This window comes from Notechis scutatus, chromosome 1, assembly GCF_049901735.1.
Source record: "Notechis scutatus isolate UNSWTSFEM ecotype Mainland chromosome 1, rNotScu1.2, whole genome shotgun sequence".
Lineage (NCBI taxonomy): Eukaryota > Metazoa > Chordata > Lepidosauria > Squamata > Elapidae > Notechis > Notechis scutatus.
In genome coordinates, this window is record NC_142009.1 from 214,535,884 (window position 1) to 214,821,801 (window position 285,918).

A 285,918-nucleotide genomic window follows, 5' to 3' on the forward strand; every position below is an offset into this window, starting at 1 on the left:
TATAATCAATTCTGCGTGTTCTGGCCTATTGTACACTTTTCTGTTCCAGTTAAATTCAATATCCCAACGAAGTGCACCTCTACAGTACTTCAAAAGTGATCCACATTATACTATGGGTCATTACTTGTAAGGAGTAATACTGCATAAAAGTAACAAGATAATCAAATAAACATATTGCATTAAACATAAGAAAAAGTCAGAAGAGCCCGTAGATCTGCTATATATTTCAGAACAACAACAAATAGAGAAGGCCCAGTCTGAAAGAAAATAAATGCATTATTTATGGCACAATTATATGCATATGTATTCAGGACTCTTCCTCGGGGCTGTATTACATTACTGTCCACACTTTCTTGAGCCAGCAGAAAATTATCAAAAGCAAACATTTGCTAATCCCATTGATAATTCCTATCCTGCCAGCATAACATCAGCAAGGGGTGTTGTATGTATTTATGGTGCAGAGGACACACCAGAAAAACGGGACTGGTGGATCCACCTGGTTTTGTGTTCCTCCTCTATTATTGGATACTACTATCGGGCAGAAAAATATCTACCAGTCACTTGCCTTCATGTGGGAATCTTGGTAGGTAGCTAGGTTGTCAGATTCAATGTTATTCCACAGAAGCACTCAAATCCGTGTTGCAAAACTGCAGCCTAAAGAAGACTGCAGCCTGAGACCTTGTTTCCTTGTCTTCCACTTCTGCTTTGCTGGGCAGCTCCTTTCCAACTAGTCAGCTGCTCTTCAGGCTGATCCAGTCTGCAAACTGAGAAGAGCCCAGTTTGAACAAATACAACTTTCCCCACTGCCCAAAGCAGAATGGCCCTGAGTATGAGTACCCATGGATTGGGGGAGAATCGTGGTCAATTGACTGATTCCACCCTATATGGCTCACCAAACTGTGCCGCTGACAGAATGCCCAGGAGAGCGCATCAGATGGTAACCAGGGCAGAACCTGTGATAAGATAAGGATGACTTAAGGTTCTCTCCTGTATGGGCTGGGCATCAACTGAAGGCAGCATCACAGCAGGCATAAAAATTTGTAAGGGCATGGTGGTGGGGACATTAGCTGCCAGCGAGGAAAGGCTCTCGTATACATTCTACTGTAATATAATTGAAAGGTCACAGAACGCGAAGCTCATGTATTTTTCATCATCTCCACATTTCATTACTGAAGTCAGATGGACGAGTCTGGTGGTTCATCTGCATGCACTCATCCCTGGCACATAAGCTGGAAAGGAGAGCAGAGTGGGTAGGCCTTGCACTCGGGACCCTTGCACTGGTCTGACCCCTTCTTCCATTCTCTCTGTGACCCTAACATTCTGGGGGAAAGGAGTATCTTGATCTAACCCTTCTTTCATTGTCCCTGAATGCTTAGAATTAATCTTGGAAAGCATTGTGGTAATTTCTTTTTTTAAAAAAATGGCTAAATATATTCTTCAACTTGGAGCATTGTCACGACAATCAGATAAACCCATTAGAGTCCACTGTGAGAGAAGGAAATCACCCACAAGGAGACGGTACTGGGAACTAGACATGAAGGTTAAGTAGATTGCTATCATTTTTAGAGACTGTCTTCCGAGGGAGGGAGGGAAGAAAGAAACTCCTTACTCTATTATTTTACTTCCCTTCTCAGTGATTGGTTTAAAGACTTGCCACCCAAGATGATCTGAGAACACAGCCTGCAAAAGCACCCTTGCATAAATCTATATCCAAGCCACAAAGAGTGGAGAAACTACAATACTCAAAGTCTTTGACTGGCTCTGCCCCCATCTATTCTCTGCCTCCTGAGTCCCAGCTGATCGACTAGGTCTTCTTTTGTTGCCCTGCACAGGAGAACGGAGCTGGAAAACAGGTGGGTGGGGTGGGGTGGGGAGGGAATGGAGATTTTACAGTATCCTTCCCCTGCCATGCCCAAGCCACGCCCACCAAGCCACAACATGCCCACCAAACCACACCCACAGAACCGGTAGTAAAAAAATTTGAATCCCACCACTGCTCAAGTGTGGTATTTCTCCTGTGCCTTTTAACGTTATGTGTTGTGTAATTTTTTTTATTTTTTATTTTATTTTTATTTATTTAGTCAAACGATTTATTTAGTCAAACAAGTATAAGTATAAACATGGTTATAAATACATGAAATGGATATGAATAAGAAAAAAGAAACAATAGGACAGGAAAGATAGGCACGTTGGTGCGCTTATGCATGCCCCCTACAGACCTCTTAGGAAAGGGGTGAGGTCAAGAGTAGACAGTCTAAGGTTAAAGTTTTTGGGGGTTTGGGGAAGAAACCACAGAGTCAGGTAGAATATTCCAGACTGACTACTCTGTTGCTGAAGTCGTATTTCCTGCAATCAAGTTTGGTGCGGTTTACCTTGAGTTTGTATCTCTTTAGTGTTCTTGTATTGTTTTGGTTGAAGCTGAAGTATTCATTGACAGGTAGGACATTGCAATATATAATTTTATGCACTATACTTAGATCAAACCGAAGGCAGCGTAGTTCTAGGTTGTCTAGGTCTAAAATTTCAAGTCTGGTGGCATAAGGTATTCTGCTACGAGTAGAGGAGTGGAGGACTCTTCTCGTAAAATATTTCTGGACTTTCTCAATTGTATTAATATCAGATATGTAATGCGGGTTCCAGACCGATGAGCTGTATTCAAGTATTGGTCTAGCAAATGTTTTATATGCTCTAGTTAGGAGAGTGATTTTATCGGAGAAAAAGCTACTGCAGACTCATTCAGCTGTGAGACATACAAAATGCTTTCCTCGGTTGAAAGGTTTTATACAGAGAGATTTTGAGATGTCATAGAATCTGACTTGGCATTTGTTTCATTGTTGCAGGCGAGGTATTAAGTTAATAAGCCAATAAAACAAAATAATGGGGTGAGATGCAATTAGATGAGATGCAAGAAACAACAGTTGGTTAATTCCTCTAACTCAGCTGTCCTCCTTCTTCTACACATCAAAACATCTGCCAATAATGATACTGTAGTACAGGCAGTCCTTATTCACAACCATTCATTTAGTGTTCATCTAAAGTTACAATAGCACGGAAAAAAAGTTGTTTATGACTGATTTTCACACTTACAACCATTGCCGCATCCCCATGGTCACATGATCAAAATTCAGTTGCTTGGCAACTGGCATGTATTTATAGTTGCAGTGTCCCAGGGTCAAGTCACCTTTTGTGACTTTCCCAGCTGGCTTCTGACAAGCAAAGTTAGTGGGAGAAGCCGGATTTATTTAATAACTCCATGATTCCCTTAACAACTGCAGTGATTCAATTAACTGCTGTAAAAAAAATGTTGTAAAATGGGGCATGACTCACTTAACAATTGTCTTGCTTAGCAACAGAAATGTTGGGCTTAATAATTGTGGTCGTAAATCGAGGACTACCTATACATATGTGGTGGGTCTGATTGGATTACTCTACCATATCTACACTCATTCATTTGACTCCTCCTATATCCCATTTTCTTCTTATCTAAGTCGAGCAAAGTTTTTGTTTTGTAAAAGAAATAAAACAGATTAGAGTCCTGAAGCGAGCTGAGTCACAAGCAGTGCTATACTTAGAATATTTTGCTCTTCTTTATCTTTCTTTGTCTACAGACTTTGATCCAAGAGGCTGAGCTTGATTACTTGCTTGCAGATATTTCATCACCGGACTAGGTAATATAATCTTCAAACTGGGATTCCCTAGTTCAATCCGGAACTACATATATTCTCTTCTACTGAAATTGTACATAATTTGCAATTGCTATAAGACAATGATTTCATGAAGAAAAATAAACCATTTTAACAGCAGTACAACTATGGATTAAGTAATTAAGCTGCCTTACTCCAAGGAGACAAGTTATTATTAGGAACATGGCATTCTCCACCCAAAAATAAAAATTAGCCAAGGCATACTGGCCCTGGTTAGGTGAATGTAGAAAAAGGTCTTTTTAAACCCAAGCTGACATCTTGAAATGTTTTTTTTTAAGGATATTCAAAAGTATGAAGCACCTGAATCAGAAATGTTAGCCTGTATTGAGTCACACATTGGTAAAGTCAGCCAACATAATTTAAATATAACATTTTAAGTAACAATAACTATTGTTATGTCCGTCGTGGAAAGAGAGACTTGGAGCCAGTGACTTGGTTTCAGCTCTTTATTTAGTTCCCGAGATCAGCTCGGCTCCAAAGGAAAAGCGGCGGCTTTTATTCCTTGGCCACGGCGGCCGCGGCCAATGGCACCGCTTTGAATCTCCCGCGATTAGTTTCCACCAATCGCGGGAGATTCGCAGCGGGCCAATCCGTGCGGCTCGCTCGGCCAATCAGCTCGCCGTGCGTCTTGACCAATCACCGCGCGGCATTTACAAGTATGTTAATGACTGTACAGAACAACTATATATTTAGCATTTCTCCTGTTTATTCAGGGAGTTTCTGGGAGCACATCTGCTATTTTTTCTACCTTTGTAACTTTGCATCAATCCCATCAGATAAATCAGATTGAAAAGATGCTAAATGGTCAGGCGAGAAGTTGAGGTTAAAATTTGCACCCAAAGTTTTTTTTTACTCCCAATGTGACTCTCCATCAATTAAATGTTGCTCTTCCTTCTTCATTTTGTTCTTGCAGAATTTACACTTCATCCAACAAAATTAGAGCATTACACAGTGTTGCTTTCACTTCCCTTCAAACCTTAATTTCCACCTCCTGGGTATAGTGTTTGGTGCATATATTTTAACGCTGCTCATCTCATTATTACTGGGAGTCTGATCAATCAAACACTGTCAGCTGCATGGCTGATTAAAAAAAATGCATTTAAGCATATCCCGCTCTTTCTTTCCACCAGCTTGCAGATAATAAGTGAATAGAGAAAAATGCTGAAATCAAGGGATTCCCAGAATCCTGTTTTATTTTTGTTTTCCTGCCTGGATATTATTTGAATTTTGCTGCACTTCAGAATCGGCAGCATCTTCATAATACACCTTGTTCATTGCCCCCCCAAAAAAAAAGTCCTCCTATGCTGAGAATGGGAAAACATCCTTTGAGAACAGAAGGACAAGGAAGAGAAAATTGAATTATCTTCTTGATGCAATAAACAATTGAGTGGGTAGGGCACCTTTCCTAGCCTAAAACCCTATAGATCAGGGGTGTCAAACTCACAGGCCAAGCGGTCATCATGTGACATATCATGTGACATATGACTTTTTCCCCCCTTCGCTAAACCAGAGGTGGATGTGGCCACATGACGCATCAGATCTACAGGCCGTGAGTTTGACAGCCCTGCTGTAGATGTACAGATAATCCTCAATCTACAACCATGTTTAGTGACCATCAAAAGTTATAGCAGCACAGAAAAAAAGTGTCTTATTGTTCTGACCCAGCCTTAGCAGAAGCAAGAAACAGACTCCTTGTCACACAAAAAACCCCTCTTTATTTCCCTCTTGTGAATGAATTCCATTCACCCACCAAAAAGTCCAGGCAATAGTCCTTCAAAGAGTTAACAGCAGCAACAGACCTTATCTGTTCCTTGCAATAATTGCAAGGCTGTGAGCTCCCAGCAGAAAAGGCTGCAAATTAAGTTCTAGCAAGCAGTCTCTCTGTGGCACGAAACACAATGAGCAAAATCTTCAGAAACACGTGAACTGTTGTCTCCTATGACAACCACTCCCCTTTCCTTCTATTTATTTCCCAGCCAGGGAGGGCCATTCATCATCAATGTCAGTGGTGGGATTCAATTTTTTTTTACCACCTGTTCTGTGGGCGTGGCTTGGTGGGCGTGGCAGGGGAAGGATACTGTAAAATCTCCAGTCAGAGGTGGTATTTGCCGGTTCTACGAACTACTCAAAATTTCTGCTACTGGTTCTCCAGAACTGGTCAGAACCTGCTGAATACCACCTTTGGTCCACATGTTCTTTGCTTCCCGAGTCAACTCCTTGACCTCAGTTGTTCCCCTCTCCTAACAGCTCTGCACTTACGTGCATCTGGAACAGGACCCAGCTGTTCTTCCTCCTCATTCATATCAGCCTCCAAAGGCAGCTGCCTCTCCAGTGGCTGGGAAATGGATGACCTTGGCTCTATCTCTGCGTCTGACATAAAGCATCCATCAGAGCCTTCCCCAGACTCCAGAACTGGCCCAAGTTCCTTCCCAACCTCCTCATCATCCAATTCTGCCTCCTGTTCCGCTGGTGGGCCACAACACTTATGACCAGTCTTCATATTTATGACCATCACGCCATTCCCACAGTCATGTGATCAAATGTGACTTGGCAGAGTTGGGTGCTTGGCATCCAACATTTATGATAGTTACAGCACCCTGGAGTCATGTGATCACCATTTGTGACTTTCCCAGCCAATTTTCAACACCAAAGTCAATGGGGAAAACTGGCCTTGCTTAACCATGTGCTTCACTTAACTAGTGATTCACTTAACAACCATGGCAAAAAAAAAAGGTTGTACAATTGTAATACAGTGCTTGAGAGATGGGTCTTTATCCTATCTAATTTTGCCAGATGGATATAGCACTTTGGATCAGCAGGATAGGGCAGAGCAGGCAATATCTTTATCATATTTTAATTACTCCGATGTCCTGTCTTGTGCAACACACTGACCCAGAAATTAACCAGAAAGGCTGGGTTTACACACAGAACTGCTTATTAAATGAAAACATAACTGGGTTGTGCTTCAGAGACTCGCATAACCCAGTCACTGATTACAGTTAAAAAGCAGAAACTTTCCCACCTGTTCCCATTTCCACAATTAATCTACAGTTGGGATGGGGCTACCAAAAGTGGTTTGGAAAACTGACAATCACTGGATGTAAGATAGACAGTAAACTCTTCTCTCTTTTACCATTTAGTGACTATCTTGATTTGGAAGTTTGTTTGCCTTTGTCACCAGAAAGTCAACATGGATGTGATTATATGATTGCAAGTAGCTGAGTCTGACTGCAAGAAGATGAAATTTTTTTTTTGGGGGGAGTTGTGGGCTTACTCTAGCCTCTCTTCTTCTGGCCTTTAACCCTCTTTATTCATCTGCTTTTAAAGGATAAGCAGTGGGCGTCACTGCCTTGCAATTCTTTGGGGCCCGTTGAGTGGGATCCAGGAAATGGGATGCTACTCAGGCGTTGCAACATCCTGCCTGCATTTTGCATAAGAGATTAATCTTGATGAGTTTTTAATTTTGCTCAGATGTTTGTGTTTCTTTCCTTTGCGGGAAGCCTATTGTGCGTAACCTACTGTGATTAGCTCACGGTCTCTTGTGCAACCTTCTCAAGGGATTTGGGTTAACTCAGGTTCCACTACTGTAATCAAGGTCTTCAGCCAGGGACAACTTAGCACAGCTTGAGTGTCTGGATGACCCACTGACCCGCTAACCCCCAAAGCAGCCACCCTTATATTAACTCAGCCTAGGGCAAAACACAGACACACACACCAACACACTCACTAACACACTCACTCCCTTTATAGCCCAGCGTGTGGTGGCGAACCTAGGGGAAAGAGAATGAGGGGGGATGAAAGAGAGAGGGAGGGAGGGAGGGAGGGAAGAGGGAATGAGAGAAATGGAGGGGGAGGGAGAGAGAGCGAGTAAGCGAGCACCACCACCTTGGAAGAAGAAGAAGAAGAAGAAGAAGAAGAAGCGCGCGGCGGGGAGGGGTTCGTCTTGCATTAAGTATCGACCTCCCCTCCCTCAATTTCGCGAGGTCGGAGCAGGAGGCAGCGGCCTTTCCCGGCGCGCCTTGTTTCCTTGGAGCACTCCGCCCCCCACTTCTGCCCGCCTCCTCCTCCTCCTCCTCCTCTCGGAGTCTCAGGGCTGCTGACTCAGCCGGAGGGAAAACTCAAAGGGCGCTTCGCCGCCCGGCTTGCCCGCCTCCCCGGGGATGTTGCCCGGGAGCCCGCTCTGTTCGCAGCTCTTGTCCGAAGCCGCCTGGCTCTGAAGGGGACGCGCGGAGCGGTCGCGGGAGACTTTTCCCGCCAGCGCCGGGGACAAAGCGGAGCGAAGTTGCCCTCGGGTTTTCTCCTCGTCCTCCGCCGGGAACCCCAGTCACCATGACAGCCATAGCAGCGCAGGTAACTTGGGGACAGCGGGGGAGCAGGCCGCGTCCTGAGGGGGCGGAAGGGGCCCTCTTTGGGACCCGGGAACGAGATTTGGTGGGTGGGGGGGAACAGGAGGAGGAAAGGGGGGAGTCCCATCCCTGGAAGCCTTGTGCCGGCCGGTCCTTTGTTCTCCCTGGTACAATGTTCGCTCTTCGCCCTAAAAGACGGAGCGGTTCCTCTGGGTCTGGGCGATCGGCGGATTCACACCTGTTGCTCTTTGTAAATTTTCTCTCGAAACGCGGAGTAGGTAGGTAGGGGTGACTGGGGAAAGAGAGTCCTTCCGTCCCAAAATCGTAAATTCCCGACCGTTGCATTTTGTTTTGACTTTTACACGGGGCTTCCCTAACCGAGCGCTCAAATAGTGGAAAGTTGAAAATCTTTTATCATGCGATTTATCCTCTCTCCCCGCTGGCCCCGGAGTTGACTTTTAAATCTGCCTTTCGAGATTTACTACCGCCCAGGGATGATAAATCTCTCTCTCTCTCTCTCTCTCTCTCTCTGGCGAATGGGTTGCAGGGCTTAGGGCTTGGGGAGAAGGGGTGGCGGTGAGACACGATTGAAGATGGGGCTTCAAGTAAAAGAGTGCCGGTGCTCGCTCGCTCGCTCTGGTTCCACACATGGTTCAAACTGTCTGGCCATCCCATCAGCTGGGCGACTCTCCCAAAAGTGAACCGAATGAGATTAAAAAAAAAAGATGGGTGTGATGGGAGAAGCTGGCAAAAGAAAGACTAAATTTCACAAAAAAGAAAGCAGATTTGCTTGGAAGAAAATCTTCCTGGAAAAAAGACACACACACACACACACACACACACACACACACAGAGAGAGAGAGAGAGAGAGAGATATGTTGTTTAAGGGTCCATTCTTAACCACCACCTCCTAGACCCAGGGCAGAACAATTAAGGCAAACAAAAGTAGGCATCCTCTCTTTCAAGATGGAAGGTCATGTGGTTTAGAAAGAAGCCTTTACACAGCCTGCCCTATGCTTCCCAGGGCTTACAACATACATTAAGACAAGACAGATGCAGCATGGGGGGCTGGAAGGGGGGGGGAAACCACAGAATCACAGATACCACCAACCTATATGCATCAGCCTGATAATATTCTGAGGGGGATTCAAATAAAGACATGCAAATCCAGCTAGTGGGGTGAGGAGAAGCATACTGTGTGCAAAGTGAAATGTTTCCAACACAACAGAAGGTTGGAAAGAAATTTTGTAGGAGGATTCAGGACCCTCTGCTCATCCAGAGGATATCTGTCCAAATATTGAACAGACTTAGACTACATCTAAGAGGGGAAGCCAATAAAAGGTGGAGTTTGAAAATGGGCCAGAGTTGGCCAAAGACTGTAAAGAAAAATATTTCAGGGGAGGAAAAAAACTGCCTGTGCATCCCTGGGTATTTTCACAGATTGCAGCTAACTATTGCATTCTAAGCCGTTGCATTCCTTTTCGCCATTTTTCCTTTTCGCCTGGTCATGTGAGCAGAATATCAGCACACACACACACATGAAGACATTACACAAACACAGACAAGAGGTAAGAAAGAAATCACACTAACCCAGAGAGATGGAACATGTTACTTCATTACACAGAAGCAAGTACAGATGCCTCCTCTAGCTGTTGTTGATAAGGAGCTTGGAACAAATTAAATAAGTTATACTCCATATTCTTTATTTTTTTTAGGGGTGAGGGCATCCAAGATCCAAAGTAGCTCAACTTGCTCAATTTCCTTCTTTTTTTCTTAGAATGCAATGAGTTGTTTACAAGGATCAGCAAATCTGTCTCTTCCTGGCATGTTGTTACTGATGTTTCAGCAAAACTAACTCATACACAGTTTGTACAAGAGTGGTTTTCAAAACAAAGTGCACCACGGGAATGACAATTACCAGAAACAGAAATCTGGGGGAATAGTTCTTGGTCAATACTTTTAGAGCTAAACTTCTCAGAAATGGGACAGTGCTGATTAACTTGAGATATATTTCTCTAATCATCTTTAGCACTTGTGTATATTAGAATTTTCAATACCTCTTAATCAGAGGTGTCAAACTCGCAGCCCACGAGCCAGATGCATCATGCACTGGCCCCATCCCCACTCCTGGTTTAGCGAAGAGGGGAAATGTCGCGATACGTCACGTGACAACGACATGACGGTGTGAGTTTGGCACCCCTGCTTTAAATGCAAGGATAATAAATCATTAGTCCTCCAAATATTGCTGGCCCAAACATTCCTCATAATTGACCATGATGATTGGGAATTGGGGAAGTTTTAATTGAGCAATATCTGGAGAGCTACTGACTAACAATTTTGCTATAGTGTACTGCTTATATTTTGTCCAAAGTGAAATGCACACACACTCATCTCTTTTTCTTATTTTTTTGACAACATTTATATGTATTAAAAAAATTCTTCTGTGCAAAGTTTGGTCATTGCTTGCCAAATACTGCTGCTTGTTTCTCTTGGTCTTCTGTTATCTTTTTTTCACCCACCTAAGTCTATCAGATATTTAGCTCAGTTAAGAATCTGTTTGGTATCTTCTCCTCAGCCCATGTTCACATGGCATGTTTAACTGGGTCAAAGAGGGTATTAGGTGGTCATGTGAACACCATAGCCCAGTGAAATAAACCTCAGTCAATGTTAATGCCAAGAATTAATTTTTGCTGGAAATAAGTCCCAAGTTGTTCAAAGCTAAACCCCCCCCCCCTTAGCTATCTGAAGAAGCTAAGGGAAAAAAAGCAGAGGAGGAGAAGAAAGGTAAGTCCCCACAAATTTGTTAGGTGATCATTCGCTTAAAATAAAAATAAAAAAGATAAGCTGGATGACTTCAGAAATGTCCGCCACGAGAGCATCCATGATCAAGTGGTGCTTGATGTGGAATGAATTGATTGCCTACTGAGCAGCTGACACAGAAGTGTCACCCATATAGATCTTGCAAAGATTCCTTATCCTTGTAAAGCCTTCTATTGCTTCATGTCTCCAGGCTGATAATTCCAGCACAACTCTTCGTGTCACCATTACTCTCTACAACTCTATCGATCCTGGACTTCTTGAAATGTAATTCTCCCATGAGGTCCCTGATGCCAGAAACTATTTTATTTTTTTTTTAGAAAAAAAAAAACCCTTTTCCTCAAACTCACCTCTCCTGGAAAGCCTTGAGATCTTTCTTTTTCTCCCTCAATACTGTTATGTCATGAGCAAAACCGCAGGACCTGGGGTGGGGTGCCTATTCTTTCCTTTTCTATTCTGTTTTCTTCTTTTGGGGGAGGAGGGTTGTTCCCTGGCCTGCCTTTTAGACTACAGTCCTTTGGCATTAAGGTGTTTCCAGCCTGCTGCTTGTAAAAATATAAAGAATACAGGTAGTCCTCGACTTACAACCATTTGTTTAGTGACCGTTCAAAGTTACAATGGTACTGAAAAAAAGTGACTTACAACCATTTTTCCCACTTACAAGCATTGCAGCATCCCCATGGTCATGTGATCAAAATTCAGATGCTTGGCAAATGGCAGATATTAGGATTGAATTGTCCTGGGGTCAGGGGTGGTATGCTACCGGTTTGGCCTGGTTAGACCGAACCGGTAGCAATTTGCCAAATCATAGTCCAAAAAAAGTCTCGGACAATCAGCTGAGTGGAGAAAGAAGAGAAAAAGCACAGGATTGGCCCTCCCAACCATCCTGTCTCAGCTGGTATGTGGAAAGCTGCACACTTGCATTAGGTGCACACTCGTGCGCATGCACAATCGCCAAACCGGTAGTGGAACAGGTAGGATCCCACTGCTGTGCTGGGGTCACGTGATCACCTTTTGTGACCTCCTGACTAGCAAAGTCAACAGGAAGCCAAATTCATTTCACAACCACGCTACTGACATGCAGGGATTCTTGTAACAATGGTGGCAAGGAAGGACATAACATGAAAAACCAATGCCTGTCTTGCTTAGCCGTGGAAATTGGGGGCTTGATTGTGGTCGTAAGTCGAGGACTACCTATACAACAAAGCGAGTACGGTATTACGCAGATGAGGTAAAGCAACAATGGCTATGGTTTCGTGCTTTATATTTGTCCCTTATGGTTAACTACTTTTTTAATGCCAGATAAACATCAAGAGCTAGCACTGCATCGTGGTCAAAGTGTTGGGCCAGAACTAAAGGAAGCCCAGGTTCTACTATTTTCTAGCCAAAGAAACCTATTGGGTGACTCTGCATCTGCCACTGTCTCTCAGCTCAACCTACCTCACAAAGTAACTCTGATGGGTTAAAAATGAAGGTAGTCCTACTGTAAGTGAAATATACCATATTTTTTGGACTATCAGACAGACTTCCCCACACACACACACACAAAATGGTGGAAATGTCTGTGCATCTCATAGAGCGAATACGGGCCCATTTTTGGCCTCCACAGGCCTCTGCAGATCCCGTTTTTGCCCTCCTCGGCATCCAGAAGCACTCTGCAGGCCCCGGGAAGGACAAAAATGGGACTTATGAAGGCCTCTGGAGGCCAAAAGTGGGCAGATTTTTGGCCTGCAGAGTGCTTCTGGACACCGGGGAGGGCAAAAACGTGATGCGCAGTGGCCAAAACCCTTTTTTTTTCTTGTTTTCCTCCTCTAAACCTAGGTGCGCTTTATGGTCCCATGCATCTTATAGTCCAAAAAATACGGTACATAGTTAGAGGACACCCAGTTGGTTGCCCTTGTGGTGCATACATAAGATAGTCAAAACAAGCTCTTTCTGGGGCTCCGGAATATGCTAAGGTTATTTCCCCAAGAGGTGAAAGTAGAACCTTGATATTGTTATGATGAGGAAAGATACAGTAAAGGCAAAACATGTCCAATCCTGCAGCATTATTTCCTGTTGTTCCCTTTTTAGCGGGGGGGAGGGGGGGAGGGAAGCAGCACATGGACAAAGTGAGTTGTATTGTGCCAACTCTCTTCTTCCCTCCCAGTTTTGCCTCCATTCCATTATTCTTCCTCAAGGATGTAGGGGGTGTCCTGCATGGGCCAGGCAGATTAAGTCTGTGGGAGTCGAGCTAGAATGTTTGCTTGGGATATTTGTAGCACAGTCTTAAGCCAAATAGTGCTATCTAGTTAATCAGAAATGCTTAGGTAAATAAATCTGTGCTATTCATAGAAAATTTAAAAGCCTATTTTGTAATGGGGTGGGGTGGGGGTTTCCTGTGAATGTCAAGCATCCATCTCAACTCTTATTTGCAAAATGCATACTGCTAGCTATATCCGCTGGTATTAATATCTGTATCTTGAGACTTCTTTGAATAGTTTGCCAGTCAGGATGTGTGTACAAACATTTCAAAGAAGGAGCTACTGTTTTGGTTTCATTTCCTTGGGAATGACAAATTACGGATAATGTTCTTTATTTCCAAATATTACATTTCCATAGAAAAACTAACGGAACATTTACTAGGCTTTTTATTTTATAGGATTCATGAAATACATCCATATTGTTTATTATGCATTCTTCCCAAGGCACTTTCGGATCAATTGTGTATAAATGGTCATTAAAGTATATTTAATTTGACTTCACTTGATGGTATTAATTGGCCTGCTAAAAGTCATGGTTTGTTTATTGTTTAAAAGAGATCCAGTATGGTAACATTATACAACCCTCAGTCTGTTTTCAGAAACTTTGCAGGTGAGCAGTTTAGATCTTCCACTAAGAACAGCCTGCCCTGCCACCCTAAGGCAGGGGTCTCCAACCTTGGCAACTTTAAGACTTGTGGACTTCAGCTCCCAGAATTCCTCAGCCAACTTTGCTGGCTGAGGAATTCTGGGAGTTGAAGTCCACAAGTCTTAAAGTTGCCAAGGTTGGAGACCCTGCCCTAAGGGACAGAGAGAGAGAATAGCAGAAAAATAAAGAATTTGAAAACGCGACATCAGAGAGACAATATGCGTGAGGGGTCCTCGGTGCTCTTTGACCTTTGTTGTCTTCTTGCAGTGTTTCATTACCCAAACTAGGTAACATAATTAGTGCATTGTAATGTTACAGGGGTGAAATTAAACCACCCCTGCCCGTTGTGACTTTCTTCCAGCCCCACGACCACCAAGTGCTGGTGCTGTACAAGTGAGGAGGGGACGGGGGTGGGAGAGATGAGGGGAGACAATACTACTCCTCCTGCCAGAGATTCTCCTCACCCCCTCCCCTCTCTGGTCGAGTGGCGTTTGCCATTTGCCGCTTAGCATAAAACCTTTGCTCCCCCCCAAAAAAAGTGAGATGAGAGAGAGAGAAATGAGAGAGGAGAAAGAGAGAGATGAGATGAGAGAGGCCAAGTAATGTTGACTTGGCCACGCCCACCCACCCAGTCACATGACCACCAAGCCACACCCACAGAGCCGGTAGGAAAAAAATGTGCATTTCGCCCCTGTAATGTTACCTAGTTTGGGTAATGAAACATCTGCAAGAAAACAATCAAGCACAGAGAGCACCACGGATCCCTCATTCCAACTCTGAGATACAGATATTCTTCTTTATTGATAGGATATGCATGGCCTGGCTCCCTTTGGGGTTTGGCTGCACAGCTACTGTCTGTCTTGGTTCCAGCCACCACAGGCCCTGTGACTTTGAAAAAATAATCCTGGGTAGGGATGGGATCTGACCGGTATAACTACTGGTTCTGTTGCTCTGCATCGCGTGCGCATGCGCGAGTCGCGCAAGTTGCACAAATCACCCCGAGTGCAATTTACAACCTGCTGAGCTGCCTGGACAGCTGAGCAGCGCTGCGTGCAGGTGCACAGTGGTTGGAAAAGCCCCCTTTTCCTGCTTTTTCAACTGCAGCTGTGCCACGCAAAGCAGCTGTGGTTGAAAAAACAAGAAATAAAGGACAGGTAAGAGCCCGGGCGGATGGCTGGGCCAAAACAGCAGCAGACACAGAACCGGTTCTGTGTTTGCTGCTCTTCAGAGCTACCGGTTCTGTAGAGCCGGACAGAAGCGGTAGAATCCCACCCCTGATCCTGGGGCGACATAGCTCTTAACAAAAACCAGTCTGTTCCACCTGAATTAAAGCTATGTTTCTTTTTTGTTTCTTTTTCCTGTTCCTTCTTTGGGAATTTCTCCTGAAGACCCAGTGGTTACTTTCACGTAGAAGACCGAAGAAATCATTCTTTGAGACCTTTATCAGGAGCTTAATTATCCTCTGTGTTGCAATTGCCATTGTTCTGTTGTCCATTGCGGTATGTGATGGCCATTGGCTTTTTACAAAAGGAAAACTCTTTGGTCTTTGGCATTTCTGTACCCTTGGAAGCAACAGCACCTTGAAATGCACCACTGATCTCTCTGTGACCAACATCAGAGGGATAAGCATAGGAATGACTTTTATAAGAAGTATGGTGTCCTTTGCCGTTGTTCTTGCAATCTTTGGCCTGGAACTTCTCATGATCTCTCAAGTCTGCGAAGATATCAACTCAAGGAGAAAATGGTCCATGGGCTCAGTCCTCATTCTTGTCTCATTTCTACTGTCATCGGCTGGAATGGTGAGCTTCTTAATCCTTCTGAGAGACTACATCACGATCACAAGTTTTACGTTAACCTACTGGTGTGAATTTATTGCAACATTCCTTTTCTTCCTTAATGGAATCAGTGGACTTCACCTTAACAACCTAACTTTTCCATGGAACAGAGTGAGAAAAAATTAAACACAATGAACCAAATATCCTGAGAATATATTGCAGCTCATTAACATTCAAGAAAGACAACAAGAGGGTTGTTTTTGAGGGGAATTGTTTAGTTTGATTTTTTTTGTAGCATAAGGTAAAAGATTTCCAACAACTTGCTACTTTCTAGATGATGTCTCCAAATTAAGTTGATAATGGATGCTAAGTACTGGAAATGGGAAATTATAACCTGTTGGGATTTTAAATAATGCATCTAACCATAGTAATGGAATAGCAAAAAGTAACTTGCTTAATTTAAAACTCAGTTCATAAGCCTCAACATCCTTAATCCGGTTACAATCATTATCTTTTAAGTGTCTCACTGAAATGAATAAGACAACCAATCACATTACTTTTATTTGAGTTGGGTGGGAACCAAATTCCATAAACCAAGTAGAATATGTCTTACTTAATATGTGCTGTGTGAATGGGTTTTGTGCATTTTCATGATTGTGTTCTTCATATCAATAAATTGTATCACCAGAAATATTTGTACTATGCAGGACATAGGGCAGTACCAGCTAGAACTTCTAATAAACACAAATAATTTGCTTTTTCACATTGTCATATATAAACCACGGTTAAAATTTAGGCTTTTATTATATATTCCTTGGCAAATATATGATTTATAAACCAGGCCAGTACTGTGTGCATTTTCTACCAAAGTAAGAACCTTTATTGATGAAAAGCAAGCTATCCAACCAATATATTTTAAAAAGAGGCCTGTGCTATTACAATTTAATGAATGATAGTGGAGAGTCTGCATCTTCCTGAGAGCTAGAAATAATTTTTCATAGAGACAACTAAACTCTCTGTATTTCTAACCAGAGAGTTTGTAACACAAAATGCCCAGTAGTAACTTGGTGTCCTTTGTGTTTATTTCACAATATTTTACTGCAACAATAAGTTTCATAAACTCGGGACAGTTGATACCATTTTTAAAATTGTAAATGTTTGACTCCATCCTTGTGAACTTTCTACTTCTAAATATCCTATATTATTATTAATCCAAATTGTTCAACAACAAAAAAAAGTCAGTAGCCTAAGAAATGCACAGATAAGATATCAAATTGTCTATGGAAACACTGCACTGAACCATCATTTTTGAGAGAACCAGTGGTGATATTTCAATAAAGCTGCATGCTTGATTGAATTCTGGGTTCTCTAATCCTTATTTATATTTGTGTCTTTACAGCTAACTGTAAGACTGTTTAGGAATGCCCTAATTATTCTACTAAGTTTTTAAAAAAATCTTTGTAGAAGTTTCCAGGCCATTTACTTGAAAATAAAGAGCCAGTATATTGGTAGTCTAGACAAGCTTTCGCAAATCTAGTGGGGTCATCTTAAATGCCTAACCCCAACCAATATCGCATAGACTGCTTTGGGCAATGGGAGTTGTAGTGCAATATACTAAAAAGGACCCCAAGTAGAAAGAGTGCTTAATAATTAACTAGATAGGTTATGATAGAATCAATAGATTCACAATCCATCATATACTTTTATATCTTTACCATGACCAAAAAAAGATACTTCCATTCATTGTCCTTAGGAAGATCTTGGTGTGTCATTCAATTTGCATTTTTATTATTACCTCTTAAGGTTTTGCACAGTTGAAGAACACAATACGTTATACAGTGAAATATCTCCAGATCTTTCTCAGGGTGAGGGATGACCTGCAATTAGCAAATCATATCTATAAATCAAATGGTATGAACTTGAAGAAAGATAGATTTCCTTGATTGGAATTTTGAAGTTTTCATGTTGAGAATGTTTTGTAAAATCTGTAGTATTTCCCCCCAGTTTATGGTATTAATTCTCTATTATTGCCTATCTAGAAGTCTATTACCTTACTGATTTCCCAGCTATCTGGTGAAGAAGTTTGAAATCTTATTGAACAAAAAGAATGTGCTAAACTAAAGAACTGAACCCAAATCTCTGTGGACGTATCAAAATGGCTGGCCTTTACTACAACAAAGGTGGAATTCTTCCAGATTTCTTGCATGATATACTGCCAGTATCTGTCTTTGCTACTGTATTGTTTAATTTTTTGCATAGATTATCCCAACTTTTGCCTGGAATTTCAGCTCATGTTCAGAAGGTGGAACATTCTCTTCTCATGGGCTAAATGAATGAACATCATCTTTGCTTTTCAAAAATGATGGTTCTGATTAAATTAGGCCTTCAAAACTATCTAGCTGCAGTACATTAGAGATCAGTTTTGAGCTAATGCTCTAAAAGAGTTGTAAACATTAATTACTGTTGACTCCTTTTTTGTTCCATTAAAGGCCATTTGCCAGTAAACGCCAGAGAATGTTTGTTTTGGGTGATGTTTATTGTTAACAATTGTTTCACTAAGTAAGTTATAACATGTAAGCTTTTCTAAACTTTAATAATTATTGTTTTACTAAGTAAGTTGTAACATTGTGGGCTTTTCTAAACTCTTTTCTACAAACTATAAAAGGAAATTGGAAGATGACTAGGATCAGAATGTCAAATGTTCAATAAATTACTTTTTTGAATGGATAATTCTAGTCACTTTTTAAGTGTCACAGCTGGGAGACTTACAGCAAATGCATGTGAATATATATGCGCACACATACCTGTACATTCCAGTATTTGCACTAAACGATGAAATGAGAAAAGGAACTGGAAAAGATTCTCATAGAAATCAGAATTTGATCTTTTAAAAACTTTGTAAAATAGGTTTAAGCTGATAATGTATTTGCTGCAAAAACCTACCAAAATTGAAAAGGGGAGGTAACTTAAGAATTTGAAAGAGAGATTCATTAGATAATGTGCAGAAATGAGATGCAATATGTTTGGTCATTAGATAATTAGGATTAAAACACTCCTGAATGTATTTGTCCAAAGTGTGACCTGACTTTTCTCTAAACCTAGAATGACTAGATGATTTTTTAGAAATAAAGCTAAGAGTATAGAAACAACTGCCATATTTTACTGCTTTCAGCTTTTCATGATACGTTGTTGTTGAATGGATGATCCCACAAGCAGGGGCTGACCTTTAGAAAACAATAGTGATCCAAGTATACCACATGGTGGGCATACATACCTTCTAGGGATAAATAATTGCTGGAGGATGCTGACTTTCTTATTCATGCCTCATAGAAATTCAACATCTCTGAAGGGGATGAAGTTGAGGAAGGTTGGAGTAAGATGTGTTATCCATGGATCAAATCCAACCAGGAAATACTTTTTAGACAGTCATTATTTAGCTTGAGCTGGTAAATCATAATAATTCACTCAGTACAGATAGTCCTCAATTTAGAACCACATTAGGGACCAGAAAAGTGATCCGCTTATTAAGTGAGGTACCACGTGACTACATCCAATTTCACATCTTTTTGCCATGTCCGTTAAGCGAGATATTACATGATTGCGATTTGGGATCTTCCCTGCCAGATTCCCCACTCATTTTGTTGGAATTCAGCTGGGAAGGTTGCAAGCATCAGTCACACGACCTGAAAATGCTGCAATTGTTGTAAATGTAAGCCAGTTGTCAAATGCTTGAATTGCGATCATGGGGACAGTGACGATTGTAACTGTGACGACTGATTGAGAGTCACTTTTTTCAGTGCGGTCATAACTTCAAACCAATGGTCGTAAGTCAAAGGTAGCTTCAAAATGATCGTGGTAAGCAATACAGACATGTCAAAAATGACTTATGGAATATGGAATATGGACTTATGGAATGGGTATTATTTAGCTCTCTCAGACATTTTTTCTCCAGCAAGTGTACCTATTAAGGATGCATGTTTATATGCACATTCACAAAAAGCGGGGTAGGTGGGGTGGAAAGAAAGAGCACACAGGATGGAAGCATAGTCAGAACTAAATTGACGTAGATAATGCTTCTTACCATTAGTGCAAGGTTTGATGCAAGACAAAGCTTAAGAATGACAAGGTTGAATTAAGAAAAAAAAAATTAATTACTCCAATAACTCTGTATTATGATCAGGACGGAGAACCAACTAAACATGCTGGCAAGATATGTGACAGCCCTTCCCCTTTCCTATCTTGGAGTCTGTTTATAGATCTCTCACCTGGGGCTAACAAACAGGTTGCTTTACTTTGAATTTCTGTTCAGGTAGCCAAGTATGCCAACATAAATTTCTAACAACAAAACAACTGTACATGGCATTCCCAGATAACGGTTGATATTAACAGAGCCTAAAGCCACTAATGATCTTGCAACAAAGGCACCAAAGATAGGGGCATCATAAAGATCCAGTGACACAAGAACAGATAGCCAGAGGCCACTCAGGGAGATAAATTTATTTCCCGCCTTTATTATTTCTATAAATATCTTAAGATGATGAACCCACACAATATTCCTTCTTCTATTTTCCTTACAACAACCGCCCTGTGAAAAAGGTTAGGCTGAGAGAGGGAGTGTGTAACTGCTCAAAGTAATCAAGCTGGCCTTCGTGCTTTAAGAATGGATGGATGGGTGGGTGGGTGGGTGGATGGATAGATGAATGAATGAATGAATGAATGAAGCAGCCACCTCAATGGGATGGTTCTCAAACTTGGCAGCACCCTAAAATGACTAATTTGTGTGATGTCCCCCATGAATAAAACTTAATTATTTCATTGGTGTCACCAGGGTTAACTATACAGTATATAATTTGAGATATAAGGCTACAAAACACAGTTATGCTTGGTATATATAGCAATTCTTTAGCAATTGAGAGCTTGTGCAGGTAATTTGAGGAGAAAAGTTCAGAATCGGTTTTGACAATGTTCTCCTATACAAACTTTTTTTTAAAAAAAAATGTGTTCCCCTCTCTTCTAAATTACTTGAAATCCTCAGTAGAGAGTCTTAGGTCACAGTTGTCAGAGCTATTGACATTACACTTTGGCATTAACCTATGGGAGAATGGGGGTTGATTTATTTTTATGCTTTTATTGAGTGAAACCCCGTGAAAGGCAAGCATACACAAGGGAATTAGTTCTCCCACCCCCAGCATATCCAAGAGCAGGGGATTGGATTAAATGATCTCCAGACATTGTGGGCTATAATCAGGTGGGGGAATCTTAATGATAAAACTGTTCAGCAATGAATCAGCCAGCTTAGACGGAATTTCTCTGCTTACTCTAAATTTTTCATCTGTTCTCCACCATAACATGATAAAAATCTATACTGACAGTTTTCAGCTTAAACTGTTCACACATTATATGTGTGAACTCAACCATAGAAAACCAAAATGGGCAGAATATAGCTGTAGGCTTTGTGTGAGATGTCTAAATGTTCCAGGAACATCCAAGGATCTTGGACAACAACTCCCACCACTTTGTACATACTTGGCTTGAGGTAATCATCTAACACACCCAGAGGCCAGGGCAAGCTGGTTTAGGGGGGAAGAGAGTCCACAAAAGTCATTGTTGGATCTGGATACCCTCAAAAAATAAAGTTGTGGAGGGGTTGTTTTGCATCATATGACCCAGAAATATTATATTTATGACTACTATTAAATACAACAGTACTTTCACTGAAGATACACTTGGCACAGGTAGCGGGTAAACTAGAATCAAATTCAATAATATGAAAACACATGCTTAACTTTCACAATAAGATGATTTCCCAAAGCCACTCAATTGCTCTTACCACAGAACAATACTGGTAACTGTTAATTCAAGCCACTGCCAATATCAATATTCACTGATGCAATTCATCACAGCAAGCAAAAGACTGACATGAACACCTGCACTAGTTTGAACATTGTCTAACCAATGTAAAATAGCTAGAGCTTTGGCAAGTTTGCAGTACCTGTCTATTTTTTTGAAAAATTCTTCCTTGGAGAAAATAGTTTTTCACAAAACAAACAAAAAACAAAAAACCAGGCACTGCAAATGCCACTGATGTGCTAATTATTACAAGGTTTTAAGTAGCTAAGAGAGCACTCTTGAAATAGTTTGATAAGATCATCACAAGATAGGATATAATGAGAAACAGTCAATGGAAGGCAGGAACCCTCCAAATCAGTCCCAAAGGTGCTTTTTCAGGAGGCAACTGGATTTTTCTTGTTTTTTCTTTGAAGGCTTCACTTCTTGGATCAAAGAGAAACAAGAAAAGTCCAGTTGCCTCCTGAAAAAATCACCTTTGGGACAACCATGACCTGAATGACTGAGAATCTCCATAGAGCTCCAAATCAGTGTTTTGCAATCTTAGCAGTTTGATGGTGTGTGAACCAACTCAGAATTTTTGGCTCGCTGCGGAATTCTGAGAATTGAAGTCCATACATCTTCAAGTGGTCAAAGTTGAAAAACACTCCCCAGACCTTCCTAGATTCTATCTATTATCAGTTCAAGTCAGCATGGCTAATGGTCAGAGATGCTGGAAAATCTAGTACCACAGAACTGGGAAGAGGCATTAGATACATAAAGCCACATTAACACTTGGCCAATAAAGAATTTTGTTCTGTTCTGTGGTAGTTAAAATATCAGGTTAGAAGCTGGGAGACTGGGTCCCGCCTTAGGCATAAAACATCTGGGAAACCTTGAGCCATTTTCTCTCTCTTAGCCCCAGAAAGGACAAACCAGTTCCAAAATCTTGCCAAGAAAATTGCAGGAACTTGTCCAGGCATCACCAGGCATCAACACTAGTTGAAGGCGCATACACAGACAGACAGGTATATGCCTGGCACCTCCCAAATTCATTGGAGCTTTGTCAAAGCAATCTCTTGAATTAGGCTCAGAATACAAGAAGAAATCATGTCAGAAGAATGGGCATCTTTCTAATCCAACTGTCTGTCTTAGACGGATTGAAGATACACAGCAATCTCTCACAGTGTGAATTGTTTTTAGCTAGCTTCCAGGTGGCAGCCCCAAGTCCCACAGAGCCACAATCAGCTCTCAAGAGGAAGTTGTAAAGGCCTTTGTGGTAACTGAATTTCCAAAGCTCCTAAACAGCAAACTCAAATGTCCGTATACAACGCCTAGCAAAATTCCTCGATCAATTGTGGGCATGGGTTTGATACCAAAGGGATACCTTTTCTCTCTGCTCAAAAAACGTACCCTTTTATCATGTTCACACAATGCAACATTTTCAAAAGAGATATAACCAGTTTATAAGTCAGAGCCATTTATAAAACGGCAATGTTGTTCAGAATCCTCACTCCAGTAAGAAACCAAACAGGGTAGACACTTTTGAAATGATAGATTCCAAAGAACAAAACCAGCAAGTTGAGAGGGATGAGCCTTCCATTTGGAAATTGCTTTTCACACATCATCTTTCCAAAATAATCTACATGTTGGCAAGGTAAGGCCCATAGCCTAAATCAGTCTCCAGGTAGAGCTAACAACTAGCTTTTAAGTCCTGAACTACAATGCCCGATTAGGTAATGCAAGTTTCTTGTTTCCTCTGAGTTATTAGCATGTTCTTGTCTGCCCTGGAAACTTTTATAGTTTACTCAGAATTGGGTGAGAAGGTTGCCTTTCCTCCTGAGGTCCAGGCTTTGTCAGCTGCAAGACTTGAGTGAGCCCGCTTACTTCATTTGGAAACGAAGAGCTGTGCTGTTTATGAGCACCAAGATGCTTCCTTAAATGCCACTGCCACCATTTTCTGTGAAGCTCCTGCCGGACCTGAACAAAAAAAAATCTGTTTAGTAAGAAGGCTCATGATTTTCTTAAGAGAAAGAGGATGCCCTTCTCTCCCTGTCCATCATAGGGGCTCAACCTTTGCAGTCAATAACAAGGATAAATCAGTCTCAAGCAATATCCTGTCCTGAAGGTTATGTGGTCAACCACTACTTGCCTGCAGAGGAAGGAAGCAAAGCCAAAATGTGGGCAGAGACAATCAATTGTAGTCTTGTGGATATGCAAGTAGAAACGGGGAAAGGAAGGTTGGAAAGGCCAATAAATGGACAAATGTGGTGAAAGAAACAAGAAGAGTGGGCTGAGGTAACAAGAGAAATGACACTGTATTATAAAGATTTTAAAGACTTGACAACCCAGGATTCATTGGATCATCCTTTCAGAGATAATTTGTTTAAACAGAGATGGAATGATCACAGGTTGGGCAAAAAAAAAAAAAAAGCAGTGGGAATGGGAGGACTTCCAACTTCCTGCTGGCTTCCCCATTGATGTTGCTTGTAAGAAGCTGGTGAGGAGGGTGTATCAGAAATCATTCCTCCTCTTCCTCCTTGGCTGACCCTTGGAACTGCCTACCACATTTGGGGGGGGGGGGAGAGGAATAAAGAGATTTGTGGACTGCTAGAAAAACTGCACCTTTGCTTCCCATCCTGTTCCCAAGGGCCCCCTTGCCCCAGGGAGGAAAAGGGCTCGCCCATCAACTGCTAGAGACCCCCAGCTAGCCTTACTTGCCAGCAGGCATCCATTGCTTCCTCACTCCTCCCATATTGCCCACCATTATTAAGAGATTTCAGATTTCAACCTCGGTTCCAAAGCAGCCAATTGCCACTTACTTGTTGGGACTTGCTGCCAGCCAATTGGCTACAAGGACCAGAGGAGGCAAGAAAGAGGGCGGGGATATGGCCCTCCCATCTTTCCTTGCACCACACAACCTGCAGGTTTCTGGGAAGCCTAGACAGGAGGTGTGGTGGCACTGAAGTGGTGTAGCTTTCCCGAATGTCATTCTTACAGGAGTCCTGGGTCCTGCCTTTTGTCAGTTAGTCCATTTCGGTTACCTTGGAAGCCCAATAGCTTCCAATTGAACGAGTGAGTGAACCCAAGTGAACGAGAGTTTTAGTAGTATTTAGTATATATCCAGAAAAAAGATTGCTAGATAGGACACATCAGGGAACAGTCACCAGTAAAATTACTGGAACTTTCCTTTACTTATTTAGGGTATAAAAAATATTTAAAACTTTAAAAAGTTTCTCTCTCCCTTCATCTTATACCCAGGAGCATCAATGCAGGGCAATATTGAGTTTCTTTCCAACCTCTTTTGATTTTCTGGTCTGATCTTTTTACCATGGTTGTTACCTTTCAAAGCTACCTCTGTATTCTTCTACATTTGTCTCCTAAAACCTCATCAGTCTGTTTCTTCATGTTTTACACATCACTCTTTCTCCCTCCAGACATACTCAGAAAAAAAAACACCAAAGATTAAGACTATTCTGGATGCTGAAAGGCAAAGCTGAAGTCTTCTAGGAAGATCTCTTAAGAACTTTCCCTAGTCCCAATGTTCTTCTTTTCATCCCTGCTTCTCTTAGGTACTTTTGTAAGGCACGTTACCTAGTAAGACAGTCTGGCAATTCAACCAAACTGATCCAAGTTCTGCTTTTAGGAGGGGTATGAGGCAAGAACCCCAACAAAGGAGAAAACAAAGTGTCCCCCCCCCCTGCTCAGAGTTTCAGGGATGGTTTGACCATTTGGTCATTAAGAGCCGTGGTGGCACAGTGATTAGAATGCAGTATTGCAGGCTAATTCTGCCAACTGCCAGCAGTTCGATCCTGACTGACTCAATATGCTGACTCTGTAAACCGCTTAGAGAGGGCTGTAAAGCTCTATGGAGTGGTCTATAAGTCTAAGTGCTATTGCTATTTCTCTTGTGCTGTAGACGGCTAGAATTAAATCAGCAAAGCTACCCAGCCCTCTCTGAGAACATAGCTGCTTTCAAAGGCAGGCAGAAGCCTCTGTAGAAACCCCCACAGCTCCTCCCTGGATTCTCATCTTCCTAATCTGAAAGATTGGTACAGAAATAATCCCCCACTCCACCCCACTTTCTTCCTTGAGAGACACACCAGTCAGCAAGGGAGATGCTTGTACAGCAAAAGCTGGGGCATAATTCCATATCCCAATCACGGTTACTGTACCTAAACATTCTTCTGGTTTGAGAAAAAAAAGTTTCTTTCCCCATCAACCAGAATGACAATGATTTTTCAAGCGTTTTAAGGAGGGGCAGCACAAGAAAGGAGAAAAGAAAAGAGAGGGAGCCAAACTGGTACAAGAGTCCCTCCATCCAATTTGCAACTGGAAGGAAAAAAGGACAGATCTGAATAATAATAATAATAAAAAAAATCAGTAGCCTGCACTGGAATCCATTAAGAAAGATGGTCTTTGAAAAGCTACATATTCCTAATGTGGTCCTAAAGAGCAGTGGTGTCACTTATTTTTTTTCAACTAGAACAAGAACTCATCAAATTTGCAGATCACACAAAACACATTTTTAAAAAAGCACCCACAAAAAGTCCTGAACCTTGCTGGGTCATCTGGAATTTTGAAAACATCTTAGGGCATTTTCATAAAACGACTTTGGGTGGTGGGAGCAAGAGTAACTCTATGACCAAGAATAAACGGATCGCTTCATTAACCACCACCTCTACTCCCTTAAGATCACTATCATTTCCATTTATTTCTTTTTATTGGGCAAGTGAATTCTCCCTATCCCCAGCTGGTTTTATTTTCTAAAGCTGTTTGGGGATCTGTGTGGGACTTGAAAATAAAATAAAGCTGATGTTTGAGATAACACTCCAGTTTGCAATATACTAGCCTCCCATTTATTCTGTTTATTAGAAGGCTCAAAATCAATAATATAAAAATTAGGTGAAATATGCAGCCCAAGAGGCATGCTGATAGCAGTAGCAATAGCACTTAGACTTATATACCACTTCGCACTGCTTTACAGCCCTCTCTAAGCAATTTACAGAGTCAGCATATTGCCCCCTACAATCTGAGTCCTCAGTTTACCAACCTCGGAAGGATGGAAGGCTGAGTCAACCTTGAGTCTGGTGAGATTCAAAGTGCCAAATTTCAGTCAGCCAGCAGTCAGCAGAAGTAGCCTGCGCTACTGCATTCCAACCACTGTGCCAACACAGTTCTTGATGCCCATGGATACCATGTTGGAAACCCACTATTTAATGCCATGAGTTAACAAGGACTTAAACTAGATTCATAAGGATTCCTTGCTCCTATTTTAAAAGTTAGATGCTGCTATTATGTGGATTAATAGCTTTGTTGCATGTTCTCCAGTTAATGAGAATGACTAACAGATAAGAATAAAATGTTCAAAACTACATAGGGCGAAACTAGCTATTTGTTGTAATGGCTCTACATTACATCTATCTCAGTATCAGAAATAGCATGCTCCTGAGTGCTGATTGATGGCGAACTTATGGTGAAAAGTGCTATTGTTCTCCAGCCCTACATTTGGTGGGCTGCCATGGGAAACAGGATGCTGGGTTAGACAAACGTTTGATCTTATCCAGCAGGATTCATGACTAAATCTCAGTCCATGGGAAGCTCACCTCTCCATTAAGAAAACAGTAAAGCACAGCCACAGCCAAACCCTGAAACAAAACAAGCAAACTATTCGTTATGAAATACACAATAGCAAATGGCAGACTGTCATTCCAGAAGGAAGATGGAACATCATTATTATTTTTTTAATCACACTGAAATGTGTTGCACGTGGTGAATGGAGATTACTTTGCAGCTTCGATGGTTCCAAAGACCAAGGCTGAAGATGGGATGCTTACATTAGGCGGAACCTGCTGGTGGTTTGCAGCATCCTACATGTTCTATTTACAAAATGCCTTTACCAGTTATGCTGCTAGCCACGTAAGGAGCTTTGAAACAAAAACAGCATCAAATAGTCCAATGCAGAGGAGTTAAACCAGTACTAACCTGAGTGTGAACTTATAAACACAGTAGGCCAACCTCCCCAACATACGCCATTCTAGAGGTTGTAACCCTAACACATTTAAGGGTTACCAGCTTGGAGAAAGTGGCTTCACTACTTTTGTGCTTACGTGCATTCTCTGAGATCCTAATTTAAGTACTTAAGGTCTACTTTCATTTTAAATCATATTTTATTCCAATTTCGTTTTAAACTGTATTTTTATCCAACTCCATTTTAAACTGTGTTTTTTTTAAATCCGATTTTAGGAATAATTTGTGTCTGGAACTCTGCACTTCGATATGGCCCAAGGGCTAATTAATAAAGTAAAACTAACTAAATATCGAAGGAGTTTTTCCTCAGAGGAACTATACCCCTCTCACCTGGAAAGAACCTAGGGCTTTTTCAAACAGAGCTTGAACTTCCATGGTGCCATTTGTGGTATCAAAAGGGAAAAAAGCAAAAACAATGTAATGGATTCCAAAGAGAGGGATGAGCACTAGTGTTGATTTAGCAAGCCTCCTAGGAGCAAGGAAAGAGAGAATCACAATGACAATCACAACAACAACAATACTAATACTAATAATAGAGGGTCAGTTTAATGTTGACTTTCACATACAGACAGGTCTGTGCTAGCTGGGATCATCTCAATGTGTTACATTGCTACTTAGAAGTTATGGAAACCTTGTCTTCCCTGAATAACCTCTTTTCCCGTTTCCCCCAAAGATGTTGACATAATGGGTTCATCCCCTCCAACAGTATTATGATGCATAGTTGACTTTTAACCTTCTAGCAAGAGTTGAGGTTCTCTGTTACATAGCTAGAAGTCTGCATCCTGTTCTATTCTCTGCTCCTGAGCATAAAAACAGGTGCCTTAAATAAAAACATAAATAGGGTCAGCACCCTTCACTGTAATTGGGCAATTATCCTTGAGGCAGCTTCCTTGACAGATCCATGACATGCAAACAAAGAAAACCTTCACCACCTTGTTATTTTGTTTGCTTTTGCGTTTATTTGTGAGGCTGGTTAAAGAAGCCTCCTTACTTGTATTGGCTGGAGTCCTTGCCTCTTCCATCCGGCCATCGCAGTTTGTTCATCAAAATCCTTACAATATTAACAAATAGAATGAAATTGATCTACAAAACAAAGAAGCACAAGTGAGAAGGGAGTAGTTCTACGCTCGCCCCATTTCTCCACTAGCATTTTATTACATCTTCTAGGATCACCCAGCCATTGTTGAGCTTACAAGCTTTATCCCAGGTAACACACTAATAATCTCAGCACCACAATAGACATTGCTATAACCTGGTTCTGGGGAAATAGCTGTGAAGTAGACTTACTGCAATAGAAGCCATCACGGGGCCTTGAATGAGCCACAGGGCATATGTAAGATGCATATCCCAGCACCTGTAAAAACAACCAACAAACAAACCTGCAATTGACGAATGAATAAAAGGTTCTCGTTTAGAAAAAACGGTGGATGAACATCCTAGAAAACTCCGTCCTGAAAGAAATATTTCATGGAAGAATGTAACCATCAGGTATTTCTTACCATCTATCACCTTATAGAAATTTACAGCAGACACAAAAAGGTAAATTACCTGTCCTGATTTGATAAAAACTTAAGCTAAAATGGCTCTTGGGAATAAAAAAAACTTTGAAGGTCTTGTCAAAATGCAGTTTCTTTTATTTAATTTGCTATGTTCGATTCATTTCCCAATTTCTGAACTGGAATGCAGTCTCCTTTGAATCCGAGCATTGCAAAACCTCGCCTTATTGGATGGAAAATTCTTCAAATCAAAAAACTTAATGGCATGCATTTCAGTACACGGATCATGTTTTAAGAGCCAGTTAAGTGTGGCAGTTAAGGCATCTGGTGGAAGACAATGAGGTCTTGTCTCACAATTTTTAGGCACCAAGCCAGCTGGGTAAACCTGGGCCAGTCCCTCTCACATAGTTCTAGGAAGGAGGCAAAAGGCAAATCACTTCTGAAAAACCTTGCCAAGAAAAGTGTAGGGACTTGTCCTGGAGTCTGCACTGATGCGAAGGCACAAAGCAAATGTATAAATCATGTTTTAAGGGAACTGCCATTTTTGCTAAAAGAGAATAAAATAACTGTGGTTTTTTTTTAAACGTATTTTTATTTTATTGTCCTAAGCAATGCAAATAATAACTGCTACACCTGTGATTATACTGCAAAAAGCTCTTGAAAGTGTCATGTTCTCAGAATAGTTCTAAGTTACTATAATCAACTCTGTATAGTCTGTTGATTCAGATGAGATCTCCTGCTTGCCCAGAGAGCAAAATAAGCCATTGAGTGTGTTGCCGAATTATGCTGCGTGTTGTCAGGCCAAAATACGTGCCATGCTATCATTTAATGCAGGGGTGTCCAACCTTGACAACTTTAAGACTTGTGGACTTCAACTCCCAGAATTCCTCAGCCAGCAAAGCTGGCTGAGGAATTCTGGGAGTTGAAGTCCACAAGTCTTAAAGTTGTCAAGGTTGGACACCCCTGATTTAATGTATTGCTTCCTCAAAAAACCCAGACTAAAAATCTGAGTTGATTTGTTTGGCAACAAGAAGACAGGATCTCGGCATCTGATGAAATGCTAAATAATGTTGAATCTGTTTTATCTCAGCAAGAAGGATCCAAATGGAGCCAAACAGCCCCAGGTTTCACTGCACATTGTTGTTGTTCCTGGAAAGCTAGATTCATCCGAACAGAGGATAGGATCACTATCACTAAAATAATCTTGCTATTTTACTTCGTTAATAAAAATAAGTTCCAGGACAAGTAGCTAGCAGCAGAAAAGATATCTATCTCCCTGTGGTATCTATTCAACAGATAGGAAAATGCTTTGAAACCAGATTAACTGGAACATTATCCATCATTAAGAGGGACAGGCTTTTTGTAAAAGGTGACTTTCTTAAATGAGAATTCTAGGGATTTAGACAAATGTTGTAGACTTGTTGTAAGCTGCCCAGAGTTGCCTTGAACTGTGAGGTGCACAGCATATTAATTTCATAATTAATAAATAAATAAAATAAATGTGCACTTGCCCTATCCAACCATTAAGGAGCCCACTTCTTTTTATCTCTTTTTTCTTTTCTTTTCTTTTTTTTCCTACCTTCTTTCCTTCCTCTTTCTTTCTTTCTTTCTTTTTCTTTCTTTCTTTCTTTCTTTCTTTCTTTCTTTCTTTCTTTCTTTCTTTCTTTCTTTCTTTCTTTCTTTCTTTCTTTCATCAGTCTGCATATTCCCACTGCATTTCTACAAAATGCTCACTCCTTTCTACAAAAGTATTTTTACAAGGACAGTTTGGCATAACTGTGCAAAGCCCATGCTTCTCCTCCATCTCACAAAGCACTCCTGTTTGTTTCCACAATAATTATCAAACTGCCATGCTCTGAAGCCATCAGAGAAAAGAAGCAGATTTGATCCTCAGGAAATGGAATATAAGAGCTACTTTTTAAAATTAAGGTCTCTTCTCTCTAACCAAATTGCAGAATTTCTTTCTTTTCTCAGAATCTCTGAGCACTTGACAAAAAAAATAATAAGATTTTAAACCAATTACTACTCTTTTTGTGGAGTGACAAGACAACATGAATACATAATTTGCTGTGTTTACCCTAAGCCATAATATGTGATTTGGCAAACCAACATGAACCCTGCCATTTTATAATTTAAAAAGAGTTCTGATGCAAAACATTCAAACCCTGAAGCTAATTCTAGGTACCACAAAATAGATGGTTTCAAATATTCCAGGAGGGATCCAGAAGCTGTTCTGGACAAATTCAAAACGGGACTTATTTTGAGGATAGATCCCTTCCAGAATATTCAGAGCAATTTCTTTCAGGATCAGAACATTTTGTGATGGCACATTTTGCACACTTGCGATACTTTAATACTTTAGATACTTTAGGTAGTAATAATTTTCTGCCTCATTCATTAAATCACAGTTGGAACCAACCATATCTTAGCATGATTTGCAAACAGACTGCTGAGTTTGAAAAATGTGCTTACCCAGCATTTTCATGGAATAGTCTGGCTATGACCCATGAAATTACGAACAACTTAGGAGCACCTGCAGCAGAGAAAACAATTTGTGGTTAGTGCCTACTCATAATATAGAAGAAAAGCTAGATTAGGTTAGCTGAACATTTTGAATAATAATAACAAACTCTAATGACCTTATGAAAAGGAAAAATGGATCTGTCTAAAAATAAAAAAAGGATGGATCCAACACACCTAGCAAAAAGCTGCAGCGCACAGAAATACGTAACCTTTCAAAAATATCCTTACCCATGAAGACAATACCCCTGCTTTCACAACTGACTGTTGCACAAACAATAAGGGTGATGAGTGAAGGTGATGGGAATTACAATCCAACATTCCTGTACAGCATCATATTTGGAGGGAATGGTGTACACCTGTTTGCAGGTTCATATTCAGTTATATCAATGGCAAGAGCTTAGGCATAAATCTCATTTTTTTCTCAAGCACAGGAAAAGAGATGGAAGAGGAGAAAAAAGTCTCCCGGATAAAGAAGAAGAGCAAAGAGGTGAAGAAGAGGAACAAACCAGAAGCAAATTAAGAAGGAAAAAAACATTATCCCAAGGCAACATAGGGGAGAGGGAAACTAAGAGATCACTGCCACAAAGTAGGCAAGGGAAGTAAGTTGAAGGTCTGCAATGGATCACTGAACATCCCGAAACAACATGCTTGTCTGGTAATTATGTAGATGCTTACCCCATCCCAGAGCTACAAACCACCAGAAGAACTTTCTGTCGGAGAAGAAAGAAATGGCCAGCAGGCTGTGGAGATAAATCCCTTCTACAAGAAGCCAACTATAATTTGCCATGATGCAGAAGTTAACAAAAGCTATGATCGTCTTGCACCTGCCCTGAAGAGGAAACAAGAAACATTATGAATACGGTATGTTTTATTTATTTTAGTTTTATTTCCTTTCCAGAGATCCTTTGGTCCACTGCGCTTTATTCATCAGTGGTCTATCAGTTCCTTGACCTCAATACCTTAGAACAGGGATCTTCAAACTTGACAGCTTTAAGACTCGTGGACTTCAACTCCGAGAATCCCTCCTCCAGTCATGTTAGCTCAGGAATTCTGGGAGTGGAAGTCCACAAGTCTTAAACTTGCCAAGTTTGAAGACCCTTGTCTTAGAAGAACCAAGCTAGATCAGACCATCTGCACTGGCATTCTGTTATCATAGGCGAAGCATAAAAGCAAGTCATAAATCTACTGAAATATGGAAACCACCACCAGAGTGTTCCAGAGGTCCTCATACTGGATGAATATTAAACTGTATACTTTTCAGTTCCTTTCCCAAGAGCCCTTAATGTGGGATTTTTATTTTTACACCAGCTATGGGTTAGGTAGCATTTTCATCAGGTATCAATCCCAGAATCCTTTGAGTAGTAAAATTGCTTCGGCTTCCGTTTCTTCTAAAGATAATCAAGATTATTAGACCAATTCCTGCGAACATCTGATCTCTTGCAGGGGACAGTATCTTGAGCAAGTACTATTAATCTTTCTACTTTAGCTTTTCTAATCTAGATGACACATATCACTTTCTTCAGTCTGATATCAACTAGGAATTAATCAGAATTGTATACAAATATGTTTGCTCTGTTTCTCCTCTGACCTTATATGACTAATTAATCCATGCTGATCATTTTAACCAAGTTGTTACGGTCACAAAAATCAAAGGCAAGTTAAACACAACTTGTGCCACTTTAAACACTAACAACTTCTCAAATTGCAACTTATTTAAACAAGAGAAAGGTACCAGAATAAGCAATGTGGCAATAACTTTCTCTGCATTTAAAAGAGATAAAAGTGATTTCCCCCCCAAAAAAATTTTTTCATTCTCAAGTAGCTTTTTGATGCTTTAATAAACGGGGTGGCTGTATGTTTCTACTTTCTTACTGTGTGTAATTCACAATAGACAGCATCATCCGTATCCTCTGACAGTATAGGATCTTTGATAAAGTTTGCAGTCACCCTTAAGATGAAAGAAGCAAAAAGCTGGATGTGGATGTAATTCCTTGTACAGCGGAGTCTCCTATTCAAAAGGGGAAAAACAAAAAGCATCATGCAGGATTTAAAATGGGTATTCTCATCAGCCACACGAAGATTTAGTGAAGAGAGATCATTAATATTGTTTATACTGCTTGGAATAATTTGCTTTAATCTGCAGCAGGCTTTCCAACATCTCAGCCAGGCATCTTCCCAGTCTTCTTGCCTGAACGAATGGCACTGGGGACAACATGCAAGGGAGAACATATTGCTTAGAACCCAATTATTTGCAAAGAAGAGCAAATTGCCACTCTAGGTTAATATTTAATGTTGATTAAACATTCAATCGATATGCTGATTAAATTAAAAATGTTGATTTTCAGTGCTGGACACCTCCTAGAATCATTGTATCAGGCAGCCATATAAAGCTACTTAATTGAATTAAAAAATTTATGGATCTATCAGATGGCTTATTTCCGAGGGTAAAAACTCAAAGAGTTCAGCTTGACTTGGGTGAGTTTACAGACACATACATATAGGTTTCCTGGCTGAAGTAGTTTGCCACTGCCTACTTTCAGGAGTTTTTTTTTCAAAAATCAATTTTGCAGTTTAACCTAAAGCTGGTTAAACTGGAATTTTCTGGTAGTCTCACAGCCAAGTACTCTTTGAATCTCAAATCTTTTTGGGCCATATGAACTCTGCTACATCCTGCAACCTAGTTGGGCTTCTGTATGGTAAAACTGATAACTCTAAAATACGTTAATTTCTTGCACAAGGGAAACATGGTATAAAAATACAAAATACATGTAACAAATTCAATGCGGTGTCATACGATCAAGTAAAAACAAATGAAGCAGTAGGGTGGCACATTCTGAACATATCATGAAAAAGTACTGTCAGAACTGTGATTCTCATAATTTCTCCACTCCCAATCCCACCAATAAATGGAACAGGATTCAAAGTATCTCAATGTTTCACCTCATTTAATACACAGAGACATAGTCAGGTGGGTCATTACAAGATAAACTAAGGAAAGGGAAGAAACATATGGATAATTCTTCCTCACCGAAAAGAAGCTAAAATGCCCAGGGCTGCTGCCAGAGCTATGAGAGAGATGCTGCTTCCAACAATATACACGGTCTCCAATTTCATTAGATAAGATACCTGTAAGAAGACATCCAAGGATAATTTTTTTCAGGTAGGAGTTGTGTTCATACAGGAAGCCCTTCAATGTTACTTTTCAAAAAAAAAAAAAAAAACACATAGTAATGTATCTTTTATTTGCAATAAACAGCATGAATTGAGGCAACTGCCTTTCTCTGAAAATCCCAGTTATTTCTCTGGTTAGAATTCAGCCTGATTGAAAACATGGAAGGGACAAAACAAAGAAATATCCCCAGCCAGGTGTGTAATTGCTTTTAGCGTATGTAAATCAGAAGTAGAATATAGATACTACACTAGACCAGAATTTGCTTTATTTGGGGCTCGGTTTGATGTGTGAACATGGCCATTATGATTGGTAAGCCAAGGTTTACAATTTAGAGTTATATGTAAGCTCAGTCACTATGGCTTTTTTGACAGACCATGGCTAATCATGGTCTAGCAGCATGGGTGATCTTCATGAGTACCTATGTGATTGCAGTAGGAATCAATGATCTGAGGCATGTTGCGTTGCCTTGTTCACATGACTTTCGAAGACAACTCCGAGTTCACTTAATTCAACAACATATATATGATCCTGCCATTCCATTTTGAAAGGACATGCACTAAAGAGGCTGTTGAACTGAGCAGTACTACATTAGATCAGTAGGTGTTGCTATTTACAATTATTTTTCTTACATGCAGCAACTCTATCATCTCTGAATCCAAGTAACCAAGCAGAAGAAATAAGCATTTATAGAATAAAGATGAAAGTAACCCAAAAATACATTTTCTGTAATGATAATAAAATGTCTTTGTTCCTTGGATTTTATATCTCACCTTTCTACATCTATTTAAATGGAACATAAAATGCTTAGTGCAATTACAAAAGAACTACATTGCAAAATAAAAAGAATATCATAAAGCAAAGTCCACTGAGACTAAAAGAGCCCATTAAATGACTGCAAAAATAAAACTCTCTCGTGCATGCTTAAAAGTGGGCAAGGAAACAAACGATGATGACATCCCACTGTTTGTATATTGCACCTTCTGATCTAAGTCTGTTGGCAGCATACTCAAGTGAGTTAAATTTTCAGGCAGTCTGCCAGTTCAGCCCCTTGTGGAAGCCACTGTAGTAATCTATTCTGTAATTAAGTAGAGTGTCAAAAACAAAGGCTTGGTCCAATTCTTCCTTCAAAGGGAATAATTTGCTAACCAGACAAAAAAGAGAATATGTATTCCTGCCCTTCCTGGGTGACCTACCTATCTATTTTGCACATCCATGTTTCAAATGGGTAGGTTTAGGAAAGTTGAATCCTTCTTCAAAGTTTGCCCATGCCACAGATATATGGATGCTCTGTGAATTCTTAAATTGGTGGGTTTCGACCTGAATCAGTCAGTTTGGCACTCTATTTATTCCTCATCGAACCTAGTAGTCCTTCAGTGCGCCAAGAGAAAATCCAGTTCCATGTGGTCAAATGATTGCAATTGTATCAGCAAAAAAATATTTCCGAGATATGGGACACTTCCAGACAAGTAGTCTTTCTGATTTACCAATCCTTCTGAATCCAGTTTAAAATGCACCTACTGAATGAGATGGCTTGAAACTATTTTCAGACCTATACAGACTATTAGATACAAGGGCAGTATAGAGTTCACAGTGAATCTCCCATCAATTACTGCTTGCTCTTTTGTCCAATAGCTGAGCAGAAAGAACTGTCAGCCAATCAGGGGTCACCTGACAGCCAATCACCGACTGCCTACATCCTCCCTCTTTCTTCAGGTGCATGCTGTTCAAAGAGAACTGAAGTCTGTTTGCCATGGTGGCAATCCTTGTGGCTTTCACCATTCCCAATGCTGATGTGTTGATAGTGATTCTGCATTTGGACTTCTTCCAATTATAACAGCCTGGTGCTGGGATCTCAGATCTTTATGAGCCTTGCTGGCGCGGTGGTCAGAATACAGTATTGCGGGCAAACTCTGCCCACAACCTGGGAGTTCGATCCTGATGGGGCTCAAGGTTGACTCAGCCTTCTATCTTTTCAAGGTTGGTAAAATGAGAACCCAGGTTGTTGGGGGCAATATGCTGATATTGTAAAATGCCTAGTGTGTTCTGTAAAGCACTATGGGTAGTATATAAATCTAAGTGCTATTGCTATGAGAAGATAAGAAGCTGGTAGAGCCAAGAATATCCGTCCAATAGAGCCAGGCTATCCTGAAGCAGCAACACTATCTTTTTCTGAAGTTGAATTTGTTGCCTTGAAACAGCAATTCTGTATCCATGGCTATAAGTGATGTCACCGATATAGAAACAAAGGTGGACTTTCTTTTTATGTGGACTTTCACATTTCTGCGATTGCTAAACAGTGGCCAAATGTCAGTATATTTACATGTCAATTTTTACATATTCATAACTAATTTATGCACTTGCAAAATATGGGTGCACTTTTACACTTTCATAATCCCCTTTTTTTGTTGGTGCTCTACACGAGGGCCAAATATTAGCCCAACTTTTAAGCTTGCATAAAGACTTTTCTATCATCACATGCAGAAATATTATAGCTGAAGAGGTGAACTCACCTTAGATTCCCATTCAGTTATAGGGGCATTAAGTTGTTTGGCATTTAAGCCACAAGCAATATATGGTTTGGGATATTTTTCTGACCAGCCTTCCCTGGTGCAATTACGATACATAAACCCTGTATTGCAACAAGAACAGGAAAAGCCCACAAATTAAGTACTGAACTATAAATAAGAAGAAAATGTAGTTTTCAATATACAATCAAAACTATTTGATTTTATTGTTAAATTAAAGCAAATATTGATTACTGTAATGTAATGAAAAGGTCTAGCATGACTTCCCATTTCTTTTGCTAAGGAAATTATTTTCTTAAAAAGAATCTATTTTATTTTTTTAGATAGAAAGCGAGGGTTAAAACCAAGATACACACAAGGCCATGCAGAAGGTTCACAGGTGTGCTGTGATCAGCATTGATTGGGTTAATAGGTCATGCATGGGACATGGGGAAGGGGAGCCAGGGTAAACAAGAGGCAAATTACAAAATATGTGGCACAGGACGCAAATATAAAAGGGCCAATTTTGCATTGTGATGCCACCATGCATATTTTATCATTTTGTTATATCGTACTTTATTAATTGATTTGATTCTTTTTCTTAGTTTTTATTGTTTGAAAGGTGGTTTTATATTCTGTGAGCCGTCTCGAGTTGCCATGGGTAAATAGGAGGCAATAGAAATTCAATAAACAAACAAACAAACAAATAAATAAAATTTCTTGAATCGTCACGGTTTATACCCAATGTCTCTGAGAGCGTATTGATGTTTTATTGAATGGATCATTATTAACTAAGTTTCTACAGTGCATTATGTGAGCAGTAGGTGAACTTCTTGTTCATTTCATAAGAACATCAAGCAAGCCTGATAAACAGAATCAAGGATCCATCTAATGCACTATCCCCTTTTTCAGGGTGGCCCCAGTAAATTCTTTTGAGAAGGCATTTCTTCATGCTGTCCTTCTGAGAATCATCATATGAAGGCCACAGCTTCCCTCCAATGTAAGCTCTTCATCAACTGGAATAAGTTATTCCTCCTGACCATCATGGTTAATACACATTGATGAGTTTATCTTCATCAATATAACTGTCTAGATAAGCGGTCCCCAACCTTTCTTGGTCCATGGACCAGAAGTGGCAATAGGTGTGTTTGGGTGAGGGGATGGTTTCATGCACACAATCTAATCCCATGCACGCACAGATGGAGTTTGTGCCCTTGCACAGACCAGTTTGCAACCACTTGCCACTTGCACAGACCAGTTTTCAATGAGCCATGAATTGATAGTGGTCCACAGATCAGCAATTGGGGACCCCTGGTCTAGACAATTATCAAGAGTCACTTTGAGTCTTGTAGGAAATAAATAAGGAAGGAAGGAAGCAAATTCTTAGACCTGTTACTGTTTTGCTTTTTCAATGCAACTCTCAGAGCTCAACCTACAATGTTTTGGTGCCCAAAATGAGCAATTATGGTGTCCTGGGCTTCGGGGATGAGAAACAGACGGAATTCTTCATTTAAGAAAGAAGTCGGTCCAATACAGTTTGAAAAGTAGCCTAACTCCTTCAGCTCCTAAAGCATAAAGCAACTCCCAGATCAGTGGAGGGATTCAAATTTTTTTACTACCGTTTCTGTGGGCTTGGCTTGGTGGGCGTGATGTGGCTTGGTGGGACGTGGCAGGGGAAGGTTACTGCAAAATCCCATTCCCTCCCCACCCACCTAACCTGCTTTCCAGCTCCATTCTCCCATGAAGGCAACAAAAGAAGACCCAGCCAATCAGCTGGGACTCAGGAGGCAGAAAATAGATGGGTGTGGGGCCAGTCAGAGTTGATATTCTAAACTACTCAAAATTTCTACTACTGGTTCTCCAGAACTGGTCAGAACCTGCTGAATACTATCTCTGTCCCAGATCCTCTGAAAAGATGTGTGGCCATTAAATCATGGTTTTCATGTTACCTGTTTGTCCGGTAACTATTTGAAAGGCTCGGGGACAGGGTGCACTAACAGTTTGTCCGACGGGAGAAGACAGCCAACAGGTAAGATTATCCCACATGCCAAGGCATCCGCCTAAGGTGCAAGAACAAAAACACATCCAAATAGTAAATGAATCCCACAGAGGGAAGGGAAAAAAATTGTGTCACGATCCAGACGCTGTGCTTGCAACAACCCATGTGAGGAAAATCAACCTTTAGCACTGAAGATGTTACCTGGTTGAGTAATAAAATGCCTACAAGAAAACAACCAAGCTCAGAGCATCAAGGGCCCCTCATTTCAGCCCTAAGTTACACATATTCTCCTTTATTGGTAAATCAATCTCTGTGAAGCAGAGTAGAAGTGAGCAATAGCCCCACACAATAGCCTCTTTTTTTTTCTGATGCCACAAGTATTTTACAGCTTATAAAAATATACTACAGAGTTCCTCCTATTTATCCTGCGTCTCACACAATGCACTTGCTGTAATTTCAATCAGCTATGCCTGCATTATAAATAAACCAAACAACATAGGTTTTGGCAGTCTACCAGCCTCCATTAACTAATGCCAGTAATCACAAATCATGCCATCCCAGGAGTCTTTATTAATGGATTGCTGAGTGTGCTAAGAAGGAGGGGAAAGGTGGATTGGTCACCTTATCTTCTATCAAAGGTCTACCTTTCACTTTGGTGTTCAGAGCTGTGTGAGATTACTACGGGAGGGCAAGGAGCAAACATATACTCTAAAAGCAGACACAAGTTGGACAGATATTTCTAACTTCAAGGTGTTGATTAATAAGGCATGCAAGGCCATTCTTTTGTTTAGACAAGGGCTGACTAGGTCAATGAAACCTAATTAATTAAAACCAGGAAGAAGTGCATTCCTATTAGTCTTCAATCAACCATTGTTCCAGAAACCTCTTTCTCAGGAGGCAGCTCTATTGCTAATCCTCCTGAATATTTAAGCCTACTTCATCATGTGATGCTAGCATGATAAAAAGGGACATAAAATCCACCAAACGGATCACTCTTTTTACACAAGGGTTAATTATATACTAATTCTTTTGGTACTGTCACTCTCTTGAGGGAGCTGGGCAGTATGCTTTCCACTGTTCAGAAGAAATACAAAAATTGCAAAGTCATCATAATATTTAAATATTTATTTTCTTGTATCCAATGCAATTACTGTGATAGTTCAAAATTGTGGTATCAGTGGAAGGTTTTAGAGATTTCAGCAAGTTAGAGTAGAGATTTTGGCAAAGAGGCTATTCCCAATATTGATTTTTGAAACTTAATCTCAACTCTTGTTCTTCAATGCACAAATTGACACACCGAGAGCCTATCCTAGAATGGTAAGACATTGTGATTTGGAATTCTTTCATGTTCATACCCGACACACCCCTGCTCCTACAAGAGATGTAGACATCAGAAATGTAGGCTAGATCTATACAACACACCATGATTTTCTGGATTCACAGGACATGCTGAACCATAAACAAACCATAAATTAGCTGAACCATAGCTTACCCAAGTTATACAAGCCTATCCTTAGTGCTAATCTTTAGTTTGAATAGGCAGCTGCGCTGATCCCAAAAGAGTCGTGTGTACGTGTGTGTGTGTGTGTGTGTGTGTGTGTAAAACTAGACACAAAGACGGTGTGTGTGTGTATGCGTGTATATATATATATATATATATATACACACACACACACACACACATACATACATGTGTGTGTGTGTGAGTGTGCGAGAGAGAGAGAGAGAGAGAAAGAGAAAGAGAGGTGGAGGCAAAGAGACACACAGAGAGGGAGAGGATCCTAATGTGACATTAATTAACAGTTTAACCTTCCAGCTTCTCTATGGGATATTCTTCCCTGATCAGTATAGCTACAGAATTAATTGCAAATTAGTGTTTGGTTCCCTCTTAATTAATCTTTATTCTGTATATGGGATTATTCTGATCTTTCCTTTTTCCTTTCTGATAATCCTCCACTTCCAGAGTTCTTTAGAAAAATGAAAACATAGACAAAAAGAAAGAGAACTATGGAGTAAATCACCATTTCTAAATTTGCAACATAAACTGTTTAATTAAAAGGTGTAAGGGGCACCTTATCACTAATCATTCAACTAAATCAAACAGGAGTAATATCATCACAAAACTTGCAAATAAGTAATCATATTTTGGCTACAACTTGGAATACAAGTTGCTTATTGAATACCCCAGTTTGGGGGGAAATAAAGGCTGAGTAAAAATCCTGTGCACAGGACCCCAAAATGCTGTGTTTGGATGGTTGTAGAAGAGACCCTGACAAAATAACAGATTATGAAGCAACTAAATACAATAGCTCAAAATTGGGAAAGAAGTGCACCAAGGCTACATAATGTCACCTTACTTATTTAACCTGCATGCAGAAGATATGAGAAAAAAAATAGAAATTGGAATTTAAAGCACAGGGAGAAATATCAACGACCTCAAAGAGATCTGCAAATGCGAAAGACTTAAGGAATCTTTTGTTGAAACTGCAAGAAGAGAATAGCAAAGCCAGTTTGCCGATGAATATTAAAACAATACCAAAATAATGTCAGCAGATAACATGAACTAGTGTAAATAAGCAAAGAAAAAGTTAAGTAGTAAAAGTTTATCTTATAGTCTCATAAATTCACCAAGAGATGTTGACTATAACTGTAAAATAAAAAGATTTTGATTCTTGGAAGAAAATCTAGACAATACACAGACACACAGACTAAGCTGTACCTTAGACAAGATTTTAATGTGTAGAGATTTTATGCTGATAACTAAGATACATATTGTCAAAGCCAGAGATTTCCAGTTATAAATGAAAGACTAGAAGACCCAAAATATGGAAATTTCTCTTGAGAGCTTTGAATTGCCAAAAGTAAAACTTTATTGGATACACCATTTTGGTACTGAAGAATCAAAACCAGTTCTGGTTTTCCCGTGCAAATTTTTGCTTAGTTAAACAATAGGGAATTGTTCAATCTGGCATTGAAGTTCACAATTCTTAAAGTTGCCAAGTTGGGGACCCCTGATCTAAATGGCCCCAATTCATACTCTGGGACATACCTGCACTCCTCAATAATTCATTTCCAGCTGTTTTGTTTGCTTCTTCCTGGGCAAGTGCCGAGGTACACAGTTCTTCTTCCATCCTCATGATTTTTTTGATTTCACATGATGAAATAAAAGCTCCAATCTGCTGTATTAAAAAGTATCATTTAATCACTCTTTCGTTATGCTGATTACAAAATACTGCAGCTAGGTCCTTTTTTTATATAGTTATAATTACAGCATTTTAAAATAACACAGTGACTTGTTTTTTAACAAATCCATAACAGTTCTGAAAAGAACTGTTCAAACTTAAGGACAAAATGGTCAGCTAGATTGCAATGTAGATAGATTATTATTATTATTTTAAAAAAAGAATGCCTTTCTCAGGTTGTTTCACGTTACACCTAATTCTAATCAATGAATCACATAATTCCAGATGAGGCTTATTACACAATCAGTCAAAACCATGATGAGGTTATTCCATCATGGTTGTCATAGGCATATACTTCCAACTGGGAAGGTAGAAAAGTGACCCCCAAAAAATACATTCTTATATCATGATGTAAATGCTTAAAATTCTGGTCATTATGTTGTGACATCATAATGCAACGTGTTGTGACACCACAACCTTCCTTTGTGTCTTTTTGCCCTCTTGGCCTGTAATAGTCATCCCCTGTCGAGGTCTCTTTGTATTCTTCCAACCTTTTTTGCTTAATACAAACAGTGTACAACATAATCTAGATTGAAAATTATTTACTCATCAGCTCTGAAAGTGCCACTGTTTCTCTGTGCCTGCACAATTTAAGCGCTAGCAGTGGGATTAAGACTGTAAATTGTATATTGCTAGTAGGAAGATCCTGGGCAACCTTTTGCAATTCCAAACAAGCAGCCCCATGAGATTTACAACATTCTTGGCGACTGCCTTATATGGTGGTAAAGCATACTTGGGTTTGCAGTTCAGTTTATGCAAGCCTGATTTACATCAACCCTGCCTAGTACACAAGAAATATCTATCACTATAAGTGTAGCTGGGCTAATCTACTTTCACACATTATAAAAAAAAAGTAATATCACCATTATTGGGCCCTGAGTCCGCTTCTTCTATTAAAATCAATTACATATATAAATGAGAAAGTTTTATGCAATAGATACCCCAGAACTGATGATAACTTAGTTTATCTTGACACATTACCTCCTGCAAGGGATTGTTGAATGCTGAATGCCCACGAGGCTATGTCTCACTCAGCCATTCTTCATACAGTTTTCTATTCCTTTTCTTAAAATACTTTTGAAATTCTAATTCACATGCCAGTTTATGCTACAGTAAAATGATTGCCTTTTAAATCAGATTTCTTAATCCATCTATTCCCCTCTCTACCTGGATGGGGTTAGGTCCAGCTAGATACTAGCCAAAAACCAAAAGGAAAGAAGAAAAGGTTCATAAAGAGCAACTGTAGACACAAGGGGGAAAGCATAGGACATTTGGAACATCAAACATGTGCAATTTCTCTATCAAGGAATTACAAAGTTTATTGCATAGCTATATCCAAATCAAGATTTAATTTATAGAGCATTTCTTTTTGTGTATGCAATGATCCATTGGTTATACATTAGGAAGACCTTCTATTTATGCAGCTGAATCATTTCTTTGAGTAAGAGCTGTGAGTCTTATTGGAATTAAGCTTGAGCTTTAATTCATTAAACCTTTTAGAATATGGCTGTAACTCAATCAAAAACATTTCAACTTGATTAACCTAACGTTATGGTTAAGTAACTATACAGGTAGATGTTGCAGTCAGATGCATGGCATCTGCATTAGGTATGTCACACAGAAAGCAAAGATTTCCATAAGTTTGCCATAAGAAGACTGTCTTCAATCCTGGATAGGTAAGATATGAGGCCTCTTAACTTCAATGAAAACAGTCATTGAGGCTGTTTGCAAACTATTTAGGAAAGTTGTAAAACATAAGAAGTTATCTTTATTCCAGTCAAAACTAATTTGTCCACCAAACCAGTACTGTATTTTCAATTCTGACAGGCAATTGTTTGCTGTGTTCTTAGGAAATGATCTTTATTTTCTCCTGTTCTTTCTGAAAAGAGATGCTAGAAATTCAGCCAACATAGAATGGATATCCAATTTTTGAGAAGTCACACTTGGATTTTTCAGGCTTTGCTAAGGCAGAGGTAAAATAGGAGTATCCAACGAAAAACCTCTTATTTATAAATACAAGATAGGCGGATATGACCTCATCGACGACCCTTACTCTGTCAAAGACCTTGGAGTTCTCATATCGAATGATCTAAGCACCAGAGCTCACTGCAACAACATTGCAAAAAAAGGCTTTAAGAGTTGTAAATCTGATCTTACGAAGCTTCTCCTCTGGTAATACTGATTTCCAAACTATGGCATACATAACCTTTGCTAGACCAATACTTGAATACAGCTCCGCTGTCTGGAATACGCACTGTATATCAGACATTAATGCAATTGAGCGAGTCCAGAAGTATTTTACAAGAAGAATACTATATTCCTCTGTTTGCAACAGAATACCCTACTACACCACCAGACTTGAGATTCTAGGCTTAGACAACCTTGAACTACGCTGGCAAAGATTGGACGTAAGCATAGTACATAAAATCATATGTTACAATGTCTTACAGTTAATGAATATTTCAGCTTTAACCACAACAACACAAGAGCACACAACAGATATAAACTAAATGTAAATCATTCCAAACTTGATTGCAGGAAGTACAATTTCAGCAACAGAGTGGTCAATGTCTGGAACTCACTACCAGATTCTGTTGTCACCTGCTCAAACCCCCACTCCTTTACCCTCAAACTAACCTCTATTGACCTCATCCCATTCCTAAGAGGTCTGTAAGGGGCATGCATAAGCGCACAATCGTGCCTACCGTCCCTGTCCTATTGTCCCCAATTATTAGTTCCTATTTCATATATTTAAACTTATGTTTATTCTTATTTCTATTATATTCTAAGTGTTTGACTAAATAAATAAATAAATAATTTTGCTTTAACTGCATCCACTTTTTGATGGTGATTTCTCCACTCCCATCCATCTTTTCACTTTGTCTTAAAATGACATTTAATTTGATTTACTTACCAGTAATCACAAGGAGTTGAGGAGGGATATACAGGAAATATTGAGAGCTTGATGCATCTTGAAGATATGCAATGATATCAACCTCCAGCTGGGAACCGGAGCTTCAATTTCTCATATGGTCAGATGGGATGATGGGAGTTATATGTTAACCCTATCTGAAAGATCATAGGTTTCTTACTTGTAATTTACCAATTGGCCTAACCTTATCCACGTTGGTGGGACAATGACAAGGCTCCAAATAAAAGGGAAGGTTTCTATTTGAGGAAGTTTCTTTAATCACTATACTATGCCAAAGACAGGGTAGCAACTTCAGTTGCCTAATGTTGCCTAATATTGATGGACATTAAAGCAAGCTGTCTGTCATACACAGAGAGCATCACATTTATGCAAGAGGGGTTTTTTCTTTCTTTTTCCTAAATGGCAGATGTTGTATAAAAATTGATAAGCATTATTTTGGAAAAAGAAATGTACGACAGAAGGCATCAAGTGTGAAACTTAGCGGCACCATATCAGATCTGGATTGTAACTTCTGGAAGATCACTCGGTGGAAAGAAAGACAGACAGACAGACAGAATGCTCTTTTCATTCCAATGGATTGCCCAGATTTTTGCAGCCTAGATCCAGTAGCCCTGATGAAGCTTGATCCTTTTAACCATAACCATCAGAAATACAGCACAGTAAGTTAAAATTCTTCTATTTCAACTTGCAGAAGTAAATCATAATTGCCTGAGATTAAGTCAGGACTGGCAACAGGTTTCACCCCAAGTTGTATTCTGCCTTTCAAGAACAAAGCAAGACTTTTTACCTCACCTTAGAGCAGAGGTCCCCAAATTTGGCAACTGTAAGACTTGTGGACTTCCAACTCCCAGAATTCTATGCTGGAGAATTCTGGGAGTTGAAGTCCAGAAGTCTTAAAGTTGCCAAGTTTGGAGACCTCTGCCTAAATATGTCAGAATAAGTAAACATCACATACTGTTTCCTAAAGTGATTCAAGGGCTTGGTTTCCATGCCTGACATTCTAAATACCAAGTGGTGATTTATAAATGTGTGTGAAATAAGTTGCCTGAAAAAGGGAAAAGCATGAAACAGTGCTGCTCCTACAGTTACTCAGTCAGTAACTCATCAATCTTGCAGTAGGTATGGATAGCACATTCTTATCACAAGATAGTATCACAATTGCTGCACCTGCTTATGTGTACAATACGGGGAGGGGGAAGGAGAGGGAGAAGTATAGAGGAAACCATAATGTGGTGGAATGTGATGAACACTCCGCAAAAGATTTTGAGCTTCCTTGGTTACTGTCCTCTAAATGTTTTTGATCAGAGGTGGTATTGAGCAGGTTCTGACCAGTTTTGGAGAGCCGGTAGTGGAAATTTTGAGTAAGTCGGAGAACTGGCAAATACCACCTCTGACTGGGGATTTTACAATATCCTCCCCTGCCACGCCCACAGAACCGGTAGTAAAAAAAATTGAATCCCACCACTATTTTGGATGTCAACTTATCATCCCAAGCTATCATGGCTTTTTGCTGGAAAATTAGAAGACTTCTTGGAGGGTACCAGGTTAGGATGATCAGCCCTTCTCTCCTTGGGTTCTGCAACAGGTCGTGACTAAAAACAACCAAACATCCCTTTTTAAATGCTGCATACCACTCAATGCTAGCACTGGCAATGGTGATAATTTCTATGCACAACTCAGTTTATTAATCACCCTGTGCTATATAGATATATAATACGTTTTAACTTAAGGAAGGGATCCCTGAGATATGAAAATTATTTCAAGAGGTCTCAAGGGTAAAAAAAAAAAAACCTGAGAAAGACTGATCTAGACAGTCGTTCTATATTGTAGCTCTTATTAGTGTCCCAAATGTGCTTTTTTCAATAGGCAACGGGACTTTCTGGTTTTTCTTTGAAAACATTTCGCTTCCCATCCAAGAAACTTCTTCAGCTCTGACTGGATGGTGGGGAATGGAAGGATTTATACCACTTGCAGACAGCTGGTCTCCAGGTGGCCGCTAAAAGAATGCAAATGTAAGTAGGGTTTCCTGTGAGGGGAGGGGGTTGGACTAGATGACCTACAAGGTCCCTTCCAACTCTGCTATTCCATTAAAGTGTTCTAAAAGTAAGCATTCTGACCTCCTGACAAGCCAAGTCAATGGGGAAGCCAGATTCCCTTAACAGCTGTTACTCACTTAACAACGGCTGTGATTCACTTAACAACTGTAGCAAGAAAGATCATAAAATGGGGCAAAACTCACTTAACTACCATCTCAGTTAGCAATAAAAAAATTGTGCTCAGTTATGGACATAAGTCGAGGACGTCCAAAATCATCACTGTTACTGTACTAGATATCCCCAGGAAAAGTAACCAAAATATCATATAGCTTCCCAGGGTCTTCATGAAATGAGTTGAGTAATCAATCACTCCTCTTTTTTTTCCAGAAGAAATGCAACAAGGACAGATTTGCAACACTTCCTCTATAACTGCAAGGGATTATTTCGTTTAGAGGCAAAGTATGGATGTCTCAGTGCAGTCGCTTTTTTTGAATTGAAAAAAGCAATGTGATGCTGAATTTAATTTAATTTGGGCTATAATCTTGCACAGGGACTTGTATCGCATCTGAAGCTCAGCTTAGATTTTGTCTGAGAATAATAATAAACACTCTTAGATTAGAAACTGCTTTGATTAATAATTGTTAGTATTTTGGTTGCCTTTGCTTAATATTTTTTTTAATGGCTTTAATTTTTTTCTATTTCTTTTTTTAATTTTAATTATAAGAATACAACACTGTGTATCCGTTCTGACATTACAATTGTTATACATATATATACAAATTTTACTTCACCATTTACAATCCTCTTCATACATTGTTTAGTCATTATTCTAATCATCATAGCTACTTATAATCAATATTGACTTGATTTAACAATAAATTTAAAATACTAAGGTCACCTTTATATACAATACTAATGTAATATTACTTTGAAAATTCTTGTTTAATTTTATTTGGCTTGGAAATCTTTTCTCCGTGTCTTATCTGTCTGTCTGTCTATATCTACACAGTATACACACACACACAGACACTGACTTATGACAATTGAGCCCAAAATTTCTGTTGCTAAACAAGACAGTTGTTAAGTGAGTTTCGCTCCATTTTATGACCTTTCTTTGCCACAGTTGTTAAGTGAATCATTGAAGTTGTTAAGTTAGTAACACGGGGTTATAAAGTGAATCTAGTTTCTCCATTGACTTTGCTTGACCGAAGGTCTCAAAGGGGATTCCATGACACTGCAATTGACATAAATATGAGTTAGTTGCCAACTGTCTAAATTTTAATCACCAGTGCTGCAATAGTTGTAAGTGTCAAAAACAGTCATAAGCCAACCTTTTTAGTGCCATTGTAACTTCAAATGGTCACTAAATGAACAGTTTATAAGTTGAGGGGCTACCTGTATACACGCATTTATACATACATGCCCACTCTTTTCTTTCGTTTTTTCCTTCTTCTTGGTTGCACTTCAAATTGTGTGTGTGTGTGAGAGAGAGAGAGAGAGAGAGAGAGAGGGAGGGAGGGGAGGGAGGGAGGGAGAGAGAGAGAGATCCACTGGGCAGGTGATTCTCCATAGGAGAAGCCTTCTGTCTTGTTTCAGTTCCTGGCATTTTGCTCTCCCAAGAAGCAAAGTCACAATGCCACTTTGTCAATGGGATCATTTTGCAAACAGGACAAAATTGTGGAAGTTAACATCTTAGACCAGGGGTGGGCAAACTACGGCCCGCGGGCCACATCCGCCCATTGGTCATTTTAATACGACCCGCCTCTGAAAAAAAATATTCCCCTCTGAAAAAAAAAATCAGGGCCGGCCAAAGAGACCCGCGCTGCGCGCCAAAAAATCACACACACAACACGGAGCTGGGCAGCCGCTTCCTGGTGGCGGGGCTGAGGTCGCCGCCTGGGAACGCCCACTGCTTTCCCTCGCCAGGGCCGGGCGGTGGCGTGTTGCCCTGCGCCGCGTGGCCCCCGCCTGGCAGCGCATTTCTCAGCTGGTCTCCTCCTCCTCAGCCATACAGAACAAACAGGCAGAGAAGGAGGAGACCAGCCGGCTGGTTGGGGGAAGCTTTCTGCGTCGAAAGAGGCAGCTACTAATCTCCAGCTTTGCTCCACTTCTCCAATGGTCCGGCACCACCCTGTTCTATGCGCTGGCTGCTCGGACTTGCTGGGCCTGACACATAGAACAGGGCGGCGCCGGATGTTGGAGAAGCAGAGCGGAGCCGGAGATCATTAGCCGCCTCTTTCGCAGCACAAGCCTCCCCACTGGCCGGCTGCTCTCCTCCTTCTCTGCCTGTTTGTTCTGTATGGCTGAGGAGGAGGAGACCAGCCGGCTGGTTGGGGAAGCTTTCTGCACCGAAAGAGGCAGCTACTAATCTCCGGCTTTGCTCCGCTTCTCCAATGGTCCGGCACCACCCTGTTCTATGCGCCGGCTGCTCGGACTTGCTGGGCCTGACACATAGAACAGCATGCTGCAGGAATCTCGCGACAAGCCCCAGGACATGTGGTCACCTGCTGGCTGGCCGGGCCAGGCCGGGCTGGAAGAGGCACGTTCTCCAGGAGAAGGAAGAAAGCGTGCTCCGGGAGGGCGGGTGCCGGGCAGGTGGGCGGATGTTCCGGGACCACTTAAAGGTCGACTTTAAGAGTGCCCCCATGGAAGAAGCCGAGCAAACGTAGTGGCGGCAGGGGTGACAGGGCATGTGTGTCCCTCCACAAGGAGTATGAAGGGAGGCAGACACCGCACCTCTCAGGAAAAAGTAGGTGCCAAAGCCCTGGTTGTCACCTGGGAGGGGACCGTGGAGGATCCATCACATGCTCTTGTTGCCCCGCCACCTCTACTTTTGTTCTTGTTCTTGGCTTCTTCCATGGGGCGCTCTAAAGTCAATCTTTAAGCTGGAAGACATTTTGTTAGATCGCCACCAACTCATCGTTGGGAGAGGTGTAGCCCCTGAATACACGAGAAGTCTTGGGTAAAGTTCTCTGACTTTTAAAACGCATCCGTGCGGTGTTTGCCTCCCTTCATGCTCCTTGTGCATGCCGGGAGCACCTAACTGGAGCAAAAGAGAGCGAAGTTGACTGCTATGAAATGAGCACCTTGGCTTCCCCTCTTGCTCCTCACAGTTGCCCTGAGCTGGTGCGGTTCTTTACTTGGGCAGCCAGACGCCCGCAGCAGCGCCCGCAGCAGCAACAGGCAGTTCCGCCCGGGCTCCGCTCAGGTGTCCGGCTGGGGCTGTCAGGAGTTGCTACCGCCGGCGCAGCTCGCGCGCTCCAGTCCTGCGTTGCCTTGGGAAGGGAAAGGCAAAACCAGGAGCTGCTGAGCCTGAGCCTCCGGTGCTGCTGCTGCCATTGCAAAGCGCCGCCACGGCTCTTCCTTTTTGCCTTTCCCTTCCCAAGGCAACGCGGGACTGGAGCCACGCGGAGCTGCGCCGGCGGTAGCAACTCCTGACTCAGGGGGCCTCCGAGGGAGGGGAAGGAGGAGAGAAGGGGGGGAACGGGGGCGATTCCCAAAAATCTTGTGCTGACCCGGCCCGTCTGTCAAATTTTAAAAGTCAATGAGGCCCCCGAGCCAAAAAGTTTGCCCACCCCTGTCTTAGACAGAACCACAGTGCCACATTACAACTTTGTTGCAGCTTATGCAGGACTAAGGCACAATTACATCACAAAAGTCATAGATTTTGTAAATAATGTTGATTGTACCTGAACAGAAAAGTCACAGATGACTTCTGCTACTTATTATTTATCCAATACTATCATAGCAAAACAAAACAAATTATCTGTCATTTAAAACTTATAAAAATAAATGCAATATTTTATTCAATTCATTTTTATTTCCATTTACCATTTAGCTTCCTTTAAGTGATAACCCTCTGTGAATAGAAAAAATTCAAAATAAACAATAAATTTATAAACCGAATAATTACAACTTTATATAAATGTTTACATATTCATCTTTTTATTATTAGAAACATAATAATTTCTATTTATTTATACCATTATTTGCAGTCTCACCTGACAACTATTCATATTTTAATATGTGCTTGATTATTTGTTTCATCTCTATATTTTGGGCCTCAGTTTAAACCATACTAAGCAATATTTAAACACAAGGAGCAAGAAATAACCTTTTAATCAGACATACATTAGCACAGTTCTTACTTTTAGAGTGAAATTAGTGTATCAATTATAATAAATTATTATACAGAACACAGTAAAATATTTATGTTTGACTAGCAACTGGCTTTATTTTCTCCTTGACAATCCAGCAAATTGCTGTCATAAATTATATTTTTACAGACTGCATAACAAGCTGATTATTCTGTGACTATAATGCACAGCGCTTGTGCGTTTTGGTCTCTGAAGCACAACCAGACAGAGTTTATGCAACCTACACATTTTAATTTTGATCAGGGCAGAGTGGAGTCTCCAAAGTTCATTCTCATATTTTTTAATAATCCTATTGAAAGAGTTCTAAGATATTTTAAACAACTCCAGACCCTGGAGTCCCCACCTCACTCCATTTTACTTCACAATCCTATATAGATACTGGCTCAGAAGCAAATGCCACTGAATTTTAAAGAAGTTGTTCTGTATACTGGATTGCTCCAATCTCTCTCTCCCATATTTTTCTTCTTCTCCCTTTAAGTGGGTGGACAGAGACATTTGGCTTCCTTGCTACCAAATACAGTATTCCCCTGATCAGTTACAGTCCTTACCGTTAGCTCCAGAGATGTGAAGACAATTAACCTAAAAACCCACATGGCTGGTGCTTGTTTCTTCCCTTCACTCCTTGCACACAGATCAAAAGTTACCTCCATGGGTTCCTAGGTGTTCTTCCCTCTCTCCCAGATAATGTGGCTTTCTGCATCTTGCCAGTGCTGTTATATCTGTCCCTGAATACAGCAGGATGCTTCACCTCCAGTCACAGGCTGTGTTAGGGTTTGTGCAGTCGAGATATTTCCACCTCTCTCTTCCATTACTCACTGTTATCACCCCATGTCAAGTTGAAAGATCAATCCTTTGTGTTCCCATGGATAAGGGAACAAGTCTGGTTATGGGACAACTGCATTCGTTTCACCAAACCAAAGATAAATCTGTCAAGGCATGGAAAATAACAAAAATTGTTCCAGAACCTGGAAGGAATAAAGTGGCGGCACAAACCAATTTCTGGCAGAAGAAAAGCCGCTATCCATGGGGTGATTCAGCTAGGCTGAAACATTCTGCTAGTGTTTGCCCTGTGCAAACTGCATTTCCCAGGAGCACAGATACTCAGAGAGTATCTTTGACAGACAAAAATGTATGTTCCATCTCACAGGATGGCTGTTGGTTGAATGGAGTAGTAGGCACTCTTTCCTCCTTACTTGGGCAGAAAGCAACATCAGTACAAAGCCATCTGTGACAACTATAAAATTGCATCTATACCTATATGATTCTTTAAACAAAAGGGAAAGACAAGACATAAATTTCATAGATGCACACCACGAAACTTTTGAATAACTGCAGGTTATATTGATGTGGAATGTGGATGGATGAATGGAAGAATAGAAGAGAGAGAGAGGGAGGGGAGGAAGGGGAGGGAGAGAGAGAGAGAGAGAGAGAGAGAGAGAGAGCAGAACTCAAAGTTACAACAAGTTAATTTTCAGAAACAAAATGGTTCAGAAGAGGAAAGAAAGTAAGACAAGAACACATATTGTTTCATTTCTGTTTAACTTACACAGCAAATGCATCATATATATAGTGTGTTGGGATGAGATGAAACTGGAATAAAAGTTGAAAAGCTTCAAAGCAATAAGAGTTTGTGGTACATAGATATTACCACTTGGTGCAAAGGACTTGGAAGTGCTTATTACAGAACAGAAAGTGTTGTAGTTTTCTTTTGTTGAGCTCAAGATAGATAAAGATGGACAGTGTGCTGGACAAGCATCTGGTCCAGTGTTGGGATTCAAATTTTTTTACTACCGGTTCTGTGGGCGTGGCTTGATGGGCATGACAGGGGAAGGATACTGTAAAATCTCCAGTCAGAGGTGGTACTTGCTGGTTCTCCAAACTACTCAAAATTTCCACTACCGGAAATTTCCAGAACTGGTCAGAACCTGCTGAATATCACCTCTGATCTGGTCCCATCTTCCCAGGGTGGAGTCGGGGCTGATGAAGCTGAGCAGATGCCCCTCCTGGCACTGGCCAGATGCCCTTCCCTGACACCACATGGCGCTCGCAGCAGAGGTTTTTTTTTATTTGCACCCTAGGGAGAGAAACATCTGCTGCTACCTAGGATTGAACTGAGAGCCTTCCCCACACAAGGCTTCACCGCTAGGCCACCACACCATCTCTTCCTGGCAAATAGAAGAGAAAGAAATGGAAGCAGTGACAGATTTTATTTCCTTGAGCTACAAGATCACTGCAGATGGTGACTGCGGCCATGAAATTAAAAGATCCTTGCTCTTGGGAGGAAAGCTATGGCAAATCTAGACAGCATATTCAAAAGCAGAGACATCACCTTGCCAACAAAAGTCTGTATAGTCAAAGTTATTGTTTTCCCAGTAGTAATGTATGACTGTGAGAGTTGGCCCATAAGTAAGGCTGAGCATCAAAGAATTTGATGCTTTCAAATTGTGGTGTTGGGGAAGACTCTTGAGAGTCCCTTGGGCTGCAAGGAGATTAAATTAGTCGATACTGCAGCTAACTTTGTAGGCTGTCTGTGTCCCAGGCTTGGTTGAATCTTGCTGGGTGATACAATGAAGGGGAATTTCCTATTGTGGCTGAATGGCTTTGCCCTGAAGGATAATCCCATCATCCTGGAGCTGAGATATTTTGTTTTGTAGAAAGACTGGCGCAGTCTTTCGTCTTGTAGATAAGCTGGCTCCAAAATATCTGCTGGGGGTAGGGAGCTGGGGTCTTTTGTTTCTGTTTCCTTTAAGATTTTTATTTCTCTTTTAGGGGAAATATTCTGTCTTTCTAATATTTCCTAGAATATTTCATTTTTCTAGGAGAGGGGTGGGTGCTAGCTTTCTACAGCATTCATTGCAGATAATGCTGTTTATCTTATCACAATGCTGTAGAAATGATAAAAATGAGCATAGTACATTTGCAAACCTGTAATTTCAGGGAACCTCAAAAGCTGGAACAGTTCCAAATGGTTTATTTAAACATTTATATCCTGCTTCCCCTCCACAGGCTTATTTGCAAAAAGATATAATCCAGACCTAGAAGCTGTTTCAATTGGAAGGAAGGTGTATCTTGGCAGGAATGGGAAATATGCAGCCTTTGCTGAGCTTCATCTTACAGCATTTCTTGACAGTGGGCTTACTAGCTGTAGCAGCTGCAAGCTGTGTTTTAAGAGTGCCATAAAGTCTCCACCATTGACACAGAGAACAATGGAATAAATCAAAAGATGGCAAGAAGAGGCTCCCCTCCCATGGAGAGCCTAAACTGAAGGAAGTAATCTGGTGCTGGAGGTCATGTCCTAATGCAAGGGTCTTCAAACTTGACAAGTTTAAGACTTGTGGATTTCAACTCCCAGAATTCCTGAGCTGACTGGAGGAGGAATTCTGGGAGTTGAAGTCCACAAGTCTTAAAGCTGTCAAGTTTGAAGACCGGTCCTAATGCTAAGCTACCATCTGGGTTGATTTGAAAATATATGCAGTGCAGGTAAGAATTGCACTGTATGTTTTTTAAAGGGAAAATCTTTAAATGAAGCTCAGAGCCCAGTGATTTCACAAACATGTCCTTAAAGGGATTTTGGAAATTGTACTAAAGCACTTTATTAGACTGTTTCAGTACAACTAGCCTACAGTCCTGGGATTTTCTAGTAGTCTTCTATCCTAGTGCTCTCAAGACCAGTTGTCAGTTATTTGCTGCTACCAAGCTGACCGACATAGGCTGTATTGACACATAGGTATCTATACAATATATAATACTGACTGCAAAATATGGATTACTGTATATATCCTTTTAAATATGTAGTCTTAGCAGCTAAAAATGTATCAGCGTATTTTTACAGTGACTGTGCTGGCACATTTATTCCTCTTCACTGTTTTATTTTTTGATATTTTCTTGGATATAGTTTTTTGGGAAACAGCTTTAAAGTCGAACCATATACATGATGTAGCTGAGATAATAAAGGCAACAGGAATGAGGGTGTTTAACCGTGTCCCTCTTTATTAATTCTACCCGCCCCATTTCCTCTTTCAAATTCAAATTAAAGTCTTGCAATCCCTTGGCCGTCTCGGCTAAATAATTAATTGCCGTTCATTAATTGCCACAACTTGCTGCTGATTAATTGCTAGTAATTAATTGTACAGCGCTGTCTCTGTTATTCAACTCCAACTCTTTTCTAAGAGTTGCAACGCAACCCTAACAAGCACAAAACAATTCTGCCTTCCACGACTGAGAAAGACGCCGTACGTTTTGTTCACCGTCCGTCAACATGTTGTATCTCTTCCCTCCCAGGGTTAGAGAATGGTACGGTCCAAAGCCCGCTTGGCGCTCTAGAATGTCGCAGTTGACAACTAGCATAGCAACCGAAGCTTTTGAGACGGGCGGGCGCGAAGTGGTTTGTTAGCTACAGATCGCACCTGGCTGGTTCACCGGCTCAGTCCTTCCTCTGTGGAAGGACCTCCGTTCCTGGTAGGTTCGCCGGTCCTTCCAAGCGAAGGACAAACTAAAACTGGGAAGGGCCGTGGAGGAGGTAATTGAGAGTTTCTTGGGTCCGCTGCAAATGCAAAGACTTTTCCGTCGGAGCAGCGCCTGCCCGCTTTGGTCTAGTAGTGGCTTCTTTCTGTTTTGCCTTAAGACTAAAACTTGCACATTTTACTACAGGTTCTTTGTCCACCTCACCAGAACGCTCTGCTTTAACTAGTCCCCTGGTCAAAGAATCATAGCTTTTAGAAGGGACCTTAGAGGTCTTCTAGTCCAACCTTCATCCCCGTATCCTCCTTAAGAGATGTATGTATGTCTGTATGTGTATGTATTATTCAACTCCAACTCTGTGTGTGTGTGTGAAAAACAGCTATGTGAAAAAGTCCTGCACGGTTTAAGGTTTATAACATTTTTTGGATAGGCCATTGATTTTATGATATTTTATGCTAACTGCTATGCAGGTACTGTTATATTTAAATAAATACTGGTGGTTTTAAGTGGAACACATAAGCTTTTTGCAATTTGGTGCTGTTTGGATGGGAATTGTGAATTTTCTTACATGCTTACAATGCATGCTTACAATGACTATGAAAACAGATTAACTGATGCATACCCAGTGGCATACGTGTTGCAATTACTAAGGCTGATGCTAGTGTTTTGTTAGCATTTTTATTGTTTTTGGCCCTGAAAAGGATCGTTTAGGTAACCAAACATGGTTACTAATATGAAATTGGCCAGCTCTTATTGCTTATCACCAGGTGGCATCGCTTAGGCAGAGACTGTATAAGCCTTTGCACATGATCTTTGGTGATAATGTGGTGCCAGGCTGCAATAATAGATTCAATCAGCTCCTGCTTGGTCTTCAAATATTTCTTGCTTATTTCATAACCAATCTTGACCCACAAGTTCTCAATTGGGTTTAAATCCAGGCTCTGAGCTGGCCAATCCAGGAGTCAAACACTATGCTTCTTTATCCACTGCTGGATGGACTTGGCTCAGTGACAAGGAGCGTTGTCATCCTGGAAGTAAAAGTCCTTCCCTACAAGTTGCTGAGCTGAAGGAAGCATAGTGTTTTCCAGGACTTCAGCATACTGCTTGGAATTCATGATTCCCTGCACGATTTGTATCCAACCAATACCAGAAGCAGCGATACAGCCCCAGATTATCACGTGCAATGGATGCTTCACAGATAGATTCAGGCAGTACGGTCTAAATTCTTCAGCTGGAAATCTTCTACTTATTGCACTGATTCCCAGTCAAGTAGAAATTGCTCTCATTACTGAAGATGACCGTGACCCACTGTTTGTTGGTCCACTTGGCATACTTCTTGGCCCATGCATGTCGACAAGAGCGGTGAGCATCTGTGAGCAAAGATTTACATCGAGCCCTGCAGCCTTTGAGCACTCTGGCAAGCAGTCTGCGACACACTGTGCTTGTGCACACTTTTACATGACATGTTTCACCCCAAATTCTTGTAATCTGAGGTGAGGTGAGTTTCCTGTCAGCCATCGAAATGCATTGCAGAGCCAGATCTTGCCGTTTTGTTGACTTTTTTGGTCTTCCAGAGCGGAGCCTGTCATCAACTGAACCAGTTATTTGGTATTTTTCAACCACTCTGCTCACTGTGGTGCGATGGCATTTCACTCTCTTGGCTATTTCTGTACAGGAGTATCCCTCTTCATGAAGCACAATGATGTGATGCCGCTGCTCAGTACCGGTAAAAGCAAAGGCCTTCAACCTTGCCTGCAGCCAGAGCTAAATTAAATTTCTCGATGCTTTTCATGCCTATTTATAGTCAGAGTATGACAAATTGATTTGCTCATAGATTTAGCCTCTGTGCATTTTGATTGGTCACCCAAAGCTCGCTGCTGATTGGCTACTTTTGATCCTAACATTCTAGAAAATGCAAGTTATGTTTGTTTTTAGCACATAAACTCACTCAAAACCTTAAAAAGAATTTGGTGATATTAATAAAAAATATACATCCCAATCTAACTACATAAATTTTTATCAAAGTACTAATTTGGCATAGTTTCTATGAGTGAAAAGTTGATTAAACGTGTAAATACAGCTTAAAACTGAAAGCGTGCAGGATTTTTTCACACAGCTGTATATACACACGCGTGTGTATGTGTGCATGTATATGTGTGTATATATGTATATACGTGTGTGTGTGTGTAATATACTGTATATATGTGTGTATGTGTGTATACACACACACACAAGCAGGGGACTTTAATTGGTGCTAGGCATTACACTGAAGGTTTCTTTTTTTTTAGCAAGCATTCTGTTTGCTGCTAAATCAGTGGTTCCCAAATTGGGCGGTACCGCCCCCTGGGGGGCGGTGGGATGCCTTAGTGGGGCACTAAGAGGCAAGGGGGCTGGCAGGGGGGGCGCTAAGAGGCGGCAGGGGGGCGTTGGAGGAGTCCAGCTGCACCGAAAAAAACACGCGGCGGCTGGAGGTTTTTTGCAGGCACAAGATCAGCGCAGTGCTGTAGGCGGGATTCACCCTTCCCATCCCATGTAAGCGCTGCCTACACTGAGCTGCAACAGGTCCCCACATGGGCTGGGTCAAGCCGGCTGCGAGGAAGTTCTCCCCAAGGAAGCGAGGTAAAAGCGCATGCGCCGCCTCATAGTTGTGTCACAGGAATTACATAGGGCAGGCCTTTCGGCATGTTGAGTGTTCTTGGTGGAATCGAATGTCGGGAGGTTTTGCTTGGTGGGCCAAAGCCTAGAAGTCGGTGCGAAGCGATGTCGAGGATTATGGGAGGTGGTATGGGCTCTGCTAAGAAGCGGCTGCTGAAGGGGTGTGTGCTAAGAGGCGGCAGGGGGGCGCTCGAGGAGCTGGCACCACAGGCTCATCCCATGTACTTTTGCACTGGAGCAGAGCAAGGGGCTCAATGGCGTCGAATGTAGCAGTGGCAGCACATTGGGAAAATCACTCTGGCTTTGCTCTACTTTCCCAAAGTGCCTCTGCTGTCGCATTCTGTCTGTCTGTCCATCCATCCAAAAGGTCTGCCTGCCTGCCTGCCTGCCTGCCTGCCTGCCTGCCTGCCTCTCTTTCTGTCTACCTACCTATGTACCTACCAATATGGATCTATCTATCTACCTACCTATCTATCCTTACATCCATCCAAAAGGTCTCTGTCTGTCTGCCTGCCTGCCTGCCTGCCTGCCTGCCTTCCTACCTACCCACCTACCTACCAATATATCTACCTACCTACCTACTTATCTACCAATATATCTGTCTATCTACCTATCTATCCATCCATCCATCCATCCAAAAGGTCTGCCTGCCTCCCTACCTACCTACCAATATATCTATCTATCTACCTACCTACCTACCTGGGTCTCTCTCTCTCTATCCATCCATCCATGTTTGAATCGTTGGCCCCGCAGGCACATCGGGAAAGTAGAGCAAAGCCAGTCTGGGAGGAAGGGAGAGAGAGAAACCTGTTGCATCAGATTGAAATGAGGTCTAGTTAGACCAAGGTCCTTTTCCACAATGAAACATCTTTGGCTTCTATTAAAGGTTTTGTGGACAAAACATGGTCAAGACTATCAGGAAACTCTCATATCTTGTTGAGGCTTTAAACAGATCCATTGGACCAGATCTCCACCCTAAAAAATTACTTTTCCCCAATGTGAATTGCCGATTCTAGTGCAATGACCTACTCCAGCAGGGTTAGAAGGGAGTGTGTGTGTGTATGTGTGTGTGCGTGTGCATGGCTGTCAAAACTCCAAAAACAGGTCAAGTAGCTCTGGGGAGGCCAGTCATAAATTAGAACACTTGCTAAACAACCAGCCATTAAGTGAGGACCACTTGTATTTGGTTTGCCAGTTACCTGGCCACGCCCACCCAGTCACATGACCACCAAACCATACCTACCTAGTCATGTGACCAGCAAGCCACGCCCAGCCAGCAAGCTGCACCAGCCAGTCACGTGACCAGCAAGCCATGCCCTCAAATTAGGTCATGCCCACAGAAATTTGAATCCCATCCCTGGGTGGGGGGCACCGAGGATGAGTTTGTAGCACCAAGGGGGCGGTGGACTGAAAAGGTTTGTAGTGCTAAATTATCAGCACTCCACCCAGCTGAAGTATAAGCATGTGAAGAAGCTAGCTTGCTTTTTTTCTAGGTACAAGTCTGTTAATTATAATACATAATCAAAATTCAGGTGCTTGGCAACTGGCTCATATTTATGATGGTTGCAGTGTCCCTGGGTCATGTGATCATTTTTTGCAACCTTCTGACAAGCAAAGTCAAAAAGTCAGTTACTAACTGTGTTAGTAACTTAACAAATGTAGTGATTCATTTTACAACTGTGGCAAGAAAGTCGGAAAATGGGGCTAAACTCACTTGACAACTGTCTTGCTTAACAACAGAAATTTTGGACTCCAAAATATTGCCTGAGGAGAATTATTATCAGATAGATAGTTCCGTGGGGGCGGGGGTGTCATTTCAAGCTATAGACAGCAATCATTTGTTTAAATTCATTGGAAAATCTTACTAATTTGTATACCACATAGCCGTTGAAATAAATATATTAGTGCATGTAGAATTTCTATATGTAGTGGCATGGTGGCCTAGTGGTGAGGACACTCACCTCCCACTCGGAAGGTTGAGAGTTCAATCCCAGGTAACAGCATCTGAAGAAAAAAATATCTGCTGCAAATCTCCACATGGTGTCAGGAAGGACATCCGGCCAGTAAACAGTCAGTTCCATCCAGTTGCCCTAACTGTACCCTGGATTAAGGGATTACAGGGAGGTGGGTTTTTTTAATGTTACATGTTTTATATCAGGTAACAAGGAATGATATTTTTGATTTCTAGAAGCCATAAATTCCAACAAGAAGATGGAGGTTGTAAGTAATATTCAGACTGACTTCCACAGCACCATAGGGTCTTTCAGAAGCCCTAAATCCTTTCTTCTGGACAGCTTTGTGGAGGAGCCCCAGAAAACAACTGATGTTCCCAATCACCTCCTGGAATCAAGTGAGTGTTTAGTTGACTATTCTCAGGCAGAAAAGAATTGTCGGCTACCTTAATAATCTTGACAAATTTGATTGTTTATCACCTCAGCTTATAGGCCGAATATTATTGCACCAAAGTTCATTTCAAAATATAATAATTCAGTAGATTATCACCAGTTGTTGCTGTTGCTGTTAATAGCAAGCATTCCCCTTTCTTCCTCCCTTGCAATCCACTCCTGAGATTGGAAGATCCTTTCCAGTAGTTGAGGAAGAGGGAAACATAGGGGATTGTCAGTGGAGAGCAGACAATCTTACTGCACTAACAGTCCTCTTTTATATTCTTTCAAGACATACATCTTCATGTAAGATAATTTGAGTTTGAATACTTTATTGAGCCAAGTGTGATTAGACACACAAGGAATATTTCTCCGGTGCAGAAACTCTCAGTGTACATGCAAAGCAACAGAATAATCATAATCATAATACCAATAAGAGGAGGTAGTAAAGAATACATGATAATAAGATAGATAAATAATAACACTACAGCCATACTACATGGGTAAATATACATAGTCATAGACAGCACTGACAGAAACAGCATTGTTTCTGACATTCTAGACCTTCATATTGAATGAACAGAGAATATTAGTTATTTGCTAAATTTATTGGCTCCCTATCTCACTGTGGGGCTACTCTAGGCAGCTTACAATAATAAAAGGGAAGAAAATGAAAGGACCGTAAACAGAAGAGAAATAAAATAATGGAAAAATAAAACAAACAATGAAAAAAGCAACACATCAAGAGTACAACAATATGATAACCAAAAAGATGGATGCGTGGAAAATGGGGGGGGGGGACACACTCTGCTATCAGTCCAGCATTTACCTCCAATGTGAAAACCCCCCCTATTTGATCCCAGTCTCTTGCGGAAGGATAAGAGGATGGGGGCAGATCTTAGATCTTAAAGATACTCCAAAGCGCAAGCATTGCAACAGAGGAAGCTCCTGGATCCCCATAGTCGGAGTGGGATCTGAAATAGGTCCTCTCTGCCTGTATAATATAATTGAATAATACAATATCATTGATTTGCAGTTGAATCCCATACATAATGCTACCTTAGGATGAAGCCTAATGTTGGCCAGGGGTAGGGGAGACTGTCAGATTGAGGAATGGGGTAGTTTGTGATTTGGTAGGCTAAATGGATTGTTTTTGTGCAATCTTGATATAGATTATATCAGTCCATCTAATATTAGGGGGGAAAAACAGAATAAAATTAGTCATAGTGAACTCCTGGAGCTATTGTCTGGCTGTGCCAATTATTGTTTTGTTTCTTTTTTTTTATTTCAGAGATTTATACAAAGCTATTAAGAAATAATACTATACAGGCTAAACCTGCCATCATGCATTATGGAGGATTTGAGGTAGAAAAACATCATCAGCAAGTGCTGGTAAGTAACGAGAAAGTTGAAAGCGAATACCTTGAAATGAGTTCATGCATTTATTAACTTATTTATTATTTACCCACATACATATTTGAGGTGGGTGGCTTAGGGGTTTTAATGTCATGATTATTAATGTTGTAATCCATCCTTGGTCATGTATGTGTGAGTTGGGTGGCCATATAAATTTGCTTAATTTATAAAATATGCTGTGTAGTCCTTATGACTCAAAGCCGCTTACATTATGAAAATAATGACATATATAAAATGTAATTTTAAAAGCAGTACATTAATTACTGTTCATAAAAGCTATTGTTGTCCTTGGGAGATATCCTTTGGGGGCATGTGATTTTAGTAGGAGGGAGCTGGTCCTGAGAATGCGGTTCTTCAAATCCCAGCATCCCACTTGTTTTGTATTCTCTTTCTGCTAAGACAGAGTAGGGCAGATAGATTCTACAAGAAGAAGAAAATCCCAAAGATAATGAGGTCCTAAGCTGTATAAGGTGTTATATTCAGGACTTTGAACTGGCTTCAGAAGCCACAGTCAACCAATGCAGCTCCTACAGAAGGGGCGTTACCCAGCTGAATTGACTAGTGCCACTTAGCACACTGTATTCTGTTCCATTCATGTCCTCCAAGTTAACTTACGGTATGTGTTCACCATTTTGTCTACATCGCTTTCTGTCTGTAATTGTGCCCAAAATGCTGACAGGAATATCTTTTTTCTTTCTTTGAATTATTTGCTTTATCCTACAGAAACTGATAAATATTTCTGGAGAAGTTATAAATACCCATATTATTCCGCCGGAGACAAACTATTTCCAGATCAAATATAACAAAATTGTAAGTGTCGGTTCAATAACCTTGAGAGTGCTCACATTTATTTCGTCTCTTCTTTTTGAACGTTGTCAAACTGGAAAACAAATAGTTTGAAGCCTTCCATAGGAAATTGTTCTGCTCTGTTTTTATAGCAGCGGCTTGTCCCTGGCTTGTCCTTTACAGTAATGGTTGATTTCTGTCCTGATGAATGGCGATACTATTACGACTGCATCCGAATCCATTCTCAGGTAAGAAAAGACAATAGATCTATGTAGGAACTCCCCTGTCCATGTAAATGTAAATCAATATAGCGCTGACTGTTCATGATATCAGCACATACAATGAATATTTTTACTATGCTTAGATTGAAGATTCTTTAAACTCCTTGGTGATCTGCTTCTTTTACTAGTCAGTTTCTTTGACTCATTCCTTTTCTTCAAGTTATTTTGTTCCAAAGCCAATCAAAAGAGAATGCACCCAGTTGGGGGGGAATAGAAGCTCAAAAGGAATATATACTTCAGTTTAAAATAAAGGAGGTGACATATTTTCATTGTTTTCCTAAGAACTGGGGTGCTTATTTAAAAACATTCATGAATGTGTACACTAGGTTATCAGTTTTAATTCTATTTGTGCTACATACAGCTTTCTTACTAATTGTGATGAACTTGTGGTAAATTAGCCAAAATGTGCCAAAAGTGATTGGTAATTATATTATTTTGGCCAATTTATCACTACTTCAACCAAAGCTGAGTTTTGTTCTAAATTTCTGATTTAGAGATTTTCTTGCAAACCAAGATACTGGTTGCATCCCACCAATTATGCAATACATCGATGCATAATGAATTGTAACTAGGTTTAACTATGTTAATCTTTTTTCTGTTTAGAACTCAAGTTTCCAAGTACTTTGGCATCCTGTTTCTTACACCTTTTCTGAACTCAGCATAATATTTATTCTTTTTTAATACAATAATTTTTTTATCCAGAAAGTTAAAATACGAGGTGCAAAAAAGAACTAGAATGAAGTTAGACAAAACATTTTTAAATGTGCATTAGAAAAGACAATACACACACACACACACACACACACACATACACACATACAGATAGACAGACAGACTAGAGATGGAGATATTCCCTCTACTTGAATACTGATAAATATATTGCAGCAATAATAGTTCTGCCCCTTGCAAAGCAGGGCTGTAATTTATAAATTTCTGCATATCTATTCTAATTTAATCTGTCATCTATCTACTACCGTATTTCTAAGAAAAGGTAGTTAACAGGTAAGCCAATAGCAAAATTAAACATCAAATCCCTCTGTTAACAATCTAATATTGTATTTAACTCGTAGAAAGTCTACAATGTTTCCCACCCTAAAAGAAATAGCATGGTGTACATGCATGTGTGCATGCATGCAAGTGGAAAAATTCAGATCATGTTAATTTTGGATGTCAAAACGGGGTTTAGTCCTCCCAAGTCTTAAATCTCGGAAAGTATATAAAATTAGGCTTTCATATGCTGCATGTTTTATATTAGCTGGGAATTAAAATATCCCCATAATTATTTAAGTCATATGAGCAATGTAGCCTTAACTATGTAAGAGAGCAGAACTAGTTTCCCGCTAGATCACAATTCTCCTGAGTCTGTCTGTATCCTTCTCTTCTTTTCTCCTCAGGGAGATGAAACTTTGCTGATCCCTCTCCATGCCTATCCTGTGATGAATAATGTAGATTTTCCATCCTACATTAATTTGTCGGATGTTCCTTTGGGACAATGGCAAGTTGGCTATTAAAGCAATAACTTTTCTTTCATCTCTTCTTCATGCATGATAAAAAGAATTAGCATAATTAGACTTTGGCCGGTGGGCAGCGAAAGAACAGAATGCCTCATCTATAGAATTAATTCAATCGGGAAATGCAATTAAAGTTGTTTTTATTCTAACCATATTTATATATTTTTCATTTGGTGACAAGGCACTGTGAAATGTGATTCTGGAATTACTTTGTAAAATTGTTGATAGCTATTTCACCCTGGTTGTGTTCCGTGTTCACTCTGGAGAACATTTGTAAAGAGAGAAAATGAAAGCGGGAGAGTAAAGATCTAGATAATATTTTTGTTTTGGGGAGTCTTAAATCCGTTAACAAAATATGATTGGTGGGGAGGTCTTTTTCTTTCTTTTTTTATTTTCCCCTGATCTTACTTTTTTGAAAACAAACAAACAAACAAACAAAATTTCTTTTTCTCTGGCTAAAGCATTCCCACGCTAACACAATCTGTGTTAGGATCACACATTTTGTGGGGATAAATGACCATATACACAGAAATAATATGCCTATGGATAACTGCTATGAAATAATAGCATGTTTGTAGTATAAACTGAGAAGAATTACCGCTCTCTGAGCTTGGTTGCTTTCTTGCAGTCGTTTCATTACCCAAACTAGGTAACATCATCATTATGATTTTGCCTACTTTGGGTAATGAAACATCTGCAAGAAAACAACCAAGCTCAGAGAGCACTCATTTCATTCCTGAACTACAAGTGTTCTCCTTTATGAGTAGTATAACTTGGTAGTAGTAGTAGTAGTAATAGTAAGTAGTAAGTTTTATACTCAAAAATACCATCCCTGCCTGTTAAAGGGAGCCACTTTACTTGCAGTTCAATTGTATATTCTAGCATTGAACTTTTTTCCTGTTGTGGAAGCAGATGTATACATTATTGAAAAAGTTATATAAAGAGGTTTTTGTGTTCTCTGTGCTGTAAATTTCACACATCTCATGTTGGAGCAAGGTCAGAAATTGATGGCAGCCCTGCCTATCTGAGCTTTCAGGGTACTCTTGCATTATTTCTCGAGAATGTTCAAATTCTCCATCTAATATACTTGTTAAATGAACTGAGAATTATTTCTGAGTGCATCTGCGTAGGATTAGGGAGTTATTCTTTCTTAGATTTTTTTTTTTTACTTTTAAATCTTATAATTTTTTTTCTTTTTTCATTACAAATGCTGTGTCGCCCCCCCCTTTCCCCCCCCCCTCCTGCTTTGATCCTTGGCCCATGCCTTCTATACATCCATGGCTTCCTTTATTTGCAAAGGATAGAAATGCTTCCCAGGTTAAATTTCTTAAATGCCCATCAAAGAAAGATACTGTTGTTACTATTCACACAAACAAGAAAGACAGACAGAATTGTTATAAGGAAGTACTGTATGTAAACTGCATTCCGTTGTAATCGGCTAGACAGGATTCAAGTGAGACAGTTTATTTATATTGGAGTGTGTGGAATGAAATATACTTAAATGGAGAATATTCAGATTCCCCCCCTAAATGATAGTGTAGCAAGAATTGCTATCTGCACATAAAAGTAAATTTGGGAAAAAATTACTAGATACTCAAGAAGGTACAAATTGAATATATATATAATAGCACTGGATTTTATGGAGGAAGTCCATTCCCTGAAGCTCCATTGCCTGATGCCCGCCTAGACTAGAGGGTCATGCAGAATTACATTCAGTACTTCACCCTTACATTCCATACTGAGGTTTGGAGTAAAGCTTCTTTATTGATTTAGACTGCTGTCCTAAACAAGAAATGAACTCATGCATACAATCATAGTAATTTTTAAACGAGGCTTTATAAATATGATACATTATATGCAGTATGTATTACAAGTAAGAGTCAAGTTATAGATTTAGTTTTCCGCAATTCTACCCTTTTTTGGTAAAGAAATCTAGTTTCCAATGCTATAGAAAAACAACTTTCCAGCAAAGTTATTTCTGTAATCAGAATTCGTTCTTATTATTCATGTCGTTCCACTTGAAGAATCCCATTAATGGAAGTGAAGAATTGTAATCTTCCAGCCACAGCCATTAATGATTTTTTTTTCCAGATTAGTTTACGGAATTAAATTTACTGAATTAAAAATGTGTAGTTTCATAGACTTTGCTGTATTTTCCAAATAGAACAAAGTCTGTGAGGTTGCATGTTTTAAAATCATAACAAGTAGTGCAGTATTGCAGACCTATTAAAGAAGTAAGCCTCACTGAATTCAGCAGGCTTTCAGGGAGATGTGTGGCATAGAAATATGAAATATAAATAAATAAATTACAGCAGTGAAACTTTACTTGTTAATTTTGAAAAAGGAAGAATATTTAAATTAAAATCAAGTGAGGTCTAATTTTTACTTGCGAAAACAGGAAACTGCTCTTTCCTTTATATGAATTCATAATGCAAAAGCTCAAACCTTACTAAAATAAATTACATACATACAGAGGTAAATGCATATCTGTTTTCAATTATTAATATGAGACTGCCAACTTTCATAAAATATGAAATCATAACTTATCTAATATAGTTGCTTGATTAGGGCAGCATATTCATATAGCTCGTTCTCCAGTAACTATATGAAATACTTTTAAATAAAATTTGGGTGCAGATCATTTAAATTAGAACAGGCATTATTTTGAAAACTGCTCTCCTGTTTACAAGTTCTGGGTTTCATGCCATCATATCAGCATATTTTATGCCATTCTACTGCTGGAATGATAATATTAAAAATTTGAATATAATTATTTGCTATTTGGTCCTGTTCTCCTTTTTCAGTAAGCCCTATGTGATCCCACTGCAGTGCAGCTGCCCCATAGATTTTGAGTTTCAGATTGAGTACCTTCAATCCCACAAAGCCTTTACTGTACAACCTATGTCAGGTAAGTTCTGAAAGGGAAGCCGTGTTTCATGAATGTTAGGAATTTTAAATAATAATATGAATGAATGAATGAACCTTAAATGGCTATCTCCCAGATCTCATGCATCACCTTAAGTCCTCCCAAGTTCTGTTGATTTTGACTTAGCATGTTATGTGATCCTATCCATAGGTTCTCATTTATACACCAAAAGCAAATCAATTTACCGTGTATATACTTACTTCCTACTCTGCCTTGATAATGGGGACATTTGCTCAAGCAAATAGGCCTTTGAAATACAGACAGTCTTCCCAAAACTTAGCCTGCCTTGGATGCCAATCTCATCGGAATGGTTCACAGACCCTCTTTTTGTAAAGCTAACCAAAACTGTCCTTTTGTAATCAAAACACTTTATGTTGATTTTAAATCCTCTCATCATTGTGTCCAGGCATTGGAATGAACAATAGGAAAAATAATGGGAAGGATTTGAAGAAGGATAGATTAGGAAAGCCATGTCATGAACTTCTTAGAAAGCAATCCTAATTGAAATTCAAGGAGGGAAAAAATGTACTCAAAACTTTTGAAACCCACCAACTCACACAGGCAGAAATATTTTTATTGGACTTTTCAGTGCAGCGCCTCTAATTTTTAGGATATAGACCCTCCCCACCAATTCAAAACAGCAGAATGATCTGAAGGAGATGGGCAGTTCAGAAATGTGAAAACTAACTAATTAAATAAACTTTATTATACTAGCTCTAAATTGAATATTGGGAAACTTGATCCAAGTCTTTCCAGGGAAACAAGAGGCTTTTGAATTCAAAAATCCTTTAGTTCCAAATTATTTTTATTCCAAAATCATCCTTTGGTACATTGGGCCAGCAGGAACAGTCAATGTACATATGTACAAAGGTTCAGAAGGAGGACATCTTAATCTTATTTAGAAAGCAATCCAAGTACTTGAAAATTGCTTTGCCTAGCAATATTTCATTTTCCAATCAGCCAATCAAAATATTTCCTCTCTTGCAGCATCTGGAAAAACATGCACACACACGCATAGAGTATATGTATGTAGACAGGAAGATAATTGCAGACTTTTAGAATAAGTTAATTAACTCCAACATAACATTTTGTTTGTTCCTTACAGGAATAATTCCAGCCAGTGGGAAAGCAGAGGTGATGGTTACATTTGCACCTTTTGAATATGGGACAGCCCAAATAAAAATCCAGCTGTGGATTTCGCAGTTTAACTCAAAACCTTACACTTGTACGTTCACGGGAACATCTACCCCACACCTAAATTTAATGTATGTTAAGCTCATAGTGTTTTGAATATTAGTTATCAAAGATCTTCATTAGATAATATTTGCAATTGAGGGTTATCTTTTAAAAAAAAAACCTATATCAACTGAGTAGATCAAATTCCCCAAAATGTATCATATTGAAGATGTTAATTATATTTATCTTCCATTGAAATTGATGTACTGTAAAATATTAGTCTTGGTTAAACACTTTTTCTGCACTGCAATTTGTAGGTGCTTGCCTCAATGATAGTTTGGCCAGACCATGTTTACCAAGAGTCTTGGTTGGTGAATTCTCCTGCCTCTTTATCCTTTCTGGACCAGTGAAAATATAACATTGTTCAACCATGTTTCCTGTCACTTAGGCTAGTAGAGGAAAGTAGCAAAACTGTGAATCATTTCACAAAACAATTGTCCATGGAGAGCAATGGCTGGAGGGGAAATTTAGGTGAAAAGTTTTCATTTGAGTTGTAAGATGCAAGACAGCATGCCAGCAGCAGAATCACTTAATATACAGGTAGTTCTTGACGTAGTTTGTTTAGTGACCGTTCAAAGTTACAACAGCACTGAACAAAATGACTTATGACAAATTTTCACACTTACGACCATTTTGCATCTCCATAGTCACGTGATTTACATTCAAATGCTTGACAACTGGTTCAGATTTATGACAGTTGCAGTGTTCCTGGGTCATGTAATCACCTTTTGCATCCTTCTGACAAGGAAAGTCAATGGGGAAGCTAGATTCACTTAATAACCATGTTACTAATTTAACAACTGAATTGATTCACTTAAGAAATGTGGCGAGAAGAGTTGTAAAATGGGACAAAACTCACTTAACAAATTTCTCACTTAGCAACATAAATTCTGGCCTCAATTGTGATCCTAAGTCGAGGACTACCTGTAAAAAGATACAAATGGAATGAGGTCATTATAAAATGGTTCACTAGTCATGGACCCTTTCCACCTCCAAGGGACTCACTAATATTGGCCTTTGCAAATCCCTGCTGTGTTATGGATTCCAGTTGTCTTCAGAAACTAAACTGATTAACTCAAGATGATTAACACAAGTTAATCAACTCCCCTCCAACACCAGAGGAAACACTATGATGAGAGTACCTCCTCCAAAATTGTGAAATAGCTTTCACATTGTTGAGAAGGCCAGCCTCCTTTGTCTCCTGGATTCCTCTCCTCCTCTTCCTCCAAGAAGCCATGGAGCTACGACTTCTCCTCAATCCCAACTGCACAGAGAAGTAGCTGTACTGTTCCCTAAAGAGAAGTCAGCTTGCTTTTCTTTTCCCTTCCCTCATTATTTAGCTAATGCAGCATGACATGCGATGGAGACAAGCAGTATAAAACTAGCTGTCTCCTCGTTTTGATACTCCGTTTATAAACAGGCTGCGGGAAGCATTGATAAGTGCCAAGAGGGTATAGTTGATCATTAGAGTGATGAGGGCAAAGATGATGTCTGTGAGGAAAGAAGTCATACTATTTCAGTCAGGAGAACATAATTCCAGAAACATTCAATCATATCTAAGCCTTCAGAGCTCCAGGGAGAAAACTGCCCTTGAAGACATTTAAAGAATGGACTGTTTTGGAGTAATAAACAAAACAAGCCAGTTTAAAATAAATAATATGCCAGTATTTCAATTGCAGTTGAGTCTGGAGAAGTGATATTGTATCTCACGCGATTGAAGCAATTTGCCAATTTTGGCCTCAGATTTCAAGAATCTCTATAAAGTGTGTTTCAAAGGGAGAAGTATTTGCTACAAGATTTTTTCTCTCTGGTGCAAATGAAAATCTGAATTGGAGAACAGTTTTGGCCTCCCCTTTGGTTACGCCACTATATTCCATTATTTCCCAAATCTACTGGTGCTACACTCAAGCATGGGAGGATTCTGACTTGGAACTTCACTCCAAAATTCCTGAGCCAACATGCTGGCTTAGGAATTCTGGGAGTTGAAGTTCACAAGTCATAAAGGGGCCATCGTTCCCCGCTTCTGCTCTAGCACATCCCTTTTTCCTCAAAAATATCAGGAATCGGTTTAATGTATATGATGAAAAGGGAAATGTCTCCGTTTGTGCTGCATAATTCGATCTGAGTTCCATGTGTGCTATGAATACATGTATGTAGTTTTCCCAAGGGATCCTCTCTTAACTAGAACTTTACCTTTCTAGAGCAATATTTCATTACCCAGATAATAAAGCTAATGTGTTTTCCCTCCCTAAAATTTCTATACTCCCCCCCCCCAACAATTTCAGAAAAGGAGATTTGGAGAACCAAGAGTCAGTTTTGCAAAGAATACCAAAGTCTGCTGAAAAAGCAGTGTTGTGCCTGCCACAGAAAACACTATCACCGAAAGAAAGAAAAAACAGGCCGCTACAAAAAGGACAGGTACAGAATGGACAAAAATAAAATATTGCTATAAAGGAAAGAAATAACATTCAACAGCCATTTTCACATAACCTATTTATTTTTGTAGACTATTGAATATAAAAATTTGAGGTTCCCTGTTGATTTGTCAAATCCTTATGCCGTGGGAACAGTTTTGATTCAGGAACCAGGCAAATTGAAGATTAAACATTTAAGAGAAGGTAATAACTTTTATTATTATTGTTTGGTCACACAATCAGCCAAATATTTAGACTTGATTTGGCATTTTTATCCACCAATCAAGTCCTTCTCAAAGATAGTTAGGGAGATGTTGTTTGATGGTGTTAAAGATCTCATCACAGAATGGAAGCTGTTCCAGTAAAGCTGCTTTTTGCAATTGATTGACAGTGATTTTTGTCAATTCCAACATGTGTTCTTATTATACTTAATATTAGATTTTATCCTGCCCTTTTATATACAGCTTAAATCTATTTTACCAAGAGCTCCACAAACTTATCATATATATAATATGTTAGCATTTATTGTGTCTGTCTGTGTGTGTGTGTGTGTACATGTGTCTCTGTGTGTGTCTGTGTGTGTGTATCAGTCATGTAGGAAGTAATATAAAATGTATTTAATAATAATTTAATAATAATTAAATTAAAAATCTTAGGATGCTCCTGATATCAGCAAAGTGTTTTGAAATCTTGCAACCTCTCAATAATTCTGCTTCTTTCAGATATTTAATAATGGGAAATATGCTTAATGCTACCCTGTAGCAAGTAATTCATTGCCCTTTTAATATCTGATCAACAGTTTTTTATTTCTGTGTTATGCAGTCCTAGGACAAGGTGATGGAGGAACTAAAACACGACAGATAAAAGAAGCCGTTTTTCAACTAAAAGTCAAACAGGATATACAAGAAGAGGAAATAAATCAACTTAAGTGGTGAGTGATGGCACACTTTATACCAAATGGGCAGGAAGTTAAAATAACTCTTCCAATCAAATCATTCTGCCACTTAGCATATTAATAAAAGAGGTTTTGCAATAAACATTATGTAATTATCATTTCTCAGTTGGTATCTGATTACAGTTGTTACATGTACTAAAATTGTGGTTAATTGTTTCATTGTAGGTAAGCAGCAGATTCCAACAAAAGTGGGAAGAGACAATTTTAAATCTATTGGTGGCCTTGTAATAACTCTAGGTGTAGTAGCACATACTTCCAAGGATGATGATAAAGAGGCTTGATAGAGGTTTTAGAATAATGTGAAAAAGCAGAAGTAATAAGAGGGAATAATAAATAATCAAGTCTATTGCTTGATCATTTGATTGATTGATTGATTCCAATCAAGTCATTCTTCCTTAATATGAACAGAAGCATTGCTGCAAAACCACCAATGGGTACAATCCATGCTCTAAGACATTAAAAAATGTAAAAACAAATCCAGGCAAAATATAATGTTAACCTAATTTATGACTGTCAAACCATGATTTCTAGTTTGCTGCGCTCTGTGAATCCAGCCATTCTGATATGTTTAACAACCAGAGTTGAAACAAGCCATGATTTTACATATATAATGAATTAGCCATTATGATCTTTGACCTGGCTTGTCCATTATTAATTACAAATCCCCCAGCTGTAAATTTATGAAAATCCTATGAAGCATAAGTCAGCCAAGTGAAACATTTTAAAACCATGTGACTTCAGGAGAACAAATTTAAGCATGTCCTCATTTTTTTTTACTAAAATAAGTGGATTTCTAAAATGTTCAGCTCTAAAATATTGTTATCCATCCTGTCGCCTCATTGTCAGTCATGTGCATCAACACAGTACATGATTGATTATTTTGACACATGTGTGTGTGTGTGTGTAGTGAAGTGAGAGTAGGTCAGTGGACAGCTAATCTTCAAAAGCTATTTTTATTTTAGGTTTATTTTTCTTCAGATGGAAGAATGGTTGATCAGGACTGCTTTGTCTAAACTGATTCCCCCCCCCCCTAACACTCTTTTCTTTTAAATTTCAAACATAGGCAAGTTCATTTAGGTAAAGATCCAATATGTCCAACTCTTCAAAAGCAAATCCTTGAAGATCGACTGAAAGAAGAAGAACTTTACAAGGTGAGGAGAGAGTATAAAAATAACTCCTACCTTTATACAGTATATATCTATGGAGATTCTCAAAAATCCAGGTCGTGGTTGTCCCAAAGATGTTTTTTCCCCCCAAAAAAAGGCAACTGTATTTATTTGCTGCTTTCTTTGAAAACCTTTTGTTTCAGGTACTGAAAAAGCTTCTTGGATGGGAAACAAAACATTTTCCAAGAAAACACCAAGATAGTACAGTTGCCTTTGGAAAAGAAACAGCTTTGGGACCCTGGCTTCATGCATTCTGGGAAATATCAGGAGGATAGAATAAATTTTTAGACTGAAGAAGATGGGATCTTATCTTGAAACAAAGCAGGCATCATCCTTGCTGCCATAATCTTTTGTATGTCTTACTCTTGCTTTTTTAAAAAAAATGGTTTATTTTCCTAACTCCAGAGTTCACATGCAATGTCAAAAGAGAAGATGAGCAGCAGAAGAGAAATGGGGATAGTCTGCTGGACAATCCCTTTGGGAACATCTAAAGCACTGCTGCTTTATTTCTTTTGGAGTCCTTCATTTTGTATATCTCAGATTGCACTTGGATGATGTCCTGTCCCATAGAAGAACATGAGCTCCTCTGTGAAACCGGAGACCTGCCGCTTTCCAACCCTTTGCTTTTTATTTCTGTTCTTTAATACAATTCTGTTGAGGTCCATCGTCTCCCACATCTTCTCTCAATTTATTTTTCCTCAAAAGATAACTCTACTCCAAGCCAGTTATCTTTGAAAGATATGTTTTTTAATGAACAGCAGATGTAGAACTGAATAGATGGTGTTATAATTCCCAAGCACTTTGAAATGATTGCTGTGCAGCAATCCAGACTGAAAGTGGAAAATGGCTTGGCTTTGTTGGACTACGATGGCATAAGACCAGGAAAAGGTGCTGCTTCACTAAGAGCCAACACCAACTTGATGGAACATGATCAGCCTTTAAGAAAGTATCAGCGGACCTTATTTGAGCTTCTATGCAGATTCCAAATCATCTTTTCATCTTCAAGTGTAGCTTGCTGCAGAGCTTTGATTATTATTCATGCAGGCCTATTCTTACAGTTCTGAAGGAAATCCCATTGAACATAGTTGGATTTCATTCTGAATAGGTTGAAGATCTTCGACGTAAGATTGCTTTCAGCTGTATAAAATGATCTAAGGAATCCACGTATCATCTGCAATCACATTTTTCTTTGAATGGTTCTAATTAAAATCCCTCATTTGTCAATACCTCTGTTAGATACAGGTAGTCCTCGAATCATGAACCACAATTGGGATGGGAATTTCCATTATACATTTGGTGCAGTTGTAAAGCAAGTCATCACATGACCAGAGTCAATTTTAGCACCATTTTTTTACCATGGTTGTTAAGTGAATCACGTGGTCAGTAAGCAAATCAGACTTCCCCCAATTGACTTTGCTTATTGGAAACTAACTGGGAAGATACAGATCATGGTCATGTGACCACAAGACATGAAAACCGTTGTAAAGGCGAGCTAGTTGCCCAGTGCCTGAATTGTGATCACAGGACCAGGCGGGTGGTGCGAGAGATGCAACGTTGAGGACGGATCAAAAGTGACTTTCTCAAATAGTTCTGAGAAGAAAAGAAACATTTTGAGATAGCTTAAAGAGAAGAAGAGTCATATATAAATGTCTTTGGACAATTCTCAGTCATCCAGGTCACGGTTATCCCTTTTTCAAAAGGCAACTGGACTTTTGTTTTTTTCCTTGAAGACGTTTCACTTCTCATCCAAAAGGCTGCTTCAGTTCTTCAAGGGCTTTTCCTTCAAGGAAAGACAAAGTCCATTTGCCTTTTGAAAAAGCACCTTTGGGTCATATGTAGATCTCATTAGATTCCTGGGAATTATAATGTTACAATTAAATTTTCACTTTTGGAGGAAAGCCATGATTCTACAATATTTGGAGCGTAGTGTCTGAAAACAACCCTATTCTGTCATGGGAATTAAGAGACTTGGACTGTCCAGAGGTTTTAGATTTCAATATCTTCTGGTTCCAACCAATATGATAAAGGCAAAAAAAAAAAAGTGTTGGAGCTGTAGTCTAAATCATCTGGCAGGTTTATTCCTGTTCTACATTCACAGTGGTTTGTGTGTAGATGTAATAGCAACCATGTGGATAAGATACATATATTTGGCATGCTCGTATTACTAAACACAGTGTTTTTGATTGATGTGTTTTATTCATTCATTCATTTATGGTCCAAACTAGATTAAAAGAAGAGACCCCATTCTGGAGAAGGAGTTTGAAAGAAAGCATATTGAAATCTCTCTGAAGCGTATCATCCGACACATCAGTGAGGTATGGCTTTGTTAAAATGGGTTAAAAGGTTTTAAAAGTAGATGGGATTCTACTTTAAAATTAAAATTTTTAATTTTTAAAATTAAAGTAAAGGTTTATTTCCATTGTCAGGCCCTCTTGTCAGAATATTAACTGGCAGAGAAGTCCAGATGTTTGGAGCTGCACAAGTGAGAATTAGATTAGTATTGCACAGGGATCAGGTGGAAGATAACAGGTTTAGCAGGATCCTCCTATGTTTCATGTGAAGTTGGTAAAAAGAAAAAAGAAATTACGTTATCATCGTAAACTTTTGATTATGATTTAGATTAGGTTTTTTTTTAAAAAATGAAATTCTTTAATTTTACTTTTAATAAACTTCCCTAGCCACCTGCCTCTAGATGGGCTGGATTTTTAACTCACCGTAATCCCCACCTAACCTGGCCAAATTCAAGAGAGCTGAATCTTAAAACGTCTGGAGGAAGCAGGTTGAAGAAAGCAGTATTCTGTCTTTTGGTTCACTTGCTGAATATAAAGACAGATAGAATAACTCTACAAATTCTTCCATACAAAGTTTATTTTATTGGGTTATATTAGGTATCCTTAAGGTAACTCACAGTTATGTCAAGATGCATCTGATGTCCAATTCTTTGCATAGTTGAAATCGTAGTGTAAATCAGGGGTCCCCAACCGCCGGTCTGCGGACCGGTACCAGGTCATGAACAAGCCTTACCGGGCCACTGGTTGCTGGGCGCCGCCATCTTTTTGGTAAAAAGTGCTTCCAGTGAGCTTTTCGGGTAGAAAGCTCACCGGAAGCGCCATCAAAAGATGGCGGCGCTTGCTCGTGAGCTTTTCCGGTAGAAAGCCATTTCTACCGAAAAGCTCACCGAGTGCTGGCGCCGCCATCTTTTGACGCGCTTCGTGACGCCACCAGCGCTTTTTCAAAAGATGGCGGCGCCCAGTTGACGCTGTACCGGGTCAGCGGCGCCCAGCTGATGCCGGAACCGGGCCGCGGCGTCGAAAAGGTTGGGGATCCCTGGTGTAAATGATAGTAATCTTTCTATCCCATATTTCATCCCATAGTCGTAGAATCGGGGTAGAGCTGCCACCATGAGGCTGTGTTCAGGCAAGAGTGAAGAAACCTCCCCCAACCCACCAAGGGTCAATTCAGTGACCAATCAGGGTTACAGATGTGACCACATGACATGTACGACATTTCCGAGATACCTTAACTACATTTACCATGATGCATTCCCTTAAGGGGACAGCTCTCAATTCCTAACTAACTATCCCAAATCCCATTAACTCTAAACTGTCTGGACAGCACAAGCAGAGTTTAGAACTTCAAAGATAAACCCATTTACAAGTAGTCCTTGACTTATAGCCACGTTCGAGCCCAAAATTTCCATTGCTAAGCAAGACATTTAAGTGACTTTTACCCCATTTTATGACCTTCTTGCCATGATTATTAAGTGAATCACTGCTGTTAAGTTCGTAGCAAGGTTAAGCTTCCCCATTGACTTTGCTTGTCAGAAGGTTGCAAAAGGGCATCACATGACCCTTGGACACTGCAACTGTCATAAATACATGCCAGTTGCCAAGCATTTTGATCATGTGACAGTGGGGATGCTACCAACAGTCATAAATGTGAAAAACGGTCACACCAATTTTTTTCAGCGCTTGTTGTTCACTTCAGACAGTCACTAATGGTTGTAAGCCAAGATCTACTTGTACTTATCAACAGGCACTTCTTAAGGAACTGGTTCAAGCTTCAGGATTCACCCCTTCTTTTGTACATTTACTGCTTACCACTTTGGATATCAAGGGAAATACAAAGTTCAGGATTGCTGAGGATTGCTGAGATGTAATCTTCCATTAAATTAGATGTAATAGCATTAATTCTGTAGTATCATTGCTTAAAATTCCAAACTCTGAACACTTATGGCTGCAACTTTCTTTTCTTGTCTGCCAATAGCGTCCCCAGTTTCAGCCTACTTTTGACCTTCTGCTTAATAATCCTTGGTATCACAAGCATAGAATTCAGCAGCGATTCCAACAAGCTGCACGAAAGGTACTGAAACAAAATTGCTGCAGGTAAATACACACGTGCAGATGCCAGTTGCAGATATATTTATTCATTTGCACAGCCTTTTTCTGATCCTATAGATACATGGTACCTGATGAATTTGCCTAAGAGATGAGCACTTTTTAAAATTGTACTTATTGGAGCTGTTGTAGATTCACAGTCTGTATGTGCATGCACATATGTGTATATCTTCAGCCCAGAAAAACTTTCCATTTAGTTGAAGCGGAGGAGTTAGGTCTATATTTGTTATCTGCTTAGGAGTAAACTCTGTGGAATTCTATTGGCCTGTTTTTCCTGAGTACATATAATAGGATCGTATAAATACTCTAGTGTTTTATTTTTCCATATAAAAATGCCACACTTCATATTTTGCTTCAGTGTGCAAAGTTCTAATTAAAATCAAAAACTCTGAGCATTAAAATGAAGGAATTCCAATATATATCATAAAGCTATTATAACCTTTAACATTTGCAGCACTTGGCTCTAAATTTTTTAGATATCTGTTGACTAATAAATCTTCCAAGTTTAGAAAAAATGTGTCTCAATTTTCAATCAGTAAATGCTCTGCTAAATTAAAATAATTTAAAATATATAATCTGAGTTTAGTTAATCCTGTTTGGGCACTCCATGTATTCTCTGCAATTCTTCAGATGCACAACTATAATAATATTCAGTATCAAAGAAAATATCCTATTATCTAAGAACTAAAAAATTAAAGTAATTCAATTCCAGATTATAATGAGACATATTTCTTTTCCCCACACTGGTTGTACTCTTCTGCTGATCAAATTATATTTTAATAAATTCATGCTATTAACTAGTTTGCTTTTAATCTGCTATTGCCATTGTTATGTTGACTCTTCAATACAGTGCTACCTTTTGAGGTAACTATTTGGCAAAATTAACACAAGATAGTTAATTTCCCCAAATAAATAAATAAGTGACTATAATAAAAACTTCCCCATGCACTTTCTGCTTTTTAATTGACTCAGTCTAGATATCATGGTTATGAAGGTTAGCTGGCTGAGTACCATGTTTAATTTGACAAATTATGACTAGTAATTGTATAGTAACCCAAATCAAAATATTTACTATGCAAAGTTTTATTCTCCCTTAATCATTTTCTTCCTATAATTTTGGAAGTTTATTTTTAGAAATCTTGGCATTCAATTACAGTTAGGATAAGCTTAGCTATGCCATCTATTTACTCCCAATGTGTTTAGTCTATTATTCCCCATTATATGGGTACTTTCCAGATATTTCAGACCTGCAGCTTGCACAGTCATAGCCTTCACAGCGAAATACCAGGATTACTGGAGATTCTGGGAGTTGTAGCAACAAATTCTGAGTAATTAATGAATTGATGATCATCTTTCATTTTTCAGTTATTTTACATCATTTCAGGAACACTTTGCAGTTTTTGACCTATTTCCAAAAAGTTTGTATCCATTCTTGGACTTGGACATTAAAAACAGTGTTTTGACTTGTTGTCTCAAACACATATCCTTATGGTATCTCAGTGTTTATCTATTGTGCCTTAGTTTTGTTTTGTTTTTTAATTAGTGTGCCAAAGGATTATAGAAAAAATTGATAGATTGTTCTATAAACATTTATGTTCTATAAACATTTATGCTTGAATAGAGAATAACTGAGTCTGTCACTTTTTAGATTGACTGACTGACGCCACATAACCGAACATATCTCGATGATAGAGACCACTTTTACAGAATTAACCAACTGAATAGGTCTTAATAATTTTCATAGGTCCTGATTCAGATTCGGCTAGATAAAGTGATAAATTTGCTTCATGACGTATTTAAGCGATATAGAGAACAAGAAGAGGAAGAGAAGAGATTGATATCAGGTAAACCCTCAGAATTACACAACTATTGCCACTTTTTGCTTCCTTTACAAGTACAGGTCATTTCATATGTTGCAATTAGAATACAGGTGGTCCTCAACTTACGATCACAATTGAGCCCAACATTTCTGTTAAGTGAGACATTTGTTAAGTGAGTTTTCCCCCATTTTATGACCTTTCTTGCCACAGTTGTTAAGTGAATCAGTGCAGTTGTTGTTAAGTTAGTAACTCGGTTGTTAAGTGAATCTGGCTTCCCCATTGACTTTCTTTGCAGGAAGGTCACAAAAGGTGATGACGTGACCCCAGGACAATGCAACTGTCATAAATATGAGCCAGTTGCCGAGCATCTGAATTTTGATCATGATGTGAGCATGGGGTTGCCGAGATCGTTGTAAGTGTGAAAAATGGTCATAAGTCACTTTTTTTATTCACTTTTTTCAAAGTTGCCATTGTCAACTTTGAACGGTCACCAAATGAACTGTTGTGAGACAAGGACTACCTGTATGTGCTGCCATGATGTGTAAAATGTGTGATGAAAACATGGAATTTATTAGATGGAAATAATTAGAAAAACATTTCCACGAAGGTGGCTTCCATTGTCAAGAGGGGCCATGTCTTTTCATTGCGCTGCATTCCCCTCTTCTTTGTTGGCGGGCCAATAGCTCACAACTATTTTGGCCACAGAAGATGGATAAATAGGTTGTCCCATTTGACTCATAAAAATCAAGCCATAAGAGCACAAGGTAAAGATGAAAAGATACAGCTTGTCCTCTTCTTCCTCATCCTTGGAGTCAACAGTAGAGTAGAGTAGATGATGCACCAGAATATTTCTCTGTCACCCATCCAACATTCCTATACTTAGCATGTGTCCATGTCTGTCTCCATGTGGCAGAATGCAGCAGTTTTAAAACATCCAGCACCGCTGCTATAAACGAAGAGGAGAAGAGAATGCCTTTTGCCTTGATTGCCGTTCGAATACAGCCGTTTGAATTCCCTACCTACAACCCACCACAATGGGCTGATGAACTGGTAAGTACCAACGATGCAGTTCTGAAGAACCCTCTTTGAACCCTATTTTTTATGACGCCACAAAACTATAGAACAGGGGTCTTCAAACTTGACAGCTTTAAGACTTGTGGAGTTCAACTCCCAGAATTCCTCCTCCAGTCATGTTAGCTCAGGAATTCTGGGAGTTGAAGTCCACAAGTCTTAAACTGGCCAAGTTTGAAGACTTTTGTTATAGAACCAGCATCAGTGAATCTGTCAAAGTAAGTTTGTGAACATTATGAGCACTAAACCTCAGTTCTCTTAATTTTTCACGATTGCTCTTTTAGATGATCCTATTAAAGGTATTATCCCAAAAATAGATGTTGGATTTTTTTTTCTTACATGAACTAATGTGCCCATCATGGTCGTTCAAGTTCAGCAAATGTACAGATACATTTATTTATTTAGAAAATTTATATGGCCGTCCATCTTAAATATGTACACTGGGTGGCTAACCACCAAATAACCAAAAAATTTAAAAAAAAAATCCCTATAGCCCTTCAAAGCAAACAAACTATAGATAAAGTATAAAAAGAAAAGGTTGGGGCATATGAAACAGTCAAGGGAATGGCAGTGAAAAATAGACATTTTTATCATGTGAGAAAAAACAGTAAGTGAGGAAGGAAAAATGAATCTGATGCTTGCTCCCCTCAATAGCTTAGTTTTCAGAAGGGTTCTCTCTCTGTCAGGTTGGAATAATTTTTTTAAAATGAAAATCAAGATTCTGCTGATACAGTGCTAGCTGTTAAAGGGTTTGGGGATTGGTTTGGTTTTGATTTATTTTTGTTTAGGTTGTCAGTGGGCTGACATCTTTTTGCAGTGACTTGGAACAGAAGAAGTTGCTGGCTTAGCTCATGTAATATTCTATGGCAAAATCTACTGTGTTTTGTTTTGTTTTTGCTACTGTTGTTTGTTGTGTGAACCAGCCATTTGTAGTATATTGAATAAACTACCTACGAACATAGCAATAATTTAACACGTGCAGCTCATCCAGTCTCTTAAACAGTTTGTGGGATAGGATAAGGTGGAAGGAGATATAAAGGCCAGCCTCAGAGCTGCACAATTTCCCACTTTGGACATAAAAAAGGATTTGCAGCCTTGGAGTAATAGCATTGTCTGGATAGTTCTGCCTAGCCAGGATTATTCTCAATGGAGGCGGTATACCATCTGTTACTGTACTACCTGGACTCTTATTCTGGGTAGAGAATGGCAGAATGTGGAGATTCTAAATCATACAAGTCATGAAAAGCTCCAAAGGTGCTTTTCAAAAGACAATTGGACTTTCTTGTTTTTCTCTGAAGTTTCTATCAGAACTAAAGAAGCTTATTGAAAGGATCCCCAACCCCCAGGCTGCAGCCCACCATCAGGCCGTCAGCCTTTCAGAACCAGGCCACGGCAGTGGCAAGCGTACGCATGCGGCTTGCACAAATGGAGCTGCGCGCTGGCCCACCCACGCATGGAACCATCCCCTCCCTCCTGCCAGTCTGCAAAGCTGAAAAGGCTGTGTAAATCTGGTTTATTGGATGAGAAGTTTTCAAGGGAAAAAAATCAAGAAAGTCCATTTGCCTTTTAAAAAGCACCTTTGGGGCAGAAATGTCTGTGTCCTTGGCTTGGTTTTTTGCTGGCTCTGCCATGATATGATCACACTTCCTTTTGATCCTCCTGCAAATAATCTTGGCTGCATTTATACACATTATAGAACCAGGATTCTTTTAAATATTATTAGTTCAACAAGCCATTGTTTTTTGGACATAATGCTAAACTGCAATAGGTGGATTTTCTCATTACAGTAAGCAACAGAAGTAACCATGTTAGCCTAGTATTAAATGTGAACCAAGTAAACATACGTGTCAGAATTTATTTTTACAAATCATGACTAACAATGTGATATGTAAGCTATGTTATGAATAAAATACGTTCCAATCTGATACTGATTATGTTTTTTAAAAAGCAGAAACACATATCCACCTAACAACTTGTTTTGTTGTTTTTTTCCCCTCCCTCCAGGCACCAGAAGTTTTGGGCATAGTTCCTCTTAAGTCTGCTTCAGTTAAAATCAAAAAGCTCCACGACTTTTATGATCTAAAGGTTAGCTGCAATTAATCAAGTCATTTTCTGTGGTCAAATTAATGTATTCAATGCAAGCAGTAGTTAATGTAATGGCTGTACCCAATTGGGCATCTCCAAGTATGTAGGGTTTTCATCTCCTGAACAGTAAGTTCATTTCTAATTAGGGGATGGAATTTTAGAGGAGCAGAAAATTCTGAATATACGTTCTGAACATCATTGTTGGCCTCCTTAAAGAAACTGCCCTTGACGTCGCAGCGAGACGATGGGCGATTCAGGGTCTCCTGGAAAGCTGTCGATATCCCATGCCACCTATAAATAAGGAGGCCCCAAGAGTGCTTTCATACCCACTCCAAAGGATCTTCTCTCACCTTATCAGTACCCCTTAGTTCAAATGCACACAGGCAGTCCTCAATGTCCAGCCACAATCAAGTCCATCGTTTCTGTTCCTAAGTGAGACATTTGTCAAGTGAGTTTTGCCCCATTTTACAACCTTTCTTGCCACCGTTGTTAAGTGAATTGCTGCAGTTGTTAAGTTAGTAATATGGTTGTTAAGTGAATCTGGCTGCCAGAAGGTCCCCCAGGATACTGCAGCCATCATATATACATGCCGTAAGTGTGAAAAACGGTCCTAAAGTCACATTTTTCGGTGCCATTGTAATTTGAAACGGTTACCAAACGTACTGTTGTAAGTTGAGGACTACCTGTATATTCTTGGGACTCTACAGCTACTGTGAGCCCAGAAAAAGATGCAACCTCCTGAAGGAGCCCAACAAGAGAGGCATGTATGCCTATGAAGGAACTTTGCTGCTTCAGATTCAAAGCATCGGGCATCCATGGCATAACATTTTTCCTGTACCAAGAGATCTTTTGTAAGAAGCTCTATGCTGGGTGTGCGAATCATGAACAATAAGATACTTTTTAAAAAAAATTCATTTGGTTCCTTCATTTGATTTTCAGGGTTATCTGGGCTTTGCTTTGTTTTATCTCTAGGTACCCCAGCATTTCAGTAGCATGGGATATCAACCGTTCTGTGTACATCATGCAGCCACTAGTTACAAAGTTCCAAAATATTCTCAAGCTCTGAAGTCAGGCGCAGAGGTAATCAATCTGTTCTATGTTTTACTTTTCTTTTTCAGGCTGTGTACATGCAATAATTTTCTGCCTTTTTTCAGGAGGAGCTGATTCCACTCATACCTTCCCCTAAGAAAGACCCCTCAGTTGCAGAGGATGAGGAACTGAACACTTCCTTCTTAAACCTGAAAGCCCCTGAAGCTTTGTTTCACTCTCCAAACCATCATCCACTTCAAATTTTTGTGAGTAAAACAGACAGAGTAAGGAAACTGGGACAGTTTGTCCTACCAGCAAAGGATGAGGAATACACACAGATAAGATTGTTGCTGTATAATTTTAGGACAGTTGTATTTGATCTTGATCATACACACACACACACACACACACACACTATTTAATATTTGGACAATATCTAATTCAGGATTAATTAACATCTTGGATTTTATTCCCATTCTTGAATGTTTCCCAATGCCACTGAAGTGTGCTGATTAGATTTGCACATTGTGCTGAAGCATGGTATAGTTTCTTTCATTTTGGCTCAGTCTTTTGAGTGTATTTCACACTTCTGGTTAGTGGATCCTATCTTATGATTTAGTATGTTGTGAGAATGCAACCATGGATGTTTATTAAATAAACCTTAAGAGTGTTCCCTAAACAAATGATTCCTCCCAGGCGAAAAATTATAGCAATAGCACTTAGATTTATATACAGTTTCACAGTGTTTTACAGCCCTCTCTAAATGGTTTACAGAGTCAGCATATCGCCCCCAACCATCTGGGTTCTCATTTTACCAACCTCAGAAGGATGGACGGCTGAGTCAACCTTGAGCCTGGTGAGATTGGAACTGCCAAATTGCAGGCAGCCGGCAGGCAGAAGAAGTAATCTGCAGTACTGCATTCTAACCATTACACCACCATGGCTCATAGCCCTTATAGCTCCAAGGATGTCTCTCCATCAGCAGCCAAGTATCATTTGGCCCTTGGATGGAAGCCTTTTTTAAAATGCAACCTCCAACTATAAAATGGTTTTCTAGCATGATTTATTTGAGCACCATTAGTAAGGTTTGCATAGTCCACTAAGATACAATTCACGGAGTCTACTTTCCCACAGTACAAAAGAAGCAGCTATATTTTACCATGGTGAATGAACTTTCAGAATTGCTATGCTCCCAGACTCAGCATGCCATCCTGTGTGTCTTGATTTTATATGTTGATGTGCTTCCTTTTTTGATGGCAGTAAAAGCTATGCAAAATAACTGTAAGCTTTTCTTTGTTTTTGTTCCACAATTACTTGTCAAATCCTACCCCTACCCCCAGGTTGGCCCAAAGGAGTTGTTGCTTCAATGTTTCTCTTCTTTGCTTTTCAGAATCCTTGTCCAGGGCTGCTTGATCTCAAGCTACCCCTACCCTATACAGAAACCAACATGGAGTATCACATTTGCCCTCTTCCAAAATTTCCAAATAGCAATAAATACCCAAATGGCACTGCAGTTACACAAAAGAAGTTTCTTCATCATAGGGTAAAACTTATCACTGGAACTTTTAACAGATGACGGGGATGGTGGATAGCTTTTCCTAATACGTTTATGGTCATTTCAGGAAGTGATACGTGGTGTGACTAACTGGAGAAAATTCCCATCAGTTATCAATTCAACCTTATCGGGCCCACCGCCTCTGAATAGCATGGCAGTGCCATTTTGGTAAGAATAATTATCATTTTTATTAAAAAGGGCCAAAATGGCCCTTTTTCACTTGGAATACTGCTAAAAATGGAAAAGAAGAGTTTCAGCAACATAATAGAAAAGGTGTCATGCCCCTGTTGGAATCTGATTAGGAGGGGGAGGCCAAGCAGCTGACAGGGAGTGGGAGTGTGGCTCCGTTGGCTGTTGAAGAAACTGGGGAAGGGCACAATCCAGCTGGCAGAGCAGGGGAGAGGTAGAGCAAGGGAGAGGGAATTCAGAGGAAGACCCAGGCCCACCCCCTCTTCATCCTAGGGTATGCAGGGAGGAACGGAGAAGGGAGCAATGTGAGTTGTGTGGCTTACGGGAGAGGAAAGGGACCTGATTCCCTTCATTAGCTGCAGCTGGGAACACAGTGTTTAAAAAGGGAAGCTGCGCACAGCAAGTTGTTGGGAGAAAATCGTGAATTATCTGGTATCGTCAAGGCTTATCTGTGTTCCTGGCGTCTTCCCAACTGTATGTGTTTTGCTGTGCTTTCAAGTCTGCAATTCCTTCTCCTGCTAATTACTGCAGCGTGGTTTGTTTGGATTTTTAGTTACAGTTTGTATGTACTTTGTTTTTTGGACTGAATTTCCTACACTTAAAGGCTGTTCTTGGGAGAGTTTTTCTTCAGCCGAAGGTAACCTGGACATTGGGGGCAAAGTTAGAGATAATAAAGGGACTCTTCTTGCTTATTTGACTGTGTTGCCTTTGTGCCACGCCCCGGGTCATCACAAAAAGTTTGGAAGTGTTTGACTTTGTAAGAAGCAGTGGAAAGCCCTTCCCCCAAATTCTGGATGCTTGCAGGCTGTTTTTCTTGAAGGAAAATGCCCTCCAGGTATTTTAGATCCCCTATATTCCCAAATAAAATATTTGTCATATTTTATAGGTTTGGTTGAAGTCAAAAATATCTAGAGAAGATTAAGCTGATTCATGTGCTGTAAAGTAATACTGCTTCTAGACACAGTATATAAGTTGATTATATGGAATGTTTTTGGTATCCTACTCTTCAGCTGTTTAGGTTCTTAAATTTGTTAGCTAAGATCAGTTGCAAACAATGTGATTATTACTGTTCGTCATTTAGTACCTGGCTCAGATAAATGGCTTACATTTTGCTTATACTAGGTATATTTGATAGAAAATGAAACATAGGTAAGGTGTAAGCCATTGGGAATGGTTTTCAGAGACCAGAAAATTTATACTTTGCTTCCCAGCAAAAGGGGGGAAACGGGAAAATGATTGAACACTTAGTACAGTGAGTGAACCAGCCAGTATGGCTTATTCCACACACCATGATTAAAACAAGCCTGAGCTTAGCAGTGTGTGACGCCAGACACCATATATTCTAGTCTAGATCGTTAAGAGGAAATGGAGATAAAGCATGGAAGAGTAGTGGTATGTAGTAGTCCTCAACTTAACCGTTCAAAGTTACGACGACACTGAACAAGGTGTTTTATGATCCGTTTTCACACTTACAAACTTTGTAGCATGATCATGTTGATCACATGATCATGTGATCAAACTTCAGTTGTTTGGCAACTGGTTCACACTTACATGATCACTGCTGTGTCCCAAGGTCACGTGATCAAGCCTTTTGCAACTTTTGATCAGCAAAATCAATGGTGAAAGCCAGGTTCACTTAATAACCATGTTACTAACTTGTCTATTGCAGTGATTCACTTAATAACTGGCAAGACAGGCCATAAAATGGGGCAAAACTCACTTAACCAATGTCTCACTTAACAACAGAAATTTTGGATTCAGTTGTGATCAATAAGTTAAGAACTACCTGTAATAGGGAAGATGAAGATCCTGTAATGAATGTGGCTCGTTTGTTGTAATACATGTTTTACTTTTAAACGGCTTGGTATTATATTAGAACAGGATAACATGCTTTATTTATTTTTCATTTGAAATAAAAGGATGCAGGTATCAAAGCCAGGAAAATGACATCAGTGCTGTAGTTCATCCATATTCAACCTGAAACCCTCCACTTTTGTTAGAATACAGTACTTCTATGGATTAGGGGAAGTGTAGCCCCAATACACTTCCCAATACACTATGGATTAGGGGAAGTGTAGTCCCAGTTTCAAATCCCTAGTGCCACATAACGGGGTGAGCTCCTGTGACTTGTCCCAGCTTCTGCCAACCTAGCACTTTGAAAGCATGTAAAAAATGCAAGTAGAAAAATAGGTACCACCTTTGATGGGAAGGTAACAGCGTTCTGTGTTCTTTGGCATTTAGTCATGCCAGCCACATAACCATGGAGATGTCTTCGACAACGCAGCTCTTCGGCTTTGAAACGGAGATGAGCACTGCCCCCTAGAGTTGGGAACGACTATCACATATGTGTGAGGGGAACCTTCACCTTTACCTTTAGTTCCAATACAACTGGAAGAGCCAGCTATAAGGTTAATTTCAATTGTCCTTATCATGTGCTTCCCTTAACATCTCAATATGATTCCATTTTCTGCAGCGTTGATCCTTATAACCCCGACATGCTTCCAGATGATGTGCCTCCAATTCTGCATGAGTTACCACAACAAGACAAGGAAAATGTGGTGGACGAGTAAGTTTTCTCTCCACCATTCATTCAGAATAATTTTATTGCGTACCAAGCACTGGGATTTAATATAAGCAGGTGCTTATGTGTGGGCACATAATTAAAAAGCTCACGAGATTGCTGTCAGACATCTTGAAAAGTAAAATAATTGGCAACTTAAATTTTAGAGCAATTGAAGGAGAGGCTCCTGTCTTACTTACACCACAGATGATGAAAGCCGAATTTCCACAGATTGACTTCTTAGCTGAAGAGAATAAATCAAAAGAGGGAAGGTATGTCTTTCTCCACTGAAATCTCATACAAATGCAAAGCCTATGGTCTAGTGGATTCCAGGCATCATGCAGGGGTGGAGTATTCTGAATGGATAGCTTTTGTGTGAGAGAAAGAGAGGTTTAAATGCCTCACGAATCTTAGGAATAGTCCATAACTATTTATGGATGGTTTTGTCCTTAAGCTCAAAAATCAGATAGGGTTAGGTACAGAAGGGGTTCAGACTCAGAAGTATGGTTTTTATAGCACCAGTTAATGGCAAGGAAATAAAATATTTAATCAACCTTTCCTCAAGTTACAAAATGGAGTTGGGGAATGGCTTTTTAAAAAATTATTCCTAAATAATAGTTCTTTGAACAAAAAATGTTGCCCCTTTCCCCGTGTTCAACCTAAGCTTGGTTGGATTTTTGTGGTGAAGCAATACGCTTTATAATGCTGACTGACAAATATTCAGCATCTTGGTTATGTTTTTGCGTTCTTAAGTCTCAAGGCAACTAAGATGATGGTTAGAATAGTCCCTTAAAAGCGTGTTCCAGGCAGCCAGGCGTGGTGCCCAAACTGCTATGGTGTGCCACCCTAAATTGCCACTGCTTTAGTTCTGGAGAGCTTGCTATCAGATGTACAGTATAATTTAAATGGCATTCAGCTCCATTTAAATCACATTCACACTAATAAAATGTATTGGTGACAAGCTTATTCATGCAGGAATGTTCCTACAGGCAGAGTTAAGAAAGGAGTCTGGCCTATTACTCTTTGTCCCATCCCTGCACTTATTAGTTATATTAATTTATTTCTGAACACCAGGCCTTCTAAGGCATTCTGGAAAAGTCAAATGCTTGTGCACTCCTTTATATCATTCTATTGCTCATAATAACATTATTACCTAATAATGGAGGGGGGTTTTTTGGACAATTATTTCTTTTTTATTTCTCTTTTAGTGAAGGAAATGCAGACGTGAAAGTTGGTTCTTTTACATCTCTGTATAAATCTGTGCCTGCTTCCAGGTAATGGAATTATTTCAATTGTAAAGGTCAATGAATTGATTTGCTATTAGTGCTAATAGAAATCATACTTAAGTATATTGTTAGATGTGCAAAAGTTAATTATGGCCATATTCAGTGGATTCAAAAGAGCAAAAGGACGAAGCTGGATGCCCTCAAGAAACTTAGTAAGAAAACTAAGAAAGGCTGGATTTTAGTAAAATTCAGATATTCAGATATAGTAAGAATTGCAGATATTGACAAAGCAATGGGACTTCCTTCCGAAAAGGCCTAATAATATTAGGTGATTTCTCATTCTTTACAGGTTTATTTGAGTTTGGACTTCCTTAACTGATTTTATTGAGATTGGGAGGTTTCTCACTTTTTTTGGCTTGATAAAAACTCAATAATGATGCTAGTGGACTTGTAGAATAAAAAAGAAACTAGATGTTCAAAGAAATATATATTTCAAAGAAATGGGTTTTTTACATCTTACATCATAGAATGGCTGTTTTCACAAAAAGGTGAAGTGATGTCACTTTTTTAAAAAAGCCCATTAGGGCAGGGTTTTTTGGAACTTGGCAACTTCAAGAGGATTGGAATTCTGGAAGCTGGAGTCCGTACCATATATCTTAAAGTTGTCAGGTTCCAAAAACCCTACTCTAGCACTTCAATACAAAATGAAGATGGGATATGAACATAAGCTTTCTTTTTATTCTACAGTTCTTTAGGACCAGGCCTCCAAAACATACTTTTCTTTCTCTTCTTCTCCCACCCCACCCCATCTCACCCTATCATATATCTCCCACTTTCTAACAGAAAAGATCTTTTCCCTCTCTCCAGTGCTGTTTCTTTCATGGTCAGTTCTTTCCAAGCATGTAGAATATTTTTGTTCCTTCCTTCATTTCCATAACACTGAGAACACAGGTGTCAAACTTGCGGCCCAAGGGCCAAATGCTTCACGCGCTGGCCACCCACCCCACCTTACCCTGGGTTAGGGAAGGGGGGGAAAGTCACAATACGTGATACCAACATGACACCACGAGTTTGACACACCTACCTTAGAACATATGGAAACTACTTAATTTATTTATTTATTTGTTTTTATTTATTTGATTTGTCAATCGCTTACAAGATAATAGGTATAAGTATAAACGTAGTTATGAATACATGAAATGGGTACATATAAGAAAAATGAAAAGAAACAATAGGACAGGAACGGTAGGCACTTTGGTGCGCTTATGCACACCCCCTACAGACCTCTTAGGAAAGGGGTGAGGTCAATAGTAAGACAGTCTAAGGTTAAAGTTTTTGGGGTTTGGGGTTTCTGCTCCCTGAGGCAGAGAGAGAAAACTGGTTTAGCCTACTGATAAAACCTGCTCCTTTAAGGAGTAGTTAATTTTGTCAAGATGCTAAAATCATTATGAAGTACACTATAGGGGGGCTGCTATTGAGTCACTCCATCTTTTCCTGTAAAGAGGAAACTAATTGTGCCAAATAGTTAACCCATCCTCCTCCTTGAAAGTCTGTAGAACCATTTCTAAATAGGAGTGTGTGTGTGTGTGTTTGTGTGCATGTGTGTGTTGGCCAAGGTATCCAGCTTGAAGGATAAAACTAGGACAAAGTGGTCAAAAAGTAGAAAAAGTAGAATGTTTTGTTAGTCTGACTATTTTAGTTCTAAGAACAGTTTTAAACAACAGCATACTATGGATAATAAGATTATATTTTGAGATTTCAAGGTATGATCCAAATACACTGCTCAAAAAAATAAAGGGAACACTTAAACAACACAACTCCAAGTCAATCACACTTCTGTGAAATCAAACTGTCTACTTAAGTAGCAACACTGATTGACAATCAATTTCACATGCTGTTGTGCAAATGGAATAGACAACAGGTGGAAAGCATAGGCAGTTAGCAAGACATCCCCAATAAAGGAGTGGTTCTGCCGGTGGTGACCATAGACCACTTCTCAATTTCTTTCTGGCTGATGGTTTGGTCACTTTTGAATGCTGGCGGTGCTGTCACTCTAGTGGTAGCATAAGACGGAGTCTACAACCCAGATAAGTGGTTCAGGTAGTGCAGCTCATCCAGGATGGCACATCAATGCGAGCTGTGGCAAGAAGGTTTGCTGTGTCTGTCAGCATAGTGTCCAGAGCATGGAGGCAATACCAGGAGACAGGCCAGTACATCAGGAGACGTGGAGGAGGCCGTAGGAGGGCAACAACCCAGCATCAGGACCGCTACCTCCGCCTTTGTGCAAGGAGGGACAGGAGGAGCACTGCCAGAGCCCTGCAAAATGACCTCCAGTGGGCCACAAATGTGCATGTGGCTGCTCAAACGGTCAGAAACAGACTCCATGAGGGTGGTATGAGGGCCAGACGTCCACAGGTGGGGGTTGTGCTTACAGCCCAACACCGTGCAGGATGTTTGGCATTTGCCAGAGAACACCAAGATTGGCAAATTTGCCACTGGCGCCCTGTGCTCTTCACAGATGAAAGCAGGTTCACACTGAGCACATGTAACAGATGTGACAGGGTCTGGAGACGCCGTGGAGAACATTCTGCTGTCTGCAACATCCTCCAGCATGACCAGTTTGGCAGTGGGTCAGTAATAGTGCAGGGTGGCATTTCTTTAGGGGGCCGCACAGCCCTCCATGTGCTCGCCAGAAATAGCCTGACTGCCATTAGGTACCAAGATGAGATCCTCAGACCCTTTGTGAGACAGTATGCTGGTGTGGTTGGCCCTGGGTTCCTCCTAATACACAAAAATGCTAGACCTCATGTGGCTCAAGTGTGTCAGCAGTTCCTACAAGACGAAGGCATTGATGCTATGGACTGGCCCGCCCGTTCCCCAGACCTGAATCCAATTGAGCACATCTGGGACATCATGTCTCGGTCCATCCACCAATGCCACGTTGCACCACAGACTGTCCAGGAGTTGGGGGATGCTTTAGTCCAGGTATGGGAGGAGATCCCTCAGGAGGCTATCCGCCACCTCATCAGGAGCATGCCCAGGCGTTGTAGGGAGGTCATACAGGCACGTGGAGCCCACATACACTACTGAGCCTCATTTTGACTTGTTTTAAGGACATTACATCAAAGTTGGATCAGCCTGTAGTGTTTTTTTCCACTTTAAATTTGAGTGTCACTCCAAATCCAGACCTTTAATTTCCATTGATATTTTTTGTGTGATTTTGTTGTCAGCACATTCAACTATGTAATGAACAAAGTATTTAATAAGAATATTTCATTCATTCAAATCTAGGATATCTTATTTTTGCCTAGCCTTGTTTATTTAAAACAGTATTTCCTTTCGCTGGTCTAAAAACAACCTAATGCACACGTTCTCACTCCAAACTTTTTCTGTATTCTTATTTCTAGTGATGTGAGGGACATTGTGGATTCATATATTGCGAGTCACAAAAATTTATGTGGACGAAGGATTACAGAAACTGCAGAGAAACTGAAAGAGAAGGCAATTGACAAGACTCTGGTCCTAAATTAAATTGTCTCCTTGAGATAGGCTTGAATGTTTTTAAGTGCCATTCACATTTTTCTATGCTTTTTATAATGTGAGTCACCCAGTAGGGATACACATCATTCTAGTGATTCAGGAACAGAACATTCCAGAGAGCTCCAGAACATTCTGTTTCCCTTCTAGATTATGCCAAACCAAGGAGGAATGGCCCACTTCTAAATTGTCAATTTTTGTTGATCTATAGTGCCCCTACTGTTAGACTTCCATGATAATACCATAACTTTGCAAATTAAATTGTATTTGTGCAGGAGCCTCTGCTACATAAAATGAAGCATAGATTTCCCAGCTACTGAGATCAACTTTATAGGTTAGCACAGGAAAGTGTGTCCAATAAATCTTAAGTCTGTGATAATCCTCCTTGGGTAATTGCCAATTTGATCTTCTGTGTTGCTTATTCCTTACTCTCATCTCCTATGTGGCCTCTTTAATTATAGTTGTTAATATGTATATATTTACCCATCCTGTTTAAATTTCTAGACTGGCCAGTGTATACATAAACCCACCTAAACTATTTTTATATATGTGCATTAAATACTGTTGTCAGTCTCCTGTGAATGAACACTTACTGCTTTCCAATAAAATGTAGAGAAAGTACTACATTCTGTTTTTGTGCTGAGTGGCTATAATATGAATAGTATTATAAGCTGGACCACCGTGAAGTATTTGATTCTCTTGGATTCCTAATACAACGGCTGTTCTTCAGACTACAAGTCAAATAGATTAAATCAGGAATAGGCTGGATCAGATGGTTTGAACTTCAGTTCTTATTACCGTGTTTCTCATAAAATAAGGCCGGGTCTTGTATTTTTTTGAGCCCCGAAAAAACGGCTAGGCCGTCTAGGCAGCCTCGCCACCAGCCGCTCCTAACGGGTGATCATGGCGAAGCGCAGAGAACTCCCTACTCCCACCAAACACCTTTGCTGCAGACCCAAGACCTTTGGCACCCGCCGCTGTTGCTTTCCCTTCTGCCTATTCCGCCACCACATTTGGAGCTGCCGCTTCCGTGTTTGGAGTGCCGCTGCCATTTGGAGTGCCGCCGCCATTTGGAGCACCACCGTCATGTTTGGAGCTGCCACTTCCGCGTTTGGAGCTGCCACTGTGTTTGGAGTGGCAGCGGCGCTCCAAATGGCGGTGGTGCTCCAAACAGCGGCAGTGCTCCAAACGCGGAAGCGACAGCTCCAAACGCAGTGGCAGCTCCAAATGCGGAAGCGGCAGCTTCAAACAGCAGCAGTGCTCCAAACAGCGGCAGTGCTCCAAATGTGGAAGCGGCAGCTCCAAGCGCAGTGGCAGCTCCAAACAGCAGCGGTGCTCCAAACAGCAGTGGTGCTCCAAACGTGGAAGTGGCAGCTCCAAACGCGGCGGCGGCATGGGCAGAAGGGAAATCAACAGCGGCGGGCGCTGAATGTCTTGGGTCTGCCGCAAAGGTGCTTGGCAGGAGTAGGGAGCTCTCCACGCTCTGCCATGATCGCCCATTAGGAGCAGCTGGTGGCGAGGAATTGCTGCCCACGGGGCACTCCTAACGGCAAGTCCCCCCGCCCTTCCCCCCATTTTGCATGTTTTAAAATAGGCCTAAATTTGGGGGGAGGGGCTTAATTTCATTTTATGCTTAGAAAACATGCTGAGTCTTCCTACTGGGGGAGGTCGTATTGTTGGAGAAACACAGTAGTTGCATCCAGTGCAGCCATGGACAAGGGACTCTAGGGGCAAGGGGTTACGGTTTTAAAAGAGCTGCACTAATTTGCCAACCCCTGGAAAAAGCACATTAAGTAGAAAAGGTGATCAGGAATAAGCAAACACAAGGCCCTGGTCACAACATGAATCTATTCAGAACCAATTTAAAATGATACATAAAAGTTGTCTTAGCAGCAGCCAAAACAGAGAGGAAGTCTTATTTGTTATTCCAGCAAAGCCAAGAAAAATATAATGCAAACAAAATATCAGCAAATAAGCTTTCTCCTGTTAAGGACAATAAATAAATCTGCTTCATTTTCTCGTGTTTTTGCAATGGAATTAATTCGTTAGGCAGGTTTTCTTACCTTGTTGTCTCATATCTGTTTCACCTGGCAAATCATCATGTATTTATTAATATACATATTAATATATTGATTCATGACTTTCATTCATGTGAAATTGTGTTACAAGGGACGGATTTATGGTGTTTATTAATGTCTTAAAAATTGGAAAATGTTGATAAGTTTTTGTGCTTGAAGTTCATAGAAAAGCACTGTATTTTCTAATGTTAGAATTACATCATGATTAGGGTGAATTGTATGGCTAACTAAAGTAGCATGTGGTGGAGCATGTGGTTTATCTTAAACTGCAGGATAATAGGGAGAGGAGAAAAATAAACTGAACTAACAAATAGATTTATGCCTTTTTAAATTCTAATGAATATTATCCTAAAGCTGTACTTGTCCAATTCAGACCTGCATTCATTTCCGTGTTCCGATTTTCATTTTCTGTGAGGGCGCAGAATATATTAAAGTTTATGAAAGTATTATTCTAAATCTGCTGGTGGTGCTATATTTGCAGTTTTCTACTGACAGGTGTTAGCTGTGTTCTGAAGTTGTCGTCTTCTAATGAATATTGTGAACCTTCTCTTGGGGACTGCAAATTGCAGTTTATTGGTTATATTTGAAGAAAAAAAAACCTGATGCTTTTCATACTGAAAATCCAAGTATGAGATTTAAGACATTTCAAGGGCTTGTTCTTATATGGACAGGTTGTACCAAAGGTCAAGCTCCATAGATCATTTGGCAATATTTTATTTATTTATTTATTTTTGTAAATTTTATTTGAGTTTTCACAAAGAGAAAAAAAATACAAATAAAACATCTTTTTTGAAAATAGCGTAATCCCGGGTTACATTTCTTCATACAGACACAAATTCAGGTTCATGCTCATTTTTATATTCTATTCCATATCTTATTACTATTTTACATTTTCTGCATAGCTTCTCCCCTCTTTTAATTTTCTCAATTTTATTTTAATTATCTCATCTCAGTTCAAATCATTGTATTTATATTTTTTGTCTGTCCCGTTTCAATTATCTATTATCTTTTCTCATTAAACAAAATTTCTCCTGTAGTTACTGATTGGAGTATGATGCCTTTATATCTTTTCCCTAAAGTTGTAACATTCAATATAATACATAACTTCCATTCGGATTCTGCTTGGTACATTCTTAAAATACGCACTGTATTCTTAAAAAAAAATTATAAATGTATATAATTAAAACAACATTCCAATTCAATTCTATCATTAATATTAATATTCATTAAAGTCTTAACATCTTTAACATTACTTTTCAATTAAATATCATACTTCTATGGGAACAATTATAAGCTTTCCATAGTTAATTCCCCCCCATTCACTTATATTTTATAAAACATTAACTAATTAAAATGTTCCCGTTCCTTCCTAATTCAATTTTCTCATTTATTTTATTTCACTTATTTTATTCACAAACATTTCACTAAATTACACTAACTATTTTGTCCCTCATTTTAATCATACGTTGTTTCCAATTTTCTAAAGTTATTTCTATTACTAATATAACAATACAATCTTATGTACCTTTACAGAATCCCTTTTTCCCTTAGATTTTCACCCATTATCTCTAAATAGGTCCTGTTTATATCTTGCTCCAGTCCTTTGTAACTTCTTTTCTTTTCCTTTCCTTCTTTTCCTTTCCTTCTTCTCTCTCCCCTTTTTACCCCCTTGTCTCTCTACCTCTATTTCTCTCTTCTGTATTCCCCTTTTCTGTTGCTTTCCAGTATTATACTTATTTTTCAAATTATATTTCTTTTCTTTGGTTGTTTTTTTAAGTCTTAAATTCTCCATTCTCTTTCCCCCCTTTCCTTTTTCTTCCCCACATAAAATTGCTTATTCATTAAAGATGGCTTCCTCTTTGTCCCAGTCTTCTTGTTTTGCAGTCTTGTTGTTTCTCATAGTTCCAAATCTCCATTTCTAAGAATTGAAAAACGAAGCCAAAAGAACCCTTCCCTTCTTATGCATCTTCTTTGTACTTTGTACGTTGTTTGTTGTTCAGGAGTGGCTTGACAAGAGGAATACGACATTTGAAGCCCATGTCCAGGATCCGTCTGTGTGTGCTGGCTCTTGATGCATTGACTCCAGCCTCAGTCCACTCCTTGTGAAAGTCCCCAACACTTTTGAATGGCCTTTTCCTGACAATACTCTCCAGGCTGCGGTCATCCCTGCTGTTTTTGCACCTTTTTCTTCCACACTTTCCCCTTCCACATAACTTTCTATTAATGTGCTTTGATACAGCACTTTGGGAACATCCAACTTCATTTGCAATTACCTTTTGAGTCTTTCCCTCCTTATGGAGGGTGTCAATGATGGTTTTCTGCACATCTGTCAGGTCAGCAGTCTTTCCCATGATTGTGCTTCCTACTGAACCAGACTGAGAGACCATTTAAAGGCTCAGGAACCCTTTGCAGGTGTTATGGCTTAATTAGCTGATGAGAATGGGACACTTTGAACCTAGAATATTGAACCTTTTCACAATATTCTAATTTCTGAGATTGTGGATTTGGGGTTTTCATGAGCTGTAAGCCATAATCATCTCAATTATGACCCATCACGGCTTGAACTATCTTGCTTTGCATGTAATGAGTCTATCTCATATATTAGGTTCACCTTTTAAGTTGCATTACTGAAATAAATGAACTTTTGCACGATATTCTAATTTTTCAAGTTTCACCTGTATACCCACACATGCGTATATTATTCTTCCATTTACAGGCTGTCTAGCTTACATCCACAATTGAGCCCAAAATTTCTGAGACATTTATTAAGTGAGTTTCACCCCATTTTACATCATTTCTTGCCATCGTTGTTAAGTGAATCACTGCAGTTGATAGGTTAGTAACACAATTGTTAAGTGAATCTGACTTCCCCATTGATTTTGCTTGTCAAAAAGTTGCAAAAGGGATCACATGACCCTGAAATATTGTAACGGTCATAAATATGAACCAGTTGCCAAGCATCTGAATTTTGATTATGGGCAGGGGTGGGATTCTACCAGTTCGTACCTATTCGCTAGAACCGGTTGTTAACATTCTAAGCAGTTCAGAGAACCAGTTGTTAGAAGAAATTACTGGACTAATCCTATAAGGAAGGCAGGAAGGAAACATTCTGGTGTTGCTGACAGAAACTGCCTCTCCGTTAACCCTTATTACATTCTTGGCAGGACTAGACTTCCTGTCTCAGGAACCTCTCTGGAGCATTTTTCCCTCCTTTGCTGGTACTTTGCTTGTGTGGAGTGATCATTCAAAGTTACAATGGCACTGAAAAAACTGACTTATGACCATTTTTCACTCTTATGACTGTTGCAGCATCCCCACAGTCATGAGAGGCCAGGCGAGGAGATGCATGCCTCGATGTGAGTGATATTGAGTTGGCCACACCCAGCCAGTCACATGACCACCTAACTACACCCACCAACTAAGCCACGCCCACAGAACCAGTTGTTAAAAAATTTGAATCCCACCCCTGATTATGGGGATGCTACAAAGGTGTGAAAAATGGTTTATGGGTCACTTTTTTCAATGCCGTTGTAACTTTGAACAGTCACTAATGAACTATTGTAAGTCAAGGACTGCCTGTACTGGAAACAATATTTATCTAGCAGTTGAATCCAGCATATAAGAGTAACCTTGCTTGATGAGGCCAAGGTGCATCTTGGCTAGCATTTTATTATTATTTTTGTTTTCACTGTGACTATGGCCATGCTTTGGGTTGCCGTCAAATAGGAAATGATATTTTCTGCTCTCCTACCTTTGCTCCCTTTGGAAGGCATGGAGTCTTCAGGAGATGAAGAATCCTGTCCTCCAGAAGTACAGTGACAAACAAACTGTTGGACTTTCTCCCAATCAGATAGCAGTAATAGAAAGAGCCAAAAAAGCAAGTTAAGAGCTCTCTTCTTATCCAAGTAGACTGCCAGTTTGAAAATGCCTTTATAAGAGTCAATCTAAATAACCAAAGCCATTCCATTTTTCAGGGATCATTCTTGTTTCCATTTTTTTTCTTTTACTGTTACCCCCTTCTAGGGTGCTTCCTGTTAATGTAAGCTACCACACCCGGAATCTTTTATTTGTGAAATGGGAGTATAAATTATTTAAATGTTAACCAAATAATCCGGTGAACAACCAAAAGGTTGGTTGGTGGGCTTTAAGGCCAAAAGCTTTTCAGATGACCTTGTGATTTATAACTAAGTATGGCTCTCATGTGGTTGCTTTTAAAAGCGATTAGAAATGTTCAGCTCATGCACAAAAGGGAAATAAAGGACTGTGATGCCATTTTCAAGATACCAGCCTTAACTAATAAAGTTGCTAGTCCTCTTCAAAGCAAAATTCAGAGTATTTGTACCTTTGAAATCCTGTATGGCTTAGGATCAATATGTTATCTAGCCCAACCTATTGTGCACCAGGGACTGGTTTAGTGGAGAGAGGTTTTTCCACGGACCAGCGGGGGCATGGTTTTGCGTGCTGCTGTATTCGGGGGATGGGGCTTCGCTTGTTTGCATGGACCAGTTCCTGAGATGACGTGGACCAGTGCTGGGCCACGGACAAGGGGTTGGGTACCCCCGATCTAGTATAATTGCTCTTGTAATCTACTGGCTGTTAAGATCTATTAAGAAATAAAGAGGATAATAACTATAGATTGAGATTTTTTTTTCTAGTGGAGGGGAGAAGTATCTCATTTTCAAAAGCCGTTCTGTCAGCGATGCTTACCCAGCATTGATTTTACTATTTTTCTACTGGCATTTAACAATTTTTAAAAAATGTTTTCTAAATTGGGATTTGCAGGCTCCATTTGAGCAAAAATTTTAAATCTACTTTGAGTTTTCTCATACCACCATCTTTTATTGTTCTACGCAGTTGTTACAAAATAAGTCTTTGTTTTTTAACTGGACCCACCCATTGAACATTCAAGCATTATTTGTTCCTGCATCATTCTTCAATATTAGAGTGTTGACTTATTCAACTTGATTCATATTAAAATAGTTGTTATATTGGGTGGGCACATCCTATTTGTATAACTATTTTTTCTAAAAATGGATATTTAAAAACTGAATTAAGAAGTGAATAAGGTTAAGAAATCCTAACTTGTATAAATAATAGCTGGTGCAATCATAATTCTAATAGTAAACTCTTATGTAAGCCAATAAACTAGCAACTAAATTGGCAATAAATCAGAACAGGCAGAAAAAAAATATTTGTTCACAAGTGGATAATTGCATTATGGAATTTGCTGTTACCAAGGCCAGCAATATATTGATGATTTTAAAACATAATCACGCACATTTATTGTTTATGAAGTGTTTATAATCTGCAAGGATTCCTGCTGGTTAACAATAACAGATGGTATGCATAAAAATTAAAATGTTCACAGCAAAAGTGTATTTAATTAAAAACCTTAAAATAAGCCATGTAGCGACAATAACATTCTAACAGCACAGACAGCATCATGTTACTTTCCAAATACTATCCAGATGATCTCTGTTTTCAACAGCTTGCAGTGAGCAAGATGGGCAAATCTGATTTTTAACAAGCAGCCCTTCCAATCCAGGTGCCACTATAAACAAAAATTAGCTTCTCTGAAGCTCATCCTCCTTCACCTTATAAAAGCGAGGAGCCTCTTGTGCTTTCTGCTGGAATCCCAAATCAGACCAGTTGATTCCAGTGGAAAACTTCCTTATATCAGCCTTCAATTGTCCATCCAGCACCATAATCCAATCCAGAACTATGCCCAAATCCTAGACTTGATTCTTCTGGTGTTATGCCTTTCCTGCAAGAACTACACTGTGGCTGATGCAGAACCTCAGTGAACAAACAACAACAATCCACTTCTCTTGAGTTCAGCAGTAGTCTGTTTCATACCACCTAAATCTCAACAGCCTCCGAGCATGGGTAGAAGACAGTGGTAGGATTCAAAAATATTTACTACAATTTGTGTGGGAGTAGCTTGGTGGGCATGGCTTGGTGGTGGCAGAGGAAGGATACTGTAAACTCTCCATTCCCCACTAACCTGCTTTCCAGCTCCGTTCTCCTGTGCAGGGCAACAAAAGAAGACCCAGCCAATCAGCTTGGATTTGGGAGTCAAAGAATAGATGGGGGCAGGGCCAGTCAAAGGTGGTATTTGCCGGCCCTCTGAACTACTCAAAATTTCTGCTACCGGTTCTCCAGAACTGGTCAGAACCTGCTGAATACCGCCTCTGGTAGATGATTATAACAGTATCTTCAACCTCATCTAAAGTGGCATATGGAAAACATAACTGAATGCACTAAGAATTGGTTGGCTGATTAAGAAGTACATGTGCTAAAACAAGAGATGAAGTTGGAAATGAACAAATGTGTGAATGGAATACCAACATGTGTGACCAATGCAAGACATTTAAGGTGGTTTGGTCATACAGAGAGGATTGTACTACAAAAACAAAGACATGAAGAGTGAAAGGGTTGAAAGCAACACTGCATCCTGGGGGGTGGGGTGCAAAAATGATATGCAAGATGGAGGTTACCTGTTGCAACTAACATCTTGTCCCTTTTGCATATGCACCAATATTGTACACATATACAAAAGAGGTGAACTTTGATTAAATGCATGACTGCCACCTTGCTTGAATTGACTCTCTCTGCAGATGACGATAGTGGAGTGGAAAGGAAAGACTGGGAAAGTCAAGGGTGAATGGAGTTGATGATAGCTTTACAAAGGTGAAAAGGAAGAGGGTTAAAGAGCAAAAGGCAGTACATAGAATGGTATAAGAATTAGTCTTTCCTATTTCTTTTTCCCCCCTGGATTCTGAATAACTATCTACCACAAAAGGGGAAAGTATGATAGGTATGTACATACTGTATATATGCTAGCTCTTTTTAGAAAGGTATAAACACAAGTTAATCCAAAAGCCATTTGCCCTATAGCATCATTAAAATATCGAAATGTTCCTAGTTATTATATGCATGGAATGATCTACCACAATAAAATGCAGATATTCCAGTTTTGTCAGTTTGCTGAACTGGTTGAGTAAATAATTCAAGTGTACCTTTTCTTTTATGGTATCTAGCACACATTTATTGCTGCAGAAATAGTAAATAAGAAGTAGCGCCCATAATTTAACTTCTAATATTTGAAATATATTTTAGGTTAATGCACCCTATAGTCTATGAGCTGACTACATAAAATAATGACTGTTAGTCTATCTTTCCTTGCATTTTTTCACCTAAGCACCAGATGGCATTAGGAGCAAAGTAATAAAATACATAAGATTTTTTTTTTTTAACCTAGCATATTGTTCCAAATAAAAGTTCTCCAATTCCTCCCCGCATAAGGGAGCCAACAGCCATGTTATTGTAAAATTCTATAGAATAACATGGAAGTCTATAAAAGGTAGTTCTCTTGCAATGTAGTTATCGTCTTTCCTCTGTAGAATTCAATCTACAGTTGTATGTTAAAGCAAAAATGAAATTAATTCTCTAAATCCATATCAAGTCTGAATTATCCACAAAAATATTTATCACTACTCCATTATTTGTAGATTTGGCTAATCTACAAAAACTAAAGAAGGTGAAATCTAGTTCCTTCTTGAATGGAACACTTTCAGAAAATCCTGGGCAGAACCTTAGACTCGAAACCCAAAGAAATAAAATAATAATAATCCCAGAACAAAACTATGACAAATCACATTCATATTTTGGCCAAAAATATTACATACATGTGTCCATGGGGTCACAAAATTGAACTTTATATTAAGGGAATCTTTACCTGAACATCAAACTTCTAAGAACAATTAAAGAAATTGCTCTTTTCCACTTCTTTGCTCTTTTCCACTCCTCTGTGGTTCATAATATTACAGCTGCATTTGTATGATATACTGAACCACAACCAGCCACCCACATTAGCCTAATAAATAATACAAGCCTAGTTTGTATGATTATACTATGGTTCAGTGTGTCATAGAAATCAAGAAAATTAGGATGAAGAAATTTAAGTGAAATTAATGTTTATTAAGATTATAATCCAGAAACATCAGATTCTTCCTGGAAAGTAAATGGGGTTGTACCCCATTAGTACTTGGAACAGAAGACTTTGTCAAAAAGTTCCCAGGGTTTAAGACAGATTGAGGGCCATAAAACATTCCATAGATAGGTTCATAAGATCAACAAGAATTAAATTTAGCTTGAAGGAGATTTTACCTTTGTTGTATTTAACTAGCAACTACCTTTACTTTCACTTTAACTATGTGAAGATTTTGCTGTGCAAAAAAGAAAAAGTGACCCAAGGTCATTAAGAGCGTTTCATCACTTACTTAAATCTTGTACCTGAGTTTCAGGCAGCATACTAAGCTACAACCAAACCAATTGTGTTTTGGCTTAGTGTTTTGTGTAAATATGTTACATGTTGTTGCAGGAATTTATAATGCATGCATATAGTCAATAATAAAACGATCTTAGAATGTTGTGGCTGCAGGCTTGGGATTGATCCAGGAAGAGGAGAACCTACCTAGAAAGATCTGGAAGCCTTAAAGGCTCAATAGTTGGGAAAGGCCCATTAAATTATAATTAAATTTAGAATATCTCGCATAGAATGATGGAAAAATAGTTTAGTCAAATGAATGATAAATGATTGATAATACATAAGCACATGTTAGATTGATAAGGTGATAATTTATACAACTTGTGAGTAATGACAAAAAAAGGATAGCACAAAAGATTGTAACCAACTGACACACTGTATGTATATAACTGAAAGGTGGTTTTATGTTTTTATGTCTTGTTTGTATGTTGTAAAAAATAAAAACTTTATATATATAAAAAAATAAAATAGTTGGGAAAGGCCCTTTGGAATAATTTTGTGTCCCACAGAAAATGTTCCACATATTTGCTGACCCAGGACAAGACTTGGTGGAAAGGCAACTTGGAGGTTCATGGATATTTTGAAGTGAGGTAAACTACTATTCCAATATAAGAGAATATTTTCAGCTCAGGATTGAACTGTGGAGTCCTTGGTACTCTCTGAACTTGGTTGCTTGCTTGTAGATGTTTTATTACCCAACTATATAAAATCTTCAATGCACTGGAGTAGTCCCACGTGAGATAGGCAGCAAATACATTTAACAAACAAGGTAAGAAAAATCTGTAAGCAACCAACCTCAGAAAGCACCAAGGACTCCACTAAACTGCTCCAGGTTATTAACAGGCTTCATAGCACCATCAGGAAGCACAATGGAGTTGTGAAAACAACTGTTGTCTGCCTTTGCAAACTTATCTAGTTCCCAAAAGTGCTTTTTCTGGTTTTTCTTTGAAGACATTTTGCTTCTCCTCCAAGAAGCTCCTTCATCTCTGAAACAGAAACAGTAACTGTGAAAGGAACCTTGGAGTCCTCATAGACAATCACTTAAACATGAGGCAGCAGTGTGCAGCGGCAGCCAAAAAAGCTAATGTAATCCTTGGTTGCATAAAAAGAAATATTGAATCAAAAGCGTGTGAAGTATTAAGTACTGTTTTGTAAAGCCTTAGTAAGGCCACACCTGGAATACTGCATTCAGTTTTGGTCACCATATTACAAAAAGAAAAAGAAAAAAGATGTTTAGAAAAAGTGCAAAGAGCAACTAAGATGATTAAAAGGCCTGGAGACAAAAAATATATTAAGACCGGTTGCAGGATTTGGGTTTGGCTAGTCTAGAGAAAAGAAGGACTGGAGGGACATGATAGTATTTGAAAGGCTGCCACAAAGACAGGGAGGTCAGTTTAATTTCCAAAGCACCAGAGGGCAGGACAAGAAACAATGGATGGAAACTAATGAAGGAGCGAAGCAACCTGGAATTAAGGCGTGAGAACAATTAAGGAGTCTAACAGCTTGCCATCAGAAGTTATGGGTGCTTCATCACTGGAGGTTTTAAGAAGAGACTGGACAGTCATTCCTCTGAAGTGGGATAGGGCAGGGGTCTCCAACCTTGGCAACTTTAAGGCTTGTGGACTACAACTCCCAGAGCTTTGCTGGCTGAGGAACTCTGGGAGTTGTAGTCCACAAGTCTTAAAGTTGCCAAGGTTGGAGACCCCTGGTATAGGGTCTCCTTCTTGAGCAGGCGGCTGGACTAGAAGACCTCAAAGGTCCCACCAGCTCTATTCTGATTGGTTGATTGAGCCTGAACGACGGAGAAACTCTATAGCGCCAAACCTAGCGCGGCTTTTCTTTTCCGTTTGCGCGAGGCCCGCTAGGGGGCAGCCAAGAGAAACTACCCGACATCTTCTCCCACCTGCCTGGCCTGGCCGCTGGGAGAAGGAGGAGGCGGGGCCGAAAATCAGCGGCACACCTGAGCGAGACTTCGCTTTGCTTTCCCGGGGCGTCGCTGAGGGAGGAGGAGGAGGAGGAGAGTCAATGGGCGGCAATGAGAGTCAACGGGCAGCAACAGCAGCAACACCGCGGATGCTTTTTGACGAGCGCTTGGAGCGCCCCGGGCTGCTTGAGGGAGCTGCGTTGAGGTGCTGAGCACCTGCCCGCTCGCCCGCCCGCCCGCCCGCCGCGGCGTCGTTCTTCGTGGTTCCGTTCGGGCTCCACCTGCCATGCAGCCGGCGGCTGCGACTGCGGCCCCGGGGCAGTCGGACTCTGCTGCCCCGAGCGCCGCTCCGATGGAGCCGAGCGAAGAAGCACAATTTTCGCGGTGGGAAGCGAAGCCGCTGCCTCCGTTGCTCCACGAGCTGAGTTCCTTCGCGGGCCGGGCGGTGCTGTGCCTTGCGCCGGTCTACCTGGCCGGCTACCTGGGGCTCAGCACCATCTGGGTGCTGATCGGCTTGTTCTTCTGGATGTGGTGGAGAAAGAACCGGCGACAGAAGCAATCCCGGCTCTTGGCAGCCTTCGGGCTGGCTGAGGATGAGAAGCAAGCCATCAGCCAAGGAATCGCCCTCCAGCAGCTCCCGGCCTGGGTGAGTAGCGCAAAACAGACTTCTTTCTTTCTTTCTTTCTTTCTTTCTTTCTTTCTTTCTTTCTTTCTTTCCTTCCTTCCTTCCTTCCTTCCTCCTTCCTTCCTTTCTTTCCTTCCCTCCTTTCCTTCCCTCCTTCCCTTCCTTTCTTTCTTTCTTTCCCTCCTTCCTTCCTTCCTTTCTTTCTTTCCTTCCTTCCTTCCTTTCTTTCTTTCTTCCTTCCTTTCTTTCTCTCTTTCTTTCTTTCCTCCTTCCTTCCTTTCTTTCCTTCCCTCCTTCCCTTCCTTCCTTTCTTCCTTCCCTTCCTTCCTTCCTTCCTTCCTTCCTTCCTTCCTTCCTTCCTTCCTTCCTGTCTTTCTTTCTTTCTTTCTTTCTTTCTTTCTTTCTTTCTTTCTTTCTTTCCCTCCTTCCTTCCTTCCTTTCTTTCTTTCTTCCCTCCTTCTCTTTCTTTCTTTCTTTCTTTCTTTCTTTCTTTCTTTCTTTCTTTCTTTCTTTCTTTCTTTCTTTCTTTCTTTCTTTCTTTCTTTCTTCTTTCTTTCTCTCTCTCTCTCTCTCTCTCTTTCTTTCTTTCTTTCTTTCTTTCTTTCTTTCTTTCTTTCTTTCTTTCCCTCTCTCTCTTTCTCTCTCTCTCTCTCTCTTTCTCTCTTCTCTTTCTCTCTTTCTCTCTCTCCCTCCCTCCCTCCCCCAAGGAACAACCTGGGAACAGACGAGCTTGCTCTTCTGGAGCCTGTTCTGCAAATGAGCCCCTGGACCTGGTATCTCCAGTCCAGAGGCTTTAGTTTTGCTCCCTCTCTGTTCCGTGGTACCTGGTATTAAATTGCATAAAGTAGGGAAAATTTACCTCTTCCCACTAAGTAGAAGCCCATGTGCCACCTCAGCTGGGAGACTGGCAGTGCAATGGTTCTTGTCCACCATTATTCTTTTAGGAGGAAGGGGGAAGCTTGCCATTCTCCACTGCTGGTTTAGAATTCAGGGGGACACCTGACAAACTAACATGAATCAAAACTCTGGTTTAAGTATGCTACTTGCTCACTGATCCTACTCATCAGAAGTAAGTTAACAGAGTTGGAAGAGACCCTGGAGGTCTTCTCATCCAAGCCCCCGGTCAAGCAGGAGACCCTTATACTATTTTAGACAAAAGACTACCCAATCTCTTCTTAAAAACCTCCCAATGTTACAGCACCCACAACCTCTGAAGGCAGGTTGTTCCACTGATTAATTGTTCTAACTGTCAGGAAGTTTCTCCTTAGTTCTAAGCCCTTTGATTAGTTTCCATCTGTTACTTCTCATCCTGCCCTGGGGTGCTTTGGAGAATAGGTTAACTCGCTCTTCTCTGTCATAGCAGGTTGCCTACTTTTAATAGGATTCAGAGTAAAACATGGAGAATGTGTTGCAGGACATTGATTGGAACCCAATGTAGAACACTGAATATTCAAGAGCATCCATTGAAGGCTGTCTTCTAGGGCAGAGGTCTCCAACCTTGGCAACTTTAAGGCTTGTGGACTTCAATTCCCAGAATTCTCCAGCCAGCTGGCTGGAGAATTCTGGGAGTTGAAGTCCACAAGCCTTAAAGTTGCCAAGGTTGGAGACCTCTGTTCTAGGGGGTAGCTCCATGAGAATTCGTTTGGGGCCACGGATCTGGAATGGGAAAGGCACAGTTTTACAAATCTTTCCCCTATAAAACCAAACAGATGTCCAGCATTCAGCACTTATTGTTGCAAGACTTTAACTGTGATTGGTGACTTTTATTCTGTTCATTCTGTTTTGTAGTTAAAATAGTTGGTGCAAGTTTTACGGTCCATTTCTGACATTTTTTTAAGGACTCATTTTCAAAATGCTTTTATATTCTTTTTCCAAGCACAAAATCATCTACCGACAAAAACAACATCACTTCCCCAGAGTGAGATAGATAGAACACCTTTTTATTTTATTGTCAGTAGCAAATCTGGGGAGCTTTTTCTAGCCTTGGAGTTGCATTGCCTTTGAGGATTTCTTCCAATTCTGTTGAAACTCAACTTCCTCCCTGAAATGTTGGCTGTGACAGCAAATTGTTATTCACTGGGAAAGACAAGGACTTGCAGTGGCATTGCTAGGATTATGGGGAACTTGGGTCCATGCAGATACTCATGGGTGCTTTTTCTCTCTATGCCCCATCTCCAATAAATATTAACATCTTTGTCTCTTTCCTTAATATTTACAAGTGTTGATCGTGAGATCTCATTAAGATGTGGGCGAATGAGAGAATAGAATATGTGATGTTGAGTAACTTTAATTATTTTCTGGCCTAGAAAACCAGCAATGAAGTATTCTTTAACTTAATCCCGACTCCTGGTGATTTCTTGGAAGCATCAGTTCAGTTAACAATAGTATGGAAGTGGCTTGCCACTACTTTCTTCAATATGCTTTTCTTTTTCCCAGTCGTGCTCACAATTCAGCCTTTGCTGGAGGTCTCTTATCTCAGTGTAAAGCAAGCTCACCCTATTTAATTTCCAGGCGCAGACAAAGCCAGTCAGATGTTGCTACCTGATAAAACCAGAATATAGTCAACAAAAAGCTTAGGCCTCCTAAACTGCTTCCAACCGTAATGGCACCCTGGGAGAGGCAGAAGTCTTAAATTCTAGGCTAGGGCATTCCCAGAAGCTCATCTCCTCAGCCCTCCAGTGAACTCACCCCCTTTGTGCTTCAGTGAGAAGACCTCAGGGAGGGCTACCATCTGGTGAGATAGAACGTGAGGTAGAGGCTTCCAGAAGGCGTCCCATGGGGGCCTTCATTTGCCAGACAAAGACAGTTGATGGGTTGAAGCTTCCCCATAGCTGATTGCAACTACACATTTTTCTTTAAACTGCATAAAGTAAATTATTGGAACAGAAAATCTGTTGATAGATATGTTTTGAGGAAACAGAAGCTGTGATACATCGATGCAAAATTAGTTGATGTAGAACGCATTCCAAATGGTTCAAGGACTATCATATATAAGAAACTCAACCAAGTGGTTTGGTTTTTAACGCTGAACTTTACTAAATGCATATTTAATATGTTTTAAAATTAAGATAACTGGTTGATTACTTGTAAAGCCGCCCTCTGCCAGTAGTTTCTGTTTCACAGAGTTTTAACAAGGACTACAAACCGAGAACACCCATCAGAGCCATATGTTGTTGTGGTTAAAATCCCATAGTAGGACTGGGGGTATTCAACTTCAAGTCCACTTTCAGCTGAGAAAACTCATTAAGTAGCTTTGGACCAATCCTTATCCCCTAGCCTAGTTCACACAGTCCTAATGAGGATACATTACAGAGTCTTGTGCCATGGATGTTGCTTTGAGCCTGCAGTGGAAAGGCACTATATACAGGTAGTCCTTGACTTAGCAACAGTTTGTTTAGTGACCATTCAGAATTACAGCGGTACTGAAAAAGTGACTTATGACAGTTTTTCATACTTACAGCCATTACAGCATCCCCATGGTCACATGATCAAAATCCAGACTTTTGGCAATTGACTCAAATTGATGATGGTTGCATTGTCTTGGGGTCATGTGATTACCTTTGTGTCCTTCTGACAAGCAAAGTCAATGGGTGAGCCAGTTTTGCTTAACAACCATGTTACTAACTTAACAACTGCAATGATTCACTTAACAACTATGGCAAGAAAGCTTGTAAAGTGAGGCAAAACTCACTTAACTGTCTCGCTTCCTAACATTGTGAGCAAAATTGTGATCGTAAGTCAAGGCCTATCTGTACACCAAATAAATGAACAGATTCCATAGTTCAGCTGATCAAAGGCTCCGTAGAAAAGTATTTCATACTCCTTAAATGTCAGCAGAAATGTTACAGGTTTCTCGGGAGTATTGCTTCATCACAAAGGGCTGGATGCAGAATTGGGTAAAATAAGAACATACTTAGAAAATTGTCTCTAGTTCATTCAATCGTGGATTGTTGAGTAAACCAAGTTTGATTACACCCATTCAATATGCTAAGCAAAGCCAAAGAAATCATATTATGAAATCATATTAAGATATCATATAGCTTAGTGCAGTGTATAAACCCAGGGTGCCTTTGCACTGGTAACTTTTGACTGCCTGCTGAAACAGCTGCATCTTATTTACAAATATCACATTATTGCAGTACAGGATTTACTAAAGTGGTCAGTTTGGATGTGCAAATTGGAGGAGGTTTTTGAAGACCTCCTGAAACCTATCACAGGTCCCTATGGCTTTGAAAAGTTTTGAGTGTCAGATTTAACTCATATGGACCATACGTACAGAGCATTCCTTTAGCTCTTTGAACCCAGAGCTGTTCCATGAAGAAATAAGGCTTCCAAAGGAATTCTTTCTAGAGGTATTATAGAGCAGATTATGAAGGACTGTGCTGTAAAAACCCGACAAATCTATTAAATGGTTATGGGTTGATATGTTTTTGGGTGGCCAGCTAATTGGGAATCTTTTTTTTTCAAAGGAGTCTTAATTTCTTTCAAAAACAGAAACAGGATAAGAGTAATAATAAGCAAATATTAGTTGGATCCAGTATTGGGATTCAAATTTTTTTTACTACCAGTTCTGTGGGCATGGCTTGGTAGACACGGTGTGGCTTGATGGGCATGGCAGGGGAGGATACTGGAAAATCCCCATTCCCTCTGCACTTCCCTAACCTGCTTTCCAGCTCCGTTCTCCTGTGCAGGGCAACAAAAGAAGAACCACCAATCAGCTGGGACTCAGGAGGCAAAGAATAGATGGGGGCGGGGCCAGTCAGAGGTGGTATTTGCCGGTTCTCCGAACTACTCAAAATTTCCACTACCGGTTCTCTAGAACTGGTCAGAACCTGCTGAATACCACCTCTGGTTGAATCCTGGGTTTACCTAAATCTCAAGCACTGGGCACATGGTAATTTTGGCACTTAGACTTTGTAAATCTTAACTGATCCAAATACTTCACTTCTTAGAAAACAGCCTATCCAATTACTAATGTATTTCAAACATCTTTTTTTCCTGCCAGCTTAATGTGAAAGGTTAAGTACAGCTTTCCTTCTCCTTCTGCATGAAAGCTATGTAGTAAAGAGAAAAGTATGGCTAATTATGAACTGTTGAATTCGTTATTATGAGAATGTAATACTTTTAGAACAAAATGCCTCAGCCTGACCTCTCTCAATTACACAGAGACAATACAATAGCTGTTACACCATTAGTGTGAATTTTAGTGTAGGGTAAATAAAGAACTATTGTTTCAGTGAGTTCCATTTAGAGCTGGACTTGCCAACAACTAATGAACTTTTCACCTAGTATTTTAAAAGATTTTGATGTTTACAATACCTACAATACCCTTTTCCTTGGAATAAAAAGCAACAAAATTTGACAAGTCACATTGGTTCATTGGAATGATAAAAAAAACACCTAGGTTTTTTTTAATGTGTTTTAGTATTTGATTGTTTAATGTGTTTAAGTATTTGCTTGTGTTATGAAGTAACTAAGATCATGAGTGGCATAGTCCAATTCTGCCTGGGTAGGCTTCATCCTGCTAGTCCATCTGTAGTAGAGACATACAAAGCTATGGGTGAGATCAAGATCAAGCCTACATTTGTATTGATTCATATGAGGTAATTATAACAAACACTCTTTAAAACTGCCTTAGGGGGTCAATTTTTTTCTGTTGCTCTGCTCCTCTGTTACACGTGAGAAACACTGAGGCTGAGTAAGAAATACCAGGAGTACAGTAAATCAGGCATGGCTCATCATTTTGTTTACTTTGCATTTTTGCTTTGCTTTACGCAGCAATCTTGTGTGAATCACTTTACCATTAGGGGCTGGTTTGTTTCCTACCTGCTTAGTCTAGTTTACCTGATGAGATGGAAGTATACTTAATAGAGAGTGCACGTGTTTACTCATAAGTGACTTTTTCTGGGTTGAGTATATCTTCTTCTATGCAAGTAAACCACAGCTTGTCTTTCCCTCCAAAATGATTGTTGACAGTGAGAGTGGGACTCTGATCTTTTTTTATTATTATTATAAAAATACTTTATTAAACATTTATACAAATACAATAAAACCAAACATTCCGCTTATCGCAATGTGAGCAGGACAGTGTTCACTCAATCTGATATCTCTCAAATTATGTAGAATAATCATTCCCACTTATTACATTAATACATAACACAAAGTTTCATCTAATTATATATTACAAACATAGTTGCATGTAATGTTGCTAATTTCTGTCATACCTTTTTATTTGACTTTGTTTTGTTCCTTCCCTTTTCCTTTGTTCCGTGCAGGAAGAGTAACGAAGTCACCAAATGGACTCATAAATATTGACCTCTGTATTTTCATAATTTTGATTAATCGAGATTTTTCCGAAATGCTTTTTAGTAAGGCAGTTATCAGCCTTAGTTGTACCTGTGCAATATACAGCATTCCCTTTTAATGTTAAGGACACAAAGCAGGAAAATTTGTCAGTTTTGGGGCTAGTATGTGACAGGCACAGTCAAAGCCTAATTGATCCTGAGCATGCTCAGACTATTCTATGTTAACTAGGTTCTCTAATTTAGAGAGTACTTGTAAGCCAGAATACTATTATCATCATCCACTCAACTAAGAAGTACATGCCATGTAGGAATGTTATCATGTTTAGAAATATTTTATTTATTTATAAAAGTTGTTATTTTACCCTTTTTGTTTTTAAAGTTATATATGTTTGTTTAATAATGAGGTACGCGACCCTTAGAAAGCTGAAATAACAATTAGCTAATTGTAATATTTAATACAATTAACAGCAAAAATATTACCCTCTAATCTTAATTTAGATCAGACTTCCAGTTAATTCTACAGTGGTTATTTTTTTAAAAAAAAGAATGTATGGCCCTTTTAATTAAGATATTTGCTCACAGTCTTTAGGGAATAGCAATTCCACTTACCAGCATTATCTTAAGATATAAATACAAAATAGGCCTTTATTGTTGGTCATAATTTTAATAAGCTGAGGAGGTGAGCAAATTTTATCTGTAAAATAAATCTGATTTACTATGAAGAGTTAGCCTAAGGCTAACAAGGTGAAATAAATCGCTTTATTTCACATTAGTGTGAGTGACAAAAATTGAAGGTAAAGAAATCCCAGTATTTCAGTGATCTCCACCCTGAAATGTGTGAGAACTTGGATTGCATGTTAGGTATAATTGTAGGCTTCTGTAGATGCCTTTATTGTGATTCTTGAATAGTTGGTTGACCTACTCCAATTGACTATTCTCAGAAGAAGAAGCTGTCAGACAGAAAAACAAAAATAATGTTTTTCAGAAGTATTGCTTAATTGACTTTTAACTGGAAGTACCACAAATTAAATTTTTCTTTCTTTCTCTTTCTTTCTTTCTTTCTTTCTTTCTTTCTTTCTTTCTTTCTTTCTTTCTTTCTTTCTTTCTTTCTTTCTTTCTTTCTTTCTTTCTTTCTTTCTTTCTTTCCTTCCTTCCTTCCTTCCTTCCTTCCTTCCTTCCTTCCTTCCTTCTTTCCTTCCTTCCTTCCTTCCTTCCTTCCTTTCCCTGTTTCTGGAGGCTATGGGCAACTAATAATCAAGTTCCCATAAAATAAAAAGCAGCCCCCTCAACATCAAGATAATAAACAGAAAAACAGAAATTAGCTTGCTTGTACATAAAATGTTGCCCTCTACTACAAAACTATAGCTCTTTCGTTGAGTTGAATTAATCTTATCTTCCATATAAATCTGAAAATGAAATATATTTTGTGGGGACACTTTTGATATTGCTACAGAATCATGCTCTATATCAGACTTTATAATAGTCCTTTGTTAGTCCTGTTACTTTACTTGCATCTTGCGTATTAATTCTCAGAGTCCCATCGGTTTTCACCTGTTTCTTCTTTGCCTTGCTTTCCAGGTGCACTTCCCAGATGTTGAACGGGTAGAATGGCTGAACAAGGTAAGGCATTGGATATGAAAGGAGCTTTTATATGATTAACGTAAGGCTGAAATGTTTCTGCTTCAAAGTTTGCTTTGTAACTTGGCTGTTGAATCAACCGTGAATAAGCTTGTTTGCTCTAGTTAAGTGGCTGGGATAAGTTGGGTATCATTTGTATCATGCTCAGGGTTTGCCCTGAAGTTTGATCAAAATTCTCTTCCGCTGAAGGAAAAACACTGCCACATGCCTTTGCCGGGTTCTCTCCAAAATAAACTGTGTAGCAATCTTTGTTACCAAAACCAACTAGCTGTAGCATTTATGTTATAATGTATGCTCAGCACTGAAATCTCTTAGGCAGATCTTGATAAAACTGACAATTATCCTGTAATTGTTGCCGGCCCAAATCTACAATATCTTCAATGTTAGTTAGTCAAACTGCAGTAAACTTCCAGGAAACTGGAAGAGTTGTCATTAGCACCAGACTTTGATCTTGTATGACATATAGGATGAAATGCCCTCATGTCCATGTAGTAAGATTTGCATATTAGATTCGGAAGGAAAAATGAAATATTGAATAGAATAGAGAGAAAGAGAGAGATCATGCTTGGAGTGAAAATTATTCAGTATTTTGGGAAATCATGAGGAAATCTAATTCACAGCTTAAATTAAAGCAGTATTGTCAAATGTGTGTTTTAAAAATAATTTTTCTGAATCTTCTAATCTTGTCCCAACAATGTGAAATCATAGCTATTGGTTCTTTTTCTGGTGTTGGCCTTCATACACATCCAATTCTTCCCAAGAATCTAGATTGTTGTGATATATCAGTGTTAATATGTGTTATAATTGACAGATGGAAATTTTGTAAATGTGCAGATTTTCTAAGGGCTGTTCAATATTTTTTGGTATGGTACCAGTAGGCCAATAATCACTGAGATCATCCCCATAATCATGCAGCTTTTATTTTCATATCTTGATACTTTGTGGTCTTCTCCAATTCTTTGTCTTCTATTCTACTATCCCCTGGTATTGCCACATCAATTATGCACACTTTTTCCCCCAAGCTACTGTTAACTCTGGTGTGTAATATGCCAAGACTATCAATTTGAATTCAGAAATCCCACAATATCTAATCTGCTCAATTTCATCTAAAGAATGTATGTTCTTCTATCTTTATAAGGAATTATCTAGATCAGGGATGGGCAAACTTTTTGGCTCAGGGGCCGCATTGACTTTTAAAATTTGACAGACGGGCCGGGTCAGCACAAGATTTTTGGGAATCACCCCCACCCTTCCCCCCTCTTCTCCTTCCCCTCCCCTCGGAGGCCCCCTGAGTCAGGAGTTGTTGCCTCGGGAAGGAAAGGCAAAAAGGAAGAGCCACGGCGGTGCTTTGCAACGGCAGCAGCGGCACCGAGGCTCAGGCTCAGCGGCTCCTGGTTTTGCCTTTTTCTTCCCAAGGCAACGCGGGACTGGAGCTGCACGGAGCTGCGCCGGCGGTAGCAACTCCTGACAGCCCCAGCCGGACACCTGAGCGGAGCCCGGGCAAAACTGCCTGTTGCTGCTGCCGGAGCACCGCCGGATCGCCTCCTCCAAGCAGCCCGCCCGCCCGCCGGGCTTCCTCTGCCATGCAGCTCGGGGCCAGGCGCGAGCGCCCGCAAGTTAAAAGGAAGCCGAAAGTTGCTGGGAAGTTGCTCGGGTGCTGGGAGCAGGCTTTTAAAGTGCCGCCCGAGCAAAGTTTAAGCCTGGAAGCCCCGGAAATCCGAGCAACTTCCCAGCAACTTTCGGCTTCGTTTTAACTCGCGGGCGCTCGCGCCTCACCCCCGAGCCGCACAGCAGCCCGCTCCAAGCAGCTCGCCCGCCCGCCGGGCAGAACCCTTCCGCTCCTCGGCGGGAAGACGCTCCAGCCTGCAAAGTTTGCCTTTGCAAAGCCCTGGAAGCCCCAGAAAACCGAGCAACTTCCCAGCAACTTTCGGCTTCATTTTAACTCGCAGGCCGCGCAGCTCGGGCAAGGCGCGAGCGCCCGTGAGTTAAAACGAGCGGAAGTTGCTGGAAGTTGCTTGGGTGCTGGAGCAGGCTTTTAAAGTGCCGCCCGAGCAGGACCGCCGAGCCGGGAAACGGGCACCAAGGCAGGGCAAGGCTCCACCAGCAGCGGCCTAGCTTTAGGTGGCTCAAGCAGCCCGCCCGCTCGCCGGGTGGAACCCTTCCTGCTCCTCGGCGGGAAGACGCTCCAGCCTGCAAGCTTTGCCTTTGCAAAGTTTAAGCCTGGAAGCCCCGGAAAAAAAAGGGGGATCGGCGGGGACTCACCTTCGGAGAGGTCGCACTCAAGGTGATTTCGAACTCCCAGCCGAGGCCTTTGCAAATTTCTTTTCTTTCCTTCCCCTAGATTGCTCCGCACTGTTTTGCAGCTTTGGGGCCACGCGGCACAGGGCAATATGCCACACCCAGCGATTTTTTTTTCAGGGGTGGGCCGGATTGGACAGACCAATGGCAGTGATTTTTTTTCAGGGGCGGGCCGCATTGGACAGACCAACGGGCCGGATGTGGCCCGCGGGCCGTAGTTTGCCCACCCCTGATCTAGATGAAGTAAAGGATAAGGCAATTGGGGAAGAAATGGCTGAACTATTAAATAAAGGCATTACTGAATCGGAATTGAAATCAGCAATAGAGAGCCAGAAAAATAATAAAACCCCGGCCCAGACAGGATCCCAGGGGAGCTGTACAAGGCAATAGCAGATCAAATCGGACCACTTATGGTGGAAGTCTTTAATGACGTTTTACTGGCAGCCAGGATGCCGGACTCATGGAGGGGGGTGTTGATCTCGCTGATCCCGAAGGAGGATACAGATCCCAGATATATAAATAATTACAGGCCAATTTCACTTTTAAATACTGATTACAAAATATTCACACTTATTATAGCAAACAGATTAAAAAGGATCTTAAGCTTGTATATACATGTAGACCAAAACGGATTTCTCCCAACTAGGCAAATAAAGAACAATTTAAGAATAGTATTAGACGTACTAGAATTTCTGAAGCTCACCCCGAGAAACAAGTAGCACTTATGTTCCTAGACGCAGAGAAGGCTTTCGACAATCTAAATTGGCAATTTTTAATTCAAAAAATTTATAATTTGAATTTGGGCACCAAATTTGAAAATATTATAACAATATTATAACAACTATATGATACACAACAAGCTAATATAATAGTGAATGGGGAATGCACCCGCCAATAAAGATAGAAAAAGGAGTGAGACAGGGTTGTCCACTCTCTCCCCTGCTCTTCATATTAGCATTAGAGACATTATTAACACGAATTAGGCAGAATTCAGATATAAAGGGATTAACAGTTAAGAAAGAGGAATATAAATTGCAAGCATTTGCGGACTACATGATTTTCTTCATTGAAGAACCAAAAGACAGGGGACCAAAATTGATGAGTGAATTAGAGAAATTTGGAGCAGTAGCTGGACTTAAAATAAACAAAAAAAAATCAAATTAATGACCAAAAACCTAACAGAAAAACAGAAAATAGAACTAGAAGAAATAATGCATATACAAGTGACAAAGAAAGTGAAATACTTAGGAATTTGGCTAACCCACACTGTAAGACACTTAAAGAAAACAATTATGATAAACTGATACACCAGGTAAAGAAAGATTTGGAAACGTGGGGGAAACTTCAAATCTCACTACTAGGCCGAATTGCTACTATTAAAATGAACATTCTCCCCAAATTCTTGTACCTATTCCAAACGATCCCAATTAAATTACATAAAAAGTTTTTGAAGAACTCAATAGAATAACCCTGAAATTTATTTGGCAAGGGAAAAACCCAGAATAAATGTAAAAGCAATGCAGGATATGAAGAGCAGGGGAGGGTTAGCATTTCCAAACTGGGAGTTATACCATATGGCCACCTCGTTAGTTTGGTTGAAGGATTGGGTGAATTTAACCAATAAAAGAATACTATTTCTAGAAGGCCACGATTTACAAAGGGGTGGCACGCTTTTCTATGGGACGTAGGAAAACTAGTCAAAAATATTTCCATAGACATTTAATTAGAGACGCACTATTAACAATTTGGAGGAAAATAAGGAAAAACATTATACAAAAGTACCAGTATGGATTTCAACAATGGAGGCAATGATTCACCCAAACAATCTGGAGCTTACCAAAATTATTAAATACAAAGACTTATTAGACCCACAAGGAAATTTGAAACTGAGGCCGGATCTTCAGGAGCAAGGACATAAAATTGATCAATGGGTTTACCTTCAGATTCAAAGCAGATACAAACAAGACAAAAAAGAATTCGAATTAATAACAAACTGCAACAATTAGATAAAATTTTATTAGGATCAAATAAAAAAAAATAACAAAATTTTATAACTACTTATTAGAAACAGAACTAGAAGAAGAAATTGTAAAAGGAAATATGATTGCTTGGAGTAAGAACGTAGGGCGCAGCATCACATTAGCGGAATGGGAGAAAGTTTGGGGCAGAAACAATAAGATTACCAAATCGGCAGCATACAAGGAAAATCTTTATAAAATATTTTATAGATGGCATCTCCCCCTTCGAGGTTAGCGAAGATGCACCCCAACATGAGTCCGCATTGCTGGAAGTGTAGGAAAAGAGGAGGAACCTTTTTCCATATGTGGTGGTCTTGTGCAGAAACCCAAAAGTATTGGAAGAAAATCAAAACTTGGAAGAAATCACCAAAGAGCAGATCGAATACAAACCAGAGTCCTTCCTACTAGGGATTTTTGATAAGCAAATTTCCAAAACAGCCAAATACATAACAATACACATTTTAACAGCGGCCAGATTAGCCTTCGCTCAACACTGGAAACAACATCAAATTCCATCAGAAGAAATGATTATTGAAAAAATCTCAAAATGCGCAGAAATGGATAAATTGACTTTGGCACTAAAAAACAAAGACACTTCACTATACTACGATTGCTGGAATTGTTGGTATAATTGGATTGACCAAAGATAAATTATATATCATAAGGCATAAAAGAAAAGTATCAACCCATAATAACGAGGTAGCGATATAGGTTAAAAACAGGTGTGGTTATATGACACAAGTTAAGGTTATGAAAACAAAAGAAGATCTTGCAAACTGTTAAAATAAGAATACTTTTTATCTTGTAACCTCTTTCTTTCTTTCTTCCCCCTTTCTTTTTCTTTCTTTTTCTCAAAATTCTTCCCCTCTCTTCCTCTCCTCTCTTCTTTCTTTTTCTTTCTTTTGCTTATTTGTGTATGTATTGTGACTGGTTTTAATTGTAAAAATTAATAAACTATATTTTTAAAAAGAGCGTATGTTCTATCACTTTAGAAACATAAAGACACTTACAAAGTTGGCATTCTATCTTCAAAATAAAATGGTAAACAACAGTAATATACAAGTGGTGATTTTAGCCTTTTATTCTTTTATGACTAGATTGTTGAACAATTCTGGCCCTATTTTGGAGCAATTATGGAAAAGACATTTAAGGAAATCCTTGAACCCAAAATCAGAGGAAAGAATGTACATCTGAAAACATGTACATTTACTAAAATCCACCTTGGAGATAAGGTAAGGTGATGTTTGAAAATGACTGCCACATCCAGACGAGTTTTTCATGAGTGTATTTTCTGTGTGCATGTAGGCTTAAAATAGATCTGGATCTATTTATTAATTTCTGATTATTTGCGATACAATGATTTCTGACATTCACTTTATTAATAATAGCTATAATAAAATGATCTTGTTCAAACCCATTCCTTAAGTTACTCAACTGAAAGATAGTTACTCAACTGAAAGTGTAGGTAGGGTAACAAAGAGTAGATGTTTGTGCAAAAGGATTGTGAACTTTTGTCCATTTTATTCGAAATAAGTATTTGTTCTGAGAATCTTTCAGATTGTACTTGATGGTCCACAAGATGCTAGTATAAAAAGATAGCAAAAAGATGCACCAACTTAAAAATCTAACTCCTAATAGAAGGCAGTTCTCTGAACTATTCTTATGATGTTTTCTCCCACCCTGTTCTGAATATGTAATTATTGTCAAATAGTCTGTATTTATAGTGGTTATCAATGGTAAAAAAAAATGCTCTTTCCAATCATTATTCACTTAGTTCCTGATTTTATTAATATAAAAAACCAAAGATCCCTTGCTTTGTTGGGAATTTTAAAAATGCACACAATACTTTTGAAAGAAAATGCTTTGCATTATCAATTCAATTAATGTCTTAATTTTGTTCAGTAGTCTTAAATTGGAATCTGATTTTCTGTTTGCTTAGCAAGCTTTTAAATTTTGGATGTCTCCCTTCTGTTGGATTCAACAGCTAACATTTTTAGCTGGCCGAATTTTAAAATGCAAACTTAATGGCTGCAGTATAGCCTTCCCCCAAATGATACCTCCCAGAAGTATTGGGGAACAATCTTTCAACTCCCTGGTGACTGAAAATGATATCAGGTATAGTTGCAATACTTCTGAAGGGTAGCAGATTAGAAAATATTCTGTAATCTTTCTCTCCTGCCCGTTATTTTGTATCTTTCTGCAGATTTTTAAAAATTATGATAGTTCAAGCTTGACGTATGGTTGTTATATTTGTGCTAAGATAAATGAGGCTTTCTTATTGATATATTTCTCATTGCTGTATCAATAATACTGCTGCATGCTTTGCTTTCAGTGCCCTAAAATTAACGGAGTGAAAACCTATACCAAAGAAGTTGATCGAAGACAAGTAATCCTGGACTTGCAAATATGGTAGTATATAACTGCATTGTTTCCTATGGTTTATCATTGGGAAAGGGCACAATTGGCTTCACTAATAAGCAGTGAATAGTGAATTTTTCTGTGCATCTTGTTGCTAACAGTCGTTGCTTTGCTTTTCCTAAAATGATGCTATAAAAATGTAATAGAGACTACTAATGCATGACCTCATGCAGAGTATATGAACCTGCAAAGGTATATTTATCATGACATGAGTTTAGACTGGTGTTTCTCTAAATGTCCAGCATGCAAACAAATGAATAAAGATGAACATTTGCTTCAAATGGAGAAACTTAGATTGACACCATCCAGGAAGGATAATGATTGCAGGCTATATTTATAGGAAAAAACCCTGATTGGATGCCTGCAGTTTGTTCAACATAGTCTATATTTAGCAGAGAATATGCATCTGATTAAACCAAGATGTCATGAATATCTTGAAACAAAAACAGAATCATTGAAAAAAATCTTAGGTATGGTATTCACTATGAACATAGCAAAAATTGGTACTTCTGATGTGAAAAGTTTATTGGGTTCTGTCTAGAAATAGATTAAGGATCGGGCATGTAATTATTAGTAAATAGTAATATAGTAGCGGACAATCCCATTTCCCTTTAACATTTCGGAATGTAAGAATCTCTGATATTGTATGTTTATGTCTTTGGGTGCCTTGAATATATAAAAACATTGAACTCAATAAAGCCATGTTTAGCTAAGTATTGCCTGAATACTTTTGAACCTCCTCTTTATAACATGCATTGTTAAAATACTTCAGGAAAGTAATATATTTAGCTGTAGGAGAAAGCTGGATTAGCACTGGATAGCTACAGTATTTCTCTTCTGTCTCCTTTTATGAAAAGGTCATATGGGTGTTTTCCCACTTAAGAGTTTGAGTGAGGAGGTAGTTTTCCATTGCAAATAGACCTGTCTTGTTTGACAGGAATCCACAATCCTGCATGATTCACAGAGAGATGCCTAGTCAAGGGGGAAGGGTTCAAAACCAGCTCATCTAGTTAGGTATCCCGGAGGACACGTTGATTGGGAGTATGTGCTGAGTTCTTCCTCCACTTCTGAGAAAAAAGGTGGAGCTATTCAAATCTTCAAGCCACCTTCTTATGCACCGTCCACATTGCTTCCTTGACTCATTGCTGTTTTAGTTCCTTTAGACTGTCAGGGAGATAAAGTGCATGTTGCTAATATGAAAATATGGGGGCGACATGACAAACATCAACATCCACTTAGAGCAGCATTATAGGTTGTTGTTTCTTCATTATTTATGGTACTTTATCGCATTGCAATACTTGCTTATCTTAAATAGTTTAGATTATTAAACAGGCAAGTGCAATATTTATAGCTACCAACACTATATACTTGAGTGTGTTGTCACCTATAACTGGCTTTTTATTTGGTTTGCATAATCTCTAAATATTGCCTTGTTCAAATATTTGTGAAAAGTGCCTACATATTTGCGTTATTAACTCATTGAGTCACATTACATTTGGTGATCCACAAGTTATTATATGGCCACATGCCATATGTCCTTGTTCTCTGCATCGGTAATGTGATCTAATTCTCACTGCTTGAAGATGGAGGAGCAACTTTAATGGCATTCAGCACAGCGGAATTTACTTTTCATGCAGTCTTATGAAATATGCATATTTGTTTTGTAGAACCTTTCCTAGAACAGGTAGTACAGGGGAAAATATTTTCTTTTGTACTGGGGTGCACTTCTCCAAGCTTTTGGGTGTGGTTTCTGTAGGCTTGACCAAAGTTGCCACCAAATTGTGATTTTTTTAATGGGAAAGAGAAAATTTTTAAATACATAGAGTAATACTAATAGTTAACAATTAAAATTATTTCGCATACAAATAACAGATATCTCATCTTTGGAAAAGAATTGAAAAAGTGGGAAGTTTTGCTACCAAGATTTAAATTAGATGTCTCAGTTGAAAGTAGAGTACAATCTAGAACAGAGGTCGCCAACCAGTGGGCTGGGGACCACTGGTGGTCCATGAGAAAATTTTGGTGGTCCACAGAGAAATGTCACCCCCAAAGCAACTAATCCAGGCTTTGTGGTAACCCAAGGCTGCGCTGCCCATATGGCCTGCAGAAACACAAGGCTTGCATTGCTTGCACTGCGAACAACACGAGGTAGTGAGGAGAGGGGGGAAGGGCAGGGGGGAACTTGCTCCATGCGCCTGGCCTGGCCACCGGGCTGCTTCTTTCTGCTTCTTTCTTCTTTTGCTTTTGGTTGCATGCAAGGAAAGCAGCAAAAGTCTTTCTTTCTCTCCCCCAAACTCCGCCAGAAATGAGTCTTTGGGACCCTGCAAAGCATCCTGCTCCAAGAGGCTGTGCCGGTGCGACAAATCTCACAAAGACTCATTTCTGGCGGAGTTTGGGGGAGAGAAAGAAAGACTTCTGCTGCTTTCCTTGCATGAAGCCAAAAGTCTCTGTCTCTCTCTCTCCCCCTGAGAATGGAGCTAGAGATGGTATCCTGCGATCCCAAATAAAGAATGATCGATTGGTAGGAAAACGGGGTTGGGAATTTTCCTGCAGATATTTGGGGGGATTTTCCCAGGGTCTCTGGTCCACGGGATTTAAAATTATGGGTTTGGTGGTCCCTGAAGTCTAAAAGGTTGGCGACCCCTCATCTAGAATTCCTGTATTATAATATTTGCCTACTTTCTTATACTTGCTGTTACTCAAAATTCTTGAAATCTCCTTTCTTGGATTAAGTGTTAACTGTTAATGAAAACATTAAACTTAATTAAATATAATTTAATATCCCTTTCCCCCACCTTACTCATTCTTTGGCTACTGGCTACTTTTAGCCACCCAATCAAAGGCCGAGGAAAGATTTATTTAATTACTTAAGACAATTTGTGTGGCCACCCACTCACTCTCAGTGACTCTGGATGGCTTACAAAAATAAAAACCCAATATACAAAACAAAGAAAAACTATAACCTGTGGTAACACTTGATGGGTTCCATCCTACTCTGGGTTTCCCAGGACTTCAGGGCCTTGTGAAAGAATGTCAAAGTGAGAGCCAATCTAATCTCCTCATGAATGAGCCACCATGGAGAAAGCTTTTGACCTTCTTCTGGGTCCCACCAGATGGTCTCTCCTTAAGAGAGATAACAATACAGACTTAAGTAGAGCTTTTTACACACTAGAAGGCTACAGGAGTTGAATAAGCAAGCTATCATCAGGTTAATGCAAAAACAGTTTGAAAGCAGAACGTGACATCTGTCAAACCTTTAGACAGCAGAAGGGATTACACAGGAAATGTATATTTATTTTAAACAGTTCCAAGATTTTGTGACATGAGGTCAACTAAACTTGACTTAGCTTCTATTTTGCAAATGCTTTCCATATTTCATTTTGACATGACAGTGCGTTACTAGCAAAGATTGAAAGTAAAACTGATGTGACTGGAAATAGCTCAGTACTTAGATCAAAACTTTTGAAGGGAACAGGCAAAGAACTGGAGGTAGGAAGCTGCTTATTTGAGCTACGTTTTTGGCCAAACTATTTGGAATCATTCGATTGGACATTCCATTCGATTGGAAAAATTAAAATCTAAAAGAGATTTTTGGGCCTGGCTGTAAGATAGTGTTATATTTATTACAATTTATGTTTTTGGATTCCCAAATGTTCCTATTACACAAATTTAAAAGTTCACACTTGATAGTTATCTTGTTATCTCCACAAGGGAAGAACTGTTGTGTATGAAAGCTCATTACAATTGGGGTTTTTGTAACATGGAATTTGTAAGAAACAACATACTGGTGATTGATTGATTGATTATGCCACCTACCTTGCTGTCCAAACAAATTAGTTGTGTTGCCTTCAAGCAGCCAGAATCGTATTGATCAACACTTACTGTTTAACTGCAATCAGTTGAAGTAATCAATATAAACTTATGTGCATTCATTCTTAATGTTACAAACAGTTTAAAGATTTGAAACTTTGGTTAACCAGTGAGTGACCTTTCTTAAGTATTTTAGGTGTGAACTGCTATTCCTGTTACAAATTCTCTGCAAAATTTATTGAGAGGCTAAGGAGCAGGAATAAGAGTTATAGTTTGCAGAATTTCATTGGAGCCCTATTATTAAGAAATGTTAATCTTATTTCAATGTAAATACTTTAATCTGAATAAACGTTATGGTATTTATATGTAGTAGAAAAATACCATGTTTCTCACAAAATAAGGCCGGGCCTTATTTTTTTTTGACCCCCCGAAAAAAAACGGCTAGGCCAGCTTTTCGGGGGTGACTTAATTTCCTCCCCACCTAGAGCGGCCCATACGCACGTACCTCGCCGCGAGGCCACTTCTATCGGCCGATGAAAGCTCCCTGAAGGCAGAGTCCCCAGCTGCTTCAGGGCGTGGCGTGGCTGCCCGTGTCCCCTTGCCTTTAGGCAGTCTCTTTCGGGTGATGGAAGCTCCCCAAGTGCAGTCACCAGCCACTTTGATTGGCCGGTAGAAGCGGCCTCGGGTCGAGCTCACACATACACTCCCCTCGCCGCGAGGCCGCTTCTATCAGCTGACAAAAGCTCCCCGAAGGCAGAGTCCCCAGCCACTTCAGGGCGTGGCATGGCTGCCCGTGTCCCCTCGCTTTTAGGCAGTCTCTTTCAGGTGATGTCCCCTCCCCTTTAGGCAGTCTCTTTCGGGCGATGGAAGCTCCCCAAGTGCAGTCACCAGCCACTTCGATCGGCCGATAGAAGTGGCCTCGTGGTGAGGGGAGTGTGTGTGTGCGCTCGCCCCAAGGCCGCTTCTACCGGCTGATCAAAGTGGCTGGTGACTGCACTTGGGGAGCTTCCATCACCCGAAAGAGACTGCCTAAAGGGGAGGGGACACGGGCAGCCATGCCACGCCCTGAAGCGGCTGGGGACTCTGCCTTCAGGGAGCTTCTATTGGCTATCGGGGTATTCTAGGCTAGGCTACCTGCAGGGCACTCCTAAAGGCAAGTTTTCTCCCCACCTACCTCCGCCCTTCCCACCCATTTCTCTTCACCTCGTGTAGTTCTAACGAACGATGTGAGAAATGGCAGGGAAACGCATGGTTAAATAGGCCTAAATTTTGGGAGCGGGGCTTAATTTCACCTCATGCCTAGAAATCATGCTGGGCCTTCCTATTGGGGGAGGCCGTATTGTTGGAGAAACAATATCTTTTTAATCAGAGTTTTGTCTTCATCTGATACTATTACAATATAAGAAATTCCTTTAAAATGATAAGAAAAGACTGAACGTTTTGTCTTTTAATTTGTTCTTTGTTTTTTTAATTAATATCCTGCTAATTGTAATATTTTTTCAGTTATATAGGGGATTGTGAAATTCACATGGAAATCTCCAAGCTTAAAGTAGGAGTGAAAGGGCTACAGGTAGGTACAGAACAACTTTATGAAGCATTTTTAGATATTTCCTTTATTTTCTTTCCTGGGAAAAAAACAATATTATTTCCTTCATTTTTTAATATTTTTTTAATTTTTGCAGTTGTACGGAACTTTACGAGTAATTCTGGAGCCCCTTCTGACAGATATACCCTTTTTTGGAGCTGTAACCATGTTTTTTCTTCAGAAACCTGTAAGTCAATTCTAATACAGATACACCATTATAGAAATAGGAGGAGGACAGCTGTGTTAGTCTGTGGTGGCAAACTAACCAGGAGTCTGGTAGCACATTTTCCAACTAACAAATTTTATGAAAAGACCTCTAATTTGTAAGTCAAATTAACAACTTAGCACTCTTCATGTTTTGCCAATTTAGAAATAGTGTCCTTCCACATTAAGATTGCTGATGTACACATTGGTCAGTGTGTTTTATAATAAAATTGAGAATGTGCTTCTAAAATGTGGAAGATTATTTCTTCTTCCCAGACATCATTTTAAACAAAGAATACCAAACCAAACAGGAAGATGGGTTTAAAATATGCCAACATTTTACTATTCAAGTATAGTAGTATTCAATAAGTTCAGTGAATTTAACTCCAAATATTTCACTGTAGCTTTTCAAGAAAGTACCCTCCATGATAGCTCATCGATAGAAATAAAACCATGAAAACCTTAAGGAATAAAATTGGCACAATTTAGAATATTATGCAACCCTTATTATGCAACCGTAAAATGAAACTAGTTAAAAGTAATTAACCCAACTTTTAATAGTAGTAGTAAAGATTTCTATTCAGGATAACTTTCAAGCACCAAATGGGCTTTCGAGACCCATCTAAATAAATGAACATTAAACCAACCACATGTTTCTTCAGCATGAGTTTCACAGATCTGAAACCATTTCCAAAGGGACATGTGTGCTGCCAGGTTGCCTCAGGATGAAAATGAGTCATTTCAGGTGAGCTGCATTGCATTACCGCTGCCTCAGTCCATCCCTAACCTATTGAGAAAGCAACTTCTACCCCAGTTTTCTTGCTTTTATTAAAGGAGATTTTCTTTGTCTCTATGTTGGTGAAAATAGTGTAGACCAATTTATCTAATGAGTGTATTTCATTCCATGTTACACAACTTCTACTCTTAATGGTTAGCGCCTCCCCCAAGTCCCTGGACTATGTCTTCAAGGTTGAAGGACCTTAAACAAAGTTCAGTAGCAAAAAAAAATTAATTTTTGTCCCTTCCTTCTTTCTTTTCTCCTCCCTTCCTCCCTCTTTCCCTCCCTCCCACCCAAATGATCAGTACGCTGTCACAGTAAACTGCCATACCATTGTAAATTAATACTGTGGTATGGAAAGAAAATTGGTCTTAGGTACTTGAACAGTGTTAGGTGAGGTCACAAAAGCCAACTAATCTGCAAATCTATCAGTAGTCTATTTTGATTAACATACAGCCTATGTACCTAAAGCAATGGATGATAAGAGGAAAGCATCATCTGAAACACTCTATTATCACACAAATATACATAAGATCACAGCTTTTATATAGTGCCACTCTAACTTTTCAATTATTTTAAATCCTAGGGAAAAAAATAGTATTGGTTCAAAAGGTTGCTTTGGCTTAAGAATCTCCAGACTCCTCTCTGCCCTGTTGCACTAAAATTTCACAGTCTTGCATGTTCAGACACCATTTTTATCTATATGCTGTATTTGTTTATTTATTTGTATTTATTGATTCAATTTCTACACCACCCAATTTATTTAAGTGACTTTGGGTGGTTTCAGCACCATAATAAAACCATATAAACACATGAATCAAACGCACTTCGAAAACAGAGTTAAAAACAAATTAAATATTTTCCTTACATGGAAAAACAAAAATCAGAGTTAAAATTCAGAAGGCTGAAGCATTGAAAGAGATGTTTTATTGTACAGGATGATTCATTCATGGAAGAAGTCTCTGAACCCCTGGTAGTCATCTCCAACCGCATAGAGGAAGCAGGAGAGAAGGTCCCTGCATTGCTATGATAATTCAGCACTCAGAGTGCACTGTTATTCCTGAAACTAGCTATGTGAGTTCTGGCCAAGTATATACATCTGACAAACGTGTTAAGTTTAGAACGTTGACATATGCCGATTGTCTCACCCCTTCACTGCAATGGCATGAGAAGAATCCAGTGTGACAGGCTCCAGTGAAGGAAGTGAATCAAGGCCTTGATGATGCTTATTTATCTCCTTTGAACACAAATCATTCACGTACCTTCCTGCCCTGAGGCTGCCTTGCTAGGTGGTTAGTCTTCTTGCTCATGGAACTTGTAGCAGTAGCCAAAATGCCTTTTATAATGGATGGGTAATAGAAATGACCTCATAATTCCTCAAGGCTTGTTTGGTTGACAATCTGAACTCTTTCAGAATGGCCACACACTACTCATGCTGAATTAAAATACCATAAGTATATCAGATGAATGAAGGATAGTTCATTATTTGTTGTCAACTGTTTGAATCATTTTATTGTTATAATTATGATTATTTTATTGTACTCAATATTCTTGACTTTTTCAATAGTATGCTATATGCATCAAGAAAAGATTGCAGGTTCGTTTTCTGGTATCTCCAATAGGATCTCAATGGACCATGCATCTAATTTGATGTAAACTAGTTTTAAATCAGCTCTATGTTCAGTTATTAACCTTGCACTTTTGCTGTTGATTTAATTCTTATTACAGCACCTGGAAATCAGTTGGGCGGGGCTAACAAACCTGTTGGATGCTCCAGGCATTAGGTAAGTGCCTCCTTCCAAATGAGCTGGGAATGATCTAAATGTTAAAGACCCAATTTCGTCTAGTGGTTTATTTGCCGTCCTAGTTACAGGGAGATTGTGAGTTCTAGTCCTGCCTTAGATATGAAAAAACAGCTGTATGACTTTGGACAGTCATTCTCGGCCCAACCCACCTCATAGGGTTGTTGTTGTCAGGGGGAGAAAGGCGTATTAAGAACGTTTACAACCTTGAATTACTTATAAACAATAATATCAAATAAATAAAATCTCAAATTGGAGATTAAACAAAAGAGGTGTTATATGACAGTTATATCAATTTTTTAAACAACGAGTTCTGTGGATGTGGCTTAGTTGGTGGCCGTGGCTTGGTGGTAATGTGACTGGCTGGGCATGCCCAACTCAACATCACTTACATCGAGACACGCATCTCCTCGCCTGGCCTCTCATGACTGTGGAGATGCTGCAATAGTTGTAAGTGTGAAAAATGGTTATAAGTCACTTTTTTCAGTGCCATTGTAACTTTGAATGGTCACTCTACACAAGCAAAGTACCAGCAAAGGAGGGGAAAAAAACTCCAGAGAAGTTCCTGGGACAGGAAGTCTGGTCCTGCCAAGAATGTAATAAGGGTTAACGGAGAGGCAGTTTCTGTAAGCAACACCAGAATGTTTCCTTCCTGCCTTCCTTACAGGATTAGGCCAGTAATTTCTTCTAACAACCAGTTCTCCAAACTGCTTAGAATGTTAACAACCGGTTCTAGTGAATAGGTGCGAACCGGTAGAATCCCACCCCTGAGTTATATGATAGGAATGGCTTATTGTGGGTAAGCACAGGGTCAATCAAACAGAACCTATGTCCTTCACAGACATTCCAGCAAGTAGAGGCATAAAAACTGACCACACAACAAGCCTGTTGGTAAAATTCTTATAGATTCTTAATTTCTTTGTAATTCTAGTTAGAAATGTCAGAACCATTTGAACTACTTGGTTTCTATTGGGAGTTTGGCTTGCTTTGCTAATTTACCACACCTTGTGTCACCGCAAAAGTAATGTCAATAGTAACTAAAGGAAATGGTCACGCCATAGGAAAATTAACTATTTGATTATGTTGAGGTTTTGAAAATCTCAACATTTGTTTTTGGGCTGCCTGCCAATAAAGATGTCTTTGAGTGTTTATGTTTCTTTGTATTGATTTTGGTTTGGTTATTTAAATGAAGGGCAAATATTGTTCTTACCCCACAAGAAGAGTTACCTGTGGATTTGTTGGGGTTAGGAGTTTTGTTTTACACTTACTGATAAGGAAAGTAAAAGCTGTTGAAATAAAAGAACTTAACATGAGATGAGAGTGGATATAGATTTGGTATGCAGAAAGTCAGCTGGCAATATAACATCTGGGATTTGAAATCCACACCTCTTCAAGTTGCCAAGGTTGAGAAACACTTGTATAGTGGTTAAAGCACCAGCTTAGAATCCAGAAGATTGAGTTCTAGTCCCACCTTTAGCACAAAGCCAGCTGGCTGATTGGTCCTCTGTCTTCTAGGAACAAAACTAGTACAAGCTACTTCTGAAAATCTTGCCAAGAAAACAGCAGGAACCTGTTCAGGCACTTGCCAGAGTCAAGTGTAACTTGAAGGGGTAATATAAGAGGCATAACTAGCTCAGGTTTATCTGCACATCAGTAAATAATCTGGTTTTCTATGTTTTCTTCAGTAGTCAATATATTTTGTCTTAAATGACTTACCTGTTTGTAACAAAGCATCCTAAACTCTCAGACTGAAAATAAACTTGAGCATGTACCCCTTCTACTCCCCACTGCCCTGCATCCCAAATCTCTTGACAGGTGACAGACTTTGGCAGTCCGCTAAGATGGAGTCCACAAATAATACAAGAATCACAAACTCAATAGAGCAGCGTGACACACATATGACTCTTCCGGTTTGTTTTGAATTCAATGTCTCTTTTATTATTTCAGTTTATTGTCAGACTCGCTAATTCAAGATCTCATTGCTGCCCGATTGGTGTTGCCAAATAGACTCACAGTCCCATTGAAAAAGAACATGAATGTGGCTCAGTTGCGGTTTCCTATTCCACGTGTAAGTCTGGGGTCAGAGTTGCGCTTTGAAGACTTGTTAGTGAGGCGCCTCGGTCAAAATATACGAAAAAGGACTCTTCTAAAGGATGAGGCTTTCTCTAACTTGTTCATTCTTCTACACACCTGCAGTGTAGTGACATTTGAAGGAGAGATTGCAAACATGCCCTATGCTTGTATTTGAATCACCACAGTGGGGAGAAAATTGTAAAGCAAAGTTTTATCTATTTGCCTTATCTAATAGTTGGTGTTTGCCTATTCATCTCTTTTCAATCTCTTTCTTTATCCAGAATATCACAAAACCTTAAAAAGTTTGAAAAAACTTCCTTTTGATTTAAAAAAAAACACCATCCTGATTTGAGGAGAATTTTTGAGCAGACAATGGCCTGGTGGAAATCAGTTCAGAATAAATGAAGCTCCGTAAATACGTAGTAGAGTTATAGCTAGTGCAGATTTATTTTGATAGATGATTTAAATTTACAAAAGATTGTAAAAGGGGGGCTTGTGTGTGTGTCCTGTCCCATTCCCCCCAATCCATTTCACCAGAGAATCATCAAAAGCAAACTAATTGGCTTCTCTCTTTATCCATAAGAGGCACAAAGAAAGATCAGAGATTGATGAAAGGCTCATAATAAAAGCTAAATGCAAAATAACAACATAGATTCTTCTAATAAATTTAAATGTTCTACTGGCAAATCTCATTTGAGTTTAACTCATTTAATTTAAGCTTCTGTGGGTTGTGGTTAGAGACATCCCCCATTTTCCTTAATGTTATGTTGATAATAGTATATGCCAGAGAAATCCTCTGGGATAAAGATTCCATGTAATATTTAACAATTGTATTTTTTCAAGGGAGTCCTAAGAGTGCATCTTTTGGAAGCCGAAAATCTTGTCCAAAAAGACAACTTCCTTGGAGCAATTAGGGGCAAATCAGACCCTTATGCTCTCCTTCGTGTTGGCCTGGTACAACTCCGGAGCAAAACAATACAAAGAGACCTGAATCCGATCTGGAATGAAACGTTTGAGGTGATACTTCTCCTTGCCTATTTAGAAACAAAGTTTTGGGGATTATTTGCAATATATCCCACCTCCTAAATCTTATGTAGCAGATTTGAGATGGTACATATCTCAGAGAGTGCAAGGGAGAAAAGGAGAAGTAAAAAACCAAATTATTATGGAAGTTGAGTCACATTACACTAGATCAGGTCCTAATGCTGAAACAGCTGGGTGGTTGTGTCTGGAGTTTTGCATATATTAGCAACAATTCTATATATGCATTCTCCAAATTAAGCCCCGCAGAATATAGGGGAAGGGTTTTTTTTCCCCCGGTAAGTGAATATAGGAGTACAAACTATCTTAATGTACTTTTGAAACTAAATGTGTTCTAAAAGAAGACTTTTTGTTTCTGTAAATAGTTTGACTAAGAAATCTAATCAAGTGATTGAGGAAACAGTATTTCAACAGGAATAGGCAACCAAATTTTTTTTAGTTATTCTGACTGCAACTCCCAGAATCCCTGAATGTCAGCTATTTTGTTTCATGTCTAAGGGCGTTGTAGTCCTAAGCATCTAAAAGTCATTAAAATATATGTCTTGTTGCCAGCAACAGACATGGATTAATTGCAAACTATTTTACAGGACCAAACAGTTTACCGGAATAATGGAAAACTAATTTACAAAAGGAAAAAAAACATTCTAAATATTGTCCACTTTGTCCTGTTGTATTTTAAAGAGAGTGAGAGAAAGGCTATTTGAAAGGCTTTTTCATGAAGCTCTCTTGAAAAAAGCGTTTCAATTAAACCAGTATAATAAATTAAAGAATATTTGAAAGAGTTCTTTGTTGCTGTTGTTTCACCAAGAAGTCTGTTTATGCATTAGTGGTTCCTTTAATATTTTTTCTTATAATGAATTGAATTCTGTTTCGAAAAGAAACATTGCTCCTTATTACACCTCACCTCAATTTAATTGATTATAAAGAACATGAAGATAAATTTTATTCTTCCACCATTTTAGGTGGAAGACTTTTAATTTAATGTCCTACCCAGAAGAACTGAAAGACTTTTTACCTTACGTAGTAGCATTTTTAAAAAAATAACTCCTAGCTGCTCTCTTTTATTACTTAATTTTTCTTTCATTCATTTCAGTTTGTTGTTCATGAGGTACCCGGCCAAGATCTAGAAGTTGATCTTTATGATGAAGATCCAGATAAAGATGATTTTTTGGGCAGGTCAGGAATACAGATTTCCTTTTTTATGTGTGCAATGTTATACTGTGTCTTTTTCTACCATGTGGCAACTTAGACCCAATGAAACTGGTATGGTCATTTCTGTGCATTCAGAAGCAGCGAACATTTCTGATTTTTGTATAACTGAATGCAGGTAGAGCAGGGGTGGGATTCAAAATTTTTAACAACCAGTTCTGTGGGCGCGGCTTAGGTGGTGGGCATGGCTTGGTGGTCTTGTGACCGGGTGGACATGGCTTGGTGGTCATGTTATTGGCAGGGTGTGGCCAACTCAATATCACTCACATTGAGGCATGCATCTCCTCGTCTGGCCTCTCATGACTGTGGGGATGCTGCAACAGTTGTAAGTGTGAAAAATGGTCATAAGTCACTTTTTTCAGTGCCATTGTAACTTTGAATGCTCACTCCACACAAGCAAAGTACCAGCAAAGGAGGGGGAAAAAACTCCAGAGAAGTTCCTGAGACAGGAAGTCTAGTCCTGCCAAGAATATAATAAGGGTTAACGGAGAGGCAGTTTCTGTAAGCAACACCAGAATGTTTCCTTCCTGCCTTCCTTACAGGATTAGGCCAGTCATTTCTTCTAACAACTGGTTCTCCGAACTGCTTAGAATGTTAACAACCGGTTCTAGCAAATAGGTGCGAACTGGTAGAATCCCACCCCTGAGGTAGAGTATTGCATGTCTGAATGATCCTGCTTCAAAAAAAGTCATCATAAAGAAGTATAATGTTGGGGATGAATTAGTTCCAGCTCATCTTTTGATTTGCTGACCTTTAAGAAAAAGCACAACTTTTGATATAAAAAGGATCTATTCCTCCAATATGTGTTGTACAATCGCAAGAAGAATTATACATTTTATTTTTTAATGTACATATTGCATATTGAAGTTGAGCCTAAACAGTACTTTTTCATGTAACATTCTGCTCTAGAAAAAAGTCACTAAAATATCCGTTGGTTCTGGGTGTTTGTCACCCCAGATTGTTTTATTAGTAAATACGGCACATGCCTGTCTATCATCATAACCTGCATGCACATAGCTGATTTTAACTAAGCCAGTCATTGCCAGACATGAAGAATAGGGACCACATACTAAGTTCCAGTTAAGATGATTTATGGTCTGTACCAGCGGTGGGATTCAAATATTTTTGCCACCGGTTCGGTGGGCGTGGCTTGGTGTGTGTGCTTTGTGTGCACGCATGCGCCAAATGCGCACTTTGCGCAGGCGCAGAGACATTTGCGCAGGCACAGAGGCATTCTAACTCGCCTCCTGCAAGCCTGCACAATCCCGGTCGCTTCAGAAGCTGCCGTGCAGCATTCTCCTGTGCCGCGCAAAGCAGCTGCGCTTCAAATTTAGCAGATAAAAGTGAGTATGGGAACCCAGTGGGCAGATGGGCCCAACAGCAGAGTGGCGGAGACAACTGGTTCAGTCTTCGCTGCTCATTGCTCCTACCGGCTCTCTAGAACCGGGCCGAACCAGTCGAATACCACCACTGGTCTATACCTATACACAAAAATCAAGTCAACTAACAGTCAGCACTAAATTGGTGCTACATAAGAGTTAACAGAATTAAAGGGGAGTCTGGGCTTGGATTGCTTGTGGGAATGTAATGAATCAGGATTGCTTTGTTTCTTAATTCCACCACTAGGCTGTGCCTCTTCTTCTCCTAGAGTCATAGATTTTGTAGTGGTTCTTTCCATTACAATGGAAGAATCTCTTCTCTTATTAAATATAAATCCCAACGAACCAGAACCTCGCTCAGTTTGAATTATTCATGGACTGGTCTATGGTTTTAAAGACTTCTAATATAGAATATCAAATAAACATACCCGTATTTTTCACACTATAAGATGCACTTCCCCCCCCCCAAAAAAAAACTGGGTGGAAATGTCTGTGCATCTTATAGAGGTGGTGGGGGGGAGGAGGTTGATGCAGCAGTGGCATACCTGGAATACCGCCGATCACCTCTTCTAGGCTGTGGGGATTGCCGCCACCTATCGCCACCTATCGCCACCTATCACCTCTATTGCTGCTGCCCGTTTGCCGCTGCCAGTTACCACCACCAATCACTGCTGCCTGTTCAACGCCATCAATTGGCAGTGAATGAGTAGTGGTGATCGGTGGCAACCAATGGGCGGCAGCAAACGGCAGGGGCAAATAGGCGACGATAGGTGGTGATAGACAGCGGCAGCAATCCCCACTGCTTAAAACAGTTGATCGGTGATATTCCCAATCACCAATCAGCTGCTTGGCAGCAAAGGTTCCAGTGTTCCCCGTTGGCAGCAGCTCAGCTCATTTGACCGATGGTGGACGCAATGGAGCAGAGCCCTGACAAGCCATGTGCTGGGGCTGTGATAACGTGCTGAAGCTGACCAGGCTGTTTGCTGTTTGCTGCAAGGATGCTAGCCAGATGAATACCAGATAGATGCTGGGAGGCAGAGGCAGATTTTTTTTCCTCCTCTAAAACAGAGGTGGTATTCAGCAGGTTCTGACCAGTTCTGGGGAATCGGTAGCAGAAATTTTGAGTAGTTTGGAGAACCAGCAAATACCACCTCTGACTGGAGATTTTACAGTATCCTTCCCCTGCCACGCCCACCAAGCCACGCCCACAGAACCGGTAGTAAAAAAAATTAATCCCACCACTGCTCTAAAGCTAATGTGTGTCTTATAGTATGGAGCGTCTTATAGTGCAAAAAATACAGTATATAGCATTACTAGGTTTTGTAAGTGAAGAAACCACTCTAGTCTCAGAGAACTCCATGTTTTTCTGGCCTAGGCATATTGCATCAATTGAAGAGGAACAATGTTGGTTATTATTTGTATACAGAGAGCTTATTTTTTTATAACCTTTACTGTTGAACTAGGCTCAGGGTCAAATAATTTCCTTGAGAGCATTAAGTTATTAGAATCTACAAATTTCTTTTGAAATTTGTTCACAGATTGGAAGCCAGAGTATTTCATGAAACTCCGGGAGGCACTATAATTAAAAAAAAAATCACAGTTCAGTATAAGGCGCTATAAGTCTCCATAGCAGCATATAATAGCTATTCATTATGAAAACAAATACGGCTATCCCAAGGGATTTCCTTTGTGTGATTTCTTTTATTTTTTCACAGCTTGGTTATAAACCTTGTAGATGTGATGAAAGACAAAATTGTTGACGAGGTAAGTTTGATTTTGGCTTAACATGTGTCACGGTAGTTTTTAAAAGGTGTGCCATATTTTATGAGTGGCTTATCAGCTATAAAAACATAGGGTTTTACCAAATGTTAATGCTAAGTAGGACTGTTTTTTTTTTTTTGAGGCATGTGAGTTCTCATTGCTGTTATGAGAAATTAAAAATGTTTGTATAGGCTGTGAAATAGGAGAGATTTTTTTTTTGCAGAGTCTTATAATATCTCCACAGATTATTAGTTTTGTGGCAGCATTGGTTTTCAAGGGAAATTGCATTATACTGAAGTTTGTGGCACCACAAGTACCATATATATGTGTACAAGTATACAGATCAAATGGTGCAAGAATCATTGCACCATCAAGTAAATGAGTACACATGTAGTACAATGATTACTGATCTTATTTTGCTTCTTGAGAGACTAAATGGATCAATTGGACACTTAACATTTTGAGAGTATTTAAACGGAGAAGCAATTTGCTTTTGAGTAGAACATGGAAAGGGCCCAGATAGGTTGAACCTGTCAGCTCTTTGGAGTAGATCAGATCAGAACACAGACTCCATAGGAATTCTAGAACTATTCTTTATTGAGACAGGATACATACAATACAGGTAGTACTTGACTTACAACTGGTTGCTTAGCAACCATTTGAAGTTCTGGCTTCCAGCAAAAATGAACATTACAGACAAGTTTGCTTAATGACCATGGTGCTTTACAACTGCAGCATTTGCTTTACAACTAAAGTGTTTGCTTTACAACCTGCCATATTTACTAAACACTACCACAGAAAAGGACATAAAATTGGGCAGAGTCATGTGTTGATCTGCTTAATAACCGGCACAGCTTACAACCATAATTCCAGCCTCAATTATGGGAGTAAATCAAGGATTATTTGTAACAGAATCTTATAGGCCTGATTGTACTTTATTGCTCTTCCCTCTTATGTCCCATTGAATCAGGAGAAGCCTTTCTATATCCCATCTTGTTTCCTAGAACCTAAGGAATGTGTTTCAGCCCCTTCTTGCCCATTTCCTTTAAGATCCCCAATTCTTAATGGCAGCTGACTTGGTTTTCAGGGTAAATTAAACAGCATTGCAGGTTTTTGGGGTGAGCTGCAAACTGAGAAAACATTGTGTTGCGGGGGAGGGGACGTTGAAACAAGCCCCTTTCATATAGTTGCCAGTTATATTGATGTGTCTAAAACATTGGCAGGACTCAAACTTGAGCAAAAGTTTCTAAAAAGGGTGGAGGACCATCTTTTCCTTTTGCAGCATGAAAATAATCTATTTGGCTACTGTCATTTATTGTAAATTAAATTCCATCTATTTTTCAAATTAGTGCTGATTGTGCCTCAGCAGTCATGGCTTTTCCTTTTTGAGGGAACAAATAGTTAAAAAGAAACTGGCTTTAAGATGTATCATCTCAAAGCAGATAAAACATCAAGATAAACGAGTTCCTCAATTTCTCCTTGAATATAGATCAACTTAAAGATGCAATTAATGCGTATTTCTGGCACTGATGTGATTTCTTTCTTTTTGTGAAGTGGTTTCCCTTGAGCAAGATAACAAGTGGGCATGTCCACTTAAAGCTCGAGTGGTTTTCTCTGGTCACCAATCAAGAGAAACTTAGTGAGGTGAGTGCTTTGTGGGACTTGAGAAGAAATATATGCTGCAAAACAACTGAAAGAATTCAGAACAAAGAAATAGCCCAGTGTGTCTGCCATCTTGTGTAATTTCTTCTGAGAGCTGTATTTAAAGCATCACTAGAGCAAATACAGTTGCATTGATTGGGCAAGGATTGCATGCATCTCTATGGAGTTGGGGTAATATCACACCATTGGGTAATGTTTGTAGTATCCTCTGGTTATTAGGGGATGGAGGAGGGCCTTGAAATATTTGTAGTGTTCGCATTTATATATTAATTTTTTGTGGAATTATTTGTTTTTAGGGTAAGAATGGTCTTTCCACTGGAATGCTTATCGTGTATTTGGACAGTGCTTTAAACCTTCCTGTAAGTAAACCAAATAAATAACATTTCCACATATTCTCTGGCAACGCAAGCTTAAATGTTTACATGTTTAGTATGCTTGCTATTTGTACAAGATGTGGTTTGCAGTGACAAAGCACATCTATATAACTGACATAGATTTGATACCTTGCCTAGCCAAAATTGGATATAATGCATGACATATATGCCTATATGTTGTTGGAAGTTGGAAACAAAGTTTAAAAAAACAAAGCAGACAATTAACAGTATCTGATTAGCAAGTCAAGGGAGATGAAAAAGACTGCAAAATATTATGAAGTGAACTGATTATATGATTTCTAAGATTTATATGTTTTTCAGTGGTTCCCCCAGATGTTTATCACTCCCTGTATAAAATGACCATGCTACCTGGGACTGCTATTAGTTGTATTTCAGCAACTTCAAGAAAGTCACACGTCTTGGATCTCCCAAGTTATTGGCATCAACTACTTGCTATTTTCAATAATCCAGAAGTTTAGCTTTCTTTCATTGGTAGAAAGACTTTTTCCCTACTAGATGCTTATCCATGCTAGTTTTTTCTAGCTGTCTTCTAAGATTCTCATTTCTGGCAACATCAGTACGCTTTTCATTCCTGATTAGTATTAGCCTGTCTTGGATTGTCCTTCAATTGATTTACTAATTTTGAAAACATATTAAGTTGAAAAAGGTGAAAATAAACTAAAAGCAACAGACACTAGAACAGGACCATAAAAATGCAAAGCCAATCAACCCACGTAAAACAGATCAGATAGAAAATAGTCCTACAAAAATCCTTCTGGGGGAAACAGTCCGCCACTGTCATGTCATTTAATTTTCTGAAACTTCTTTTTCATTCAAAATCCTTTCCTAATGTAGAAAAATCAATTGGAATATTCCAACGGTGAACATGGAACAAAGAAATACAGAAAAGACAGATATCTCAAGGTAAATTTCTCTGATTTCTGAGTTGGTAATGAACTAAATACATTAAGGATTTGATAAATACTAGAATTTTTTTTTTTAAAAAAAGGCTACAAAGTGCAAAAATGACCAAAGTCACACTCAATGCCAAGAATTGTGCAAAGTGGGAATACAAGAGTTATAATGGATATACTGTTTGGTACAGTATCAGGCAAAGATTCCAGTTCTGAGACCAGCCAACACACTGGCTGAAAAATCTAATCTCAGCAACTAGCTAGGCCAGGTTAGGAGCATCCATCTGAACAGATGACCTACTTTCCTGCCATCATTGGTTAAGTGGAGGCTAATTCTCAACCCAGTTAAATTGGGTAGAGCTGTCAATCTGCTTGCCTTCCTGCTTTGACCTTGAGCTAGATGGTCAAAAGGGGCAAGTTGACCTCAGTTGCACCATAAATAGACTGGAGATTGGCCCAGCCTTTCCATTTCATACTACATATTTGAAATAAATGTAGTAAAGCACAGAGCATGTAGAAACAATGTTGAAACAAAGATTAGGCAATCTTTATTTACTTACTTGCATTCCTGCCTCCATTACTTTTATAAATAACTCAAGGCAGCAAACAAATCCAACATATATATGGGGTTGCCAAGAATAAATGCTGAATAACACGTAAATACTAAATTCTGACTCATGTTTAGGCTTCTAACCCTTCTTCCAATCTTTTTAAAACAATTGAGTAAATGTTATTTCTCTCTTTTAGTTCTCTTGTGAATGTTATCCTGTTATTAATACAGTCTTTTATTTCAAAATTGTAAAACACGACAGAAGATAGAAAGAGAACCTTCTTCCTTTGTCCTGCTCACAGTGGGCAACAAAACTCACAAAAGCAAGGTAATAGACATCAACTTCTTTTTCATAAGGTAAAATAGAGTTTGAGGTAACTAAATTCTGAAAAATTGTTTCAAAAATATCCAAAACACTTTTTTAAGATAAAAGAAAGGTTGGGGAACCCGAACAGCCCAATAGTCTAAGTAGCATGACCAAAACTGAGGAATACTGCAGGATGGAGATTTCCAAAGTTCAGGGCAACAGAAAACAACCCTTGATGCGTATCACTGTTTGGCCCATTATGGAGTATAGTAGTATCTAGTCCTCACATGCTGAAGATAGAGTATTGTTTTAACCAATATCTCCATGTTGGGATCATTTTTTAATCATGAAAAGCAAGAAAGATACTTCATAAATAAATAAAGTAACCCTTCTGCTCTGTTGCAAGTAATTTTGCAAGAAGAGATTGAATGAAGCCCTGAGAAACATACTGCTAGCATGGATTAAAGGAGTACACTTGCTATGGTTTTTTTTTAAGCTCAATGTTTTCCAAATGGTGGAGCAAGGTGACATCTTGAGAGGTTTCTCCTTTGAACACAGATTACCAGACAATTGAATGCCTGAGGCTGCTTGACTGCATTTACATCTGCTGAGAAGTTTTGAAAAAGACCCTTCAAAAGTGCTCAGAGGATGCAAATGCAGCCACACAGCCTCAAAGGTCCTATTTAAAGCCCAAATATTTTTACTGATGTGAAAAGTAATAAAGAGAAGAGGGAGGAACTTGGTATTTGTTGAATCAAATACCGAATATATGAGCTGTAAAGAACCTGAATATAATGCCACTGCGCTGTATCAATACTACTGGATCTTACTCGGCAAATATTTGATCACCTTTCCCACAAGCGTGGTATTCATCTATAAAGAGATGTGGTACACTTGTCTCAATGGTGCTTTTTTTCAAACAGCAACTGGACTGTTTTTTTTTCTTTGAGGAAGAAAAAGACCTTTTTGCTTCTCGTCCAAGAAGCTTTATCAGTTCTTGGTAGGATGGTGGGGGTGATGGAAGGATTAGTTCTGACAGGGTGTGGAGGGGGGTTTGTTGGAAAGATCATATTTCTTTGCAGTCATCTGGTCGTTAGCATTCTCCCTGAGAGCTCTTGAAGCCACTTGAGGAAGAGTACTAATGACCTGATGACTGCAAAGAAATATTGATAAAAATAGGAACCTCCCATCCTGTCAGAACTAATCCTTCAATTGGCCCCACCATCCTGCCAGGACCGATGAAGCTTCTTGGATGAGAAGCAAAATGCCATTGTCTTGTTCTTCCTCAATGAAAAACAGTCCACTTTCCATTTGAAAAAAAAAGCACCCTTTGAGACAATTTATGACCTGGATGACTGAGAATGCTTTCCTTGAGCTCCATTTTGAGAGCTGCTGGTACATCCAAGCACTAATGAATCCCTCCTTACTGAGGTCCTTGATTTTCCCCAGGAGACATTATGTTGAGATGGTAGACGGATCTGTGCCCCTATGCAGGAACAAGGTGATTGAAAATGCTGTCTTGATTGTATGCTGGGAGTAGATTATAACCAGTCTGTCAAAACCTGAGCTGTTCTTTGGAAAGAGCTTTTGATGTAGCGAATTATCATTCCTAAAGGGATGGAAAGGAGACACCCTATTACTCCACTTTAAATTTAGGATTAATTGATCTGGTCTCAGGATCAACTGTGGCCTTGTTAATGGTTCATTTAAAACCTCTGCATGAGGAGCTAAATTCTTCCTGTTCCCTCAGGGTCAAAGTAAGTCACCTTGCTCAGAGCGTCCATTGCAGAAGGACTACTCAATTGTCAGATTTCAGTATGAATATATATATAATACAGGTAGTCCTCAACTCACAACCACAATTGACTAAACGAAACTAAGCAAAACATTATTATGTGAGTTTTGCCCCATTTTATTATCTTTCATGCCACAATTATTAGGTGAATCACAGCAGTTGTTAAGTTAATAAACACAGTTGTGAGGTAAATCTGGCCTCCCCGTTGACTTTGGTTGTCAGAAGGTCATTAAAGAGGATCACATCATCTCTGGGACATTGCAACTGTCAAAAATATGAGTCAGAACTTTGATCACGTGACCATGAAGATGCTGCAACGATCGTAAGTGGTCATAAGTCATAAGTAGTTTTTTTCAGTGCCGTTGTAACTTCAAATGGTCACTAAACAAACTGTTGTAAGTCAAACACTTCCTGTATTCTATTGCAGAACTGCTGGATTAGTGATGGCTAACCTTTTTCTCGTCATGTATATGCATGTGTGTGCCCAAAGTGTGCACATGTACGTGCCTGCACCCATAATACAATGCATGCATGACCCCCCCGTCACCTGCGCATGCGTGCATGATCCCCCTGTGCACGCCCTGCCCCCCATGCATGCGCGGCAAATACCTGACAATCAACTGGGTGGGGGGGTGCGCGTACATGCGCAGTGGGTCTGTTCCAGGCGACTTCTCACATGCCAGCAGAAATGGTTCTGTGTGCCACTTCTGGCATGCGTACCATAGGTTCGCCATCACGGTGCTAGATAGAAAACAATTATTTGAAAAGCTCTGGTGAAAGAAAATGAACTGGCAGTCAGGGTGATTGATACATAAACCTTGAATCATGTCTCCTTTCGGTAATACAAATGGTGGCCTTCCAGATCTTGTTGAACTGCAATTCCCAGCATTCCTCCATATAGGCCGTGCTAGCAAAGACTCATAGAATTGTAGTTCAGTAAACCTTGGAAACCAAATGTTCCATCCTGCTAGAGAACATCTCTGTACACTTTGAACCAGGTCCCATTGAAGCCAGGGAAACTGAGCTGATTTGAATGCAGAATGGAGCAATTCTAATCCATTTCTAATTAGATGTATGCCTTTATGAACTGGATTGCAGTCTAAACCTCTTTGATGTAAGGTCCAAATGTCAATTCTGGTTTCTTTTTCCACAGACTTGTAATTTCACTAAAGATCCTGCATGGAGGCAGGCCTTCACTTTCTTTCTTCATGGTGCTCCATCTCAGTCTCTTCATTTGGAGGTAAGTTTGTTTTCTTCTCTCCCTAATAATATTGGAGAACTGGGATTTATAAATATTACACTCATGTCCATCACTTGCAGTTATAGCAAGAGAGAAGGAGACTGCTGGGCTTTAGGGTGGATTTTTTTTTCCTGTATCTGACCAAAATTCAAAATATTGCTTAGTGTGTCTGGCAGCACCAGTGAATCTCAAAAGAACTGCTTCCAATGGATTGATTGGTTGACTGGTTATGTATTTATTTAATCTATGGGGATCAGTGCCCAGTAGAAAAAACGTTTACTGATTAATCATTTGTAGTGAAGTATTAAAAGATATACCTTAGTAACCCTATGACTGATTTGACAGGATATTCCAAAATATGGACATTTTTATTTATTTATTTTATTTGTCAAGCAAGTATTAGATAACAGGTATAAGTATAAGCATGGTTATGAATTGATGAAATGGATACGAATAAAAAGAAACAATAGGACAGGGACGGTAGGCACGTTGGTGCACTTATGCACATTCATTTGTCCATTTTGTCTCCTCTTATTGGTTTTTTTTTGTCTTGTTTTTGAAAAATATGCATTTATGATGTTTGGAAATGTTTTTAATGAGTACATTTCCAGCCACTAAGACAGAGACACCCACACCATATTCTGCAGCAGCAGTCCCAACCTTCCTGGTACCAGGGACAGGTTTTGTGGGAAACAATTTTTCCACGGACTGGGAAGGAGATAGTTTCACTCACAACCTAGATCCCACACATGTACACATGAAGCTTCATTTGCTTGCCCGCTGCTTGCACAACCCAGTTTCTAACAGGCCATGGACCGGTACCAGATAGGGACCCCTACTCTACAGGACCTATTGCAAATCTGGCTCACCTATGAAAACATCAGTCAATTTTACAAATAGCCCACACTTCTATGTATTATCAAATACAGAATTGGAATTACTTTTGTGAAAATGTAAGTTGCAGCCTTGATTTGCAGCATATAAAGTACCACGTTGCACTATGGCCCACCCCTGTCTTATTTGGGGAATATTAATTAGTCTTGTTTTTGAAGCTTTTCTTCCAGTGCCTTATATTGACCGAATGAGCTGTTAAGTTAGCTTTGAATTCTTTGATAGGTTTCTAGCAGCTCAGATATAATTGATTCTACCCTTATTATTAGAGCATTCCTACCACAACCATTAGCTTTTCTTCATCCATTATGAAAGTTAATGTAGTCATTTCCCATAAAGAGGTTTAAATGGTCCCATTAATTGGTGAATTTCCTTTCAATATATCTTGTCTCAGTGCTCCCCTGCGAAATGAAGAAATTGCTGCTGGTTCGCATAATGGCAGTGTACATAATCTGAAAAGGGAAGGTTTAAATCACTGCCAAGAGTCACTTGTCTTGCTCATTTATACTGCCTCCGTTTTCCTTGTTCTAGATCAAAGATAAAGAGAAGGAGAATGCCCTTGGGACTTTGGTGATTTCTCTTGCTCGCTTATTAAAGAACCCTGAGATGACACTTGAACAAAATTTTCAACTGGATCATTCTGGTGTGGACAGTTCTATTAAGCTGAAAATTGTGCTGAGAGTAAGCTTAGCTTTCTTCTATTTGCTTTTCTCCCGCTCCTCACCCTATTGTAATTCTTCCTGTTCTTGTGGGAAATTTTTCTGTGTGTCCATGAAATTAATATTTTTTCTTATGAAATAAGAGATGGTGGTGGCCTTATCATCTGATTTAATATACTAATAATTTGACTAGATATTTCTCCTAAGTATAATGAGTCTTGGAGAATATAATGAAACCAAAGTTACGTCATATATCCATGTATTATCCATGCCAAATGGATTATGAATTTTAATGCTTCAAAGGTATCTCTTGATCTTGCCTCTTTATATAAATGTAACACTATATAGGTGGAGTATTTGTTCACAACTAGGATCACATGTTAGCGGTTGGTAGTACTTCCCTGGGTCCAATAGAACACTTTCCATCTGAAGTTATTTCAGTAACTGATATTAGTTTTACAAGCAAGCAGTAATTCTGAATAAATCTATAGTAATTTTTATTGAAAGCAGATTTTTTCTGAACCTTGGCTTAATTAGAGATTGATGCAATTGCTGCATGAATTCCTACATGCAAGAATGTTTGTACACTAAATGTACGTTGGGGACTTTGATTTATATGTTAGGGTTTACCATGAGCAAGGTAGGCTAAACTACTGCATGACCTAGAGAGCTCTATTTTCTTATAAAGTGCAAGGTTTGAACGTTTATTGGTGTTTGCATTCCTTCCAAGGATGTCATTCCTTTCTATTGCTAATAAATACATATTAATTCTATAAATAAATGGACTGGTTTGAGAAGTAGAAAAAATTAAAGGAACACTTGAGCTTCCTACATCCTCACCCCATTAATATTTTAAAGACTAAATTACTGCATGTCTGAAATTATAACCCTAAAAGGGCACCCTAAATCTACTGACATCCAGAGCCCATAAAGATGATCATTAGGGCCATCTTAGTGATAAAGCAGAATAGTTGGCTGCAGAGCTTCTAAGATGTTTGTGGGAAACAGTTTTTTTTAAACCAGGTGAATGATTAATTTAAAAAAATGAATTTCTTCTCTTGACTACATATATACTCCCACATTGCTATATTTTAAAATGGAAATTTTTCTTTTCCAAAAGATGGATTTTGGATTTTGAAAAAAACAGCTAGGTAGTTTAGGAACAGAAATCTCATGGATTTTCAAAAGAATAATCTTAGGTGGATATGTGATACATAACATTTCCAACATATGATTTGCATAATTTCCCAAGTGAGCAATTAAGTGGAAATTGGTTTGAAGCCAACAACACATACACACCTGGGTTCAAATTGTTTCTGGGTTTATTTGTATGCTACAAATTATACAACAGTTTACATTTATCTTGCTTTCATTCTTAATAAAACAATTCCTGTTGTTGCTAATAAAATTCATAAATGGGAAGGATTCTGGCAACAACAGTTTCTACCGAAGTAGAAGAGTTCCTTGTATCAATACTGAATCAAGGCAAAATTCTCTGTAAAAATATCTGATGAAATAATTAAGTATGACATCCTTTGCAAGCAAATATCTGCCTGAAGACTTATTTACTGTAAGCATAGATATTCCACTAAAATAATTTAAAAAACCAATGAAAAGCTATGTAAATAGTATATAAGATTAAACAGTAATGGTGTGCTATGTAGACAACTGTAGCCTTTGTACAAGTGCAGCAGTGAGAGTGAATGACAAGAATGTTAAGCTGTAAACACAACATATGCTACAGTATATTTTAGAGTTGCATGTTGGACATAGGAATCCTGTGATTTTTCAGTCATTGTGTTCACTGGAGAGGTGATACCTCCACTTTTCCAGAATCAGCAGCTAAAGGCCTTCCACTTCTTAGCTAAATTGACCAGGATGTGATTAGACAAAATTCTGCCTTTAGACAAGGATGTGCAGTTTTTTCAGGCTGAAAAATCTTGGTCCTTGGTTTTCTGGGCTGGTTTAAACAGTGGATATTTGTTATGTTTGGGTGTCCCGTTGCTATTTTATGTTGTTTATACTTTAGCTTATTGTTTTTAATTTTGTTTTTAATTGTTAGCCACCCAAAGTCATGCATTTCAGATGGGTGACAATACTGAATAAGTGAATGAATGAATGAGGTCCATAATGCAATATATTCATTAGGCCAAGTCACAAACTACATGTTATTTATAATTGACACAATTGCTTCCTATATATTTAGTAATTCTTGCATTTTCTCACACTCAGCATTAACAATTTGGTAGCAGTTTTGAAGGGGTTCTAATTGTGTCTGGTTTGTTTAAATGAACAATATGATCGTGCCTAGCTTCCTTTGTCTGCCTTAGGCCCTGCACATAGAGGTACCTGATTCAGAAAACACCAATAATGGGGCTAATGCCTTCAAACCAGTTCCTGCTTCAGCCCCGGAACAGAATGAGGACCAAAACAAGGCACAGCTGCCACCACCACCTCCTCCTCCTCCACCACCACCACCACCACCGCCACCAGTAGAACTGCCCAAGGCAGTCCAAGGGAACAAAGAATCTGATGTTCCTGAATGCAAAAATGACAACGTGGACAGTAATGCTAAACCTAATGGAAATGAGAAATTGTCAGAGCCCATTGTCATAGAAGCAGTTGCTGGAATCAATGAGCAAGGAGTTACAGGTGGATTGAACCCCAAGTTCTTGACACTTCCAGAGACCACTCGAGTGCCCCCAACATTGCCAGCTCTGCAGAGACTCCAGGTTGCCCCCAGCCTTGCCTCTCTAGGCACGGAAGCCTCTTCAATCATGGATATAACTTGCAGCAATCTGAACCTCAATAAGTAAGTCAGTCTGGGTATTTTATTTCACAATTGTATTTGGTAATACAAAACTGACCTACCTAGCCCAAGTACTTACTTCACTCTTTCCTTAATCATTTATAGTATTGAAAATAGGTAGGGTGAACTCCATGTTTGTGGTTAAATTGTAGATGTGCATTATAGAAAAAAATGAGGTTCCTAATTAGGTCAACTCAAAGTCTCACATGGAAGGGCTTGCATTTCTTAATATCTGGGTTTTGGCTAGAGTACAACTGGACAACCTTTTGTTGATAGAGGCCATACATTATGGTTTTTGTGGGGAAAGAGCTGCAATGGGTGAAGTTACGATATATAGTGAGTGGGACTTATATATACATGGAAGGAGCTGGTGTTTTGCTTGTGTTCTCTGGGAAATAAGTCTTTTATTATAATTTTCAGGTATTCCCCACCTGAGAATTAGGGAAATGTAATAGTGCATTGGAAGAAGGGCTTCAAGAATCAGATTGCTTATTTCAGGAAGGCATCTGGATAAAGATTATTTTATAATTCAAATTATGATTCAGTATAAGAGAATATAGACAGAATAATTAATATAGAACTATAAGAAAATAGTTCCTCTAGAACAGTTGGGCTATAATTTCTATCATTACAATCCAACAATGCCCATGCCGGTTGGGGATGATGGAAGTAAGTAGTTCATCAAATGTGGAGTGCATTAGGCTACAGAAATACAATAGATTCTTCAGGACTGGTATCATAGTTATATGCATCCTATATTTTTCTGCATAAGTGCTCTTAATATTCCATGGTTAGAATTTTACTTATTACTTTATTTTACTAGGCATAGATACCATTTCAGTCTTCAACTTAGTGGCTTACAATCAAATCATAAATAAGATTAAAAGAGCAAAACTAAAAATGACCAGCAATATGCGTAGTTAAATATTCCTATGCTGAGGAATCATGACCCATATATTGTTAACAAAGCACAAATCCCTTTCAAATCATCTTCTCTTTCAAAGGCCTGTTGAAATATCCAGGTCAACTGCTTTTCCTAATCCCAGAAATATATATACTTCTGTGACTAACAATTTTTCTTTTAATACCAGTATTAATTTGATTTTGGAATATATTGAAACCCACCAGAGAGAAAAATGAACTGCCATGACTATCAAGAGATATATATCTTAGTTGAAATACAGAATGCTTTCTTTGGGGAATGATTTAAAGACAGTTTGGTTTGTGTACAATAAAATGCACAAGCATTCTTTCTTTTCTCTTTCTGATGGTTTTATTTTTTCCTGTTTATAATATCAAACAACAAAAAAGTTGTTTTCTTTTATGGGATTAGACTTGAAGTTTGGCTTTGAAGCAAGCAGGAAGTCGCTGGCTGCTTCAGTGACAAACTTCCTTTAATTAAGCCAATTATCTTGCAGTGGGACACTTTCTGATGGAAGGTCTATGGGAGAGATTCATATCACTGTTCGGTATGCTTTCTTAAGGCAATCCCTCATTGTGTTGGTCAACTCATGCAGGTACAGTAATGTTTAGTAATCTATCTCTGTTTATGTTCTGAGAGAAATACTATTCTTTTTAATATTTGGATTACTTTTATCATACCCTGGGTGTAATGGAAATTATTTTACTTTAATCTTTGCTTAATGGAATGAATATGTGCATAGCAGTTTCCTCCTCCAAATTTTCTAGATTGCAGGATTCAATCAGCGTCTGCAACTATTGTTGGCTGAACATATTGTTGTTATTTAAATTTATACGGTGCTCAATTCCCAACAATTCTAGGCCATTTAAAAATAATTTAGAACATGAAAAACAAAACATGAAAAACAGCATCAATGAAATTGGTAAAGATGGCAGAAAAATAAAGCAGATATAAAGCAAAGAAAGTAACCTGGGTTAAAAGGAGGCTTCAGTCATCCCCATCAAAGGCTTGAGCGAAGAGCCAAGTCTTCCAGGCCCTTTGAAACACCAACAAGTGGGGCATTTAGATCCTGTGAGAACCTCAGTCCAGAGGTTCTCTGTACAGTGACAGAGAAGGTGCACTTTCAGGCATAGCATAATTGAAAGATGCTGGGATGCACCCATCCTGCAAGATCAAATTGTCTGGGCAAATATTATGGGATACAAATGGTCCTTCATGTGACCAGCCCCATGCCCTATAGGGCTTTATAAGTAACAAGCAGTACCTTAGATTGGACCTAAAAGCAAATGTCAACCAACATAGCTCACAAAGCAGAGATATCATGTGGGCATAACTGCATTCTGGTCCAGTTGAAGCTTGCAGGTGTCTTCATCATGTAATTGCATACCAGTGATGGTATTCTACTGGTTCGGCCTGGTTCAGCCAAACCGATATCTCTGATGATCATCTGTGAGTGTTCGCTCCGCTGCTGTGCCCTCCCACTGGCCCCGGCTCCATAACCTTTATTTTCTGCTTTTCAACCTCAGCTACTTTGCACGGCACAGCTGATTGCTGCGCATCAGCTGTTTTACCCACAGGGCTCATAGCAGATGAGTTGCAAACGCTGCACATGCACAAAGCGCACCCTCACACCAAACTGGTAGGAAAAAGTTTTGAAACCCACCACTGTTACATACATATACCTAGTGAAGAATTCTTCCAAATTGGGTTCCTGATCGTTCAGAGAACTGCAAGTGCTGGACCTTTTATATATTTCACTTCAATCCAGCTCAATCTTAGTAGTAATTCTATCCTAAGAATTGCCTCTAGGTTTTTGTTGTTGCTGCTGCGGTTGTTCAGATTCAAGAAAAAAGATATTAACCTGACTGAATCTTTTCTTCAGAAGTTTTTCTTAGTCTGTTGATTGTAAACATGCTACCATTTTCTCCCCATAAGAAATTTAGTGCCATGCTCTCGGCATGGAGCATATCCATATGTTCGCATCTACTTGCTCCCAGACAAAAGATGGATAACCCGAAGAAAAACTACTGTGAAGAAAAGAACACTGAATCCTCGGTACGATGAGAAGTAAGTAAATGCTGCATTAACATTGCTTCCTGCTGAGGCCTAGATGTTGCACCTGATATCCCTGTAATCCTCATGAAAAACATGCAATATTCATTAGGTGGTGTAATTACAACTCAGTTTAAGTTTTACTTTATTGTTAGGGTCACAGCTTTTCTCTGGTGCTATTTTCAAAATATCCAGTCCTGGGTACAACATGAAGCAATCTGAGGATTTTAATGTCACTCATGTTTCTTGGATGCAAAAAAGATTTGGAGTGACCTATTGCCTTTCCACTTGAGAAAGAAAGATCACTAACTAGAGATTGTGCAGTAATTAAGTAATTGAAAATATCAACTGTATAATTCCACCTTCTATAATCTCAAATTTTGACTTTGAGAAATCAAAAGCCAGCTGGGTGACTTTGGGCCAGTCACTCTGTCTCAGCCCAACTCACCCCACAGGGCTGTTGTTGTGGGGAAAGTATTACATTTGTTCACCACCTCGAATTATTTATAAAAAATAACAAAGGTAGGATATAAATAAACAGAAATATATTGTATTAAAAAATCAGAACTTTAAGAACAGGGCCACGCAAGCGGTATGCGAGTGTGCATGGGTGTGCAAAGCTCTATTTGTTTGAGTGGCGAACGTGCACCTGCAGCTCCCATGGAACCATCCCCTCTCCATCCTGCCAGTCCACCAAAGCAGAAAGGTTGGGGAAGGGCTGCATTAGAGGACTGCTATTTACATAGCATTTTTTTTTTCATACATTTAGATTTGAATTTAATGACACCTTGGAAGATATTAAGAAACGGGTCTTAGATGTTGCTGTGAAAAACAGAAAGTCACTTATTTCACATGAAAGGAAAGAACTTGGAAAGGTAAGATGCTCTTTTAAAAATGCTATTCACATTTTCCTGTGGATTTTCTTCCTTTTCTCTTCACCCTTACACACTTGAAGTAAGAACTTGCTATACAAATTATTTAGACAATCACTATGGATTGCTCTATAACTTCAAAATGTTGCTATCCTCTAGAGGAAATATTTAAAAAAAATACGGAGAGGTATACACTAAATAGCAGTACTGTGTTATGAGCTTGCTAGGCAGTTTATATGCAAAAATACACTTTATTTTTAAAAACCATGTACTTGTAACTCAAATATTTAATTAAGCAGCTTAACAATTCTGACTTTTCTTTTTAAAGGTGCTGATTGACTTGTCAAAGGAAGATTTAGTCAAGGGCTTCTCCCAATGGTATGTTTGGATGGTCAGCATATACAAGGTAGCAATGCAACCTATCAAGCAGTGCTAGATGCAATGAGAGGATTACCTGTTAGATCTGGATAGTGCAGAATGGACCAAGCAGAAGAAATAATAATCGCTTGTTTCAAATACTGGTTCCTCTCCCTCCTTCCAGAGGCAATGGAAAATCTAGGGAGAATTTCACTTCATATGTTTAGGCTGTGCTTTACAATTTTCCACCCCTTTGCTTTCTATGGGATTCAGCAGCAACTCAAGTTGCAATCTTGCTATCCATTTAATTTTGCTACTGAGAAGATGTTAAGATCTCTGGTGATAAGAGAGATCTATGGCCAGTCGAGGAGTTTTTAATACCAACAGAGCTGTAAGAAATGAGAAATTAGGTAGCTCTGTGGTTTAGCAATGGTCTTCTGGATAAACCAAGAAACGATGGCTTGAGTACTGCCAGTAGTTAGATATGGACTTGATCCTGCAGCTGTGCTGCTTTCACCATTGTCAGTTTTAAACATTTTATTTCATAAAATAGGGAAGAAACAAAGTTAACACTGAAAAATATGAAAAGGCCACTTTTTTTTTTGTCACTCCAAACATTTTGCTTTCAAATGGTGATGCAACATTTGAATATTTTAGGTTAAGTGATTCTAGCAGAAGGTCCTGGAACTGGGAAGGAATATCTAGAAGGCTGTTTTTAACCTAACTAGACCAATGCAATGATTTAAATGTGCTTTATTCAGCTTATAATTTCACTATCACACCACCAGATAATGAAACCACATCTAGGACAGACAAAATGAATTGGGATTTTTTGGTTCCCTGCCTTATATACACATGCATAAAGATATACATATATGTGTGTGTGTGTACACAGACATATATACATATACACACGCACACACATGAAAGGCAGGGATATCTATATAGCTAGCTAGTTAGTGGAGGAGTATCTGCCTTAATTCATCATACTACCTTTTTTTATAGGTATCAGTTGACAATAAATGGACAGCCCGAGAGTTGATTCCTTCATACCTGATCAACAGCACACTTCATGTATATTTGGAACTTTGAAGGCCACTATAAGATTTTGTAAATGTTTATATTTCAATAATGCTTAATTTATTTAACACATTACTATCAATTTCTTAAAATGCTGACTTTTTCAAGGGATGAATTTGGCATCATCCTGCATTTAACCTTTAATGGCAAAGTTTGTAACAATGTTTACTTGAGGAGTTCCCCAATTGATTGACCAAAGAAAGGTGGCATCCTGAGGCAGAGGGCTCCGCATTCCATATTCTCAGGTTTTAACTGACCAAGCACTGTTCGTTGCTGCTTAGTTTTTCCTCCCCAAGGTCTATACCACCACACAAAGAGCCACAAGTAAACCAGGGTCCACATCACTTTGAAATCACATTGACAAGTATGCTAGTTTTGCGTACAGAACATACTTTTTAAAATCTGGATTGAACCCTCTTTTTCTGGGAGATGAGGAGACAAAAAAAAAAATCCCTCATCCCTGCAGCTAGAGTCCTTCAAGCAGCATTTCCTCACATTTCATTGAATTCTGTTTGAAAGGATCCTCTGATTCTTTTTGAATGATCCAAGGGATTAAAGAAAGAGCATGACTGGCAAAGAGGCCAATACTCTAGGTATGTAATCATTGCCTTAATTTTTGTACATAAAACAGACTATGTTTTGCATTATTTATGCCAAAGAATCTAATTCAGAAACTGTTTAAATTACAGGTGTAATGTGCTTTTAAATAATAAACTAAGTTATGATATAGTAGCTGCTTATGACTTGTTAACTTCTATTCATTAGTACTCCTTATTAATGGAAAACTTGGCTCCTATTGAACCAAGTTCAATTTGGATCCATGCTATTGAAAGCAAATAACAAATCTGCAAGATTCCATTCAGACATTTTTAATAAAAAATATTCAAAAATACATAAGAGGTAGTCAATATGTTAAAAGTTTACATTTAGTTTACATTATTGGACCATCCATTTCAGCTTCTGTACAGCAGGTAATATTTCTGCGAGACTTCTGACTTCTGAAACAAAAGCAATTTTGCAAACATTATTTTGCCTTTTCAATTCAACAGTCACCTATTTTTAGATATCCAATGGAGTACTTAAAAGGTATGCCTCTATGTTTATTAATTTATATTGTAAAGTATGTAAATTTTTCAATACATTTCAGAAGTAAACAATAAACAAACCAGGCTATAATTAGTTTGTGAATGGAAAACTCCAGTCTGGACAGTATAGAACCCTACACTCAAAATAACTAACAATCTTCACTTGCAATATTGCTACAATTCATAAAAGCATGTCCACATGAAGGCTGAACATGGCTATTTCAGGTTTTTTTTTCCAAGGTCATCTCACCTACATTCACAATGGACTCCTCCAGTGAAAATGGCAGTAAAAACAAGCATCCCTCAGTGGCAATCCAAGGGGAAGTGTTTTGGGGTCCTGGGAAGACTTTAAAATTCTTTGAAAGTAAATGTGCTGAGCTTCTCAAAACCTGCAGTCACAGCATATCTCTCACAGAAACACCATGACTGAATTGTCCTGCTGAATGGTTGGCAATCCCCAATAAAATAAGTAGCCAATAAAAAACACACCATGTGAACAATCCTTATGTAATTACCATGAATTTTGCTGAACGATCCTAAGATCACTTTCTACTTGACTCTGACAGTAAGAGTGTATAGCATGTAGGCATATATTCCAAAAAAAAAGGATGCAAAGAGGAGGAAACTATTTTACAATTATAATTTTATTTATAGTACTTTCTAGACATGTATTAAAATTACAATTGAGCAATAACTTTGGGTAGCCTTTGATCTCTTTCTTAATATTTTTTGAGGCGGGATAAACCACACGGACTTACCAGGACAATGGATAATCCCACATCATTACAAATTTCTTTGAGATATATTTCAAAAGACAGCTAAATGTTGCCCTTAAATTCTGGTAAAAACAAAAATCATTTGAAATAATGTACTTAAAGCCTTGGCCCCTCTCTCTAGTGTCATTAATTTGCAGAAAGTGCTTACCTAGAACATGAAGCAAGTTGTTAATAAGAGCATGAAATGCTGGGAAAAAGTCATCATGTTCTTCTAACTTGTAGATAATGCTGAAAAATATCAATTTGCTAAACATTCATTCTCTCATTTTGTCATTTAAACATGTGCTAAACTTATCACGGTGGTCAATTGATTACAATTAACTGCTAATTGAGTACAAGATAGCAGTATGAGATAGCAGTGCAAAAAAGACAAATGCAGTTTTAAACTCTTATCAGCCAAAATGTACAGGTTTAGTCTTCATTCAGCTATCACTTATTCAATGCCCATTTGAAGTTACAATGGCACTGAATAAGGGGACTTATTATGTCTATTCCTTATAGTTGTGGCTGTTGCAGGATCCCAGCAGTCACATAATTGTGATTCGGGCACTTGGCAACTAGCTGGCAATGACAAGGATCACAATATCCACAATCATGCCATCACCATTTGTGACCTTCATGGCCAGTTTCCAACAAAGTCAATGGATAAACCAGCAGTAAGTTGCAAATGATGATCACAGGATACTGTGATTGTGTGACATTCACCTACCAATGGCAACTAGAACTGCTGGAACTGCAATCATAAATTAGTGCGGCCATGTGACATCATGCTTTATGATAACATCCTTAGGGACAGAGTTGCCAGTCCCAATTAGTATCATTAAATGAACACTACATGTGACATCACAAGAACACTTAAGCACAAGAATGAAGAATTCCCTTCTTTTCCTATGATCAGGCCTCACCTAAAGTACCACCCATATCCACCTTTGGACACCCCACTTTTAATGAGCACTGTGAGAAAATGTAACATGTTCAGAGAAAGGCAAAGAGGATCAGGCCACTAGAAATTAAGCCCAATAAAAACTGAAAAAGCTTTCTAAGATTTGCCTTGAATAATGTGACTGCGATGATCGTGACAGTGTTCTTCAAATACCCAACAGGACGTCACACAATTCTCTCTCCATTATGCACTTAGAATGTAGGGCTAAAGGCATTTTGGTAAAGCTACTATTAGTTAACTGTGAAGATCTGCATACCTTTCGATGTCTTGTGTGCCCAGCAGTTGTTCCACCTGCCAGGCCACATTCTCATTAAACAAATTGCATAGCTTTCCAACAGTGTTCACCAGGACACTAGGTGGTGCTGAGCTATCTGTGATGAAACACTGTATCAGTTTCTTTGCAACATTTCACAACAGGTAAAAGTGGGAGCAGAAGATGAAACAGCAAGCTTCTCAAAATGGTTGCCAAATCAAACATCCAAACGAAGCAACACAGGAAAAGGTTGTGCAAGACAGGCATGCCAGAGCTTTTAATGGGAAGGCGAAACCAACAACGATTGTGGTGCTGATAGTGGGAGGATAAGACCAACAGGATTAACAGAGCAATCATGTTATTTTGGAGGCCCTGATATTTCACAAGACTGGCTTGGTTCACGCCAACAGGATGGGATGGAAGAAGAAGGTCCAATTATTATCATTGACTGGAGAAAAAACTCCCCCACCATCATTGCGAAAAGGAAGAAATTCTGTTCAAACTCAAAATACATATAACTTATAAATAGAAAAAACAACACAAACCACACTGAAGCAATTAATGAGACAAGGTAGGATAAGGGCTTGAAGACATCCACAGATATCGAAATAATACACTGGGAAGGATGCCAGAATTCAGATAAGAACTGAAAGACTAGAATTATTTCATGCTTTGTTTCCAGCACTGGGCCATGCGCAGTTTGTTCTTTTAAACAGTCCTCACAGCTGCAACCCAGGAAGGGGATCAGGACCCTCTCCTTCCCCATAGACCACGCCATTTATGTTTCTCCCTGATCCGCTCCTCCCTGCGTGCCTTAGGATGAAGAGGGGATGGGCCTGGGTCTTCCTCTGAATGCCCAGACAGCCTGTGCCCTTCCCGTTTCCTCCACAAGCTCCGGAGTCAAACTCCCACTCCCTGTCTGCTATTCCTCCTCTCCCTCGGAGTCAGATTCTAACAGGGGCATGACAGGTTATCTGAAAGAGAATTTAGGACTGTGTGTAGAGATTGGATGGATTTACTTGAGTAATGTATTGATTGATTAAACTTGTATGGCACCCATCTTTTCTAGAGGCGACTGTGGGTGGCATTAAAACTGTAAATAATAATAATTTACAATTAAATAATAATAATTTACAATTAAAAGAAGGGAAGGAAGGAAGGGAGCAAGATGCACATGAGGAATATACGACGGTTTTAACCTGCTTCCCATTTATCCTTCCACATCTCAAAAAAGGATGGGCTTTTCTGTAGGGACATAGCAAAGGAGGTATCAGATCTCCTCCAAAGTGTATTTCCAGTCTTTCTTGTGGCCACGTGATAGAGTCCTGGGAGATGCAGAACTATTGCCTTACATGGGTTTTTAAAATCCATAAATCCCAAAGCATCAATAGCAAATCTGGCGCTGCATTTAATTGTCTTTTGCAACATGCTTTTGCAGAGTTTGTATGTGACCAAACCAAACAAAATATGTAGAATTCAATGTTATTTGGTTCCGTGTACTGTATTTTATTATTCCATCCTCAGCTTTTATTTCAATTCAAGTACATTTGCAATTAAGTTTAAGATGCAGGAAAAACATTTATCTGAGGTAAAAAATTTATGGCAGCCATTCTTTTCCTGCAAAACCTATGGTAAATTTATCATGTCCTTTCAATATATAGACACACACACACACTCCAAAAGAACACAGCTGAGTTTTTCTTCAATCCCACATTACTCTGGTCTGACTCTGAGCAGGTTAGAGGAAGAAGCAAGAGATTCTTACCTAATTCTAAGAGATCACAGAGGTTCCTCATAGCATTGATCATTTCACCAAGTTTTGTATAAACCTCATTCATCCGAGGGTAAACGCCATTTAGAGTCTTCACATCAAACAGTTTTTGAAAATGACAGACAATGGCATACAAGGTTTGTTGTGAAGGAATCAGAGCTTTCTGTAGGATAGGAATAAAAGCAAAAGGAGCCCAAAGATCATTTCAATCCTGATTAAACATAATAGAATCCTGGGGATGCATTCTATCTAAAGTCTAGGATTCTCCCAGATATAATAACTGGAAAAGAACTAGGATGTCATTTTCTAAATAGATAGGCAAATTAAGATCATTATAAGCCCACATCACATACATATGAGTATATATGTACTTTCAGGACCAAAATGACATACTATTATTATCATATTTCCACATAGGTAAGGAAACACATAAGACTAAGAATGAATAATCAGAATTTTTGAACAAGATTACCTTTTCTTCATTGCCTACTTCTTCAGAGATTTCCTCCACTATTTGTTGAAGATCCTCAACTCTAATATATTCATTAGTGTCCTGCATAGTTTTGGAATGCCAAGGAACTAACCGCAGAAATAGCTTTTTCAGGGACTGGTGCAAGATCTTGAAAGAAGAAAAGAAAGATGTTGATGTGTTACTCTTATTCTTTTGGGCTGTCAATGTAAGAATTTAAGAGGGTACTGTGGGCAAGTCAGGTTCCCATATCCTTCTCCTTAATTTAAAATCAAAACATTTCAAATGAGGTGAGAGAAAGACTTCTCAGCATAGTGTGTAAAAAATTCTTTGCAGCGAAATACATTTGTTTATTATTTAACTATTTGCATGTTGAAATTACATTCATTGAAAATGAGTACAAAGATATGTGGAAAACACAAAGGATGTTCACTGGACAAACCAGGGGCAGGGGCAGGTCCCTAGGCTGAAAAGAGCAGTCGAAGACCACCAGTACCTTCAGGGCCATTAGCTGGTCCGCCCAAGTTTCAATCACAGTAGGGAGATGCTCAAATCCACTTTCCTCCTCAGCCCAGCTTTTCCCAAGGCCCTTTTTCTGCATAAGTGTTATTAGAGGAGATCTTCTTGGGCTTCTGATAATAGAGTCAATGCTGGATAATACCTTTAGAGTTAAAATATAAGAAAGAAGAAACATTATTCACTAATCTTTATAAAATGTTCCAGACAGCCACTTGGCTGGAGTAACATTGATTGTACCTGAGGAATAGGGAGCACAATTCAATCCTAGTTAAAATTCCAGGTTTAAATGGACAGTTAATCAAACATTCCACTCTTCCATTGAAATAACAAGATCTCAGAGAACTACACTTCTGTTGGGTTTTGATCCAACAGCGATTGGGATGGGCTTTCTATTGTGAAGTATTTGATAATCAGGCTTCTTCCTATTCATCAACTCCCAAACGTATTACTTTCACTATATTTGTGTTTCTATATTTAGCAAGGAAACTACATTTTTCCCACAGATTTACAATTGTGCTCATAAGTTTACATACCCTGGCAGAATTTATGATTTCTTGGCCATTTTTCAGAGAATATTGAATGATAATACAAAACCTTTTCTTTCACTCATGGTTAGTGGTTGGCTGAAGCCATTTATTATCAATGTGTTTACTCTTTTTAAATTATAACAACAGAAACTACCCAAATGACCCTGGATCAAAAGTTTATATACCCCAATTCTTAATACAGTGTATTGCCCCCTTTAACATCAATCATAGCTTGAAGTCTTTTGTGGTATGCATGGATGAGGCTCCTTATGGTAAAGCTGCCCATTCTTCCTGGCAAAAAGCCTCCAGTTCCTGTAAATTCTTGGGCTGTCTTGCATGAACTGCACGCTTGAGATCTCGCCAAAGTGGCTCAATGATATTGAGGTCAGGAGACTGAGATGGCCACTCCTGAACCTTCACTTTATTCTTCAGTAGCCAATGACAGGTCGACTTGGCCTTGTGTTTAGGATCATTGTCATGTTGGAATGTCCAAGTATGCATAGCTTCCGGGCTGATGAATCCAAATTTTCCTCCAGTATCTTTTGATAACATACCACATTCATCTTGCATCAATTCTGACCAAATTTCCTGTGCCTTTGTAGCTCACACATCTCCAAAACATCAGCGATCCACCTCCGTGTTTCACAGTAGGAATGGTGTACTTTTCATCATAGGCCTTGTTGACTCCTTTCCAAATGTAGCGTTTATGGTTGTGGCCAAAAAACTCAATTTTGGTCTCATCACTCCAAATGACTTTGTACCAGAAGGTTTGAGGCTTGTCTCTGTGCTATTTGGCCTATTGTAAGTGGGATACTCTGTGGCATTTGCGTAGTAATGGCTTTCTTCTGGCAACTCGACCATGCAGCCCATCTCTCTTCCAGTGCCTCCTTATTGTGCATCTTGAAACAGCCACACCACATATTTTCAGAGAGTCCTGTATTTCACCTGAAGTTATTTGTGGGCTTTTCTTTGCATCCCGAACAATTTTCCTGGCAGTTGTGGCTGAAATTTTAGTTGGTCTATTTGACTGTGGTTTAGTTTCAACAGAACCCCTCATTTTCCACTTCTTGATTAGTGTTTGAACACTGTTGATTGGCATTCTCAATTCCTTGGGTGTCTTTTTATATCCCTTTCCTGTTTTATACAGTTCAACTACCTTTTCCCGCAGATCCTTTGACAATTCTTTTGCTTTCCCCATGATTCAGAAGCCAGAAACGTCAATGCAGCACTGGATGAAAGATGCAAGGGTCTGTCAGGAATCCTGGAACTTATTGACCTTTTATACACACACACTAATTACAAGCAAACAGATCACAGGTGAGGATGGTTACCTTTAATAGCCATTCAAACCCCTTTGTGCCAAGGTGTGTGCATGTTATCAGGCCAAAATCACCAGGGTATGTAAACTTTTGATCAGTCATTTGGGTAGTTTCTGTTGTCATTATGATTTAAAAAGAGTAAACACAGTTGATTGATAAATGGCTTCAGCCATACACTAACTATGAGTGAAAGAAAAGTGTTTGTGTTATCATTCATATTCTCTAAAAATTGGCCAGAAATCATAAATTCTGCCAGGGTATGTAAACTTATGAGCACAACTGTAACTAAACATGCATGGTACTATTCAGTGAAGTTGCCTTTCTAGCTATATTATATTTATTAAGTACACTGTTTTGACCAATATAGTGGGTCAGTCCAGGCACAACAGCAAACCATAATTTAGCATTGCATGAACAAGACTGCTCCAATTTTTCCTTGTGTGCTTTCACTAAGCAAAATCGGTTTGTCTGGGAAGTAACATTAAATTATTGTTTGGTTTGCAAGCTTCTTTGGGGGTAATTTCTAAGCAAATTCTAGTTCGCACAAATAATAAAAATGGTTTAAACTGGAAGACAGACTGGTAGTCATGGAAGTCACAATGAAAAAAAGTCACAAGCATAATTTCATTTCCACCTGACTAGAGTTGATGTGTGGTAGTTTTGTTCTCCCTGAAATGCAAATGATAAGAAAATAAATATTCCACACTACAAATATGACGCTTACTAAACAGCAACATCAAGTAGTAGATTATACCGTTAAGAAATATAGCATTCCCAGATAGAAGCTTAGCAGTTATCAGAGCGGTACTATTCTGCAATCTGAAAATATGTGCTATCAGCTGGTAATCCAGCTGGAATTATTCTCAACACAATCAAGAAGCATGATTCAGGAAAGGCTTCAATTCTATTGGTGCCCGATGGCATTTTTAGAGGAAAAGGGAGTTGAATGAACAGAAGCTTTTAATAAAGGCATATTTTCTGGCTCAATTACATACTTAACTTGGGAAACATGGCTTCTTGCCATAGGATGCAGCTCCCTGACTTTTCCTTCTCTTTCTCATTTAAATAAGATGTATAAATTCAAGGAATTATAATTTGTCAAAATTCAAATTAGGGAACAAATCAGGAGCTGAAGCTGATTTGCTACTAAGTTTTTCATTTCCTGACAATCCAAAACAAACCACAGTTCTCTGTGTTGAGTAAGTTAGGTTAAATTGAAAGCATCAAGCTTCTCATAAGTAATCACAATATCCTTGTAGCCATGAAAGAGGAGAACAGTTACAAACAGCAAACCTGAGAAAACTTTTCTTCATTTCAATATTAGGGCTTTTTTTTTTTTTTTGCAGAATTTCTACAACAGAAATCCACTCACCTGTAAGTATTTTCTGCAAACTTCCTGCAGCTGGCTCCCTCCCAAACCCTTTTTAAATTCTTTGTTTTCTTTCATGTTTTCTTCTTCACTGCTCTCATGTGATCTAACAAGCAACCAAGAAAGGGAGATATGCTAAATAAATTGCTCTATGATCCATGCCTTATAGACCAAACATGGAATCACAAAATTTAAAGTAAACTATATGGTCAGTGTCTACATAAATTAGAAAAAAATAATCAGAACGCTATCTTTCACAAGATGTTTTACACAAATCACAGAAAAACTACAAATTATAATAACAATGGGTTCATTGGCTTGGGTTATACTCCTTGTTTTCCCTTTGGCTGTGCTCCCATTTTGGTTTCCTCCCTTTTAAAGTGTCTAACCCCAGATTTCAGATCAATAATCACTATATGTCCCTATTTTTATCCATCTGCAAAACAGGTTAATGATTAAGGCTTATTCAAAATGCATTACTTGATGTTCTTCAATATTTTCTCCAGCTTTTTCACTTGGTGTTTATAAAATTTTAATTCTTGTGCAGTTGGCCTGAAGGGAAGAAAATGGTTCTGTCAAGTTTCACAATGAAAAAGTTTGTCTTGAAGATTTATTGCTGTTTGTTGCTGTTATGAGGCTAGTAACAACCCTGCCAAACATTCACCAGATCATGCTTCTATTGCTCCCAGTAAATTTATTAAATGGTCATCTGTTGTTATGATAGCATGAATCAGATACTTGAAAAATGGCTTGTAGAGATTGTTTGATGTTAATAGTAAATGTTTTCACACAGAATTTAAGATCCAGGATTTAAATCAAATCCATGCATGCATGCTGTGCTGAAATTATTTTGCCGACTCACCTAATTTCCATCTCTTTCTTGAGATTAATATTTTCATGCACAAGTTGTTCATTTCGAGCTTTTGTTTCAATTATCTGTGTCTGGAAAGACTTGGAAATATTTATTACAAATATTACACTCATACATATGCATGCAAACAAAGCATATTCTCATTTTTCCTAACAATTAAGTAGATGATTAATGAATAGGATATACTAATCAACACTGAAAAATAATGAGCTACTTAAAGTTTGACCCAAGGAATCCACAGTTAATGTTTTTTAAAAATTAAAAACTCCTTAAAATAAAAATTCCAGTGTTTAAATTCATGTAATTTAACTACTTGAAAATATCTGAAAATATAAAATATAATGTGCAATGCTTTATCTTTCAAATTGAATTAGTCAATAAGAGCAGGAAGATGAATTTCTGTATCTGGCAGAATGTTTACAAAAAATGGGGAAAAGGAGAGAAAAATTATGAAGATTCTAGTCAAAAGATAGCAGACTGTATAAGGTAGGCTGCAAAAAATGAATACTTGCTGAAAAAAGCAAAATGGGGTTTAGATATACACAGTATTTACAAACTATGATATGTAGGAGATATGTAGCTCAGGACTGGAGTGTAGGGTTGTATGGATTCTCTAAGCTTGGTTTTTTATTTGTAGATATCAGTGGGATACATTTGAAGACAATCAACCAATGCCTTCAGCATAATCCTAAAGTGAATCACACTATAACTTACTAACTAGGAAAGTTATAACTTTACATCTAGAAGTTGTCCAGATTCCAGATATAACCCTAGAGTTATACAATAATTCCTTACCATAAGTAGAGCTTTGTAATTAGCAGTAGCATCTACATTCTTCAAGAATTCGTCCTCATCTTTTCCTTCATCTTGTAAATGATTGATCTCTTTCTTGTACTTCCTACAAAGGATATTGGGTACATTTAATTTAAGCGTAAATTTATAGAAGAACAAAACAAAATTTTACATTTAACAGTGTGAATTTCTTTGGCCAAAAAGATGGTGCTTCTTCCCTTCCCCCGTTTGCAAATTTGCTCCAAAGAGTTTGAACACATCCAAAAGAAGCAAAATCTATTCAGAAAATGTTGGATATCGTGATGTAAGGTTGTTTTGTCAGCTGGTTGACCCTATGAATTTTAAATAAATTTTTTTTGTATATCTCAGTTATGACTCAGGTTGGGATGGATAATGTGATGTTTCAAATGGTTTTGAACTCTAACTTCCATCAGTCTTTGACAGCATGACTAGTGAAGAAGGTCGATACAAGTTATAATTTAAGAGTGGTTTGGGATCTCCTGCACCATATCTCTCTTAACACTTTTGTCACCTCAAGTATACTTTGCAGTCATAATGTCATGCCCTTGGTAGAGTCGGACTCTGAGGGAGAGGAGGAACAGCCGACAGGGAGTGGAGGTGTGGCTCCGGAGGTTGTGGAGGAGACTGGAGAAAGGCTGAGGCCAGCTGGGCAGTCAAGAGGAAAAACCAGACCCATCCCCTCTGCATCCTAGGACACGCAGGGAGGAAAGGAGAAGGCAACAACTTGGCTTGTGAGAGAGGAAGTGGCCATGATCTTCCTCATTGGTTACAGCTGGGGAGACGAGTATATAAGAGAGACGGTTAGAAAACAGGTTGCCAGAAGCAAAGCATGTTTTATTTTGGTCTGAAGTTATCTTGGTTGGAGTCCTTCCAACAGACTGTGCTTCGTTATCTCCTTGAATTTGGTAAATACTTCTGTTCCATTGTGGACATTTCGTCATTGTAGTTTGCTTGGTTTTTTTTTATTTCACCTCCATCTGCTCATTAAATTTGGACTGTATTGCTGTCTTTTGAAGACTATTTTTGAGTATGTTTTATCTCCAACTGAGTATTATTGAACAGTGGGACCAAGTTGGAGGCAATAAAGGACATTTATTTACGTTTTGGATTTTGTTACGTTTGTGTTACACTCTGAGTCATTGCACATAGGATAAGTCCACAAATTGTACAAGACCAACCATTTTACTCACCTTAGTTCTTTTCTCACATGGCTGATCTGAGATTCATAATAATCAATTAGACAACAAATCCTGAAAAAAAAGGAACACCCTAATTTAGCCAATATAAATCAGCAAACGTTAAAACATGGACGATACCTCACTCTGTCCTAAGAATAACTTTTATAAGAAAGAATGTGAACTTGTAGACAAAGTTTAGTTCACTGTGGTATCTTTCCTTAATAGTTTGTTGTATATTTCTGCTAGAAGCTCAACTATCAAAGATAGCCATTAAATACAAAGGCAACAATTTGCAAGTTATATGTACGCTATTGAGAAAGATTAGGCTTTGCAGAAAATGTTATATTATGATATATTAGAAAAAAATCCACATTTATAAATCCATTGAGTCAAGAAAATAATTAATATTATTGAATGACCACAATATAAATTAAAAAAGAGCAAAAAGAATAATTGCATTAATTTTCAATTCAAAAATTAAAATAAGAATTTCCCCCCCAATCCCTACACCTAAGCAGTACATAACATATGCAACTTAAACTTCCCTAGTAGGAGTTCCCTTTTTTGGTGAAAATTAAATTAAACCCAAACAGTTGACGGATGAATACAGGACGCTAGAGACCCTGTAAATTTCACCCTGTTATTGCTGCTTGTGGCTGATGAGCATTATGGGCTAAAACATCTGGAGGAGAAAATAGAAACTAATTTTTAAAAAATATAAAAACTAAACTGGTATTTCCAAGATGGTGTTACCCATTATATCCCATACTATGTTTCTGAGCTACTTTATTGATTAAAAATTCTATTCAAATTTTGGAATTCTGTACAGTACTTTTCCATCAATGTATTATGTAAATAACATAAATGAACTCAAGCCATATGGACACGTTTTGTATGTCCCCAAAGAAAAGATGTAGAATGGTAGCAAACACAGGGTAGATTTGTAATTAGACTCAGGTACATTACCATTATCTAAAACCATATAAATATTGTTGCTGTAGATATGTGTTTTGGGTGATATAAACCAAGAATATGGTTGAGACAGGTATTAGTTGTTGAAAATTAAAATGGCCCATATTAATAAATTAATGGTGAAGAGTTTTAAAACACAGACGTAAATCTGTTTGAGGTTATGTTTTGTATGATCATAGAATGAGAGTAATCAAAAAAAGAATTCTATTTCAAACTGAGAACTGAGAAAATATTAAAAAGAACTGGTATGAACCTTGTTAGCTGGAAATATAAAATGGGTGAGGGGACATTTCTATGATATAGGCGTGTCTACCAACACTACCACCTAGTGTTGATTTCATATTCATAAATTTGTCAATAAAATATTAAAAAAGCAGTATGGTTTAAAGATATGAATTTACTAGAACTATATATCAAACATTTAGATGTTATTATCTCTTTGAGGGAGATGGGCAGTTTAGAAATACGAAATATAAGTACCGTATATACTCGAGTATAAGCCGAGTTTTTCAGCCCATTTTTTGTGCTGAAAAAATCCCCGGCTTATACTCGAGTCAGATCCCCTGAAAAAAAATGGTGTGGAGTCGCTGCCGTGGGCCCCAGTCCCACCGCCTCGGGAAGGGAAAGGCAAAGCGCTTTTTGTCTTTCCCTTCCCGGCTAGGGCTGTTGGGAGTCGCTGCCGCCGGTGCGGCCCAGTCCCGCCTGCGCCTCGGGAAGGAAAGGCCACGGCTTGGAAGGCCGCCGCTGGAGGCGAAGCTGCGCGCAGTCGCTGCGCTAGCATCGGATCGGGCGCGCCGGACGGTTCCGACCGAGCCCTGAGCGTCGTCTTTGGCGCCGCCCAGCGCCGCGGAGCTCCTGTACCGGGAGAAGGGGAAGACACCCCCGGGCGGGGCAGGGAGAGGAGCTTCTCCCGCCCGCCCCTCTTTCCGTGCCCACAGGTGTCCCGCAGGACGACCCCCGCCCCGCAGTCGCTGCCGCTTGAAAGAGACGGGCCAGGGTGGTTAGAAAAGCGCCGGGCGCCCTTGGAGGAGAAGGTCCCGCGTTCGCCTGTCTGCCCGCGGATGTCAGCGGAGCTTTGCCGCTGCTTCGTCCGGGGTCTCTGGGCAAACACGTCCACCCGAGCGGGCTTGTCGCCTCCGGCACGCAACGAGCACTGCCCTCAGATTCCCTGTCCAGTTGCCCCCTTTTGAGGGCGATGGCAGTAAACTGTTCCGTAGCAGCGGCTGCTCCTCTTTCCCAGCTGGGCTGGTGAGCGAGGCTTCGCAGGGCACCTTCGGCTCAGCAATTCTCTCCGCTGGAGCGGCTGGTCCCGGGAGGCCGGCCCCTCTGCCCGGAGGGGCTGGGGGAGGGGGCTCCGGTCCGGCCTTCCGGCCGTGAATTCGTCCCTCTCGCTGATCGCCTGAGGCACCCCTGGTTGCCTTGCCGGCTGGTTCCTCCGCCACAGAGCGAAGACGCGCTTCCCTCGAGGAGAGCAGGGGATGCGGGTCCTGAGGCAGCCAAGTCCCCCAAATGCTCGCAGTCCCACCTGCCAGCCGGACGGTCGGCTAGCTCCCCTCTGGACTCTGCCGGCGCCTGTGCCCTCCAGAAGGCAGGAGGGTCACCCGGGTGGTTTGTTTTTAGCAAACCTGAGAGGAGCACCAGGGTGGGGAAAGGGAACACGTGACTACGCAGGAGCTGTTCTGGGATTCTTTCCTGCTTCTTGTGCAATCTCACGCCCCTCCCGAGAAGGGACACCCTGACCCCATTTGGGACTTGCGCTTGACAGGGGCCTGATGGAGCCCAGAGCTTTGGAAGTCATTCATTCTTCCAGGCTGCACATGAAGGACATGAAGAGCTTCCAGGCTCTTGAGAAGGGGGGGAGAGGCCAGCCTGATGAGGTCTCTGCTCCATCTGACCCTGGAGTAGTGGGGTAGTTGTGATTGCAGGGAAGCCAGGCAACAAATTACAACTCTGGCCTGGCGGGTTGATTCAGACCGCCCTGAAGGAGGACAGAACCCACATGAAGTTGTGATAATATTCAGAGCCAAAAACAGCCCCCACCCCTCTTCGGAGAACCCAGTAGTTCCCACCAAAGAGAGGGCGAGGGTGCAAAGGCTGGTCTGAACACAGCTCAGATCTGGCTTTTAATCAGGGCCAGGAGCCCCCTGAAATGCAGGTCCTGGGCTGCATCCTGATACTTTCCTTGGTGCTCTGGGCAGAAGTAACTGGCCTGCTTCAGTCACAGTTCAGCAGAACACCCCACTAAGTACCCCAAGGTTTAGTGAACCATAAACCACTGTTGGCTCCAACAAGGGGACAGGCCAGGAAGAAGTAACTGGGGTTTAATAAATCAATCATTTTAATCCCAATCCAGCAAAGTCCATACAGTCTTAACTCTGCGAAGCCTCGTTCACCAGCCCAGCCGGGAAAGAGGAACAGCCGCTGCTACGGGAACAGTTTACTGCCATCGCCCTCAAAAGGGGGCAACCGGACAGGAATCCGAGGCAGCGCTCGTTGTGTGCCGGGAGCGACAAGCCCGCTCGGGTGGACGTGTTTGCCCAGAGACCCCGGACGAAACAGCGGCAAAGCTCCGCTGACATGGACTGCGGGGCAGGGGTCGTCCTGCGGGGACACCGGTAGGCGCGGAAAGAGGGCGGGCGGGAGAGCTCCTCTCCTGCCCCGCCCGGGTCCTAAGAATAACTTTTATAAGAAAGAATGTGAACTTGTAGACAAAGTTTAGTTCACTGCAGTATCTTTCCTTAATAGGTTGTTGTATATTTCTGCTAGAAGCTCAACTATCAAAGATAGCCATTAAATACAAAGGCAACAATTTGCAAGTTATATGTATGCTATTGAGAAAGATTAGGCTTTGCAGAAAATGTTATATTATGATATATTAGAAAAAAATCCACATTTATAAATCCATTGAGTCAAGAAAATAATTAATATTATTGAATGACAATATAAATTAAAACAGAACAAAAAGGATAATTGCATTAATTTTCAATTCAAAAATTAAAATAAGAATTTCCCCCAATCCCTACACCTAAGCAGTACATAACATATGTAACTTAAACTTCCCTAGTAAGAGTTCCTTTTGGGTGAAATTAAATTAACCCCAAACAGTTAACGGATGAATACAGGACGCTAGAGACCCTGTAAATTTCACCCTGTTATTGCTGCTTGTGGCTGATGAGCATTATGGGCTAAAACATCTGGAGGAGAAAATAGAAACTAATTTTTAAAAATATAAAAACTAAACTGGTATTTCCAAGATGGTGTTACCCATTATATCCCATACTATGTTTCTGAGCTACTTTATTGATTAAAAATTCTATTCAAATTTTGGAATTCTGTACAGTACTTTTCCATCAATGTATTATGTAAATAACATAAATGAACTCAAGCCATATGGACACGTTTTGTATGTCCCCAAAGAAAAGATGTAGAATGGTAGCAAACACAGGGTAGATTTGTAATTAGACTCAGGTACATTGCCATTATCTAAAACCATATAAATATTGTTGTTGTAGATATGTGTTTTGGGTGATATAAAGCAAGAATATGGTTGAGACAGGTATTAGTTGTTGAAAATTAAAATGGCCCATATTAATAAATTAATGGTGAAGAGTTTTAAAACACAGACGTAAATCTGTTTGAGGTTATGTTTTGTATGATCATAGAATGAGAGTAATCAAAAAAAGAATTCTATTTCAAACTGAGAACTGAGAAAATATTAAAAAGAACTGGTGTGAACCTTGTTAGCTGGGAATATAAAATGGGTGAGGGGACATTTCTATGATATAGGTGTGTCCCACTACCACCTAGTGTTGATTTCATATTCATAAATTTGTCAATAAAATATTAAAAAAGCAGTATGGTTTCAAGATATGAATTTACTAGAACTATATATCAAACATTTAGATGTTATTATCTCTTTGAGGGAGGTGGGCAGTTTAGAAATACGAAATATAAGTAAATAATAAAAATACAGTGCAGCAAAAAAAAGTTATTTGATATTTGAAAGATAATGTGAGAGCAGAAGGATTCAATCTAGGCTAAGTTACATATATTCACTTTTCATTTTCAGTATAATGCAAATATTTCGCTATAAAATCAAAAGATAAAACGATAAATTGGGCTAAGTGACATTTTTCTTTATGTATATTTTACTGGAGTTATGGGGGAGGTTGCATTGTTTGATTTTTTATAATTCTTTTTCTTTATTTACACATCAAAGCCTAAGCATAAATATTTTAAAAAAAGAAAAGGTACATGTGCAATGCAGAGAAGGACTACCTAACATGAATTCCTATGTAAAATCACCTTTAATATTATAATAAAAAATGAAATGAAAAACTTGCATAAAATTACTCTTTCCTGAATGTACTCTTTCCTGAACGTGTGTGTGTGTGTATGCGCATGTGTGTGTGCACACACACACACACAATTAGTTAAAAAAGCATGCTGAATTTCTTACTGCTGATCCACGTGAGTTCTTGGAGCCTGCTTACAAAACTGGCGGAACACTTTTTTCTGAGTGGCAATACGCTGCTGTTCTTCCAGTCCCAGCTTGGAAAGCTCCTTTTGTAAATGGCCAATCATCTCTTCTTGCTCCTCCAAATGTTTTGCTTGGTGGCGGTACACTTCCTGGGTTCAGAAAAACCAGAAAATTGCAAAAGCCAAAAAGAAAAGAAAAAAGTACTAGCTGGCCATAACTATCAATTTTCAAGAAAACATCTGCCTTTTATAACCAAAGATAACACTTTTCACTTTTTCTTCTTGCACATTCATTTAAAGCAGAAGCTTCCAACCCTGGCAAAGTTTGACAGCATGGCTCTCTGGAAAATTTTAAACTTGCCAAGGTTGGACACCTCTGAGTTAAAGTATAATCACGACCTGCTGCTTTTGACATAATTAGAATTAGAATTCTTTTATTGGCCAAATGTGATTGGACACATGAGGAATTTGTCTTGGTGCAAATGCTCTCAATATACATAAAAGGAAAGATACATTCATCAAGAGTCAAGAATCATAAGGTACAACACTTAATGATAGTCATAGGGTACAATAAGCAATTAAATCATACTAGGAAACAGTCAATATAGATTGTAAGGATACAAGCGACAAAGTTACAGTCATACAGTCACAAGTGGGATGGGATGGGTGATAAGGAGTGATGAGAAGACTAATAGTAATAGGAGTGCAGACTACTAATGCAATTTAGAATTAAGTTTTGTAGCTGCTATAGTTCTTAAAAAACCTCTCATCTATAATGAACAAACCTTCCCGGAATTTCAAACTCCAAACAGTATTGAAGTACCTGTGAAATTTCATGATCTTTTTGAAGATCTCTGATTTGGTTATGTTGCTGAGAAGCATTGGCTATTGACTCATCTTCTAATTGACATATTTTATGTTTGACATTTTCCACAATAACGTCCAAATCATTAGCTCGTTGTTCCTGTCGGGAAGCCCGACTTCTCTCCAAACGTAATTCATCTCTAATTGAAAACCAAACCAAACAAAAATAAACTTTAATGAAACAATAGGCTATCCCTAAATACAGGTAGTCCTCAACTTATGATCATAATTGAGCCCAAAATTGATGCTGTTAAGTGAGAATTTGTTAAGTGAACTTTGTCCCATTTAACGATATTTCTTGCCAACTGTAATCACTGCAGCTGATAAATCAGTAACCTGGTTGTTAAATGAATCTGGTTTCCCCATTGACTTTGCTTGTCAGAAGGTTGCAAAAAGTAATCACGTGGCCCCAGGATGCTGCAAAAGTCATAAGTATGAACCAGTTGCCAAGCATCTGATCATGGTGATGCTGCAAATGTTGTAACTGGGAAAATGGTCATAAGTCACTTTTTTCAATGCTGTTGTAACTTTGAATGGTCACTAAATGAACTGTTGTAAGTCAAGGACTACCTGGAAGTTGAAATCGAAAGTAACATTAGAGACTAACATCTAAAAGACTGTATCACACAATTTGCTAATTCACATTTCTTTTAATAATGGTTCTTGATTTGGTTCAGAAGTTATAAAGCATGGATTGCAAAGGAAAAGGGCTGGGTTTATTTATGGGGTGGGAGTGGGATAATTTGTGGCCCACACATGTTGTTTAATTCTATTATAGCCAGTATAGTTTAACAAAATTGGAGATTCATAGATGGATCACCACTGCAATAACCTAAGCTAAAGAAATCACCTTAAAGCTTAGTACATAATATTATAAGGTATTATCCTATGTAATACATTAAAACCTAAATAGCCAAAGATCATGGATATCCAATCTTTTGGCTTGCCTGGGCTGCACTGAGTGAAGATGAATTGTCTTGGGCTGCATATAAAATATATAATATAGTTAATGTATATAAATTATGTAATAAGGTTAAAAGTTTATGTACTTGTCAGGCCACATTACTAGCTGTCCAGGGCTGCATGCAACCCATGGGCCACAGATTGGACACCCCTGATCTAAGTCATGCCTCCTGAAATGCACAACCCAGAAGAAAGCATCAACCTGGGCGTACTGTAATAAAGGAAGCTCATTATGCTGCAAAGAAGCCGCACTGTCATTCCTTGCCCAGTAAGAACTCAAGAAAACAAATCTACACTGAAAGCATGGAATTCTGACCGAATGTTAGCTTTTCGCAGAATCTCTATTAAATGGAAAACTTTGCAATGATGAGGAGAGCACACAGGGAGTTTCCAAAATGCCACAGCAGAATGGAAAAGCCCGGAAACCTTTAAACCAAACAGAGTGACCAGAAGACAGGGCTAAGTGAAAATTGGGAAGTGAGATGGATGGATGGATGGGAGACAGAGGGAAAGAACGATAACTCTTGTGTATTTCATCTAGAGAATAACATCCAATTGAATTCTAAGAAAATATCTTACCTAAGCTGGTGATTGTCTTCTATCAAGCCACGAATAATTTTTCGTTGACGCTCTGTCTCTTCCAGTAATGTTTTCAGTGCATGCTGTAGTGCTTCAGAAGACTCTTTGTCCATAACAATTTTCTCTGAGTCTGATATTTTAAAAAATAAATGCCTTTTAAACACATTATTTTAAAGCATCTCTCAAATCAATTAGAATGCTAAAAGTGTACCATGTAAGAGATGGCAAAAAGAAAATAATTCCAATTACTAATAACAAAGCAAGTGCCTTTTATGATACTTTCTATATTGCCGAGATAGATGGAAGTATGCTTTTAAATAACATTTTTTGGGGAAATACTATGCTTCATTTATATCCATTGAATAGAAGTACACAAAGTCTCTTTACTCAAGACTCTGGCATCAGAGTAAGTATAGCATAATTAATACCTGTAAAGGAAGGCAGACATAGGATAGGAATGAAAAGTATCAGTAAATGAAACTGCAAATGAAATCTCAGGCCTGAAAAGAACGAAACATAAAAATAATCCTCTTAATTCTGTATCATATAAGAGAGGACCGATGAAATTCTAGTAGGCATTAAAGCTTCTGATGTTATATTTACAATAAAGTTGGATTCCATAGTTTTTGTAATGTCTGATTCTTGACCTGGCCTGCCCAAAAGGCTGACAATACCCTCAAATTCTTACACTCACATGACTAATAAACCAATAAGAAATTAGTAAAACTTTCTTCAATAGCAATATTATGATTCAATTTTTAAAACAATGAAATAAACACAGACCATACAGAATTGTTTAGTATGATCTTGCCTTTCCTGATAATAGATAAATTTCATTAAGCCAACTTTTGGAGTTCTGGAACATGAGCGTGCTTCTATAACTATAACTGGCCACTTTTTTTACTACTGTCTAAATTCAATATAATTAAAGTTCTTCATAGACTGAAAGAATTCAGATTTAAGGATACTAATTAAGAAAAATAACTCTTTAATTCCCAACTGTCTGGTTCATTATCATCATAACACCTTATCACTGGAGCTTCCTAGAGTTTGACATTAGATGGCATATGTTTTAAATAAATAACCAATAAAGAATCACAAATGTGGGCCCCATTTGCACCCAATGTAAACACTTTCTCAAATGCTGAATATAAAGCAGTATTAATAAGAGCTGAAGTCCAAGGTTAGGGATAGATCTTCAAGGAGAAAATTTATCTACATGGTTGCTAAGAGTTGACAACAATTTGATGGCATGTCAATCACCATTATTACCGGCTCATTAATAGTAACATACTTCAGTGTATGAAACAAAGATGATTAAGAGCTAGTAGCCCAATCCCAACCTGACATATGAACTACACCATAAGTCAAAATAAATGCTCCAACCTCAACAATTTGCAGACATCAACTTTTTAATAACATTTTCAGCAATGGCTAAGCTGTCTGGGGAATTCTTGGAGTTATGCATGTTGAATGTAAGTGATGGTATTTGTATTAGCAAAGGAGAAGCCATTCAGTGGTAGAAGACCTGGAAGAAGCACTGTTTGGGCCTAGTGGAGAATTCTTAATTTGGGAGAAAGAAGTTTGGATGGGTGTTCTTAAGACCTCAACAATGTACAGTGTTATCATCATTCCTTGCTCGAAGGAAAACTGTAAGCATAATTCAAGTTTTCATAACTTAGTACTTGTATCTTTTTCAATCACATTGCATCCTACAGAATAGGACGACCATTTCACGCTGCCATTAACTAGTGAAAAAAAATCACTTTACCTGTCCTAAATTTCTTTCTTACATTGATGGGTTAACAATGTTTCTTCTGTATCACATATTGCTCAGAACCATTTGGAATGGGTATACACAGAAATGTCAGTAATAAATAATATTTTGTAAATTTATGAATACTTAAGTATCTAAATCTTCAAACAGTAACAAAAGTGCAAGATTCTACTGGTAGTGAGTTTAAATTAGTTTAGTGAAAAATAGGATTACCTGGCACATTTCTGCAACTTCCAGGCATATCAAGGCACACAGGTCTTAAGCCATGTTGTCTTAATAACTTGTTTAAGTTTTCCCATTCTTGCTCTTGCTACAGTGAAAAAAAAGAGAAAATTTCTCATATTATAATTACAAAGCATTGCCAACTTGTTCTCTAATACAATCCTCTGAAATTCCTCCTAACTGGTCACCTAATATTGCTACTTGATGGTAAAATTCTGAAAATAGACATGGTAGCAAACATACTGGAGGAGAGAGAGTGCTAGATATCACAAGCTTTCTCAAGTTTAAGTCCTTTGCTTTTTCATTCTAACAGTGAAAGAAGAGTCTTACTACTTCCTCAGTTTTACATATGACATAAAAGTTGAGAGTTCATAAATCAATTTTATATCTTTTCTATTTTACTGATTTTATATAGACTTGTGAACCAATAACAAGGTTTATCACATTTTTCCAGTTTGTTCCACAAGCTTCGCTTTTCTAACATCCTACTTTTGAACTTTCATTACAATGCTGTACCTCCAATTAAAGACTTCAGCTCTATTTATGGGATAGATATGCATCTAACTACTCTCAGATCCATTCAAAATGACATACACAGAACAAAAAAACCAAAACCAAAAGGAAAGCGGGAGACAGAAAAAAGGAAAACAAAATCACTAGATGGTTTTTATCATTTTCTCCAATGGTTTTTTTTTCTACACTTTCAATCCAATCGTTAAAGTATTTAAAAACAGTATAATACAAAGCCTTATTATTGTAGCTATATCATCCCAGCTCATGGATATTTTGAGTATTAGATTTCACCATCACAGAACCTCTATTGTCCTCTTTGGGCAGTCTGCAACTTTAGATGCTTTGAAAAGCATGTCCACAAAATTATTTATCACTAAGGCTTGATTCGTAACCAATGAACCACAGGTAAGAATTTCATCTCAATGAAGACTCACTAAGCCACTCCCATAAAGTAAAGGAGGGCTTTCAAATTTAACACCTTCCTCATTGCTCTTTTTGCACCTTGTTCCAAAGGACTGAACTGAAACTCTGAAAAACTAATGAAGATATTAGAGGGGAAATTAATGCAGATTGCCTCCTTCCCTTTTCTCAGGATTCTCTATGTCTATGATTGATTCCTTGTATCAGCCCATGAACAGAATTAATAAACAGAATGCTCTCTTGAAAATCTAGGATTCATACTACTATGTTCAAACACACATACGTGTCAGTTCTTCCCATCCTATTTAACAATGAAATCCTAATAAGTTTATTTCTAGGAAACCAGCCTTAAAACTGTAGCCTTACAATACATGAACAATGTTATGCAGAACCAGATTATACAAAACAGCTCCAAAGCTTATAGTGAGATACAATAATTCATAATATAAATTGATAAGGTGCTTTTAGAGTCTTAATCTTTATTAAAATTCTGGGATGGCTTAATACACTATTGGCAAGTATTACTGATCTCAAGCTGTCATCAGACCTGAATACTGGCATGCTGCCTACAGCAGATAAGAGTTTGAACCTAACATTACACACTGAGTTGTAGGTACTCTGAGTTGTAGGTACTTTACAAGTTCCTATTGCTCTTTAGTAACTTCTTTCTATATTATTTCTATATAACATTAAACAAACACAAAAACAATGCAGCAAAATTAGTATAATAAAACATTTTGAACAATATAATAAAAATTTGAACTATGTAAAATATTAAACAACACATTTTGAACTCTTGAACTTTTGCTGAAAGTAATTCAATTCTATGTGATCTTAATATATGCCATTATTTACACATGGTTCAACAAAGATATACCTCTGTCATTGTAATTTTGAACTCTTGACTTTAGTTGACCAGTGGATAGAATGCCAATTTTTTCTGAAATCTGAAAATGGAAGATGAGATGATATAGGAAAAGCAAAAAAAATGAAATAGCATTACAGCATGAGGAAAACTGAACAAAGCTATGCTATGTACTTGTTTTATAGCTCAAATGTCTCAAATATACAAATATTTTAAAAAATACAGAAAAATAATTTGCCAGAAGCCTTCAAAATCAATCAATTCCCCCCCCCCCCCATTTTGAAATGTGATTAGCTTAATATAGGGCCCTTCCCCACTACTGAGATGAAGCTATCTGTATTGGCATGAAATCTGTGTTGTCCCCATTGTCCAGCTCTACTCTACCACTATTTTAAGTTACAGCACTCCCCTGACTTCACCCCATATTAATGGACGACATAGCTATGCAGCATTTGCATTCCATCTTCAAAATGTTCTTTGAAACAGCTGAGAAACTTCGGTAGCTTTTCCTGGGAAAAGTTAAGAGTTGCTTCAGGATGTTCCAAGCAGGTGATATATTTACACATTGAAGCAACCTCCAGAAGATCCAATCCAAAGTGCTGCACAGGCCTAACAAGTTTCAAAGACTAATTCAGGATGCCTTTAGATGGTGTCACAAAAGGGAGAAACACTTATTTAATACTAAGACAGCTAAGACAGCAGGTTGTCTTGTTGTTTTACTCATGGGTAACAAGATGCGATAAAGGCATATCATGGGGATATAGGATAAAAAAGGATATTGGTAGGACATGCTTGCATTGTGGTTCAAGAAAAATGGGGAAAGGCCCACAGATTTGCTGCTATTATACTTAGCATCCCTAAAACTAAACTAGGACGGCTCATTTTTCTTTATAAAGATGTGTTGCTTGTGTCTTTCTAAGAGCATATTTAACAGCCTGCTGTGGCTACCAGTGTCTACAAAGTTAAATAATCAAGCAGGATCATCCCCACAAGAGATCAAAACAATTTCCAAGCTGGTGGGAAAACCTCATTCAAGCAAGAAAATCATTTACAGATAGTCCTTGACTTACAACCAAAATGGAGCCCAAAATTTATGATGCTAAGCGAAACCCTTGTTGAGTGAGTTTTGCTCCCATTTTACAACATTTCTTGCTGCAGCTGTTAAGTGAAGCACTACAACTCATTAAGACAGTGATATGGTTGTTAAGTGAATCTGGCTTCCCCATTGACTTTGCTTCTCAGAAGGTTGCAAAAGGTGACCATATGACCCCAGGACACTGCAACCGTCATAAGTATGAACCAGTTGCCAACCACCTGAATTTACATCACGTGACCATGGGGATGCTCCACCAGTCGTAAATGTGAAAAACGGTCATAAGTCACTTTTTCATTGCCATTGTAACTTTGAATGATCACTAAATGAAGGGTTGTAAGTCAAGGACTACCTGTACTGTACATTCTTTCTCTACTGGATGACCTGAGATACCAGAATAGGGATAGGTTGCCAAGGAGAAACTCTATATGGTTGCTAGGAGTAAAAAAAAACAAAAAACGACCTGATGGCTCATGATCAATTAATCTCTATTAGCTGACTTGAACTAAGTACATTCTTAAGTATTCCCTTCCACAGGATCACACCTATCCCAAATATTTTGAGAGGTGAAACTCAAATGCATTTTTAGGATGGTAATCCAAGCACCGCTAAGCTTTGATCATATTGTCACTGCCAACACTGAAAGTAAGGCTTACTAACAAGTAGCTACATCTACATCTGGTGAAAATATTGGACATATTCTCCCCTTAATTAGCGCTGCCTAATACTTGAGGTGGGATGTATGGGATAACAATGCAAACTGGATCGGGTAACCTTGGTGAGGCAGGCAAGGGCATTTAGTCTAAGGAAGCCACACCCAAAATAGGAAGTTGCCTGGGACCCTCAACAGAATTTGAGCAGAAAAGGCTGAGTTTATACCATCTTGATTATTCTTACGGTTCGGTTTGCAAGTCTGCTTATGTTCGATCATAACGTTATAAAACCGCAGTCCCGATCTCCTCTGTTATTAAATACCGGCAAAATAAAATAAAAAAACACCAAAACCCCCGATGCTCAGTTCTCTACAAAGAAACAAAAGCTTTCCTAGCGACGCCAAGAGGCCTCTCTCTCATCAAGACTTCAACCCAAAAGAAAGGAAGGTTCCACCGGAGAGGCTGCTTTAAATGGACCACGGCTCCCCCGAGGCTCCTCGAGGCTTCTCTCACGTCGTCTCCTCCGCTCGGCTTTCCCGCAAGAAGATCGCGGAGGCAGGCAAGCGCCTTCTTTCTCTCCCGCTGCCTCTTCCCGTTCGGCGAAAAGGCCAAGGCGACAGAGTTTCCGTGGCCGTTAAAGGCGGGCTCACACAAGCTGAAGTAGTGCCGCCCCTGGGTTTGGCCTCCAGTCTCCACCTCTTGGCTCTTCTCAAGCGGCTGGCTGGTTGGGGAGGGGGACGGACGCTTGCAAAACGTCCGTACACAAACCTACCGGTTTTGCCAGGTTACACGCAAAGCTCAGCTGAACCCCGGCCCTAGCTGACCTCCGGACAATTTTCAGAGCCCTAAAAATACCATGCTAGACACGTTTCAGGTTCAGTCCCTGGCAGCATAGATGTCATTTTTTTGGCTATTGGAGGTTCTTAACACTCCGCAGGTATATTCGATTTAACCGACGAGGCTGCCTCCAATCTCACCTCTGGTCCAAAGAGAGGACTTGCCTGTGGAGTTATTCTAGCAGTAGTTATTAAAGGAAAACTTATCCAAAGGAGAATAAGGGATGCTAGCTGCAACGATTGCCTTCCTACTTGAAAGAAATGAAAGCCTCTGCTCTGGAGAGGAAATCTGAGCCTTCAGAAAAGCAAGATCTCTTCCTGTTAGTATCAATATCTTCTATAGATGTTCACCGATCATGTAGGAAAACAGTGGAGGAGGAAGCTTATTTCCATGTTTAACACTCTGTACCTTCTTGTGGTATTAATAAAATGCCACAAAAGAAAGGTTATCGGGATGGGGGGGACCCTATTTTGTATTAAAAACATGATATAAGCAATCTTTTCTTAGAAGAGCACCCCCAAACCAGAGTGCTATTTTTAAAAAGATTATTTTTTTCTCCAGTGAGCAACCCCTGTATTACATCTGTCAGAGATATACAGAGGTCCACATTATTTATTTCATTAGATTTTTTTTTTATCCAGCCTTCATTAACAAAATTATAACCGTTGATCCAAAATGCTAAGCTTAAAATATGCCTGGCTGGTTTGTTTCTCAACATGATAAAGGCAGTCTAGTCAGTTAGCTTATAGTTTGATATTTTGTGCGAACTCCTTATAAATTAGTTGGGCTGAGTGCTAATTACAGATTAACGTATTAGAATCATAGAATGTAAAGGTTGGAAAGAGTTTTGGAGATGATCTAGTCCAATCCCGTTTGGTGTAAGAATCCGTTACTGCAGCATCCCTAAAAGAGAGCTACAACTATAGTTAAAGAAAATCCATCCACACACCCCAAAGTAATCTGTTTTATTTTTTTAATTGGCTCTCACCATGAGGATTTTTCTTCCCCCTGATGTCCAACAGAATCTATTTCCTTGCAATTTAAACCAATTCGTTCCTTGTTCTACCTACAGAAGGTCCAGCATTGAAGCGGAGCCGAAAGAGACCCTTGCAAGGCTGTGCAGGTTCCTTCGGAGTAAGCCCTTCCCCGGGGCAACAGCTCCCCGAAAGCACCGGGGCTTGTGGCAATGAAGAAGGCAGCCCTGATGCGCAGGAGAGCCTTTGAAAGAGGCTGAAAGGAAAAGCCCAAAAAGGCACCGAAAGGAGCGGGAGGAGCTTCGCTCGCCTGGGCAGCCAGCGAGGCATTTCCATAGGCGGCGCTAGGGAGAAGTCCGGCGTCGGGCAGAGATGAGGAGGCGCTCCGGCGGGCGGCAGAGGCGGCTCCGGGACCCGTCTCTCGGCCGGGCCCCGCGCGTATGCGCGCCTGTTGCCAGGGTAGGAAAGATGCGCCGACTGCGCTTTCCAAGCGACGCTTTCCCGGCTTTCCTGTCCAGGGCGGCACCGCCATATTGAGACTCGCGGCGGCTCTGAGGGAGGCACAGAGGCTTGCGGAGGGAAAAGGGGCGAAGCCGCTCCCCTCGGCTTTCCCCCGTCCCTTTTTCCACCTGAAGCTGGGAGACTCGCGAGCCTCGCCCGAAGCCGGCGGGGCTTACTTCCCTCACACGGACGAGGCCTCGCTTTCGACAGGCGGGCGGGAGGCCAACTGTCCCTGAGGTAGGTAGAGCCTGTCCTTTTAAACTCCATCGCTCTTATTTCGGACTCCGGGACCGAAGTCGACCCCGCGTTGTTAAAACCGGATTCAGAACAGCCTTAAAATGGGTCTTGGTTAATGGTTGGCGATGGGGGAAGTGGGCCGAATGGTCGTTTCCTTCAAATATGCATAATGTTGTATTTATATGCATAATTTTGTATTTATATGTTTATTTTGTCATGTTTATGTAGCGTATATTGGAGGTGAGGGACCATTTGAGAGCTGTATGCAATGACATTTCATTTTAATGCATGCTGATTAGTGTACATTCAAAGTGACAATAAAGTTATTCTAAGTCTAAGTTTAAAAACTACATGGAAGGGGGTCATTTTTCCCCCCCAGATCCAGAAGGAGTTAATCAGAGTATCTATTGACATCTCCCTAGAAACAGGAGTAATCCTCGACTTACGACATTTTATTTAGTGACAGTTCAAAGTTACTGTAAAAAGTGACTTAAGGACTGTTTTTCACACTTATCACCATTGTAGTATCCCCATAGTGATGTGATCACGATTCAGACGCTTGGCAACTGATTCGTATTTATGACGGTTGCACAGTGTCCTGGGGTCTTGTGATCGTCTTTGCGACCCTCTGACAAGCAAAGTCAACAGGGAAGCCAGATTGACTTAACAACTGCAATGATTCACTTAACAACTGCAATGATTCACTTAACAGCTGTGGCAAGAAAGGTCATAAATTTGGGCAAAGTTAACTTAACAAATGTCTTGCTTAGCAACAGAAATTTTGGGCTCGATTGTAAGTCGAGGAGTACCTGTAAATAAACCTCAAATCCTATTCCTGCATAGAAAGGGAACATGGAGTGGTATGATTCTTTTAGCCCACTGCAATTTTTCTCTACAGGGAAATGTCTTTTTTAATATGGAATGGTGATTGTACCCACACAAGTATTTGTAGCCAGTCTCATTATTTCAGATGAATCAGGAATAAAAAAGAAACTTCTAAACATTATTTTTCCTTAACTAAAGTCACCCAAAGCACATCTAAATAGGGAGGCCTGTTTCTCTAATAACCCCTTTTCAGTATTTTTTTTTAGAATCCAGGAATGTGGGTTGAATGAAATTAAAATTGACATACTTAGCTGGTTCAAACAACACTGCAAGCATTAATATTTTTTCAAGCAACATGCCTATTGTGTGAAGTTAGTTTTTGTGACTTTTAAATGTATTTGATGGCATATTCTTGCAAATTCAACTGTTTATGGTTTATTGAATAGATCTTAGCATATGGGAAAACTAGGAGAAATTTGTGATGTAATCACACTGCCATTTCTTTTTTAATTCAGGGTTGATGCCTTGAATTTAATTGAATTTGTTTTGCAGAATATTTTGCTGCAGTTTTCATCAAATGAAACTTGGAGAACTCAGCAAAGAATATTGTTTAAATTTAAGCATTCCATCAACACAAAGAAATCTAGTAACCCGCATAGCACAGAGCTTTGTTATTGTTTTAGTTTATAGTAGAGGAGTATTTATACAGGTTACTCCGTTCTTGTCAAATATGTAAAAAGTGCCAAAGTCAGAAAAACGCAGGTTAAAGTGGCTGCTGTGGAAAATGTTTTCCATCATGAAACGTTAATTAGAATTCATCTCCACTTTCACTAATTTGACAGAGCATTCTATATTACCCATTTATCTTTTTTATGTAGATTGATAAATATCTTCCAAACATTGGATTACTGCCATCCCACTTTTTATTTCTTAGGGATACCTATGGAATCCTGCCACTTTTTATGAAAAACATGGAAATGCATATAATACTGGGCTTAATTGTTTCATTTATTTTTATTGCATGCCAGTTTTCTGCTTATTTGTTTATAATAAAAATGACTTACTTTTCAAGCCATGAGGGAAAATATGTGGGTGCTGCTGTAACATCTGCTGTTTTAATCTTTTTTTTTTTTTAATGTGCTGCTTTGTGTTCCAAAAGTGTCAAGAATGAAAAAGTTAAAGTAGAAACCAGAAGGAAGAAATTGCTGACCATTAAGATTAGCTTTGATATGTTGGAGCAAGCACCTTAGAAATTTCTTATTTTTGTTAAATAACTGAGTGATTGTAACATCTTGTTGCATTCCTGAAATGAGGTTCAAGATCTTTTGAGCTAGGTCAAAAGATTGTAAATGCTACTGGCACACTTGCAAATATTTGAGGAACGGGTTCAGCCTGCTTTTTAGTGAATGATTGTAAGTAGTAACTATGGTATTTCTAGGTGAACTGCATGTATTTGTGTATCCACATTCATTTCAAGCCACTAACAGATTGGCAAAATCAAGAAGTAAAATTAGAATGCTTTTCTCAGCATTTCCCCCAGCTCAGGACAAAAGGTGTGAAATAGCAATGATTTGTCATGAACACAATTATTCTAAACATTTGTAAGTTAGTTTTTACTTTTTTGCTGTTACTTCTTTCTGCTTTGTTTCTTTTTTCTTTTGCTGCTAATTGGATTAAAAGCCATTTTGTATGATATGGCAACTTGGATGGAGACTGATAACAGTGAAGATGTAAGGTAAAATGTACCCCATAGGGTAAGAGATATAGAAAGTTATTTTGGAAACAAATCTTGGTCAAATATGAATTGTGAATATCAATAAAAACACCAAATAAAATTCAATAAATGCAGTGCTCATATATGTGGTTCTTTAATTTCTCTGCTAGCTTTAATATAATTTTCTTATCAAGGTGTTTTTGGTGCTTATCAGAAATGATTTTTATCTGTTACTATATTTATTTTGATATTGGAACCTTATTGGAGTCTTATCTATCAGAAAGACAGGACAGGATTTGGATTTAACTGGCTAGGATTGAACACTATTGTCAACCAATGGTATATTAAGTTTAATAATTATTTTGTAAGTTGTATGTTTGGCAAATTACCAGGTTACTCAATTAATCAAATAATATATTTTCTTTAGAGTTTAAATGAAAATTGTAAAAATTGGAATTTTATTTGTTTAAATTATTTTATATCTAGGAATTAATATTCCAAGGAATCTTTTAGGCTTGGAACAATTAAATATGTTCACTTTCTGTCTATAAACTGATTTTGTATCAGTACAATGATTGTATGATCGGGATTTAACAAGGTGTTTAAAAATGAAAATTGGGCTGAATGTTTTTTGCTATATATGATGTAATAGGTCACTTTTTTCTTATTAAGTGTAATATGTATACAAACAATGATATGCATATGCCTGAGCAACCAAAATGTTTAGTAAAAACTAAGCTCATAATTTAAAGAGCTGCATAGTATGTTCTGTAAATATAATTAAGTTTCTAAAAAGAGAGCCTGGCTAAGTTGGAGCCACTTGAGAAGTGTATTTCAGTTTTGAATAATACTGCTTGAAGTAGGTCAAATGTACATATTTAAATGTTTTGTTCTTCTACATCTCATTACAGTTACATAGACAGAATGGCAGACCTGGTGGCCATCTGGGAAGTAGGCCTGAGTGATGGTGTTCACAAAATTGAATTTGAGCATGGGACCACATCAGGAAAGCGTGTTGTGTATGTAGATGGAAAGGTAGGACATTTACATAAAATGCACTTAGTTCTTTGAAAAATGAACAAGGTAATAATTTGTGTATGTAAAACCTGATTCGCTGAAAGAATATTTCTCCAGAAAACTTTTCTAATTGGTATTGAGCAGGGCTGGGCAATTAATTTTCCCAAAGGGCCACATGAGAAGCTGGGACTATTGTGGAGGGCTCAATAGTTTACTGCCTCAATGCTGCTGATGCTATGGGCCGGACTGGGACCACCTGCCAGCCAGATGCGACCTACGGGCTATAAAATGCCCAGGTGTGGTGTTGAGCATAGGCTTTTCTGGCCATTCTTCCAGTTTATTTTCTTACTTCTTTATTGTTGTCAATTTCCCTTAAATCTTTTTCTTTCTATTCTTTTCCCTCCTCTTGCTCTCTTGTTGAACCACTGAATCAATCCTGCTTTCATTACCATAAATAGACTTCATTGTGTCAGAAAGGTGGTCCGTAACATCAAAAAGTCCCTCAATTGTCTTCTGTACCAGACATTTGCTTTTGAGTAGAACAACCTTGTAGTCTGCAAAGTTTTTGAGGCCAAAAGTGAGAGCTATTTCGTGAGACTTTTTGTTCCTCCAGATCCTTACTGTCATTATTACAATGAGATAATTGGTTGCACCATTATTTGATAGATTCAGGTCCTCTGTGGAACAGGAGGGACTCTTATCTCATTTTGATAAGGCCATACATTAGCACTGGCAGGAGAATTCACAAAAGACCCCAGAGGATAAGCAAGAAAGCATTTTAACCCACCGATTTCAGGGATAAGTATAAAGGGTCCTTGATAAGTATGAGGGATAAGTATTTATAGATTAAGGTTACCTTAAATAACTACCACTTGAAATACTATCTTTATGTACACTACCCTTTACACAAATGAGTCTTTTCAATAGTTTTCAGTTACCCAATTGGACTAAATAAGCAAAGGAGAACTCACCACTTTATAAAGTAACCTACATGACTGGCTGACAGTTTCTAGAATCTTGGCATTTAGCCTGAATCTTATTCTTGTAGTTTTAATTCATGCAGCCCTTTTAGGTGATAGTTATAAGTCTATTCCCTTTTCTGTGTGACAATCCCTGAGATACTTGAAGGCTGCCATCATGTCTCCCCTCAGTTATCTAGGTTTCTATGTACATGTCATTTATCTTTCCTGATATTTCTGGACCCTGCTCGAATGAGAAAATGCTAGGAATTTAAAAAATAATTTTAATAATAATCCTGTGACAGTACTTTAATACCATCAAACAACATCTATCTATCCTAGGTCTTTAGAAGGACTCAATAGGTGAATAAAATGCCAAAATCAGTCTAAACATCTCATTGACTGCAACAAACCATAATAATTCACCATGTTAATAAACATCCTCTGAACTTGCTCTTCAGTTTGTTTGTTTTTTTAAAGTGTAAATTGTCTCAGAAATGGGATACAATCGGGATAGAATAATTACTTCCTGTGATTTGAATTGGACATTCTTGTTAAGGAAAGGATGAAAGGATAATAAGTCTTTTGATTACATCTGATTTGATTAATTTTTCTAATAATAAAACAAAAAGGTTGACTGGTTTTATGACAATCAAGTTTTCAGAACTGAAGCAAAAATATGTTTATATTAAATGTCTTTTTTCATCCATAGGAAATAATAAGAAAAGAATGGATGTTTAAATTAGTGGGAAAGGAGACCTTTACAGTTGGAGCAGCTAACACAAAGGCTACTATTAATATTGATGCAGTCAGTGGATTTGCATATGAATATACTCTGGAAATAGATGGAAAAAGCCTCAAGAAATATCTGGAGAATCGGTCAAAAACAACAAATACTTGGGTATTACACCTAGATGGTACAGATTTTAGAGTTGTTTTAGGTATGTATGGTTCATGTACTGTTTTAGTTGTATTTCGGTACTTTCCAATGTAAATGCTATAAGCCAGTTATTTGAAATAAAGACTAAGGGAATCTTTGTAGAAAATGAATATGTGTGGTAGCTTAGAGTTGACAATGTCTTCATGGCACATAATCAGGTTAGTTATATACACTTATCCTAGAGATATTCTGGAATTTCTACAAGATCTCTTGGATTTGAAAAGGATTTGTTAAATTAGTGTTAAGTTTTAGTAGATAAGTAATTTTTAAGTTACTAGCATTGGTTTCCATTTAGTGTTGAACCTTAACTATGTGTTGTTGGCAATGTATTATTGTATAACAAAATAGAAAATAGCATTACTATAAATCCAGAAAACATCATGTTGGATATATATGTGGCTATGGACATAACTATGAGAATTAAGGATACTGACTAACAAGCTGGTTTTAAGATAGCAGCAGCATGTTGTAAATAAATCTGTGCCTACTGTCAACCTGTATCTGCTACCATAATATCTAAAAAAAAAGTCATGCAGCATTCTCTAGCCCAGGGGTCTCCAAACTTGGCAACTATGCTGGCTGAAGAATTCTGGGAGTTGAAGTCCACAAGTCTTAAAGTTGCCAAGTTTGGAGACCTCTGCTCTAGCCTTTTGCAAATGGTAGAGGTCTTTCTAATTGTAGAAAGACTACCACATTTATAGCATTTATAGCATTTTGTAGAACTAAATCAAAATAAAATATAATGTAAACTGCAGAAGAGTTTTGGTCCGGGTACAACTTTACTTATAATTTAGATGTTGAAATTATATATAAGAATTTATGTAACAATCCTTTTGTGATTTTTTTCTTACAGAGAAAGACACAATGGATGTCTGGTGCAATGGTAAAAAAGTGGAGACAGCGGTATGTAACATCAAAAAACATAATTTCAAGTAGATTATTTTAGTTGAAAATACATCATAAATTAGAGGGGATATTTCATAGCATCTTTCTCTCTCCCAAGAAATGGACAATTAAGACAATTAAAATAATTGGGACAGCTGAATAGCTTAACAAGCAATCATAGAGCATAATCCTATAGAATTTTAAAGACTATTACAAGTAGGAAACCTGTGGCCTTCCAAATGCTGCTGAAAAACTACACTTTCATTTCATGCCTATTGAAAAAGCACTTTTGGGACAACCGTGACCTGGAGAATCTCCATAGACATGTCTCACAACAAGTTCTTTCTTATATTGAGTTTTCTTCCTTCCTTCAGCAGAAAACCAAAATCATATATGTCAGTACTGGAAAGCTCCCAATACCTTTGCTGCTGCTGGAGCTCCTTTTATCACTTAGTTTAACGGCTGGGAGGTGGAAAAAATACAAAGATCCATGCGTGTTCTGGAATGCTTATGCCTCTTATAAAAAGGAAAGGACTTCCAGAAGCTTGGCATTGGCTTCCAGATCAAACACATTACAAGAGCAGTAGGAGGTTTGCTCTTTCCCAACCCTTTACACAGCTAAACTCTATTACAAGACAAATGGAACGTTTTAGAAATTCCATACAGTACACAAAGAGATAAAATAATTGCGTGCTTACAGTTCAAACGGTATTGACATCTTTTCTGAAATTCCTAAAGTCATGGGAAAAGTTAAAAGTTGAGCTTGCTTCTCTGTTTGTATGCTGTAACTGTGAATGTTTTATGCTTTGTTGAAACTAAAATAATTTGATAGCTAGTAAAAGTCTGAAACATTTGTGCATCATTAAATAGCTTTTTTAAATCTTTTTTTTTTTTTTTTTTTTTGTTCAGGGTGAATTTGTAGAAGATGGGACAGAAACACATTTCAGTATTGGAAAGCACAACTGTTATATCAAAGCTGTCAGCAGCGGGAAGAGAAGGGAAGGAATTCTCCACATGCTCATTGTGGATGATGGAGAAATTCCAGAAGTATTGGAATAGCTTTCAGAGACTAATGCAGATAAAAGTATCAGGGATTTTCAATTACTGTGGCATAATTGACAACTTTAATGTATACTTGTTCATTGAGTCTGTGATGGATTTTTTAAGTTAGAGCATAGAAAATTCACTAGAGGACCAAATAAATATGTAAAGTTATGTATAATCTATTATTTTGTTATATAGGGACACTGAAGGGGAACTGACTAATGTAGAAATTGTTTACATGGGACATTTTAACAAAATAGTGCAGAATAAAAGAATCAGTTTTACATGTTTTTAATTCCCTTAAATTAATCTTATTTTTTTAAAAAAAAAACTTGATGTGTATTGCATTGAAAGACTAAACATATCTTGTTTAGATTTATCATCAGTGAAACTGATACCAGACATCTTCATGCCTATGAAGTCAACTTTCAGCTCTATGTACTAGGATTGCTGTAAGAGCCCCATAACTACCTTATGTAGCCATTTCATTCTGTGGGCCTGAGGAGATCTACGTAATGAGTTTGATTGAATTCGTGATTGATGAGTGCTTGGGTTCAGAAATGGGGAAATCACAATGTCCTTTAACAACTCTATAACTGCATATAGAAGGTATGATACAGTAGAATCAAGTCTTATATTTTCTAAATCCATGTAGCTTTAAAGAATGTAAACAAAACTATGGAATAAATATTAATCTAGATATTGCCCGAAACACTTCTATGGCTCTCAGCACAAGAAACATTGTGTAGATGAAAAATGATAAGTATAAATGTATTAGAGTTTTCTTAAAAGGATTGTAAAATAAAATAAAATCAAGGGATGTAACAACAGAAGGTTATTCTTTTCAATGATTTTCTTATATACAATTATCAGGAAAGTTTAAAGTGGATAAAATATGTCTTTGAATAATGCAGGGCTGAGTTTGAAATAGAATTATGCACAAATGATGAGCATGTTATTGCCAAAATGTATGAACTTTTGTGGAAATTTGTGGAGTCAGAAGAAGAACAAGAAAGAACATAAGATAAAATGGACTAAGTCTTTTCACTTCACTATACAAATGGATTAATGGAAAAATAAGTGGTTGAAAGGGCTACGTTATATTTATATTATGTTCTAGCCTTAAAGAGAATTCTTATAAAATGCTGTATTGTTGGCATTTCTCACCAGAGAAATTGTGTAGAATGTATGAAGGTACTTCAAATATTTATTGGAAATGTGAACAACATAAAAGGATATTTTATTATATATGATATGTAAAAAAGACATACATTTTTGGATACAAATATATTAATTCAGAAGATAAAGATGAATGTACAATTGAAATCAGAAACTTATCTTTTGGGATTAAAAAAGCCATGAAACTTGGTTTTTATAAATGATGACTGCAGTGAAATTATATGTTCAGAAATGGAAAAGTTCAGTGCTATCCACAACAGAGGAATAGTTGGTGAAGATGATGGAACTTGCAGAGAGGGCTAATTTCCTGATTTCCTTGATTAGAGAAAAGGCAGTATCTAGATATGGCTGACTGCAAACCCCTTTAGACTTTTTGCATGAAACAGAAAAGAAAATGCACTTAAGATTTGTGAACCTTTGATGATAGGGGAAAAGATAATAGAAAAAAAGAGCTTTTTGTAATTACAAAGTGATAACTTTGTAATCATATTTATATTTACTGCAAAGGAAATTGGAAGCCTTTTTGCTTTGCTTTTGTTTTCGTTATGTTCTTTTGTCTTTTTTCTTTGTTTTCTTTGTTTTCTTTATCCTTATGAGTTTATTTTAGTTTTTATAGTCTCTTTAAAACTTTTTGTAAAATTTATTTTTTTAAAAAGAATGTAAACAAAACTATAACAATGACAGTACCAGAAACTATATTATTCTCATTAATATAGAAATCCAAAGGAATAAGAGAGGTTTATGTTTAGTGTTATGGAATGGTCTATATGTATCTAAATATTGGTGTGAACAAATATAACACATGAATTTAGCGGGTTTATGGAGCTCTAACTCTTTGTTGGACTGTCAGCAGCATTTAAAACTGACTTTTCTTGATATTTGGTTTGTACCTTCACAGACTCTTAAAAGAAAAACAGTACTGATTTAAGAATACCAAGCTAAATAGTTTTTTAAAAAAACTTTACAGCATTGCAGATGAAAGCTGTTCTTATAGCCTATTACAAATTTCAAATCCTGTTTCTGAATGTTTAAGATTTTATTGAACTCCATATATACTGATACATAGTAATATATTAGTTCTTAAGTATTAATATTTTATATGCTGTGATACCTCGGTACTCATTGTTAATTGGTTCCGGGTGGCATAAGTACCAAAAATGATGAGTACCAAACAATTTGTCCCATAAGGAACAATGTAGTGAATCACAAGACAGCTGACATTGACAAGTTCTAGTTTGTACCAAACAATGAGTACTGGGACAAATTTTTTGGGTCAAAACATGTTGTGTACCAAATTCAATGAGTTTCAAAATAGTTGAATACCAAGATATCACTGTATAAGACAATTCTTCTTTCTTGTTAGCTAGTTTCTAAATATTCTTGATAAATAACTTGTGACATCCAATAGTAGGTCTGTTTTAAAATTAAGCACAAAACAGTTCAATTTTAAGAAATATTGAAAGAAAACATGTTTCTTATCCCTCACAATCTGAAAACAAAGCAAAAGAATGGCATTTTTTTTGTACCAAAAACATCACAACCTACTTTTCAATATTGTTTAATGTGACTAGAAAATCCATATGATTCCTATAATTCACTGTGTTTCTACACTGTTCTAATCATGTGCAACAAAATTGGAATTTGAAAATAGGTACTGTAAGTGAAAGTTAATATCTAAATACTTGGCTCTCAAATAGAGAAAAAAACTTGAAAATTTGTACATTTAAATAATACTGCAATTTTAAATATTTGTGCTATATATATGAGTGTAATTGGAGGTGCAAAACTTGTTGCACATATACTGTATTAATTGAATGGATGAATGAATGAATGATCTAGTTTATAATATTAAACTCCACAGGTATTGTAAAATTTAACATTCATTTATTGGCATTTAATAAGCTACCTAAAAACACAAGAGTTGAGTCCTTTTAATTTCTAACTGACTAGCATTCATCAACTGAATGTTTAACCCCTTTCCACAAATCTGCTCTAGGGCAGTGGTAGCTAACCTTTTGGGCTCCTGTGCCAAAAATTTTGTGCATGCGCGCTCACATGCCAGCACCCAGAAGGCAATGCGTGCACCCCCACCATGTCCCCTGCGCATGCATGCGCAATCCCCCCACCACGCCCCCTTACCTGCACTGTGCCTTACAGCTGATTTTTGCCCCCTTTGAGGCCTTTTTTGGCATCGCAGGGGCTTAAGGAAGGCCTCTGCAGGCTTTGCAGGCCGAAAAATGGCCCCGTTTCATCACTCCAGCATTTCTGGAAATACAGGAAGTGACTAAACTGGCCTATTTTTTCCTCAAGCCTCTGGAAGGCTGAAAAAGGCCTCAAACAGGCCGAAAATCAGCTATGAGGTGCGCACATGTACAATGAGGTAAGTTTGCCTGCCGCTCGCTTGCCGGCACAAATGGCTCTGTGTGCCACCTGTGGCACGCATGCCATAGGTTCGCCATCACGGTTCTAGGGAGTTAAAACCCTCTGAAAATGGGGGAATGCTGAGAACAAGTGAAGTCCCATTATATGATTGTAGGTTATTTCACCCAGCACTGATTGTACCCCCTTTTATATAAACATGAAGGTACTTGGAATTGTGGTTTAGAATTTCTGAATTTATAAGAGATTAATTTTAGGAAATTAGTTACAGAAAAAACTATTCTCCAAAACATTCATGTTTAAGAAACCCATCAGTGTGCATGTGTGTGTATGAGGTAGTCCCAATTGAGTGCCGGATAGTTAAAGGCTTGGCCTCAAAAGAATTTAGTGGCTCAGTGGGGGTGGGGGTGCAATTTTCCAAATTCCTCATTGTGTCTCCAGTACTTCACTACTGTATATATGGGGGCTGGAATGATGAGAGGAGACTAAAATATGGCAAGCTGTATTTCTGTACTGGTTGGAGCTGACACTTTTCTCTAGTTAGTTTTACTGACATTAACAGACAGATCTCAAAACTGGGTGGAAGCAAGCAGTTTACAGCACACACGCTCCTAGGATTTCCCCTCACGATCTTTGGACTATGAGCAAGCAAAGGTCAAACTTAAGTAATGTCTGCTTAATATAGACTGTCCAAAGGATGCTTGTAATATCTCTCAGCTTTCCATGGCAGACAGCAGGAGATAAACTCTGACACCAGCATCTTACACGGTGTGAGGAAAACCAGTTTTTAAATGAGTGCAACTGTTTAATAGACAAATTGAGACATGAGGAATGTGGCCTTGCAAGTCAAAGGGCATATGCTAAGTTTTATCAGAACTGTTCACTGTAGATAACAAAAGGGTAGGAAGTAACCTGAGATCTATTAGGTAATTACTTCTATGCATGCATCATTTCTCCTTGCTTTTTGAATTATTTTCCCCTTTGTTCTGAAATACATAAATATGGGTGCATCTCTTTGTCTGCAGGGATCCCACTATTCTGGAGGAGAGCTCCTCTGGTATATACTAATAGATCACGGCAATGAATCTAATTTGCTTTGGGTTTTGATTCCAGAATAGCTTAGCATCCCATATCAGAAAAGGACTATAACCTTAGCCCAATGTAAATACAGTTCTTCCGGCTTTCCAGTTCTTCAGTTCTTCCGGCTCAGAAATACAAAAAACCCCCACCATACTCCATATGAGTGGGTCCTTGTGACATGTTCTTCTGTATTTCCAGTTTTATACAGAACCCTGAAATGCTCTGATTTTATTCTTGACTAGCAAAATGCAACAATCAACATAAATAAATTTTACTTCCCTATACCAATCCTGAGATAACATATAAGATTGCCATGCAAAACTAGACAAAAAAAATATGGTAATTAAGAGCAATTGAACGTGACTGAGGATGGATAGCCAGAAATGGCTGAAGCTCTGAATTAACCATTTGCTTTGGAATGTAAATGACATGTCAGCTATTGTACTATATATTTTTTTAGATTTTGTAAGAGACATTTGTAATTCTTAAATCCTTTTTGGATAATTTTATTTTATTTACAAATATACATGAATATATTATATGTGTATATTTGTATTTGCATTGCATTTGTATTTTATGCTGTTATTTCAGAATTTATATTATCCAGATTGCTAATTTTAATTTATTCTTGTTGCATATGTGTAGCCTAAACAAACCCTTTATCATATTTTGATTTAATATTGTCTTTTAGCCAATTATGTTTTGTCTTTACATACTTTCCTTAACAATCCTGACATGGTCAATTTAGTTTTGGATATTTGCATATCAATTCTCTTGTAATGGCTAATGACCACAGTAACTACTGGTAAGTAAATATAAACCCCTTCTCCCTCGCCCAGTTCAGATGGCTTAAAATTAATACTTTAATATAAGGACTTGTGGCTGTAGCATTTCTGTTTTAAATAAAATAAAGGCTTGATTTTAACTATCTTTTGTTGAAATAACATTAAAGAATAAGGAGACTTCAAGAATATAATGTTGCAGGGATTTCTTGTTTCATTGCATTACAGAACTGCCATATGTTTATTACCTAATCTAACACAGAACTAGTGCCTGTGTTTCAATTAACATTAAGGATTCAGAGGTTCTAGGATGATGGTTCCAAACTTGCCTTCTGATCAGGGCTCCAAAGCAGAGAACATGTCAGTAAGTACAGTGGTAGAGCTTGTTGCTTATTAAAAATGACAAAGATTTCAGGGTTATGAATATCGTCAACCACACTATCGTAGAGTTTCATACTGCTTGTGTTAATTAATGGTGGCGCTACATAACTCCGATTGCCCCTTGTGTATGATCCTGTTACAACTTCTGCTTCAAACACACAGATCAAATGGTCCATTTCACATTTTTCTCTGGTATCTGCTATAAGTTTCCGGGGGTTCTTTTTAAAATATATGCCAGCTCCATATTTCTGATCTGAAAAATGACACAAAATGCAAGCTGTTTTACCATATTTTCATTATAATGGCAATATAAACGAGTAGCTGACTGCAGTATCTTTCATCTTTCAACCATATACTAGGTAGAATCATAAGGACTAATTTGACTGCAGTAAACAAACTTAGGAACCATGCTGAAAATAACCACTGAAATAATCTCACATAACAATTAGAAATAGAGTAATTAAAACTGAGGTTGGAGAGGTGGGCCCCATTCATTCTCAGGCTAGGAGGGGAGGCATTATGTAATTGTATTTTGGTATACCACAGCCAACAAACGAGCTAATTTCTTAATTCAAAAAGGCAAGAGATAGAAGCCTAGAGTTTATATTCTGGAAGATAGATATATGGTCTGCAGCTGGGGAATCAGTTGCTATGTTTGAGACTGAATTCTTGCTTACTCTCTAGTTTCTAATCTTTCTGGGAATCTTCTACCTAGAATAGCTGAGGAGTGAATTAAGAGTTAATTGTCTGGTAATTTGTAATTTACTGCCAAGTTTGAATAAGAAACCCAAGAAGACACAAGAGAGGCACCACAGTCTAGTCCTGTTAATTTGGGTTCCTTACACTTAAGAATGAAAACTCCAGTCTTGTTTTTCACCAGTATAGGTTCTTAAATAGGGCATTTAACATACTGAAAAATATTCTGTGTTTCTTACAGCATTACAGCAACATGTGGTTTACCTTGTAATGAGGAGTAAGTTTTCTGAAATCCAGTTTTGCACACCAGGCTACAATACTGAGCAGGGACATGATGGTACAATCTATGACATACAGGCATTCCAGTATTTCTTCCTTCTATTTTCCTTTTTACCCTTTGGAAAGCAGATTCTAAAAGAGGGTTATGTATTTTCTCTATCTGTAATAAAAATGAACAGTAAGGATGTGCCCTGTTTATTACCAATAGCATAAAATCTGTGAGTAATTCACCTGCCAACCAGCAGAAATTGCCTATCCATAAACCTTTCCTCACACAAGAGATGCTGCCTGGTATGTGTCTCCAGGATTCTGGAGGAAATCCAGGTACTTGAATCAAAGAAACATCTAATTCAAGGATTATCAATTTTCTGTACAAATAAATCAATGTTCAACCAAGATTTTGTTCTAGAATATGGATTTGTTTTCTGTGAAATATTAACCCTGTCTATTTTTCCATTCACAATAGGAATTAGGTAATTGTTCGTTGTTATCCTTTTTCAGGCTTGTTACATTAGTTTTATAATTAGAATTAGAATTCTTTTATTGGCCAAGTGTGATTGGACACACAAGGAATTTGTCTTGGTGCAAATGCTCTCAGTATACATAAAAGAAAAGAGTCAAGAGTGAAGAATCATAAGGTACAACGCTTAATAATACTCATAGGGTACAATAAGCAATCAAATCATGCTAGGAAACAGTCAATATAGATCGTAAGGATACAAGCGACAAAGTTACAGTCATACAGTCACCAGTGGGAGGGGATGGGTGATAAGGAGTGATGAGAAGATTAATAGTAATAGTAGTGCAGACTTTGTAAATAGTTGGACAGTGTTGAAGGAATTATTTGTTTAGCAGAGTATTTATTTAGATTTTGGAATTCTGTAGCCTCTTTTGAAATCTAGCATGAGCTAATGATTTGTATGAAACTGACATCTGTCTCTTGAGTGAAACATTTTCTATTCATCTCAAGGCTGGTGCTTGATTAAAAACACACACACACAAACAAAAGCAACAGCTGTATCAGGTTTACAATTAGTTCCCAAGTTTCCACCAACAAGGAATCCTCAATGCTCCTGATAATGGAAGAGAAAAGGAAGCAAGTTATGCTAACTCCTACAGGCCAATATGACTCCATAAAAACTCAGGGGGGCCTCCAGAGCTGTATGGAAGATCAGGTTTGGAGCTGCAAAATGGGAAATCAACAGGTCAGCTGAATTAAATAATTTTAAATCCCTCAGATGAATTAAATAATCTTTTTTTCTCTTCATGGAAGGCTAACCCAAGATCCAAAGTTGACATTGTTAACACTGAAGAGTCAGCTGCTTCAAAGAATGGGGGAAGTGGCAACCAGTTAATGTCCAGTTTAACTTGCAGTTTAGGTCATCCAGAGACTTTGTGTCTATGAAACCCTATCAGTCATTAAATTGATTTCAATCTTATTTATGTTTTGGTTAACTTGGTACAGCAATAATACAATACAATCTCTTAGTGTTATTTTGCCATTCACCTTTAGAACCTGGAGGCCAGCTTTTTCGAGCTGTTTTTCTTTGTCTTTGAATTCTTGAAGGTAAGACTCTATTGGGGTGATTTGATAAAAGCATCTGTTTGCCATCTCCAGATCCCCTTCCTGATGAGGGTGGCTCTCCAAAGATCCTGGATGCAAATAATACACTGCTTAATAAAAATTAAAACAAGATTTAAACCGAGATAAAATTAAACCAAGATTTAAACCAGACTGAAAAATAAATTGAAAACTTAAAAGGAATGGGATGGTGGTCCTTAATTCTATTTGTTCTGTGAATGGAAAAAAATTAAACATAGAATAATGCTCTGCTATTCTTGCCCTAAAAAAAATTGTGCTAACATAAAAAGATAATAAAAATACAATTTTAAAAAAGCCAAAGCTAATACCAACAACAACTCTAGAAATTAAGAGAATAAAAAATGGGAGTGTGTGTACATCCACCCCCAGCCCTATACACACATTCAAACCAGAAAAACATTTTAAATATCTCTACTTGGTATTTCTGACTAGGCATATCTATACAAATGATATTTCTAAGATGAAATAAGGAAAAATAGTTAACTTTGCCCACACATTTTTGTTTACCATATGTTGTTTCAAAGCTCTGATCCCTTGTGAATTCCAGTGATATGATAAAAGATGTATCAATTTTATTAGAATTTGCAATATGACACCTGGAAGCTGACAACAAAGATTAAATAATATTCTAACACTGCACTGGTTTATGTGATTTAACAAAATAGTGACAATAAGCCATCCTCTGGCTTTCTGAAAAAGATGGCTGGGTGATTTTCTCAGAGCAGAACAGGTTCAGACTATTATTGTACAAGTCTGCTATTTTAATTTATCTGACATGGATTTCTATTACTTTCTATATTATAAGAATAAAGTCATGATATACACATTTAAAGGTACAACTTATGTCTGTGCAGTTTTGTCTCGGCATTCTGCCCATCCGCTGTTTGCTCTTTTCATTTAAGAGTAAGCATTGGGCAATTCATAGTGAGATGCTATAAAAAAACTCTCTTTTAAGTTCAATGACGAGTATGTACATTTCTAAAATCGCTGTTTCTAAAGACTAGAAGTCTGCCTTTAAAAAAATTAAATGATTCTAATTTTCAGTGAATTACTCTGTCAATTGTTAAAGGTTAAATTAATTTCTGTTATCAATGGAATATGCTTATACAACTCTACGTACCATCCATCTTAAGAGTCTCTTGCTTGGCTGTAGACTGCAGCATGAATTCAATTGCAAAAGCTGCATCAATCACAGCTCGGGGGGACCCTTCGATCTCTAGGGTTGTCCCTGTTCCACTTACACTCTCCAGGATGGTAATGCCAAAATGCTGCTGGAGATGAGACAGTTCAAGAGGCTGGACACTGCTCAGGTTTAAAATGTTGTGATTTGTTATAACAATCCGTCCAGTTTCCTCAACCAATATGATATCTCTAAGCCACTGTCCTGCTTTCTCCAAAATATCATGGCTGCGTCCTATCAGTTCTACGAAAGGCCCATTTCTTTTGAAACCTGGATTGGTTTGGACATCAGTCTGTAGCTCTGCTAAAAAGAAAGAAAGAAAGAAAGAAAGAAAGAAAGAAAGAAAGAAAGAAAGAAAGAAAGAAAGAAAGAAAGAAAGAAAGAAAGAAAAGAAAGAAAGGAAAGAAAGAAAGAAAGAAAGAAAGAAAGAAAGAAAGAAAGAAAGAAAGAAAGAAAGAAAGAAAAAGAAAGAAAGAAAGAAAGAAAAGAAAGAAAGAAAGAAAGAAAGAAAGAAAGAAAGAAAGAAAGAAAGAAAGAAAGAGAAAATTTGTGCTGCTGAATGATTGCATCCAAATGGGGGTAATTCAGGGGAAAATTTATGCTGGTAAATGACAGGAAAGGATAGTTAGGAATAAGACTAGAGAGTTCCAAAAAAGTGATGACATCTGGAGACTCAAGAAGGAATGAGAATGACTGAAACATTGAGATAATTTGGTCATAAAGAAAGAATAACTAAGGATCAAATTGCAAAACAGATGTAGAGAGAGTAAAAATGAATTGGTTTAGATGAAGTAGATTGGGGCTGTCAAACTGGCCACGCCCATGCCCTGTTTAGCAAGGGGGGGGGGGAAAGTCCCAATATGTCACATGGCACCACTGTGATGACGCTCCTGAAGTAGATGAAATTCTCAAAAACAAATGAAAAGTTTAAAGAACAACAGGCACTATATGAAGTAGTATGTCATTACAATTTTGAGATATTTAATATGGTTTTATAAAACAAATACTGTACAATTTCTGCAATTTTTAAAGACACAATTACCCAGGAGCTTTCACTGAGAACAATCTTGCTTTTAGACAAGATTATATAAGATTAAAAATTGAGAGCTTTTAAAGTTTTCCAGCTTTTAAAATCTAAAGGAAATTCCCCCTCCCTGAAAGGCTTCCTCCCTCTGTCTTGCCCAATTTTCCCTGGCCCTTCTTTTATCCCACGCACCTTTCAGCTTCTCCTTCTATGGCTGGGTTCTCATAGCATACCAATCCACAACTTCTTAAAGAATTGGTTTCTGACTAAGCCACAGTTAGCGGGGTTTACCTTCCATGTTAAACCACAACCCAGCATTTACAAACACAGTATACAGGATCACCATCATGGTCAAAAACAATAACATTGATGATGAGTAAGTGAGATATACTGAATCATAAATCACTGTCAACAAAATTGTTTAGTTCAAATTTGTTAAGCTCCCTGCTCTTAATGTTTCAAGCATTGGACAGGGTATTGGCAAAGAATCTATTTCAGGTTATTGAACTTAATGAAGCCAAGAATTCCCATAAATTATAAGCCTCTGGTTTATTTTTACCCATTGTGTCAATATTGCTGCAATCCATCTTTTCTTCTAATTTGTTCTTCACCGACATAAGCTTGGCACAGAAAGCCTTTAAAAGGGGGAAAATAATGATTACTCAGCATAATATAATAGCTTTTTCTCTGGTAATATCACACTACTAACCAGAGCATACAAAACATTTGCTAGACCAATACTCGAATACAGTTCATCAGTCTGGAACCCTCATTACGTATCTGATATTAGCACAATTGAGAAAGTCCAGAAATATTTCACAAGAAGAGTTCTCCACTCCTCTACTCGTTGTAGAATACCTTATGCCACCAGACTTGAAATTCTAGACCTAGAAAACCTTGAATTACGCCGTCTTCGGTCTGACTTAAGCATGGTATATAAAATCATACATTGCAATGTCCTACCTGTCAATGAATACTTCAGCTTCAACCATAACAACACAAGAGCACACAATAGATACAAACTCAAAGTAAACCGCACCAAACTTGATTGCAGGAAATACGACTTCAGCAATAGAGTGGTCAATGTCTGGAATACTCTACCCGACTCTGTAGTCTCTTCCCCAAACCCCAAAAACTTTAACCTTAGACTGTCTACTATTGACCTCACCCCTTTCCTAAGAGGTCTGTAGGGGGTGTGCATAAGCGCACCAACGTGCCTACCGTCCCTGTCCTATTGTTTCTCTTATTCTTCTTTTATTTTTCTTATATGTACCCATTTCATGTATTCACAACTATGTATACGCTTATACTTATTATCTTGTAAACAATTGGCAAATCAAATAAATAAAATAAATAAATAAAATAAAATATGATTATTAGTTTGGATTTTTTTTTTTTTGCTCCTAGAACACCAGGGACATTACAGCAAATGCCAGTAGAATAATAACCAGTTTTAAATAGGATATTTCTCCTGAATATTGAGTATTGAATAAATTGGAAATTCAGTTGCTGAAGTCATATTTGCAGACATAAACATAAAGAATAAGAAGATACGACTGATGTTAACAGTTTAGCTGACATTTAGAAAAGAAGACTGATTTAAAGTCCCAGAAGGTTATGTGATATGTCATTTGTGCTAACTAGTAAATTAAATAGTTGTTCACAGCAGACTTTTAACACTGTTTCCTTGAGATTTTTAGATAACCCAACAAGTAGGGAAAGTAGAACAGTGCTGGATAACCTTTTTCAGCTCGTGTACATGCCACCACCTAGAAGGCAATGCGTGCGCAATACCCCCATGCACCATGCATCTCTGCGCATGCATGTACGACACCCCCCATGTGCGCTGTGCATCTCCCCTGCACCGCTGCACCCCCATGCATGTGTGCCAGATACCCGACAATCAGCTGTGAGGCGGGCGGCACGTGTGCATGCGCAGTGGGACTCTTTGTGTGCCAGCAGACTCTTTGTGCGACTTTGTGTGCCAGCAGAAATGGCTCTGCGTGCCATTTCTGGCACATGCACCATAGGTTCGCCATCACGGATCTAGAACTCATGCCAAAATCAAAGGATTATCGTAGACTGTGTGGTCACTAGATACTTCTTTTGAAATTGCATTTCTTTAGTAAAGTGCAAAGTGTTGTTCAAGAACTTATTTTTATTTGGCAGGTACCTCCTTTATTATTAAGACTTTTCTCCATGTTTGGTCTATTAACTTCTTGATTGTTTTTATATAATCCAAGAATGAAAAGGATCTCTAAAATGATCTAATCCAATTTCTGGCCGATACAAGAAATCCTCTACTATAAATCCCTAAATTCTTAACCATCTTTTTAGTGAATGCTGCTAGATCCTCACTTTCTAAGGCAAGGTATTTTGCAGTCAACAAGCTGTCAAAAGAATAATGTGGGGGTTCCAGCTCAAACCGGGACTGTGCAGGAATAAATAAAAATGAGATCCAGACAGCTCTAAGGAAATAAGAAATATTAATTCCTAAAAGCAAAAGAGTTTGCATTTAGGGGAAGCTGCAGAGAAATAGGGTCCAGCAGCAGATTTTCATAGGGGGAGCTTGTCCGTGGTGTGGAGGTGTCTGCATGCTGATTCTAGGGTGACACTTGAGGAGTGTTTGTCTGTGTAGGTATGAATTCTTGTGAACATGCAGTTCCACAGGGAGACCTAATTTAATTAGCTCTATTTGTGTTTGCAGACCTTAACCTTTGATATGTGGATTAGGTCTGGGTAACTTATTTGGAGGTTTGGAGAAGTTTGGGGAAAGTATTTTTCCCTGTTTGCTATTTTTACTTGATTAATTTAGTTTCAGCTTGACTGTCAACTATCTAGTGGAGACGTTGCTTCTCAGACAATTGTGGATTCTGTTAAAGTTTTAAGGAAAGTTGGAAACAGTATAAAGAATAAAATAAATTTGGATGTAAAAGTTCTCACAAAGTCTATACTTTTTTAGACCTTTCTTCTTGAGCTATACATTTACAACCTAACGCTGAAGAGAAAGAAAACATCCTCCATTCAAAAATCAGAAAATGGTTATTATACCATAACCTAATTATCCTTTCTTCAAGCTTCAAGGTTTTCTCATAGATTTGGCCTTCGAGACACTCACCTTCTTTCTTAACCCACCTTAATATATTTAAACTTTTCCTAATCTGGATGAGAATGGTGTATATGGCTAAAGAGTAGCGACAGAATAAACTAATCAGTTGGGTTGCTAGACAAATGTTCAAGCATTAATTTCAAGGCTTCCAGCCAAACATTGTGCAGCCCTTCGTCTGGGATTATATAAGGATTCCTATCCTGGACAGGGAGTCGGACATCCAAGGTATTTTCCAAGCTTCTGATTCTATGATATTCATAGGATTTAAGTGTCTTTTAAAAAAAAAACTCCTACAAAGGACAAAATATTAGCAAATATCAATATTTTCAAAGGCTATGCAAATAGCAATAGCACTTAGACGTATATACCACTTCAGAGTGCTTTGCAGCCCTCTCTAAGTGGTTTACAGCAGGGGTCCCCAACCACCGGTCCGCGGACCGGCACGTCCGTGGAACAAGTCCTACCGGGCAGCTGGTTTGCTGGCGCCGCCATCTTGTTTTGATGGAAAAAGTGCTTCCGGTGAGCTTTTCCGGGTAGAAAGCTCACCGGAAGCACTTTTCATCAAAAAGATAGCGGCGCGCCTGCTCGTGAGCTTTTCCGGGTAGAAAGCCATTTCTACCCGGAAAAGCTCACCAGAGCGCTGGCGCCGTCATCTTTTTGATGAAAACGTGCTTCCGGTGAGGTCACCGGAAGCACTTTTTCATCAAAACAAGATGGCGGCGCCCAGCTAATGCCGGTGCCGGGCCGCGCCATAAAAAGGTTGGGGATACCGGGCCGCGGCATAAGAAAGGTTGGGGATCACTGGTTTACAGAGTCAGCCTGTTGCCCCCAACAATCTGGGTCCTCATTTTACTTACCTCAGAAGGATGGACGGCTGAGTCAAACTGATGGTGAGAATCGAACTGCTGAATTGCTGGCAGCCAGCAGCTGGCAGAAGTAGCCTGCAAGTACTGCATTCTAACCAATGGGCCACCATGGCTCATTCAATAATCATCAAATAACGCCAATAACTACATTTTCTAGAGCATCGAAAAGCAATTCTCCATGTCATAATAGTTTCAGTCATAATAATGCAAGGAGGGTAACTTTAATCTCATGGGAAATACTGGCTGTATAATACCCTATGCTTTCCTTAGACCCCTGTAATCTACTCGCAAGGAATATTCAATGGCTTACTTCATAAACATCACTGTTGTCCAGAGATATCACAATGTAGACATCCAGCTTCTTCCCAGTTTGTTCCACTGCAAAGTGCATTATTTCTTCCACCATAATTTCGGCTACCTCATTACTTGGTAAATGTAAATCTTTAATTCCAAGTGGAGGAAAAGCAATGGATGACAACTGCTGTTCCAGAGTCTTGTAAAGCCCTTTAGAAATGGCTGTTTTTAATATCTGCTCGAAAGAAATTCAATTATATATAAGCTGATTTTCTCCCAAATTCATACGAATGAAACATTGTAAAGCGAATAGGAAATAACATCACCTCGTGCCTGTTGCCTTCAATGTAAGATGGCCAAATCACATGGAGCACATGTTCACAGTCAAGACTGAATCCTTTTGTGTATATGAAATTGGGTCTGTCTGATGGAAGTTTCTGTAACTCAGAGAGAAATTGTTCCTGCATAGCTGGACCAGCCCTTTCCAAAATTGCTCTTGAAACCGCTCCTTGAAAAAGATCATCTTGCACAGTCACAGAATTAATAATTATAGCAGCCTGAAAGAGAGCAATGTACACTGTGGAACTTTTCATGCTATATTCATGCCAGGTTTCTACAGATAAGAAATTCTATGCCATTCCATCAGCAGCAAGAAATCTTAATAATCTCTCCCATCTTCATAAGGACAGGATGTATATCTACAAGAAAGATTCTGTAAGGTTCAGGGATTTCTAGCAATAATTTGAGGCATGTACAGAGGGAATATTAGGATATATTCAAACAGAATATCCTGTTGAATAAGTAGCAACAAATTTAATGTTGGATGTGGCCCCTGTATCTTTCACATCATATAATTTTCAGTAGAGCTACAACATGTCTAGTGGTTTTCTGCATTGGAATAAAAAAATATATTCTTGGCATGCCAATACATCTACAAGAAACATAATCCACAAGACTTACTTGCTGTGTTTCTATATCCCCTTTGTTGATCTGCAGGGAGAGTTCATTGACTCTGATAGAATCAGTGATATCCAACTGAGGCACAATATCATTACTCCCGATCAGATCTTCGCAAGCCCTTTTCATGACATCAGCTGTGGTCTCATCAATGTTTACAAGGTGGATTTCTTGCAAGTAGCCAAATAATGGAGCAAGTTGAACAAAGTTCCTGATAGTCTGTACAATCACTTGAGCACACCAATCCTGAGGAAAATTGAAGATCCCTGAACTCAGTGCAGGAATGGCCACAGACTTGATATTGTTTTCTGGAGCATTCACATATTTCAGAACATTTATTATGGCAGCTTCCAACTTGAGGCAACATTCCTCCTTCTGATCTTCTGACCACCTTGGACCTACCGCATGGATAATCTGCTTACAGGGCAGTCTTCCTCCGCTGGTGACCACAATCTGGCCAGGACTGAGTGGACCATTCTTTTCAACAAAAAGTTTGCACTGCTCTTCAATTTCTGGCCCACCGGCTTTCAGGAGAGCAAATGCCAGACCTCCAAAATGGTGCAGGTATTCATTGGCTGCATTCACCAAAGCATCGGCCTCATGTCTTGTGAGATCATCTACCCAAACAGAAACCTCCACTCCTTCCTTCAGGCTTTTCCTATACACTTCCATGGGATTCCTTATGCTCTTAAGGACACAGATACAGCCAAACTTCTTCTGAAGCAGGCTGCACAAGTAATTCTCTCTCCTCTTAAGAACTGCATAAATGCTGTTACTGATGGGAATCGATAGCATTTCCTCATCCATTGGAATTCTAATTTCTTGGGACATAAATGAGAATTAACATTTGGCAGGTTGTACAAATATGTTCATTTTTGAAGATTTTACTCTTTCCTGATCTCGGGAAAGAAAACTTAGTCACCAATATATCATTTCTGCAGAATGCCATCTTTCCCTAACATAAATTATCTTGTGACATAAATGATCTTGTGACATTAAGCATTCCCATTTGTCAGGCTATTGATACAAAGGAAGTCAGCTGAATGCCAGAAAGGAATTTGCGCCTGGAATGAGGATGTTTGTAATGCCAAGAGCAGATGGATATTCTGTTCATATCTCATAAACAGGGAGCTGCTTGTCCCTCAAATCAATAGAGAGTTTTTTAAAAAAGGATCAAAAATATCAAGGAGAATTAACCTTGATGTACTTGCTGATAAAATGGGGGCCCAATACAGATATCTTAGATTGCAAAGATTCTATAACCTATCCCCTTTTTCTTCGCAACCTACTGAGACTCTGTGAGATCCTAGCTTTCTTGATTACTCTTTAGAGTTTGAGACATCCTAATAAAATGGTACAAAACTGTTTAACAGCTATGTTAGCATTACATCACATCTGAATTAGAGATCTAGAAGAAAAGCAGTTTTGGATACATTCAGGGCTCTGCTTATATTTGGCAGTACACGCATGATGTTGTACATATAAACTTTATGATGCAGGATGGAAAATTTTAGTATGAGGATCTTGAGTATAGAGAAAGTATAAGGAACCTCAGTGAAAATTGTATGACTAAAAGACAAAAGACTACTGTATTTACCTGCATTGGCTTTTTTAGTAGTCTCAGAACTGGAAGTCTGTGAAAATAATAGCAGAACAATCAGAATAGTCTTTCCTAATGTCTAAACTACAGCCATTGACATTAATATTTATAAATGTAATCCTTATTTGCAAATAATTTCTCTTCTGAAACAATATGCTAAAGGAGACAAAGATTTTAATCCATTATCCAGAGGTCTCCAACCTTGGCAACTTTAAGACTTGTGGACTTCAACTCCCAGAATTCAGCAGAGCTGGCTGGAGAATTCTGGGAGTTGAAGTCCACAAGTTTTAAAGTTGCCAAGGTTGGAGACCTCTGCATTATGCTATACAAACCATATGCTAAATTAACGTATTTATTTATGCTAAATTAACATATTTATTGATAAGTAACCCTGACTGAATTAATGAGATTTATTTCCAGAATGTACACAGGGTGATTCTTTCTTTCTTTCTTTCTTTCTTTCTTTCTTTCTTTCTTTCTTTCTTTCTTTCTTTCTTTCTTTCTTCTTTCTTTCTTTTTCTTTCTTTCTTTCTTTCTTTCTATCTTTCTATCTTTCTTTTTTCTTCTCTTTCTTTCCTACCTAGGGTCACTTTGTTTGAGATGGGTGGCCATATAAGCTTGATAAAATAAGTAAATAATACATATTTATCTCTATTTATCATCTATATATCTATCTAGCTATCTTGCTGTCTATTATCTCTCTCACTATCTATCTATCTATCTATCTATCTATCTATCTATCTATCTATCTATCTATCTATCTATCTATCTATCTCTAATCTTCATTTCTGTCACAGACCAGTATAAAATTGAATCAAAAAAAATCACACTCTTTTCAATAACACTGAAACTTGCAAGAGGTAGAAAACAACTAAAAGTTAGCATATATTAAATATATTAATATTAAAACATTAAGTTATGTGTAGAAAAATTCTTTCCCAATACTGCAAACTAAAGGGAGGCTCTGAAGACCAGAAAAGGGTGTAAAAACAGACAAATAATAAAAACATGAAGAGGAATTCTAAGTAAGTTTACTCATTTTCAGTAGCCTTAATTATCTATTTTGAATTTTCATTGCTACGACAAAATCTAGCAACGTTGTTTGTAATAAACAGTTCCTTATATGAGACACAATCAAGAACACAATAGAGAAAATGTAAGTTTTTCAACTTCACTGGCAATAGGAGAATATAAACGCATGTGTGTGATAGTCTCCACAGCATTTCTGCTCTGTGAACAGGTTGTCAAGCGAAGTCTTCCAATAATAAGAGAAGAAGGTAAAATCGCAAACTGATTCTTAGAAAGGCAAGGGGGAGGGGGAGAGAGTTAATGTCTTTTGAAAGAGGATTACCTACATGTTGCTTTAAGCATTTTGGCAGCACTGTGAAAAGCACTGCACACTTCAACAAACTCATGTAACTCAATTGTACATAGAAATGTTTTATCATTTATTACACTTCCTTATCATCCTCCATCTTTGCTCCCGGTGGCTATATAGTCCTGAAAAGGTTATTGAGCCTGAAAAGGTTATTAAAACTCAGTCACGGAGAAGCAATTTGAACAATGCAAATTCTTCAAATTGCTTCTTCATGACTGAGTTTTAATAACCTCTTCAGGACTTAGGAACTCTTCCACCCATCCACCTGTATCAGCTTATAGTTTTACCATCAAACCTTTCAGTGATCTCACTAATATTTATGCTAGTTACTATAGGTAGCTGGATATGCCAGTGATCACAAATGCCAATCAACCTCATTTTTTTCTGGTTGGACATTTAATTCCAAGGAGAAATCTAATGTGGATGTGTAATTGGGCCTTTTTAGTGGGGAAAAAAAATACTTTGGAACACCTTAAACACAGTTTGGCCCATTCATAGCAATTTTCCTTAAGCTTCGCCTGCCTTTTCCAAACCTATGTCCACAGGCCTTTCTTCCATCATAGGCTGGAAAAGCTCTGTTTTAAATTTTTTTTCTATTCACTTACTAGCAATTTCATCATATTCCCCATTTTGATCCAGTTATTCCTGGTGGCCTCTTAGTTGTCCTTGTTTTCTTCTTCCATTTCCCCAAGTTGAGAGCTAGGAACTGCCTTCAACCCACCAGCCACCTCCCTTAGAATCTTTTGGCCTAGTTACCAAGGAGATCCCTGCCAGAAAATCCATGCCATTGTCAAGTTGCTTCTTAGCACTAATTCAGGGCTGAAGAAATGTACCCCTTCAGATATGCTGGGCCAGAGCCCACCAGGCCATCGGTCAATGGTGAGGGGAGTTGCCATCCAACAAATTCCGGGCAACTGAAGATCTCCAATCTGACAGAAAAATAATATTAGGCATACTTGGGTGTCTATCAATTCTCTTAAGCTCTACATACAGGTAGTACTCGACTTACAACAGTTCATTTAGTGACCATTCAAAGTTACAATGACACTGCAAATAGTGACTTATGACCATTTTTCACACATGACTGTTGCAGTATCTCTGTGGTTACATGACTTGCATTCAGATGCTTGGCAACTGGTTCACATTTATGAAAGTTGCAGTATCCCGGGATCATGTGATCAAATTTTGCAATCTTCTGACAAGCAAAGTCCATGGGGAAGCCAGATTCACTTAACAACCGTGTTACTAACTGAAGAACTGCAGTGGCAAGAAAAGTTGTATAATGGGGCCAAACTCACTGAAGAAATTTCTCATTTGGCAACATAAATTCTGGGCTCAACTGAGTATCACTTGTATTTTAATTAATACCTTCTAGTCTTGCCTTAACCGTGAAAGCCAGATAAGTGACTTGGACCATTCATTCTCTCAGCCCAACTCACCCCCCACAGGGTTGTAGTTGTGGGGAAAATAGGAGGAGGAAGGCATGTTGGCTATGTCACCACCTTGGGTTATTTGTAAAAATAATAAAGGTTCAATAGAAATAAATAAATGAAAAAATAATGATTGTATCCGGCATGCAGGTACAAAGGGGACAGGGATTGAATCACAATACAGTGCCCACCATCTTGCAGAATTTGTGGGTGCCCTTTTCAAAAGTCGTCTCAGTCACTAATGCCACTTTCACCTGTCGAGATATTTAAATTTATAACTGAAACAGTGAGGATTGTGTAAAGTCAGAACACACAGTTGTAACTGATTGATTAAAGAGAGCTGGCCGCTGCATGAGGCAATCTAAGCTGTGATTGGTTGCTGTGAGTAAAAAGGGGGAGTTTCCTTATTTCCCGCCTTTTTTTGCCCTGTGTGCCCTTTGATTTACCCGATGATATTCCTGCTGTGTTCATTTACCTGACTAAGCTCCTGTTTGCCTGGATTTCAGAGGTAGTTTGCCCTTGCATTCTTCTTGAGGCCAAGAGCGAGTGACTGGCCCAAGGTCACCCAGCTGGCTTCATGCCAAAGGCAGAAGAAATCAGCAAGTCCTAATTTCTAGCTTGATGCTTTAACCACTACACCAAAGTGGCTCTGTCTAAGGCCAAGCATATTATGTCCTCATATTGTGTTTTGCTCATCTGTGCCGAGATGCAAAAGAACAGGTAGTCCTCAACTTACACAACTGAGCCCCAAATTTGTTGCTAAGTGAGAAATTTGTTAAGTGAGTTTTGCCCCATTTTATGACTTTTCTTGCCACAGTTGTTAAATGAATCACTGCAGTTGTTAGTCACACAGTTGTTAAGTGAATCTGGTTTCCCCATTGACTTTGCTTCTCAGAAGGTTGCAAAAGGCAATCACATGACCCCAGGACATTGCAACAGGTCATAAATGCGAATCATTTGTCAAGCATCTGAATGTAAATCAGGTAACTGTGGGGATGCTGCAATGGATGTAAGTGTGAAAAACGGTCACAAGTCATTTTTTTCAGTGCCCTTGTAACTTTGAAAGGTCACTAAACCAACTATTGCAAGCTGTGGACTACCTGTCTAGGAGTAACCATCCATTATGGGCAAGATAAGAACTATAGAAATAACCATCCCTAAGTAGGACACCCCACTTAAAAAGCCACAAAGAATGTTGGAAGGAAAATCCATCTGGTTCAGTTCCAAGCTGGGAGAAAGATGCTGGAAGTAACATGGCGGCTGATTAGAAAGAAAGACTCTGTTTATTGATGAACAGAACCCCAGCACCAGAGGTGGTACTCAGCAGGTTCTGACCAGTTCTGGAGAACCAGTAGCGGAAATTTTGAGTAGTTTGGAGAACCAGCAAATACCACCTCTGACTGGAGATTTTACAGTATCCTTCTCCTGCCGTGCCCACCAAGCCACACCCACAGAACCAGTAGTGAAAAAAATTGAATCCCACCACTGCCCAGCACGCTTTTCTAGGGCAACTGACCAAATGGTTGAATGAGGTGATGGATCTCTATAGGTTTCTGTGACTTTGAAATTTGAATCGTTCTGGGGATTGTGCAATGAAGGGGCTTGCATCTTTTGCTAAATGGTGTGGGTTAATCCTATTATAGTGTAAGGTCCCAGAAGTTTCCCTGAGGAACTGAGTTATCAAAGAGAGTGAGATTTGAGGCGAGGCTTGCAAAAAATAACAGCTTTTTATTTATGGCCAAAGTAAAAAGTCTGGGTAAACACTGAATACTATATCCAAAACATACAGACAAAATGCTTGTAAGGAACAGCCACATCCCTGCTAGAGTGGCTCAGAGTATTATATACATTTTACCCCATTAGAAACAAAGTTTATCCAATCAGAGACAAAGGTTCATTACCAACATGGTCTTTAAAGCATTCTTTGCAGGGGTGAGCTGCTATAGCTCCTCCCAGGTTTGGGCGAACCCGTAGCTAATGTTATGGCCAGTTCAGCGAATCGCCAAATCCCACCCCTGGCTGGCCCTGCCCACCCCACCCCGCCTCTCCCACCCAACCCCTCCCCTCCCAGGAGTCTCCATGTGGGCCATTTTAGATGCGAGGTAAATACAGGGCCTGCGCGGAGGATGAAAAATGGGCCTCCCAGAAGTTCCGGAAGTCCGAAAATGGGCCAGTTGAGGAAAGCCTTCAGAACCCGGAGAGGGCAAACACGCCCCCCCCCACTGTGGTGCAGGCTGACTAGGCCACACCCACCAGGGCCACGCCCACCCAACAAGCAGGCAGAGAACCAGTTGCTGATATTTTTGAAACCCACCCCTGGTTCTTTGTTCAGGCCCCTGTCTCTGTCCACCTTATCTATGGAGTATTCCTATAGCCTTGTGTAGGGGCGATTTCCCTTCCTGGCCAAGTTGTTTATTCTGCAGAATGGTTTTAGGATTCAGAATCTATGAGGCAGGATACTCCCGACTTTGGTTCCTTTATCTATGGGGCCTGATATTCCTGGATAAGTTTCTTCTATATTTTCAAGAATATGCCTAGCTTTGAAGCCAAGAACAGAAGTGAGACACAGAAGCAAGATAACAAACTTTATACTAATGCTAACCAGTATCAAGAACTGGTTACTAAGCTAGAATTAATTCCTAACAACTAACCCTAACCCTGACAGTATACAATCCCTAACCCTAACCCTGACAGTATACAGTCATATAAGCAGAAGCCAGTAACAAAGCTTAATTCCTAATAAATGATTTCTAGCAGTATATCATATCAGAAGTAAACAGCAAATATTGGTTTGATCACTATGCTCTTTCAATATCCTAAAAGGTCATGTCCTATCTCCCTTAATCCCATCACCTTGGAGCTGAAGATGTTTTGCTTATGAACAGATTGGCCGAGTTTTCTTAATGGCCCCCAAATCTCCATCTCTAAAGATTTCTGCTGGAAGTTGTTTTACTACGCAGGACATTGAGCCTGGAGCATGTTTCTCCATTTCTCCTTTGGGGAAATATAATATTCCACCTCTTTTAATATCCCCCAAAATATTTTATTCTTCTGGGGGTGGCTTCCCACAGAGAGCCTAAAAAAGAGGAAGGGGTCAAGCTATTTTCTAAAGCACCCAAAGGCTGGACAAGGAATAATGGATGGAAACTGAACAAGGAGAGATTTAACCTGGAAATAAGGAGAAACTTTCTGACAGTGAGAACAATCAACCAATGGAACAGCTTGCCCTCGGAAGTTGTGGGAGCGCCATCACTTGAGACTTTCAAGAAGAGATTGGACTGCCATCTGTCAGTAATAGTGTGGGGCAAGGGTCTTCAAATTTGGCAGTTTTAAGACTTGTGGATTTCCAACTCCCAGAATTCCTGAGCTAAGACTGGGGAGGATTTCTGGGAGTTGAAGTCTACAAGTCTTAAAGCTGTCAAGTTTGAAGACCCTCCTTAGGCGCGGGAGCGGGGGAGGAGGGAGTTGGACTAGATGACCTACAAGGTCCCTTCCAACTCTTGATTATCTGTATCTGTAAATAATACAACCCTAAGTTAATACAATCAAGATCAAGCGAGGAACACGTGTCATTCCTGCAGAGCGAAGAGGAGAACTTCGCTCGCTCGCTGCTTCCCTGCGGCCCTCTCCCGAGAAACCTTCCGCGGGAAACCCCGGCTGAAAACAGCGGCCCTCTCTCTCAGCTGGCTGCTGCGCTTTCTCGGCCAGGCAGAGGGCGGCGCAGGAGGCCGGAGACGCAGCGCGACGCTGCATTACGTCGCGGCGTGCAAAGGAGGGGAGGCGTTCTGGCTTCCTTGTATAGCTCTCGGGCCAGGTCGCTTGCGAGAGAAACGAAAGCGAAAGCTTCCTTAAAGGAGGGGCAGGTGGAAGAATGGCGGTGGCCATGGCTTACTGCGTGACTCCGCTGTTTGTCGAGGTTTCCCCTCCCGGTTTCTTCCAAGAGAAACTGGAGGCCAAGTTGCAGATTTATTTCCAGTCCCCGAAGAAATCGGGCGGCGGCGAGTGCAACGTGAGAGTGGAAGACCGCGAACGGGGCGTCTATTCGGTGCGGTTCTGGTCGGAAGAAGGTATGTATCCTTGCGGGGCGAGAAGGGAGCGACCCGGCGGGATTCGTGGGCTTCAGTGGGGATTTTTGACCTATTGCAGCTATGGCGATCCATTTCACGGTAGTTTTTGGAAGGATAAGCTCCGTTAGGACTTAATAAGAGTAATTATGATTATCCTTCACGGGGGAGGAGGAGGAGGATATTCCGGGAAAGGGCTGGTTTTCCCAATGCATACATGAGCGTCAGAAGTCTAATAGACGACTTTATTCCTGGGATATGAGATCAGATCCTTTGCTAGCTTGTTTCGAGGCTGTTTAAAAGCCCCGGAAGCTTTTTTTTTTTTTTTTCGACTTTTCGTGAAGGAGATTGGCAAGTTTACCCCGAAACCTTTTTTCTTTCTTTTTTCAAGAGTCCTTTTTAATTTCCCTTTAGTGTGAATCGGCAACCAAGCTGTGTGGGAAATGGAGCTGGAAGAGAAGGAGGAACATTGTTTTTTTGTTTTTGTTTTTTCAAATTGGAAAATTGGGTAGAAATTATGCCCGTCACCTTTGTTTTTCTTAAAATGGGATAGATAGGCTTCTCAGCCTTCCAACTCTGGATTTTATGATGATGTTGTTAAGGCCAACGCCATTTTCTCCCTTGGGGGGTGGGGGGAGCTGCTGATTCAAATCCCTGATATTTGCCAGGGATTGATTGTTGTAACACACCTTAACTTTTGATTAAAATAATCCACACTATAGACTAGCCAGAACATGCTGAGATATAATAAGTTTCTAGTTAAATCATGATGTAGAAGTGTGCTGCGCATTCTGAGCCAAAATATCAAGAGCGTTTCGAAGGCATAGAAAGAGCAAGCCCCGGTTTTAAAATGTGTGATATTTTTCCCCCAGTACAAAACAGTTCGGATCAAGTTCAGTCTTTTTCTGACACATCTCCCTGCAGCTAGAGCAAGTGTACTTGGCTTACTTTGGAGTTAGGGCTAAGGTTAGAGATTGCAGCTTCCCTGAATTCCCATGAAAAAAACCTTTTGTCAAAGGGGGTAGTGATGAGCTTTTTGCATTATTATGGAGTGGATGATCTTAATAATCGGCTGCTTTCTGGTATGATAAGACTAGCATTTGAGAAAAGCCCTTTACAAAGTGTTTTGGTGAGAGAGAAACAACCCTTGGAGCTTTAATACAGCCACATCCTCTGGAAGTGGCGGCACAGCTGCTTCAAAGGCTTTCTCCAAGAATTTGTACAGGTGTATTCATGCATTGTGTCTCACTTGATGGCAGCCCCAGCTGAAAGGTGTGTTCCTGAATAGGTACAATGGGGATGACCTTCAAAGCAACTGCATGAATTTTGAAAGAACATGGCTGCCAGAAGGAGGAATTATTTGCATGAGCCAATGTGTTTTGCAAAGTCACATTTTCATATGTTTTCCAAAATAGCTACAGACTACAGAACGTCTTTCTCTCTTATAAGAAATCATTGAATTAGCCATACTTCTCAACTATGGCAACTTCCAAAGATTTGGGTGTCAACTCCCAAAAAAATGGCCCTGCTGCCTGAAGAACTTTGGAGGCCTCTCTCTGGAAGCTGCTAAGTTTGGGAAGCACTGAGCGAAGGGAAAAATTGAGCAAGGTCCTAAACAGATTTTAAAAAGTATTTGAAGGAGATTGTAGATCAGGGATATCAAACTTGCGGTGTCACATGACGTATCATGACTTTTTCCCCTTTCACTAAACCGGGTGTGGGCATGGCCAACGCATGATGCATCTCAGGTTTCTATAAACTGCTATGTTTATATAACATTTCTATAAATTGTGTATCTCTGTGATTGAGTTGATACAATACGCTAATACTAACTGAACAATTTATTGTTTATATTTATAAACTGCTCATCTCCTTCAAAGAGGGGCTTTGTGTAATGTGTGCACCCTATTATGGTGTAAATGACTAAAAAATATAAGCAAGCAAGACATGTACTTTAATCATTCTATTTTTTTTCTTAACATGATATAGTGAAGCAGCGTGTGAAGGCCCATCGTGGACATACTATAGAAGTTGGGGGAGTAACTTTGGAGATAAGAATTTTGTCAGATTCGGAGTTGGCTATGGTTGATGCTGCAGAAACAATGTTTACAAACAACGCGATAGGCTCACCTTCAACTTCATTTTCTCCAAACTTTTTGCCCCTTCAGAATGATTTTAAAAACAAGCGTGGTCATGAAAGTGCTAGAAAAAAGGTAATCTTCTAAGTTTACTTAACTTTAGAATGCTTATGTTAGCTCCCAACTATCTCCACATTACATGTGACCATAGAAAATCCTGAATCTTCAATGTTGTGAGATATTGTATGTTCAATAAATTAATTTTACACAATAATGACACTTCCATCCTCCCAATTAGTAAAACCAAGCCCCAGATAGGTTATTTGTTAGGTATTGTTATTTGGTATAAATGTGGGTATGCATGTGTGTGCACATGCACATCTGTGTCATAGAAGAAAATACAGATGAACAAAAAAGTTTAACAAATTCAAAATACCCAAAAAGTTTGTAAAGCTTTTTTAAAAATAGTTTTTATAAAAACTGACCTCCTTTTTATACACTGATCAAAAAAATAAAGGGAACACTTAAACAACACAATGTAACTCCAAGTCAATCACACTTCTGTGAAATCGAACTGTCCACTTAGGTAGCAACACTGATTGACAATCCATTTCACATGCTGTTGTGCAAATGGAATAGACAACAGGTGGAAAGCATAGGCAGTTAGCAAGACATCCCCAATAAAGGAGTGGTTCTGCACGTGGTGACCACAGACCACTTCTCAATTTCTTTCTGGCTGATGGTTTGGTCACTTTTGAATACTGGCGGTGCTTTCACTCTAGTGGTAGCATGAGACGGAGTCTACAACCCACACAAGTGGCTCAGGTAGTGCAGCTCATCCAGGATGGCACATCAATGCGAGCTGTAGCAAGAAGGTTTGCTGTGTCTGTCAGCGTAGTGTCCAGAGCATGGAGGCACTACCAGGCCAGTACATCAGGAGACATGGAGGAGGCTGTAGGAGGGCAACAACCAAGCATCAGGACCGCTACCTCCGCCTTTGTGCAAGGAGGGACAGGAAGAGCACTGCCAGAGCCCTGCAAAATGACTCCAGCATGTGGTTGCTCAAACAGTCAGAAACAGACTCCATGAGGGTGGTATGAGGGCCCGACATCCACAGGTGGAGGTTGTGCTTACAGCCCAACACCGTGCAGGACATTTGGCATTTGCCAGAGAACACTAAGATTGGCAAATTCGCCATTGGTGCCCTGTGCTCTTCACAGATGAAAGCAGGTTCACACTGAGCACATGTGACAGACGTGACAGGGTCCGGAGACACCGTGGAGAACGTTCTGCTGCCTGCAACATCCTCCAGCATGACTGGTTTGGCAGTGGGTCAGTAATGATGTGTGGTATTTCTTTAGGGGGCCACACAGCCCTCCATGTACTCGCCAGAAGTAACCTGACTGCCATTAGGTACCAAGGTGAGATCCTCAGACCCCTTGTGAGACCATATGCTGGTGTGGTTGGCCATGGGTTCCTCCTAATGCAAGACAATGCTAGACCTCATGTGGCTGGAGTGTGTCAGCAGTTCCTGCAAGATGAAGGCATTGATGCTATGGACTGGCCCGCCCATTTCCCAGATCTGAATCCAATTGAGCACATCTGGGACATCATGTCTTGCTCCATCCACCAATGCCACGTTGCACCACAGACTGTCCAGGAGTTGGGGGATGCTTTAGTCCAGGTGTCGGAGGAGATCCCTCAGGAGACAACCAGCCACCTCATCAGGAGCATGCCCAGGCATTGTAGGGAGGTCATACAGGCACGTGGAGGCCACACACACTACTGAGCCTCATTTTGACTTGTTTTAATGACATTACATCAAAGTTGGATCAGCCTGTAGTGTTTTTTTCCACTTTAATTTTGAGTGTCACTCCAAATCCAGACCTCCATGGGTTGCTAAATTTGATTTCCATTGATAATTTTTGTGTGATTTTGTTGTCAGCACATTCAACTATGTAATGAACAAAGTATTTAATAAGAATATTTCATTCATTCAGATTTAGGATGTCTTATTTTTGTGTTCCCTTTATTTTTTTGAGCAGTGTATATCTGCTAATTTGCAATATAAGCATTTAGGCTTCTTTAAAAGCCAAAGTGTAGGAGAGTATATTTGCCATGCTGGAAAACCTTGTTTATTAGAAGGAATAGACTGATACCAGAAAATGACTAAAGAAGGAAGACACTAACTCACTGTGAAATTCTTCACTGTAGAAGACCTTTATGTTAACGTAGAGTACTTTATGTTAAATCTCGTGTATCATTTTTATTGTACTGGCTCACATTTCTTGTGTTCTCCTCCTCCTCTATTTATTTTTAGATATTTCTTGAGGTCTCTGCCACCTTGAATACTGACTTGCTCACTAAAGAGCAGAGAGATCAGGTGATCACTGTATGTCACACCTTAAAAATAGACAAAATGTCAAGTCATCTTGGTATTGAAAAGGTGGTGGGACAGTATGAGGATATTGAAAAGTTACACAGTCATTTTGAGAAGCTTCTTAGAGACCATGGTGGCAGTGAATTTTTGCAACCCAGAAAGCAGGACAATTGTGTTGAAGGAAAGGAAAATCACAACAGACGATACAGGAGTGATTTAGAAGAACTGGCCAAGATGGAAGTTCCTTCAGGTATCTTTGAATATTTTGGACAAGCCTACAAGGAAGAAATTAAAAAAATCGAGGAGACGTTCAGTGTAAAATTAGAAACGGGCAACACTGAGAATGGAGTTACTTCTGTCTGGTTTTCTTCAATGGGGATACCAAACTTTACTAAGAAAGCTCAGGAGGAATTTGTCCTACTTTTTCAGAAAGTTGCAGGAGATCTAAAACAGGAAACATTTCCTTTCATTGACAGCCAGACATGTGAGATGATAAAAAGCAAATGCAAACACCTTATTATTAAAATTATTAAGGACACAGCTATTCTTCAAGGCCCCACAAAGGACGTTTCAGATGCAAAGGCATTGTTAAATGAAATGACAGCAAAGAGCTGGAATGAAAAAAATCATCCCCATGCACAGCCATCTGGCATTGAAGTTAACACTGCGGTATTTGCATTTCTCAAACCAAAGTTAAATCCGATAATTGAATTAATAAACAACCAGTATTGTACTAGAATGGAAGAGAAACATTGTCATGGTGATCAGTTAACAGGCATCATTTTTATGCCCCAATCATATGCACCTGCAGATCGTTCTTCACAAGCTTCTGAGCAATTTCAGTATGAATACCTGATACATTTAGAAACGCCACAAGTGAAAGAAATTCCTTTGAAACTTCTGGAAGATTGGAAAAGAAAATGGAAGGATTTATTTAGATGTTTCCAACATGAACATCCCAAAGTAGAACTGTGTCTAAAGGAAAACAACCTGTTCATTTACGGTCTTCCTGAAGACATACTGCTTGCTGAGAAGCACATCATGGAGTCCCTGAAAAGTGAGGAAATTGTACCTGTAAATAGTGAAGCAACAGCCATTCCTGATTCCAGTGTTCCTGATTCCCCAGGCACATCCTTTGAGTCACAAAGAGATCACAAAATGCAGCAGGTTCTTTCTCGGGAGCCGCCAGTAGGGAAGGCATCGGAAGTCCAGCAAGAGGAGTGCTGTCCCATCTGCCTGATTAAAATCTACCAGAAAAAAGTGCTACCCAAATGCAAGCATGCATTTTGTGCACCCTGCATAGAAACAGCAATGAATTACAAGCCAGTCTGCCCTGTGTGCAATGTTGTCTACGGGAATATAAAAGGAAATCAGCCCCCAGGGACAATGGATGTCCGCAAAACTAGAATTTCCCTTCCTGGTCATCAGAATTCTGGAACCATCACTATTCATTACCATATATTTGATGGCATTCAAACAGTAAGTTGGAGCAACAGTATGTTTCTGTGCCATAATTAGTCACCCTCTTGTGTTTCAGTTTTTTTAAAAATATTTTACATTCCAAGGAAATAATGTAATAGCAATTCAGTTGGGAGTGTACAAGCAAGAGATCTAAAAATCTTTAGAAGTCTTCTAAACATCTATGCAGAGGCTAGAATGGAGTGCATACCCACCTGCTCTTATGTCCTCTCAAGAGTTGAAGATGCACCAGTAGTGATGGCGCATCCATGGCCAAATACTCTGAACCATGATTATCATAGGATAGTGGTAATGCAAGTGGTGGATGGGACTTAATCTCTCCCTGGGTTTGTTTTCACAATTCAAATTGCCCACTATTCAGTCACCCCACTTCTCCTAATAGTCTGCCTGTTGTACCAAAGATCTTTCTTTTTTATAGGAAGGAGGTCTTCAGTCTTGGATAGGAGTGAAAGTCTGGTTGCAACCACCCCACCATATTTGCCACATTTGCTTGAAATGCCAAAGTCTATGTTGGGCCAATATATTTTATTAGGTTCTGTTAGAGGCTGGTTTTCTTATTTTTTGGCAGGCATGCTTCTTGCTTATTTTGAATTAAAATAAATGTTACAGGAACAAAATCAGGAGCCTGGTAAGAATATTAAGCGATGCTTTGCTGAGACTAGTGACCTTTGTGCCATGTTGGGGACACAAGTTTATTCGTAGAAAATGTCCGTGTAAGGTGACGCAGTGGTTGGAATGCAGTATTGCGAGCTAACTGTACCCACAGCCTGGAGTTCGATCCTGATTGGCTCAAGGTTGACTCAGCCTTACATCATTCCAAGTTTGGAAAAATGAGGAACCAGATGGATGGGGGCAGTATGCTGATATTTGTAAAGTGCTCCCAGAATGCTATAAAGCACTATGGGCAATAATTAAGTCTAAGTGTTATTACTATTTTCATAAGAAATCTTTGGAAGATTTATAGAAATCTTCAATGGACTACTACTGAGATCTTTCCCTATGTCATGTTGAGTTTTCTTTACGTATCTCTAGGGATTATTACTAGAGCTACTGTAGAAATCAATAAAACCAAGAGCTTAATGAAGGTGGGGTTGGCTACCATTATGTTCTTTTGCCATAGCTTAAATTCCTCAATAGAAGCTTCCCGACCATCCAGAAAGATCTGAGCATAAGTTGGTACAAAAAAAACAAACAGATGAGGGCGGGAGAAGTTGAAATGGACTAGTACAATGGAATGAAAGGAAGGAAGTGCATTTTTATCTCTGCAGTAGAAGGACATTCTGCTTGAGATTGAAGCTAAGAACAAGTGATCTATCAGTTCATGTCATACATGAGGGACCTTGCCAGAAACGTGGCTGGCCTGTTGTTGGGCATCAGATGATGATTAAGTGGACTATAGCTGAGAATGCCCTGTTTTGTAATTTGTATGGCTATGTAGCTGCATCTGAAGCAGAAAAGATGCTTTGGAAGGATGATGGTGATGGTAGCATGTTGCACATCTTGGCTCCTTCTCCAGGGAGCTGTGTCCTTTCCTAAATTGATGCGAACTATTTGGGCTCAGAGTGTCAAAACTTTGGAAAATGCCAAACTTGACTCGGTTGGTATGAGACACACACACACACACATACACACACACACACACAGAACAAAAGAGAGTGGTCTAGATCAGTGATCCCCAACCTTTTTGTCGCGGCCCGGTACCGGCATCAGCTGGGCGCCGCGGCCGGTCCCGGCATCAGCTGGGCGCCGCCATCTTTTTTGATGAAAAAGTGCTTCCGGTGAGCTTTCTACCGGAAAAGCTCACCGGAAGCACTTTTTCATCAAAAAAAGATGGTGGCGCCCAGCAACCAGCGGCCCGGTCCGTGGATCGGTGGTTGGGGACCCCTGGTCTAGATGGTCATTGAACCAGCAGAACATAGGAATAGCGCTGAGGTTGGGTCTGAATTAGAGACCTGGACTGCAGCTTCAGTCCTAGTGTCACCTCACATTGTTCTTCAAATTCTTGGGGAATGGTGCAATTGCCCCTAGCCCTGCGTTCCCCAGGATCTGCCATACACTGCTGACCTTCTGATGGTGTTCCCTTTCTGTTGAGAGGACCGTATGAACTACCTGAGGCTGCTCCAGGTCACACAAGACCCTTAAAATAGCTTCAGAGAATGCTTTCTCATGGCCTTTGCAGCTTAAGTGGAAGCTTGCTCTCTTCTCATGTAATTTTGGGAGGTTCTGAGGCCACACCATAGCACGGCCCTCATGCTTGACTTCTGCAAGGTCTGCTTGAGAGCAGATCCCTTTCTCCCACGGCCTCCACAGTCTTCAAGTATCACATGAGAATTAACAATGAGTACCAAAGTACCACTGGAACCAATTAACTCGGCGTTAATTGGTTCCAGAAGGCACAAATACCGAAAACAATGAGTTCCAGACAGATTTTTGCCATAAGGAATAATGTCACCAGGCAGCTAACACTGAACACAAATTGTAGCTGTCTGTGTGGAGTAGCAAACGTGATGAGTACTGGGACAAAATTTTTGTGTCAAAATGCACCAAATTCAATGAGTTTCAAAGCAGTTGAATACCAAGGTACCACTATAGTAGTTGTCGAGAGTTGGTTCATGCCCACATGTTCCCCCAAGATGTCATGGCATGTTATCTTTGACATGCGTGATTCACCATCACTGTCCTAGGTTCACAGAAATCTTGCAGCTCCAGCAAAATAGATGTTCAATTCAAGGAGAGGATGACAGCATGCACCAAGATTATTGTGCCTTACTGGTGCTTCCTTACTGTTTATGTAACTCAAGCACAGGGTTTCCCAGGGTTGTCAGTGCCAGGGAGAGCCACTAGAGTTTGGTAACAGTGCAACAAATATGTCCCTTCCACTGCATCATTTCAACTTCAGATCAGAATAGCTACACAACAGTTAGCCTCTTGCAAATGAAATCTGAAACAAGCCGAGTATGTTAATATTTCTGAGTCTTTCCAAACCAGGAAAGGCATCCTCACCCAGGGAAACCTTTTCATGGAACATCCCGCACAGCATACTTACCTGACAACAAAGAAGGAAGAGAAATTTTGAAATTGCTGCAACGGGCCTTTGAACAAGATTTGGTTTTCACAGTGGGCCAGTCGCGAACAACTGGTGCGAATGACGTGGTTACTTGGAATGATATTCATCACAAAACTTCTATTTATGGAGGAGAAAAAAAGTAAGTTCAATTTTTTGTTGTTATTTTTTTTTTCCGGATGAAGAATAATAGATTTCCCCTGATATAATTTTGCACGCAATTGTGATTATTCTAGAACTCGTCAAGATAAAATCCATATCGCCACCAAGCCGAGTGAAGCAAACATACTTTGGTTTTCAATCACAAAGAGATATTTTGCTGTCAGTGAAATAGTATAAAACAATTGTTTCCTGTTGGGTGGTTTTTAGTTATATGGGATTACAATACCCATGTTCTGGGAACATGAGATTTGTAATCCAGTGTATGCTAGGAATGGTTGATGTCATACAGGGACCTCCAAACTTGGCAACTTTTAAGACTTGTGGACTTTAGCTCCCAGAATTTCTCAGCCAGCCATGAGATCGGGGTCTCCCCTGATCTAATAGCTCGTGGCAATCAGACTTCCCATTCAATCTGAACAGGAACATCCTTTCACTACTCACTGGTTCCCTCCCCCCTTTCAAGTGTTCCAAATATGTTTGGAATGGACTGGGGTAGATTTTGATGAAGAGCAGGGAAGTCCAAGTGAAGTTCTCTTCCTCAGAGCACATTCTCTCTTCCTATTCCACATTGTCTAAAAGAGGGGTGGATCTGGAAATGAGAAGTGCATGTAGGCAAAAGGCCTGGAAGAAGATGGCGACGCTTTCCTTCCATGGATTTCCTTAACCTTCCTTAAAATCCAAGCTCCCTAGGGGTGCTTCAGCCAATATTGGGCTAGGTTAGAAAGAAAATGTGCTGCATTGAAAACCTGGTTTCAATGGGTAGGAGTGCTGGTTTTTTCAAAAGAGGACCCGAATCCAAGTTTCTCTTTGGGATAGAATCGGTTTTTTTTAATTAATGTGTGTGTTTTTTAATTAATGTGTGTTATTATGGTAAATTATTTTCAGTAGAAATTGTAAACATCAGGAAGATCTTTGTGTTGTGGGGCCCTTGGTGTTCTCTGAACTTGGTTGTTTTCTTGCAAACCAACCAAACTCAGCATCAAGAACCCCACAATTCAACCGTGAGTTACCAATTTTCTATTAGATCTTTGTATCAACATTATTACGTACATCATCTTATTCCTTACTCATTCATCAGTGAAATTAGATTATTTTTTCCTTAAGTATAATTTAAACTGTTAAATCAGTTTATGTATTTGCAAACCATTTTTAAAATAGTTCTACTCAGCATTGGATAGTATTATTAAACGTTTGTGTTTCGTGCTTCCTTGATTTAAGCAAATCTCTTGTCTCCTTTCTAGTTTTGGTTATCCTGATCCTGATTATCTGAAACGTGTTAGAGAAGAGCTGAAGGCAAAAGGAATTGAATGAATATTTTTATTTCTGTGAGCAGTCTAACTTGTCTATATATATATCATTTTAATTTAGTAGAGAAGAATTAATAAACAATAGCTTTGGCAGTATTTTTTGCTTTCTAGAATTTCACGACAATTGTTAAATTAATGAAAGAATTGTTAATAGTTTTGATTGAAGCTGCAATCCAAAAATATTACATAGAAACGAACTCCATTAATGTCTTCATTGCAATTGTGTTAATGTCAAGCCTAGATATGACTACGCATGGATAATTAGTCTCTATGATTACATCATTTGATATCGTTTTGAATTTCAGTTTGTAATTTCCATTTTTAAGTCTGCTGTCAGTGCCCTTACTATGTTGTGAATCTTTAACATTTAAGAGAACTGCTATTTAGTCTTACATTTTAGCAGGCTGGATATTAAAACAGGATGGTGGCTGAAGAGCTTGGCGTTATTGGTGCCCTGCCTCTCCCTCCCTTGAGGAGGAGTACAGTTAGGGCAGGTGAAAATCTTGCTCAATGCCTTGCTTTTCTTTCTCAATTTAAAGTTGCTAACTGCAGCTTCAACCAATTTTGGAGCTCTCTCTCCCCTCCCCTCTCCCTCCAACTCTCTCCCTTCGTCCACCCACCATGTCTCAAAATAGAGTGGGCCTGAAAGAAAATGAATCAGTGTTTGAATCAGAAACCATTAAAATCAATGTCATGTAAAATTACTATTTTTTAAAACTGTATTTACTTAAGGTTCACACACATGAGCCCCTGTTGTTTTGAGGCATTTCCTAATGGAATCTCCTCCCGCTCCTCGTTTAAAGTTCTCCATTTGGAAGAAAATACATTTTTTGGTTATGTTAGGCAGGCTTTTCTTTCTGGAGAACAATGACTTGAAAGCATAATCTTTGCTTTTCAGTTTCAGGCAATGATATGGTATATGGCTCACTCAGTTTCAGCCAGTGTGTATGTTCCATGACCTATTGTGAAATATAACCAAGGAACAATAAAAAGCTTACTCTCGTTGTGTGCGATTTGTTCTATTTGAAGAGACTGTATGAATCGGAATCGCAACCCTCCTTTCTCCATGAGCTCTAAAGATGACTTTTATTCTTACAACCAAATGCCCTGTGGAGTAGCTCAGACTAAGGGACATCCTGAGTTCTCCAGTATCAGTGGGCTTGAACTACTACACCCAACCACCAGGCCGCGGACCGGTACCGGGCCGTGGAACATTTCCTACCAGGCCGCCGGTTTTCTGGCGCCACCATCTTGTTTGACGCGAAAGTGCTTCCGGGTGAGCTTTTCCGGTTGGAAAGCGGCGTTTGGGTCCTGAAGGAATCCTCGCGCCTTAGTTTCATCAAAGGGGGCTTGAACGAAGAGCTCAGTCCCGGCATGGCGGCGGAGATTAAGAAAGCACAAAAAGCACAAAAAGGTACAAAGGAGGAGTTGAAGGTGGCGGGGAGAAGCGGGGACGGCTGGCTGGCCGGTCGCTCGGCTCGCCTTGCCTTGTCATGCGTGCTGATGCCGGTACCGGGCCGCGGATCATTTTGTGATGCCGGTACCGGGCCGCGGTACAAAAAAGGTTGGGGGCCACTGCACTACACCACTCTCCTCCAACTTTCAGACTTTGATTTCTCTCTCTGCAATGATTTATATAGAGAAAATACCTTGTTTTGACCATGAACTGTCTGGTAGATAGTCCTCAATTTACAACCACTAATTTAATGAACAAACTTACGATGGCACTGAAAAAAATGACCAATTCTCATATAATGACCATAGCACATACCCTTCAAATGATCAGATTTTAGGTGTTTGCAACGTTGCAAAGTACTAGGGCCTTGTGAGTGCTATTTGCAATCTTAAAATCCATTGGAGAAACCAGATTTACTTATCATGGCTCACTTAACTACTGCATTCACTTAATGACAATGGCAAAACAGTTTGTAAAATCAAACATGATTCCTTACCCAACAACCACCTTGCTTAACAGAAATAATGGCTCAAGTTATGGTCATAACAAGGATTACCTGGGTTTGGCACCTCAAGGATACTTTCTGATAAGTTTAGGGTTTACATGGCAAATTGGTGTTTTTTTTCTACTCAAACTACATGATTCCAGGAAAACCATCTCTGCTGTGCCCCAATTTTCAGATTAGAAAAGGGTGGAATCCCTCTGATTCACACATTACTATTAGCACAAGTGCAAGATGAAACAAATGCAGGTTTTCTGGAGGGTTACAAGCTTTCCCAAACCCACCGATGGTTCTCCAATGGATTCCAATTTTCATCAGCATGGCCAATTAAGGAACTGAAAGACTTGGAAGACTCAGAACTGAACTGTGGTTTAAACCAGGGGTCACCCACCTTTTGGACCTCAGGGAACACCAAACTCCTAATTTTAAATCCCGGGGACCACTAATATGAATTTTGACTGACAGTGGCTTGCTGATGTTAGTGGGGGAGAGGGAGGGGGAGAGATCTAACCTTTCTCTCCCCCGCCCCCCGTCTCACACAGAGGCAGGGGTATTCAAATTTAACTGGTTCTGTGGGTGTGGCCTAATTTGTGGGTGTGGCTTGGTCATGTGACTGGCTGGGTATGGCTTGTATGTAATATTATAAATATGTAAATATTGAATTTTTTGTAAAAAAAGAACTTTTATCCAAAATCAGGCAAAGCAGGCAGGTAGATGGAGTTGCTCACATAATCACAGATTCACTTAGAGATCTATGATTCTGCCATCGGCTACCTGCACTGAATAATAGAAACTTCAGTCATAAGGAAGGTTAGGCTCTGCTTAAAAGCAGAGCCAAAGATCTAAAGATTAGCTAGAAAGCAAGAAATCGAATGGTTTCCTGCTTTCTAGCTAATCTAAATCTGGCACAGCAGAACAGCTGATGGTTGGGGGGAAAAAAGGGAAAAATAACAACTTAGCAGGCAAGTTTGCCAGGTAAGGAGTGAGTGGGCAGAGAGGGTTCCTGTGGGCCATGTGGGTGGTGCAGCCTTGTGATCCCATGCAGCCTGGATTAATTGCTTTGAGGGTGCTCTGGGGGTGACATTTCTCTGCAGACCACCAACATTTTCTCACCGACCACCAGTTGACGACCACCGGTTTAAACCATAAATCTCCCTTAAAGCTGACATTCATGTAGCCCAAGAATAACTGTAAGACCAAACACACATTTTTTTCAGAAAACATTTATTGAACTAAATGGCAAGTAATTCTTAGAAAGATAATAAATGCAGGCACTTTAGCATGTAAGCCAAGATAATCCTCTTTAATAAAAATGTGGCAGGATGAGAGAGCTGACATCACTGTTATATTTTTAAATGGCAGGAAAATCAACGAGAGGTGGCAGCTCCTCTAGAGTTGGGAAATTGACTTTTCTTTTTTTTTAAAAAAAAAAAACAAATTTTATTAATTTTACAATTAAAAAAACAAATCTACAACATATACACAAATGACAAAACCAGAGAAAAGCAAGAAAAAAAGAAAGAAGCACGAAAGGAAAGGAAAAAGAAAGGAAAGGAAAAGGGGGAAGGTGAATACTTAAAAACATTTTCTTTTTCGACAGTTTGTAAGATCTTATAGAGAAGATTAAACCCAGAAGAAAAACAATTTACATATTACTCTAACCCACACAAAATATGGACAAGAATAGATATGGCCTGGATGAATGGGGAAACTGCAAATGAAATAAAAGGAATCGAAATTTTACCAAACGAATGGGCCGATCACAACAACCCAATTCAAATAATTTGGAAAGGCAGAAAAAAACCAAAGAAAAGATGGACATTAAACACTCAACTAATAAGAGAAGAAGAGTATATCAATAAGCTTAAAGAGGAACTAAATTATTCCTTAAAGGAAAATGATAATGATGCAACCTCGAAACAAAATATCTGGGACACATTGGAGGCAGTTATAAGAGGAATAACAATCTCTTATAATGCCATGAGAAATAAAAGAAAATATGCTCAACAAAATAAATTACAACAACAAATTAAGGAATTAGAAATCCAATTACAAAAAACACCCAAAAATCAAAGAGTACAAAATCAGTTAATAACAACTAAACATAAATTGAACTTAATGGAACAAGAAAAAAATGGAAATAAATTGGAAAATGACTAAACAAATTTATTTTGAATATGCAAATAAACCAGGAAGATGGCTATCTTATAAACTTAAAAAAGGAAAGAGATTGATATACCAGTTAATAGATGAGAAGGGCGACTTACAACATGAGATAGAAAAGAAAAGACATTATTCACAAATATTTTGAAAAGTTATATAAAAAAGAAGTTAATGAGGATAAAATAAGAAATTACTTAGAGGAAACGAAAGACAAAATAGTTGGAGATGAATGGAAAGAATTATTAAATAAAGACATTACATGGTCCGAATTGAATAGAGAATCAAAGTAATAATAAAACCCCAGGGCCTGATGGGATCCCGGCAGAATTATATAAAGCAATAACGGAATTAATTGGACCACTGATGATGGAAGTGTTTAATGAGGTATTATTGGCAGCTAAGATGCCAGACTCGTGGAGGGGAGCACTGATTTCGCTGATCCCGAAGGAGGAAGCTGACCACAGATATATTAACAACTACAGACCAATTTCACTTCTAAACACTGATTATAAAATATTCTCCTCCACTATAGCCAATAGACTAAAACAAGTTTTAAATCTATACATACATGAAGACCAAAATGGATTCCTCCCGACTAGACAAAGAATAATTTAAGAACAGTAATAGATGTCTTAGATTTTATGAAGCCCACCCTGAGAAACAATCCACACTTATTTTTTTTAGACGCAGAAAAGGCATTCGACAATTTAAATTGGCATTTCTTAATTCAAAAAATTTATAATATGAATCTAGGTACCAAATTCGAAAATATCATAACAAATTACGATACACAGCAGGCTAATATCTTAATAAATGGGGAACACACCGGTCCAATAAAAATAGAAAAAGGAGTTAGGGCTGCCCTCTTTCACCTCTTCTCTTTATATTCACTCTAGAAACACTCTTAACTCGTATTAGGCAAAATCCTGAAATTAAAGGATTGAAGATTAAAACAGAAGAATACAAATTGCAAGCGTTTGCCGATGATATGGTTTCTTTTTGGAGGAACCAATAGAAAAAGGATATAAATTGATAAAAGAACTAGAACAATTCGGCGCAGTAGCAGGACTTAAAATCAACAGAAAAAAAACAAAATTAATGACCAAAAACTTAACAGAAGACCAGAAAAAAGAATTAGAGGTAAGTATGGGAATACAGGTAACAAAGAAAGTTAAATATTTAGGAATATGGCCAACACCGCAATGTAAAACACTTAAAGAGAATAACTATGATAAATTGTTGCAACAAGTAAAGAAAGATTTAGAATCATGGAGCAGGTTGCAACTTTCACTATTGGGCAGGATTGCTTCTATCAAAATGAACATTTTACCAAAATTCTTATACCTATTTCAGACAATTCCAATTAAATTGCATAAATTTTTTTTGAAGAACTGAATAAGATAACACTTAAATTCATTTGGCAAGGAAAGAAACCTGGAATCAACGTAAAGGCATTACAGGATCTGAAGAGTAGAGGGGGATTAGCACTTCCAAATTGGGAATTATATTATATGGCAGCTACTTTATTATGGTTAAAAGACTGGGTGAACTTACTTAACAAAAGAACGCTAATATTAGAAGGCCACGATCTGCAGAGAGGTTGGCACGCCTTCTTATGGGAAGTGGGGAAACCCAATCAGTCATATTTCCATAGACACCTAATTAGAGATTCACTATTAACCAACTGGAAAAAAGTACGGAAAAAACATTATTTAAAAGTACCGATTTGGCTATCGACAATGGAGGCAATGGTTCATCACAATAATTTGGACATTACAAAAATGATCAAATACAAAGACTTATTAGATTTACAAGGAAAATTGAAAACAAGACAAGAACTACAAGAGAGAGGATTTAAAATCGATCAGTGGGTATATCTCCAAATCCATAGTAGATATAAACAAGATAATAAGGATTTCGGAATTTATAACAAACTGCAGCACTTAGATAAAATTTTATTAGGATCAAACAAAAAAAAATAACTAAATTTTACAAATACTTACTGGAAGTAGAACTAGAACAAGAGATAGTCAAAGGAAATATGATAGCTTGGAGCAGGAATGTCGGACGGAGTATTACATTAACAGAATGGGAAAAGATTTGGAACAGAAACAATAAGATCACAAAATCGGCAGCTTATAAAGAAAACACATAAAAAATGTTTTACAGATGGCACCTTCCCCCTTCGAGGTTGGTGAAGATGCACCCCAACACGAGTCCAAAATGCTGGAAATGTAAAAGTATAGATGGAACCTTTTTCCATATGTGGTAGTCATGTAAGGAAACTCAGAAATATTGGCAAAGAGTTAGAAAATGGCTAGAGGAGATAACCAAAGAACAAATTGAATATAAACCAGAGTCCTTCCTATTAGGGATTTTTGACAAACAGTTACCAAAAAAAATGAAGTATTTAATAATACATATCTTAACAGCGGCCAGGCTAGCGTTTGCTCAGTGCTGCAAATTACCTCACATACCTACAGAACAGATGATCATCCAGAAAATTTCAGATTGTGCAGAAATGGACAAACTAACCCTAGCCCTAAAAAACAAAGATTCTTCAATATATTGTAACAACTGGAATTCTTGGTATTAATGGCTAGACCAAAGATAGATTGTGTATTATAAGGTATAAAAAAAGAATAGGATAAATTTATTTGAATGTAATCCAAATATAGATATCGATAAGATGTGCGTATATGATACAATTTATGGGGAAATTGACTTTTCTGACTCTTTTTAGCTACTTTCTGACTTGTGAAGTTCATCAGGTAGATGTGGCTCTTTCTGGCAATGTCCGAAAACAACTAAAGTTGTTCTATGGCTACTTTATGAGCTCCAAGTCCTTTCAAAAAGGCCACTAGCTTTCTACAACTGAAATAATCAATTTGTGCTGTAGTGTGAATCCACTGTTTTTCAGCGTGACACAATATCATAAAGCACAAGTGGCTTTTATTTTAACACCATTTGATAGTAAAATTTCTCACAAGCTGTTCTCTTCTGCATACCGTAAACAATTTAGATTAAGGATGAAATGGAAACTGGTACAAGCTTTCTCAGCTTTACAGTTGAGTGTTGATTTCTTACTACCTTGTCAAGCAATAGTAGGCATATTTGATTGATAGGTGTTGCTAACCAATTTTCCAGAAATAATTAAAAAAATCTTGTTCATAACTTGGCTTATAACGAAAGGGAAAAGCAGTTTTTGAGCATGCAGAAATAGGTGCCGAATGCTTCTAGAATATATAGATAAATCAGCGGAGGACAGGAAAAAATGACATGATAGCAAAGTTCAGAATTAGGAAGAATGGGTAGAACCACCAGAAAAAATAATTAAGAGAAAACCCTGATTTGGCAGTTTCAAGCATCAGTGTCTCACCTAGAAAAAACACCCATTGTTTTCTTTCATTTGGTGTGCAAAATGACTTTCATTGAAACTGAAAGGAAGAACATCTGATTAGCGTGAGTTAAGTAGACTTCAAACTATTCCTTAAGTCGAGGATTATCTATATATCTTCATTGTATTTACAAGGTTGCAATGCTTAGTTCTACCCTTTCTTTTAAGCAGATTCTCTGTCCAGAAAGCCTTCATATTCTACCCTCTCCCCTCTCTCCTGAATATCATTTTCTGATCTCTAGTGGATTTTATTCTTATTTTAGTCTTTGCTGCTCTAGAGAGGAACTAAAGTGACAAGTATTTTAAAAAGGTTCATTGCTTTTAATGTGAGAAGAAAGGGAAATAAATCATCTTTTGCCTGTTAACTTATCTTCTAAAAGTAATTAGATATTCTGGATAAGCCTGGACATCATGAAAGATAACAAACATTGATGGTTGATTCATGTTGTCAGTTACACTGTCATATAAGTCAAATGCATCATTATTTTTGGATGGTGGTGTAATCTGTCCTGATCTTCCAATGCAATAATCTCCGGTCAGAACACGGGCAACGTACATATATTTTCTGCCATTTTGATCTGGAGTGGAATACGTGTCCATTGCCGAATAGTTTGAGTTGACGGCAAAATAGGTCCCATTACCAATCATTGCAGCTGAAACAAGAAAAAAGGTTGAAAACATTAAAAGATATTGAAAGCACCTCTATCGGTACTTCAGCTTTGAGTGATGAATTTTAAGGTTATCTAGCCAGTTATATTTCTAAAAACAGCCACCAATTGTGTGGCTTATTTAGTCACACCACATTGATGGAAAGGAATCTGAAACCTCATTTTAGGAAGAGCGAACAGAACATTGTAAGCAAGGAGTTATTAAAACTGAGTTGTCACCACTACCATTTTCATGAAAAATAAAAACATGACAGCCTAGTTTTTCCATTCTCCTCAACACTGAAAAAAGATCTTGGTGCCATCCAATCCATCCACTGAGCAGAATGAGATGCCATGCATTCAACAGCCACAATCCTACTGACTCAGAGAACAGAAAAGGAATACTATTTTTGCCCCTGAGCTGTAAACCTGATGGATCCAAAATTCGCCCCAGAGAAAATAAAACTCTGCGTATGCACTCTTCTCACCATGTTAGCTGGTGTGCAAATGCAGCTGATCATGTGAGTCCCTCTGTGTGTTGAATCTGCACAGCTGCCAGAAAGGGGTCACTCAAACCAACCCAGTGGGCCTAAGAGTTTGCAGATCTTTGTAGTGTTTTTCTCTTATGACAGTTTTAATACTTTCACAAAGTATCTATTTTATCATGGTATCAGCCACTTTGATTCTAAATGCTGTTTTATAATAAGACAGAAATCTTTTTGTTGTCCTTTAAAGGAGGATGTGACAGTATAGAGCTCTTTTCTTAGGACTTAATCTCTACTTTTCTTTTGACAGTGTATTCCTTTCAACACAGGAATTTTTTTGTTCTATAGGAATTAAACAAAAAACAAAAAGCCAAGCCAGATTCTTCACTAAACCTTGCAAGCTGTGTCTGGAAGGGAGGGGGAAGGAAGGGGATGCTGTTTGGCTGCTTCTTAAAGATCTTTATATATTTTTGAAACAATGCTTTATGTCATATTCCCTGACATCTGCTTGGAATCATCTTACCATTCTTTCCAGCATAACTGCGGTTAAAGCCATTCTGATAAATTGGTACCAGCGTGTCATGGGGAGTCCCATGGAAAAGGACCTTCTCATTGTTTTCATGGCCATTTTTTGTCTCTATTTGCTTTTTCTTGACTTGATAGGCTTGCCAGAGGTAAGGATTCTGTACCCTTTCAATCTACAAAGATTGCAAATGTAAAATGTTATTATTCATTTACCAGTATCCCACCATACAATATCTATATTCATCTCCCGTGAGTTTTATCATTCTCCCTTGCTGATTATGCTGAGATTAGAAATAAACCGTCTAAGAAAGGTCACAATGGAGAATTGGCAAGGAGAGTCTCTTATGTGTTACTACAGGCTCTGTTGTCCCCTACACTGCCTTTATTCAAGAAGTGTGGGACCATTTTTTTATTATTATTTATTTATTTATTAAATTAACTGCCCATATCACCATTGTATTTGTTAAAATTACAAAAACTTGTACAAAAAACAATGTATCTACCCTGTTCCTCCAACAATACGGCCTCCCCCAATAGGAAGTCCCAGCATGTTTTATAGGCATGAAATGAAATTAAGCCCCTCCCCCCAAATTAAGGCCTATATTAAAACATGCGAAATGGGGGGGGGGGATGGCGGGGGGGGCTTGCTGTTAGGAAGTACTTTTGTTGCACACCCGGATATGGTGCTGCTTGCATTGACCCCGATACGAAGTGCCCCACCAACGTCGAGGTCAACATCCAAGCCGTCGCCACCCACCTGCCCGAAGATGCAAGGGGGGGGAATTAAGTCACCCCCGAAAAGATGGCCTAGCCATTTTTTCGGGGCTCAAAAAAAAATAAGACCGGCCTTATTATATGAGAAACACGGTATAAAAGTCATTAAAAAATTCACAAGCTGTATGCCTAATATCCTCAGTAGTTCACTACAGGTTAAATACAGGTAGTCCTCGACTTACAACAGTTCATTTAGTGACCATTCAAAGTTACAACTGCACTGAAAAAAGTGACTTATCATTTTTCACACTTCCGACGATTTCAGCATCCCCGTGATCACAAGATCAAATTTCAGATGCTTGGCAACCGATTCATATTTATGATGGTTCCCGTGTCCTGGGGTCATGTGATCAACTTTTGCAACTTTCTAAGAAAAATGAATGGGGAAGCCAGATTCACCATGTTACTGGGAACTTCCGGTTTGTCGGCTTCGGAGGCGGCGGGGTTTCGCGATCTCTGCGATCCCCGCCGTGCTAGCCGCTCTTGGTTCCTCCGACCCAGACGGGTCCGGAGGATAAGGTTGCCCCGTAGAGGCAACCGAAGATAGGGAGGATCCGGACAAGGGGTTGGGGTGTTCGCAGACCCCTTCCCCACCCGGCATAACCTCCTTTTCTCAAGTCAGTCCAGCGGCGGTCAGCAATGGCCGCCACAAAGAAGCCAGCAACTGGACAAGATCGTGCTGGAGGAAGAAGGAGAAATTTTTGAAGCGAAAGTTTTTTGGCTGAACTGGGATTAGAAGATATATTTAATACCCTGAAATCTAAGATTTGGTTTTTTGTTTGAAAGATACTTTGTTTCCAGAAGAGATTGGCAAGCGGCGAGTGAAAGTGTTTTCAAGTGAAAGTTTACTCTCCTTCCACATGGAATTAACAAATGAATGCTGAAAATACTACTATTCTATAAAAGGTAAAAATCTAAACCTTCTTGTTATAAATGGGAAGGGAGAGGACAAAAGGAAAATTTATACTAAGATTTTGTTGAAGGAGATGCCTGGAAGATTTTAGAGATTGGAAGTTACTGTAATACAGACTGGTTTTCTTTTTCTCCCTTTGCAACTGATTTTAACCCAGGAAGAAGGGAAGAACTTTGTGCTTTGTTTGGATTGTTTGGTGACTTTGGGACTTTGGGATTTGCTTTAAGCTTGGAAATATCTTTGGCTGTTTTAAGAAGAAGAAGAGGATTTACAATGACTTTATCTGCTGATGAACTGAGAGAGGAATATGGCAAAATAAAGAAAGACGATGTGGGAGAAATTTTTTGCTTTTTAGAAATGCCGCTTGCTACTTATCAGCAAATACAACAATTGATGGAAGAAGAAGAAGAAGAAGCCATCTTTAATGAACCCATAGAGGTGCTTAAGAAAGGAAGGAGAAAGAAAGGGGGAAAAAAGGATATAAGACTTAAAAAAATATCTAAGAAAGAGAAAAATAAGATGCAAAATCAATATAAGGCTAGAAAGCAAAAGGAAAGAGAAATACAACAGAGAGGGGAAGTTAAGGGGGGTAAAAAGACCAGATGGGATAAGACAGGGAGGAAGAAGGGGGAAAAAGGCCACAAGGGTATCAAACAAGATGTGAAAAAGAAATGGTTTTTTAGGGATAAAGGGTAATATAATTTTGTTTTAAAAGGATTCTGCAAGGTACATATGATAGTATTGTAGTATTTGTATTAGAAATAGAAAATTATAATTTTATAAGATTTGAGTAAAGACTAAAATATTAAAGGTTTAATAATGGTAGAATTTAAGATTTAATAAAATATTAAAAGGAAGGTCTAAAATATTTAGTTTAAATATAGATTTTAATTGACTATTGTGTGGATGTTAGTATGAATATATTATTGTAATACTTGCTTTTGAAATAGATAATTGGAATGTTATGAGATTTAATGTTTAATGACATATTTAATTATGTTATGGATTCACTATTTTCTTTTTGTAAGTAGTATGTATTAAGCAGAATCAGATAGGGAATTTGGAGTTACCTTAAATGTTAATTTAGAGGTGCGATGGAAAGGCATCATACTTTGATTTGTGATTTCAGGAGAAATTCTTTTATTTTACTATGGGGAATGAAATATATAGACAATTGGAAAACAATGGACAAAGGATAGAAATATAATGATTTAAATTAAGTTAATAAACAAAATAGAATTAAGAAGAGAGGAAAGCGGGGAGAAGTTATAAAGAAATTACAGAATGGTAATTAAGATAGGTAATGGCATATAAGATGAATATGAATTTAATTGAAGTCCATACAAAGAGTGGTAATCCGGGGCCAAGCTACTTTTTTGAAAAAGAAGTTTTACTTTATGTGTTTTGTGTGTCTATGTCTATGTGAGATTTAATAAAACCTTGGAGGAAAGCGGGAGGAGAATAATTGCAAACAAGACAGAGAAAAATATGAATATGATGATTAAATTTAATGAGAAGAAATGAGAGTGTTTAAAAGATATTTAAGTAGAAATGGGATATATTAAAATCACACTGTATAAAATATTGTATTATCTGCCTTGTAAAAATTTACAAGGGAAAGAGGTTTAATGTGTACAAGGTTTATGTTTTGTTTGTCTTCAAAAACTAATAAAATTTGTTTAAAAAAAAAAAAACCATGTTACTAATTTAACAACTGCAATGATTCACTTACTAACTGTGGCAATAAAGCTTGTAACACGGGCAAAGCTCACTTAATATGTTTAGCTTAGCGACATATATTTTGGGCTCAATTGTTGTCGTAAGTTGAGGGCTAGCTGTAAATACAATTTCTCTGATGGCTTATTTTGGATTATGGAAAGGCCAGTGACATCACTGCTACCATATCTGCTTAAGAACTTCAGAAAGTGCTCCTCACGAACATCAGAGCAGCAAGATTCAGAAAATCATATTCCTTTTGGAATACTTTTACTATTGCTAAAATAAAAATGGGCCAAATGTATAGCCAAAGCAACCACTGTAGATCTAGGTTTATTACGCCCACCATTTGAAAGTACAGAAGATGGAATTACTAAGACAGCAGCATCAGTATCAATGGTCAATATTGGGGTACTTTATGATCAGAAGTCATTATTTGATGGTGGAGAAAGAATGTGTCAGCAAGGGCTCTTAAGCTTTATGACCCATTCACAGGTCAGATGTAGCAGACAAAGAACACGGAGAGGAGTCCAACAGTCTAATGCAATGCAGAGTCCAAACTAAGGAGGCCTGGTGGCACAGTGGTTGAAGTGCAATAATGCAGGCTAACTCTGCCCACAGCTTCAAGTTCGGTCCTGATGGGATCAAGGTTGACTCAGCCTTCCATCCTTCTGAGGTTGGTAAAATGAGGACCCAGATTGTTGGGGGCAATATGCTGACTCTGTAAATCACCTACAGAGGGCTGAAAAGCACCAACAGAGTGGTATAACTGTTATTGTTAGCTCCTGACCTCCAGAATAAAGGCTTTATTTTTTAGATTGTAAAATTGTGAAGGCGAATGGACATTAACTTCAACTCAGTTATGTATTTCCTAGTTGTTCTATCTCTTCTCTTCTTTCTCTCTTTTACACTACAGTGATATAAATACAGGGTGTATCTGAATATTCTCACTTTCAGGATATTACACATTATTCTACATAATTCTTTTCCCATGGGAAGGTATTACCAACTCTTGAGTCAATCTTGCAGCCAGTCACTGATGCTCAATATCACTCAAGAACTCAAAACAGAAACCCGCTGGTGTTCTACCGGTTGTAAAGTTGTGGAACACAAAAGTGGCCCTTTTCAGCTGGCTGGCTTTGGGCCAGTCACTCTCTCTCAGATAAATCCAACTCTTACAGGGTTGTTCTTCTGGGTAAAATAGGAGAAAGAAAGGGTGTTGGGTTTATTTACTTCCTTAAACTCAGATCAAATGTCACCTTTTCAATTGTGAATGTAGGGCAGCCAATCCGGAATATTTTTTCAACATCCTTATATTCTCCTCCTGCAGGCTGCAGTGGAACCAATTTGGCATGGCTTCCTTTCATATCTTCCCACTGTTCAGGAAAGCCTGCAAAATAAACATTTTGTTAAAGTAGTCACATAACCCACCAGAAAATAGAACTGTGCATACATTTGGAATCAATGGAATTTGCAATTATCTCCCCTTGTGCTAAACATTACATGTATTGTTAAAATCTTCACCGTAGTTTGTCATCTTTGCATAGGATAACTTTCTTTCATCATTACTGTCTCGTCAGCACCCACAAACTAAGTAACATGAGTCTTAAGTGTTATTTCCAAACAACTATTTCCATCTTTTCATTTTGTTCTCATAAAACACATTTCTTTTTACTCTTTTCTTCCAATAACTGACCACTTTCCCTTTCTTTCTACTTATCGGTAAACCTGGAAGTTTGTTCTGCTCAGTAGAACAATTTACAAATTGCAAATGTTTTTAGAGTGCTTCTGGGGTATTTCAAGAGCAATTTCTAGGGTAAGAAATTGTTTTTGGTCCTTAAAATACTGATCAATTTAAATAATTTATATTTTTCCAAACATTACAGATATTTTTTTCAGAAACTGGCTATATTAGGGGACTTGTTCAATTTCAAAAGGCATACTCAACAACTATCTACTCCGATAGAGGTACTCTCCGCCATGACTTCCTGTCCCCATTTTTAAATACTACAAATATACCTAAAATGCTTACAATAAAATACTTTCTCAGAAATAAAGACGATTCTAGAGTCTGGAAGACAAATCCTCCTCCTATTTATTCTTATTCTTTTTGAAGAAAGAGTTAAAAACCCTCGAATGCAGATGGGGAAGGAAGCCTGATATGAGCAAGAAGTATGTTTCTAGACCCAATGGAAGTCACAAGCCTTGTATCAACTTATTCTTATTGCTTCCTTCACTTTGGGGAAAGGATTCCTGTACTGCCAATTTCTACCAAAAAGTGAAAACAAGCCTAAAATTCTTGCTGGGAAATGAATAGATGGAACACCTGCTCTACACATGAATAAGCCTTGCACATCCAGTATCAAATTGACAGTCACGTTTTGATGCCAATCGTACAAATGGTCTGTTCACTTTTTTAAAAAAATTTCCTTGTGATATATATATACATTCACCTATCTTGAATCTGTGCCCTGCCCCATTTGCACTTTTTAAATCCTGGGTAACAGTAATCTAGCCACTATTCCAACCCGATCATTTAAGAGATTCATTACCTTCATCCTTTCCAACACGTTTAATTTTCATACTTTGTCCTTGGCTATCTACAACATACATCTTGTTCAGGTTGGCTGTGTAGTTCTGTCCCTGAATTTGGACCTGAATTTGTTTCTTTTTGCTGATTTTAGCATCTTCTAAATCAAGATTACTAAATATATCAAAAGCTACAAAGGTATCTCCATTTGTACAATACTGCCACTCAACCAAAACTTTAACACATTCTGCCTTAGATTTCCTTTCTTGATCAGCTTTAAGTGTTTTTAAGAGGTCCTGAATTTCTGTGAAAGCAGTGAGGACATCCCGGGGGATACCAGATAACAAAATAAAAGAAGGAGACTCCATCTTGTTCAGTTCAATGGCAACATGCAATCTTTTCTGGAGATCATTCAGTCTCTTGATTTCAACATCAGAAAACATGTCTATCAAGTCATCAACAATGCGATTTTCTGCCTGTTCCTCGAAAACCAATTTCCTTAGCCAGGCTTCAGCCTCTTCCACTTTTTTCCTGTTTTCGCCACATATCTCAAATGATGACGTCTCAATCTTCTTCTCCAATGCTATAACACTTTTCTTTTTAGCAGGTGACCTCCAACCAGTCAGAAACCCTATAAGCAAAAGGGAAATTCTGTTAAGTGTACACTCAATGGGGGAAAAAATGGAACTGTATTCACAGTAAATGAACCCCACACTTGCCTTTAAACTTAGAAAACATAGATTCGGACGTGGGCAATGCCCGTCCTTTTTTATTTTCCAAAATGGTAGAAAAAGATTTTTGCATATGTGGCTGAAAGACAACAACTTTAACAAGTTTCAAGCATCCAAGCGACCCTTTTCCTGCAAAGTCAGCAACTGCACTGATAATTTCTTCAGCTGCTTCATCAGGACTCTTTCTTCCCTGACCTGTTTGACATACAACAGAGAAAACCCAACAAAATATAATTAGTTTACTAACAAAACTGTTAGTACTTAGCACAAGGGACTCAAAAGATGGACAACCCATGATCCTTCAGATATCAGACTACAATTCTCCCCATCCCTGCTGTCATTCAAGGATATGCAAGAATCTTACATTTGGGAGGCAACTGGTTCTTTACTTGTGAGCTGCTAATATTTGTTAGATAGTATTACCCTTATATTTTTTTAAAAATCAACATGTGTGTTTTCATAACAGGCAATTAATCAGTCAAGCAGAATGTTGCCTACCTCTCTTTTAAAATAGGTATGTACTGTGATTCTAATTTACTTCTTGCCTTTCTTCCATCACTGGAGTTAAGCGTAGCCTTTAGAGCAGGGGTCTCCCAAACTTGGCAATTTTGAGACCTGTGGACTTCAACTGCCAGAATTCCTGAGCCACAATTTCCCGATGAGGGATGCTCGCCCAAAGAACAAACTCTCTATTCTCACACTTTGCCCTTAGAGAGGTTGATAAGGATCAGTTACTGGCAGCAGGGTTGGGATGCTACCGGTTCTACCTGGCTCTATAGAACTGGTAGCTCCGAAGAGCAGCAGACATAGAACCGGTTCTGTGTTTGCTGCTGTTTGGCCCACCCACCCACCTGGGCTCTTACCTGTCTTTTATTTCCTGCTTTTTCAACCTCAGCTGCTTTGTGTGGCACAGGAAAAAAGACTTTCCAAACGCTGCACACCTGCGCACAGTGCTTTTCAGCTGTCCAGGCAGCACAGCTTAAGGGTTTTTACACGTGCACGCAGCTTTTCAAACATACTCACCAAAATGGTATAAACACCAGTTGACTCCCACCCAATTGGAAGTACCCTCAAAAAATCCCCCTCCATAATTCTACGGGAGTGGGCAGATCTTTTGTAGTCGGGACTTCAGTTTTAATGGTTTTCAGCATGAGTGGCCAAGAACCTTGATATATTGCACCATCATGAATGTTTGGATTCAAAAGAAGTGGGGGAAATGGATATCTACTTGGGGAAAATTGTTGAAATCTGAATTGTAATCCCCAATCCACCCTTTTTATATATGCATTGACACTGTACAAACATACATATGCAACAGGTGGAGATCCTGCTGCAATATCCTGGGCACAGATTTTTTTCTTATTCTAGCAGAATCTCCAAATTCAACAGACCCTTTTGCAAACTCTGCAATGCAAAATCTGTGGGACATTTTTCTTCTCCGAGGACTTCTCTGTTTGGGAATTTGTTTACCATGCTAGTTTTAGTCCCCTACTGCTTCTTAAACATGTTAAGTGAATTACAATATAGGATTTGTGCAGCTGTATTGCTGTGCTATCCACGTAAAGAATGAACCTGATTTTCAACAATTAAGCTTCTCAAAAAAGGCTGTGTTATGCAACATGATCCAGAACAATCTTGTAATGACAAGAAATTTTGATAACACACTTCATTGGAACACTGACATCATGATGCTACAGCATATCTAACGCAAGTCACCCCTTTGTATCACAACGTATCATCATCATTTTCTCCTCTTGCTCCCTCAGTTTGACTATGATATGCTGGGTATGGGTTCAAAAGATCACAAAAGAAGGAGTAATAGCCCCCTAGTTATTAACTGTAAATCAGTGGTGGCTAACCTTTTTGGGCTCCTGTGCCAAAAATTGTGTGTGCCAGCACCCAGAAGGCAATGCGCCCCCGTCCCCTACGCATGCACGCGCAATCCACCCACCCACTCCTTACCTGCACTCACCTCACAGCTGATTTTCGGCCAGTTTGAGGCCTTTTTTGGCCTCCTAAAGGCTTGAGGAAGACTTCTGCAGATTTCTACAAGCTTTGTAGGCTAAAATCTAGTTCCATTTTGTCACTTCCGTTTTTTTCAGAAAAACAGGAAATGATGAAATGGGGCTAAATTTCGGCCCTTGTGGAAGCCTGCAGAAGCCTTCCTCAAGCCTTTGGGAGGCCGAAAAAGGCCTCAAACCAGCCGAAAATCAGCTGTAGCGCTGAGGTAAGTTTGCCTGCAGCTCGTGTGCTGGCACAAATGGCTTTGCGTGCCACCTGTGGCATCTGTGCCATAGGTTCGCCATCACGACTTTGGATCTAAGATAAAAGCCTGAAAGCAGAATGAAGGCAACCGCAAAGTCAAGTCAAATCTCTTTCAAGTCAAGCTTGAATTCCTAAGAGACTTCATGGACACCTTCATGAAATTTTCTTAAGAGCAATAGATGAAGAGCTTGCCATTGCTTTCTTCTAGAATGTTATTTCAACTTCCAAGTATAGTCTACAGCTCTGCTATTTCCTAAGATCCTTTGATCTAAGTCCTAAACATACCAGGGGCTGCTGCCTGCAAACGAACAGAAGTCACGAAGGAGAAATTAAGAAACAAGATCAGAGATGGATCCTACTTCAGTTTGAGGATGGAATACAGGGGAATTTCGTCTCCTTTGACATGTTCAGACATAGCAGAACACTGGAACTTATCCATGGGATGCTAGCCTAGCATGGCAAATCCATTGCAACAGTTCACATTTTCTAACAGTGAGCTAATTTGGGAAACTGTCACTAGGATTTAGGACATAGTTTCCTCGTTAATGAAAACTTTATTCTAGAAAAGCACAAATTATTATCTGGGGGAGAAATACAAACCTGTTCCAATTACAGGGAAGGCTACAGAGGCATGCTGTTTTGCTTCACATTCCTGAAGCACTTTGGAGACCTGAGTTTTGATGCTGGGGCAAGGAGCCAGGTGGATAATTTTTTTACAGGATAGTTTGCCATTCTGCGTAGTTACAAATCCATTGTGAGGCTGCAAGGCTGGAAAAATGAAAATGATAACTTCTCCATGGACTGTCTTTGGCATATAGTAAGTACAGTATATATCAATACATTTCTTAACAGAGCACAACTATAAACTCCGCCCGACAACTGCTTGCCCTTTGTTGCCTACTGCAAAGATGTTTTGGACTGCCAGAAAAATTGAATGTTCTTTTTAATGTCAAATTGTAGAAATGTAGCCCTCAACTGAGTCCTTTGGCACATGCAGAGAATATAAGGAAAATTCTTATGTTTTCCTCTCTTTTTCTCACTGATGGTCAAAGACACTGATAACAACAGAAGTGCCAGCTAGATAAGCAGTTTCTGACTGTTTCCAAAATTTGCTCCTCCATCTTCATCAATATTCTGGCATTCTGGTGGGAAATTACCCTCAGAAGCTGAGGAAGGTATCTGGCATTTTGGAGATGATCCTATCAGAATGCTTATTCTGATACCAACATCTTTTTTTCCTTGTCATCTAACTCCAAGGAACCATAGGATCCTTTTAAAACTTTACCTCTGTCTAATAATGGGCTGATCAGAAAGAAAGAGCTGAAAATAAATTCCAACAGGAGATATTGCTAGAAAACTAGACTTTGGGGTTGAGGCTTGGCCTATTTGAGATGAAGCTGCAACCCTTGAAAGAGTTAGTTTGGAGTCTAGTAGTATTTCTTGAATGTTCCTCTGCTGCTCTAGATTTACTGACCGTGGCAAGGCCACATTTGCAACCTTCTAGCTAGTATGTTATGTGCCATCTTTCCTAAGCTAGTCAGATTTAAAAATAATTATCCACAGCTTGATTATATCCTGTCTTTCTTGACTCAACAACAACAGTCAATTTACAGAATAGTACTGACAAATTTATTCAGAACTATGATTAAATGATCTAAGAAATAACACGCAAACTATATTTGGCAATTGAAATTCCCCAAATCCTCCATTACCTAACTGAATGGGACCTCTTGTTGCATCTTACCAAGTCTTGCACATTCCGCTTCAATTTCAGGTCCAGCAGCTTCCAAAATTGCTTTGGAGACACCTGTAAAGAAGTGAAAAAGGGGGGAGGAATATGTATCACAGTAAATAATGAACTTAAAATACAACCTTTGCTTTCTTGCAAACATTTCATAGTAAGAAAATTCCTAAGAATTTGTGAGGTGGGGATTGAATTAGATACTGCATTAATATATCCAACAGAATCGAGCCACAATACTCTGAAATATTGTCTCTGGTTACAAGAAAATAGTTTTAAATCAATGAATCTTCATTTCTTCCTCTCATTCATTCATTCACACACATACAAACAGACTTTGTATAGGTTTTTGTCTCGCCAAGAACCAGCACTTAGCTTATTAGGATGTTCAGAAGATGTTTATTTGAAATTCAGTACCTGCTTTTGATGTAAAGTTTTCATTGGTCACATTCACAATGACATCTGTCTTTTCCATGACAATATCTCCTGTCACTGACTGGAAGGTAACGGATCCAAACTGCATTTCATTACTCCCTAAAGCTGAGGTAGAAAGGGATCCCAAGGAACCTGTGATTGAGGGAAAAAACACTCTTATTGAGTTATAGCACTGATATCCATTGACTGAGCACTATCCTCCTATTCTTTGTAAAAGATATAAATACCGATTTCAAGATCCAGTTTTTAAAAAATCAATATTTTGGAGGGGATATCTATGGGAAATAAGGTCTGCACATCTGGGAAATGCTACTCTTAAAAGTGATACCTTGAACATCTTTTTAAAAAAGTTTTGTTATATTTTTATTTTTAAATGTACACCAATATCAATAAACGAACAGTGTGAACAGTGAATATCTTAAGATATCCAAGAGGAAAAAAATTGTGGCTCGTTCATATGCTGAAATAACTCAGATAAACATTATAATCATCAAGGATTTGCTGAACAAGTCATTCTACTCTAGTTTGTGCATCGTAAGTTTGGTCTCGTGCTTAAGGCACCAGACTACAAAGTGGGAGACTGTGAGTTCAAGTTCTACCTTAGGCATGAAAGCCAGCTGGGTGATTTTGGGCCAGTCACTTCTCTCTCAGCCTAACTCACCTCAAAAGGTTGTTGTTGTTGCTGTTTGGAAAAGAGTTCACCTCGCTGTATTATTTGTAAAAATAATAAAGGCAGGATACAAACAAATAAATTATACTACTAAGCTATGATTCACAAATAAAAGTAGCTGTATTTGTACACTGTGTTAACTACCAAAACCAAACATATCATGCTATGGCTTCGCATATGCAGTCATAGCTATTTTGAAAGAAGTCGAAAACAGAGATTTCCCCAAACTTTCTGGCTTTGCCGAATGGCAGAAGAGGGGGGGGGAGGGAGAATGATTACATGTGAGTGGTGGGTGAGCGCACACACTCACCCACTTCCACCACCCACTTCCAAATGGGCCAAGGCCCAGTAGTGGGCCAGGAGTTGGGGACCCCCCGGTATAAAATATCTTCAGTAAATGTAGTCCCTCCGTTCTTCTAGTACTTGTTATTGATATTATGTAAAGGAAGGCCTCTCCACATACCCCTCATGTTATATCCCAGTTGTACCCAATACAGTTCTGGAGCTCATGAGAAAAAGGTGGAGAAAGAAGTCTGACTAACTGAGCCCACCCATTACCTGCTGCCATTTCTTCATTGCTCGGTGGCACAGCCTTGAGACTATCATCAATCCCAGATTGTAAAACCTTTGTAAACGCCTAGGGGAGAGAAAGTTATCCACATGTTTCCAAAGCTATGCTAAGAAGGAACAATAACACCATGGAACAATTCTTTTAACATTTCAATAAGCGCACTGAGGGTAGTGAACTTGCAAATTTGGGGATCCTGAGGGACAGTGTCATTGGATGCCCCCGGATACTATGAGTGTTTCTACTAAAAATAGGTGCATCCAACATTTTCAATAAAATATAACAGCTGTCTGAATAGGGGGAAGTCAGTAAGCTTTTAACTCTGTTTTTACCAAAATTTACTAACATTATGGCAAAATTGCTACGCCTACACACACACACCACAAAAACCATGAGGCTCTGGATAAAACTACTTGATTTGACTGCCCTGAAAGACATAACAGATGCTCATCTTTGAGAAGCAGAAATGATTGAATGGATAATATTGCCAAATACGATGAGCGTCATATGTGCACTATTCCAGAGAATGTTTAAACGTAGTTAATGGGATAAGCCACATCTGGCTGGATTTGAACATCCTATGTCACAAACCCTAACAAAACAAAACATTAAGTTTGGTAAGAGAGCCAATTTGGTGTAATGGTGTGAAACCAGGAGACCATGAGTTCAAGTCCCATCTTAGCCATGAAAAACCAACATGGTTATTTTGGACCAGACACTCTCTTTCAGCCCAACCAACCTCACAGGGTTGTTTTTCTGGGGAAAATAGGACGAGGAAGGTGTGTTGGTTATTTGCCGCCTTAAGTTATTTGTAAAAATAGTAAAGGTGGGATAAAAACAAACGAACCAATTAACGAATGAATGAATTTAGCCAAAATCAAGCAAATCACATTGTAGCTTTCAAAGATATGTGGCCCACCTTTGAATGTATCTGGGGAAGTAATGCCCATCCAACGGTCCACCTTTGCTGCTGCTGTTTTTGTAATAATTAGCTGGAAACTTACAATTATTTTTGCAAATTAAAGTTCGAGGTTTCTTAAAAACAAAGAGCAGTTTCTTATTTGGAAGAAAAGTAACATTACCTTTATATTATCTTTATCTTTTGGATGCAGGAGAATATGGACTTTCTGAAGGGATTTGAAATTCTTCTTTCTACTGAACCTAAGTATTTCTTCAAACATACATTTAGCCACCTCAGAATTTGGAAAATTAAAACCTCCAGTCCCAATGGCTGGGAATGAGATAGACTGTAACGACAACATTTCGGCCCTCTCCAGACAATTTCTCACAATATTTTTAAGTTTCTGTAAAATATAGAGCAATATTTCACAATTAGGCTTTAAAAGGCCCAATATTAACACAAGACTTAATTTAGGAGCCAGAATAGACAAGAGGGGTGAACAGATCAACTTCATTCACACATAAAGACAGGGATATGAAAAACATGGGAGAGCTACATTCAACTACATCAAATCAGCATATTCAATTGCATCAAAACTATAGCTCTGGTACTGAAGAATGTCTTACAAAAAAACACCTCCTTTTTGTGTTATTTTTTAATAAAAAGACATAATGTATATTATATCAGCCCATCAATGGATAAGCCAACCCTCACAATTTTTTACAGAAGTACGATGGAAAATATGCCACCCATGGATAAGCTGTTCCAAATTTGTCATGGTATTTTACTTAAAATTTCAAGGTCAGCTCTCATACAGATGGGCTTAATTCACAAGGATATACAGGTAATTTAAAAACTATGATCATATATCTTTGTAGATAAGCGAACTCATTTTTTAGATGCATTTTAGCACCTTTTTCAAGAAGCAAGTGGACTTTCTGGTTTTTCTTTGAAGATATTTCGCTTCTCATCTGAGAAGCTTCTTCAGCTTCAGAGTCCAGTTGCCCCTTGAAAAAGCACTTTTGGGACTAAAATTCTTAGCTTATCTTCAAATATATAAAATACTCAGGAATAAGATGGACAATTGTGTATACATGTTTTGTAACCTCAGTACAAACTGACACACAAAGATTGATGTTAAAACCAAAACTGTGTAGAAGAGCCACTGAGCATGCCTAGGAGAGTATTGGCAAAGCTCAAGAAATTGCCTTAACTACACACAAGGAGCATAAAAGGAAATATTGGTTCCCATTATTCTTTAACCTGAATTGTTAATCTCATGTAGAGACATAGGATTATAAACAAAGGTCATAAACAATCCTTTTTTTTTTTTTTTTTTAACTCATGAACATTACATTCCAAGAGAATTACAGCAAAATGAATCAGTACCTTGGTTGCATTCCCTTTTCCTGCATCCCACTGTGGAACTATGACATGGAACAAGAAAGCACAGGCAAGGTTATGCCCATGGGTTTGAATTACACCGTTGCCTTGGGCTCCTTGATCTTGGACCGTTTCATGGAACTCAAGTTGAAGCTCAACTCCAGCCTTCTGCAGCACAGCTTTTGAAAGTGGGCCTACGCCAAGCTTTAGATCTTCACCAATAGTGCTTACGATAACATCTGTCTGGAATCAAAGCCGTGTTAAAATTACTTTCAAGATGATTTTATGTATTGCAAGATTAACTGCCTGGGAGATACGTATGTGTATTTTTTGACCCATTATGCTACTATTAAGGTAACACAGGGAGAAAACAGTCCCTAAACAAATTAGACCTCTTTGATCCACAGAAGGCTCCAACAGGGAACAGGAATGGTATGGGGAAAAAGTTGCTATTCCTTGCAACTCCAATATCTCTGACTCATATCATAATGAATTGGTTCTGGTTATTAATTCAAGAGGTTGGACAAGTGGTAGGGAAATCACTAGCGCTTTCTTACATTATCAAGGTTTAAGCATGCCTTCCCCATTAACAGAACCCACAAAATATAGCATGGAAATTCAGTCCCTATCCTTTGCCTGGATGTGAAAAGTAGAATTTCCTTTTACTCATGCAGCGCATCCCTGGTTCAGAGTTTTCTCTTCAAAGGCAACAGCCTTTAAAATTAGTCAAGACTAAAAGACTATTCCAATCTTGTCCAAGATGTGCATCCAATTCTAATCTAACACAAATCCAACTGAGCCTTGGAGAAGACGGTGATCAGATGCCAATTTTGTTTTAGAATTCTCCTTCGATGTGAAATATCAACATTTTAGAGGCATAATAAATGGTTCAAAATAAATAAAATATGTACTAGCTGCACTGAAGATAATTTAAGGTTCTCTACTAATATAAATGCTTACCGTAGCATCTTCGATGCCTTTTTCTTCTAAAATCAGTTTCAGTCCTTCATCAGAAATCACAAGATCTTTAATCTCCAAAAGTTGACTGACTGATGGAGAAGACAGTGGTGTGGGCTGAATCCACTTTTAAACACTTTGTGTAAAGCATCAGAAAATGCCTGAATTGTTTGAGGGCCATATCTACCAGGAAAATCTGCTTCAGGCTGCCATTCTCAGAAAATTCTTCTAAGGTTTCCTGAATGGCTGTTAAAATGAAATGAGTGCACTCTTTTATTGGGAATCCAAAAATCCCAGAGCTTATGGCAGGCATAGCGATGGAGCGATGATTGAATTTTTCTGCCAGTTTTAAGCTTTTCCTTACAGCTTTCTTTAATAGTTGTATACAGTTTTCTTTGTTGGCACTGGTCCACCTTGGCCCAACAACATGAATCACCTGTTTGCAAGGCAAGTTCCAAGCTCCTGTGATTACTGCACAGCCGGGCTTCAGAGCTCCACATTTCTGTATCAGAACATCACATTCATCTTGTAACTGTGGGCCAGCCGCTTTTAGCAAAGCATTGGCAAGGCCACCAATGTGCTTCAGTGTTTCATTTGATGCATTGACTACAACATCAGCTTGATAACTGGTCAGATCTCCCATACAGACCTCTATCACCACACCGTTTTTTAAGTTTACCTTGGTTTGAACATTTTCCGCATTTTGCTCATCATCTCTTTGCAATCTGATCAAACAGCTGAATTCCATTTTTACTAGGTTAACATAGTGATGTTCTTGGTTTTTGAAAAAGTCTTTCACTCCAGGTTTATCAAACACCACATTCACAGAGTACAGTGAAGACAGCATTTGTTTTACCTTTACTGCTGCCTCTGTCACCACTACTTTGGGTCCACTTAAGGCAATGTTCTTCTGTTTTGGCAGGAGTCCAAAATTAATTATCAGCCCCTTCTTGTTCAAATCACACCAAACCTTCTGCTTTTCCTCCTCTATAAACTGCACCATAGCCACTGACTTGGCAGGAATTACAGTGTGCATGTGGGTGTTTTTTTCAACAAAATCGGAAAGTTGCTGGTAGACATCTGTCACAACTTTTGTATAACCAGCCACAATAATTTCAGCATCTCCATCCAAATCAACCCAGTCCTCAATTATTACACTTTCTTCAACAGAATTGTTTAGCTTCTGCAGTTCTTTAGTTAATTCTTTCCATTGCTTTTTGTGGACGAGTTCCTGGTCCTTCAATATTATGCGTTCGTGAGTCAAGCATTTCTTTATTTGTTCCTCTGCTTTTAAGAGGCCTTCAGGACAATATCCTACCAATGCTATAGAATCATGTGTAAGTTCATAGGCAGCATTAATTTTATTTGCCCTAAACAGGCTCCCTGACACCTTGTCAGAATCTACATATTGTAGGAATTTAAAAATAGAAGGATGAACGTTGACATTTTTCTCCTTTATCCTGAACATCTTCTCCAGTAAGTCACTTTTCATTTTGTAAACCTCTGTAGCTATTCCATTCAGTTGCAGCTGCTTTGCTGAAGCATCGTAACACCATTTTTGCCCAGTATTTTCTTCACGGGTATTCTCTTCTAGCAAGATCTGCTGCAAAACTTTATACTTCACTGGGGAAATTGACAGTGTTTGCTGTAATGTTTGCCTGGCTATTTCAGCATCCTTGGTCAAATGTTCTACATATACCCTCAACTCTTTCTCCACACTATCTACAGTCGATACAAAACCAGCTAGAGTAACATAATTTTTGGAGTCATCTGGCACGGCCAACACATTTTTTAACAAATTGTTTTCAATGGTCTCCCATCTTTCTGGAATGATTACGCATTTAACTGTCTTGAATTTTGACAGGATGCATGCAAACTCCCCAGAAACTTTATCTTTCCAAGATCTAACCAATTCTTTTATAGATGTTCCTTGTTTAGCTAAGATAGCTGAGGGAGACAGTATGACTTTGGGTTCACACGTTGCCTGGGGCCATATTAGTTCACAGAAACAATTGGCCATTTCTTTCTCTACTTCTTGAATTAATTTACACTTTCCTTGTAGAAACTGCCATATATAAGGATCTAAAGGGACACTGACAGGTTCCGGCATCTTGACTTGTGGCTTCTCCTTTCCATACAAAACAGTTTCCAATGAACTGTAGAATGGATAAACCAGGACTGACTGGCCATTTAATGAGTGCTGCTTTTTCAATGCTGTCAGGGCAGCTATAAACAAACACAAATAAAATATACAAATATAAAATTTATATTTATATTTATAAAATATAACTATAATTAATAAAACACAGCTGTCTGTTTACAGTATTGTGTAACTACACTAACTCTCACTTTATATAAGCCTGTTATATCTTGGTTAGTCTAACTGTGCAGCTGGGCCCATAACCAGTGTTAGGGATATACACCCTAGCAGAACCTGCACAGCAGTCAGGCAGGCAGGCAAATATGTGAGACAAACGTTTTTGTAGTTTACACTCAGTAAAACAGATACACTGTGCTAGTTAAATAGTTTATTCCAGTAATAGTTTTAGCATAGTCAAACAGTCCATATATCATACACTAGTTGTAAAGTCCAGTGTCGAAAAAGAGGTCAGTAAACTTACAAATATCAGTCCAGTAATATATCTCTTCGCAGTAGAGATATGAAGAAGTCAAACCTCCTTTCTTCCTTCAGCAACAGGGAACACGCAGTTATCAAACCATCAATCCATCATCGTTAGCAAGCAATCCAGTAAGCCAGCAATCAATTAGGTTCTCTTGCTCCCTCTTATGGCGGTTTTACAGCCGCACCCAAAATTACATGCTTTGCAGTTTAAAGTGACACACACTTAAACTCACTATCATAGTTTATATATATTATTTTACCCAAACTATGTTAGGTAACCATGTTATTCCTAACAATTACCCTGATATTTAAAAAAAAAATCAATATGTGTGTTTTCATAACAGGCAATTAATCGGTCAAGCAGAATGTTGCCTACCTCTCTTATAAAATAGGTATGTACTGTGATTCTAATTTACTTCTTGCCTTTCTTCCATCACTGGAGTTAAACTTAGCCTTTAGAGCAGGGGTCTCCCAAACTTGGCAATTTTGAGACCTGTGGACTTCAACTACCAGAATTCCTGAGCCACAATTTCCCGATGAGGGATGCTTGCCCAAAGAACAAACTCTCTATTCTCACACTTTGCCCTTAGAGAGGTTGATAAGGATCAGTTACTGGCAGCAGGGTTGGGATGCTACCGGTTCTACCTGGCTCTATAGAACTGGTAGCTCCGAAGAGCAGCAGACATAGAACCGGTTCTGTGTTTGCTGCTGTTTGGCCCACCCATCCACCTGGGCTCTTACCTGTCTTTTATTTCCTGCTTTTTCAACCTCAGCTGCTTTGTGTGGCACAGGAAAGAAGAGACTTTCCAAACGCTGCACACCTACGCAGTGCTTTTCAGCTGTCCAGGCGGCACAGCTTAAGGGTTTTTACACGTGCACGCAGCTTTTCAAACATACTCACCAAACTGGTATAAACACCAGTTGAATCCCACCCGATTGGCAGTACCCTCAAACCCCGCCCCCCTCCATAATTCTATGGGAGCGGGCAGTTCTTTTGTAGTCAGGACTTCAGTTTTAATGGTTTTCAGCATGAGAGGCCAAGGACCTTGATATATTGCACCATCATGAATGTTTGGATTCAAAAGAAGTGGGGGAAATGGATATCTACTTGAGGAAAATTGTTGAAATCTGAATTGTAATCCCCAATCCACCCTTTTTATATATGCATTGGCACTGTACAAACATACATATGCAACAGGTGGAGATCCTGTTGCAATATCCTGGCACAGATTTTTTTCTTATTCTAGCAGAATCTCCAAATTCAACAGACCCTTTTGCAAACTCTGCAATGCAAAATCTGTGGGACATTTTTCTTCTCCGAGGACTTCTCTGTTTGGGAATTTGTTTACCATGCTAGTTTTAGTCCCCTACTGCTTCTTAAACATGTTAAGTGATACAATATAGGATTTGTGCAGCTGTATTGCTGTGCTATCCACGTAAAGAATGAACCTGATTTTCAACAATTAAGCTTCTCAAAAAAGGCTGTGTTATGCAACATGATCCAGAACAATCTTGTAATGACAAGAAATTTTGATAACACACTTCATTGGAACACTGACATCATGATGCTACAGCATATCTAACGCAAGTCACCCCTTTGTATCACAACGTATCATCATCATTTTCTCCTCTTGCTCCCTCAGTTTGACTATGATATGCTGGGTATGGGTTCAAAAGATCACAAAAGAAGGAGTAATAGCCCCCTAGTTATTAACTGTAAATCAGCGGTGGCTAACCTTTTTGGGCTCCTGTGCCAAAAATTGTGTGTGCACTCGCACGCTCACACTCGTGTGCCAGCACCCAGAAGGCAATGCGCCCCCTGTCCCCTATGTATGCACGCGCAATCCACCCACCCACCCCTTAACTGCACTCACCTCACAGCTGATTTTCGGCCAGTTTGAGGCTTTTTTCGGCCTCCCAAAGGCTTGAGGAAGGCTTCTGCAGGTTTCTACAAGCTTTGTAGGCTGAAATCTAGTTCCATTTTGTCACTTCCGTTTTTTTCAGAAAAACAGGAAATGATGAAATGGGGCTAAATTTCGGCCCTTGTGGAAGCCTGCAGAAGCTTCCTCAAGCCTTTGGGAGGCCGAAAAAGGCCTCAAACCAGCCGAAAATCAGCTGTGGCGCTGAGGTAAGTTTGCCTGCAGCTCGTGTGCTGGCACAAATGGCTTTGCGTGCCACCTGTGGCATGTGTGCCATAAGTTCGCCATCACGACTTTGGATCTAAGATAAAAGCCTGAAAGCAGAATGAAGGCAACCGCAAAGTCAAGTCAAATCTCTTTCAAGTCAAGCTTGAATTCCTAAGAGACTTCATGGACACCTTCATGAAATTTTCTTAAGAGCTTGCCATTGCTTTCTTCTAGAATGTTATTTCAACTTCCAAGTATAGTCTACAGCTCTGCTATTTCCTAAGATCCTTTGATCTAAGTCCTAAACATACCAGGGGCTGCTGCCTGCAAACGAACAGAAGTCACGAAGGAGAAATTAAGAAACAAGATCAGAGATGGATCCTACTTCAGTTTGAGGATGGAATACAGGGGAATTTCGTCTCCTTTGACATGTTCAGACATAGTAGAACACTGGAACTTATCCATGGGATGCTAGCCTAGCATGGCAAATCCATTGCAACAGTTCACATTTTCTAACAGTGAGCTAATTTGGGAAACTGTCACTAGGATTTAGGACATAGTTTCCTCGTTAATGAAAACTTTATTCTAGAAAAGCACAAATTATTATCTGGGGGAGAAATACAAACCTGTTCCAATTACAGGGAAGGCTACAGAGGCATGCTGTTTTGCTTCACATTCCTGAAGCACTTTGGAGACCTGAGTTTTGATGCTGGAGCAAGGAGCCAGGTGGATAATTTTTTTACAGGATAGTTTGCCATTCTGCGTAGTTACAAATCCATTGTGAGGCTGCAAGGCTGGAAAAATGAAAATAATAACTTCTCCATGGACTGTCTTTGGCATATAGTAAGTACAGTATATATCAATACATTTCTTAACAGAGAGCACAACTATAAACTCCGTCCGACAACTGCTTGCCCTTTGTTGCCTACTGCAAAGATGTTTTGGACATTGCCAGAAAAATTGAATGTTCTTTTTAATGTCAAATTGTGGAAATATAGCCTTCAATTCCAATATTTGCTCCTCCATCTTCATCAATATTCTGGCATTCTGGTGGGAAATTACCCTCAGAAGCTGGGGAAGGTATCTGGCATTTTGGAGATGATCCTATCAGAATGCTTATTCTGATATCAACATCTTTTTTCCTTGTCATCTAACTCCAAGGAACCATAGGATCCTTTTAAAACTTTACCTCTGTCTAATAATGGGCTGATCAGCAAGAAAGAGCTGAAAATAAATTCCAACAGGAGATATTGCTAGAAAACTAGACTTTGGGGTTGAGGCTTGGCCTATTTGAGATGAAGCTGCAACCCTTGAAAGAGTTAGTTTGGAGTCTAGTAGTATTTCTTGAGTGTTCCTCAGCTGCTCTAGATTTACTGACCGTGGCAAGGCCACATTTGCAACCTTCTAGCTAGTATGTTATGTGCCATCTTTCCTAAGCTAGTCAGATTTAAAAATAATTATCCACAGCTTGATTATATTCTGTCTTTCTTGACTCAACAACAACAGCCAATTTAGAGAATAGTACTGACAAATTTATTCAGAACTATGATTAAATGTTCAAAGAAATAACACACAAACTATATTTGGCAATTGAAATTCCCCAAATCCTCCATTACCTAACTGAATGGGACCTCTTGTTGCATCTTACCAAGTCTTGCACATTCCGCTTCAATTTCAGGTCCAGCAGCTTCCAAAATTGCTTTGGAGACACCTGTAAAGAAGTGAAAAAGGGGGGAGGAATATGTATCACAGTAAATAATGAACTTAAAATACCACCTTTGCTTTCTTGCAAACATTTCATAGTAAGAAAATTCCTAAGAATTTGTGAGGTGGGGATTGAATTAGATACTGCATTAATATATCCAACAGAATCGAGCCACAATACTCTGAAATATTGTCTCTGGTTACAAGAAAATAGTTTTAAATCAATGAATCTTCATTTCTTCCTCTCATTCATTCATTCACACACATACAAACAGACTTTTCAATATCCAAATAGTTTTTTGTCTCGCCAAGAACCAGCACTTAGCTTATTAGGATGTTCGGAAGATGTTTATTTGAAATTCAGTACCTGCTTTTGATGTAAAGTTTTCATTGGTCACATTCACAATGACATCTGTCTTTTCCATGACAATATCTCCTGTCACTGACTGGAAGGTAACGGATCCAAACTGCATTTCATTACTCCCTAAAGCTGAGGTAGAAAGGGATCCCAAGGAACCTGTGATTGAGAAAAAAAAACATTATTGAGCTATAGCACTGATATCCATTGACTGAGCACTATCCTCCTATTCTTTGTAAATGATATAAATACCTATTTCAAGATCCAGTTTTAAAAAAATCAATATTTTGGAGGGGATATCCATGGGAAATAAGGTTTGCACATCTGGGAAGTGCTACTCTTAAAAGTGATACCTTGAACATCTTTTAAAAAAAGTTTTGTTATATTTTTATTTTTAAATGTACACCAATATCAATAAACGAACAGTGTGAACAGTGAATATCTTAAGATATCCAAGAGGAAAAATATTGTGGCACGTTCATATGCTGAAATAACTCAGATAAACATTATAATCATCAAGGATTTGCTGAACAAGTCATTCTACTCTATTTTGTGCATCTTAAATTTGGTCTCGTGCTTAAGGCACCAGACTACAAAGCGGGAGACTGTGAGTTCAAGTTCTACCTTAGGCATGAAAGCCAGCTGGGTGATTTTGGGCCAGTCACTTCTCTCTCAGCCTAACTCACCTCAAAAGGTCGTTGTTGTTGCTGTTTGGAAAAGAGTTCACTTCGCTGTATTATTTGTAAAAATAATAAAGGCAGGATACAAACAAATAAATTATACTACTAAGCTATGATTCACAAATAAAAGTAGCTGTATTTGTACACTGTATTAACTACCAAAACCAAACATATCATGCTATGGCTTCGCATATGCAGTCATAGCTATTTTGAAAGAAGTCGAAAACAGAGATTTTCCCCAAACTTTCTGGCTTTGCCGAATGGCAGAAGAGGGGGGGGGGAGGGAGGGAGAATGATTACATGTGAGTGGTGGGTGAGCGCACACACTCACCCACTTCCACCACCCGCTTCCAAATGGGCCAAGGCCCAGTAGTGGGCCAGGAGTTGGGGACCCCCCGGTATAAAATATCTTCAGTAAATGTAGTCCCTCCGTTCTTCTAGTACTTGTTATTGATATTATGTAAAGGAAGGCCTCTCCACATACCCCTCATGTTATATCCCAGTTGTACCCAATACAGTTCTGGAGCTCATGAGAAAAAGGTGGAGAAAGAAGTCTGACTAACTGAGCCCACCCATTACCTGCTGCCATTTCTTCATTGCTCGGTGGCACAGCCTTGAGACTATCATCAATCCCAGATTGAAAAACCTTTGTAAACGCCTAGGGGAGAGAAAGTTATCCACATGTTTCCAAAGCTATGCTAAGAAGGAACAATAACACCATGGAACAATTCTTTTAACATTTCAATAAGCGCACTGAGGGTAGTGAACTTGCAAATTTGGGGATCCTGAGGGACAGTGTCATTGGATGCCCCCGGATACTATGAGTGTTTCTACTAAAAATAGGTGCATCCAACATTTTCAATAAAATATAACAGCTGTCTGAATAGGGGGAAGTCAGTAAGCTTTTAACTCTGTTTTTACCAAAATTTACTAACATTATGGCAAAATTGCTACGCTCTACACACACACACCACAAAAAACCATGAGGCTCTGGATAAAACTACTTGATTTGACTGCCCTGAAAGACATAACAGATGCTCATCTTTGAGAAGCAGAAATGATTGAATGGATAATATTGCCAAATACGATGAGCGTCATATGTGCACTATTCCAGAGAATGTTTAAACGTAGTTAATGGGATAAGCCACATCTGGCTGGATTTGAACATCCTATGTCACAAACCCTAACAAAACAAAACATTAAGTTTGGTAAGAGAGCCAATTTGGTGTAATGGTGTGAAACCAGGAGACCATGAGTTCAAGTCCCATCTTAGCCATGAAAAACCAACATGGTTATTTTGGACCAGACACTCTCCAACCAACCTCACAGGGTTGTTTTTCTGGGGAAAATAGGACGAGGAAGGTGTGTTGGTTATTTGCCGCCTTAAGTTATTTGTAAAAATAGTAAAGGTGGGATAAAAACAAACGAACCAATTAACGAATGAATGAATTTAGCCAAAATCAAGCAAATCACATTGTAGCTTTCAAAGATATGTGGCCCACCTTTGAATGTATCTGGGGAAGTAATGCCCATCCAACAGTCCACCTTTGCTGCTGCTGTTTTTGTAATAATTAGCTGGAAACTTACAATTATTTTTGCAAATTAAAGTTCGAGGTTTCTTAAAAACAAAGAGCAGTTTCTTATTTGGAAGAAAAGTAACATTACCTTTATATTATCTTTATCTTTTGGATGCAGGAGAATATGGACTTTCTGAAGGGACCTGAAATTCTTCTTTCTACTGAACCTAAGTATTTCTTCAAACATACATTTAGCCACCTCAGAATTTGGAAAATTAAAACCTCCAGTCCCAATGGCTGGGAATGAGATAGACTGTAACGACAACATTTCGGCCCTCTCCAGACAATTTCTCACAATATTTTTAAGTTTCTGTAAAATATAGAGCAATATTTCACAATTAGGCTTTAAAAGGCCCAATATTAACACAAGACTTAATTTAGGAGCCAGAATAGACAAGAGGGGTGAACAGATCAACTTCATTCACACATAAAGACAGGGATATGAAAAACTTGGGAGAGCTACATTCAACTACATCAAATCAGCATATTCAATTGCATCAAAACTATAGCTCTGGTATTGAAGAATGTCTTACAAAAAAACACCTCCTTTTTGTGTTATTTTTTAATAAAAAGACATAATGTATATTTATATCAGCCCATCAATGGATAAGCCAACCCTCACAATTTTTTACAGAAGTACGATGGAAAATATGCCACCCATGGATAAGCTGTTCCAAATTGGTCATGGTATTTTACTTAAAATTTCAAGGTCAGCTCTCATACAGATGGGCTTAATTCACAAGGATATACAGGTAATTTAAAAACTATGATCATATATCTTTGTAGATAAGCCGAACTCATTTTTAGATGCATTTTAGCACCTTTTTCAAGAAGCAAGTGGACTTTCTGGTTTTTCTTTGAAGATATTTCGCTTCTCATCTGAGAAGCTTCTTCAGCTTCAGAGTCCAGTTGCCCCTTGAAAAAGCACTTTTGGGACTAAAATTCTTAGCTTATCTTCAAATATATAAAATACTCAGGAATAAGATGGACAATTGTGTATACATGCTTTGTAACCTCAGTACAAACTGACACACAAAGATTGATGTTAAAACCAAAACTGTGTAGAAGAGCCACTGAGCATGCCTAGGAGAGTATTGGCAAAGCTCAAGAAATTGCCTTAACTACACACAAGGAGCATAAAAGGAAACATTGGTTCCCATTATTCTTTAACCTGAATTGTTAATCTCATGTAGAGACATAGGATTATAAACAAAGGTCATAAACAATCCTCTTTTTTTTTTTACTCATGAACATTACATTCCAAGAGAATTACAGCAAAATGAACCAGTACCTTGGTTGCATTCCCTTTTCCTGCATCCCACTGTGGAACTATGACATGGAACAAGAAAGCACAGGCAAGGTTATGCCCATAGGTTTGAATTACACCGTTGCCTTGGGGTCCTTGATCTTGGACCGTTTCATGGAACTCAAGTTGAAGCCCAACTCCAGCCTTCTGCAGCACAGCTTTTGAAAGTGGGCCTACGCCAAGCTTTAGATCTTCACCAATAGTGCTTACGATAACATCTGTCTGGAATCAAAGCCGTGTTAAAATTACTTCCAAGATGATTTTATGTATTGCAAGATTAACTGCCTGGGAGATACGTATGTGTATTTTTTGACCCATTATGCTACTATTAAGGTAACACAGGGAGAAAATAGTCCCTAAACAAATTAGACCTCTTTGATCCACAGAAGGCTCCAACAGGGAACAGGAATGGTATGGGGAAAAAGTTGCTAATTCCTTGCAACTCCAATATCTCTGACTCATATCATAATGAATTGGTTCTGGTTATTAATTCAAGAGGTTGGACAAGTGGTAGGGAAATCACTAGCGCTTTCTTACATTATCAAGGTTTAAGCATGCCTTCCCCATTAACAGAACCCACAAAATATAGCATGGAAATTCAGTCCCTATCCTTTGCCTGGATGTGAAAAGTAGAATTTCCTTTTACTCATGCAGCACATCCCTGGTTCAGAGTTTTCTCTTCAAAGGCAACAGCCTTTAAAATTAGTCAAGACTAAAAGACTATTCCAATCTTGTCCAAGATGTGCATCCAATTCTAATCTAACACAAATCCAACTGAGCCTTGGAGAAGACGGTGATCAGATGCCAATTTTGTTTTAGAATTCTCCTTCGATGTGAAATATCAACATTTTAGAGGCATAATAAATGGTTCAAAATAAATAAAATATGTACTAGCTGCACTGAAGATAATTTAAGGTTCTCTACTAATATAAATGCTTACCGTAGCATCTTCGATGCCTTTTTCTTCTACAATCAGTTTCAGTCCTTCATCAGAAATCACAAGATCTTTAATCTCCAAAAGTTGACTGACTGATGGAGAAGACAGTGGTGTGGGCTGGAATCCACTTTTAAACACTTTGTGTAAAGCATCAGAAAATGCCTGAATTGTTTGAGGGGCCATATCTACCAGGAAAATCTGCTTCAGGCTGCCATTCTCAGAAAATTCTTCTAAGGTTTCCTGAATGGCTGTTAAAATGAAATGAGTGCACTCTTTTATTGGGAATCCAAAAATCCCAGAGCTTATGGCAGGCATAGCGATGGAGCGATGATTGAATTTTTCTGCCAGTTTTAAGCTTTCCCTTACAGCTTTCTTTAATAGTTGTATACAGTTTTCTTTGTTGGCACTGGTCCACCTTGGCCCAACAGCATGAATCACCTGTTTGCAAGGCAAGTTCCAAGCTCCTGTGATTACTGCACAGCCGGGCTTCAGAGCTCCACATTTCTGTATCAGAACATCACATTCATCTTGTAACTGTGGGCCAGCCGCTTTTAGCAAAGCATTGGCAAGGCCACCAATGTGCTTCAGTGTTTCATTTGATGCATTGACTACAACATCAGCTTGATAACTGGTCAGATCTCCCATACAGACCTCTATCACCACACCGTTTTTTAAGTTTACCTTGGTTTGAACATTTTCCGCATTTTGCTCATCATCTCTTTGCAATCTGATCAAACAGCTGAATTCCATTTTTACTAGGTTAACATAGTGATGTTCTTGGTTTTTGAAAAAGTCTTTCACTCCAGGTTTATCAAACACCGCATTCACAGAGTACAGTGAAGACAGCATTTGTTTTACCTTTACTACTGCCTCTGTCACCACTACTTTGGGTCCACTTAAGACAATGTTCTTCTGATTTGGCAGGAGTCCAAAATTAATTATCAGCCCCTTCTTTTTCAAATCACACCAAACCTTCTGCTTTTCCTCCTCTATAAACTGCACCATAGCCACTGACTTGGCAGGAATTACAGTGTGCATGTGGGTGTTTTTTTCAACAAAATCGGAAATTTGCTGGTAGACATCTGCCACAACTTTTGTATAACCAGCCACAATAATTTCAGCATCTCCATCCAAATCAACCCAGTCCTCAATTATTACACTTTCTTCAACAGAATTGTTTAGCTTCTGCAGTTGTTTAGTTAATTCTTTCCATTGCTTTTTGTGGACGAGTTCCTGGTCCTTCAATATTATGCGTTCGTGAGTCAAACATTTCTTTATTTGTTCCTCTGCTTTTAAGAGGCCTTCAGGACAATATCCTACCAATGCTATAGAATCATGTGTAAGTTCATAGGCAGCATTAATTTTATTTGCCCTAAACAGGCTCCCTGACACCTTGTCAGAATCTACATATTGTAGGAATTTAAAAATAGAAGGATGAACGTTGACATTTTTCTCCTTTATCCTAAACATCTTCTCCAGTAAGTCACTTTTCATTTTGTAAACCTCTGTAGCTATTCCATTCAGTTGCAGCTGCTTTGCTGAAGCATCGTAACACCATTTTTGCCCAGTATTTTCTTCACGGGTATTCTCTTCTAGCAAGATCGGCTGCAAAACTTTATACTTCACTGGGGAAATTGACAGTGTTTGCTGTAATGTTTGCCTGGCTATTTCAGCATCCTTGGTCAAACGTTCTACATATTCCCTCAACTCTTTCTCCACACTATCTACAGTCAATACAAAACCAGCTAGAGTAACATAATTTTTGGAGTCATCCGGCACGGCCAACACATGTTTTAACAAATTGTTTTCAATGGTCTCCCATCTTTCTGGAATGATTATGCATTTAACTGTCTTGAATTTTGACAGGATGCATGCAAACTCCTCAGAAACTTTATCTTTCCAAGATCTAACCAATTCTTTTATAGATGTTCCTTGTTTAGCTAAGATAGCTGAGGGAGACAGTATGACCTTGGGTTCACACGTTGCCTGGGGCCATATTAGTTCACAGAAACAATTGGCCATTTCTTTCTCTACTTCTTGAATTAATTTACACTTTCCTTGTAGAAACTGCCATATATAAGGATCTAAAGGGACACTGAAAGGTTCCGGCATCTTGACTTGTGGCTTCTCCTTTCCATACAAAACAGTTTCCAATGAACTGTAGAATGGATAAACCAGGACTGACTGGCCATTTAATGAGTGCTGCTTTTTCAATGCTGTCAGGGCAGCTATAAACAAACACAAATAAAATATACAAATATAAAATTTATATTTATAAAATATACAAATATAAAATTTGTATCAGAAGTTGCAATGGAAGCAGATACAATTCAGATTTCATGCAGTGGACAGTCAAGCCATGCACACTATTTACAAAACAAACACAATTTTTTAATTTCCTGGAACACAGCTCTGAAAATCAATTAAGGATTCCTCACCAACATTTTTTTAAAATCCAATTTTATTCATCTCCTCATTGCTGATGCACCGTATTTCTCATAATAAACTACACCTTTCTACAGCATTTGTACATCTTAAACGTATCTCCATATATTTTCTCTTTATGTACAATCATCTACTTGTCCTAGTTTTTAGCCATTTGTGCATAGCTTGCATCCTTCAGTCCATTTTCCCATCAAACACAACTACTTAATATATCTTTTGATAAATTAAGTCACAAGTATTCTTCATATTTCATTCACAGCATGCATGTTTGATTTATTCTCTGATCATAACAGTACCTATTAATTATTATTATTATTATTATTATTATTATTATTATTATTATTATTATTATTATTATTATATTATTATTATTATTATTATTATTATTATTATTATTATTATTATTATTATTATTATTATTATTATTATTATTAAAGTGTATTGTGGCAGCCTACTCTGGGCAATTTACAAAATCCAAATACAAAATTTAAAAAGTTAAAAACAGAAAACAAAACTTGACAATCCAGACTTACAAAAAACCATCACAACAAACATGATGGGCTCCACAAAGATACTAACCTAGATCTGTGAATATTTATGCTTATTTTCATCATGTATCACGCAAACTCACTTCATCACATATCAGTCTTACATCTTTCAATTCCATTTCTGCAATGTTCCATAATTCAAGCCCATTTCTTTACTCTGCAAACCACATTGGCGGAGTAAAGGAGAGGCCAACACAAGGCACATTGCCTATCTCACACACGCCAATCTTTGCCCTGTGATATAATAATCAATTTTGGGCGGCAGCGGCGGCGGCTGTGTCTTCTCTGTTAATTCTGCCATTTGAAATTCTATTGCTAGCCACACACCAAGTCCAATCTTGTTATGTGCCCAAACTTCCCATATCAGTTTTTTTTTTTTTTTCCTAGCCAAGCGGTAGCAAAACTCTTTCTGTCTAAAAATAGAACAATTACCTTGAGAGTCACCAAATGTAACCAGAGCTGAATCTTCTCTGGGTAATAATTGAATATCAGATACCTGTCCTCCTCCATGTTTTGGACTTTCAAAATAGAGTGTTAGGAATTCACTGGATGTTGCAGCTGGGATGTTCTCCACTTTGATTACAGGAGTCAATTCGAGAGGTCTGGCTCTAAGTCCATACTGCTGGAATCTGTGGTTCTTGGAACACTGCTTGAGAAAATCTGCAGCTGCTAAAAACAGAAATCAGAAGCTCTTAAATACATGCTTCCCATTTCTGTGCACATGTGAACACAGAGTTTAAAGATTCAATTACAGATAGTCCTTAATTTACAAACACAACTGAGCCCAAAATTTCTATTGCTAAGTGAGACAACTGTGAAATGAATTTTGCCTCACGTTAACAATCTTTCTTGCCACAGTTGTTAAGAGAATCACTGCAGTTGTTAAATTAGTAACATGGTTGTTAACTGAATCCGGCTTCCCCATTGAGGTTGCAAAAGGTGCCTGATCATCTTGGGACACTGCAACCATCAGAAATATGAGTCAACAACCAAGCACCTGAATTTTCTCCTGAAATCACTAATCGAAGTATGATGCCTTTCCATCGCTCCCCTAAATTAACATTTAAGGTAACACCTAGTTCCCTATCTCATTCTGCTTAGTACATTCTACTTACTAAAATAGTAAATCCATAAAGTAATTAAATATATAATTAAACATTAAATCTCATAACATTCCAATTATCTATTGCAAAAACAAATACCATAATAATAAGTTCATACAAACATCCACACAATAGTCAATTAAACTCTATACTTAAACTAAATATTTTAAACATTCCTTTTAATATTTTATTAAATCTTAAAATCTATCATTATTAAACCTTTAATGTTTTAATCTTTTCTTAAGTCTTATAAAATTCTAATTTTCTATTTCTAATACAAATACTACAATACTATCTTATGTACCTTGCAGAAACATTTTGAAACAAAGTTATGCATTACCCAGTATCCCTAAAAAGATTTCTTTTTCACATCTTGTTTTATACCTTTGTGGCTTTCCCCCTCTTCTTCCTTCCTATCTTATCCCATCTGGTCTTTTTACCCCCCTTAGCTTCCCCTCTCTTTTCTTTTTGCTTTCTAACATTGTATTGATTTTGCATCTTATTTTTCTCTTTCTTGGATGTTTTTTAAGTCTTATGTCCTTTTTCCTTCCTCTCTTTTTCCTTCCTTTCTTAATCAACTTTGTAGACTCGTTAAAGATGGCTTCTTCTTCTGCATCCTCCATTAATTATTGTGTTTGTTGATAAGTGGCAAGCGCCATTTCTAAAAAGCGAAAAATTTCTCTCACACCGTCTTTACCTTCTTTTTTTATTTTACCATATTCCTCTCAGTTCATCAACAGAAAAAGCCATTATAAACCTTTTCTTCTTCTTTTTTCTCTTCTTCTTCTTCTTAAAACAACCAAGATAATTCAAAACTTGAAACAATTCCCCAAAATCCCAAAGTCATCAAACAATCCAAACAGAGCACAAAGTTCTTCACACTTTTTCTTCCTGGGGTAATATCAATTGGCAAGGGAAAAAAACCCAATCTGTATTTTAAAGTCTTATTACAATTAACTTCCAATCTCAAAGTCTTCCAGGCATCTCCTCCAACAAAATCTTAATAAAAATTTCCTTTTGTCCTCTCCTTCCCACTTATAACAGAAAGCTTTAAATTTTTACCTTCTGTAAAATAGCAGGATTTTCAATATCCATTTGTTAAATCCATGTGGAAGGAGAGTAAACTTTCTCTTTAAACACTTTCACTGTCGCTTGTAAATCTCTTCTGGAAACAAAGTATCTTTCAAAAAATCAGGATTTTCAGGATATTACTTGTATCTTATAGTCCCAGTTCAGCCAAAAAACTTTCGCTTCAGAACTTTCTCCTTCTTCCTCCAGCACAATCTTGTCCAGCTGTCAGCTTCTTTGTGGCGGCCATTGCTGACCGCCGCTCCACCGCCTTGAGAAAAGAGGGTTAAGCCGGGTGGGGAAGGGGTCTGCGAAACCCCAACCCCTGTCCGGATCCCTCCTATCTTCGGCTGCCTCTATGGGGCAACCTTAGCCTCCAGACCCGTCCGGATCGGAGGCACCAAGACGGCTAGCGCAACAGGGATCGCGCAGGATCGCGAATCCCTGCCGCTGCCGAAGCCGACAAACCGGAAGTCCCAAGCACCTGAATTTTGATCACAAGACCAGGGGATGCAATGGGTGTGATCACGAGACCACTTATGCAATGAGCAGAAATGTGAAAACCAGGCATAAGTCACTTTTGCAGTGCCGTTGTAACTTTAAACGTCACCAAATGAACTGCTGTAAGTCAAGGACTATCTGTACGATGTTGCAATAGATCAATGTTCTCTGTATGTCTTTGTAAACTGTGGCCAATCCTCAAAAGTTAAACAAAAATTGGGTTGTCATTTGGATAGGATCCTTCCAAAGAATACCTTGAGTTGAAAGTTAAACTGAGAATGGAAAAACATCCTGTAAAAAAGTGAAAGCAAACCACTTCCATATGGTTGTCAAGAATAGTACATGGAGGTAGCCATGTGGACACCAAGAGTTGAGTTTGAAGGCTCCCATTCTCTTAACATTGACAATATCTGGGAGGACACGTCTCAAACCGACAGCCTAGACATGTCTGTTTTACCAGGAATTTCATAGCACAATAAAAGCAACCTACATGCTTAGAGCAGGAGCTTTTGTATGGAACTGAATGCTTTTTTGAGAAAAGGGCTGGAGATTAATTGAATAAATTAGCAGATAGTATAGGTAGTCCTCAACTTACAACCATTATAAAGCCTACCCATTACAGTTGTAAGTCAAGACCCATCCAATTTTACAATTCTTTCTTTATGGTCCTTAAGAGAATCATCATGATTTGTCAAGTGATTGCTGCAGTTCTTAAGCAAACCCATTGTTCACTGTGAAGGATTTTTGCAGAAAATCAAAAAGTAAAGGCTGGTTTTCAGCAAAAATGTCATAGATCGCAGCCAGGCCCCATGGGATACTGCAACATGGGCCTGTTGCCCCAAATAGTCATGTGACCCTAGGGGGCCCTTGTCTGTTAAAATGTTGACACCAGGTCACAGACTGAGGACTACCTATAAAGTGGAACTGCAAAACAGTAGTGATGAATGGTATCTCCCTAATTATGTGTGTGATGACCCATGGCATGGCACAAAGGTAACATTTAAATAAGCAAGAAGAGTTCCTTTAATGATCTCCAAATTTGCCCCCAATGTCCACGTTATCTTTGGCTCAAGAAAATCTCTCTCAAGAACAACCTTTAAGTGGAGAAAATTCAGTCCGAAAACAAAAGTGCATACAAACTGTAACTAAAAATCCAAACAAGCCAAGCTGCAGTAATTAACTTGATAGGGCAGGAGAAGGAATTGCAGACTTGAAAGCACAGCCAAACACACACAGTCGGGAAGATGCCAGGAACCCAGATAAGACTCGAAGATACCAGATAATTCACAATTTGCTCCCAAGAACTTGCTGTGCGCAACTTCCCCTTTTAAACTGTGTTCCCAGCTGCAGCTAATGAAGGGAATCAGGGCCCTTTCCTCCCCCATAAGCCAATTTGCTCCCTTCTCTGTTCCTCCTTGCGTGCCCTAGGATGAAGAGGGCCTGGGCCTGGGTCTTCCTCTGAATTCCTGCTGCCTTGCTCTATGTCATGCCCCTGGTGGAGACTGACTCTGAGGAAGACGAGGAACAGCCAACAGGGAGTGGGAGTGTGGCTCCAGAGGTGGTGGAGGAGGTTGGGAAAGGGCAGAGGCCAGCTGAGCAATCAGAAGAGGATCCAGGCCCATCCCCTATCCATCCTAGGGCACGCAGAGAGGATGAGGGAAAAGCGAGGTCTACTTGGGAGAAGATTACCATGATCCTCCTCATGGCTTGCAGCTGGGAGCTATGTGTATAAGTTTGTAACTGCTGGAGTAAAATTTAGTGCTTCCTTTGAATGAGGTTTATCTTTGTTGGCGTTCTTCCCATGGACTCTCCCCGGTTATCTTCCGATTAATTATCCCAATTAATTATCTTGGCTTGCTTCGGAACTCTCGTCAATGCAGTTTGTTTTTGGTTTCCTTTTGCCTCATTATTTACTATTGTGGCTTTAAACTGCACCTAATAAAACAGTGAAGTTAAGTTGAAGATATTACCGGACTTTAATGTATGTTTTGGGTTTTGGATTATTTTGAGAGACTACGGGTCATCCCACTCTACCTCTCCCGTGCTCTACCTAGCTTTGCCCTTCCCCAGTTTCTTCCACAGCCAACTGGGCCACACTCGCAACTCCCTGTCAGCTGCTCGGCCTCCCCTTCTGAATCAGATTCCGATAGGGGCATGACAAAGAGAGAGGAAGAACATCTGCCATCAGTTCTTCTCCTTTAGAATCAGCATGCTAATCGGCTCATTTTCTGGTATAAAAAGGCAGGTCTTATCTTCTTATCTACCTATGAGAAACACATCTAGTAAGTAGATGGCCAAACGATCTCCTGGCAGCATGTTACCTTTAACACTTTCCTTTAGCCATCACTCAGATGGCTTAGCAACGTAAAAAGAATCCAGAACGTGGCCCCCTCCACCCCCATGTAAAGATAAAAAAGTGTTATGTAGAGCTACTGATGACTGGTACATGAATGAAAGAAGAAAACCTTTTGAAGTGACATTTTGAAATGAGAAAGAGTAGATTAAGCAGCACTTCAGAATCTTCAGGTATGGGAGCAGAAGAGCTCACATTTTACAAAGTTTCTAGAAACAATTGAAACATGAACAAATCCTTAGATAATATGGAAATATTCTTCGGCTTCTGTGCCTCCAGAAGATTTTCATTACTACTTGCCAGGGTAAAAAATGGTTAGTAGTGGTGGGAGTTAAAGTCAAAAAAGTTAAGGGACAGAGATCCGAGAACATTTTTATAAAGGCTTTGGTGCTCCTGTTAAGCAGGAGCACTAGGTCTGGTCCAGCACAGATAAATAGGCAGAGTCCAACTCTCTCTGAATCACACGTTTATTCAGACCTGGACAAAGATGGGTTGGAAAGACCCTGAACAACTTTTTCAGCTTTTATACTTTACTTGGTTCCATATGCAGGAAACAGAGTGGTTTAACAGCAGATAAAGTACTAAAATATCCATGCCCACATACTTTACAGCAGGGGTGTCCAACCTTTCACCTTCCCTGGGCCACATTAGAAGATTAAAATTTGGTTTGGGCCGCACATAATTAAATTAAATAATTAATTAAATTAAATTAAATTAAATTAATAAATTAATAAAATAAAATAAAATTATTATTTATTATTAATTATTAATTATTAATTAAAAATTATTTATTTTTTATTTTATAATTTTCCAGCCAAATTTTGCGGAGGGGGGAAGAAAGCTCGCCCGCCTCGCGCCTACCTCTCCTATTATTTATTTTTATTAATTTTCCGGCCAAATTTTGCAGGGTGGGGGAGGGGGGAAGAAAGCTCGCCCGCCTCACGCCTACCTCTCCTCCTGCAAATGCAGCAGCGGTGGCGGGGGCAGAAGCAGCAGCGGCGACGGGGCAGAAGCAGCAGCGGTGGCGGCGGCAACAGTAGGAGGTGGCGGAGCGGGACTTTTGGGCTGCGGCTGCCCACCTTTTTGTTGCTCGCCTCGCCCGCCTCGCGCCTACCTCTCCTCCTGCAAATGCAGCAGCGGTGGCGGCGGCGGCGGCAACAGCAGGAGGTGGTGGGCGGGACTTTTGGGCTGCGGCTGCCCGCCTTTTTGTTGCTCGCCTCGCCCGCCTCGCACCTACCTCTCCTCCTGCAAATGCAGCAGCGGTGGCGGCGGCAGCGGCAACAGCAGGAGGTGGCGGGGCGGGACTTTTGGGCTGTGGCTGCCCGCCTTTTCTGTTGCTCGCCTCGCGCCCCGCCTCGTGCCTGCCTCTCCTCCTCCTCCTCGCTGGATCTTTCATGAAGGTTGGGGTGGGCATTGGGCCGCATTACGAGGCGACCTGGGCCGCATGCGGCCCGTGGGCCGCGCGTTGGACAAGCCTGCTTTACAGCAATAAGCATTTTTAGCAAGTTTTATTTAAGATCTTTTGTGGTTTCCCTATCAACCTTACCCACACTCAGGATACCTGTCCTTTATTTCAGCCATTTCAATATAGGAATCAGAAACCCGAGTTGTGGGGTTCAAAATCTTGTGACCCCCCCCCCAACTGACTATGGGTGACAGGGACTGCAGTCCAATGTATCAGAAACACACAAAACTAGGATTCTCCAAATATTAAACATCTGAGCGATGAGCTTAGAGATCTTACCAGTGCATTCCTGAAAGGTTATTACTGCAGCCTTCTTCTCAATTATCTGTTCAATATGGAAAGTACTATCTCCGGAAAGAGCGCTGATGTTATCTACCAGTAGCATTAATGTGTCCAGGTGAATATTTTCTTCAACATTTTCAAGAACTACTTGTGATGATTTTTGAGGACTGTCAAGAATATCCTTCTGTAAGAGGAAAACATGAATAAAATCCATTGTGTATTGTGTAACTGTGACTCAAACTTCAAACTGCGAGTTGATACTTTTCTACTGCAAAAGGGAGGTTTGAAACATTGAACAATCACACGTTGTGCTCTGGGAAAATCTGGGAAAATGTGTATGTGTTAGGGAGCATCTAACTCCCTGATGTCCCATATTTGGTGATGAATTGTATACTGAAATTCAATAGGTAGATTGTAAACCAAGCTATCATAGGATGGGTAGGTTAGGGTATAAAATAGAATGCAAACTTTGCTCTGGGTTCCTCCCATCTGCCAGGGCAGGAACCCGTTTCTGCAGAAATGCTACAATAAAGCTGTTTTCCTTGGATTAATATCGAATCTTTGGTGGTTCTTTTAAGCCACAATCTCACAATTTGGGGGCTCGTCCGGGATCCTCGACGGTGGTCGACTGGAAAGTGGGGACCAGGTAAGAGAGTGGGCACAACCTCCCATTGAGAGGCACCTCTCCCCGAATTCGGTCAGGCTCCAGAGGCGACTGGAAATTCAGACGATCCTTGGAAACAGCGTTTTGCCGGCTGATAGTCTGGGACTATCGAAAAGAGAATAGAGGAAAGCCTGAGTTGGGGACGCCCACACATCCACTACCTCGGAGGTCTGGAGTGATCAGGTAAAACTTTGTTCCTTTCATTTGCAGTCAGAAAAAGAAAAGGGGGGAAAGAGGTCCTTAAACTCCCTGGGGGAATCCAGCGTCTGCTGGAGGACTAGGACTAGGAGTCTGAAAGAGAGGGGTCCTTAAACTCTCTGGGAGAATCCAGCGTCTGCTGGAGGACTGGACTGGTGAGTCAAGGCTCTGGGAGTCTGGAAGAGTAGAGATGGGAAAGGGACAAAGCAAGGGTCTTGGAGACCAGGAAGAAGCCTGTCTGGGACAGGGAATAACTGACAATGGCAGGAAATCAATTCCGGTAGATTCGCCCCTGGGACAGCTACTCCAGCAGTAGGTTCTCCCCGAATCTAAAGGAATTCACCAGACATCTCGAAAAGAAAAACATGATTTATCTTTGTCGAGACCGATGGCCAAAATATCCTCTGATTGATCCTAAATTTCCATATCACTGGAGTCCTGAGGGGGAAACCAGTACCTATTGGATAACCAAATTGAGAGACTATATTCTCCAACACAAAATGACCACTCAAATTGCATACATAGATGTATGGTTTCATGTGAAATTTGAAGGTCCCGTCCCTCCAATCGAGGGTCAATACATGTCTCAACAAAAAGACAATGAGAGTGAGACGGATGATTGGCTGCAGAGTCCGCCGCCCGCAAATCCTAATTTGAATAACGTGCCCGCCAACGTTCCTATGGCACCACCGCCATTGCCGGTGGCACAACCCCCTCCTCAGCCGCCTCTCTATCCGCGACTGAGAAAAGAAGTGGAACAGTTGAGAAGAGAAGTGTTCAAAATTTTCCCTTCAGAGAAAAACCTGAAGTGGATGCATTTCCTCTTAGGGAAGTCCCTAATGGGATCAATGCTGCAGGCAACCCGGTGACAGTCTTTGTGGCTGCCCCCATAAAACCAGCCGAGTTGTGAGAATTGAAAAAGACTCTTCCAAAACTTCATGAGAATGCTCATGAGGTGGCCGAACAGTTAGAACTACAGAGACACTGTAAAACCAGACCGAAGTCACAGATGATGGTTGCAGCTGTGCAGGCTGCAGCAAAGAATGAGGTGAAGAAAGGTGGGAATTTTGGGAAGGGTTCAATTGGAGAAAAGAGGGAGAATTTTGGGGGATACAATCAGGGAGGATTCCAGGGCAGAGGAAGAGGTTCCAGAGGAGGAGGCATGGGAATGAGACAGCCTGGAATGGATAGGAGTTGCTTCAGATGTGGGAAGGAAGGTCACTTTGCGCGCGAGTGTCCTACCAACCGGGAGGAGAGGAGTTATGCATTGTATGATGATTAGGGATGTTCCGGCTCCTTTAAGAGGACCTGCGGGGAGCCATTGGTAAACATTTCAGTGGGTCCTGACCATCAGGAGTGGCTGTTCCTGATAGACACCGGCGCAAGCCGGACTTCTGTGTGTGACCCGATAGAAGGTGCACATAGATCAGGGAAAATGATAAAAGTAGTGGGGGTGAGTGGAAAATCACAGGATGTGAGGGTGTTTGAACAAATCAGACTGGAAATGAATGAAGTGGTGACTGAGGCTGAAGTGTTGTATATTCCTGATTCTGGAGTGAATTTGCTAGGGAGAGATCTGTTGCCTGTGTTTGGTATCCAGCTGTGGGATACCGGGAAGGGAGTAAGGATGTGGAAGATGACTTTGGAAGATGAGAGGGCAATTTCGGATGAGGTTTGGGCAGGAGAAGAGAAGGTAGGGCGAATGAACATTCACCCGATCAAGATTCAAGTGCAGCCTGGGGTGACAAAGCTTTGGACATCACAATATCCAATGAGGAGAAGGGGGAGAGAGGGGTTGAAGCCTGTGATTGATAAATTGTTGAAACAGGGCATGTTGGAGCCTGCTATGTCACCTTTCAATTCCCCAATATTGGCGGTGTTGAAGAAGGGTGGGAAGTATAGATTAGTTAATGATTTGAGGAGGATCTCCTGATCCCTATACTATCTTGGGACGAATCCCTCCCAAAGACAAATGGTTTACTGTGATAGATCTGAAGGATGCCTTCTGGGCATGCCCCCTTGAGGAGGGAAGTAGAGACCTGTTTGCATTTGAATGGAATGAGGCTTTGGAAGAAAAGTTAGTGTCTTTTGAGAAAAGGAAGGGGATTATGTTGATTCAGTATGTGGATGACTTGTTGTTGACTGGGGAGAAAGAGAAAGAAGTTAGAGCAGCATCTGTAGCTTTGTTAAATTGGCTGAAGGAACAAGGATTGACAGTTTCAAGGGAAAAGATCCAGTTTGTGGAAAAGAAGGTGAAATATTTGGGACATTATATTCAGCAGGGGGTGAGATCCCTGGATCCTGAGAGGGTGAAAGGGATCATGAGCCTGGCTCCCCCCAGAAATAAGACAGAAGTCAGGAAAGCCCTTGGATTGTTGGGGTATTGCAGAATCTGGGTGGACCAGTACACTGTGTTAGCCCAATTCCTGCACAGGAAGCTGGTAGGAGAAGGGGAGGTCATAGAAAAAGGCTCCCTTCCTTCTTCATGGTCTGCGCAGAAATGTGAGTTGTTTGCTTTGAAGAGAGCCTTGGAATTGGCTGAAGGAATTGATGTGACAATTTGGACTGATTCCAAATACGCCTGGGGTGTGGTCCATACCTTTGGTAAGATCTGGCAGGAGAGGGGTTTTATCAGGGCTGATGGGAAACAAGTTGAACAATTACAGCTTGTGGAACAGGTTCTGGAGGCCCTGCAACTGCCAAATCAAGTGTCAATAGTACATGTGAATGCTCATCAGAAAGGGAATACCCCAGAGGTAGTTGGAAACAGGTGGGCAGACAAATGGGCGAAAAAAGCTGCAGGGGAAATAGAGCTGGTAATGGCATTAATTCCCTTGCTAGAAATGGAAGAGGATGAGGATTGGAAACCTGAGGGAAAAGAGAAAGATGATTTGGAAAAAGAAGGGTATACATTAACTGAGGATGGGTGGAGAACTTCAGAGGGGGTGAGGGTGGTTCCCGTGAGTGTAATGAGAGGAATTCTGGAGAAGGTACATGAGGGAGGGCACTGGGGAACAGAAGCACTGGTAACAGCTGTGAAACCACATTTTTGGAGCCCAAAGATGTGGACACTAGCCCAGAGTATCTGTTGGAAATACTTATTGGTGATTAAAGATCAATTGACAGGATGGGTAGAGGCCTATCCGACTAGAAGAGCCACAGCATCCACAGTAACCAAGATCCTATTAGAACAAATCATTCCACGATATGGGATGATGGAAGCTATTGATTCTGACAGGGGGACACATTTTACACAAAAAGTGTTGCAATCTGTGATGGGAGCTGTTGGGGTGGAATGGGATTTGCACAACCCTTGGCAGTGCGAAAGTGGAAAGAACGAACGGGGAATTGAAGAGACATTTGACCAAATTACAATTAGAAAATGGGTTACCATGGACAAAGAACTTATCCTTGGCACTACTCAGAATCAGAACATGTCCAAGGAAAGACACTGGGGTCTCTCCATTCGAGATGCTAATGGGGCGGCCCTACTTGGCAAAAACAGGGAATCCAATTCCTGAATTTAAAGATTTGTTTCTGAGAAAATATTTGCAGACACTGTCCAGGTCTTTGTTTTCTCTTCATAAACAGGGATTGTTGGCACAACGACCACCACTTGTGGGAAGCCAACACCCACACGAAACTGGACATTGGGTCCTGATAAAGACTTGGAGAAGTGAGAAGCTGCAACCTAGCTGGGAAGGCCCGTACCAGGTGCTGTTGACAACTGAATCTGCAGTTCGCACTCGAGAAGGAGGCTGGACGCATTACAGCAGAGTCAAGAAGGCACCAGATCCAAATTCTACGTGGAGGGCAGTTCCAGTGGATGGTCAGCCGCTGAAGCTCACCTTAAAAAGATGAAGAAGATTGGACCCTGGACTGAGCTAACCACCTTGACGATAGTACTGATGATTGCATCAGGAGGACAGATTCCATATATTGGACCAGCTGGAGACTTGGGGACAGATTTATGGGAAGACAATACATACATGAAGGATTTGAAGAAGGTATCACAAGCATTGAACATAACTAACTGCTGGATGTGCATGCACATGCCAGGGAAGACAGGGGAGGGTTTAACATTACATGCAATCCCACTAAGTCAACAGCATTTGAGACCAAAGGGACATAAATTTGAACAGGCTCCTATGAAAAGAAACCTATCCGGGAAGGTATTTGTCCACTTGAGAGAAAAAGCATATGCGTGTTTCAAGAGACATGTATCCAAAGGAGTGGATTTGGGTGATTGGGAAAAATGCAACAAAACTTTTGATATGCCTTTATCTTGTAGTAACCACAGTTATTCTAACACTCATCATCAATTGAGTTATTTTAATCAGAACCAATACCAGATATGTATGTATTTTGAAGATATAATCAATTGGACTCGGACTTCGAATCAAACGTATGCCATGGAAAATTTTAGGTGGGTGTTGTGTGGGAAACATGCGTATAGAGAAATGCCACCATATTGGAGTGGGATTTGTACCATGGGATACGTGATACCAGTAATATATAAATTGAATATCTTACCCCAGGGACGGATTCGGAATAAAAGAGAAATCAGTTCAGGACTAACGCTGGGGGGGAAGGTTGAAAACACAGATAGCACAGGGAATGCTGGCACCTTTGGGAGTAGCCATGAATTATAGAGATTTACATATCCTGAATAACTTTACAGTAGCCATGTTTAATGATACTATCAAGACAATCAAAATGCTCAACACGGAACTTTCCGAAGTTAGAAAAGTGGCTTTGCAAAATAGATATGCATTAGACATTGTATTAGCTGCAAAAGGGGGTGTGTGTGCTTTGATTCATTCACATTGCTGTGTATATATCCATGATTTCCAACCCAATATTAAAAAAACAGTGCAAATGATGGAGGAACGCATTCGTTCTAATCCACTATTACAAGGAGGTGATTCCTCATTGTCAGTTATGTGGGGGGCATTATGGTCTTGGCTAAGCAAGCACTGCTTGGTTGAGATCTACAATCATGGGAATTATATTAATTATTATATGCTGTGTGATGTTGTGTTGTTGTGTTCAGTGTTTCCCTGGTGTAATAGCAATGTGTGGAAGACTAGGGAAAACTGTAAGTTCAAGATCCGGGAAGCAGGAGGAAGAACCTCTGATGATGTTTCAGAAGGAGATGGCTCTGAAAGAGGCTGGGGATCTGTTGCGTGAGTTTGAGTCAAAAATGTAACCAGAAAAGGGGGGAATTGTAAGAGGAAAACATGAATAAAATCCATTGTGTATTGTGTAACTGTGACTCAAACTTCAAACTGCGAGTTGATACTTTTCTACTGCAAAAGGGAGGTTTGAAACATTGAACAATCACACGTTGTGCTCTGGGAAAATGTGTATGTGTTAGGGAGCATCTAACTCCCTGATGTCCCATATTTGGTGATGAATTGTATACTGAAATTCAATAGGTAGATTGTAAATCAAGCTATCATAGGATGGGTAGGTTAGGGTATAAAATAGAATGCAAACTTTGCTCTGGGTTCCTCCCATCTGCCAGGGCAGGAACCCGTTTCTGCAGAAATGCTACAATAAAGCTGTTTTCCTTGGATTAATATTGAATCTTTGGTGGTTCTTTTAAGCCACAATCTCACACTTCTCAACACGTGGAGCCTCCCCAGCTGGCCCACCTCTTAAGTGGTCTTCTTGCACTTCTACTTTCAAAAGGAACAAATAAAAAGAAGAGTCAGCTACACAAGGTTGGTTTATATTTTTAAGTTACCGTACTTAAGTATAGCCAGTTTAGTATAGTGGCTAAGTGGCTGGCTCAGAAACTAATAAAGACTGTGAGTTCTTGCTCTCCCTTAGGCCTGAAAGCTGACTGGGTGACTTTGGGCCAATCTATCTTTCTCAGGTCAACACAGGATTTTTGTTCTGGGGGGTAAAATAGGGGGCAGGAGAATTTAGTATATTTCCTGCCCTGAATTATATCGAAAAAGTCAGTATAAAAAAATATCACCACACTACTTTAAAATTGTATTCATTTTACTCAAGTTACATTTATTTTTTATTTTAAAATGCTAGGGGGGGTATTCTTTTTCAAACATCCTAGCTTAATTATCATTCTCTTTAAGGTAATTCAGATACAGTATTGATGTAGGAGACATTAGCTCATTTCTAGCCACGCTTACAGGCAACTAAAAAGCCGTATCTATAGCGATCCATAGTGATTCCTCAAAGTAAATGCTGAATTTGTTGAATCTCCTTTGAAGCAACTGAAACCAGTGGCTGCACATACATTTTGAAATAGAAAAACTCTATAGCTTGGCTATGCATTGTTTGGGAAAGGACCTTCCTTTTCCCTTACATCTTTCACTATTATTGGGAAATTATATACAGGCTGTCCTCAGCTTACAACAGTTTGTTTAGTGACCATTCAAAGTTACAATGGCACTAAAAAAGCGACATTTTACTATTTCCCACAGTTATGACCACTGCGGCATTCCCCTGGTCCCGTAATCAAGATTTTCTTGATTTTTTCTTTAGGCCAACAAGCTCCAAACAACGGAACCCAGAAGAACTTGAACCTGAGTTGCTGCCTTGTGTACTTTTTCACTGCCCTGGGGGATCCTCTGCTCCTTGGCCTGTAAAAACCAAGAACCTGCTGTCATCAGCAACTGCTTCCATCTCCAAAATTTCCCCTGGTGCCAAAGTAAAATTCAATGTTTAAAACTTGGATTTTACCCATCTCTCTTGCTTGGCTTTCTTCTCTCAGAGCCTAAAAATAAAAAGCGGAGGAGAACATTGGCATCCCAATGTACTGCCTGGAAGGTCACTTGATCTCTCTTTCAAGGTATGAAATCTATGAGGTTAATGTTACCTTTTTAGAAATTACTTCCTTCTTAGGCACATTATCTTTAGCTGGGTCTGTTGTTTCATACAGGGAGACTTCCAACTTTAGTGTTCCTTTTTCTGCCAAGTCAAGCTCATGGATCTTCTGGGAAAGAACTCTTTGCCTCACTGTGTCACAAAAATAAATACATTACTGGAATCTTTAGAATATTTCTACTTACAAAAACAAAGAAACAGCAAATGCAACCTTTGTGCCATCATGCTTAATATAGGTTATTTCAGCAATCCTTTCTCTCCCTAGCTTTCCTACCTCAGTACAAGTTAAGAGGTGCATTTTTAATTTAAAGTTAGCATTTTGTTTAATTTCTTTAAATAACTTTCCAAATCTTAAATGACCGTAAGATATTAGGCTTGATGAGGATGGTACTTATAGATCTGGACTTAAAAACTATTTGTACCATGCCAAAAAGTACTAATCTTTAGAGCTGTTTTATCAACATTCCAACATTTGCAGGTCTGAAGATAAATATTTTTAAACTGCTTTGGAGAGATTGGAAATGTGGAAGGGGCAGAGGGGTGGAAAGGACCGTGGGGAGGGAAATAAGCATTTTTCCCCCACCAAAAACTTAATTTCCCTTACAACTTTTCCAGCAATCTCCTAGGTAGTGTTAGATAAAAAAATCCAGGTCCAGTTCCAAGCCGGGAATAAAATGGAGGCTGATTATGTAGGAGTCATGGTTGGCTCTACAGACAAAAGGGGAAATTAAAATCCTGGGTGTCTGTCTATGCTAATTTTGTCAACCTTTTGTTTGTTGCTTATCTGAGTTTCTGTCTTGATCCAGTCTTTATGAACGGAAGAGATTGACAAATCAAATAAATAAAAATAAATAAATTACCAAATCTGCATCTCTAAAAGCTGGCTTTCTCAGTTTCTGCTTTGGGAGGGAGACTGGGGGCTGGTTTTTGCCGCCCTTAAAATGTTTCCAACCCCCATTTCTCCTTTAGGGGAAATATTCTATCCTGCCTTTTTTAACATTCCCCAAAATATTTCTTTCTCTAGGTGGGTGAGTGGGTGCTGACTTTCTACAGTAGTCAGAAGAACTGCGTTTATCTCAGCAAAACCAGCCCTGTGATACTGAAAAATAACACTCCAGCTTCCTCTTCCTGCTCACAGCAAACCAGGACGGAGCGGGGGGGGGGGGGGATTGAAAATTCCCAATAAATTGCATCGAGAGAGAGGGGTAAAAAAAGAGAAGCCGCTCACCTTCCTCCTGGGCAAAGCAAACCAAGATCTGGCCGCCTTGCTTCTGGATCTCGCATTCTCCACCTCCCGACTTTTTCCGGCTTTGGAAGTAGCGGAGAATTTTGTTTCTCAACATTTTGGGGGGATCGGGGCTCCCCCAGGCTCCCTGCAGCAGCACAGGAAAGGCGCCCATCCGCGCTCCCTCCGCCATCTTGTCGGAAAGCGGCAAGGCTCTTCGAGTCAGGCTGACCGTGCAGCATTTTCACTTTCGTTTCCCACGATCAAGGGGATTCCCAGAGTTTCTTTATTTGTTACGTTGTTTTCGTGATAAACAGAAGTGACTACATGACAGCTGGGTCTTGGGCTTCCCCCATCCCCCTCCAGCCGCTGGATCGTTTTTCTTTCCAGTCAGTTCGAGCGCGGTCTTCGCCCGCTTTCTCCTTCTCTTCTTCCGAAACAGGTTTTTGCAAGCCTGTGATAGTTGGACGTGAGGGAGGTTTGAAGCAAGCCTTAAAAAGAAAAGAAAGGCGCGTAGGCGCATCGATTCCAAGAAAACTGCCAGGTTTTCTCGTTCCTTTCTCTCTCCGTTGCTTGCTTCCAATCCTCCTCGCCCTCCCTTGCCTTTTCCTCCCGGTGAATGCCTCGTTCAGAAACTGCTCCGCTGAATTCTTCCGAGTTTTGTTCTCCACTCAATCCCGAAAGGAGGCAGCAGAAGAAATGGTTCCGTTGGGCACCAATGCGGGCTCGGATGATCTGTCCCGACAGCAGTTACCGGGGTCAACTGGTGGATTACCGGGGCTGTTTATCCCCTCTTGCCCAAGGCATGCAAGCAAGCAAGTGTCAATCAGGTTTCCTATATAGTCATGTCTTTTGAGGATTTGAAGTTGCCATGTACAGACCCTTCCCCCAAAGTCCCCTTGGATTGACTTCTGAAGTGCTTGAACGTTTGCAGAGGTCTCCAAACTTGGCAACTTTCAGACTTGTGGACTTCAAAAGCTGGCTGGAGAATTCTGGGAGTTGAAGTCCACAAGTCTGAAAGTTGCCAAGTTTGGAGACCTCTGGTTTAGAGCTTGGCTATGCTGACTCATCTTTCCCAAGCAAGAGAGCCTGCTTACTCACATCAAGCATTCCATTGGGTGGAGAAGACCTTAATCTGTGTTGGATGGATCCAAAGTTGTCTTCAGGTTTTCTATGTACATGGCTGCCTTTGAACAAATATTTAGGGGCTTAATAATTCTCTCTCTGGTGCTCTCTGAGCTTGGTTGTTTGCTTTCAGATGTGTCACTACCCAACTAGATAAGTCTTAGTGAGTGTGGTGTGAGATTGCAATTTTTTAAAACGATACACTTCCTCTTCTCCCTTTGATTAGAAATAGAAACTGGCAGAAACTAGGTCAATGCTAATCCCTATCAAAACCCTCTAATTCAGGGGTCCCCAACCACCGGTCCGCGGACCGGTACCGGTCCGTGGAACAAGTCCTACCGGGCCGCTGGTTTGCTGGGCACTGCCATCTTTTTTTGATGAAAAAGTGCTTCCGGTGAGCTTTTCGCGTGAAAGCTCACCGGAAGCACTTTTTCATCAAAAAGATGGGCGCATAGCGCTTCGTGAGCTTTTCGGGTGAAAGCCATTTCTACCGGAAAAGCTCACCGAGCCTGGCGCCGCCATCTTTTTGATGAAAAAGTGCTTCCGGTGAGGTCACCGGAAGCACTTTTTCATCAAAAAGATGGCGGCGCCAGCTAATGCCAGTACCGGGCCGCGGCATAAAAAAGGTTGGGGATACCGGGCCGCGGCATAAGAAAGGTTGGGGATCACTGCTCTAATTGATGAAATTTGGGTGTTAACACTGTCCAGAGCAGAGGTGGTATTCAGCAGGTTCTGACCAGTTCTGGAGAACCGGTAGTGGAAATTTTGAGTAGTTTGGAGAACCGGCAAATACCACCTCTGACTGGAGATTTTACAGTGTCCTTTCCCTGCCACGCCCACCAAACCACGCCCACAGAACCGGTAGTAAAAACGTTTGAATCCCACCACTGAGGTATCCCTTAGTTAGGCTTAGACTCATGGCAAAATAAGCAAAATAACACTGCCAAAGTTATCAGTATTTTTTGTTAGGGTTAGGGTTTGGGAATTAACCCCTAGAAGAGTATTGCAGCAGTAGTCAAGCCAGGAAGCCAAAGGAGAGCGGAAGGGCCCCAGAGTATACACACACTGAACACAAACACTGTTTGTAGTTTAAATAGTTTTTAATCCAGTTAGAGTTTAAGCATTGTCATTCAGTCCATTAAGTCATTCACAGTATTTCCATCCAGTAAGACTCACTAGTATAGTCCAAGTTAAGAGTCCTTGTAATATCTTTATCAGCCGATAAAGATATCTTCTCCTCCTCCGGTTTCACTCTCCAGAGAAACAAACGCTGGATATTCAGTAGAATTACGCAGTAAATCAGCAAACAGTAGCAAACAATAACAGTTCAGTCACAGGCACTCACAGTCAGTAATCACAGTTAGTCACAGTAAGACACAGTTAGTCGCAGCAGCACACAGTAAGTCGCAGCAGCACACAGTTACAGACAGACACAGTAACAGCCGGTAAGCTTTCCAGCTTCTAATGCTTCCTTATATTGTAACTTCTAACCGCACCCTTAATCGGCTAATTGCCTGCTGCATTGTGCTTAAAGTGATAAGCACTTAAACCATGATATCTAAGTTTTATATATTTATTCACCCAAACCATATTTGGTATCAATGTTATACCTAACATACTCCCCTTTTGGGTGAAATAAATATATAATACCTTTACAATCTAACCCCATAATTTTCACAACTCTCCTGGTGCTTACTGGCACCTTGGGCTTTAGTAAAATTATCAGCTAAATTGTCCTCCGACATACAGTACTCTAGCTGAATCATCTTACTTCTTACAGATTGTCTCACGTTTAGGTATCTTAGATCTGTATGCTTGCTCCTTGTTTTTACTCCAATATTTGTGGCCATTTGAATTGCTGCCTGATTATCTTCATGTATAATTATAGGATAATCTACAGTTATACCTATATCAATTAACATTTGTTTATACATTATTAATTCTGTACATAACAAAGATAAACAGGAGAATTCTGCCTCCATAGTAGACAAACTTATATGCTGTTGTCTTATTGACTTCCAGCCTATTAATGTCTTACCCAGCATTATGGCTGTTCCTGAAGTCGACTTTCTAGTGTCTCTTTCTGATGCAAAGCTAGCATCTGCATAAGCACACAGAATTAAATCACCCTTTGGTTCTAAATACAATGAATAATTCATTGTCTTTTTAAGATATCTTAATATCCTCTTAGCTGCATTCCAGTGTCTTTCACATGGTGCAGAATTGAATCTAGCCAACTGATTCACACAGTACGATATATCTGGTCTAGACCAATTACTAATATAACTCAAACTACCTATTAAAGATTGATAAATCACCTTATCAAACTCAGGGCTTTGTTCATCAGTGTTGCTAAACTCCTGACTCATTGGAGTCTTAGCTGGCTTACAAAGCTCCATCTTGTAATCTTTTAGCAATTTGCTTATCTTATCTTCCTGAGATATCTTAAAACCTTTCCGTGTTTTCTTTATATTCAAACCGAGATACTTCTTTATCTCCCCTAATTGCTTGATCTTTATTCTCTTTCCTAATGATGTTATTATTTTATTTGCTTCATCATTAGTTTCAGTTATCAATGCAATATCATCTGTGAACAGTAATAATAATGATACTTTACCATTTGTCTCCCTCTTAAACAGACATGGATCGGCTAAACCAGCTTTAAATCCTATATTGTCTAGTTCCTTTACAATATACTGGTTCCATTCATAGCCTGATTGTTTAAGACCATAGAGACTTTTCTTTAACAACCAACAATCATTATTATCCTTATTTTCACTTTTAATACCAACAGGTTTTTCATATAAATAGTATGTTTTAATGGGCGTGCAAGTAAGCAGTTTCACATCTAGATGGTTAACTATATAGTTTTTACTAGCTGCCCACACTAAAGCTGCCCTCAAGGTTGCTGCCTTAAGACTAGGTGCAAACACCTCATCATAGTCATTAGCATTCTGCCTAAAACCTTGGGCTACTAACCTTGCCTTATGGATTATATTACCATCTTTATCTGTTTTTACCTTAAATATCCATTTGCAGCCAATGGATTTCTTTCCTACAGGTAATTTGGCATTTTCATACACCTTCATATCTCTTAATGAATTTAGTTCCTTATTCATTGCTGCATACCATTTTTCTTTTTCCTTAGTAGGATACTTTTTAATTTCTTCAACAGAATTAGGAACTTGATTAATCTGGCACACTGTGTTAGCCTGGTACCTATCAGGCGGTCTAGATATACGTGTAGTTCTTCTGGGAATTACAGGGCTTACAGGAGGACTTTGTTGAACTACTACCTGTTCATCTTCCTCATCCTGTTCAGCTATTGAATCTGTTTCTTCCTTTATGGGCACTATCTCATCCTGTATTTGTCTCTTTACTTTATTTTTAAAGTTACAGGGATAACTAATGGGATTTCTTACTTTCTTACTATTATCTAATACATATAATGTTCCATTTAAAACTGCAGTTACCCTTTTGTTATCTTTTTCAATTATGCAATTATTATCTTTAAAAGTAATTACATAACCTAATTTATCTAATACCCTTACTGAAAGCAAATTAAACTTTAGTTGCGGTACATACAACATTTTTATATCCTGGTTTATGTACGGACAACGTGCAAAACCTTGACCTTTCGCTTTCAGGTTCCAGCCATTGGCAAGTGATATATGTTGAGAACTTGTAGACATTTTATAAATTTTGTCTTATCTCTTGTGATGCAGTGGGATGCGCCACTGTCAACCACCCATAAATTATTCTTCACATCAGAGTTGCTAAACGTGGCTAGTTCAAATGCTTTCTTTGGCTTTTTTACATTCTGGCTTTTTCTCTTTTTGCAGAATCTTGCCAAATGTCCTCTGCCTCCACAATTAAAACACTTTTTAATTGTGTATGCTGTTGAAGATAAATTCTCTTCTTCCAGGTGCTTTACTTTGCTTTGCTGGTTTCTTTCAAGCTTTGAAGATAATTTCTCTTCTTTCTTATCTTCTCTCAGCTCGTTACGCTCACGCCTTCTTCTGGCTTCTTCTAATAGCCTGCCTGTAATCTCGGTTAATGAGAGGCTTTCTTTTGGCAATACCTCTAACGAAGTCACATAGTCATCATAGCTTTGATCTAATGAAGATAATATTATGTAGACTTGTTGCAGTTCATTAAATATAAGCTCTTTTTCTTGCAATTCTTGAAAAATGCTCTTCATACAGTTTAAATGAACTAACATATCTCCATTCCTCTGAAGATGCGTTCAAAAAGCTTCCGTGTAAGATTTATATGTGCTCCTACACTGTCCCGAACATAAATCTTCCTGAGGTTCTCCCAGCAGTTTGCAGCATTTTCTTCTCCACGAATATGGACAAGCTGCTGATCACAGAGAGTCAGTCCTATGATGCATAAAGCATGCTCATTCTTCAGTTTAAAGTCTTGTAACTTTTCTTTATCATCATCATCAGCAGGATCCCAGCTACTCACATCTGGTGGGTTTGCTATAATGTCCCACAAACCTTCTCTGCGTAGAAGTAAACTACATTTCATTGACCATGAAACATAGTTTGTTCCATCCAGCCTGGATATCATGGACAGTTGTGACAAATTTACTTGTGCCATTACTCTTCAGATATTTTGACTATTTTAAACTAATTAAAACAGTTTGTTTTTACAGTAATGTGCAACTCACACCAACTCTCTCTGCTATATCCTGGTTAGTCAGACTATGCTGCTGGGCCCATAACCAATGTTAGGGTTTGGGAATTAACCCCTAGAAGAGTATTGCAGCAGTAGTCAAGCCAGGAAGCCAAAGGAGAGCGGAAGGGCCCCAGAGTATACACACACTGAACACAAACACTGTTTGTAGTTTAAATAGTTTTTAATCCAGTTAGAGTTTAAGCATTGTCATTCAGTCCATTAAGTCATTCACAGTATTTCCATCCAGTAAGACTCACTAGTATAGTCCAAGTTAAGAGTCCTTGTAATATCTTTATCAGCCGATAAAGATATCTTCTCCTCCTCCGGTTTCACTCTCCAGAGAAACAAACGCTGGATATTCAGTAGAATTACGCAGTAAATCAGCAAACAGTAGCAAACAATAACAGTTCAGTCACAGGCACTCACAGTCAGTAATCACAGTTAGTCACAGTAAGACACAGTTAGTCGCAGCAGCACACAGTAAGTCGCAGCAGCACACAGTTACAGACAGACACAGTAACAGCCGGTAAGCTTTCCAGCTTCTAATGCTTCCTTATATTGTAACTTCTAACCGCACCCTTAATCGGCTAATTGCCTGCTGCATTGTGCTTAAAGTGATAAGCACTTAAACCATGATATCTAAGTTTTATATATTTATTCACCCAAACCATATTTGGTATCAATGTTATACCTAACAGCCATTTCTACCCGGAAAAGCTCACCGGAAGCGCTGGCGCCGCCATCTTTTTTTGATGAAAAAGTGCTTCCGGTGAGGTCACCGGAAGCACTTTTTCATCAAAAAAAGATGGCGGCGCCCAGCTAATGCCAGTACCGGGCCGCGGCATAAAAAAGGTTGGGGATACCGGGCCGCGGCATAAGAAAGGTTGGGGATCACTGCTCTAATTGATGAAATTTGGGTGTTAACACTGTCCAGAGCAGAGGTGGTATTCAGCAGGTTCTGACCAGTTCTGGAGAACCGGTAGTGGAAATTTTGAGTAGTTTGGAGAACCGGCAAATACCACCTCTGACTGGAGATTTTACAGTGTCCTTTCCCTGCCACGCCCACCAAACCATGCCCACAGAACCAGTAGTAAAAACGTTTGAATCCCACCACTGAAGTATCCCTTAGTTAGGCTTAGACTCATGGCAAAATAAGCAAAATAACACTGCCAAAGTTATCAGTATTTTTTTAAAAGGTTCAGACAAGTATGAAGGGAAGTTTAGTGGCTCAGGTGCAACATGTGAGTAGTGGCCTTCCAAAGATGTGCTCATCTGATAGAGAAGGAACCCATCTTTGTCATGCCTAAACCTGCCTCACAAAATCCAGTGTGGGTTGGGTTTTACACAGGCATATGTCTCCATGGATGCGGGCCTCCTAAAAATGGCTGTACAGGGCAGCAACTGTGATCAGAAGGGGAGGTGTCGGCAGCTCCATTGAGTCCAGATGTTGTCTAGATGGAAGGAAAATGCAACAGAGAAACTGCACTGCTGAGTATGTGCTGGGATAAGGTGGAAAGTGCTGCTTTTGCAAAGGAGCAGAGAAGCCTGCTTGCAGGTTCATTCCACGCTGGCATAGTTGAGAACTAATGCAATCAATCGACGAAGCGTTGCCTGTTCTCAAGTCCCACTTTCGTTTTACATTTCTGATCTTCCCATCCTTTCCACGAGGAATTCCACAGTCCTTTACCATCAGAGCCCACCCACACAACTTGTCTTTTCTGGAGGACTGACTATAATGTGAGTTAGAATTTCTTAATCCAAAAGGGCCTTTTACTTTACCAGGCAGGCAAATGCTTTAATATGAAGAGTGTGTCCAAGCTCATTTTCTTCTGCCCTGATCACCACTTCCCCACTAATCCACTAATGGCCCCACTAATCCTTCTGGGGGTACTCACTGCAGTGATTGCCAGGGTTTCTGGCCACTTTGTTGGGTGGTGCATCTCTCATGCAGGCAACCTGTCTCCAGCAATAGCCAATTACAGTCATCCAAAGAGTCCAAAATAACCAGCAATTTTCAAACATGATTATTTCCATTTAGTTACTATAGGTCAAGGGTATTCAAACTTGGCAAGTTTAAGACTTGTGGACTTCAAATCCCAGAATTCCTGAACTAACATGATTATAGGAAGTTCGCTTCCTGTTATTCAAGATACCGCTTATAAGCGCTATGTGCTTAAAGCTCAAAGCATTGTTAGAGACCCCACACACCCACTTCATGGTCTGTTTCTGTTGCTCCTCTCTGGGAGGAGGTTTCAAAGTATTTCTAGCAGGACTTCCAGATTCTGTAACAGCTTTGTTCCCTATGCCATCCATCTGGTAAACTGTCAAGATTCATTTCTCTTGCCATGTACATGTATACATCCAAATTAGACTGTGTTGTTTCTCTGTGTCATATATGTGGGTATATGCATATTTATTTATTTCATCATGTTTATGTAGTGTATATTGGAGGTAGTGATCCTTTGAGAGCTGGATGCAATTTTCATTTT

General features: G+C 39.3%; 9 protein-coding genes and 2 long non-coding RNA genes across 24 annotated transcripts; 6 read left to right on the forward strand and 5 right to left on the reverse strand.

The window, feature by feature from the left end:
• The first annotated feature begins 7,768 nt into the window (after positions 1-7,768).
• On the forward strand, positions 7,769-18,261 carry TMEM37 (transmembrane protein 37). The gene is made up of 2 exons (XM_026665413.2): positions 7,769-8,054; positions 15,145-18,261. The coding sequence occupies exons 1-2, from the start codon at positions 8,034-8,036 to the stop codon at positions 15,715-15,717; spliced, it is 594 nt and encodes a 197-aa protein (XP_026521198.1). The 5' UTR covers positions 7,769-8,033; the 3' UTR covers positions 15,718-18,261.
• Positions 18,262-20,525: 2,264 nt separating this feature from the next.
• SCTR (secretin receptor) lies at positions 20,526-52,098 on the reverse strand. Its single transcript, XM_026665312.2, has 13 exons — positions 51,997-52,098; positions 42,131-42,260; positions 39,032-39,142; positions 37,089-37,207; positions 34,435-34,532; positions 33,279-33,414; positions 32,082-32,235; positions 31,356-31,416; positions 28,675-28,741; positions 28,379-28,470; positions 27,718-27,856; positions 26,964-27,005; positions 20,526-23,337 (listed from the first exon to the last, which is right to left on the reverse strand). Exons 1-13 carry the CDS (start codon positions 52,096-52,098, stop codon positions 23,155-23,157), a joined length of 1,434 nt encoding a protein of 477 aa, XP_026521097.1. The 3' UTR covers positions 20,526-23,154.
• A 3,701-nt stretch (positions 52,099-55,799) lies between these two features.
• On the forward strand, positions 55,800-93,730 carry CFAP221 (cilia and flagella associated protein 221). Its single transcript, XM_087950177.1, has 25 exons — positions 55,800-55,906; positions 60,753-60,914; positions 62,240-62,340; positions 63,088-63,174; positions 63,303-63,398; positions 64,826-64,930; positions 67,751-67,850; positions 68,974-69,133; positions 71,390-71,522; positions 71,611-71,722; positions 72,341-72,449; positions 73,537-73,624; positions 75,865-75,954; positions 77,906-78,001; positions 79,781-79,880; positions 80,770-80,906; positions 82,932-83,012; positions 83,985-84,092; positions 84,167-84,307; positions 85,432-85,584; positions 85,664-85,764; positions 88,259-88,351; positions 88,513-88,617; positions 89,554-89,619; positions 92,979-93,730. Exons 2-25 carry the CDS (start codon positions 60,776-60,778, stop codon positions 93,100-93,102), a joined length of 2,625 nt encoding a protein of 874 aa, XP_087806303.1. The 5' UTR covers positions 55,800-55,906; positions 60,753-60,775; the 3' UTR covers positions 93,103-93,730.
• An 11,785-nt stretch (positions 93,731-105,515) lies between these two features.
• On the forward strand, positions 105,516-153,596 carry ESYT3 (extended synaptotagmin 3). 2 transcript variants are annotated; one of them, XM_026665415.2, is made up of 23 exons: positions 105,516-106,085; positions 113,948-113,989; positions 119,421-119,555; positions 120,656-120,732; positions 126,055-126,121; positions 126,234-126,323; positions 128,847-128,902; positions 130,868-130,988; positions 131,837-132,010; positions 133,128-133,210; positions 136,338-136,386; positions 137,938-138,027; positions 138,342-138,404; positions 139,275-139,343; positions 140,146-140,211; positions 143,139-143,225; positions 144,648-144,797; positions 147,106-147,587; positions 149,003-149,101; positions 150,442-150,573; positions 151,328-151,433; positions 151,759-151,808; positions 152,793-153,596. In XM_026665415.2, exons 1-23 carry the CDS (start codon positions 105,726-105,728, stop codon positions 152,827-152,829), a joined length of 2,685 nt encoding a protein of 894 aa, XP_026521200.2. In that variant the 5' UTR covers positions 105,516-105,725; the 3' UTR covers positions 152,830-153,596. The 2 variants fall into 2 exon arrangements, 1 of the variants encoding a protein (XP_026521200.2); XR_015746558.1 differs by lacking the exon at positions 152,793-153,596 and having other exon boundaries at positions 150,504-150,573; positions 151,759-151,793.
• A 124-nt stretch (positions 153,597-153,720) lies between these two features.
• Positions 153,721-178,834, reverse strand: CEP70 (centrosomal protein 70). Of its 10 annotated transcripts, none has more exons than XM_026665417.2 (17): positions 178,674-178,834; positions 176,427-176,496; positions 174,608-174,704; positions 172,618-172,747; positions 171,035-171,215; positions 170,192-170,361; positions 164,773-164,832; positions 163,565-163,667; positions 162,761-162,849; positions 162,379-162,450; positions 161,902-162,004; positions 158,661-158,825; positions 158,168-158,314; positions 157,690-157,858; positions 155,928-156,042; positions 154,877-154,956; positions 153,721-153,865 (listed from the first exon to the last, which is right to left on the reverse strand). In XM_026665417.2, exons 2-17 carry the CDS (start codon positions 176,433-176,435, stop codon positions 153,804-153,806), a joined length of 1,752 nt encoding a protein of 583 aa, XP_026521202.2. In that variant the 5' UTR covers positions 176,436-176,496; positions 178,674-178,834; the 3' UTR covers positions 153,721-153,803. The 10 variants fall into 10 exon arrangements, with proteins under 10 accessions (XP_026521202.2, XP_087806298.1, XP_026521201.2 ...); XM_087950172.1 differs by having other exon boundaries at positions 178,507-178,802; XM_026665416.2 differs by having other exon boundaries at positions 178,615-178,754.
• A 1,185-nt stretch (positions 178,835-180,019) lies between these two features.
• FAIM (Fas apoptotic inhibitory molecule) lies at positions 180,020-189,123 on the forward strand. Of its 4 annotated transcripts, none has more exons than XM_087950175.1 (6): positions 180,308-180,709; positions 183,215-183,269; positions 184,160-184,283; positions 185,937-186,165; positions 187,018-187,067; positions 187,959-189,123. In XM_087950175.1, the coding sequence occupies exons 2-6, from the start codon at positions 183,229-183,231 to the stop codon at positions 188,106-188,108; spliced, it is 594 nt and encodes a 197-aa protein (XP_087806301.1). In that variant the 5' UTR covers positions 180,308-180,709; positions 183,215-183,228; the 3' UTR covers positions 188,109-189,123. The 4 variants fall into 4 exon arrangements, with proteins under 4 accessions (XP_026521204.1, XP_087806301.1, XP_026521205.1 ...); XM_087950176.1 differs by having other exon boundaries at positions 180,341-180,709; positions 183,215-183,288; XM_026665419.2 differs by lacking the exon at positions 183,215-183,269 and having other exon boundaries at positions 180,020-180,709.
• A 4,686-nt stretch (positions 189,124-193,809) lies between these two features.
• Positions 193,810-204,709, reverse strand: PARP9 (poly(ADP-ribose) polymerase family member 9). Its single transcript, XM_026665421.2, is given in 8 exon segments — positions 193,810-194,147; positions 194,855-195,029; positions 196,377-196,522; positions 197,593-197,952; positions 199,236-199,311; positions 202,962-203,180; positions 203,272-203,502; positions 203,906-204,709. Coding segments are annotated over 8 exon segments (2,349 nt in total).
• A 7,406-nt stretch (positions 204,710-212,115) lies between these two features.
• On the forward strand, positions 212,116-223,846 carry DTX3L (deltex E3 ubiquitin ligase 3L). Its single transcript, XM_026665423.2, has 5 exons — positions 212,116-212,377; positions 214,364-214,587; positions 216,773-218,311; positions 221,300-221,517; positions 222,779-223,846. The coding sequence occupies exons 1-5, from the start codon at positions 212,182-212,184 to the stop codon at positions 222,846-222,848; spliced, it is 2,247 nt and encodes a 748-aa protein (XP_026521208.2). The 5' UTR covers positions 212,116-212,181; the 3' UTR covers positions 222,849-223,846.
• Positions 223,847-226,227: 2,381 nt separating this feature from the next.
• LOC113410737 (protein mono-ADP-ribosyltransferase PARP14-like) lies at positions 226,228-278,563 on the reverse strand. Its single transcript, XM_087955959.1, is given in 27 exon segments — positions 226,228-231,015; positions 232,018-232,192; positions 236,682-236,812; positions 237,975-238,583; positions 238,672-238,878; positions 241,549-241,716; positions 242,693-242,755; positions 243,107-243,256; positions 244,353-244,431; positions 245,445-245,666; positions 246,653-246,889; positions 247,607-247,725; positions 247,728-247,778; positions 247,781-249,851; positions 252,971-253,146; positions 254,001-254,063; positions 254,424-254,573; positions 255,674-255,752; positions 256,760-256,981; positions 257,963-258,199; positions 258,918-261,142; positions 262,340-262,576; positions 268,677-268,860; positions 275,164-275,225; positions 276,253-276,286; positions 276,389-276,528; positions 277,625-278,563. Coding segments are annotated over 27 exon segments (8,568 nt in total). The 5' UTR covers positions 277,815-278,563; the 3' UTR covers positions 226,228-230,728.
• On the forward strand, positions 269,174-275,123 carry LOC148133183 (uncharacterized). Its single transcript, XR_015746559.1, has 2 exons — positions 269,174-269,526; positions 273,133-275,123. It is a non-coding gene; the product is annotated as an uncharacterized LOC148133183 (long non-coding RNA).
• On the reverse strand, positions 269,491-269,746 carry LOC148133184 (uncharacterized). The gene is made up of 2 exons (XR_015746560.1): positions 269,695-269,746; positions 269,491-269,626 (listed from the first exon to the last, which is right to left on the reverse strand). It is a non-coding gene; the product is annotated as an uncharacterized LOC148133184 (long non-coding RNA).
• Positions 278,564-285,918: the final 7,355 nt, after the last annotated feature.

Excerpts from the sequence above, each read along its gene's own strand:
- ESYT3 (XM_026665415.2), top strand. The coding sequence starts at position 105,726 with ATGCAGCCGGCGGCTGCGACTGCGGCCCCGGGGCAGTCGGACTCTGCT. Across the intron at positions 133,211-136,337 it reads AAAGATGATTTTTTGGGCAG|CTTGGTTATAAACCTTGTAG; the intron begins GTCAGGAATACA and ends ATTTTTTCACAG. Across the intron at positions 139,344-140,145 it reads GAAAAGACAGATATCTCAAG|AAGATAGAAAGAGAACCTTC; the intron begins GTAAATTTCTCT and ends AAAACACGACAG.
- DTX3L (XM_026665423.2), top strand. The coding sequence starts at position 212,182 with ATGGCGGTGGCCATGGCTTACTGCGTGACTCCGCTGTTTGTCGAGGTT. Across the intron at positions 212,378-214,363 it reads GCGGTTCTGGTCGGAAGAAG|TGAAGCAGCGTGTGAAGGCC; the intron begins GTATGTATCCTT and ends AACATGATATAG. Across the intron at positions 214,588-216,772 it reads ATGAAAGTGCTAGAAAAAAG|ATATTTCTTGAGGTCTCTGC; the intron begins GTAATCTTCTAA and ends ATTTATTTTTAG.
- CEP70 (XM_087950167.1), bottom strand. Across the intron at positions 172,748-174,607 it reads AAGTTGCAGAAATGTGCCAG|ACTCAGAGAAAATTGTTATG; the intron begins GTAATCCTATTT and ends TTAAAATATCAG. Across the intron at positions 170,362-171,034 it reads AAGATCATGAAATTTCACAG|GAAGTGTACCGCCACCAAGC; the intron begins GTACTTCAATAC and ends TTCTGAACCCAG.
- TMEM37 (XM_026665413.2), top strand. The coding sequence starts at position 8,034 with ATGACAGCCATAGCAGCGCAG. Across the intron at positions 8,055-15,144 it reads TGACAGCCATAGCAGCGCAG|ACCCAGTGGTTACTTTCACG; the intron begins GTAACTTGGGGA and ends TTTCTCCTGAAG.
- CFAP221 (XM_087950177.1), top strand. The coding sequence starts at position 60,776 with ATGGAGGTTGTAAGTAATATTCAGACTGACTTCCACAGCACCATAGGG. Across the intron at positions 83,013-83,984 it reads ACGACTTTTATGATCTAAAG|GTACCCCAGCATTTCAGTAG; the intron begins GTTAGCTGCAAT and ends TTTTATCTCTAG. Across the intron at positions 88,352-88,512 it reads AAGGAAAATGTGGTGGACGA|AGCAATTGAAGGAGAGGCTC; the intron begins GTAAGTTTTCTC and ends CTTAAATTTTAG.
- FAIM (XM_087950175.1), top strand. The coding sequence starts at position 183,229 with ATGGCAACTTGGATGGAGACTGATAACAGTGAAGATGTAAG. Across the intron at positions 184,284-185,936 it reads TTGTGTATGTAGATGGAAAG|GAAATAATAAGAAAAGAATG; the intron begins GTAGGACATTTA and ends TTTCATCCATAG. Across the intron at positions 186,166-187,017 it reads AGATTTTAGAGTTGTTTTAG|AGAAAGACACAATGGATGTC; the intron begins GTATGTATGGTT and ends TTTTTCTTACAG.
- SCTR (XM_026665312.2), bottom strand. The coding sequence starts at position 52,098 with ATGGAGGTAACTTTTGATCTGTGTGCAAGGAGTGAAGGGAAGAAACAA. Across the intron at positions 32,236-33,278 it reads TCTATTGTGAATTACACACA|GGCAGGTGCAAGACGATCAT; the intron begins GTAAGAAAGTAG and ends TTTCCTCTTCAG. Across the intron at positions 31,417-32,081 it reads GTTTGTAGCTCTGGGATGGG|GTGCTCCTAAGTTGTTCGTA; the intron begins GTAAGCATCTAC and ends TCTCTGCTGCAG.